This window comes from Oenanthe melanoleuca, chromosome 7 (genome assembly GCF_029582105.1).
Source record: "Oenanthe melanoleuca isolate GR-GAL-2019-014 chromosome 7, OMel1.0, whole genome shotgun sequence".
Lineage (NCBI taxonomy): Eukaryota > Metazoa > Chordata > Aves > Passeriformes > Muscicapidae > Oenanthe > Oenanthe melanoleuca.
Window position 1 is genome coordinate 11,730,988 of NC_079341.1, and position 257,391 is coordinate 11,988,378.

Genomic DNA, 257,391 nt, shown 5'->3' on the forward strand with positions numbered 1-257,391 from the left:
AAGACATTTGAGGGAGACTTCACATGCTGTATTCACTCTTTTTGTCTGTGTTTTGGAATTGATGAATTCCCATTTATTTGAAAGTTGTCAGGAGATTTTAGCAATGAAATTACTATTTTGGAATGAACTGTAGGTTCCTGCCTACTGTTAAAATGGTTTCAAGCAGGGAAACCAGGTTTGTATTTAATTTTGAGTGGCCAGAATTTCCTAAAAGAAGAGATGCTGGAACTACTTCTGCACTCAGAGAAACACTACTTTTTGGACATGATGTTGCAAAGATCCACAAGGTTTCCAGTGATGTTTGACTGGCATGCTAGCCAAGGATAGCATGGTGTGAGGCAGTGATGCTGCCTGCTCTGAGATGCCTGGAATACTTTGTATTCATTATTCAGTGTCTTGCTGCTGACATACCAGTGAGATGATAAAAAGAGGAGAGTCCATGATAAATGTTTCATCTAAACCCAGAAACAGAGGCAACAGCTGGCATGTTTAAAATTTTTACACAGGTAAGTGTCTTGAGATATTTGAGGGGTGAAAATTTGTTGTGGGTGTTTTTTTTTTTTTTTGTTTTGGGTTTTTTTTGTTTGTTTGGGTTTTTTTGTTTTGTTTTATTTGTTTTTTGTTCTTTTTTTTTTTTTTCCTCTCTCTCTAGCATTGTCTGGAAACAAAAGATAATATGTTAAGCTTATTTGGAGAATTTCCTAGCATCCAAGATCAGGTAGTGCTAATAATATTGCAGATTGGTAATAGTGGTATTTGAGGTACTTCTTTCAGATTTCCAGTTGCTGTCACTTAATTTCTCCAGGGAATTTTTGTCAGTACATTCCAGTGGCACACTGTCTCCACTACATTGAAATAATATTATTTACTAACTTAGAAAAAATTTTCTTTCCCATTACTGAGGTGATTTCAGGAAGGTTAGTAGAGTTGGCTGTCTAGGTAAAACATAGTTTTCTGGAGATGGCAAAACTGGCATAATATGGTGAGTACTGAGATTTTGAGGAACCGGGAACGATTTTTTGATGTTACCATTGCTGAAGCGTAGCATTCACCAAGGCTAAAACATGAAGCAGAAATTCTTTTGCAAAGGTCAGCCATCCTTGATCACAGAGTAAGAGCTAAACTAGGTTATTGACTACTTGACCAGCACTTACTCCAGTTCCTTCTTGTTGTTTTAGAATGAACGGTTACCTTTTGGCTACCTGAGAAGTGCAGTTTCACAACCAAGTATTTTAGCTCTCTTCTAGGTGACAATGAGCTATGTCAGAAATTTCTGAAAGGCAGTGGAAAATACTGAAGAAAGATCTAGGAAAGTCTATACCACAAGGAAAATATGCACCAAAACTAACCCTTGCTTTTGAGAAGCCTGTATGACATGTTCTGAAATCCTGGAGCATGAGCCAAGCTGGCATTGTGGACCTGAGCACAAACTATCACAAACCTCCAAAATCCTCTCTGCAGCACACACACAAATTTGTTCCTGTTCACTCCAAAACAGAAAAGAGGTCTCTACTTAGGCCACATACCAAGTTAAAAATAATACCATATCCCAGTTTAAATGGGTTGCTTGAGAAAGCAGTCTAAAAATGATGCAATCAAAAATTGAAGCTCCATTTTTTTAAAAGTAGAGCTGAAAAAATGAATCTGTATTCCAATCTGTAATTCCTGTTTTCCATCAGAAGAGAGACAGAGGGAAAATAATATTTACCTGACTATTGCTACATAGTGTAATAGATAAGTCTGATAAATTTGTGCCAGAAAGGAATGTTCATATTGCCTTGAAGCACTGGGACAAAAAATACTCTTCTTTTGGAATTTTTAATTAGTTTAATTTTTAATTTTTCTATGTATATTTGCATAAGCTGGTGTTTTAATATATGGTATGAGGAAAGCAGGCAATTTTTTGATTTTGTAGTGGTTGGTTCTCATTGCTAATGCACATCTTGACATTCTAATCCACATTTATAACATCACTTACTCAGGGACATGCAGTGTCAGACAGTAGAGAATGAGCACAGAATGGGGCATCCAAAATGATTTCTGCTGACTTTTATCAGATTTTTGTTTGTTTTGAATGGCAGTAGATAAGTGACAATAATAATTTAGAGCCCACTCTTTCCTTGGAGAGTTTGTTCCCTGCTGTGAATTTTCTGTGATCTACAGGAAGAAGAAGCAAGCAGAAGAGAGGCTGAGGGTTCTGATGTTTGGAGAACAGTGGCTGCAGAGTATGGACAGGGGACACAGTCACCATCTCTGTATCCTGCAAATGAGAGTACAAGGAATGAAATATAGAAGATGGATGTGAGCCCTGTTATTCTTCTGGTGTTACCATGTTAGATCAAAAGATTTCTAGGGGAATTAAATGATCAGCACTGCAAGAGAGAGCAGAGGTGGGAGCTTGGTGATAGCATAGTTTGAACTCCACTAAGTCATCCAGCTACTTCTGTAGCATTGGAAGTGAGAGGATGCTTTCCCAGTCCTTCAGACTGTTTGGAAGGAGTGTGTTCTATCCCAGGCTATCCATGCCCTAGTTCTTGACCTTGGCAGGGATGATGCCAGTTAGGCTAACGGGTGAGAAGAGATGGATGTTGGCTAAGTGCACCCTGCTCAGACAACAAACATTAGTAGCAGTTCTTGTAAATGCTGCCAGTTCTTTCTGCAGCAGGTTGCTCTGTACATATCAAGAGATGGCAAATTTACGAAATAGCTCTACTTCTGGAGGCAGAAAAACCCCTGAGATTTGTGTGTGTGCCTGCAGCCTCATGCAGTACATACAACTATGTAATAATTTGTTAATAGTAACTGCTACACACAATCAGGAAGAACACCACTTTCAGTCGTCCTATGAAAAGCAAAGAGCTTGTTTCCATGTGACAGCTCAATAAGGTAAGAACCTTAGAAACTGTTTATAGAACGTACAGCAGTTTGACAAAGACGGTGATTAAAAAGATCTTATTTTCTGTAGTGTTAGGTGGTTTGCTTACACATTAAAAGAATTGTAAACATTTAGCATGGCTGTTACCATGTATTGCTGCTTCTGTGCTAAGCAGTCACTGAAGTCTATGTTACAATTACATACTCAGAAATTTGATTTTTTTTTTTTTTTTTTTTTTTTACCTTTGATTAGAGAATACAGTCTCCAAGCTGTTTTCAAGCTGGCATTATAGAAGAGTTAGAGGGTTTATTCTAATTAGATATTGAAATTTAAGAAATGTAATAAAATCACTAGCAGCTATAATCAATGACAGTCTTCAGGGAATTGTAAAGTCAAACTCTTGGGAAGGTTCTGGATGGTTTGTGATTCATTAATGACTGCTTTCTTCAGCTAACATCAAAAATCCATTTTCAGCTTCTCTCAGCCAGTATCCAGGCATTGCTTTGTTCTGCAAACAGGTGTAGAGAGAGGGATGGCAGTGGGGTGGCCCATACAATTGTAGATAGGAGGTCTATGAGGTGGTGTGTGTAAGACATCAGAAAAAGTAGCACTGAATGATGGGAGAGGCAGTGCCAAAGTTCTAAATGTTATGATGAGCACTAAGCAATTACCAACATTATTAGGCACCACTTCTGGAGCATCAGCACTGATAGATATGTGGTTATCTCAGCCTGGCCTGACCTGGTTTTCTACATCAGCTGATTTCCCTGCACTTCACCCTTTATGTCTTTTTGCCCTGCCCTGGCAGTAGGGAGGTGTGGTAGAGGGTGCAGTCCCTGCTCAGCACAATGCTGTTCTTTTCCTAAGAGCCATGACAGGTCTGTTTTGTGTGTGGGACTCTTTGGCCACAACATGACTGCATGAAGTAAAAGCATCTCAGACTGTATGAAGGGTGAAGGAGAGGTTCCTGGACTTTCAGTGCTACTTATTCTGCAACTTGCAATGTGGAATGAAATCTGTGATCCTCCCAGCAACACTGGACCAGTTTGGATTTAACACAGAAACAAATTCTTCTTACATTAACAGCCTCTTCAAAACTGAAGCCTTGTAAGGAGTTTAATTAGGTGCTTGATCTTGGAATATTGGTAGCACTGATGGACACGTGATGTGTATAAAAGACAAGGTCTGAGGTACTCTGAAGGATTATTTCACCTGCTTATTATTCGAGTTCATTCTCTTTTCTCTTTTTATTTCCTTTCTGGTAACAATGATCATTTAAGCAGTGAGCACATCTTCAAAGCCAGAATAATCATCTTGACAATTTATTCTGCTCTCCTGTATAAATTCAGAGTGGACTTGTACAATCTGTACCTGTATTTCATGGATTAGGATGTAAACTAAGATCTTTCCTTTTCCTGTCCTGTAAGTGAGTTTGCCTCATCATTCTTATGGTAGCAGTGTTTAGCTAGGTGCACATAACTAATTTACAGGGGTTTTGTTTTGTTGGTTTTTTTATTTGTTGTTGGGGTTTTGGGGGGGTTTTGTTGTTGTTTTTGTTTTGGTTTGGTTTTTTGGTCAAAAAACAATAAAAGGGTCAGACTTCCTTAATCTTACTGATACTTCCTTATACTTTATTCCTTTAGGATGACCAACTGCATTAATCCTTTTTGATGCTAGAGGGAGCTCATGGCTTGAGCAGTCAGAATGAATCATGATACCTTGTACAATTCTTGAGGAAACACAGATGGAAAGTAAAGTGCTATTGATGACTGTAATGCACCTTTTTCCATCACTGGCAAAATTAGAAGGGCTGAATGTATCTGCTTAGGAAATTACACATGGCTTTCAGAGACACTCAGATAATGAAATGCTGTAGCTGCAGTTTCTTCTGTGTCTGAGCACCTCCCTGTTGTGACTGGATTTATCTTCCCAGCTTCTTCTGAGGAAATAAGTTGTCTCTGGTATCCCTATGAATACACAGGAACTGTAACACCAGGAGCACTCGTGTATCCAATACACCCAGGAGGAGACTTTAAAACACAAGGTAACATCCCTTAAAATATTGACTGACACTTTGGCCATCTCATCCTTGTCACTAGGGATCTGTCACTGTAACAATGCAGTAGACAGCACATTAGCAACCAGAATTTAGGGTCTTTGGAGGCTGAAATGCAGCCACACTTGAACTGGTCTAGCTTAAACATATTAGCTAAGGTAACTCCATTATCAGAAGAAATTTTAATTTACGTTACAGCCATTTCATCATTCAGAGTTCTTGACATGTGAACCTCTAATCCTAGTGAGCACCACCTCTAATCTGTTTAGTGATATTTCAACAAATACTCCTTCAGAAGAAGCTCAGCTGTCACTGTAATGCTCGGCGAGGTTAATTCCAGTGTCAGGGCAACAGAAAATGGACAATCATTCTGCTCCAGTGCCTGAGGCAAAGCAAGCTTGCTTGTCGTGCAGGGCTCTGGCAAGCCGGGCATGACATTGGTGTCAGGGCAGCTCTGCCCAGGAGAGGGTAGTGATGACTGTCCACGTGCTCCAGCCAAGGTGGGGAAAGTGTAGTATATAGGATAGGAAGGTCCATACAGACAGGTGGATAGGAGATATGACACAAATAATCGCTCAAATGCAAGTCACAGTGTTTCAGTGGCATATTACTGCCAGAAACATGCTCTCCTGCTGGATATGGATCCTACTAAGGAAGCCAGACAAGGGCTGAAGATGGGAAGGCATTACAGTGGCATTGACTTCATAGATAGCTATGCATAGGTTTTGATTTGCAAAACTAGTTTTGATTTTGCAGCTCAGTCTTCAAATTTGTGGGCTGGAAGATACTTCAGCCTTCTTCAGGGTATATTTAGATACAGAGTGCCTAAGCTTTTCTCCCTGGTGTCTTGTGACACAGTTATCTAAAGCTTGATTGCTTGGGCTTTACTCTTACACTAAGTACTAAAAACTGATACTCTTTCATAGGTGACACTGTAGAGACTCCTCTGCCCAAGGCAAACTTATGTTCCTTTGTCACATAAAAGGTTCATCTGTATAAGCACCAACACATAATTTTTATTTCTTGGATTTACTTTTCCCCTTCTTCTTATTTATGCCCTAGCTTTAAAAGTTAAAATGGAAAAGGCTGAGACTATTATAACACATACATTGAAGCTGACCGTATTCTTGGATGTACATTGAGTATGAGTACCATGATGGATAGATGTAGTAAAGAGGATTTTATGGCTCAGGATAGTATTTGTATAGCAGTTGTAGCCATGGGGAAACTATATCTGTGGGCCACATTTATGGTCTCGAGAGCTCTGGTCCTTATACTTGAGAGAAAAAGAGCCCTGAGGCTGCTCTAACTTCCATGGAATTGCAGCTGTACCTGATAGGCTAAAACATCAACCAGAGTTCCATGCTCTGCTACTTGCTAGTTAAATTAGCATTAAGATGAAGAGACACTGATGGAGAGAAGTACAGAGGCACACACTGAGCATCTGGCTTGTAACTTCGTAGGAGAAAATAAAAACAACTTGCTAGCAGCAACAATTATAAGCAGTCAGTTGTTGTAGACATTTTTTTTTTAAGGTAGAGTCAACAGATTATGTTTGTGAAAGCTTTGGCATCTCAGACTTCTTTTAGATGGGATCTGGGTCAGGGCTCCCTATCCAAACCTTTCCAGGGGAATTGGGGTGGAAATTATTGCTGTGTAACATCTGTTCACTCATCTCACTCCAGCTTCAGTATTTCCTTCCCACAGCATTTGCATCCCAGCAAGGAGCTCTCATAGGCTGTATCCACACTGAATGCAAGCTGTGTCTTGTGAGACATCCTTGAATTGGCTGTGCTGCCATGGTTGTGCTGCCATGCAGAGAGACTGGCCCTGGCTCTGGCTGCAGGATGGCTGCTCACTGGGCCCCACAGATAGGTGAGTGAAGTGGTGCACAGCACTGAGGTGTCAGTGTTCCTCCAGTCCCAAAGCTGGCGGGATTGGTGCTGGATAGGGGACCCTCTGCACTGGGCTGCCTCCCATGGTATAGATACTCCTCTCTTCTGCTGTATTGAAGACCTCACAGGGAAAGTGAGCAATGTTCTGACACCAGAATAAAGTCAGTGCCTATGACTGGGAAGCTAGAGAAACCATGGACTGCGCCAAAACAGGCTACAAAATACCAAGACAGTGGGTGAGGCCAGGACAAGGAGAGAGATGGGCTTGGAGCAAAGGTAGGCAGGGAGAGTTCATAGGCAGGTAGAGCAGAGCAGAAATGTCAGGAAATGAGAGTACTGAACATTGAGCTGCTGCATCCCTTAAGGCTACCTATACCCCCATAAGATGGGGAGGCTAAACACAGGGTGCAGGGATACAGAAGCCACTCCTGGTCAGGACAGGAGTTCATGAAAACTTGTTTTCTCAGTCTCTATGAGAGTTTAAATGCTCTCAAATGTACCCTTACAGCAGTGTTCCCTTTTCTGGACAGGGGAATGGAGATGTGGAGACTAAAGCAGCTTGCTTAAGCTCACACAGGAAGCCCATGGCATACCAGAGGAGTAAAAGAAGAAAGTCACCACCCTAATCTGGCATTCCTGCCTGTAAACCTTTCCAAATGGGGCTGCATGGACAGGCAAAAATGTCACATGGTTGCTACTGTCCCCCCTATTCTGGTAGACCGTTGATCTTCCAGACTGCTGAGTGAGTGAGTGCTTCTCTGTGCCTCTCCTGTTATCCAAGAGAATGGCCTGCAGGAATGAAAAGGAGGTGCAAGAAACACCAGTTGAGGGCATTAGAGGGACAGGTTTTTGCTCAGCTGGCAGAACAAGACCTGTTTAGTAGAGAAAGAAGATTTCTAAGGATACAAAGACAAAGCAGGGAAGTTGCATTGAATTAAACCAGGATGGTACTTGCAGAGATTAATAGCTGCTTCCTGTCTCATATAATATGTCTTCTCCTTGCAAACATACACAAAGGATTTTCTGGAAATGCATACTTTACTCCTCCTTACTCCAGTCCAGTTTCCACTGGGTTTCAACACAGAGGTGCAATTGAATAAATGGCTCAAGCCTACTTTAAATGAGATCAAACAGAATTTGAGGCACAATCTAAAACTGCACAGCAATGAAAGCATTTTCATTGTTTTAGTAGGATTCAGATCAGATCCCAGTTAGATAGTTTATTTAAAGTCTAACAGGTAACAGCAGTAGAGTGAAGTAGAACAACCTGGAGGAATCCACTTAAACTCATTGTCTGTTAGCTTCAAATGCTTGCAGAATTAATAGTATTAGAAAAATAAATAAATAAATAAATAAAGGAGGAGGGTGGTGAGAGGCTATCTCTGTACTAAACAATAGGTGCTAATGAGCAAATCTAAACAGAACTGCCTTGATGAAATCTGATGGAGTCATTCCCTGCTCACTGCAGGAACTAGACCTGGAGGAGAATAAATTGGACAAAGATTTGCAGACAAGATGGTGGCTCTTAGACTGAAGCTTTGCTTCCAAGACCTTACTTGCTGAGTTTCCATCTCTTTTATACATGATGCCTCACCTTCAGATGTCCTACTCTGGCTGAAGTTCCAAAAAATAGATCCCCCAGTTGGTCATTGCTCATTCTGTCCCTGGGAGATAGGATACTGTGATCTCTTCTCCTTTGTAAAGGACCATCTCATTTCAGCCTGCTATGCACAAGCTGCTCACTGAGCTTTCCTTCATGCAGGATCTCAACACTCCCCCTTCTCATGACAAATCTCTGCCTTGTCCTTTCCTCCTTTATATGCTACAATTACTTGTTTTGTGGTAACCATATCTTCTAAGCCATAAGCCAACTTTTTTTTCACCTTTCTGTTAATTTCCCCTTACTTTGGATATCAATGAGATTTCTGTTCTTCCTTCTGAGTCACTGCTTTGTTTTTGTTAAAATAATGCCTTCATTTGCAGCAAAGATGGCAGTATTATCTGCTAGTGGCAAAGAAGGAAGTTTTAAAGACACTTATAAAGCAAAACCCTTGCCAGAGGCCAGGTCCTGTGCTACTAGTAATCATTGCTTTAAGTATGTTTAATGACTATTCTTTTAAGAAGAAAAAAAGGAATGTAAACAGAAACTGATTAACATGAAGAATGAAATGCTGGAAACAGGATGAATTTTCTGTATCAGGAATATGATCCTGAAGTGCAATTCAAGAGAGAGTGAAGGAATACCAGTGATCTTGATACACTGCAGTAAGACTCTGGAGAAAGAACTGTATTGACTTCCTAGCTCCACCATGGCAAGAATGACCTCAGGTATTATTTAATTTCACTGAGGCTTAGCTCTCTGTGTGTAAAGGGTGATTGTTCTGTCTTTGACTTGCAAGATAGTTCTGAGATGTTTTGATCCTACAGAGATGGTATTCAGAGGAGCACCTGAGAGAGGATTCTTTTGTTAGAACAGTTGCAGTTACTGGTGAAATGTTGAAAAGGCCAAAATCATGAAAATTTTCAAAACTGCCAAGCCCTGCTGAAACAAGGGTAAACTTCTTTGTGGAGGCTGTTTCTTCAAACCAGAGTCATGTGGTTTAAGTGAGGAGTCTGTCTCCATATATCTTTCTTCCTGTTAGTGATAAACCTTTAGCATCAGGATACTTGCCTAAGTCAAGAGGACTGGATGGGTGCCTGTGCAGAGAATTTTGTCATTCAAAAATGAAATAAGCTGAATGAAATAATTTATCATAAGAGGCCCAGCAGTGAGGTTCCCAAGACTGCTGCCTTGCACACCTACAGACACAAAGGCACTGCTTTGTCTCTGTAGTCCATGGACTGGTTGTACAGTGCAGCCACCTACTTGAGGGTGAGATAGAGTAGCACAGTGTCCATAGCTTGGCTTCAGTAAAAGACCTTCCCAAGTACTGAGGGAATAATTCCCTTTTAATTTTCCTTCTTGGATAAAAAGGAGTCTAGAAGTTTTCAACCTTGTATCCAAGGTTGTATCCTTGTATCCACACCTTGGAACAGGCTGTGTTGTTCTGTATTTGTACTTGTGTATACCATTACAGTTCTCTCTTTCAATGCTGTCTTTTGCAGAGACCTCCTGAGTCCTCTTAGCCCCATTTCACTGCTTTAAGTGACCAGAATGTGTCTGACCCTGTAGTATTGCAAATTGCTCCAAAAGCTGGCTGGCCCCTCACAGCTGGTGGTTGAAGATGGGGGAAGTTTTGGAGCCCTCAGAAGAATTTTAGCTGCATGCTCCTGAAAGTGGCTCTGAAGAATGTCGGGATAGAGGTTCACACTTGCTTTTGCCTCAATCCATCTCTTCATCACCAGAGACTGCTCACAGCCAGAAGATAGGAGACATTGGCCCATGCTAAATCCCAGCCTGCCTTCTCCTGCAGTGCGGGAAGGGGAGGCTGCTCCAGTCGTGCCTTCCCAGCAGCATCTCCTAGTCACAGCTGCTGGATAATGGACAACAGCCCCAGGTTTTGCTGCGAGAACTTAATCTGCACTGTCGTCCCTCATTACTGCCACTCAGTGCCGTCGTGTCCAGCCATGAAGGGTCACAAGATGACATGAGAGAGGTCGGGCAGGGGGTGTACAAAAGGGTCTGGCAAGCATCGGGAAATATGGAAAGGCTAAAAAGGGAACAGCTACCCAAACGATGCTCCAGGCGGCTCGGTGGGGATGGGGCTGAATGCGGCTGGGTTCACACTAAGTTTTCCCGAAGGTCACTCTGCAATATGGTAACTCCCAGCCCGGCTGTCAGTGCCCATAAAGGCAGCTCTCCTCACAGTGCGGGGGGAGGAAGGGAAGGAGGTTTGTTTAGAAGCATTAGTGCGCCCCTCCCCCGGCCCCATTAGTGGCCCTTATTAAACCAACACAGACAAAGAGCAAAGATGCCCTCGTTAATGGAGAGTCTTCGATAATTACTCTGCTCTGCCGCTTCTTTTGGGGCCTGAATAGCCTTTGAATAATGTTTCTCTTGCTGTGGTTGCAGACAATACCCTTGCAGACTGCTTTAAGCGGTGCCAATCCCATTAGCAGAAGAATAGCAGAGCTTTCTGGTTGTGTGGGTGTGTGTGCTCACGGGAGGACAGCGGGCTCGCAGTGGGAACAGACTACGCTGCCCACTGCTGAGCTCTCCTCTCCTGCCTTCCAGGGCCCAAGGAAGCAAAGCAGGCAAGTGCGGGGCCAAACTCCATATCGGAAACCATGTCCCTGTTGAAGCAGCCTCCGTGCCAGGGCGCTGGTGAGAGCAGCGCTGCTACTCCCTGCAGGAGCGCAGAGACGGGCATGGCTACTCCGAGAAGGGAAGGGAAGAGCTGGGGGGCAGAAACCCCGCAGGACTGAGGTGCCTCCAGCCTTCCCTCGTGTTCCCCAGGCACAGCTCTCCTCTTGCTCGCACGAAGCTCCTAAGGGGACAGAAGCCAAATAGCCCCCAAAATCAGAATCGGGCAGAGCTGCTGCTTTACTCTACACAGGAGATGAGGCATTCATCCTTCTGCATGCAGTTGATTACAGAGCATGAAAATAGCTATACCACCCAACTTTGGGAGGGTTAATTTTGTGCTGCACACCCCAAGCAGGCAGCTAATTAGTGTGTTCAATGAGTAGATATCAGCCAAACTTGGAAGAGTTGGGATAATTCTACCTGAGCCTTTTTCTTTGATCTCCCCTTCTGCATGATAAGTGAAAATAGTGTATAGCCGAGCTGGCTGTGGTGTTTAATTTAATCATCTGATGATATTTATTTTCACAAACCTGAACTCAAGCAACAATTATCAGAAAGGCTTCATCTTGTGCTGAACGCTCCAGTTAATGGCCTTTCTGTGAGGAAATAGCTTCTATGTAGGGAGTCAGTAATTAAAACGTGTGAAAAAAGGCCACTTTTTCAGAGGCAGTGGAAGACTGGTGTGTCTAATGCTCAGCTGGTTTGAGCTATGGAGTCAGTCAATGGCCACAATAAATGGGCATTGCTCCTTCCACATTATGCCAGCAAAAGATGTGCCCAGAAGATTGTTGAGAGTTTCCCAGTTTGAGAAGGAGGTTTGGATTCTTGTCAACAGGAGTTAACTTAGAAATACATGGTGCAATGATCTGGTCTTTGAAAGATGATTCTGGAGTACTCACGGAAGATGCTCAGATTGAAGGAACACTTGGTCCTGCAAACTGTCCCACAAGGAAAGCAGCTAAGTTTCTAGCATTACTAAAGAGAGACCTTTTTTCTCTCTTTCAACACAGTGAGGAAAAAATTACCTTTGACACATTCCAAGTAACAGGAAGATTAGTTCCTTCATGTCTTTGTCATATGGACAGTTTTTTTACTCATACAGGTAACCACCATATGGCTCCATGCACAGTTCAGTGTTGGGCCATGTGCTGATGGTGAGCAACGAGGACAAAGCTGGAAGTCAAGCTGTGTGGAAGGTTCTGATAAATAGCAACCACTGTGTCTTTAACCAGTATATCTTACTGGAAACAGCTTGTGATTTCATGTTGGGCGACAGTGATATGCTTAAACAATGAAAATTGCGAAGTCTGAAGCTTGCATTCTGAAAGATATATATAGCAATAACAGCAAAAAAAATTTCAAAGGTTCCTATTTCTTCAGAACAGAGTGTTTTTCTGCAGCTTTGAAAGATAATGTTAATAATTGGGTTTTTCTTCTCTCTCTCCATTGGCACACAGACAGCTAGAGGAGTCAGAAGCAAGGAAGAAATAGATTTTTTAACAGTGCACACTGCCTGCTTTTCTGTCCCCTGACAGCTGTCTGTATTCCCACAGGTAATGGACCAGCTCACCTGTGCATGATTTGGTTGGGCCTAAAAGGAAACTTTTAGTTTGTAACTGGAAGAGAGGAAAAGTTCTGAAACATTGTCAGACACAGGAGTCCCAGAGAGTCTCTTTCCTTCTGAGAAGCCCAAGAGATAAATGTCTAAGTACCATTTGAGAAAAGGCTGGATGGTGATAAATAGCATGGCAGGTAATGCTATTGCCTTGTCCTTTGTGGGATCTAGGTGGATACAACTGAATTGGAATAAAATAGATCAATCCTTGACTGTAACCCAGTGAAGAAACAATTTATCTTTGGAAGCGGGACTTGGAATGTATGGTGGCTAGTAATAGCCCACCTGTTATGTTTGAAGGTTAAGATTAATTAATTTTCAGCCAGATTAATTGGTATTTTGTTCCAAAGGCTGTCATTTATCCTTGCTGTCACTGAAGCGAGATAACCCATACAAATACTACATTGTTAATTGTGCCAGTTGTATTTTGCAGTATACACTAAATGATGTGTAGGATGTGTAAGGAGATGAAAAACTACTGGTGAAAGCTGACCTAACACCTGCCTTTTGCTGTGGCTTGTGAATCCGCTTTATGGATTCAATTCAGCGCCACATCTTGTGGTTCCACTTCAGCATGAACCTGATCTCTGCTGCTCAGCACAGCACCATGGACTGCCCTGTGGCACAGGCGGTGAGACACCACCGTGCCCGGGAGCTTAGACCCTTGCAGGGTGCTGGTGAGAGGTGATCTGTGTACGTGGGACGTTGAAATTCAGGTGCATCCCTAATCTACACGTGGCTATTTCTTGCCGTGAGGTTGTTTTTACGGGAGCAGTATTGCCGGGTGGGTTGCCATGCTACCTGAAACAAGCAATTTGTAATTGTCTTGTAACTCTTTGTTTTCCTTGGGTGACAGGTTCTGCTGGAGATCCTTTTGCTGCCCTGTGGCGATATGGATTCATGCACCGCGCTGCTCCCTGCAGCCTTCGCGCCTAGGTAAGCGAGCCCGCACCTGGGACTGTTAAAAACCCTTGAGGATTTTGCCTTTCCCATCTCTCCCGAAGTCAAGTGCCGGCTCCCTGAGAATCTCGGCTGCCTCAAACTTGGGAACGCGTAGCATTGCCCTCGATGTTTATACAGGAAAAGCTGCGGTTTTCCTATTGCTGCATTGCTAAGGGAAGTGAGAGTGCGGGTTGCGGGCCGGGCGGGCAGGAGCAGGAACCTTGGTGCGGCGGAGCCGTTTCCCGCGGCGGCCGGGACGGCTTTGCGGCAGGACGCGGCGGCGGGAGGGGCGCCGGGCAGGGCCGGCGCCGGGCAGGGCCCCTCCCGGAGCACGGGCACGGCTGGCGGCCCGGCCGCAGGTAAATGAATCCTCCCTTCGGTGCGGGGCGGGGCCGCAGGGGGCTGCCGGGCGGCCGGGCCGGGCTGGGCTCCCCGCAGCCTGCGCCGCGCTGCCTGCCCGCCCGGCTGGGGCTGTGTGCGAGGGCCGGCCGCGGCCGCGTTTGCACTGATGGCACAAACACGCCTGCAGTCATGTGCTCGTCTGCAAGGACATGTTCCCGTCCGCATAAAGAGGCCCCGTGCTTTCGTTTTTCCCACCCGGCTTACGGTCTCAGCAGGAATTTGGGTGCTTCTCGAGTCAGACTCCAGTATGTGTAGGCACAGGGTGCTGACATCCCTCTATTTTAATAGCCCGGAGTGTGACGTAATGCCGTGGGCTTCTTACCTTGCTTCTTTTAAGGAGCAGGCACCCAGACACAGCCAGTGGAGTTATGCCTTCTGGAATTAAATAGGCCTGACAAGAGAGTCTGTGTTATGTGGGAATGAATGTGTACTAGCTGGAGTATCAGCAGAAGCGCTGGGGTCACTGGCAGTGTGAGGTGAGGGAAGAACTCGAGTTGACGTTTATGTAGGGCATCATGATTGCTCCTGATGGGTTCTGCTCGTACGCACAAATGGTCCTCATCCTGCAAAGCTTTACAGACAGATCTCACGTTGAGCACTGCATACCCTACTAACTGACTGCAAAAAGTTGCAGTAAGAATAAGAAAACATCTGAATCTTAGTTGGTTCAATGCTCATACACTTTAAGCAACAGTAACTTTCATCTTTCCACTTTTATGTCTTACTTATTCAAAATTATTGAATTTAATTTGGGACTTAATCAGAAATCTAAAATGTGAAACAGGGCACTGTACAGTGGAATGAAAGTTCTTACCAGTCTGTAGCAGCTAGATACATTGTTCTTGCAGGACCTTATCAGACTGTAGTCAGGTTATTGTTAGCATTTCAGTATCATCAGATGCCTTGAGATTTCTACAGGGTTTCTATCATCTTCTGCTAAGATGAAGATGTAGTTTGGTTTGGCAAAGAGCAAGCACTTGTGCTGGGTAGTCACACAACTCTGTAGTGGTGCCTGTGGTTACAACCATCCCACAGGGCCAGCTGTTGTGGCAGGGCTGCCAGGACCTGAGCATTAGGGTTGCTGTGGTAGGTTGCTGAACTTCAGCATTATTTGGATCATTGCTTCTTTTCCTGCCAATTTATGTGATAAAGCACTGTGGTCCTAGCTGCTTGAAAAGCAAGAGAAGAGCTTAGTTTGGGGTCTGCAATGAGGTTGTGATTAAGTGCTGTATTTCCCTCAATGTCAACCACTGACAGTTATGGGAAATCCAGGTCTCACTGTGGAATGGCTTGTATTGTCCCAGCTGATTCTTTGGGTACCACAGCTGGAGAGAGGAGTTGGCTCCAGCTGCAGATCAGGGCTACTCAGAAAACTGTACAGTGCAGATTTGGATATCAAGTGTGTTTTCTTACAGCTGTGCCAGGATCTCAGGGAAGAAATGATCTCCTGTGTTCTTGTGGGAGATGGTGTGTTTCTTGTGTTCTTTTAAGCCTCTGGGGCAATGCAAGCTGTTATTCCCAGCTGTGCTTTTTACTTTTGTTCACAGCTTAACAAGGGCAGATTGAAAATGTCTTAATTTCTGAACTTAAAAAAAAAAAGTCAGGCATTTAAGGACTGAGTGTATTTCCTCTTCAGCCTAGTCCTAGAAAATGTGGAGTGAGTAGGTACTTCTGAAATTTCAGTTTGCATTAAGTAGAAGTGTTTATTTCTTTTTTTTAAGAGAAGTTTTATTTCACCTGAGGTTGTTCCACATCCTAGCAGGAGCCAAGCTTCTCCATAGAAGCAGATACAATTAGAACTATTAGACTGAGTCATGTTGTTTGTTGTTTCCTGCTTGTCTAGTTCAATCATATTTCCTCTTGTGCTGGAGGAGTTTGTATCACCCCTCTTGGATACCCGGTTCCCTGTCAATTTCTGTACTCTGTGCTGAATTCAGGAGACGACAGGCTGTTTTGTGGTGTCTGGGTGCCTGGCAGAACAGGCAGTGTTCTTGTAGGCAAGGACAGCATGTAAAATCCAAGTTATACAACTTCAGACAAAACTGGAATACAAGTACAGAAATAATTCACTCCCCTGGGCTGTTATTTGAGGCTACAGGTGTGTTTAAGACACAGATCCACATCTTGGGCCAAATCACTGCACTGCTTTGTTGTTTTTGTCCCTGTGGATTTTGTGAGGTCAGGCAGCATGCAGAGGGGGTGTGGTCTGGGTTTCAGTCTGATGTGACCTGAGAAAGTGCCCACGTGCTGATGAGTTTGTCTGGCTGCAGCCTGGGCTGTGTGTCACCAGCAGCTGCTCCCCTGTGGTCAGTCTGCTAGGCTTCTTGTTCCTTTCCTTGTTTAAGTCCTTCATCCTTCATCCCAGTCCAGTTGCTGAGATTTTAAATGGTTATTCATCCCCAGGAAGTGACACAGCCCTTCATTAGTTGGTGGTGCTCCCCAGCCAGGAGGGATGTGTGTCAGATGGCTGCAGTCCAGTCAGCGATAAAGATCTCGGGAGAGCTGTCCAGCAGTCAGTTTCTGGAAAAGAAATCCTTCCCGTCTTCCTCCACTCCTGGATGCTCCTCACCTCTCACCCTGCTTTGTTCTAGTACAGGCTGTTGTGCTTTTTGCAGCTTAGTGTTTCTTGTGTTTTAATCACTGTTTCCAAATGACAGTTCAAAGATAATGTGTACTGTAAGCACTGTTTATTGTGCACTGCTGTGTGCTCATCACTGGATGAGCTGTTCTGGAGCTGTGATGTGTTAGTTCTCCACAGGGGGAGGATGCCTGGGGAGCTTCCTTGTTAGAGGCACTGGGTGAGAACAGCAGCTGGGGAAAGTCTGTGCTTCACAGAGCCAGGCTTATGTGTCCTTGCTACGGGTCTGCTTCCCTCACAGGTCATGGCTTTCTTCTTCCTACCTGGGTTCACTTCTTTCTTCATTTCATCTTTTTGCAGGTGTTTATTTTTGTTTTGTTTTCTGTAGAGTAGAAGAGATCACCACTGCCCTTTAGCTTGACCATAATTAGGCCCCAGGTTAATTGCAGCTGTTCCTGCTGTTTATCTCTCCCTGGGTCCAGCAGACAGGATGTGGGAGCTCTTCTTCATTGGTCAATGTTGGCAGTTAATTTCATCCTTGAGGGCAATGAGACTTGCAAACAGGTGGGTTTGCAGCATGGAAATGGTTATGCTTACATTCAGCTGCCCTCTCTGGACCCTATAGCCAAGCATTCCTGACCAGGGAGCCTCTTTCTCCAGTTTTTGTGAGTTTTTCCTGAGTATTGAGAGTGGGTTTGTGCAGGAATATCGGTCAGAAGATTTTTTTGTGAGACATTTTAATGTTGGGATAGTGTGAAAAAATTTAAGCAATGAATTTCTCAGTTTGTCAGTTGGGGAGAGAGGCCTTTGGAGAGGGGCTTTAAAAATGTGGTCTAAAGACAATTGCCCAGGTAATATTGAACCAATCCTTGACTGCCATATGGCAACATTTTGAAACTGTGGTTCCCTGTATATGAAAAGTTTCTTGTAGTTTTCTCTTCTTTCTTTGTAAATTTCCTGCACCCATTGAAATGGTGTATCTAACAAGTTTGTGTGCTCTGTCTCACTTGATGTACGCAGCAGTAGGTCCTGGGGTTTTGGAATCACTTGGGAGAAGGCTTGCCTTGTGCCACAGTAACAAAACACAGCCAGAATCCAAGAGAATGTGATAGTTTGCACAGGGACAGTGTCCCAACTTTTTCTTGCTGTCTGCAGTTGTCCCTTGTGAAATTCCTCCTTATCAGTTGCCTCTCCAAGAGGAGTGTGACAGGCAAGCAGGAGTGCAGCCTTCAATTGCTGCTCAGAGAACTGGCCACTGCAGTGCCTGGGGTACATAACCACTCAGAGGGAAAGTGTAATGAGCCAGGTTTCTTGCAGGACTCTTCTTCAGCCCCTTGTGCAAGCACTTTGTGCCAGTGACGTGCAGAACTGCATAGGCGGTGGTAAAGGCTGTGTGTGTGACAGCTATCTCTGCATCCTTGTTCTCTCTTCTGTGCACTCAGGTGTGCCCACCTGACAAATACAGCTCAACTTCTTAACTATTAGGTAGCACCCTAAGTCATCAGCTTCATAGCTATTTTCAGGGATCCTGCACAGCAGAGCCTGGTTTTCAAGGACTATCATTGACCTAAGTGTGTCCTGCTTAGATTCAGGGCTATATTTGTCTGATGTGACCTACAGAGCAGGTCAGAAATCCTTGTAGCAGCGAAACAAAAGGATGAGCCTGCAGGTTGTGGTTGTTTGAGGTACCACTGGAAGACATCCAGATCACAGTCTGAAGTTGCTCAGACTGGCAGGTAGAAAAGCTCAGTAGGTACACAGCTGTGCCAGCCCCAGTGGGTTGTATTCAAAGAGGCAATGCATTCACCTCTTCTTCAGATGACCTGTTGTTCAGACGAGGTTTGTCTGAACAACACATGGCCCATAAACTGGACTGCAGTGGTCCAGACCTACAGCATAACAGAAATAAAAGTCCCTAGGCTGCTTGAAATTTGCTCTGCTACCCAGTTGTTACCCAGCTGAAAGAATCTGTTTTCCTTCTTGGCCTTGGAGTTCCAGCCCACAGTTGTAATGCAGTGTGAGATAAGCAGAGCTGGTTCCCACAGAAGGTTCCAGTGTGTTGAGAAGGGGATAGGGCAATCTTCCCAGTGCCTGAGGCACCCTTGCTCTCTATTTGCCTACAGGTAGCTTGTAAAACTCCTCTTGTGCTCTTGAGATAAAATTCTCAGAAACCCTAATCTTTGGCAGGAATTTGAGCCCAAGGGTCATTAAGAATCAATGAAACTTGAGGGACTTCTAATAATACCTGTCTTTTGCTACCTTTTGCTGACTGAGAGCTCCTGTAATTTATGCATTTCCTCGTGAAAATCATTGATAGTTCCTTTCTAATTCTCTGTCCAAATACCAGAGGAAGTCTCTATTTATCTGTTGTGTATCACTTATTCTGTTAAGCATCTCTGTTATCTGGAGATAGGAAGTCCTCTGAGCACCAAAACCAATGAGATTGCTTATCAAGTTGTGTGAGGTCTCCTTCCTTTCTGCTTTTCCCCTCTGCTTCACAGCCTTTTCTGTACTTTTTAAATTTTGCCATGCAATGCTTGGATATTTTCCATGACCCACAAGGATCTTGAAAACATATCAGGAAATTAAATGATCTCTTCCTTGGTGTTTGTCATTCATGATTTTTCTTTCCTGTCAGACTGTGCTGTCACCCAGGTTAAATCCATGTGTCTTCTCCAAGGGAGGTAATCTTTACTAAGCTGAACTTCAGTGTCTCATGTGCTATGACCAGTAATCCTTGCTGTTTATCTCAGCCATGTGAATGATGGGACCATTATAAACTTGTGGTAGTAAAGACTGCTCATGTTGTAAGTACACATTAATTATTTGTCTGCTTCATGTTCATGCTGGGCAGATATACAGAAAACTGTTATTCAGCCTCTGCAATCTCTGTCTGTGTCCAGCAGTTTTTGCTGAGTACAATGCAGTATGCTCCTTTTTTCACTAAGACTAGTTCCCAGGGACCTGGATGAGCACAAATCCAAGCTTATAGTTGCCCTTAGCTTCATCACTCTATAATAGTTTGGGCTGATGCTTCTTCCTTCCTCTCATATTCACTGCCTTAGACTGAATGTTTTTGGAAAATTTAAGGTGTTTCAAGAAACAAGACATAAAGCAATACACTTTATAGTAACTTAAAAGGAGTTTAACTTATCCCATTGTTTGCCTTTTTTTACTCTTCCCATGAAGGAAGTGATTTTCACTGCTTTCCATCTTGGAGGAGATTCTGATGAAACTGTTTACTGCCATGTCAGAGTTTGCTTTCATTTGGCACCAAATCCATGCAGACATCTGAATTAAATTTTTATTGAGTGCCACTGTCAGAAATTGCTTAAATGCTTTTATGGATGATATGTAATTGCAGGAGCCCAGTGCTAGTGGGAATTACTGGCACAACTCTTCTTTGGTGTAGGAAAGGGTGAGCCTGCCACCACTGATGTCACCTTTCACATCTTTATTGAGCAGGGCAAACAGACTAGCTGGGAAGGTATGAATGCTGCAGTTTGTGAGCCATGTGATACAGGGGCCTGTCATCTTCTCATGACCATGTGATTCAGCATCCCACTGGATATGAGGTCAGTTTGTAGTTTGGCATCACCACACTTGGCTGGGTGGTACTGGATAGCTGCAGTCTCACAGGATCCAGAGAAACATTCAGCTGCTTGAAGTCTCCAGCATTTAAAAATGAACTTGTTAAATGTAAGTGTCAATTTTTGTCCTTTGCTTTCCACCTTTTCTACTGACTTAAAATAAAAACCAGACCAACATTGTATCAGCTGACTCTAGAATGCTGCAGTGGTGTGTCACACACCCTTCTGGAGTGATTGCTGCTCCAGTTGTGTGAGGAAGTGCAAGGCTGCATTCTCTGCCAATTCCCATGAGGCAGCATGTTTGAATGGACCAGGCTGTAGCCTATGGTTATGTTGGTGCTAGTTTTGATCAAGTGAATGCCTCTTGCACTTTGCAACTTCAAAATACCATTCTTGCTGTAGAAATATGCTACAGACAGACGTAGAATAAGTGGACGGGTTGCACCACATTATGTCCCTTTGGGTGTTCCTTGAGCTCCCAAGCTCCATGGTACCAGGAGGTATAACACTGTTCTGAGGCTGCTGGCAGGAGTGAGCTTCAAGAGTAAACTCCATGCTGCCTTAAGCTGACAATGCAGATGTGCCCAGGATGACTTAATTTCCCACTGCTGTCAGCTGGCACAGTTGCACAGCTTTGCAAAGCGTCTGCTCCCATAGTGTTCTGATTTGAAATAACTCCAGGTCTGTTTTGTTCAGCCCTCTGGTTGTGGTTTTGTCTCTATCTTCAGTGTCTTACTCTATGTTCACATAACTGAAGCTGATCCTACCCTGGTTCACTGTGAGACTAGCAAAGGGAATCCTTGAATGGAGTTAAGGGGAGAAAGATCTCAGTGTAAAGGCTTGATGTTCCAGAGTTGTGTATATGATTAGTTATTGCTTTTAAAAGTTACTTAGTTGGAGTCTCTTTGTGGACATCATAGTCTGAACTGCAGATCTACTAGGAGAGAGGGTGGGCTGCTGCTTTTGAGCACAGCTGTGTCATGGCTGGCTACAACTGAAGCAGGGGTGGGAGGGAGCTACTGGGGGATTGTGGAGGAGATTGGTTTGTGCTAACAGAATTCTGTGCCCCCTTCCTCTCTCCCTCTGGCTTGCTATAATAAAGGGTGCCTATTTAAGTAGTTTTCCAAATAGAAGTTAGGCTGATAGACTGTTATGGTTTAAAAAAACCCCACCTTATATAGAAGTATTTTCTGTTTTTGATGCTGCTTAATAGATGTTTCCCTGCTAAGTGTAAATTTTCATGGGTCCTAGTAGCACTTCAGCAGCATATACAAGCTAATGAGCTGCTAATTATCGGCCCAGCCCAGCTAATTAGTTTTGTTACGAGTGTATTAATCTAGGCAGAGCTCTGAGCTAATGCAGCTTTGCTGGTTCTAGGACTTGAGCTATGTTCAAAACTCTGACTTTAAGCTGTTCTGCATGTACAGGCTCTGGGTACTGTAATTTGTCTTAGGAGACCTGAGGGCTGTTCTCCTTCCAGTGTAAATGCCCGGTCTCCAGGTCTCAATAACTCGCAGACATTTGACAGGCTACCCCAGTTTAAACATATCTGCTGCGTTTCCCTTCAGCATGGCAGCACTGTGGCTGGAGCCTCAAGAGTGAGACTTGGACAGCAGCAGACTTGGTGTGGCAGCAGTCAGCAATGGGACACCTCCTTACTGCACCATAGGGAATAGAAAACCCCTTCCTTCCTTTCTTCCTTCCTTCCTGCTCACAGGTGTAAGCTTAGGTGATCAATACAGCTCTCAGTAGTTGTAGCCTTAAAGCTCCTTGCTGGTCTTATGTTTTTCCCAGTTAGTCAACAGTTTGGAAGTAAAGATCTGCAGATTTGCAACAGTGCAGGATACGTATATTTAGTTTTGCTGGTAGGTTGCATTGTCCCTGGGGCTTAGGTTGCTACATGGTTTCACTTGAGTTCACAGCAATATTTTAGAGAGAAACTGTGTGCAGTGCTCTGCAGCAGCCTCCTAGCATTGACTTATTTGGCCAATGTCACAGTTCTGTTCATGCAGATGGGTAGGCAGGGTAGCTGCTATAAAGCTCATGTTGGTCTTCATAAAATTGTGAGTTCAAGCAATCTTGGAGAAAAAGGCAATGTAGTTTATCAACTTTTTCTTAGAGCCCTAAGGGAAACTCTATGAAGCATTCCTTAGGTGACTACCTCTCAATGCAGTTTTCTAAACCTTGGTTAACAAATGGTATCACTTTGGTTCCCCATCATCCGGTGACCCATCTTGCTCTCTGCAGCTTTCAGTTCAAAAAGTGATGATACACAGAGTTCATGCAGAGTGAACAACAGAAACCACAAAGGGTTTCTTCATACACAATAATATTGGTGCCAATTGAAGGATAAAGTTAAATGAAGAGGATTATGGCTGTGATAGGAGTGATGTGATTAAACATATTTACCTGAGAATAGACTCTTGCTGATGTGATGTTTTGCTTTTCTTTGCAGGTACTCTTCATCACTATGAGCTTGTTTCATACAGGGACCTTAGCCCACTTGGTCAGTGGATGTTAGATCTTCCCTGTGAAGCCAAACTGAGTTGGTTACTTCCTACCACAATGGGTTGGGGTTGGTGACTGTGTTTGCCCAGCAGGTCTAAGTTCATGGTGTGCCAAGGACAGATGTGAAGCAGGTCTTCAGCTCCATATTGATGTGGTATCTTCTTAACGCATCGCGACGTCCTGAGCCCACAGCAGCACAGGATATGGAGGCTCTTGAAGTGGATGACATCAGCCCTGCCTTGGAAGTGACTGAGGACTTCTTCAATAGTTTTGATACTAAGCTTGAAAAGATTGTGCAGCCCTCTGAGGTGTATGGTGTACAGGAGGTCCCTGAGCTGGTTGGGCGTGAGGTGTTTGATCAGCTAACTGAGAGCAGGAACCTGAGGAACGCCGCCTCCTTAGCCAAAGGCAGCCTCATCTGGGATCACTGCAAAAATGGCCTCTTGGAAACCAAAGCTCAGACAGCATTCCCTGCCAAAGACCAACACGTGGTGCAGAGGGGAACAGCTGCTGACAGCCTGGCTTGGGCAGGGGAAGGGGAGAACACAGCTTTTAATATCTTCAGGATCTGCCAGCGGCGCAGAGACAGGCCTCGCTCAGTGAATGACATCCTGGTGCAGAGTGAGGAAACCTCCATGTTCAAACCAGGCCACAACAGGTCACGCTCTGATATCAGCCATGTCAACTGGAGAGTGGTCTTCACAGGCACCTCCCTGCAGCAGCCACCTGCACCTGGGCAGGACAATAATTGTGCTCTGCTTTCCTACCTGGCGTTAACCAAGGGAGAGGACATCCAAGGAAACACAGGTTTGTGGTGGTGCTTTGTTTATGTTTGTAGGAGGAGTTTCCTATTTGGTTTTAATACTTGTCTTGAAAGAGAAGCTGGATGTTAAAAAAACACAAAAAACTCACTCAAAACCCAACTGTGAGGTAACTTTTAAAAGAAGAGAAATCAGTATGGCTCTTTTGTCTTTGATGTGTCTCTGTGTGTTTGCCTGCTTAAGAACAGTTTTTTAAACTTACCTTGATTTCTGTTCTTTTTATGGTTTAAAAAACTAAGCTTGTTTAACTTTCTACTTCTATCTTATTCAGTGTGACTCAAAAAAATAATTTATTTGCTCTGTATTTCTGATCATTTCCTTGAGTGATTTTCCCAAACTTAAAAAAAGCTTTGAATGCTAAGCTATTGGGAGAATGGCAAATCCAGACAAAAGCAGTTTTCATAAAGTGAAAGAATGGCCATTAAAAGAGGATGTACAGAGCTTTACTATAAGGCCTGAGATCTCTGTTCTCTTTCTTTAAATAATGCTGACTCTTCAGTCCATAAACAATTAACAGAAAGCAAAGCACTCAATTTGTCAATATTAAGACATCCCTGCCAGCTTTGTGTGAGGCACAGGAAGTGTTATCAGATTGAGGCAGGCGTCTCCAGTGAGCCGTATAAAGCTGTGGTTCAGCCAGTGATATTTCTTCCTTTTCCTTTCCCAAGCAGTGCACTGGAGGAGGTTCTGCTCAGGGCTTTGGAAACACTGACCCAGTGTCTCCTCCATCTCCATGATTTATTTTGTAGATGCCAGAAATTGTCCAGGAACTTAGGAAGAAGAAAAGCAGCTAGTGCCACAAAGATTTTTATAATCTAAATAAAGACAGAGCTTAGCTAAAAATCAAGAGATTGTGAAAGGGTGCATGTACCATATGATGACTTGACTCCAGTTATGAATAGGTGGCCTGTTTGGAGTTAAAACAAACTTTTTGTGTTGGGTTTTCCAGGTAAGGCAGCTGTATTGGAACATGGAAAGCAGATGCCTAAATGTTTGTGGCTGGGGAGATGTGTGTGTGTGTATAAGTATATATAACATGTAAGTATAGGTACAAACATGTAATGGTATAACATGTAATAGGTACAAACATGTAGGTTATTGTGTTATATTTGACACAGTTGCTGTGTCCCAAAGAAGGGTGTTCTTGGCTGACAAAGGCAAGTGTACCTGCTGTTATTTTTGTCTAGGGGGATATACTGCTTCTTGTAGAGTGGGGTCTCTTGTTCTGTGTCCTTTCTGAGGAAAGGACGCAGAACAGAAATGCACCCCCAAGTCTGAAGACAGAGCTCTTCGTTTTTGTCTGGGCATCTCCTGGGTTTAATGTGTAAAAATGTTATATGCCCACAGAAACTTCATTAAAATGTAGCCATTGAAGGTCTATACATGTCCCTGATAGTGTTTTAGGCTTAGTCTGTGATTCTATGATATGAAATTCCCATGGACCCACTTCTCAAGGTTGTCAGTGCTTGCTGTGTGCCCTCCAAGAGCCTTTGTGTATGGGATGCTGGCAGGCAGGGGTACTTTCTTTGAAGAAGGAGAGCTTTTGTGCTCTGAAAATACACTTTTTTAACCTGTTTCCTTTACCTGTTCTGTTCAGCTGCTATGCAGGTTTTACAAGGTAGCCATGCTATTTCTTCCCTCTGTGTTTACAAGACAGCCTCACAAAGAGTTTGCTGCTGCTGTTAGCTGAGCTGAAAAGAGAAGCTCAGAAGCAAGAAAGTAGGTTTTGCAGATGTGTATTTGTGGCTACTAATTATTCTCCAGAAAAGGTTGAAGGATGTATTTGGAGGTTGGATAAAACCCACTGCAGTTGTTGAAGGGGCCATAGTGGTTGCATCCTTAGAAGACTTCCCTTTTCAGGGTTTAATCCAAATTAAATGAATGATGTGAGATACTGAGAGGACCTTCAGCAGCTCGTGTCAGTCCTCACTGCTGTAAAGGACTTCCCTCTGGAGCCTGCAGAGGTCTCCCAGTCCTCCAAAGCTGCCCCAGTTACTGCACAGATGAACTCTTCACTTTTTTTTTATCATCGTGATATATGCATTACTGTGGGCTTATCTATTCTTGCTGCTTGCTTTTTTAGAGAATCACAGAATCATTTAGGTTGGAAAAAACCCTTGAGATTATCTGCTTGAGCTGTTAACCCAGCACTGCTGATTCTACCACTAAACTGTAATACAAATAAAAAGACACTGAATCCTATCCATGTGCTGAGAAAGAAAGGGACCTAAAAAGAAGCTGTGCCTTTTGGGGCTGTATCTTAGGCCCGCTGGTGAAAGAGCTCATGTGCTAGAAATAAACCCTGTTTGTGCTATGGGGCACAAGTGGGAAGCAGAGCTAGCAAAGACAGAAGTTGTAAGCAAATTCAAGGCAGGCACATGGCCTGGAAAACAAAGAGAGAATACTGCTTCTGTAATGTACAGTGAAGCTTAGCTTGGATTTTTAAAACATAGTGTGTTAAAAACAGCATGGCTTCATGGTCATGTGGAAGTTATCATTCAAACACTGCCACCCCTGACAGTGTGGGTGCTATAGTAGTTTTTCCAGGTCACTGTTTTGTTTGCCTGCTGTGACTGTGAGCTTGGGAAGCTCTAGAGTTGTCTCTGTCTTGAGCACCTGCACACAGACAAACTGAAGGATGCATATCTGCAGACCTAGGTGGGAAGAAAAGACTGTATTTTTAAACAGGAAGATAGTGGACATTGTGGATCTGAGGCACAGTTTGTCCCTGATCTAGCAAATCCCACTGAGAAGGTGACTAGCCCAACCCAATCTGAGAGCATTTTAGGTCCCAAACATGTTTTGTAAAAGTGCTCAGTTTTGTAAAAATCCTAGAGGAAAACTACTGACAAAAACTCTGTAACTTACACTAAGCACTAGTCACTTCCTAAGCATTAGAGAGTTCAGAGAGGAGTGCCCCCTCAAGATGCAAACTTGTCACAAAGTAGGCATCTCTGCTTCTGCACTTTCCCAAGTTACTTGGAATGACTGTTGTCAGAAATGCTTCAGTGGTGGGAAACAGAGTAGGCTTTCCTGCCATGCCAACTGAGATGCAAGTACAGTCAGTTGTTCTGGAGTGTGCATCTTCTGGACATGCTGATACAACATTTAGTCTCTCTCTCCACAGGTACTGGTTGCACCAGCTGCCCCTAGTGTGGTGAGTGGTAGGTGTGTGCTAGGCTGTCCTGGTTTTAGTGCTGTGTGCAGGGTTCCTAGCTGGGACCAGTGGGCACTTCCCAGGGAGAGGAGAGATGCTGAGGAAGATATTACTCTGTCCCCAGCTGCTGAGTCTCTGTTTTCCTCTGCTGTCTTCCACCTCTTTCCTTGAAATTGTAGCTCCAAATGGATCAGATGTGGGCCATTTACTGTGATTATTTCCTTTTTTTTTTTTACTTTTCTTCAATTTACTCTGCCTGTCTCCACAAACAGGAAAAGAAATGCATTTTCTGTTTGGAAGGTAGATAGAGAGCTGGTACCATTTGCTCTCTGAGTGAAAGGTATTATCTGGCACAGTGCATGTGGAGGAGAGAAAGGAGCAGAGCTGTAAGATGTGTGTGTATGTGCAGCATATGGATTCAGCCTGTCTCTGCCAGCATCTATTGCCCTGACCTAAACAATACGAGGCATTTGAATGTTAATCAAGGTGGCTGCTGGTTCTGTCCCAGTTTGAGTGAGAGCCATTGGAGCCAATTTCACAGAGCTTGAAGGGTAGGAGTGGGGTGAAGGAGGGAGAGGGGGCTGCCTCTGTGAAAGACAGGGAGAGATAGCCTTTCTCTAACTCAACAAAAGACAAGCAAACCTGTGTGCAGATGAAGGAGGGGTGGCTGGGGGAAGGTTATGAGTTGTCTTATTATGGAGGAGCTTGAACGGTCATCTGTACTTGATGGAAGCGAGAGAGATTGCAGTTGGAGCTGCAGCAGTGCTGCCTCCCTGATTGGATTAATAGAAAGGGAAGATGACTCTAGAATGGCTGTCCATTATCTGCACTACAAAGGGATTAGTGTGGGTTTCAGAGAAATTAATGGCTTTTGAGTTAGTGCAGAAATACTAATGAATGTCAGGGCCAGAGATGTACAGTGAACAAAATTGGTTCTCTTTTAGTGTGTCCATGTGTGTGCACATCTATCTATTTGGGCTATCAAAGTGTGCTTTTTCTCTGCCATTTTGGGTTATAGATTAGGCTTTCAGTTTTCATATTTAGCTGAAATACTCTTGAGTAGTTTATTGATATGCAAGGTATAGTTATACTGACCTTTTTAGACCTAGTGCCAAAATAGCAATTTTTAAAATTATTGTTATGGTTTTAGCCATATCTGCAGGAAATCTCTGTAGATGGAGTGCTTTGAGCATGGTGTTAAAAGCAGGCTCCATTCTGAGTATGTGGGTGAATGGGGAAGCTGAGGCTGAACTGTCAAGGTGAAACCTAAGTGCCTCCTTTTTGTTAGGGTGACTGCAAGGTAGCATTTAACCCCCATGAGACTTCCATACCAACACTGAGTATATCAAACAATTCATTTTCATATATGTTCATTAAGTTTAACTGGAGCTTGTCTACTTAATCCTTATAAATCCTTAAAAGCTGGACTTTGCTGAAGAGCTAGCAAAGGCTTTTACTGCTGCTGTTTTGATTTTTTCTCCTTCCCATAGAAGAAACTGGGACTTAGGTACAGGAATACTTCCAGCCAAAGGGAGAAGCACCTTCTTAGAATGAAGCTTACAGCCCAAGGTTGCCCCAGCTGATATCAGAAGCCCCTGGACAGTAACTGAGTTTCTCAAATACTCAAGAGTCCCTGACTCTCCTTGTGCTCTGGGAGGACAGACAGACTGATCCCTTAGCCAGCAGTGGTGAGAGCAGTGTGGCCAGCAATCTTGGCCATATTAGCTGGGAAGCCCAGTGCAGATGGAGATGTAGTTTCTATACAGGCCTGGTTTTGTTTCCGAGCTTCATCCAGTCTAGATGTTTCTCTTCTCTTAGCTCTGTGTTGCAGACATCCTCAATACACTCAGAGATGATGTCCAAAGCTTGTTAGAGTGTGGCCTGTTAACATGAGTGTAACTGGTTAAGCTGAGATGCTGAAAATGTTGTATGCCTCCAGCTATCCCTGTTTCAAAGGCTGTCAGCCCCAGGGTGGAAATCTCGCATAGCCAGCTCTTGTGGTCTGTAATGCTGTGTGTTAAGGTCAATAGGTGCTGATTTTGTTGTGACCTAGTTATGCTGGGCAGTGGATGAGGAGCTGTTTCCAGGTGGCTACCTTGCTCTTGTGCCAGGAATAGCAGACTCCAAGAGAGATAGACAGTTGGAGGCAGAAACCTTTACTTATGTCTGCTGATTGTCACTGTTTGTAAGTCAAGACCCAGCACAGGTACCCTTACTGGAAGGGTGGAGTAGAACTCAAATGAGAGTGACAGTTTGTTCCTCAGGCCTGGGCTGTTTTGGGATGCCAACTGTTACAGTTGATATTACAGTATAATAGTGAATGCCTCTGAATTTATACAGGGACCAAAAAAAATTGCCTAGAGCCACATGCCTAGCCCAAGGTGAAAATATGAATCTTGCCTGTGGTGGCTGAAGTCTGCAAATCAGATTGGAACAAATTTTGTATGGAAATCTCTTTTTAAAACTCAGAAATGCTTTAGATAATTCCTTTTAAATTGCATCAGTTTAGTGCTTGGAGTGACTTGTGTATGGCTGGCTTTCTGTGGATGAAGAAAATTCCCCTGGTCTTTGCCTTGGACTGGGGTTTGTGAAACTGTCTGCTCCAAAGCAGCTGAAGTGCTGAGATGCTCAGGTGAATGTGTTTGAATCCCTCTGGGTAGCCTCTTTCTTTTCATTTTTGATTGTGTCTGCTACTCCTGAGCCTGATTCTCATAAATCAGCAAAACTCTGGAGTAAACAGAGCCACACAAAATGTTCTGATCCCAGGTCTTGCTGCAAAGTGGTAAGAAGCTGCTGTGTTGGTCACAGTTCTGCATTCAGTGGGTCAGTCTGGGACCAGGTGCTGTACCCAGTGCTGGCAGCAGGGCTGTTCCAGCTGGTTCCAACAGCCCCTCCACAGGACACTGCTATGCCCATCAGCCACAGGTGGGGCCTCTGTGGCAGAACATGTCTCAGGAAGGGCACAGCATTGGCAGCTGAGGGTCAGAGGATGAGAATGTGCTCCAGCCCCTGGGGATAGCATGGTGCAGCAGAACCTCCCTGCAGGCCCATGTGGGACCCCATACTGGAAATGTGGAGGTTGCCTAGAGGAACTGTGGCCACAGAGAGCTCATGCTGGGGTACGTTTAACCTGAAGGACTGCAGCCCCTGGAGGGGACCATGCTGGAGCAGGGGAAAGGAGTGAGAAGGAAGGAGCAGCAGAGGGAGCTGAGCAGATATCACTGTTCTCTTTCCTTCTGAGCTGCTTAAGATGGGGGAAGCAGAGGTGGTGTGTGTGAAAACATGAACTTGAGCCTGGGAAGCAGCAGGAAGGAGAGGGTAAGGTGTTTTAATTTGTATGTGTTTCTCACTGTCAAAATTTATTCTAGCTGGCATTAGATTACTTGATAGTATTGTCCTCTTCTGGACTAGGTTCTGGGAGACCTGCAGTGTTTTGTTGCTCTGCCATTGTCATCCTGGATATCTCAGGAAAATTGCTTTGTTTCTCTGTCCCTCTGTTTCTTTCTTCCCTTTTTGTAAGGTGTTTTTGGTACGTCTGGGTAAAAGCTGCTGTATTCTCAGTGTCTCAAATGCAGTTAGTGCTTGTGTTTGATAATTATAACCTATTAGATGAAGATTCTCTCTGTGATCCTATCCTCAGATATGCCATGTATGGCTTAGGAGAGATATAGAAGCCAGAATGATGTAGTAATTTGAGACAATTTAAAAAAATAATCATAATATTCTATTTTTTTTCCTCCAGAACATAAGACAGTGTTCCCAAATCTTCTGAAGAAGGGATACTTGGAAGTTAGAAGAGACAATGACAGCTACTGGCAAACCTGTTACGCTGAGCTCTCCCAGTACAAACTGTACCTGTATTGCTTGGACAGCAGTGGCAACCAGACTCTTCCCACCGTGTATCCACTCATGCGTTTTCAAAGGGTCACTGTTACCGGTGGTGTTGAAACCAAGGTGGTGGACACTGTCCTGTCAGACAGCTCACAGCTACAGCTGAAGGCAGAGTCCTCGTGGGAGACTTTGGACTGGGGGCAGAAACTTTGGGAGGCAGTGCGTGCTTCTGTGCCTGCTTTTACAAGACAGCAGGAGAAACTGGAGAATGTGCCAAAGCCTGAAAATAACAGTGACCTTTCTCAAACTAATGGATTGTTAGAGAAGCCTATGGAGCTCTTCCTATCCATGAATTTGACTGAAAACACTAAAGAGTACCAAAATATTCTGAAATCAGGGACTCTCTACAGGTTAACCGTCCAGAATAACTGGAAGGCATTTACTTTTGTCTTGAACAGGTCTTACCTCATGGCATTCCAGCCGGGTAGGCTTGACGAAGATCCCCTGCTGAGCTACAATGTGGATGTGTGCCTGTCAGTGCAGACAGATACTCAGGATGGCTGTGACTCTTGCTTTCAGGTCATTTTCCCCCAGGATGTGCTGCGCCTGCGCGCAGAGACCCGTCAGAGGGCCCAGGAGTGGATGGAGGCGCTGAAAGCAGCAGCCAACGCTACTCGAAGTTTAACTCAAAACCCACAGGTCACGCTTAGGAGCAAACCTGGAGATCGGCCCTTTGGAAGTGAGCTTAGAAAGAGCAAGCGCCAGTCTGTGACCACCAGCTTCCTGAGCATCCTGACCACTCTGTCTCTAGAGAGAGGGCTCACAGTTCAGAGCTTCAAGTGTGCAGGTGAGCAGCCAGGTTGCAGCATCTGCATTTACACCCCCTCTGCAGGGAAAGAAAATCACTGGAAAGAGTGTGTGTATTTTAGCAGCACAGCTGTTCCCTGCCTCTCACTGTGGCTGTAGTTAACCTTTCTCTCTGTCAAATGTGGGGAAAAACCTGTGGGTATTCAGAGGTTCATCTGCTTTTGATGAGCAGTGCTGAAACATTTACACCCTGCACATATACCACTACATGGGCCAGTGCTGCCCTGAGCTGTTTACTTGATTCAGGACACTGTAAAGGTCATCCAGAATCAAAGGGGCTTAAATTCATTTGTTGTCTGACTCTAGTCCTATAGGCAAGATCATGTTTTTATCCAGTTTTGGAATGGAGTGAAAATAGAGAGGACCTGTGTGAATGCAGTTCATTGTGATTTTACTTTAGCAAGGGCACCTGTGTGGGGCAAACTTAGGCACCTTATGCCCAAACTGTAGTCTCTGACTTGCTTTAGTTACACTCACTTAGAAATTATCAGCTCAAGCAGAAACAGCTGTTTTGGAGACTTTTGTGTTATAGGAGCTGTGATGGTCCTGCCTCCTCCCTGTGCTGCTTTGGGGTGTGGTTCTCATGTGACACACATGAATCTGGGGAGTATCTGTGTGGGCTCAGGACCTGCTGGCTGGCCTGAATCTCTTCCAGGGGAGACCTGACCCTAGAAATACTAGACTGCCCTCAAAATTGGCTGTGGGTGCAGTTGGGTTTGTCCTTCTCTGGTAGTCACCTGCAGGTCCTGTTCCTGCTCATCTCTCCTCATCTCTTCACACTTCATGGCACTCACCTGGCAGCTGGAGCATCATATGAAGGTTGGCATCATTGCAGTTAGTGATTTGGTCACAGTATTTGGGCTTCTGCCTGAATTCAGCTCTGTTCTTCGCCACATCTGTATGATTTGATGTAATCTGTTTTATACTTTGCTTCATCCTCTGACTGAGGTTCAGGAGAGTTTCAAGTGAATGTTTTCAATGACCTCTACAATGGGATCAGGCCCTGGGATGGCAACAAAATACGTATCTCCAATGTGGAACAGGTATTAGTCTTGCTTTATGTAGTATAGGAGCAGACTTTTTTCTGGGAAAGGGTGGATTCCCTCTCCCAAACATGAGATGGTTAATATCCATTCACTCGTATATTCCCCACAAAAATTAGGTGCTCTGACCAGGGTTTGCATGATGTCTTTTCCTGACACCTGAGGCATTCCCAACACTCCTGTGGTCTCCTTTCAGTCTGCCAAACTGAACAAAGGTTCTTGTGCAGAGAAACTCTTCTTGAGTTGTGGAGGGTCTGTGGGAAGATGGTCACTGGGCTTCTCAGTGCCCGGGGATGGGGATTCACAGCACTTTCTCTAGGAGAAGGTCCTTTGCCATTCCTGTGACCCTTAGAGCCATTACCACGGTGCAGAGAAATAAATTATTTTAGTTATAACTGGGGAAACTTGTTTGGCTCAGAAAAGTTTGTGCTGAGGATGCACATGGGCAAGCTGAGCCTCTCTCCTTGTTCCTTGCTCCCTGGGCAGTTGTGCCGTTCTGGGTATGGGCTGCTGTTTAACCTAAGGGGCCTGCTGTTGGTAATTACAGCTTGCAGGCATTGAGAGCATTTTCCCCAGGGCTGCTGGGAGGGGTAAGCTTGGAGAAAGATGAGGAGGGGGGAGGAAGAAAAGTTTTGCTGTGAATTCTTCAGCCATTTAGTGCAAATTCCTGTAATTACCGTCTTTGTGTCCTGTCCCAATGGCACATAATACAGCAGAAGCCTTTCCTAATTGAGACCTTACAGGAGGTACAAATCCCTCCTTTGTTCAGCCTGACAAATTAGTGCCAGAAAGTGGCAAGGTCCGAGTGGGAATCAAAGGCAAGCAACACAAAGATGGAACTTACGGCTACAGTAATAACCCTCTCTAGTCCTGCAGGGGTGGGAGGGAAGGAAAAGTAATGACCAATGAAAAATGAAGGGGTTTTTTGTTATAAATTCCCTTGACATGACAGCACCTCAGGGCTGCTTTATTTATTTAGGAAAAGCGATTAAATAGTAATACAACAGGGCAGACCATTGTCTCTCCAGCTACCCCCCTTCCTACAGACCCCTGCTGCCTTGGCTAATTGATTGACAATGAACCTCTGATAAAGAAGGTTGCTGGGAGGACCTGATGGGGACAGGCTTTTTAAAATTTATTTTCTCTTTGCAGTCTTTGTGGGGTTCCCCTCCCTGTTTTTCTTTTTTTTTTTTTTCCCCTGTTTGAAATGCTCTCTGCATCTCCCTTTCTTTTTCTCCCTCAGTAAGAGCTTTTCAAGGAATTGGTCCCAGACAAACAGCTGATATTCACAAGCAGGTAGTGAAGAATGTGAATGTCTGTGCCTCACTATTGACAGGTTTATCTTGGAGTCTGACTAGCACTTTTCAACTTGTGATATAAGCCAGGGCCGTGGTGTCAGATGTAGTCATGGGGCAATTGGGGAGGACAAACTGTTGATACCCTGGAGTCAGAAGGGTATGGAGTCAGTTTGAAAAAAGTTGTCTTTTGCTTGATCAGCAGATACAAAAGCTTTTCTCCACATTTCTAACTCTGCTTTACTGCAGAGGGCAGGGCGTTATTTGTTGTAATTTGAAAAAAAAGGAAGGAACAGGCCACTGATTAGTAGTGGAGAGGCAGGGAGTTTATAAACCCTTTTAATTTTGTGGCATTTATTTATACTTTTGGTTTAGGGAAAGGCTTCTAGGGAAAGGTAGGCATTTCTCCTGGAGGAGTTCTCCTGGAGATCTGTAAGGGGCAAATATCCCTAGGTGCCCTTCACTATAGTTATTTCTTTGTTGTGTGGCATCACTTTTTCATAGCTGGGGAAAACAAATGGCGTTTGCCCTTGCCTCCTGTTTTTGCATAGCTCCTGTTCTTTTGATGACTCTCTTCTCTTTCACTTTTAGTTTTCTTTCCACCTGTCTTCTATTAAAATAGACATTTTATCCAGAGAAGTCAGTTGTGTCTGCCAGGAACTCCTGTTACTTAAACAGCAAGTCCTAATGGATGTGGGAATTTCTGCCTTCTGGAAAATGTGCTCTGCACCCTTTCTTGTGGCTTTCCTTGCTCCTCTTCTGGGGTGCCTTCTGTCTTTTCCTCCCTGCTTTCTCCACGTCTCCTCACTTGCCAAAACGATAAATACTGCCATTAGGGCTTGAATGACTTGGCTGGCTGAGCTGAACACTAGGTGCAGAGAAGCCAGGGTCAGTAAATGTGCTGTTTCCTGAGCTTCCAGCCCTGTCAAATGAAGCAGCAGGTGGAGAGCTGTTGTTTTTCAAGGAATCATTTTCCACCTAGTGCTGTCGTCATGTGTGTAGCTGGGGGACAGCCCAGTGTAACATGCACAGGTCATGCAACCTCTGCTCTATCTCAGCCTCCTGGTCTGGAATCAGTCCCTACTGCAGTGAAAATAAAATTCCCTTTTTTCCCCCTTGATGAAAAGAAAGTATTTCCTAATAGCTTGCAAGTAAGCAAGTGTGATTTAAAAACAAAGCAAAATAGTCATATGCGATGTCAACTTTGTTCAACTTCTCAAAAGGCATTACAGTTGAAACTTCTCAAATACAGATAGTTGAGCAGCATCCTTGAATTTAGCAAATACTTAGTGAACTGTCATTACATCCAATGCTTATTTGTAGCATGTCACTGAAATAAAAATGCTAGAGGATAAACCCTAGAAAATGCAGCACAATAATAAAATACCATAAGGTCCTTTGGAAGGTTTTCAGCACTCTTGTCACTTTTTAGTTCTGAATAACCATTGTTCTCACCTGTCCAGGGCTTTTAGGATTGTGCTTTTTCCAAGTGCTTTATTTGTTTTGTGCTTGGTTTCATTTCAATTGATCTCTTTCTTCCAAGGCTTCAGCAGCTTTTTACCTGCCCTGTATTTGAGACTCTGTAAAATCCCCTAGGAATGTTTTGCACTGTAAAGGTTTTATTGTTTAGGTACCTTCGCTTTAGGCTTTGGTCTTCTAGTCTTGCATGTGACTTTCATGCCCTATATCTATTCATTTAAAAGTAAAGCTTCCACTGCTGGAAGTGGAATTTCTAAACCAGCTGAGCAGAGAAAAACATGGTCTAAGTTAGTATTTGGAAAATACACCATGTTTAAACAAGGTCACTGACTTGTTGGGAGGAGTCGGGGGAGTGTTTCCAAACAAGGGTGACTGGAATTTGTGTAGCAGGGGGCACTTTATTTGCAGTGGACCTACATGTTTCAAGACATGAGGTTGCTGGGCCACAGTGCTTTGCCATATGACTGCTTATTTTAGAAAAAGATCAGAAGATACCACGTGCTTGGGTGGATTAAAGCTGTTTAATCAGTTATTATGAGAGGCCATTTAATCTTCATAGATGAGTTCTTCAGTGCAGGATGGCATGACTAGAGGAAGTGACAGTGAAAACTATCAGCTCTGGTAGAAGTTGGATCGTTCACTCTCCTGGGATTTGGCTGGCACCTTCACAGAATGAGAACTTTGCCTTCATGAGATTTGGTTTGGGGCTGGCTTGCTGCTGCCTGGAAGTGCGGTTTAGAGAAGTACTTGATCCGTTCAGTGCCTGTTCTGTGCTCTGATGTCTGATGTGCACTTTTCAATCGACCAGTGTTTAAATAACAACTTAGTCTCAGCACTGCAGAGAGGAGCTGCTGACAACTGTCTTGGCTGATGAATCTACATTTTCTTCTTGGCAGTCTTGAGGGGAGCCTTTTCTACCTGTAAGGGGATAGGTGTCCCCATTGCTCTAATCTGCCCGTGTCAACAACTCTGCAGGTTTTCAGTACTTCTTGTGCTAATTTATTGTGCTATTGTCAGCTGGGTTCTACTGGATGTGAATGTGTCTCTACTGTAAGCATAGGCTATTTGTTCTTGGCTGTGGCTTGTTTCTTCCTGGCTTGTGGGTGCTAGGTATGAAACTCCAAAGAACTCTTGGTTGTCTGGGGACCTTTTTGGTCCATTTTTTGTGTGAAACTAGTCTTGAGGTATCTTTTGGCCTAGAGTTCAAAGAAAAGAATGCCCAAACCAGGGAGTCTAAATATCCAAGTCTCACCTTTGTTGAGATGGAAAAAAGCTACATCTGGACAAAAGGAAGTATTTTTCGGACCTGAAAACTCCAACACTTATACACCACCCCCACACTCCCACATTTCTTCTCTGGAGAACCCAGAGTTTCTTCATAAATTGTGTTCAAGAGAGAGCTTTATTTGTTGGGCTAGCATCTTTTAAATCAGTTAAGCCAGTTTTTGCTACTAAAGGCATTACCTTCCCAGACAAAATTTGACAGAGGAGAAGAGGTAGCAAAGACGTGTGAATCTCAGTGGTGTCACAGAAGCCAGCATCACAGGGAGCCCCTCCTAATACTGCTCTGGGAAAAAATCCTGTGAAGTGTACTGTGCATTTGTTGGCATCCCAGTGTCCTTGCAGATGTGCAGCCTTGAGGGACAAACACTGAAGGAAGATGGCTGCTTTAGGGTCCACTGCAGCAAAATTAGGGCATTTATGTGTGTGTTGGCAAGACTCTCCCTCTTCTGTTGCATGCCAAAGCAGTGTATTATTGCAAAACTGTTACATGTGGATCAAATCAGGGGCAATGTAAAATAAATTACAGAACAAACCAAAAGCCAGTTGGTAGAAAGGGTTTAGGTTCTCATTCTGGCCTTCTGCAACATCTCTAGTCTCTGTCATGTACCTGTGCTGTGAGAATCTGGATAGTTCATAGGCCCAGGGCAGGGCTGTGGTAGTGATGTGCTACCAAGAAGAAATTTAGCCAAATAGCATTGGCAAAAATATGTAACCATGCTTACTGCACAGTTGTTCCTTCTGTTAAAAGGAGATCCAAAACCAATTGTGTATTCAGAGGCAGAGCTGGTTATTTCTGGGTATGCTAATGCTGTATCAAATAAATGAAACTTGGCAAACCAGGTAGCCTTCAGAGTAAGTCAGGGAGTGAGCAGTGCAGGGGTAAGTGGTCTTCAAACTAACTGCAAAAAGAGCAAAAAGGAAAACTGGGTTAAGTAGAGTCATTTTGCTAAATAACCTGGCTGAGGGTGCTGGCATCAGTATTTGTTCTGATCACACAAATGGCTGGCCTGCCCTTTGCTCTGTTCTCTGTTCTACCTTCTCAGTATGTAGAACCAAGCATGAATGTAATTGACTGTAAGAATAGGAATGCCATTATTAATTATGCTTACATTATCTCCTTACTTCTGGCAGGCAGGCTTCAAGAGCTGGCCCAGAGAGTGTGCTCAGTTCACATTCCTGACCAAAGAGCTGGTGAATTACTGAATCCTGCCACCAAGTCATTCCATGGTAGATCCCATTTCCTTCTGTCAGGGAGCACTTCAGAGTCTCAGCAAAGCACCAGATACTGCAGAGAATAATCCTATAGGGGCAAGGAGAAAAGAATACCAGATTAGTTTGAGGTGTATGGTGTTATTCCTCAGCACTATTGTCCTGTGAACGCAGGGAAATGATTTGAAAATGTACAATAGAATAATGCAAACTGGCCATGTGTTAAAACGATCACAAACAACAGCTTGTGTGTAAAGCATGTATTCAAAGCTGTTTATCATTTCCTCAGAGCATATTCTCTGGGAAGAAGATAACTTTTCCACCTCTTAGAATATGACACTAAAGGTAAAAGAACCCATCATCTGATGGAACTCAAGTAGGGAAATTCAAGCCCATAAAAAACTAGTTTCCAAATGTATAGGTTTGTTGCCTGTCATTTGGCACAGCTAGGATTTTTAGTTCTCATTTAGTGATGAAATGTTACTCTTGACTTATGTATGTGAAAAGCAAGCTTACACTGACTTTTAAGTCTGTATTTTCAGGCTTAACTACTATTATTTTTACTGGGAAGGCAGAATTTAGCACCCTCCCAGAATGTGTCAGACTTTGCTTGGAGGTTTATAAGTTTTTAATTATTTCTTTGAAATAAAATTGCTCTGGAAAGTAATGGTGGGAAAAGAACAAAGTATAATGCAAACCTGGGTAGTCATAAGAGGGAACTGAGTTGGACTGTTAGTGTGTCTTCCTTGTGAATTTGAGTTTTCCCATGGTGGAGTAAATTGAAATAGATGCACAGGAATAAAGGTAAGCGACTGAAGTAACTCCCGCCTTATTTCTGTTTGTGCTGAGCTGGTAGAACAATGTTGCATGTCTGATCTAACACTGCAAATTTGTTGCTGTGCTCCTTCTGCTTAGTCTGCTTCATGCCTTTATCAAGCTGAAAGCCTTTTGAAGTCTGTGGATCATTTTCTTTTCTTTGTATTGTATGTTGTTTCTAAATGAATTAGCTTCTAAGCTAATCTGTCACAGATTTAATTATGGCACACAATCACAAGGGACTTGCTTTTTCCTGTTACCGAGCAAAGAACTTTATTGAATAAGGAAAACAGTTGTGTACTTGATTCTAATTTGGTCTTTTGCTTTCTCTGTTTCACTGTGGAGCTACTCCAATATTTTCTTGCTAAAAGATTAAAGAGAAAGGTGTCTGGATAAAAAGGATAGTTGTGTGTGTTCCTTGACCACAGAAGTATGCAGCACCCTGAAAGTGGTGTTTTCTGTGCTTCAGAGAGGAGGAATTATGTTCAGATGTCTTGGATTCCTCCTCCATATTAGACCACCACTTAAGTTAAGGAGAGAGTTTTGTTACAACTTTTTAACCTCACCTTCTGTACTACTTTCTTCCTGAAGTCTTTGCACTTGGACATGAGCCTCTTGATGTTGATACTCCTGCTCTGCTCACAGACATGTTATTGAGAGAGATTCATCTGTGCCCAACAGCACTTTCTTGCTGCTATTTTTTCTAACCCCTATTTTCTTTCCTTGATTCCAAGGCTGTTTTGTTGTATTTTCCATGATGAAAGGTTTGGGGTGATTCCTTCCCTCTCTTTGCTAACAGTATACCTTACAGCTACGCTTCTTCCCTCTGTAGCTTGCTCTCTTAGATTCTTTAGGGAGGGATGATTTTAGGTGCTAGCAAATATTGTGGTGTTCTCTTTGCATTAGGCTCTGGGTTTGCCAGATCTTTGTGCAGATGTTATATAGATAATATTCTGTGTGAGCATTAGGAATAGGTGAGAGAGGTTTGGTGAAAGTTGTGCTGCTTTTTTCTCCCATCCTGTGCAAGGTGCTTTCTCTGGTTATGTAAGCAATTAAGTGTTTTCTCTGCAAACATGGTCCCTTCCCAAACCCTAAACTATTGTTGAATTGTGTTATCAATCTCAGAGTTGGTCAGCTACATCTGATTGTCCTGCTGGGAGAGGTGCTCAAGAGGTTCAAGCCAGGAATCAGTACTGGCTTTGCTTCTGGTAAACATCATGGCAAGTTGTTGTACCTGAATGCCCAGGTGCAGGATTTCCAAGGTCATTAAGCCAATGGCTATTCCTTCTTCCTCTTCTGTCTCTCACATCCTTGATCTGTTTTTTTCCATCTTAAAAAAACAAAGTAGCAAAGTGGTCTATGCCACAGAAATATGTTTGTCACACTACACCACTTTGAACTGCATAACATCAAAGAAAATCAGTGCTTTGATAACTTGATTTGAAAGGGTTGTAGAAATAGCCATCATTATGAATCACAACAGAGAGGAATGGAAAAGATGGTGATTTTCAAACAGCAAAGCTTGTAAAGTAGGGGAAAATGTAAAGTGGATGCCAGCACCACATTATCATCTAACAAACCCCAACTACACAACTCTTAATGTAGCTTTGCAAAATATGTTTTCCTGAGGATGTGAAGAGGAATGAAACATGCTAGGTGTAAAGGGGAACAAGGAAACAAATGTGGGCTCAGGAAAGGGTTGTAACAAGGGAGAAAGCAATGCATGCTGCCTGGGTACGGATTTCTTCCACTTCCTCCTCTTCATAAAACCACCCTTCCTGAAGATGAAGGACATCCCATATTGCTTGCTGAGACTCTTCTCACCCCAGAGAACTTCAGTTCTTAGAGGCTGGATCTAGGGAAGAGGAGAAAAGCCCCCACCATTTCTGTCCCTGGTTACTCCTCTCCTGAGAAAACTCTCCATGGACTGGAATTAGTTTCTGGCTCTAGGAAACTGCAAGAAATTTGGCCTTACAGTGATGAATTCTCAACTGTAAATGTTTTAATTTAGAATTTTGTCAGTCAAATTGGACTTTAGCTTATACTTTCCTTCAGTCTAACAGACAGGAGTTAGGGCATTAAGGCAAGGTAGCAGCCAGTGGAATGGCAGGGAATGCATGGTGCTAGTTAGGTGAAATCAATATGTCCTGTCCCATCCTCATCCCTAGACAAATAAGTGTTGGCTGGTGGGGAATTTTTATAAGGTTTCAATAACATTGAGTTGGGAGTCTGTTTGCATTCAGACACAGCTTTACCACTAGAACTTCATTAATACTTATGCTCTGGTCTTATGAAGGGTAAAGGAGAAGACATGAATATAATTATTGTTTATATATTTACTTTTTCCAAGAAACTCATGTCCGTTCTTCAATTTAAAAAAAAAAAAAAAAAAAAAAAAAAAGGCAGGGGAAGAGGGAGATGGCAACAGGACATGTCCCATACTGATTCACTTAGTAGTGTGTATTGCAGAGAATCAGTGGCCAAATGGGTCTGGACTGTGAAAGAGGAGGAAATGAGCCAATTGTATTGGTGAGGTTATTCTAATGATTTTTGTTATAGCTGAGAGGGGGATATGGTGACATCATTTGATGTAGGAAGGAGAGGAGCTCAGTTTATGCCTAGAGTAGCTGACTTGCAATCTTTCCTCAAATCAGTGTAACTTCTGCTGGGGAGAAAAGATGATTTCAGCTGGAGCAGTCACATAATTGCACTAAATGAAGTTAATGTATTGACAAAAGCAGTCCGTCAGTTGACTTCTACCTGAAAAACTCTTGTTTAACTAATGCTTTTGCAGTAAAAGTGAGGTACAAGGATTCTGCTACTCAGTATTTCTAAACAGCTGCAGCAGAGACCATCTGAGCATACAGCACATGCCAGAGTGGAGCTTTGTCTGAAACTATATGGGGACACTGGCATTTGAAGGATAAGCAGAAATACTGTCATGTATGATGTGTCTAGAGGTGGTGTTAACAACCACAGACATCTTGATGTATCTTAACCAAACATTTTTAGTCTCACTTCCTGAGCAGGTTGTTTAATGTGACTGTGCTGTCTGTCTTCAGCCATACACTCTAACATTATATTAAACTTTTGACTCATTTTAGTCACTATTGAAAGACAGAATTGTCAAGTACGTTGAGTTTTTATGGGTTTTGTGAAAACAGGTGGTCAGGTGAAGGAGATCTCTGCATTAGTTCTTTCCAACTAAAGCAGCAGCTTTTGAATACATTGTTTTACCCCAGAGACTCCATACCAGAGGGCATAGGAAGAGGCAAGGGATCTAGCTGTGAAAAAAGTGTCAGGCAGACCTCAGACCTTGTAAGATACAGAGTAATGCTATCATAAGGGGGAAAAAAAAGCCCTGCTGGAAATTGAGCTGTGTCACTACTGCTAGTCAAGAACTACTCATTCTCAGTGTGACTGCTGCTCAGTTATTATTCATGATCTGACTGTGGTTTGCCTTGGCTAATGTGCTTGCCTTGTGCTAATTCTGTGGCTGAGTCTTACCTGCCAAGTCAGCAGCATCCCTTCTGGCTGTCAGTGGGAGCTGGCTTGCACTGCTGCAGGCAGACAATGCTCTCCCATTCTCTTGTGGGGAAAGTGGGAGCTCTCTGGAGCAAGTGTACAGCAGAATGTGGCCCAAGCTTCAGGCCGTGGTTTTCAGATGTCCATGGCTTTTAAATGCCCAGTGTCTCACAAGCAAGTCTTCTGCCTTTGTTTCTTGAGAAGTGCTGAGTGTCTTTTGACTGCTGTCTGAACTCTTTGTCACAGATGCCCAAGTTACCTGTGCTTTTTCAGCACTAGTCCAAGAATAATGATGTTTATTTCACATTTTTTTTGTGGATCAAGAAATGTCTCTTGGGTAAAATAAATAAAATATTAGAAGGATCTCAAATGGAGGAATACTTTTCTGACTCAGTCCTGAATGTGTGTCTCTGGCTTGGTGTACAAACCCAGACTTCTGCCCTTCTCTTTTCTCTAGGCTGCCAGCGCTCCATAGGTTTATCCAATGGGAAAGCCAAGGTGTGCAGCTACAGTGGATGGTATTACTGCAGCACCTGCCATGTGGATGACAACTTCCTTATCCCTGCACGGCTGGTTCATAACTGGGACACTTCCAAATACAAGGTAATCTCCCTGCAGGTTGGAGTGAATTGAATTGCTGATAGAAACACAACAACCCCCAAAGGTTGTAGGCATTGACTACTAATACTGTCTTCTTTGTCCTTCTTGACAAAATGAGCCATGCTCTCTCAACAAGACAGGTTTTCATCACAGTTTCCTTGGCCAATCCCAAGGTGTTCCTCCATAGGAGCAGCCGTGCTCCTTCTTGGTGGCATCTTTTTCATCATTACCTGGATGTTCGAGGGACAGGGAGAGGTAGCACACAACAAACTCTCTTATAGCTCTCATCCTTGCAGTTATTGGGCCCTTGAGGAGTACCTGTTTCACCAGGGACTAAGTGTTGGCACTGCTTAGTGATGGATGCTAGATTGTGGAAATACCCATAGGAAACTGGCTTACCAAATGCAATGTTTGAGAGGCCCAGTACGTCCTGTCTCTTGGCATGAGCATTTTGAGGACACTAGAAGGACATTGCTGTAGCACTTGATTGAACCAGACAGATGAAAGTAACGTAACAGGAAAATTCTATAGTTGTTCACTTGCCACACAAGAGTTTTTCTAAAACTTTTATAATCTGCTATTTGCTGCTGCCTTGGTGGCTGGTTGCTAGATAGGGGCACTGATTGCATGCCTCAAAGCATTATACCAGCAAACACAGTAACAGTGTTGTTTTGCAGTATGTGCTGAAAGAATAACAAACTCATAAGGAATCCAGACCATGTTAGAGCTTTAGACATAGCAGCCACTGTTAGGAGAGGCTGTTTGATGTTTTGTGTCTGCGAATATTATTATTATGTGCTATTTGAAAAGGAAAAAAATAACCAGTAAATGCCCTATTAGAGGAAAAGCAGGTCTCTTGAAGAAAATTTGTCAGATGGGGAGATTATTAAGAGGTAGCCAGAGCCTGCCATCAGGAAAATGATAGTCTTGCTCTGTGAAATGCAAGCTTCTTCAAAGTTGCAAAGCTCTAAGACATGGAGACAAAAAGCCCTTCCATGCCTAGAAGTTAGGAATATTTAAAAGTTCCTTTTTTGGATGCTTTTATCAAGGACTAAACTTGCTAGCACATGGTAGTATAAGTAGACCCGATATGGGTCTAGTGGATATATGGTGAAGACCTCATATCAATCTGTCAGTAATACTGCCAAGAAAATTAACTGGATCTTTTCTAAACCTGCAGTGTAAAAACTATGCTCTAGTCTGTTTCCTGTGGTATAGGCAGCTGAGGCAGAAAAAGAAACAGGACTTTAAGACTTAAGCATTAATTGAAAACTTAATCAATTGTCATCTCACTGTAATAGTGAGAAATTTTGTTTTGCACTTTTTGTAGACAGAACAGGTATGAGGTGCTTTAGAAACACAAGCAAATTCTGTGCAGCTGCTTTACCTGTCTCTGTGTGAAAGTGCTCAGAGAAGTGAGTTTAAGAAAGTTTTTTCCTACCTGAAAGTTGTATTCCCATCATCCCAAACTATTAGAGCAGGATGTAAGAAAGAGAGGGAAGGTGAAGATAAGCACACTGCCCTGCCCCTTGGAGGTGGCACAGCACTGCCTAAAAGTGGAGCTTCTGCAGAGGAACTCGTGCTCCTGGCTGTACTTATGGCTGCACACCCCAAAAAGGTTCTGCAGGAAACAGGCACATACCACATTTGATGGTCAGGACTGAAAGAGGGCTCCAGGATTCAAAAGATTCTTTGTTTTACACGGTCTGAAATGTGTCTGTCAGTCCACCAAATTGGAATCAAAATTGAATGAAGAGTTTGCAAACCTGCATTCCTTCCCACTGCCACCTATTCCCCACCTCCTCAGGGGTTTCTGGGGTCTGTCCTGTTTCTGGTAAAGCAAGAACCAAAAGGTACTATAGAACATGAGTTTTTACAGTGTAACTGGGCATGTTTCTCTTTTTATGTTTCATGAGATCAACATCTGAGCAGCAGCTGTAAAATAAGCTGTGGCATCAATTACATTTGAAATTGAGAGGTTCTTGTCTGCTTTTGGCAAGACACGTCATGAAAATCAGAAAAAAGAAACCTCTCTAGAGCTGTCTCTTCCCATATCCAGGATCCTGAAAAACAACAATGCACTTAACATCTGGTAGCACATGGGTAGGAAAAGAGAAATTCTCTTGGCTGCAGTAGAAGCTCTTTGAAAGGGCTTGGCAGTTGGACATGTTTCTTCTGTCAGAACCAAAGCTGCAGCTCAGTTCCCAGGTTTGCTTTTTCCCCTATGTCTCCTACTGTTTTCATATTTGTATTTCTCATGTGTTTGTGTGGAGGCAAAAGAAAAGAGGCAGTTTTGTGAACACTCTTCCTTCCTTTTGCTTATACCAAGTGTTTTCCCCATTTGCATGCAAAGCCCACTAAATATTAAAGTTTGTTTCAGGTGGCTTTCAGCCTTCACATAATGCCAGACAAACACAGTAGGAAATGACCTCCCAGTGCCAGAAGGTTTCAAGAGAAGCTGACTTATGGTAAATTGAATTTTGAACTGTAAGTTTGCTGGCTCTAGAAAGGAAAGGTCTGGAAATGTTAGCATCCATCCTTGTATGATGTCTAAAGCTGAAACCTTGTTGAACTTTACATCTTCTCACTCCTTCTGGCTGATTTAATAGGATTGTTTTACTGGCCAGTAAAGCTGGGGGTCTGTGAGTGTGCTAGGATGTCTGCTAAAATATTGAATTACTGGAACTGCCCCACCCTTCCCATTTTAAGACTGCTTCAGCCTCTTGTAACATTGCTGTGTTTGGCAATGTGAGTTAATGTTTTACCAGATGTGTGTGCCTATGTCAGTCATACAGAGTGGACTGACACCTATCTGGGCAAAGCTACTTTTCCTCCAATCAGCACTCCATGGATGCATTGTATTGGCAAGGAGAAGGAAGGTTTGCTTTGCTCATCTCTCCTCAAAGGCAGCATTCAGACCATGCAGCACCAGTGCTGCACAGTAATACTTGGTCACCATAGTGCATGCATATAGCAGGGTCACTCAGGGGACCTCAGTTGTGGCATCTCTTTGTTTCTATGCTCTTAATGCCCCAGGGTAGATGCCCAACATGGGGTACAGGTGTGCACAGATGTGAATGTAGCACTCAAAAAGGAACCACTCTCCAGTTCCCAAGACAGCAGGGCAGGTGGATGAGGAGCCCATCACTTCAACAGAGCTTAAAGCAAGGCGATAGACAGCACTGAGCACCTGGTCCTGCTGGTGGGGGGAGCTAGTCACTGTGCCAAGCATTCACACACCTCCTAGGGAATCATGGAATAGGTGCTTTAATTTGCTAATTGATGGAAGAGGACTAATAATTACTATAGATACTGAAGTTGCCAGGGGATTGCTGAGATATCGTGGTCAGATGGTTAATGATTGTAAAAGCAGGTTGTTTAACTGCAGGTTTTTAATGCAATAAGCATAATAAAATATCAACATTGCTAGTGTTAAAATACTTGATAAATTTGAAGTTTATAGAATTTTGTTCTACAAAATCTGAGATGCTCGTTTTGCCACATTAGCTCTGATTCCACTCAGATGGCACAGTTCCTTACATGTGCAGGTGTTTAATGTAAATAGGTGGAATATTCAGTACAGCTTCAGGGCCTGGGAAACCTGGGGATTTGCAGTTTACTGTATTTAAAATTGCACATCTTTCTATCTGTGTAGTTATTGGTGGGAAGGCTGGCCTTGACATATTTCTTAGATTTTATTTAATGTTGTGAAGAGGTTACATCTGGGGCTAGCTTCCCCTGTCAGTAGCTAGTTACTCGTACTGGTTTTGGAAGTGGTGCTATTTATAAGGATGTGTTTTGTTCTTACCCACAGCACCAGAAGGGAAAAACTTCCTAAACCTCAAGAGGCTGTGGCGTGTGTTCCCTTTCTACTTTTGTTAGCCTAACTCATCCCTCCCTTGTCTCAGTGTAAACATTGACTTTGGGGTCCAGGAGGACTAACTGAATTGTGGAACCAGTGACATTTCTGTAGCAGAATTTCAGGTGATTTGCAGCTCATCTCATGTAATTCCATCTTCTCTTTTCCATCTGTGATAAAATGCAGAAATCAGGAATGGGAAAGAATTTGACCTTTTCACTTAAGGAACATGAGTATATTTTTTAATGGAACAAGAGTCCCATTCATTTATCGAGATTACAGTAGCTTTTTCCTGGTGGAAATAAAACAGGGCACTGTCATGAAAAATGCATGAAAAACTTCTTGCAGATTGAGCTTTGGGAGTAATACCAATAAGATTCAGTTTTATATATCTGTATTTTAAAAAGCACAACTTGCTTTTAGCCAAAAAGAAAGCAGTGATCAGACAGAAAAATATTGACAGGGAATAAACTTTTTAGGTAAAAGTAGCTATCTCATACATTCAATTTTGAAGGGCTTGATGAAGTTTGGCTTGGCTATAAGCAGAGAGAGTTGGATCTCTCTCAATTGTCTCCATTTGTAATTGGTTACAGAGTAAGTTTTCAGATGCATAGAATAGCTGACAGATCGCAGAGGGGGAGATCTGCTTAAAAAGAGTTGGGAAAAAAGCCTAACTAAACTGCTTTACTTTTCAGGTATCAAAACAAGCCAAAGAGTTCCTGGAATATGTTTATGAGGAGCCATTAATTGATATCCAGCAGGAAAATCCCATGTTGTACAGTCATGTTGAACCTCTGGCAACTGTTGTCCGCCTGAGGCAGCAGCTAAAATCTCTGCGAGCCTACTTGTTCAGCTGCAGAGCAGCAGTGGCTGAAGATCTGCGTAGAAGGTAAGAGCCACAGCCAACCTACAGCACAAGGATGGAGCTGTCTCTTGTTTTGTCTCACACTCTGGTTCTGAAGGCATTACCCATTTAGAAAGATGCTGTGTGTGTATCTGACTTCTCTGGGAAGCTGGGTTATCCTCTGCCAAAGAAAATTATTTTATAGGGTCTGAATATCTGAAGTTGGTGACAGCTATTAGCCCTGGGGCATCACACATTGTGGTGAGCATCTTTTACTCCTCCTCAGGCTTTCTGGCTGTGTGTGAGTATTTTCATGTTGTGAGATCTGCTAATTCATGCCCCCTGCCATGGCATCACTGCTGGGACCTTTTAGACACCTCACAGTGTGGCAAAGCATCAGGGGGGCCAGAGTCAACCACCTTTCCAGCACTTCTACTCTCCTCTGTGGTATGATGTAGTCCCCTGGCACTTGACCCAGCGCATGATTTATGTTGATCTCTTCCTCAGTCAATATCCATGACATGACTGTGCTGAATGTTTTGTTTATTGGCAAATACCTGGTCTCAGCACAGCAAAAAGTGTTTCATACTGAGTTTGCTGTGGTGAAAACAGGAGTTTTATAAAAAGTGAACTTCATTTTGGAAGTGCTGTATCTTCGTTCAATTAGCTGCTGCTGCATTTTTCTAATAAGCTAAAAATGAACAATTTTCTTAAAACTGTCAAGCCACAGTTGTGATCTTAAAAAGGCCAACTAGTTTTGGTTGGATCTCCAAAAGAGATGGGGAAATGTCTCTGTCCATGCCATCCTGTGAGGTGAGTGGCTCTGGGCACATGCAGCTGACCTGATGCATCTGTAAGCATTTGTATACCTCAGTTTTTAAGACAAGACTACAAGTGGGAAAGCCATTGCTTTGAAATTGTGAGCTGCCAAAGGGCAAGGAAGCAGGTGACATCAGTGACTGTATTTTGAACACAGTGTTCTAGGGACCTGAATTATTTGGAAGGGAGAGGAGGCTGCATCGGTGTCTTTATCCCAGGTGAGGAGAGCTAGTCTGCGGTTGGTACATTACCTATGCCATTGCTTTGATGAACTACCTAGAACAAGTAGGAGAAGGATACAGCAACAGGTTTATGGAGAGCATTGCTGACTTCTTGTGTCTGATGCACTGTGGGTTAATATGTGCTTGTGTGTTACTAATCAATTCCTATTACTTGCTAGGGCAGCTTACAGCATTTTAAAAATTAGGATGGTTTTGTTTTATTCCAGATGATGATATTTTCCTGCAGAGCTGGTTTTCTATGCCATCCTCTTCAATAAAACTAAAAGGAAAATAAGATTTTTGAAGGTTGTTCAGAAAATGTAGCAGAAAGTAAATTATGCTTTCTGATTAGTATTGAAAAAAGTAATTCTCTTATTAAAATAGACTGGAGGAGGCAAGAACTCAATGGACTTGGGTAAGACAGTAAAAGAAGAGAGTTCAGAAGAGGCCTAGCATAGCAATTAATTGACTAGAGGTAAAAAAAGGGATGAAGGAAAGCCAGGAGAAGGAGTTTCAAATAAGGAAGAAATCTCAGGAAATTGAGTTAATGAAGAAATCAGGACAAAAGAGGAACAACCCAAAATCTGCCTCCAAAATGGAGAGATGACAATAGCTAAGGAAACAGAAGGGAGAATGGACAAAATTTAACACAGAAATATGAGCATGCTCTTTTCTTGGAGCAGAGAGGAGAAAGAAAACATCCGTGTGTCAAAATGAAACACTCAGAAGGGTAGAAGGAGAAACTGGGGAATAATGCTCCTAATGCTCCTTTTTCTTATCTAAGAGTTTGTTCACACCATTTTCAATTGAACCTGTGTGGTGGAGAGAAGGACACCTGCCCAAGAAGGGTTTGGTTTTGTTCTGGGGAAGCATCTCCAGTTCAACAGGACTTACTACAAGTGTAAAAGCCACTGAAGGAATCTATAATACACACCTTAGAGTCCAGCTCCTTCTTGGTTTGAAGTGAGGTGACTTTGGTGCTCAATTGTTTCCTCGGATGTCCCCTAAGAGGTTTGCAGAGATGAGAAGAAGGAAGTTCTTTTCCCATAAGGATTTATTCCTCGCTCAAAATGCTCCCAGTGGCTTTGCTGCCTTCATGTAGTATCCCAGTGTGCAGATGTTCACTACCAATGTGATGACTTTATAGAGCACAGCTGAAAAGTAAACAAAGAAAATACGTGATTTAAATTTTCCTTCGGCTCATCACAGGGGCAAGTTGCAAGAAAAGGAGGAGTTTAAACAATATGGTAAGACAGCATTCCTAAATTTAGTACTGTTTCCTAATTAAAAGTGAAAGATGGAGAGAGAGAATCCAGTAATCTGTCCTGCTCTAAAAACATTCTTTTTCTGCTTGATCTTCACCTTAGTATGTGAATAACTATTAATCACAGGAGAGTGAACACAGGATCTTGAAGACCTGTCAGGGCCATATAAACAGACAGAAACAAACTGTTAATATTGCTGTCTACAGAGAACTAAAAACAGACTGATTAATTGTATTGGCACCTTGCTGCCTCTGGGACACTGATAGAGCCTGCCTTATTAGGGAAAAGCAGATCACTCTGAGGTTTCTTTTATTAATACTATTTGCATTATCATCTACTTTAAATCTATACCTTGCTCTTCAACCCAGATCACAAAATGAAGATGGCAATGAAGTTGGAAACTCTTGGTGTCCTCTGTGAAGACAAAACTGTTTACAATGCTTACAGTCACTTTTTCTGAAGAATTCCAGATGGCTATAAACCAGGTTAGCTCAGGATCCAGTTAGCTTAAATGTGGAAATGTTATTTATAATGTTTGGTGTGCCTAGATAGGTACTTTGGGAACTTTGAAGCTTGGCATCTAGCAGGGAACTCAGGACTGAAACTGCTTTGTGAATCTTGAAGATGCAAATGACAAAGTAGAAAGAAAGAAGAAAAAAAGGAAGGAAAAGACAGAAGAAATCCTTAAAGTAGTTAGAAGGCTCACTGTAAAAATGGTCTTTGTCAGTTACAGTGATTTATTCTTACCTATTGCTCCAGTGGATTATACTCTTTTATATTTGCAGGGGGGAAAAATAAGGAGCATGGGCTTGGCTGGGAGGTGAAATAAGGCCCTCCACCAGCACGTATCAGCAGTGTTCCTTTGATACTAGCCAGATGAGATTCCCAGGCTGCTGCTGAGCTCCCTGTTTTACAAGGGATGTTGTTATGCCTAGTTAGCTGTAACTGTCACCTCAGTATTGCAACACATCATTGGCCTCAAATGTCTTTGCTGAACAAGTTCTCACTTGTTTTTGTTGCCTTGCTCGTGTGGATGCTGTTCAGGCAGAGGCATACAGGACTGAAACCTAGAGCCAATACAGAATTAGTGCAAGTGGAGCTGTACAGATCCCACCACCACCTGCAGATGCTGAATGAGTGGCCGAGATAAACAAAGATGGAGTCAATAAAATTGATGTCTTGGAAGGAAACAGAATCTCTGAGTCCATTAAATAATGAGGGTATTCTATGAAACTGTGCTGAATGATGCAAGTTCTGTTCTGGGTTTGCTTTGTTCTTGTCATTATTGAAGATTCTTCAGGTCAAGGATCTGTCAGAATGATTTTTGGAGCAGTGTTCAGATGCCTGCATATCTACTGCAGAGTAGAGTAACCTAGGCCAACGTCGGAGCTCCATCTGGGGAGCCCTCTCGGCTCTCTGCTCTCGCAACTGTACATCTTAACTTACAGTTCAGGTGCTGCTAGCACAGATACTTTAGACATGGCAGTGATACAAGATAAATGTTCTGCATCACATTCCCCAGTGCATTAGTGCTTGTTGTAGTGCTCTTGTTCTGTAAGTAAATCTGAATGGTGGTGAGAAACTGTATGGAAAAACTTCCCTCTTGTTCCTCATCCCTGTCTGATACCATTTGTCTGTCAGCTCCAGAACAGCAATACATCAGTTTTACCCCAGCAAAACTCCAGTGCTAGGTACATCACTTAGCAGACTCTAGTTTGGTCTCCCTGTGTAGCAGCTGAAGGTTAAAGGTACACCTCCAGTGCTGCAGACTGTAGTCCTGGCTGAGCCTGCTGGTCTGTCAGCACGAGGTGAAACAAGCCCACATTCAGTTATGCTGAACAATAGAGTCTGTCATTTCCTACAGTGAGGCCTTAGACATATCACTTCTGACACGGGAGTAGATTACTTTCAAAATATTTGTGTGACAATTGGGGAACCTGTCTAAACATATCCTAGGAATCCTGATTGATCTAATGCAATCGCTATGCCTCCAAATACCTCATGTATGTGAAGCTGGGACTATGTCATCTTTCAGACCAAGGACAACAGAAGGTCATTAAGTCATCTCCAGACTGTCAAAGGAGACTCTCCATTTTCTTTGCAATGTTTAGGCCATTTGGGAATGGAAAATTCCAAAGCAGGAGAACAAAGATACAGGTTCTGACAGCAGTAAACTGCAAAAAGAAAGTTTGAGCAGGGAAGAAACAGAAGGATGTGGTTTCAGGGCTCTGAGATAATGGCAAGACCACCAGAAGAAGAAAATTTGTTGCATGGGTGGTTGGAAAGGGGGTGAGAGAGAAACTCATTCAAAGAGGATATCAAACAACAACTCAAAGTGAGGAAAGGTGAGAAAATAAATGCAGAGAAGTATGCACAAGCCATTTGTTGTTTTATTTAGATCCTGCATGCCTGTAGTCATTGCAGCAGCTGAAAGAAAGTTGCCTGTTGATGGAGCTCATACCAACAGACTACCATCACCTCTTCACTTCAACTCTTCTCTCTTTTGGAAAAAAAGTGACCATTTGTGCAGGATCTCTGCAAATTAGCATCTTAAAAAGTGTTTGGCTAAAACGGAGGGGATGGTATTAAGGTGGAATTTGAGCTTCATTTTAACTAGAGGTAACAAACAGCTGAAGCATTGAGATGTGTGCCAGAGCAGCCAGAGTGGAAGCAGTGCTGATGTCTGTTCATGTCAAGGAAAGGTCAGAAGCACAAGCTAATGCTCTACCATGGTAAGCATCCAGCTGAGGAACCTGCCAGAGCTTTCCATGGTAAGTCCTCTAGAAGACAGGTGGGTCTTTCAGTTCACATTAGCATTTTATGGTCTAGGGGGTACACCTGTATCTCCTTGTCAAAGAGATGAATAATATTACATCTCTTTCACAATGGTAATTTCCATTCACCTTTTGAGACCAGGTTGCTTTCAAAAAAACAGTGATTTAAAAATAAGGTCCTGCTAGATGTGGACACCATGTTAAATATTACTTGTGCCATTTTTATTCCTCTATTTTTATATCAGAACCTCCAGCAGCAAGGTGTGAAGGTTCAGGAGTGCCTATCGAAAGCAAAGACCATTTTCTTATTCTTAATTTCAAGTTAACTGGGAGATCTAAACTATTTTGATTTCAAAATGAATCTGTCTCTGATTCTCTGTTCTGCTTTTAGTAACAAAGATTCATGAGTTGGAGCTGTAGTAATTCTTTTCTTTCACAATGTTACCGTAACCTTGCTCAAGGAACCACAAAGGAGAGAGAGTTGGTGTACTGCATTTTAGTAGGAAGTTTATAAACTGGTTCAGGATTGCTGATGGATGATAAGAGTAACTGTTTTAAAACATAGGAGTGCTCATGGGGAATTTCATAACAACGTGAAATAATACCTTACCAGGACAGGCTTGCTAATAAATCTAGCACTTAGTGTGGGCTGAAGATATGTGGGAGTGACTGTTCCCAGAACATGACCAGAAGTGTTCATACCTCATTAATGTGAAATGATTCACAAACACTTTTTTGCATAAACTCATATAATTAGGAAAAAAAAAAAAAAAATTTGGTATAATGCCTCAAGAACTAAAGGAATAAGTAGTGTTTTGGTTTGGTTTAAATGACTTCATTTATTTTTGCCTTTTGACTTTAAAATCACTGTTTCCCAAACCCCTACTTTTCTGAGTAACTTTTGTTGGCTGGAAAGTTCGGGTTCTTTTCTCCCAGCAAACTTCCAGGAGCTAAGATTTCCAAGGAAGTACAAAATCAAAAGCCTGAAGAAAACTAAAATAATTAGCAACACTGAAAAAAATCCTGCCTTTCCCCCTCACCTCTGATGCTGTTCTCTACCTTAAATTGACAATGTCCATATCAAATAAATTGCAAGAGAAAACCTAGCAAGAAATGTTATTTAGCTTGCCAGGTATATTTGGGATAACTAGCTATTCACTGAAAGCCCTCTGTAGTTTTAGAACCAAACAGTAACTCTGAAAACTTGGAGCTGCTGTCAGTGAGATCGGAGTGCTCACACGTCCTGCCCATCGGCTCCATACGTGGCTGCAAGGGACAGGACCAGAGAAGGCTCTTGCCCCTTGTTCAGGGCCAAAAAACCGCAGGATCAGTGATAATCAGCATGTGCTGGCCTTCAGCTGCCGTAGCTCCAAAGGTGTAAGTTGCAGTGCCAGGGTATGAGGTGCGCTGGATGAGGAAGCGGACTTGGTACCCTGGCGCTGTGCCGGCTGTGGGTGTAGCAGCTTCCTGCAGAGGGGTGGGGAGGAGGCTGAATGCAGCGCTGTGCGGGACCGGGTCATCTGCGTCCCCTGTGAGTCACAGCTCTGTCATACACTTCTCAACCCGGTCAAACGAGACACTCCAGGCTGGCACATGAAACCCTCCTGCCAGCTTCCTCTCCCTGCCCCCCTCACATCATAGGTTTTAAGAGCCTTTTTGATATAAAGGAGACTTGGTTGTGCCCACCTGCCAGCTAACTTGATTTCTTTTGATTGCGCTGTAAAAAGAAGAGTTCCCCCTGCTTATCACGTTTGTACTTTGGTTATAAGTGTCAGGCATAGGCAGATTAATTGGTTGTAGCTGTAGCAGAGCTGTCAGGGTATTTAACACATTGAAGAAAAATTACCTATGCTGGTGATAAACAGGCTTTAAATGCCGAGCAATTACTTAGTGCTAACAAAGCACCATGACTACACACTTTATCCAAATGCAAAAAGCAAACTCTTATCAGTGGTTCTGTTTGCAGGAGGACACTAAAAGATAACCTTTGTTTGTACAAATACTTACCTGATAAGATCATCTGAGAAGGAACAGATGAAATTTCTGTCTTGCCTGAAGGTTATACTTCAGATTACATAGTATCAAGCAAAAAAGAAGAATAATCAGAAACTGAGAATGCTCACTTCTTTCTTTTAGTTGGATCAAAAGTCTTGGATGGTATGTTTTTTTTCCTGCTTGCATTGATTGTGTTTATATCTAGGACATAACAATAAAGCAATTTAGAGACCTTTAACCAATAGGACTTTGGATTTCATTGTTCACAATAACTGGCAAGGCTAGAGGCTGGTTAGCATTGAACTTGGTTTGTTCATTGCAGGCTAAACCCTGCCTGGTAGCCAGCGTTTTCAGCACAGGAGTCCTGTGACTCACAAATGGTGAAACTGGTCCGGGAGTTTCCAAACTCCAAAAGCTTAGGAGGTGCTTTTAGTGGGACATGCACTTGATACCATTTGCCTCTCAAGGGTCACAGGTCACATTCTGAAGCTGCAGAGGTTTGAGTTTTTATTGTGATGAGTCTTAACATCTTGTGTTTGACCTCTGTCTAGTTCACTCCAGTTTCTTTTCTGTGTTAAGACTTGACTGAAAGGCCACTGTTTATTGAATGCTTTTAATTGACCAACTTTAAAAAAAAAAATCTAGTTAGTTGTAGCACATCAATCAAAAGATTTACAAAACTGACATCTTTTATTTTGCTTACAAATGACTAATCAGAGATTTCCCATTTGGTGTTTATAAAGAACCTTTATATTAAGGGAAAAGTAAAATTCAAGCACATTTTGGTCCTTTTGTATCAAGGCCTTGTATTAATCCAGGCATGCTCAAAGCTCCTGATGCAATGTTGTGCAGAAACTAAATACATATTTTCTAGTGTTCCTAAGGGTCATTATCTTAGCCTGCTCTGGGTCTCTGTGAGATTTTTGGGCATAAGTGTGATTTTAGGTGGATCTGGATGCCTTGTAGTACTGTGTCTGGATGCTGTGGCATGGTGTTTGTGTGAGCCCCATCTTGCCTGCTTGTTCTCTACTGACTTTGGTTTCCTTTGAACAATTTCAGTTTTAGATGACAGAAATAGCATAGACACTACTGTCCTACTAGTTACATGAGAGGGAAGCAAGAGACTCTGAATTAGTCCTGTGTGCCTGCTACTGAAAATGACTTTATATAAGCCATGACCTCATTAGGCTCAGAGAACCTGTGCAGGCAAGCAAGCTGTTGGAAACTGGCCATCAGTCATTTTCTTACTCACTGGAATACTTGGTCTGTGTGGATTTCCTGCCCCAACTGATTTGCTTGCATTTTATGATGAGTTTTTTGGAAATTGCATTTGGGTTTGGTATTTTGGGGCCTGTTATGGTCTTGTTCCCCACATACTAGGGCCGACGAAAACTGGCAATGAACAGATGCATTTTTGGGAGGTGGCTTCACCAGTTACATTCAGGTAGCTGTTGAGCTTTGAATTTTTCTTTCCAAGTGGGAATAATAGAAATTCTCTGGAGGATAACTTAATTGCATACATGCAGCACAGCAGGACCTGTTTTTGAAGCAGTTGCTCAGTTCGCCACAGGTGTGGTGAAAGAACTTCATTTTATATGAGTGTGGGCTGAGCTGCCTCCTTTGGGGGAATTTCAGGGTTTCACAGCCATGGGGCTGTATGGTTTCCACCTTTGTGGTGTGAGCAAAGGAGTGTTTTGCATCTCTGCATTTATTGGGAATCATGCAGGGGCTGGCCTGGTTGCTTCATGGCCTCTGTAAATGCCGTTGCATTTGCAAGCTTTGACTGCCTGGCTGTTTCTCTGTGACCTACCACACAGAACCAGTTTTAATTTTTCAGATCAGTAGAAGGACTGCAAATCTGAAGCTGGACCAGCCTTACTTACTGAGTGGTTTTTTGATGCCTCAGTTTCTGTAGCAGTTGAATTAATCACTCTCCTCACTTAAGTGCTGGGTATATATATAGATATAGATATATATACGTGTTTTGTGTAAAACTGGGAGGACAGTGCCTACTTTTTTTTCCTGGAAATAGATTTGGATGGGAGGTGTGTTGGATACCAACTCTGCAGAGCTATTGCTGCAAATCTACATGTTTTAGAGAAGGGGACAGGTACAGGGTTAAGATTTGTCACCAGGGCCTGTGCTGGCTGAGACTTGCCTGACAGAGGAATTCAGTTGATCATGAGTTTGCTTTTCACCTGCACACTTTTTACTAGGAGTTAGAACTTGCAGGAAATAAGGAAATAAAATGCCATCCTTGAAGGCAGTGGAATGTGATGTTAGTCATCAATACTAGTCATTTATAGTTTTTGCATTATGGGCTATTCAGGCTATTTCCTGGAAAAGGGAATATTTCATTAGCTAATTGTTTTCCTTAGCAGTGCTGTAAGGGCATCAGCAAATAATACAATTTCTGGCAAAGCTGTTTAGTGCCTGCCTGATCAGGGGAGAATGATTGGTGAATTTTAATGAAAAAAAATTCTATCTGAGCTGAAAAAATACTAATGCTGCAAAATGCTGTTCAGAGTTGACTCCTTACCTTTTATTAAGTCGGCTATGTGCAAATGAGCAAATCCAGTGTCATATGTTGTCTGATGTCTGGATTTTGACTGTTTTCCAGTGGTCTTTGACATTGTGCCAAATGTATTATGAAGGTGTTATGCAGCAGTGCCACTGCAACACAGTCCCCTGAAAAAGGAGCAATAATATAGCCTAACAATGCCCTAGTGAGAATGCATCTAAGAATTGGGTGGGTAGAGTGGATCTGCTTGGTGAGTGAGAAGGAGCAACGGCACAGTCCAGCTTCAGAAGAATGCCAAAAGATGAGTGGTGTGCAGTTGTCAGTGCCTTGCTTGCAAAACTCTTCTCCTCCTACCCCAATAAATCTTACTTTTTTTTTCAAAAGTACAAAAGTAATTATGAATTATTTGTACTGTCCACCTTAGCAGCAGAGAAGTCCTAGTCCCTTCAATACATACAGCTTTGAAAATTTTCAGTATAAGGCTGTTTTTTAAGACAACTAATGGAATACCAGAAACAGGGGTATTTTCATTATTTCTTAGAATATATGTTCTGTGGAAAGATTGCATTTGGTAGTCTTGTTCTCTTGATCTGTGGTTTAGCTGGTTATGTTGTTGCAGCTTCTAAAATCTCTTCTTTGAGCTACTGTGGGCTTTCTCCATTGTCTCATATCAAGATAGCATCTAAGTTCATATTGGCTTTTCACTATCTTTGGGGTGTTTTTGAGCATGTGCAGGGGTCTCTCTGCCATTCAGCTCTACCATTACAAACCAGTCTTTGCCAGAGCTTTGTTCGTGCATTTAATAATATGAAAAGTGATTAAGATTTAGGATCCAGATTTACAATTTCTGCTCTGAAAGAGAACATGTAGTGGGGAATAGTTTCACTTCTTAAGATACTTGGTTTCTTTGTTTGCAGGAGTAATGTGCAGGAGTAATCTCCCCTCACCAGGAGACCCAAGAGTGGTGGTGTATTTGTTCTGTGTGGATGGAAAGTAGAGCTTGTCAGATTGTTGTTTCTCTACATGTGCACACAGAGATAGATGTACTTTTTCTGTTCTTGACATCTTTGTAGCAGATACATAGATTTTCATAAACTTTTTTTGTTAATATCCAATTAACATTCCAATGTCCTTTTTTTTTTTCCTCTATGATGTTATATTAACCCAGTTTTTAATTTTGCTGCCAATCAGTCCAATTAGGGCATCTCTCCTCTGTTCAGTTTCCTGTAATTTAGCTTTACTTATCAGGTCTGTCAGTACATAAGCAATGGTCTTGCCTGAAACCTTGGCTTATGTAAAGTAAATACTGCTTTTTTAAGTAGGTTATTATAGAGTCTATACCAATACATATATTTCTGTATGGAAAGGAGATTTTATATCAGTCAACTTTATGTTGGAAGAACAGTATCTGCATGGCCTTTTCCCAGTATAGTTATTTCAGTTACAAAACCATAAATCACATCTGAAACTAAGTGTTACAGCTTTGTAGCAGACCAGGAATCTTGTCTCAGACCATAAGAAATACTTCTAATGTGTAGTTTGTGTTACTTGTTTTTATTGCTGCATTAATTGTGTAAAGAAACATTATCTGTGGGCAGAAAGAGCTTTCAGTGGCTGTTAATATCACAATATATGACCTGACAATTAGAGAATGACACAGGCCCAGAAATTATTTTTATTGGGGGACTGTTGTGCCCTTGCAGAAGACTGCAAAAATAGCTGGCTCTTAGAGGATGATATAATTCTGGTTTCTTTCTCTCTAACATCACTGTCCTGCTGTTATTTGGTGGGGAGAGGAAACTTCCGAGTTTCCCAGTCAAAAAGGTGTGACACATATCCATTTTTGTCTTTTCAGGATCTTTCCTAGAGAGTATCTTCTACAGCAAATCCATCTTTATTCTCTAGCAGACCTTCAGCAGGTGAGTGTCTTGGGTTAATTCTACCTGTTACACACAGAGCCTGTTCTTGCCTTCAGAGCTAATTGTGCATTTCCCTTCTAGCTATTCATAGCAGAAATACCTGTACTTCCTAGTTGTGTCTGTGGCTTGTAGTTCAGTATAAAAACGAGTTAACAGTGTCATTGGTTAGGGATGAAAGCCTAGACCATCAGTGTTCAAATAAGGATGGAAAGAGACTGTGAAAGAAAACCGTAGTCTGCAAAGAGAACTTAGCTATTTTTCATCTGCTCAATAAATTCTTATTAAAGTCTCAGCCTACAGGTGACAAGTAGTATTTATTTCTTTGCTTGAAAGAGTTGTTTAGGAATTTTGAAGTTTGTAAAGTCCCTAGTGCATTATTTACAAAGTCTGCTGAGCATTGCCATGAGGAAGGGGTGAGGGGGCTCACAAAACTGAGTCATGCAGTGTTACCATGACAGATGTGACCATGGAAGAGGGAATGTTCCAGCAGAATTTGTCTTTGCATTGATATTGACTCAAGAAAGCAAGAACCTTGAAGTACATTTACCTGAACAGCAGAATTTCATTATGTAACAGATTAAGGAAGAAGAATTTGGAAATAAAGAGCTGAAAAGGGAAGATAGGGAATCTAAGGTGAATGTGCTGCGATGCTCAGATGCACAGTGGAGGAAGCAATGAGCTGAGGTGTGCTGGCTGACACGGGCACCTCTGTGTTCACATTAATGCTGTTGCCAGTGATGTGTAAAACAGTATTTTAGGCTATTTTCACCTATGTTTCCCTTCTCTAGTGGTGCCTTTTTCGCAGGATAAGGGTAGCATAGTCAGTTCTGGATGTTCAGTTGGCACATTAAGTTGAGGCAGTTCAGATGCCCCTCACAGCTGCAGACTACAGAACAACAGGAATCGTGGGTTTTGTTGGCTGGTGAAATCACAGGGTAGAAATGATTCCATATATAAAACTAAAAAAAACAGTTGCCTGAGATCTGAAACTGTTTCCACATCTTTTCAGCATGTTCTGCTATCTCATCTTTAGTAATCAAGCCATGAAAAAGCAAGCTACTTAACTCCAGAGCTGTAGTCTCCCTGGTGGGCCGGTCTATTAGCCTCCAGTGCTTTGTAAGCTGTTTAATCAGTTCCTAACATTGGTAGTAGATATTTTAGAAGCAATCAGCAGCTTATCAAGCACCCTGGGGGAGAGAAGGAGTGTAGAAGTCATAATTCATGCATTGATTTAGCACTTTCCTTTAACATACTTCTTTGTGTTTGTGTTTGCAAGACACCTTCTCTTCCCCTGAGGGCTCCAGACCCAAACTTATCATATTTAGAGGCAATATAATTTGGTTACCATTTCTGCTGGGGTGGGTTAAATTACATTTACCTTTCAATATAGCTATATCCTTGTTGTCAGCATGGGAGAGGGTTTTTCCACATTTCAGAGGCTCCAAGTTTGAAATCGAATTGCCTGGTTTTGTCGAAGTGGATCCAAAGTGGAAAAGAGAGAAGAGCCCCACTGAGAGAATGAATCCAATGGTCAAATAAATACTAATACCCTTAGCAGCCCCTCCATCCTGTCTGCTTTGCCCCTTACTGCTGCTTTCTCTCAGTTGCTCATCATTTTCCACTGACCTGCGGTTTGGGTAGTTTTAATCCTGAAAGTTTTTCCTCCTTTTGATTCCTCTGCTGCCTATTTCCTCGTATCCATGGACTGCTTTTGCACTATATCCTGCTGTCATGTAGATTGCATGTGTTTGGGGAATTAACTAAAAGGTTTATTAAAGATTAATGGAAAGATAAGGCATAGTGAGTGAATTAGAAAAGCAGAGAGGGGTAATCTGCAGATATAAGCAACCTTTACTCTGGTTAGTCCCAGCTCAATTCTGATTTGTTTCCTGGCCAAGTTCCTTTAAAGATCCTAGAAAACATGGTTGTTTCCTACCAAGCAGCTGAGTTTCAAAAATGGAGTTTGAGGGTCTTAGTTGCAAAAAGGTTGAAATGCCTGTTTGCCAGTAGATGAAGCAGTTTATAATACTATTCTAAAATAAAATCCAATATAAATATCTTTGCAAGCTTAACAGGGCCTAGATATTATGAATCTTGCAGAGTATATACTTGGGCTATCTGATGGTCTGGGGATGGTTGTTGCTTGGATCTTTCGGTTAGGGCTCTAGTGGGGAAGACTTTACTGTGAGGTTAGAAGCAGAGTAAAAAAAAAAAAGATAATAAAATGGCCTTAAATTTTGGAAATTTCCCAAATCCTGGTGAGGCAGTGTGTTTTTGCTTTACTTGGGTCGTTAACAAATGCTTGTAGTGCAGGTGTGAGTAACCAAAGAGGCAGCAAGTGACAGTCTTTATTTGTATGTGCACACAAATGCGTATATGGACTGCAGAATGTTTTGCTGCAAACCAAGGCCCCAGGGTTTACAGAAGTCCATCTGTGGTCATTCCTATGAGGTGTATGTTCTTAGACTCCTGGTGTCATTGGAGATGTCTGCAGAGGAGATAACTGGTTAGGTGTGTTCAGATTGAGTAGGTGGGAGCACCAAGTGTGATTTAACAGGCACAACCACCACAGCTTGCCTCTTCTGCCTCACTGGCTACATTTGCTTGTCTTTGCAACCTCCTGTCATCTGCCCTGCATCACCCATAACCCTCTGCATCTCTGTTAGGCAGTTTATCCAGGGTTATTCCAGTCAATTAAAGCTTTCAAGAGGGACATCTCCACTTCTTAGGAATCAAGTATTCACTCTTGAATTTGCTGGTTTTAGCAGACATAATACACCAGAAGAACGGATTAGTTTTACAGATCATGATGTGCTGTTACAGTCCAGGGTAGTTTCATCCTAAACCTGCTGGAGATGTGAACTCTGTTCTCTGGTGACATTACTGATGGACATATCAGTACTTTTGTGCATGTATGGACAGAGTTCATGCAACAGGAGTTAAAAACTATCCATTCCGATTTTACAGATGTGATTATGGGGCTGCTTTTATTGAAACTGACAATTTTTATACTGTTAAATGTTGGTTTGGACCAAAGTTGACTCAGACAAGAGTCTTGTATTTCTTGTGGAAAGTAATTCTTGCTACTTACACTACATGACATGTTAATGGGAGCTTTTGAAGTAAAAGGCTAGAAGGGGCTATTGTGGAGATTTCCAAATTCAGACTGTTCATCCATGGAGAGTTAACTAATATCTTACCTGTTTTTTGTTTTAAATAGCAAGATACAAAATATACAAAGATTATTACAGTGATGCACAGGAAGTTCCACCTGAACATGAGGAAGAATTTCACTGTGCAGTGACCATGCATGAGAACCAGTTTCCCAGAGGTTGTGGAGTTTTCCCTCTCTGGAGATATTCAAGAACTGCCTGGACACAGTTCTGTGCCACATGCTGTGGGATAACCCTGCTTGAGCAGGGAGGTTGGGCCAGATGATCTTCTATGGACCCTTTTTGCCTTACCCATTCTGTGATTCTGTGATGGTCTTTACTGTAGAAACTTTCTTAATCATGGCAATTGTTTCATCTTGGCTATACCAACTGTGAAAGATACAGTAAAATGAAAAGGATCCTCATAAGGGCAAAAATTACTGGATGTCAGGGGTGGAAAGTGTGAGCAAGATTGGAAATTTAAAAAGATGATAATTTGAAGACTTATTTATACAGGAACACTCAGGGAAAAATAATGAAGTGACAAAATATGGGAATTTAAAAAGATGAGTTGAATTACTTTGAATCACTGTGTAAATACTGTTATTCAAAATGTAAGTGTCTTTCATTTGGTTTATCTCCGTGTACTTTGGAAGCACAGTGACATAAATTGTATTAAGTCCATTTTATTTCTGAATGTGTATGTCCATACAGGGATTTAATGTAGTATAATGTATCCATTTTAACATTGTGGATAAACTAATCTGTTGAAATTTAGTTAAAATATTATTGACTTCAGATCAACTTTCCTGATTACCTGTAGATGAACTTAGAAATAATGTGAAGAGCAATGCAGAGAAAGGATGAACAGGAGAGCCCTGTTCTCACAATAATATGGCACAGACCATACAGTGAGTATGAGGGACACATAAAAATCCTTAATGGAAATGCTTCTTTGCAGAACACAGTAAGTATGAGGAGTTTAATGCCACAATAGTGTCACTGAGGCCAGAAATGTATCATCTTTGGGAGGATTAAGTATCCATAATGAGAATATCCACAGTTATAGTACATAAAATAAAGGGATTATAAGATTTCAGACTAGACATACTATACTGAAGGGATTAGGAAGATGTCTCCCCTACTGACAGACAGATCAATGATTTCATCTTCCTGTGACGTTTGTAACACTGATTACATACAGCACTGATTACAGCTCCTGGGAGTGTTTTCTGGCTTGTTGGACTGTTGGTCTCACAGAAGCATTCCTCACTGGGAAATCCTAAATGTTTCTGGTCAAGCTTTTCTGCATAAGGCTCCCTAACAAAAGTGTGGGGAATAAAAATGTACTTCAATGAAACAGGCTACTTTTAGCCTAGTAAATTGTTAAATTAGGATTAGAAAGTCTTAGAAGAGCAAAGAAATCATTAGGTCTCCTTCACTCCTCCAGGCTTTTAACTCATCCTGTACTTTCATTGCACCTTCTAGACAGGAGTGAAGGAGGAGATCAGAGATGCTCTTTCTACTATTTTTATATATGCAAAGCTTTAGGTTGATTTAGACAAGCTGTTTCATCAGTCCCAACAATAGCAAAGAATGCAAGATGTGGACTTCTTTTGCCTTTTACTTGCTGTTTTTTCAGAAGTAAAACTTTTTTTCTGATAACTCCAGTCTTCATACAATTGCTGATACATGCTTAGTATAGATTGGTAACATACAGCCTGATGAATTCCAAGCCCATCAGTGGTGGTGTCCTGCCCAGCAGTTCCTTTCTATTCATGCAGTGAAAGGATGGGATGTAGCATCTAACCCACAGAGAGCCTGTGCATGTGGCTGTATGGATTGAAAGAAATGAGGTTTGCCTAACATACTTTGGGCTTGCTCAAGTTTTAGAAGTATTACTGAATTAGGTATGTGACAAACCCCCTCCTGCTCTTAGTATATGTAGCTGAGCCTGTGAAATCATGACTGCAAACTCGGTTATATCAAGGAGAAAGTCTGTTGCTGTCATTTGTGTCATTCAGTGATTCAATATAAGCTGTATCATCTTAAACTTCTATTTACCAAATAGGTTTACCCATTTAGCTGTACCAGCAGATTCTTTTAATTTTAGGCAAGCCCTTTTTCTGCTTGAGGGGCAGGAGATGAAAAATGAGGAGAATTGGGTTTTGGGCAGGCCTGGCTATGCTGAGATGACTGAAGATCTGTCTGTCACAGTTCTCTGTGGGAGTTGAACTGTGCTCAACAAGGGCAGAAAAATGCCAGGCACATCATCTGTGCCATAGCTGCCACAGTTCAGAGTTCAGCACTGTTGGGAAAACATTGATTCACATCCCCAGCCTCCCAAGCAAGAGTTGACACAGCATGTGTGACAGAGGTGCAAGTCCTTCAGGGTGTTACTACCAGTATAATAATACCAGATAGTTCTCTACATGAGCTATGTAAAGATGCATCTTGGACCACAATGGCATCATGTTAATAGCTGTCTGTATGACATCCTTTATGACCTGTGACTGACTGACAGTGTTCTAAAGTAACTATAGTTCTAAAGTAAGTATATTAGTAGTGGAATATGAAAATAGTCCTAGGATGGGATAAACACACAATACACATCTTCATAAATATTAAAAGATCTGATAGCAAAGCAGCAGTTAAACATCTTGTCTACTTTCCTGTGGCTGTGGCTCCTTTATCACTGAATCACAGAATGGGTGAGGTTGGAAGCACCACAGTGTGTCATCTGGTCCAACCTCTCTGCTCAAGCAGGGTCATCCTAAAGCACCTGGCACATCATTTATTTCTGTCACTCCCTGGAGTTGGCCAGCACTGAGCTGCCTTTCAGCAGAACAGGAAGCTTCAGGTTGGTTGATACTCCTGGAGTGTCTGTGTGTGTGTAATTCCCCAAAGTGCTGACAGCTCTGGTTACAATTAGTGGTAATGACAATGATCTTACTGGTGATTTCTTTTTACCTCAGCTTTGCTGGGGAAGGGAGTTGCTGTCATTCAGAGTCAGGCTCGTGAGAGTCAGGCAGAGAGCATGGCCGAGGTAGCCAGGCTTGGGGATGAAGAGCTGGTTAGGAGCATTTTGGCAGGTGACTGTTAGGAAGACAAGTTCATCTGAATTAGGTATTGCAGGCAGTCTAGAGATCTAGCAAGATTGTTAGTAGATATTTTTAATAGTAGGACTAGTTCTAGCACTGTATGAAACCAGAAATTTTAACAGGGTATATTAAATACTTGTAGTCCTTTACCACGTGAATATGTAATCTGGGCCACTTGGGTTAAGTGTGGCTATTTGGAATGCAACTCTGTTTAAAATGACCCAGTAGTGGTACCAGTGATTCATGGGAGCTTTTGAGTTGAGATCTCCAGAGAGATTTTAATTTTTTTCAGCCCATAGAAGCAGCAGCAGTAATATAAGTTACCCCCTTTCTGCTGCCTTGTGCTAAACAGGTTTCTTCTGTTATTTTCTGCTGTGCAGAATGAAAAGCCCAGTACTGGAGATGCAGGTTAGCAGTGTGAAAGATTGGGCTCTGAACTCACTGCTCAACTTCACATAAAATGATGGTTTGGGACAGCCAGCTGGGTGTTCCTTCAGAACTAACATCTTGAAAAGCCAGATTTCCCAAGAAATAAAATACTGTCTCAGGGCTACCTGTTTGGATAAGAGAAGAACATTTTTTTTTAATTTTTTAAAAATATGCTTTGTACTCACAGAGGTTTTTTTCCCCAAGTAGCCCTAGCCATTTTCTTGGTATGTTGCTTTCTTGTTCTGAAATCCTTCGGAGGACTCCTCCTAAAAATGCCTAGACCCAGTTCTATGCAAGGCAGGAAAGTTTCTAATTTTGTGCTGTCACTCATGAAATAACATCTTGCTCAGTGGGCATGTAGAGTCAGTTAATATCTCTGCGTGCAATTGCCTGCTTAATCTTAAAAAAGCAGGTATATGTGCTCTCTGCCTGAATGCGTATTTGCTTCTGTATTTAGAATCCCATATGTTTTTAAGCTAAGTAAAGTGCTTTCTGTTTTTTACCTGCCAAATTCCTGGTACTCTTTCAACCTTGTTTGATTAAAACAGCCTTTAACCTTTGCTTGAATACCTTTTTCTTAAAACAACCTATAATTCATCCCTGCAACAAGATCAGGAGAACTTGGGGTGTGACAAAATTGACATGTAGCTGCCTGGAAACCTTGAGGGAAGGAGAAAGGAGGAAAGGCAATTGAAACAGTGAGCGTGAGTCTTGTTGCAGAGCTGGTGGGGGAGCTGGCACAGGTGATTTCCAGGCATGTTGTTTATACTGAGATGATTCCATCTCCTCTTCACTTGTATCAGCTTGCATCCAGAGACCTGCTGAAATTTCTGGCATTTCTTCCTTTCAGTGAGAAGATTGGGGGAGGGCTTGGTGGAACCTTGTCCTCCTCTCTGTCTCCTGCTATAAATTGACTTGAACTGTCACCGGTTTGTTTTTCCTCTCCCCCAGCCAATGTAAAACTCTATCTTCACCTTGCCTGTGTGTGCTTATCAGAGATTAGCAGTGTTTGCTCTTGACCTTGTGTTTCTTCCTCTTCCCAGTGCCTGTTTTAGTTAGGGGCTAATTTGTGGAGTATCTGTTTAATACCAAATTAAAGTGAAATATATTCAGGGGTTTATTCCGGAAGGACCGTGAGCAGCAAATGGCTCTGCCATCAGTGCAGACTGCCTAATGCAAACAAGCCAAAGGGGGCTTGTGATTTCTGTTTATTCAAATCTCACTCATTTAGTTGACTCTGCTTTAGTTTGATTTATTTAGCAGTTGGTTTGTGGGGCTCTTTTTGTTCTTTGCAGTGTTTATTGCAAGGTTTCCTTTCGGGTTGCTCTCTGCCCTGTGTGGGTGGTGAGTTAGCGCGGCACAATGTGCGCTGGTGTCAGCAGTGGGTCAACAGAGTGCCTGGCCTTGCCTGCTCCTGCCCACCCTGCTGGCACCTGTACCACAGGCTGGACAGGCTTTTGGGACCTGTGGAGGGTGTAAAGGGAAGAGGAGGGAGAGGGTGGGGTGGTATCACTCTTGCTGTTGGGAGCTGGGAGCCCATAGCGTGCCTGGTGCAACCAAAGATGGAGCTCTTCTAAAGTTACTGCTGTATTCTTTTTTAATCTGTTTTATAGCAGTGCATAGTGACTGATTCTAGTGTGCATGCACACAAATAATAAGAGATTATTCTTCCCTTAAATCACCTGTAATTTAAATAAACAAGACAGGCAGTCTGAAAGACGTGATTTGGAGTCAAAATGGAGTAAGGAAAGCCAGCTGACTAGTATATTGCACAAAAGATGGGGCCTAAGATCTGATATCTGCCTCTCTGTGACTTTTACCTCATGATCATCCTTCCTCCTTCCTTTTCCTTTTCCTCTGAACTAAAGATTAATTGTGCATTGAAATCATAACAAGAATGTGTGGTGCTAAGAATCTGGCCAACGGAAGAGAAAAAATCCTCAAGGAAATTAGCAGTCCACAAGCATTGTCTGTTCCCTAGATATAAATGACTGGAAACTTCCCAGCCAGGGAATGTTTTCCCTTTATTTTCTCTGCAACTTGCATTATCCTTAGCTAAGCATATTGTAGCATGCTTGTTTCCAAGTCTGTGTTTTCATCACGTAAGTCCTGACCCCACTGAAATCTTTGTGGGGCAGAGATTGCATTTACCATTTCAGCTTTAATGCCCAACTTCCATGTTTAATGAATGTTTCATGAAAATACCTGCTTACCTATCCAGTAAACAAATAGGTAAAGGCAAACATTGTATTGTTCCTGCATTGCCAGTCACTTTTGCTTGTCCTGGCTTGTGACAAAGATTACCTGTGACGACAAGAGAATTTGTCAGATAATGGTTTCTGAAATAGATGTGTAAGGCTAGGAGGTAGGGTATAAATATAGCTGACTGCAGCAAAAGAGATCTGAGACAGGCATTAGGAACAACTTTCCAGTTGTTCTGAGCACTGGACTGTTTTGGTAAGAAGTTTTTAAGTAAGTCAAACAGTCATTTTGGTTGTGCTGGAGGGTGAGGAACAAACTGTGTCTTTCTAAAGGTGTATTTTCTAGATCTGTTTTCTTGTATCATTGGTAGTTCCTTATATTTCTCATCTCTTCTGGAGGTGAAGTGAGATTACTGGATGTTTAGTCCTCTTCCACAAAGATGCTAGTGGTGGAATTGGGAGGGTAGTAAGCATCCAAGTGGTGAATTGAAGACAGTCAGTTCAGGATATTTTTTCTGCCTTTTCATTCAGTCCAGGAATCATATTCTCTATGGTGCTTTAAAATCTAGGCAAAGCTGGAGCTTACCTCCGAATTTTTAGGAAAAGGCATGATTCCATGTTTCTGGAGAGGTAGAAAGAAAACAACCAATGGGGACAGAAACCTTTTCTGTAGAGGATGGTGGAAAGTTGATGGTGCACAATTGTTGACTGCTCCTTCTGCCAGACACGCCTGTGACATTATTCCTGTGCATTGAAGTACTTTCTATCTCTTCAATTTACATAATTGGGGATCATGAATGAGTTCCATGTCCACCACCCCTCCTGTTTTCTCAGTGCCTCTTGGCCTTTCATGTCTCTTCTGCATTGCGTCAGTGCCTCCTGGCAAATTCTGTCTATGTCTGTCTCTCAGATAGAGCCAAGTGTATGTCTGGCCTTGAGAAATAATCATAAATTTTGTTCTGTCAGGAAGAGAGGCCAGGACAATCCAGTTTACATTTGAACCTGTAGTTCAAGGTGTTTTAGGGATTTCATATCACTTAACCCATACCCTCCAGGCATCACTTGTGTCTGACATGTAGATCAGACTGGAGGAATAAGAGGATCAGATTGTTCAGTGCTCCAAATGAAGGTTATGAAGCAAACCTGTGTCTTTAAAGAGAGTGCCTTCTAATAAATGTTATCTGCAGAGAAATACAGCAGCCCCTGCATAAGTGGTTAATGTTACTGCTTCAGTGTTGGCTCATAAAACAACTCTATCGCTTCTATGACGATAATGATTAACAAGCTGATTTACAAGGGTGGGGTCACAAAGCCATTTGGCAAATTTAGCTTGTTCTAAGTGGCAAGAATACAGAACCTGAGTTTTACAGTATTTTTACCACTTTACCTGGAATACTTAACCATGGTGGCCAGGCTCTTAGGCAGAGCAATAGCAGCAGGTTCTCCTTCATGGGGGTAATAACCAGAGTTTCCTCCAGTGCTACTGATACTTGAAGAAATTGCAGATCTCTGTTTGAGGATTTAAGAGTGCTGGGGACATTTCACAAGTTCCCATCTCAGTGTTTATTCCCTGATCACCTAGCCACAGTAAAGTGCCAGTGTGTACAGACACAATGTTACAGGATGCTTCTGGTTGATTGCCCCTTGTGCCAGAACTGGCAGAATATCTCCCCAAAGATATGTGCAGATTTATCTTCCTACTCTTAGATTCTGGATAGCTGCTGTTAAAATATCCTTCATCTGTTGATTCTCCATTATCTTGTATCTTAATAAAGGATGTTTTTGTTTAGACTGTGTCAAATTTTACTTTTATTATCATATGGTAGAAATTACTCAGATTAGCAGATTTAATTTAAAAATTATTTTAGTCCAGAAACACTTTATGTGATTGCAATATATCATGACACTGTTGAGAATCTAGACTTCTTAACCTTGGCAATTTCTCACATTGAGCAGAGCAGTGTATCTGAAAGCTCAGCAAGCTGTATTCCCTTTACTGTCTATTATGACAGTCCTAATGTAGGAGATCAAAGGTATTTATGATCTCCATTCTGTGTAAACATCTACTGCACTTTTAGAAGTTGGTAAAAATGCACAGACAGGGTAGGAGTTTTGATGACTCTCACTCAAATTCACAACATAGACTCCTGCAGGGATAGAGATCTTACTCAGTACCTTTTGTTTCTTATCTAGCATTGCTGACAGGAGCCCTGCCCTCAAAACAAATGCTTACTGCCCTCAGAAATGTCTGAAAACTGTGCTGTTTTTCCTTTCCTGTCCATAAAGTTCATCATACCTGATAGACTTCGATACTGATTTATGTGGCCATTATGCAAAATTTGGGTATTTCTGTGGCCCTGGTCTGTTAGGTGGGTGGAAGGCTATTGCAGGTGTTACTTGAAGCTCTAGTGGATTACAGCTAACTCATTTGTTTCTAAAACACATCTCTCCTCTAGTTCTTACTAAAGTTGTTGGGATATTGCATCTATGGAAATGACACAGTCTGAGTTAGGAGGGGACTTCCCATGCCTGCCTTGTCTAATCAATATTTGATTGTTTTTCAGTTAGTCCCAGCCAGAGGCTTCTAATAATGTCTCTTGTAATTTGAACAACTCTCAGGAACTGAAGCAAACTGTAATTCTATGATAGGGTTTTTTCATGCCTAGTTTTCAGTCTTGCTCTGTTTCCCAAACAGAGAATTATTACAAGTCGTGAATTTTAGGTTACCATCTGTCTGGGTTAAAACTCTCAACAGACTTGAGAAGTCCTGCCACTCTTCCCTTGGCCACTTTTCTAGTTTGGTTTTTAATACGAAACATATATTGCAACACCATGTTCACTACATTTCTCTCCCATGGGGCTGGTTTGTGCAACCCTCCTTCGTGCTGGTAAGTAGGTTCTCACACAAGGAGATTTTGTTGAACTGAACCAGGAAGATAAGTGACTTGACTTCTGTGCTGTGTGTGCTGGGGGCTGGGGGTTTGTGCAGCATGGAGGCACAGCTGGGTCTGGGCAGTGGGGCCTTCAGAGGTGGACTTGTGCCAGCACTGTGCTTGGCCCAGGGAGCTGGGATGAGGGATGGAGTCAGGACAGAGCTGGAACCCAGTGAGTATCAGACATGAGGGGACCTCCTCTCCTCCAGGGCAGGGCAGTGTTGTGGGCTCAGAAATGCATTGTGAAGGTCAGACACAGGGACACTGGTCACAGGCCCCTGGGCAGCACCTGCTGCTTCTGAAAGTTGTCTGTGAACAAGACCCTGTTGTGCACGTAGTGGGCCACTGAGGAGGGTTTCTCTGGTCTATGGCCTTTGCAGTTCTTGTTCTCTGAGGACAGCTGGCTGCCCATTTGTTTGTGAAAACATCATCTTGATAGAGCAAGGGAACTATGAGTAACTTCCAGTCTTTGAACAGAAGGATCAGTGAAGCTCTGGGGTCAAGCAGCCCTCCTGACAAATAGTTAAACTTTGACTGATCACACATTGCCCTTATAATCATATTAATGTGATGTATCCAAAGGGATTCCAGCTTGTACCATAGCCACTGCTGCCTTTTATCTTCTATCTTCTGGTGAATCAGGAAACACATAACCCAGTGCAGGTGTCCTGTCTTCCCACTGCACAAGACTCCTGCAGCCTTTGCCAGTATTGGCTTGTCTGCTGGTGTTTGGCAGTCCCTTTATTTTCCCCTCACCTCACTTATTGTGAGCAATTGTTTCTTCAGAATTGTACTGCTCCCCAACTGAAGACAAACATATATCAAGAACAAAGTTTGATTTACCTTTATTCATAATATTGACTTGTATGGGAAGCCTCTGTTTCAGAAGTCATCTAAAATAATTGTGCCACCATCCTTTCAGCATGTGTTCAGATACTTGTACCCTGTTTGTTTCTCCCATTGCTGCAAACAAGTCTCTGCCTTTCCCTGTTGCTCTTCAGTACAGCTTGGGCTTTCCCAAGCTGGGTGCAGGAGGCTGGGCAATGGGGCAGGTAGCTGCTCCTGCTGGATTTCCTGATTTCTTCTCTCTTCCTGGCAGCCCTGGCACCTGCAGCCGAACTCTGGCCAGAGGGGTGCTTTGCAGTATGGGCAGGGAACCTGTATGGGAGGCTCCTCCAAAACACAGCTTGTCCCATTTCAGGTGGGAGATATTTCAGGTGGCAGTTACTGTAAAAAGCAGTGTTTGCTTTGCTGGTTTGAATTGTAAGTGCTTTGAGGGCAGGGCCTGGCTTTTGTGTATGTACATGTGGGTGTGGTTTTTTATACAGTTCTTAATGTGACACACACAGGAGCTACTGTGTGCAAAGCCATGGCTTTCTGTCTTGTGGAAGCTTAGAGAAATGTTTTTCCTGATCCAGAGGGATGAACAATGATTCTGATCTGAACACTGGGGCTGTTCAGAGACACAGCTTGCTTTGGACCTCTGGACACAACTGTTTTCCTTCTGTTGTCACCAAGTAGCACACCCGGGTAGAGCAGAGATAAGCGTGGCCCTGTGTCCAAAATGATGTTGGGATGGATTCTTTGACCAGTTAAGGAAGAAAAAGCTGCATTGTACCCTCTGTCAATTGCAGACTGGGATGCCATTAATCACCTCTCACCCACAGTTTTGACCAATTATACAATTGTTTGCTCTACAAAGAGTTTGGATTAGAAACAGACCTTGTGCTTTATGTGTGCTGTAAGTAGGAGAGAATCTGAACTCAGCAAAATTTTAATTTTAGCTTGATGCTTTTTTCTTTTTAAGAGATAGGCATATATTTTTAAGCCTTTGCCAGGTATATGCTGAGACATCCCCTATTTGAAGAGATAAGCCAAGGGTGAAAATTTTGGTTTCTGTTCCTTTAGCATACTCTTAACTTAGTTTTGTGCTAAACTGCCACACTTCTGAAATGTGATGTACTTTTCTACAGTGTGTGATTTCACAGTTTCTCTGTTTAGTAAAGTTATTTTGTAAACTGAAATGTTCTTAGGAAAGGTTCAGGTCAAAGCTTAGGAGTGACTCCAGCAGTGAGAACGGACGTGTGCTGGATTAGACTGCATGGGGGGTGTGAAGTCTTCGTCACTGAAAGGCTTTAGGAACAGGTACAGCTGTAAAGAGTGATAAAAATATTAGTGGCTCTGCCAAGACAGCCTCTTGAGGTCTTTCTTTACCTCCCATAATTTCTATGGTATCTGGATAATGCATTACATTTGACTGTCACACTTCTATGCTGTAATCACTTGTGTTTCCTTGAAACCAAAATGAGATTTTAGCAACAACTGTGAGAAGATTCTGAGATTCTTCCATCATGGTTCTAGGGTGTCTAAACTGACTGACTCTGGACCTCTGGCAGTCACAGGAGAAGTTTTGATACCTTTGATTACATGTTCTGTGCTCCTTTTCCCAAGCCATAAAACACTGTGAAACTGTTACCACAAAACAGTGAGTAGATAGCAAGTAGACTTGGGACAGCAAGTAGAAATCTTCCTTTCTGCTTGCCTAGCATAAGTGGAGATGACGATTTTATTAGCTACAAACAAGAATGAGAGAAGGCTGCAAGGAAAAATCATCCTGTGCGCAGCCTTGAGGTCTCTGATGAAACAAAATAACACAAAATTTACAGATGCTAAAACCAGTGATAACATCGATTTGATGCTGCATTTTGTCTTCCTTCTATAATACAGTAAAATGGCCTGTAATTCACATTGCAAAATTGGCATGCATGGCTCTTTGAAGATATCATCTTCCTTGTATGTCTGCAGTGGCCAGAGTAACAAGCCCACCCACTAGAGTGCTACAAGCCACACAAATAAATAAATAAAGAGGGACAAATAACACCATGTCCTCAGGGCAGCTGGCCACTCAATGTGTCTTGCTTAGGCTGTGAACTCTTCAGCACAGGAAAGCTTTTGTTCCTTGCAGTTTTAAATTCACCCCCAGTGCTTAGGAAGGTAATAGATTATGATAATTGTGCTTATTACGTTATGTAAAATGTTACTTCAATACAGAGATTTAACTTTTAAATCTTTGCTGACAGTGACATTAGTTCAGATTCAGAGAGTTTGTTTCAGTGTATTTAGCCTGGCATTTTAAGCTGAGCATTTGTGGCCTGAGGTGACTGCTATAGCATGAAAATTCTCTGGAAAGTTTGTATGCATTGTGGTTTTATTTATTATCTTTGTAAGTGAGTTTTTGGAGGGTGACTGTAGCCTTGTCACTAGCTGGGTGGCTTCACTGTTTCTTTCTTTTTGTTTATTGAATATCATCAATTTCTGTGTCTTTCCCCTACTCCCAGCTTGTTTGGCTTTCAGACCCCCTCTGTAACTGTAGAGTCTGCAAGCGAAATATTTCTTCCTTCAAAATGAAAAACAAACCCCTAGGTTTTTAGCCTAGGGGAGCTAAATTAGCTTCTGACCATCTGTTAGAAGGTTAGCAGTATCTCTACCTTGAACTATGGCTTCATTTTCATATTTCATGCAGCAGCTTCTCTGCATTGTTTATGCTGTAGTTGAAGGGGATCTTCCTACACCAGGATGCAATAGGAATGTCATTTTTCCTCTGACATGAGCAGATGTCCTATCTGCAGTAGTAGCAATAACATTGCTGCTTCCTGTTGTTGCAGGTGTTGTTAGCAGGCTGGAGCTGAAGGCAAGGAAGGGGCACATTTCAGCCCGTGCCATTCCCTGCCATCAACACCAGCACTCCCCATGCACCTCCTTTTCCAGTTGTGCTTGTTAGTTGAGGCTTTCTTGGCTAGTGGGCAGGAGATTGTCCTGGAGCACAAATTTATTTCCTTACTACCTGGTATTTGCTTCCAAACTCTGTCATTCTTCTCTTCCTTGATATCTCTGCTTTCTCTAGATTTGTTTACGTTGAGCCCGAATTACAAGTGGTGTGTTACCACGTTTAGGGAAGGGGTGCCTGAGCTGACTGTGACACACATTTAAGTGAAAAACTCCCTACTTTTGGGTTTCAGGGCACAGCCCCATGCAAGTCTTCAGTCAGCAATTACTGCATTCTTTTTCCTTTTTATGGGAGGTTGCTGTCAAATCCCATGACACATTTCTATCACTAATCTGGCAAGCTGCCATTCAGACCACAGGAAGCCCAGGAGAGAAGAATATACACTTAGGGCCTTATTTTATCTTCATTATTCCCTACAGCAGCAGAATTCCTTAAAGTCTCTAGAATTTTGATCTGAATGGAAGGTATTTTGCCTGAATAGCACCCCTTATTGAGGCATTGTCTCCAAGTCACAAATTTAGATGAGTGTTGTGGTTAGCAGTTTTAGCAGTTTAAGGTATATAGCTTGGTTGTTTTTTCCATACCAACATAAGGAATGCTAATCACTTCTAATGGTGTAGCAGGATTCTCTGGGGCTTCTTGATTTGAGAGCTGGACACTAATGGGAAAAAAAACAACAAAACAAGTTCCTTTTCAAGATTTTACCTGAGAAGCTGTTCATTTTGGCAAGGAACAGAGCATTATATTTGAATGTTTTTCGGTGGGAAAGACACTTCTACTAAAGGGCTAAAGCCAGGACTCTGTTCACAAACTACATGCAAAAAACTTGTACTTTGAAGGAAAAGAAACAAAACCAAAACTGTGATATGTGCATAAAAAGTAAGAAGTAGTGAAAATTGTAAGGCAGTATTCATAGCTGTTAGAGATAATGTGGAAGCCTTAAACTTGTTTCCTATTTACTTCTTTGTGCCTTATTGTATGAATGCATTGTTGTACTTAAAATGACTACTAATATTTTGTTATTACCATGTAGAGACTTAAAAAGAGATAGTAAGTTTGTTTTCATGTTCAGATTATTGCTGCTTCACTGACTACTATTATCACTTGTGTTTTCATGGAGCTATAATTGTTGGGAAGTAACTATTGTTTTAATCAACAGCATGTAACTGCATTTCTGTAGTAATAAATATTGTCTCAGTCCTTCAGGACATTCTAGTTATTTCTGGGGGGGTTCATTCAGTATTGTCTTCTCATTCCAGGTTATTGAAGGAAAGCTGGCTCCTTTCTTGGGGAAGGTGATCAAGTTTGCCTCCTCTCATGTGTACAGCTGCAGCCTTTGTAGCCAAAAGGGTTTCATCTGTGAGATATGCAACAATGGAGAAATCCTTTACCCTTTTGAGGACATTTCTACAAGCAGGTACTCCAATGTGGTAATGTCATTCATACATTTGATTTAAGTGTTAAAACCTTGAGGATTCTCAGCCTCATTACCTTTTATTTAAATAATTAGGGACTAGATTGCACTAGTGGACATTTCTGGGCAGCTACAGTAGATCACTGCTCCAGGGAGGCCACCATGAGCAAACGTGGAAACAAATGAGAAATGCTACTTCCCACTGCCCTGTAAGTCTCAAAATAGCTGTTCAGAAAGGAAAGAGCCCCCAGTATCATCACACAGTGTGATTTATCCAAAGTTCTTCTGAGTTTGCTAAGTGTCCTGAAAAGTCAAGTGACTTTTCTGAAGTGATCACAGACATCTTTCTTTTCTCTGGTATCACTGGGCCCATAATATACAGGGATCATTCATTGTAAAACAATAACCACCCATTCTGAAGTGTCTTCCCAATGAAGTGTTATTCCTCTGTGCCTGTGTATGCAAGATTTTTATTTTTTAAAAATTCTATTGCTGTTCTCAGGTGGCAACAAAGTAAGTGTAACTGTATGTGAGTCCTAAACTAAACAAAAAAAACTTTATTTCAGATCATGTAGACTGCTGGATGCCAGGTCAGGGACAGGAGTCACATGGAAAATCTAGAAGCAAATTGCAGGAAACCAAAGCAGATTTGGCAACACAGCAGTGTTACTACTTTTTTTCAGTAGTGTCCTGGATTTTGAATAAAGGAGATGTATTTTTTCCCACCCTTAACAGAAAGACAGTATATCTGATAGCACAGCACAGCATTCCTACACAGATAAGTACTTTTTTTTGGCTGTTTCAAATACAGTTGTTGTAATTTGTTCTCCAGAGTGTTCATTTAAAAGGGGAAAAAAATCAAGGGCCCACCTTTGGGAGCAGTCAGGACCAGCCTGCTAAAAGGGTTTGTTAAGCATCTGGTTCCCTTGCGTGCACAAAGATGTTAAATGATAAGTAACCAAGGATTGCTCTTAAGGGATTTTCAGTCTGATCTGAGTTTCAAAGGCTCTTTGCACATTGTTTTTCCACAGTCTTATTCTAAAAAATGTATTGACAAAGCAGTGGATAAAAACTAAACAAGGTGTATGGCTGAGTTCTATAAACAGTTTTTAAGAAAGAATGCATCTAGGGTGCATGGTGAGATAGACTGAGTTAAAACTAAAAAGAAAGACTAAGATGGCATAAAACACAATATGTCTGTTGAGACTGCATAAAAGGCAATTAAAGATATTCTCAAAAGATTAATGAGAATATTAATATGAAGGAACATTTGGGAATACAAGTTTACGTTAAAATGTGGTTTGTCTGGGGATTTTTGGTCATATTATTTGACATTATTTGGTGTATATTGTTTCCCTGCCCTTCAGCTGAGATCAGACATACCTTGCAATTACAAAGTTCAAAACCCTCTGGAATCAAATAGAATTTGTCAGCAGTTCAAGCCAAGAGAAGCTGCTCTAGCTCCTGTGTTTATGCGAGTTAGAAGCCAGTAAGGAGTTGTGTTCATGTTTCACAAATGTGAAGTTATGGTTGATGTCATGCCAAAGACAGTGCTCCTTGTTAATGGTTTTAATTAAAACACAATCAGCATGAAAGGTTCTCCAATATTTCCCTTTCTTATATCATCATTCTGCTTACTCCTTTTGTATTCCTTATAACTGGGTTTTATTCCTAGCATTTTCTATTTCCCTTCCTAGTTAGTTTTCTCATCTCATTACTACACATGCACCTATGTGGAACTAACCAGATTATTTCAGTTCCATATTTTTGCTCTGGGAGCAAGTTATGCCAACAGAGGAGCTTGTACACTTTACTGTGCAGCTCCATCAGCTCCAAAGAAGCAGTGAGGGAGAAGGCCAAGTGGAGGGATTTTGTGTTTGTTTCCATCTCTTGAAGATCAGAGAGGTTTCTGAAGTAGGTGTACTGACCACTACAAAGACAAGAGTAAGGTGAGGAGGCTAGTTAGAAATAGGGAGATGTACAGAGTAACATGTGACAAATGCAAGTCCTGAAAGGTCCATGTCAACACTTGCAATTGTACCTGAAAATTCTGATGATGTGTTCAGCTTTCCTTCTCAGTTGTCATACAGAGCTCTGAGTAAACAGCTCAGATTTGTGATTTAGGTGCACTATTCTGAGTCCACAGTGTACAGAGATAATGTACTACAACTCCCTTTTCTCCATCCTGGTTTTCTGGAATTGCTATCTACAGCATAGTATTCATATTTTGTACACAATACTGGACTGCCAGGTACCCCATCTGAAGCTGGTGAGTTGAGGAGGAAAGAGCTGCTGAACTCTGAAGACCATGTTTTTCTTTTTACATTTGAATGTTTGTTCACTTTTGAACTATTAACGCTACCAGCAAACTGGGCTGTTAGGTTAGAAATATTCAGAAGTGCATGACATCTTTTGCAGACCTCAGCTCTTTGCTCTATGTTTGAAAAGTGAAGCCTGCTCTCGTGTGTGTATATATGTATGTATGCCTGTATGAGCTGGCATTTGGTTTTTTGGCTACCTCCCTGACCTTTCTCACAGTGGCCATTACAATTCCAACGTGGTTCTCAGTTGACTGTTAGCTTTCCATCCTCATGGTCTCTTAGGTCAGCTTTAAGGTGAAGGGATTGTTTCTCTCCAAAATATTCTCAGCAGTTTCTGGCACAGTGTTCAGCAGGAATTTATGAAGGATGAGGATTCTTTAGAGAGATACAGCTGAGAGAAAAAGAGGGCCCCTCTTGAGGGCTGGAGTTTCTCTTTGGTCTGGTTATTTGCTTGAGAGTCATTTTTGTCAGTCCTTGGGCAAACAGAGTGAATACCTGGGTTATGCACTCCTCAGAGTTTGAATACACATATATTACATACCCTTCTCTCACTAATCAGTGTGACACATTCCTTTGTTGGCAAACGGTTCCAAAACAAACACAATCAGTTCACTTAATTAGCGGGTCTGTGGGCTGTGCTTGGCAGGCTCTTTACATCCTGCTCAACAATACAGCGCAACAGTTTGCTGCCTTGAATGTAAGGGTGGGCTCACAAAGTCATAAGCTTTCTAATGATACATCCTTTCTTTGGCTTTTCTTGGGAGGTGGCCATTCTGCACAGATCTTAATGAAAGCTGTGATTCAGTAGTTAAACAATTTCTTTAAAATGGTCCCATCCTTTTGATGCCTCTTCCAGTCAGTTTGATTCTTCTGTCCCTTATTTCCCCCTTTTCTGTCTTACCCATATTTATATAATAAATATCAATAGTCAAAGTTCTTTCAAAATTTCACAATTTCACCTTGTTTTTGAAGGCCTTTAAATCATGAGAATATTTCAAGCCTCTTGAATTAATTGCGCATTTCATGGGCAAAATTTTCAGCTAATGTAAACTCTCAGAGCCCTGCTTTTGCTGGAGTTCTGGCAACTTAAGTGAACTGTACATCTACTTCCCATTTTATTTCTTGGACTAAATTTGCCCGGGCTTAAAGTTAGTGAGTAAACATAAAATTATCATAATATATCACTTATTTTATATTTACAGCTGTTGTGCAATAACTTTAAATATCCTTGGCTGTAAATTGGCTTGTTAGAGCTAACCTTGCCTATTAGCAAGCAGGCACTTCCCCTCAAGTTGTTCTGATTTTGCTTGTTTTTTGCTAATGTGCAGAAAAGATTTTGTTTCTTTCTCCTAAAATTAAAAAAAGACCCAACAACCAAACAACAGAAGTGAAGTTTGTGTAGTGGCACTGTTGTCTATAGTAGTGGTTATATTTGTTTTATAACTTAGAACAATTTTTAACAATTTTTAAATCTTTAGGAATACTGAGAAAATTACCGTTGGAATGAGAATAGAAGTCATTAAGATGTGTTTTCTGTCTCAGCAGATAATTAAGCAATCATGATTATGATTAAGATAATGTTACCCAGTTAATAAAGTTTTGGTTTTGCCTGTCATCATCCTAGTTATTATTTTCACGGGCAGTTAAATTTGTTGTGTTTTGCTGGTAAAGTTACTTGCTTGTTAAGAACAATTTAGTCCATTCCTTTCCTTTTATGTGCTGACTGTAGATGTATGTGAACCATGGAGAGTTGCTCTTTTGTGTTCATATCCATTTATCAAGGCTAAACTGTTTTCACTTTGCTAAGTTAATTTGTTCTGCTGATCAGTTAAGACATGTAGACCTTTTAAGATACAAACCAGAAGGCCCAAGTTTAAAATAGACGTGCCACAGAGCAGGCTTGACTATATCAACCAACTTGGATGCCTCCATAATCTTTGGCCACCATCCTGATAAGACCTGTGAATGTACTTTGCACATAGTGACAAGTCTTTAGACTAAAGGCTCCGGGGGTGGGGGGGGGGCGTTTCATGCTGAAGACTTTGCAGAGTTAAGGCTTACTGTGTTATGGGTGCTGTGTCACTGGACAAATGCAGCTTTGAGCATTTGGGGGAATGTTAAAGATAGATGTTAGGTGGAGAGACTGAAATATGTAGTATACAGCATTTGCCCGAAATACCTTGGCACAGGTCAAAGGCATCACTCAAAGTACATCATTTTCCCTCTTGCTTTGGTTTGTCTTATGCTAGAAAGCCTTTCCCCAGGTCCAGCTCACCTGACTTGTGCCAGGAGTTTAGTACCTAATTTTTGAAAGAGCTTAGCTTATCAGATGCTGATAGCCAGTTCAAAGCACTCTGAAGTGATCTGCTCAGCACTTCTTTGAGGAAGTATAGGCGCCTAAGTAGATGTTAAGTTCTCTTGGTAATTTAATTTCACCTGAATCTATCAAAACTGATCAAAATCTTCTGGCCCAGATTACCTTATTTTTGTTTGTGCTGGGTAGCACAGTAATACTATCTGGAATATATAAACAGAAAACAATAAAGTATACCAGCTTTTTCATCAAGTGCTGTCTTTTGCAACTGAATTACTTTAGAGGTTGGTTTTACTTGCCTCGTGTCAAAGTGTTTTTTAACTAGAATGTTCAATAAATGTCATGTTAGTGCCAACTTCCTTCCCTTCTTTTACTATGTGGGCATCCCTCACTAGGCAGGCTACTTCCATTGGTTCCTAGGCAACTGAAATAATATTGCTGCACGTGTGTGTCAGGCATTGATTGCCTTTGGGGCTTTTTTTGTGTTGTAAGTGAACACAGGCTAGTTCTTTTTCCTTTTCTTTGTGTTCTCCTAAAGGCTCAGAGTTTGAAGGGCCTGTCTGTGATATTCACAGCTGAGCAATTCAGAAATGCTTGCAGACAGGCACATGTGCATGGTGTGCGATGGTGATCGTGCTGGAATCCCCAGGCAAGGGTTTGCTCTTTGTGTTTTTTTAATAGCCAGGTTACAGGTGGTTTAATGTTTTGGATGCTTTGTGAATGTTTAGCATCATTTAAGGAAAACATAATGAATAACCCCATTTAATCCTGCCTTTACTCTGCATAGCAGGAAAGAATAAACTGAAGAGTTTAGTGAGTGAAAGGTTCAGCCCAAAATCAAATCCTTGCTGAAATCTGTTTCAAGGGATTACTCACTTGACCAAATGTATGCAAGGTCTGGCACAAAGGAAGTGAGTTTTTTAAATGAAAAAATGAAAGCTAATGTATAAAATTACAAAAGAAGGGGTGATGGGTGAATATGGCATTGCAGTGAGACAGAGGAGCTCTTTGCCCTTCTCAGCTCCTGGAGCCTCTGGCTGACCTTGAGCAAGGCAGTTCACCTCCTGCTTCCTGTTGTGACGTGGGAATGGTGGGATCCTGCTGAATGGTTATATATTTGGTACAGCCAGCCCATGTGCATGGGACTGAAAGTATCCTAATAGACATTGCTGGTTCCAGCAGCTTCATCCCACCTTTATATCAGGCACAGTCTGTCAAGCAGTAAGGTTCCTGTGAGACACAAAACTCTGTCTTTCAGGTTTCCACCTGGACCACCTGTTGATCACCCCTGCTTCATTTTAAGGTGAAAGGTCTTTGAGGCCTCTTTGTGTTGCATCCCCCACTTCAGGCACCTGATTCTGCTCAGGGGCACTTAATGGTCGTGCAGTACAGAGGAGAAATATGAGCATAATCAGTTGGTTGTGCAGCATCTAGAATTACTTGAGCTATAATCCTGGAAAAAATAGATGGGAAGCATAAAAAGAGCATGCCAGAATTTACAATTTACTAAATACTGATATGCTTCAAATGCCCAGACTTAATGGGAGATACTAACATTGGCATTTTCTCAGCATACAAGGAATGATTATATGTAGAAATATTTTAATGTAGAAAGGCTTTTCTTTTGTAACTAGTAATGATAATAATAAGAGCATTATAATGTCTGGCTGGCTGTGGAGAGCTTTGCCCTTTCTTTTACAATTTCCAGTGCAATAGAAATTATTTAGAGGATTGAATAATTCGCTGCATTTTTTTTTACTCCATGCAAGTAAAACATCCTTAAAACATAAAACACCCCCTGAAGTCTCCACAGAAATTGAGTTAGGTCAGGAAAGAGGGGGAAAAAAAAGAGAGAAAACACCAAAATAGAGAGGAAGCTATTTCAGCTGCCTTCTTAGAAGACAGTGTGAAAACAACACGCAATGTTCGCTAAGTCTTCAAATACTGTTTGAAAAATAGCAAGGTGCTATTAATGTGCAGTGTCACAATATCATTCATTAAAGAAGGAAACATGAAAGGCCTGAATGGCTATGGGCTCATCAGCTTATTATCAGTGGTGAATAGCATTCTCACAAAGGATGTAGGGACTTTTTGGCCTCTAGACAAAGAATAAGTCATGATTCAGAAATAGCACCTGAGCTGTGTATTACCTATGACAACAACAAGGGTTAAGGGAAAGATAAGTAAGTGTGGTGAACTATTAAGTGAGCCTTTTGTAAGCTACAAAATACATTTTATTTCTCCAGAGAAATAAAATAATTTTGATATACTGAGGCTTGAAAACAACTAAAAACCCTATGAAATTCACATGTGGCGATAAAACTAGATCTCAGGATTAACTAGGAAGCAATTTGTTTGTAATATTCTAAAAAGGAATATAATGTTGGTGGAGTTTTTGGTATCACTGGAGAATCTCTTGCAGTGAGGTTAGAAATGGTCACCCAGTTGTCATTCCAGGGCCAATTGAGACAGACTGTATTTGATATGAGGAAAAGCAAAGCTGTGTAGGTAGCTTGGAGTAAAGCTCCACCACTTTAAAAGGAATAACTTACCAGTTGCACAAAGGCAGAGCATGATCAGCATTCCCTGCCCTGGTGACTTTCTTTGTCTGTGAGGGGGACACAAGCATGCAGTGAAGGCTGGTATGGGTGTCCCCTCTGGTGGGTGTTCTGGTGGGTGTTCCTGTGCAGAGCTAGGGGCAGCTTTGTTCTCCAGCTCAGAACACCCTTCTTTCAGGCTGCCACTTTGTTGTCATCTGCACTGCTTGGCTGGGCTCAACCTTCACCAGAGAAGGCAGAAAATAGATCTTCAGAGTGGGGGCACCAGAATGGACCAACAGTGGCAGCACTGGGTGCCAGTGCAGTGTCTGTGAGATCAGGGCTGGCTGTTTGCTCTGCCTCTGCTTAGTGTGGGGTCCTGGGCAGAGCTTCAGCTACTGCACCAGCTCTAATGAGTAACAATTCAGACAGTTTTTTCTCTCTGTTTTAATTCTAAACGATGGGAAAAAAGTTGGTTAATCTTTTCCACTGACCTTATTTCTGAATAATGAATAGTATTAATTTGAACACCATCAGTCTTTGTTTGCTCTGCTGATGGCCTTTGACTTGAGAGAGCAGGTGTGCTGGCTCCTCTCTCATCCTGCTCAATCCATTTCAGCAGCAATTTCTGATAGGTTTTGTCATTTCCATGCATGCTGTAGAGAAATATTGGGCTAGCGTAGGGAGTGGCAAGTGAGAGCACTAAATTACACTCCTCATCAATCATTACCCTCTAGCAACTTACAGGGCACTGTAAACTGCTGACTAACAAGGAAGAATTAGCTTGATAAAATCACCATTAGTGTCAGTTCAGAGTGGTGTAAAGTTTTAAAGACACTGCTGTCTTCTGTCTCTTTTTTGCCCATTAGTGTGTCTGTTTGTGGAGATCCTAACCCAGCAAAGCACGTAAACACATTTAATGGAAGGCAGATCAGTAATCTCTAAGAAATCAGTGGGATATGAGTCCTAAGCATGTGTGCATGTGCTTCAGTGGATAAGGGCAGTAACACTCTCTGAGAAGAGATATTGTAAATATCTCTGCATTGAGCTGGTGTCTTGATTCAAAACCAGATTTAGACTGTAGCTGGACTGAGAAATCCAACAGTCAAGTTTTACTGCAAGAGAGCATGGAAGCCAGTAGATATACTGCTTTATACTTAGCCTTGTTCACCTGCCTTTTCTTACTCATATTTGAGTTTTATCAGTTTATGCTAGTTAGAAATATGCCTCTTTAAATCTCTGCACAGCCTTCTCAAAGCTCTGCACTTATTAAAATTTTGGCCCTATTTGGAGCCATGCATAAAACTTCAAGTGCAGCTAGACCAAAAGTTACAGGTGAGATGCAGCCAGTATAGCTAAGAGATTGTGTTAGATTGTGGACTTCTCTCAGTATTGTCAGACCACAGGCTTCTCACTTTTTAAAGGCTTCTGTCTTCACGTTTTCAATTTTTCTTCTAGTCTTGAAGACAAGAACCTTATTTCTATGAAAAAATAGGTTCAAAGCAAACCAGCAAAAAACCCCACTAAAGTTATAACAATGGGCACTTGGATTCTTATACAGTCATTTGACTACAATAGCTTCAAGAAAGGAAAAAAAAATTGTGAAACATTTCAGGATGTCCTACAGAATCACCAAGGGTGACCAACACCCATTGTTTGTATTTCAGGGTTGCTCTAAAGTTTCAGGTTTTGTTGCTTTTATTATTTGATTATCCAGCTGGAATCTAGGACTTTACCTCTGACAGTCCTCCTTTTTCTTTGGTTACAAAGCTGTAGTGACAACTCATCACTACAGATAGTTACTTGCATTGAAAGGCTGAGAATGTCCAGCTGTTCAGTTGTAGCCCACTCATGATCACCAGATGTTTTATTGCTCGACATCCATCTGCAGCTGGGGCATGATCTGCTGTGACATTAAGTTCACTGCCTCACAATGCCTCAAAAGTAAACCAGTCATCTTGTTTGAACAGTTGATTTGTTTCAAGTCTTAATGTCACATTTGAGAACAGAATAATACAGCTTTGAATGCCAGAAGCATAGCTCAGTGTACTGATCAGTTGATCAACATAGATCAGTTGTGTTCCTCTAGTCTTCCACAGGACACAAGGCAGAAAATATCACTTACCTCTGTTTCATTTTTTAATTTTGAAATGACAACTTCTCCTGCTGTTGAAGTTGACTGTTCTGTACTCTTTCCAGAACAGCTGACCACAGGAGCTTCAAGGAGAAATATGTTGTAGCATAGCTGTTGCAAGTCACAGAATCTGTTTCTGCAAATGCTGAAATATACCTTATTGAAATAATATGGTCATTCCTCATTTACAAAGCAAGACTTGTCTTTCATGAAACAAAGTTGATGTCTTTTCAGAGATATACCTGAATACTAGTTCCTAAGAAGATAAGTACTGATCCTTCTAAAAACTTGTCTGAAGCAGAAGTGCTGGGACAGATTCTCAGCAACTGCAAAATGAATGCAAGCCAATTTATTTTAGTGCTCTTGAGTAGCTTGACACCAGCAGAGGTGTGGCCATACCAGTGTCTTTTACAACACCACTCTAATGAAGCATAATGCTCTTTGAGCTCCCAGAGTGGTGTCAAGGAGTACCTACTGCCACAGCCCACGTGAAGCCCTTTGCATGCTCTGGTCCTATTTTGTGATTAAATTTTGACACTAATTTGTGTTTGCAGGTGTGAAAGCTGTGGTGCTGTCTTCCACTCTGAGTGCAAAGTGAAGGCTGTACCATGCCCCAGGTGTGTGCGTAAGGAATTGCAGAAGAAGCAGAAATCCTTCTGGAGGCAACTGAATATGGACGAGAACTTCGAGGAGTCTTGGAACATGTTTGAATTGTCATATCAGAACACATGAGTTCCTTAAGGCAGTGGCCAGCCTGAAGAGAATCCCTCTCCCAGCTGTCAGCTGAAGCAAATTCTCAGCTTAGGCAGAAATTGTTTTGAAAAATATTACCTGATCTTCTTCATCTGTGAATAAGAGCTGTCAAAGTGGCCATAAAGCCTTGTTGGCTTTGAAATAACAGTGGCTAAACTGCATTGAAGTCCAGCCGTTAGCTCTCACACAAAATGTGGTTTATGAGAAATGCTTTAGGTCTAGCTAATTAAGTACCCAACTTTCTTTTCCACCTCTGGAGAAGACTTTATCTCAAGGCAGAAAATATTTGCTGCCATGGCTGCATTATTTTTTTTGCTGTTCATTTAGAATTGATGAATCATCTACTTATTTATGTGTATTATTTATTTATTAGTAGCCTTGGCAGGGGTTCTGGTGATGTGTTTCACAGAGCACAATAGAGCCAGAATTATTTTAAATCCACTATCTTCTCCTGATAGTGACATGTGGATCCATTTCCTCATGTTTTCAGAGAACTATCTTAAAGGATCAGTGCATTTACATTTTAAAGAATCTCCTTGCCAAGGAAAGAAAAAGTTCTCCCATTAAACCTTATTCAGGGTGCTTACAAACTTAAGATACAGAATAATTCCTTCAGTTATGTTTATATATTTATAACCACCACAGTGAACTACTCCATATTCAGATAAGCATGAAAATTGCTACTCCTTTTTGTTCAGGCTGGGAATATCAGTTAAGCTCTGTCACTGAAGTCCTTTGAGATTTATGCTGGGTACTCTCAATTTATGGGAGGCTATGTCCTTGTGTGTAGTAACATGATGTTGGTTCTCCTCTTTCCACTCTGAAACTTTAGGGCATTTTAAGTGTTCACATTGGTTTTCTTTTTATTTCATGAAGTTTACTTCAAATGTTTTTCTAATCTGAACCTTTTAAACTGATAGTCAGGAAAGTAGTCTTGCCCATTTTAGTTAGCAAATACCTCCAAAATTGTGAAACACTAATTTGCTGTTTTCATATGCAACTTGTGTCTTGCATTCTCTTTGAGCTCCAAGACAGTTATAGTTCTGTAATGACTTCCGTGGTGGACAGTGAAGTTCCTTGAGGTATGATTCTTCTTCACACACCTGGACCACAGGGAAGTACTAAACACAGTGAATTATTTTGTTAAGGGAAGTACAAAATGGATTTAACTGGGGAGGCATTTAAATGGGGAGGCATCTTTACTGGCAGTATGTTTAATTCATGGTGAGCTCACCTCCAATGAGCAGTTAGATTGTCTTCCCCCAATTCACATTCCTGACTCTTTTCCACACCCTGCAATGATATGTTTATTACATACCAGTGAAAGCATTCATATATATATATATATATACACACATCTATATACAGAAAGCAAATACAGTTTCAGGAGAATAATGCCAGTTGCATGTGTATTTTTCCTCTTCTCTCACACAGGTTTGTGAAAATACGGAATACTGATTTTTGCTTCCTATATAATCTACAGACTGTTGTATTCAAGGCAGAAAGCAGTTTTGATTGTTGAAGCATCTCACTAATTGCTGAAGTATTTTAAATAAAAGAACAGGGTACATCATGCTTACATTAAAAGGTAAAATGCTAGAATGAGTTGCCTTGTACTGGAATATAAGTGGTTACTTTTCCTAGCCTCCAGTCAAAGAAAAAGCTTTCTCAAATTTGAGTGCAACTACTATATATATAGAAGCATGTTTATATCTGTATACATTAGACAACCAGTGCCTTTTTTTTCCAGAAATTCTTCTTTCATTGGGATTCTTTAGAAGGAAGTGAGGGTTTTTCCATATTCTTGGCAAAGTGCTGTAGGGATTCCCATACTTAATAAACCTGGTGAATCATGCACCTTTGTCACTAAAATGAATACTTCTCATACACAATGGTGTCTCTGTCTCAGCTCACTGTTCCTCGTGTGAAATGAGTTGCTTTTGGCTATCACCCTTAAAGGTATAATGTTCCTTGCAAATCCATTCTCATGCAAAGAATTCCCTGTGTGTTCAGAAATGCAAACACTGGGGAAGTATTGTGGAATTAGTCAGGCAAACAGGAACTGCACTGGTACTGGCTGAATAAACAGAACGCTCCCATGTTTTTCAGCTTGTGTCACTACAATTACTCCTGTAGCAAAGCCAGTAGCTCTGAAACTGTCAGCATCTGGCAGGTACTATTTTGAATTATCTGTAGACATAATGTTAAGTCATTAAAGAAAAAATTGTGGTGTTTTTGATATCATCATGCTCTGGTATTTATGGTACCTCACAGTGCTGGTTCATGTCCAGCTCAATTTAGAGAAGGCTGCTTGAGTGCACTGTCAAAAACCATATGGAGTCAAGGAATCAAGGTTCAGACATTGCAAAATATTAGTTACTTTGACAGATGTCCTATCTCCAAAGTACCAGTCATGTGGGTGGTTAGATATTGGAGTTGAATTCTAGAATAACAACATAGACAGCATTGGAGTTGCTCTGTGTTTGTACAGGTATTACAGTACAGTTTCTTTGCTAACAGAGATTTAAAGGATAAAAAGAGTATGATGTTGGCAAAACTGCTGAAATTAGTCATGGGTCTGAAACCACTGCCATTACCAATGATGTAGAGCAAGAGCATGTTATGATATTCTGTCAGTGCCCAGAGTTTTATATAAAAGGATACTGTACAATACTGATCATGTTACCTGCTTTAAAATCCAGTGTTCTTGTAAACCAGCTAGTTCCTAAAATGAATAGACATTAATTTCTACTTTGGAAAAGTGATACAGCTTCACACAAGCTCTAGGAGCAGGCTGTAAGGTGGAAGATGATGTCCTCTCAGGGATGCCTAGCTTCTATCCAAAAGTAGTTATTCCTTATGAATGGGTAAGATAAAGTATTCTGTTACCAGTTTTTGTAAGCATAATGAAAAGCATAATCTTGCCTTCAGTCGATTTTCTTGCAGGAGCCATCTGCAAGCAGGAGCCTCAGCCTGGGGTTCTGCAGGTGGTTTGGGTTTCAGACAGTGCTGTGCCCTTGCATGGTTGTCTCTGCTGTACTAACAGTGCCCTGTGCTGGTCCCCACCGCTACTCTCTGCCCATTCTGCAGCCCCCAGCCTGCACATGGCTCTGCTCTGCAGACTTCTGGATGAGCATCAGCTGGTAAAGTTCCCGGGAGCTTTGCAGATTGCACGACTCTGCCTGCCCCCTCCCCCCACCCCAGGTGAAATTATCTATTAGCACTTCAGTCCTTCCTACCCACATATGAAATGAATTTGAATGATGCCATTTCATTGTGAATCAAGAATAAAATCTGCTATTTGTCGTCTTCAAAGAGAAGATGTTTTCATAGCTGATGGAGAAAGAATTGATCTGTAATCCAGTTACTGCTTTTGCTTTGTGCAGAACTTGTTATCAGTGTAAAAATAGGATGCTTAACTGCAGTGGACCATAGCTTCACTCTCTACAGGCACTTATAGTTGTTACTCTGATATTATTTTAATCTAGGACACTATTGAGATCCTTATTTCTCTTTTCCTCTTTACCCTAACCATCTGCCTTTCCTTTAATGGGAAGATGGGCCTACTTAGGGAATGCAAACTGCAGCTCTTTTTGTATTATCAATCTATAAAAAGAGAAATTTATATTTATTGTGTAGGAATCCTCCTATTGCTTTTCTTATTTTTTGTCTGTCTTGTGTGGTGGAAAATGATGGGTTCATGATGTGACAAAATATCCTGGCTGGCTCATACCAATATGAGCTCACTGCTGGGATCGATAGGAATTGGCAGGTGTGAGGGAAGATAGTTTTTTGTGAGGAATTTAAGTTTTTCACAGTACTCCACAGGCTCTGGTGGCCCTGTTAGGAGTGAAGTGTCAGGGTATCTCTAGAGCTCTTCTTGTCAAGGCTTCTCTTATTATTAGGATAGTGTGTGTATTATAATGGATTGATGATAATGTCTTGAAAGATTTTTAAAAAGAACAGAGGATGTCTGTTTACAATGAAATGGGGAATCTGCCCAGTTGAATTTTGCTTGTTCCCTGTAGCAACAGAAGCCACTGAGTTTCCTAGGCTTCCCAAGGTCACTGCCTGGATTGCAGCTGACTGTTGATCTGTATAAAATAAATTAATTGAATAATCATCTTCTAATTTTTTTTTGCTGCCGCTCAGTTGCCAGCCAGTCTCCCCTCTCTCTCCGCTGTCTCTGTCCCTGTCCTTACTCAGTACTGAGCCTATAGCCAGACTTGGAGCTTCATAGCTCATTGTGTTGCTTTTGAACCAGTTGAGTCCAATCATTCTCTCCTTCGTAATTTGCCTTCCAATTTTCCCTTCCCAGTAGGAGTGCCTTACATTACTGTATATTAGCATCTCTCTTCCTGTTTTGGATTTCCTGATTGCATCTGCTGTTTTATTAACTTTGTAGACTTAAACTGAAACTCTCCTGTGGCTGTGCCTGCTTTTTTGCAGGAGCAGCTGAGTAAATCAGTTTGCTTGTTCTGCCCTCATGAAGTGAGCTCTGCAGGCTTCATATACCAGCTCTGAAGACACCAAACTATGTGGGAACTCCTCACTTTTGCTCATTTTGGTGCCTTAAATTTTGAGAAGTGAATAATTTTTTTAAAAATGCTCTGCCACGATGCAATGTGTTTGGCATTGGAGCATAAAACCCTTGCTCGTGACAGTTTCCATCTTGCTAGGAATGGTAACCATAAAATTTGTTTACTGTCCATACTTTGTGAGGGCATTATGAGAGGGGGTAGTGTGGAGATGGTATTGGTTCTTATTATGTGTATTTTTGAGACTAGCTGGGCTGCTTAGCCTGAGATGCAGTTTTGCAAGACTTTCAGAAGCCGTGCATATGTAATAATGTCAAATACAGAGAATTAAAACAGGTCAGGGTACATGCAGTTTTGCTCCTCCTGGAACCCCTGGCCAGTCCCCACAGCGTGGCCAGGGACTCCCATGCAGAGCTCCCTGCTCACTTGCACAGCTGGGCCCAGTGCTGTGGGACTGAAGGTGTTTCCTCAAAGCTCAGTTTTAATGCAGCCTGGCTGCCTGAAGGCTAACCCGGCGGGGTTTGGTCAGCCTTACCTTAGAGAGAGGGTTAACCCATTGCAATTTTAGCATTATTTGCTGAAGTTTGTGGCATGTGTCAGCCTGGGGCACATGTCCGTACTAACTGTGATTTCATAAGTCCACATTTGACCCCAGTAGCAGGAAACACATTTGACAGCGGCACTGCTGTTGCTGTATTTTAGCAGTACAGTGAGGAGACAGCCTGGATAATAATGTGCAAAGTCCTTCTTTACTTGAAAACCCTGGCATGGCCATGATGGCTTGTGTCATATCTTAAAATGCCAGTTTCACCCAAATTCCTTAGGGTGGCCATTAATCCAAATTGCAGAGATGCCACTTGTGGTCATCATCAGAGATGTCTAGGTCTGGAGAGCTATCAGCTGTCTAGGACCAAAGTGTATTAGACTTTGCACAAGTGTCAGTGGCTCAATTATTTATTTATTCCTGTCTAATCCACATGTTAAACCAATATAAATCCTTGAATATGCAGCATTGTTTTGGTGGAAAAAGATTTGTTTCAGTTTTGCTTATGCACTTGTTTACCAAGTTGATTTTGCTTAAACTAAACTCTGCTTTCAGGCTGATTTTTAATTCATCCCTGTGATACCAAGTTACCTTATACGAGCCCCTGCTATACTTGAGGTAAGCAAAAGTAAATTCATGAGCAGAGTGTGTGTTTCATGGGTATTAAGTGATAAAGGCAGCTTCCAAATCAACTTTAGTTCAGTCAAGGCAATTAAAAGCCAGGGAAGGCCAGGTGTGAGCAGCAGAGAACAGTGCCTGGCAGCCTGGGCTTTCCTTCCTGCCAGAGCACCAGCTCAGCTGCACCACTTGCAGTGAATTTTAGCATTGCTGGCAGTGCACCCCGAGTGTTTGGAATACCATTTTGTGTGTGTGCTACTCTGTTAACTTATTTACAGCATTGCTCTGTGTGTTTCATTGTTCTTGTGTTTGCGTTGTTGGTTTGTTTTTTTTTACTTTTGACAAGGATTTTTTTAAAATTATCTGCAACTACTGGGCAATAGTCTTAATTTATTATTGATGTGTAATGATGCTATAATTTAAATCCATTGAGTTTAATTGCTTGTTGACACTTGAGCAGGGTTTATTTGGGTTCACTTATGACTGCATCAGAGCACCAGTCCCTCCTGTATAAAGGCAACTTTCAATAAACACTAAAAAATGTTACTCGGCCTTTTTAATTTGCCTTCTGGTGGGTACTGTACCATGGGTAGGGCAAGCTTTGAAAGAGTGATAGTTTTCTTTAAAATGCTTCTCTGCTGCTTGAAGTCTTCTGAAACTAAGAAAATACAATACTTACTGTTCCCAGATCTCAGCCAGGAGGGCTTCTGGAAGTATTGTTAATGTCTGCATCAAGCTCTGGGGGTTTGGACTCCCTGTTAAATCTTGTGGTTTTGGAAAGTCACAAATTCCTAGATTTTTAATGGTGCCAACCCCTACTGCAAGCTCCTGGGGGAGCTTTCTGTGGCTTTGAGGCACCCTTGGCTACAGAGCTGCTGGGAGGCTCACAGGAGGCAGCTGCTTACTGTGTGGCTGCCATGTGCACCTCTGCCAGAAAGGGCCAAGGTCAGGGCTTTGAATTCTAAGTAAGGGAGGCGTCTCCCAGGTGGACTGAGGGGACCACTGAGGGGCTGGAAGGGCAGAATTTTCGCCATGTTATAAGGGTTCTCACACCTGTGGATGGAGGAGCAGGCAAGATTCTTGTTCTTCTTCGTTGTTTCTTCCAGTGCACCAGCTAAGGAGCTTCTGCAGCTCCTTGAATCTGGATTTGATGGCTAAAGATTGCAGCACAGAGCTGTGGTGGAGCTCCTGGGCCTAAAATTCCTGCCTGGGACTCCCCAGAGCATTCCACACCCAGCCCTATGCTCTGGCAGCTTTCAAAGAGAAGGATATATCCCCTCCTTCACTATCTTCCTGCCCCTCCTCAGAAGGAGCAGAAGTCCATCAGGAATGTCACTCCTCTCTCCTGCAGGAACCTTTGGACTTCATCCCTGTGATGAAATCAGCTACAAGCAATGAGTTAATGTTTGACTGGGACCACACAAGCTGCACCAGGAAACCATGTGCAAGACCTTCTCTTCCTCCTTATTTGCTTTACAAGGTGAGCAAATTCTGTTATGACATCTCCTTCTCCTTTCACTGCCACCTCCCCTCCTCACTTCACCCTGTAAGAGATGGTGTGAAAAAGCATCCACACAGAGCAGGGACCATGGGGTCTAGAAGAGCATGCCAATCCAAGCTCTAGCTCTTCTTTTAAAGTCAGGATAATTAATTTTTAAAAAGCTACCCTTCTAGCTCTCAGACCAAAATTAATAATATTTGGATTAATATGTCAAGTCAACTAGTTTTCTGAAAGAATAGAGCTAGCAACCTCCTTCTTTCCTTAGGGACTGAGAGGGACCTTCCAGGTATGAGGCTTACCATACTTTTTCAGTGAAAGCATGCTGAGGGCAAATGATAATATTCTGGGAGTTTGTGTACATAGCTCTGGACTGTCTTGTTGAAAGAGTTCTTGTTTAACTAAATACTCTCCAAAACAGTCATCCCATCTAGAGGCCTGAGTATTACCACTATGAGAAGGTGGTGAAAAGCATCTCAGATAATCAAGTGTTAAAATTAAAACCAGACAAAAGTTTCCAAGACAAGCAGGAGTAAATTCCATCCATTTTAAGCATAGACAAATATAAAACTTGGTATTGAAGCTGTAAACATGCTTTGAAAAAGTCAGTCCATTGCTTATAGTAAGTGAACTTCCAATTTTTTATAATTTAGTTCAAGGCATTAGCATTCATTTAGATATTAAAAATGAAGTTGTAAGGCTCATGTGGAAAACAAGACAAGTCAGATAAGAGCTTGTGTTAAGGGAATGAACTTTCATTAATTTGAAAATTCTCAGGTGTTTATCACGTATGTATAATGTGATAAATTTAGAGGTAAGTAAGAAGGAATTATTAAAGTTAGGTACTGTTTCAAAATAAGAAAGTGCATATTAATGAATCAGTGCAAGAAAGTAATAGATGTAATCAACATGCATGGAGCAGTTCACTCCAAAGTGCTTTCCTAGCGTTTAAGATTATAAATTAATCTCATTTCTGACTGACACTGCAGGCAAATACCTGAAGTGTAGCAACAAAGTAATGAAACACAAGGAGTGTGCGGTTTTGGGACCACAATATAAGTAAGACATTAGGCTATTAGCATCCAAGAGGGGGGCAACAAAGATGGTGAAGGGTCTTGAGGGCAAGCCAAGGAGCAGCTGAGGTCACTTTGTCTGTTCAGACCTCACTGCAGTCACAACTTCCATGTGAGGGGAAGAGGAGGGGCAGGCACTGATCTCTGCTCTGTGGTGACCAGTGACAGGACCAGAAAGAATGGCCTGAAATCGGGTCAGGGTTGGATATTAGGGAAAGGTTCTTCACTCAGAGGGTTGTTACTGCTCCCCAGGGAAGTGGTCACAGCACCAAGCCTGACAGAGTTCAGGAAGCTTTTGGACAATGCTCTCAGGCACAGAGTGTGACTCTTGGGGATGGTGCTGTGCAGGGCCAGGAGGAGTTCAACCCTCTAGTTTGTGTGGATCACTTCTAACTCAGCTTATTCCATGATTCTGTGTCTCTCCCCCACTTTGTACCTTCCCCTGCAGTGATTTCTGAGAGCAGGGGTACAAATGCCCATGAAAGCAAAGCTAAGGTGGAAAACAAATGCCAACACCATCTTGTCATCAAACATTGTCATGCAATGGCTTGTGACACTGGTGGATACTTTGTTGTGTACATATTGCAAAATGTCCTATTCTGGCTTGGACTCTGCCCTTCTGAAGGACACTTATTTCAGATTTAACAGACAGCATGTTCGATCCTATAAGCAGATCCAAGATCTGCTGGCTCCAATGAAAGCTGCAGTTTGTCAAAGAACCAGAGCTGGGCTCTCAGTATTTAAGGACAGGAGCTGTAGCAGCATATAAAACTGCCAGATTCCTTGTGAAATACAAGTGCATCCAGCACAGAGTTAACCCTGGGTGATAACAGGTAAAAGAGGACAAAAGCATAATAAAATACAGCTCTCTACTGTAGGTATTTACACAGTATCGACATTGTTAGCTGTGCTTAGAGATTTATGTCAAGTGTTAACTGCACTGTCATAAAACAATAAAGTACTTCTGTGAAGAGCTTAGGGCAAAGGGAGGCAGAGAAGTCTCACTATGTAAGGCCCTCCTCCTGCATCTGTGGTAATCCATGGGAATGTTCCCATAGTTGTCAGCAGGAGTTGTGTGGAGGCCTGCTCGGTGGGGGCAAGCAGAAACACATTTACTGTGTTTAGAGCAGAGATTTTGTCTTGGGAAGGATATTGCCACTACCAAATTCTAGGAGCTAACACAGCTGATAAGTCCACCTTGCAATAAGTGGAGAGATTAGGGTTCCTTCTGGCAGCAGGGATGTTCTTTGGTGTTTCATAGAAAGGCTGACAAGGACCCATAAAATCTGAGAGATTACAATAAGAGAACTACTGTGCTCCAGGTGGCCATGGGGCGAAAAGGGCAAGAGTCCAGTGTCCTAGGGTTTCTACACAGTGTACCCTGGACTCTGCACACTTGCAGCTCTAGGCTGTTGCAGCTCTGCTACTCACACTGGGCTCACAGTAGGCTTCTCCTCAGCATTTTGGCTGCAGGACCAGATTTCTCAGCTGAGTTTAGTGTTTATATGTAGTGGACCAAACTGAAACGCCAGTCCCAATCAGTCAGAGCACCAGGGAGTTTAGATCCAGGCGTGGTGCCTGCCTGTCCATGGGTCTGCAGCTCCAGCTTGTCCCCCCTGCTTGTCTGCCTTTCTTGAGGTTATGGCAAGATTGCTTCTCCAAGCCATGCTGATACAAAGGGCTTACTAGAAAAGTATTGCTCTTCCACTAGAGATGGTTCATATGCAGTTGTTCCCTGTTTAGATGCCACTGTATGGGAAGGTGTTTTCTTGCTTCTTTCCAGATGCAGGAGGTAATTCTTCTTTATCAAAACATCTAGTAGAAGTCTGCCTCACCACAGCAGTCCCATAGCTGTGCTGAGAGAGGTAGGAGAATTACCTGCTTCCTGACCCTGCTCTGGACAATACTTCTCACAGGTCAGTCAGCTTCAAGTAAGAGAAACATCTTTGTCCCAAAGACGTTTCAGAGCCCTTCATAAACTTGAGTATTGCTGCCAGCCTGGCTTGCCTTGCTTTCTCTGTCAGGAGCCAGAGTGCTCCACACCTGCTGGTCTTTGCTGTTCTCTGAGGGAACTGATAGGAGCTGTTTGGAAAACAGATGGGTAGGTGTTGAGCACTTCAGCATCTGACCCCATGTCTGCCAACTGTATGAATTAATTTTGAGTCAAAGCAACTGGATGAGCCTTCCGTACTTCTTTCTGAAAAGCATTGTCCATGCCATTTCCTGCTCCATATTTTATCTTAAAAGCTAATGAATAGAGCTGAAATCTGTTCCTCACTTGTCAGCTACATCAGCTTTCAAACTCCAGGGCTAACTTCATCTGGGACAGCTTTCAATGTCCGTGGGCTCATTCCTGCCATATTTCAGTGTGAGACTGAGTTGGTTCCTCCTGAGTCCTGGGTGGTGTCACAGTGGCAATAAACAGCTTCAGTCCCATGGCACATGTTGTCCCTTTCATCCCTCCAGTCCTCAGCTTCACTGGTGCAGGAGATGTGGCCCAGATTGATTCCTCTACTCTCAACAGCACCACAGGACCTGCACCTACCCCAGCAGAGTGCTGTAGGACACCCTGTCCTTGCATCCCACTGTCCTGGTGCAAAACACAGGTACGTTAAGCTCAGTTTAGAAAGAGTTGAGCCCTTGTGTACCCAGAGCAGAGTTCCCAGCATCAGCATCTCCTTGGCTGTCATATTCCCATGAATATATCAGTGGTGTCCTCATCACATGAGTTCAGTCTCTGGCATGGTGAGACAGCCTGGGAGATTGAGGTGACCCGTTTAGATTGCACATCTCTCGCTCTGCATAGCCAGACGTTAAAGTTTTTCGCTGTACACTCCGTGCAGGAATACGGGGGCTCTCGGAGCAAGCTGCCGGGCCCGCGGAGAGGCGCGGAGCAGAGCCGTTCCTCGCCGCTCGCACTCTCCTTCCGCGGCTGAGCCGCCCCGGTGATCGGGAGGGACCCTGTCCCGTGTTCCACCGCCGCCCCCGCGCTCCCCGCTCCTTCCCGGCCGCACAATTGTCACCGCCAATTAGTGCATTGTTAGGGCACACAATGGCGCTGTGGCCGCTGGAATGGGCCGCTTTTGTGCGTCTCCAGTCGGCTGTAGGGGCAGTCAAGATTCATTTAGGGCCTTACACAACATGGACAGAAAATACTATCAGAAAAGCAAAAGGGGGAAAGAAAAAGGGAGAGGTAGCGAGGAGGGGGGGAGCCGGCTATTCAGGGGTTAGCCCAGCCGCATGAAAGGCCCAAGAAGCAATGCCACATTGAAGACGCCCCTTGGAACACAAAAAGGAACCGGGGCTTAATAGTAATTAGTGGGCAAACTGCAAAGCGCACCGTGGCTCTCCAGTGAATTGTTCTGCACTTTGTGCCATCGCTGCCCCTTCCCCCTTCCCGCCGCTCTGCCGGGAGGGGAGCGGCTCGGGTGGGAACTGGCAGCGCTGCTGTACCCACCGCCTCTGGGAGGCCTCACCCAGCTCTTCTTTGTGGCAGGTAAATTGGATTTCCTTCTCTGCAGCTCCTAGTTACAGGAGGTGCTTTGCAGCCAGGGCAGGGGGATGGTTTCGGAGTCAGCACCGTGCCCGTATGGAGGACCTTTAAACAGCCCTGTCCCTTCCTGCAGCCTGGCACCTTGAGGCCAGGCTGTTTGTCTGTGGCCTGTCCCTCTTTCCCCAGCAGAGACTTGGAGGCCACTGCTGTTGTTCTGCTTCCGTTGTTCCCCCCTTGTTCATAAAATAATCACCTGCACGGGTTTTTATGATCTATTTAGGGAAAGAACTGATAGCACCTCAGTCAGCTTAGTAAAGGTGAGGAATCTGCTCAGGCTGAAGACCAAACCTTGCCCATCCTTTCAGAAGTCTGCACAATGCCAACAGCATTTGCCTCCGCTTCTCTCCCCTCCTATCTCTCATATCTGTGCCAGCTCTCAGTCACACTAAGGCCTTCATCAGTACATACAGAAGTTCTTAAAGAACATTTCGGCCCAGCACATCTTCAGATTGTTTTAGGCAGCTGCATTATCCCTGCATAATCCCTAATTCTGTGGAGATCAGGTTGCTGATGTTATCAGTCTCAGCTCGTCTCCTGAACTTCTTGTACTAGGTTTAGTCAGGAGCCTATGTGTCCAACAAAGTTAGCTGTGTCTTGGTAATATGCCAAATTAAAAGAGCCACAAGGCAGGTTTGACCTTACATAAGTGTGGTTAAGTATTGAGGAGAAATTCAGGACATCATAGCTCTGATGGAAAGTACACAGAGACACAAAATTAAGAATCATTCCTTTTGTGTTGTCAGGGAATCTAAATAAGATCCATGAAAGAAAGCTGTGGGGTCTGATGGTTAGTTTGTAGTTTGTGCTAATGGATGTATGTTTCATCCTTGAATACAGGGCTGATGGAACAGGTGGTCATCTCAAGCACAACCACACACAGTCCCACAAATCTAAACTGGCCTCTTGCAGATTGAGCTCAGTGGGGTTAGACACTGTGGTTAGACCAGACAAACAAATTTAGTAGTCTCAGCTGGAAATGTTTCCAAACTGCAGCATATGAAACACATACACACAATTCTGGACCATCATCTCACTGCTGGTAGAGATTGAAAATGTCTCCCTGTTTCCTCTAGTACTCTCCTATCTCCTAGATATCCAAGCAAGCCTAGGAAATACAGGTGCTGCTCCAATACCAGTCTTTGGAAGACTTCTGTGGAAGCCACAGCCACTCTGTATGTGAAAATAGTTTGGTTGTATTAGAACAGTGAAAATAAGATTTACAACCAAGACTTTTTGTCCATCTGGAATCCCATCAAGGGTTTCATGTGAGGCTGTGGGCAGCACAGCAGGCATCAAGGGCTCAGCTGGTGTTGCTGGGATGGTTCCTGCAATACAAACACAATCAGGGAGCTCACAGTGTCTCACAGATAGAGCTAGTTGAAGGCACTGTCTCACAACACAGAACGTGTCTGTCTCTCACCACCCCCAGTACATCCTCTCTCAGCTAATTAGCAACATCCTTGGCAAAGTCTCAGCTGAAAGGATTACACTGTCTTCTCACCTTGCTCTATCCCTTCCTCCCCCAAAGAGGGATGTTTAGTCCTGTCAGGATGCAGCCTGGCTGGCCCAGGGAAGGAATCTGCCTTGTTTCCCTCCAGACTGCTTGTCTACCAGAGGGATGGATTTTGTCTTCAGGGACAGCAAGTCTGGCCCTGACTGAAGGAAGGTGCAGCCTTGCCCCCCTGAAGCAGAGAGCCAGAGGCTGTCAGTCTCATGTGCTCTAGTGGCACAGAGACAGGGAACAGCATCTGCAGCAGGAGCCAGAATGGTCTTTTTCTAGCTTAGGACTGTGGGGTTGATTTCACAGCTCTCTCTGGCCATAGTGACAAACCACAGGTCTTTTGTGTCTGCAAGAACAAGGATAATTACCTTTCCTTTCCCCTGTTTTTTGTGTCTGCTGAGCCCAAGAGGAGTCTGAACTGCAGGTATATTCAGCACCTGGCACAGGTGGAAGCTTGCACAGGAATTTCTATGAGTGTGCCCAGTAGAATCCTGTCTGCCTTGTGATGGTATGATGGTTGGGGTCTGGCAGTGCCAGTCTGTGGGAGACATGGAGAAGGGCTCAGGTTCTCCTTTGTCCTAAATAGTGGGACAGTTAATTCACCAGCATAAGGGAAATACATATCCAGCATGAATTCCCCTGTTCAGACTTTTCTGAACAAAAAGCTGAACCAAGCTACTTCAGTGTTTCCGTGCCATAAGGAAGATGCTGATCTGTGTGAGCCCCATCTTTGCAGCAATTGTGCTACCTTTTGTGCCAGCTTATTGCTTATACAAAATCAGTTTGATTGTGTCTGTTTGGTAGAAAAAAGCCTGTAAGAGGACTACACAACCTTGTCATCAGTATTTTTGGCGACTCTGTGCTAGCACTTGTGGAATATTTTGGAGCAGTTTCTTGCATTACCAGGTCATATCCCAAGCAGGATAACATAATTGCATGCTCAATGTTGCTGTACATGGCAGTGAAGTACAGGATTTAGAGAATTAATTCCTTCTTTTGCCTAGCAAATTTCCTGCTTTGCTCCAAATCTGCTAACATTAGCCCCTGCCCTTATGGCCACAGAGAGCTGGGAAATCAACCACTTAGCCTTGAGCTGGAAAAAGACCATTCTGGCTGCTGCAGACTCTGCTCCCTGTTTCCATTCCAGTACAGCACGTAAGGGTCACTTGCATTTGTTAATCCTTCACATCTGACTAATACCTGAATGGGAAGGTTGCTAGCAACATCCTTTCCAAAATCACTTTGACCTGTGTATTATATTATGACGTGAATGACTTGCAGAAGGAAGTAATCAAAATGTGTATAGTTCTAGTTAGTGCTAATTGCCTTTTCATCTGTTTCTAGCTCTTTTTATTGTGTCCAATAAATGTTGATTATGCAGGGATTTAAATCTGTATTTCAACATAGTTTCATTCATGTGATGTGAATGACACGACTCACTAAATCTTAGTCCCAAATATTCCTCTAGCTCTGTGTCAAGCACTTCAAGGATGTCAAAAGCAGATAGGGGAAAATCTGAAGTGCCTGATCTTAGCAAGAATGCCTAAAAGGTCAGGTAGAGGACATTGTTTCAGGAGGTCTCTGGCTTTGATACTTTCTGGTTCATAGAAACACGAAAACACAGCATGTGTGTATTGTATGTGAATGTTCTCCTTCTAGGGTAACGTACATAAGTACACATAAGGATAAAGCTTTCAAATGCATAATTTTTTATTGCTTCTGATCTTAAGTGAGCAGTATGGCATGTTGTAAAGGAGTCCAGTTTCTGGAAATAAGGATCCCTTAAGGTTGCCTCAATAGAGTACAGAATCACTGCATCTGGAAGTTCTTGATCACAGCATCTTAAGAGGTTAGTGAAGAAATGCAGTCAAACTGGCTTAGATGTTTGAAACCTATTTTAAATAAACTCCGTATTTTCAGGAAAAGACAGACTGAACTCGAACTGTTGTGAGCACAGGCTGAAGTTGCTTTTAACAGCAACAGTTGTTATCATATGTCTTGCACCAATTCGTAGAATTTTAAGGCCAGGAGAGACCACCCATAACTGCAGATGTTCACACTGAGAGCAGTTTCTTTGTAAAGTGCCAGTTCAGCAGAGACAGAAAATTTCTTGGAAACATTTCTGTTTTGACTGACCAACTTTCTCTGAAAATCAGGCAGGACCTAAGAGACAAATATTCATCAGGCAGATTCCTGCCTGAAGTCTGCCCAGTTTGCCAGCAATATCCCTCATTCCAGGATTTCCATGTCCCCCACTCCAGGTCCTCCCCCATCCTCTGCTCCGAGGGCCTTCCTGGGCAGGGGGCTTCTAGGAATTCTCCAAGTTTTTAGAGGAAACATTTTAGCTTTTCCTGATGGTGCAGGATTGCTCAGAAGTATGGGCAACTTGCCCTGTTTGGAACAAACTGGTGTGTTTTACATTGTTTTTTAATGTCAGAATTTTCCACAAAACAGAAATTGTAAGTTACAGCCAGCTTCAGTCTAGGCTGCCTGACTATTCTCCAGAGGACTGGCCATTACAAACTTGTATCTTAACTCTGAAATATTTGCTGCAAATTTTTCAGGCAGAGGATTCTCTAACCTGTCCCTCTTTTTGCTGGAAAAACTGCTTAGTACTTCTGTCTCTGCAGCTGTAAGAGATAACATGTTAATTTTGGTGTAAACAAGCAGATAGAAACAAGTCTCCAAAGGCTGTGATCTGAAGCAGGGCAGGGAAAGCATTTTGCAAAAGAAGAACTGCTTTGAGCAGTTTCATCCTGAAGGTCTCACACAGCAAAGAAGAGGGCAGGAAAAAGGCAGAAAAGGAAAGAACTATTTTCAATGCTGATCAGAACAGCATTGGTCTGAAGATAAGTCAAACAGTAATTAGTCTATATTGTTACTGTTTCATAGAGGCACTTAATGGCTTCCATGTATGAGCTGGGGGTTTGTTTTACTCTGTGGTCAGTCAGAGCTGGTGTAAGCCAGCACTGATCTGTGCTGGGCTGCAGAGCTGTGCTCCTTCAGGCCTGCTGAGGAGCCTGCCCAGGGGTTTGGCTTCTCACACCTGCACTGGACTTCGCAAGCCAACACTTGTGCTCTTGCATGCTGGCCCCCAGGCCCCAGGAGGTCACAGGGAAGTGGTGATGGCCCCACCTCACCTGCAGGTAGAGGGTTAGATGTGCTGTGATGCAAACCACAGCTGTGTGGCTCTTAAGGTCACTTTTGCTGGACTTTCAGATCAGACAGGGCAAAACTTGTGTGGTTCATGGGAAATGCCCTGCTCTCTAAGTTAGGAAAAGTACTGAGCTGCTCAGACCACTGGAGTGGCAAGCACTGGCCCCTTGGCTGAGAAAAAAATTCTCAAATTCTGTGCTTCAAGGCTGCTTTCATGAGAGCTCGGTTCACTTACAATGTGAACATACTATTGTATGCTATAGACATACAAATATATGTGCCATACAATAATCCATCTTGGAAATCCCACTGGAGCAAAGCATTTAACTCTGAAAAATATTTGGAGTAACTTCTTTGCAATGTATAGAGCAGCAAGAGTTTAAGAAACAATCTCACTGTATTTAAACAGTCATTACTGGTTTCTGGGTTTTTAAAATGGTCTCTATACACAATAGACGCTAACACAATAAATCCTAATTGCTCTGAAGGACCCATTAGGCTGTATCAGGTCAATACGTGGTGGAGCTTTTTTGAAAGTCACTCACCCTGTTGTTACATAAGCCACAAATTGAAACTCCATAAATAAGTATTTGCTAAATGAAGAGTGAGGGCTTTGCCAGGACCATACTAATTTATCATGTCAACTTCACTATGGGGACTGTTTTCTTTTCAAGGGCCCGTGAGAGAAAAAGAAAAGAAAAGAAGCATAGTAACGTGATGTCTTTCAAAATCTACATATCTGAAAAGTTTCAGATGTTTCAGGCTGCACTATACCCCCCAAGAAATTTGATGTAAGGAACTTAACTGCTGCTTCTTTATCTCAGCATTGTGTGAGTAACAGCAAGGAGATTTGAAGACCAGCCATGGCTGTGGCAAGGCAGAGGCCCATCCTCATCACCACCAACCATCCTGCTCCTCTGCATGCTGTGGTAGTGGCACCTCAGGATAGGAACATCCCTTCAGTATTCCAAATGTGGCTCATGGCAAGGTTCCCAGTGCCTGGGGAGACCAAAGAAAACTTACTACATACATTTTATGTGCATCTATATGTACAAGTATAATTAGTTAATAAGTGATGAGTTTGGCAAGATTAGTTCATGTGCAGCCACTCTTCCTGATTTTACTTTGGTCTTACTTACCTGAACTTCTGGTGGCATTTTACAAACTGTAGCACTTGTGTTAGGTGTTGATAAAGTTGTGTCACTGTTAGAAATCAAGTGTGGGATTAATTCACTCAGAAGTTTTCAAGTTCCATATAACTTTTTGGATATGGCTGCAGTTTGGCATGGTTTTGTTTTCCTGCAATATGTTAATGTATCTAATTGCACAAGTGTATATAAAAACAAATTGTATTGATGTAAGCTAGGATTTTTAAGGGAATTTCAGCAAGGCATGGTGAAAAGCAGTGAAGTGATTTAAATCTGAATTCCTGTCCCCAGGCCTTTAATACATTTGGGCACACAAGAAATGTTCACCACTGCTGCTGTTACACTTCAGTAGGATTTGGGTGCCAGGGTCCTCTGCAAATGCTGGCAGTGATTGTCACTCTGCTCTGCCTGCTTGCAAAGTGGTGCAGCAAGAACCTTGGTCTTTTTAGGAGCCCCCGCTCCAGGTGCTGTTCCACAGGCTCAGTGTAGGTGGTGGGGTTTGCAGCACAGGCAGCCTGAAGCTGCAGCTCTCAGGTGGGAAGGCAAACACTTGGCACAGGTAGAAGCAGAAGCACACCTGCCTTGGTGCAGCATGCAGCTGTGGCTCAGCATGGGGCAAACACTGATATCCTTTTGTACCAGCACACAGGGTCTGCTGTGCCGGCGCTGCCTGCGGGCTGCACCACGGCGCCAAAAGTGATGTCTGTTCTGCACTCCTGACAGGCAGTAAGGCACAGTCTGGTGCTGCTACAAACCACTTTATGGTCTCCAGCACCCCCTCACTCAAGCAGTTAGGTATCAGGGTCACTGCTAATTTGAGCAATGCCTGAGCCAGCACAGCCTCCAGCTGGGGTGACTGGCAGGCTGCCACCAGCACTGAGAGACTGGAGTCACCTGTGCTGGGCCCCCCCTGCTCCCTTCCTGGGAGCTAGAGATTTGTCAGCAGTGCACACAAAACCAGGATTTGCTGCTTCAAGCAAGAAGGGTTGAGGGCCAAGGGGTGGTGTGCTGATCCTATGACAAGAGGGGCAGGAGGTTCCTGCCCTGCTTTGGTACTGGCAAAGCCAAGGGCGAGATCAGTGATCTCTGGCTTTGTCCCTGCCCAAAGCCTGGACTGAAAAGCTCTTTGCAAAATTCTGCTGAGTCCTCTAACAAGGGCAAGGGCAATAGCCAGTCTTTACAAAGGAAACTCAGTCCTTTTCTAAAGTATTTTAAAAGTCGTGATATCCTTCACAAAAGCAATTTGTCCAGGTAAACAGTGTACACTGACAATTAGCAGTGAAAGACCAAATACAGAAATTCTTATCACCTTTTCTTTCTGCTTCTACCAGGACCCACTGCATCCCAGCTGAAAATGCCTCAGTGGGTGGAAGGTCTGTCTGTGAGGACATGCATTGTCAGTCTGTGCCTGTACCCTCTGGGCTGGAGCCAGGAGCAGGGATTAGATGAACTCCTGAGCAGACCTGTCTAGCATGGTGGAGGCTCGTGGACTCTTCTGCACATGGATAAAAGTAAGGCAATTTTTAATAATTTAAGAGTTTTTAAACTACAAAAGCATATTCTTAGGGCCAGGAAACACTTCCTTTTTGGTATTCAGGGTTTGACACAGTAAATTTTGTGCAGACATATCTTCTGTTTCTAATAGTGATGGATGCACATAAAGCACTGTACTCTCATACTGTACTGAAGAGATGAGTAACAAACCTATCAACTGCACTTGCACTTACACCATATTTAATCCTGCTCTGGTTGTTCTGCTACATATTCATAAAAAACAAAAAGGAAACAGAAGCACAGAGCAAGCCAACAGATGTCTACCTGGGTCTTAATTGGATTTTATGTGTCCCCAGTGTAGCAAATACAGCATTATTTACAGCCAGGCTCTAAGAATTAGATACATCTGGAGGAGTGGCAAAACCTGAACCAGGCTGCAAGAGTTGATAGATTTAACTGAAATGAGGAGCTGCCCCATTTCTCCCTTCTTATCTTCACCCTTCCCACTTATGTACCCGTTCCCCATTGTGTGTCAAATCAAACTAAGATATTGCCCAAGAGAATGCTTATAAAAATGAAAGATGCCAACAAAAAAGAGAATTTCTGCTCTTATGAAGCTTCATCAGCATTTTCTAATTGTACAGCAATGATGATAATAAAAAGGCTGCCCTCTGCTCTCAGCTATAATTTGGATAATCAACTGACAGCCATAATGAAACTGTCTGTGATTGCTTTCTGCTGTGCTGCTAGTTCACAGAAACTCATTGTTGGGGAGAATTAAAAGTTATGACTCCTGCTACAAGGATATGCCACTGTCTTCCAAAGGAATATGTGACTTGTAATTTTCTTCTGTATAGCTCTATTACAGGGAAAACTTCCAGCATAAAGCAAAGAGGTATAGATAGGGATGTGAGATTTCTTCCCTTCCCCCCCCCCACCCCTTTTTGTTTTTTTAAATGTTGTTAAGCATCAAAGTTGACAGTGCCAAGTAATATGCATGCCTTGGCTGGGTGTATGTGGATTTCAGGGGTGATCGTGAGGTCTCTCACCTTAAAGTCGCTGATGACTTTGTTCATCAGCAGTCAGTGCTCTGCCTGTGGGCTCAGCCACTGGCCTCAGAGCAATAAGCAAGCCAGGTTTTACTTCTGGAAGGCAGGAGCTAATTCATGCTTTGAGTCGTTGCTTTGTGGGCTCTGGGTGCAGTTAGGGGTGTTTTGGGTGCTGGTGTTCCCCTGTGCCAGGCCTTGAATGCAAGCTGTCTGTATCTGTGATGTGCTGTGGGTATGTCTTGACTAGTAGATCCAGGGCTGGATGCAAATACTCTGATCCAAATTGCCCTTCCACCCACTGAGGTGGAGTGAGCAGCTGCTGTGCAAGGGCTTGGGAGCCCTTCTGCCTTGGCCAGAATCAGGCTCTGCCATAGCATCTGCAGTCTGCGACCCCCGAATGTGGCTTCTGAAGGTGGTCTGTTCCTGTGTGCCCCGAACATGCCGTGGGCTTCAGGGCTTTCAGGGAAGCGCTCGAAAATCAGGCTGGCAATTTCGGTGTTCATGAATGCATGGACTGGAGGATTGGAATTCCTGGCAGCTGAACGTGACCCCCTCGGTGGCCCTGGCAGGGTCTCGTTGGTTCGCGCTGCGCTCCAGCGCCGGCCACCCGCCTGGGAGGGAAGAAAGGGGCTGGCGGAGCGGATGGCGGCCGGAGTCCGGGGCAGGCATGTGGTAACGCAGCCCGGCACCCGGGCAGGGGCGGTTTCCCTTCCCTCCGAGCCTCAGCGTTCCGGGAGTCGGGAGCGCTGCCCGGCCGGACAGCTTGGGCTCGGGCAGCGCCGGGAGGCAGCGGCGGTGGATGCCACAGTGCCCCTTGTGCCCGGGCTGATGTGCCATGGCCGGGGCAAGGCAAATCCGGCAGGACCCCTACCCAGGGTTTCCCCCGTTCGTCTCAATCCCGTCACAGAGGGCGAGGCGCCGGCCCCTTCCCGCGGAGAGGGGCGGAAGGGCCCGCGGAGGAAGGGGCGCAGCGGCGGCAGCGCCGCGGGCACGGCCGGCCCTCTGCTGCTGCAGCCGCTCGCTCTGCGCGCCGCGCCGGGGCAGCGCCGCGTTCCGCCGCCGCGGGACTCGGTGCCGGCGTGGGGGCGGCCGCGGGGAGCCCCGGCGGGCGGGGCGAGCGGCGGGGGCGGCCCCGGGGCGGGCCCGGGGCGGGGCGCGGGCGCGGCGCGGAGCGGGGCCGCCCGCCCGCCCCAGAGCGCAGGTGGCGGCGGCAGCGGCGGTCGGGATCGCGCTCTCGCTGCCGGCGGGCCCCGCTCCCGGCGCGGAGGCGGCAGGTGCCCGGGACATGCGGCGGCGATAGGACGCGCGGCGGCGATGGGCGGCCGGGCGCTGCCCGTGCCGCTGCTGCTGGGGCTGCCGCTGCTGCTGGGGCTGCCGGCGGCGGGGCGCGCCGCCTCCAAGGCGCTGGTGTGCCAGGAGATCACGGTGCCGATGTGCAAGGGCATCGGCTACAACCTCACCTACATGCCCAACCAGTTCAACCACGACACGCAGGACGAGGCCGGGCTGGAGGTGCACCAGTTCTGGCCGCTGGTGGAGATCCAGTGCTCCCCGGACCTGCGCTTCTTCCTCTGCAGCATGTACACCCCCATCTGCCTGTCCGACTACACGAAGCCGCTGCCCCCCTGCCGCTCCGTCTGCGAGCGGGCCAAGGCCGGCTGCTCGCCTATCATGCAGCAGTACGGCTTTGCCTGGCCCGAGAGGATGAGCTGCGACCGCCTGCCGGTGCTGGGGGACTCCGAGGTGCTTTGCATGGGATACAACCACACGGAAGCCACCACCCTGCCGCCTTTCTTTGGGAAGCCCACGCGCCCTGCCAAGGACATGGCCAAAAACCTGACGCCACTCGATGGGCAGCGCCTCTCGGGGCTGGACTGTGGTCAGACTTGCAAGTGCAAAGCGCCCCTGGTCCCCATCTCCAAGGAGTCCCATCCGCTGTACAACCGCATCAGGACAGGGAAGGTACTCAACTGCGCCATCCCCTGCTACCAGCCCTACTTCACCCAGGATGAGAAGACATTCGCTACCTTCTGGATCGGCCTCTGGTCCATCCTCTGCTTCCTCTCCACCTCAACCACCGTGGCCACCTTCCTCATTGACATGGAGCGCTTCAAGTACCCCGAGCGCCCCATCATCTTCCTCTCTGCCTGCTACCTCTTCGTCTCCATGGGCTACATTGTGCGCCTGGTGGCAGGGCACGCCAATGTGGCTTGCAACCCGGAGCACCACCACATCCATTACGAGACCACGGGCCCTGCTCTCTGCACTGTGGTTTTCCTTCTCCTCTACTTCTTCGGAATGGCCAGCTCCATCTGGTGGGTCATCCTGTCCCTCACCTGGTTCCTGGCAGCTGGCATGAAGTGGGGCAACGAGGCCATTGCTAGCTACTCGCAGTACTTCCACCTGGCTGCCTGGCTCATCCCCAGTGCCAAATCCATTGCTGTACTAGCACTGAGCTCTGTGGATGGTGACCCGGTGGCCGGGGTTTGCTATGTGGGCAACCAGAGCCTGGAGAATCTGCGGGGCTTTGTGCTGGCACCACTAGTGGTTTATCTCTTCACCGGCAGCCTCTTCCTGCTGGCCGGCTTCGTCTCGCTCTTTCGCATCCGCAGCGTGATCAAGCAGGGCGGCACCAAAACTGACAAGCTGGAGAAGCTGATGATCCGCATCGGCATCTTCACCGTGCTCTACACTGTGCCTGCCACCATCGTCATTGCCTGCTACATCTACGAGCAGCACAACCGGGAGGCCTGGGAGCAGGCACACAACTGCTCCTGCCCGGGGGACCCTCAGCGCCCCAAGCCTGACTATGCTGTCTTCATGCTCAAGTACTTCATGTGCCTCGTGGTGGGGATCACCTCCGGCGTTTGGATCTGGTCTGGCAAGACCCTGGAGTCCTGGAGGCGCTTCGGCACCCGCTGCTGCCGGGCCAGGAAGCCTGCGGGCGCCTCTGTGTACGGTGAGGCCAGCCCAGCGCTGGTGGGCAGGACGGTGCTACCCAGTATGGCCTCCTACCACAAGCAGGTCCCACTGTCCCATGTGTGACCGGAGGGAGCCTCGGTGACCCCAGCCGCAGGGAGGACAGGGTTGCGAAGACCCTGGGCCACAGAGGAGGGGGTGACAGCTGGGCCACCTCTGGCATCTTCAGCCTCACCGTGGTGGTGCTGCCTGGGACCACGGGCACGGAGCAGCTGCAGCCCCAGGCAGGGCAGGGGGAGGTGCTGCCAGCTGTGTGGGGGCAGATGGACAGGGAGACACTGCCATGTATGCCCCATTGGGGGTCCCACATCCTGTTTGGGGTCCTGGGATGCTGCTGCCTGTGGGCCAATCAGGAGGCCTCAAGCACTGATTCGTGTCCCACAAGAAGCCTCTGGGCAGGTCTTGCTGGTGCTGGGGTGAAAGGCAGAGCTTTAGCAGGCAGGGCAGATGGTGGCCCCCAACCCCAGGTGGGGGCTGGCCCTGCCACTGAGCCCCTCACTAAAGCCCAGAGAGTGGGTCAGGGAGAGCTGGCAGGGGGTGCTGCCTCCCTGGGTGCCCTGGGCAGAGCAGGAGACTGCCGTCAGTGCCCCCGGAGCCCCCAGGCACAGCTGCATACTGAGGAGGAGGAGGCTGGAGGCCCTGGTGTGAGGCAGCCCCTCGCCCTGCTCAGGCAGCAGCACACTGAGCTGCACGGGCCGGGGGATTCATGGGTGGTGGCAGTGCAGGAGGAAGGGGCCGTGGAGAGGATCTGCCCCAGGGACAGGGTCCCAGCTGTCTGCAGCGCAGGCAGGGACCAGGGGATCCCCTGCGCTCCCCTCTGCCCTGGGCAGACACAGCCGGCTCCCTCCAGTCGGGGCTCAGGGCCGGGCGGGAGCGGCTCCGGTGGGCTCGGCTGGGTGGCCCCGACCCCCTGCTCTGCCGTGGGGAGCCGAGGGGTTGCTCAAGGGGCCCTGGCTCCGGGAGCAGGGCTCTCCTGAGCTGCCCTGTGCCCTGGGAAGGGTCGGTGCTGCTCCTTGTCCGGAGTGGGTTACCCGGGGCGAGGGAGGCAGGTCCTGTGTCCTGCCTGCCAGCCGTGGCATGTGGCACAGCCAGCCCCAAAAGGGTGGTCGCAGCCTTCAGGGAGCAGTGGCAGCACGGGGCTGCCCCAGCCAGGTGGCAGGCTGTCTCTCCGGAGCAGCAGCCGGGTTTTCCAGTCAATCGGCAATTGTTGCTGCTTTTTTCAAAGCTATGCCTCTGCCAGAGAGAGTACCAGGTTTGAGAAGGAGCAGTTAATTTGGGAAAACTTAGCACAGCGCTCGTACCTCTTTATCTCCAACTTCCCAAGCCTTTTTCACTTCCGTGGGTCAGACAGCAGTTGAGCACTGACAGAACCATTGCCTGGCATTAAGCAGTGGTGACAGCTGGGTTTCAGTGAGTAGAATAATGGTGAGGGGGCCTTGTTGTCAAAGCCAGTAAATGCAGCCAGGGCAAGGGGCTCCAGCTGTGGCACGGGATGAGGCTGGCTGCCTCTGGCTTCAGGCCATTTGTGAAAGCACCTGCGTTTTAATTTTTTTTTTTTTCCCTTGCCCTAAGCAGTGGTGATGTATGTAACTACTCAGCCATTACTGGAGTTCTTTTTGCCCTCCTTCAAGCGTGGCACTGTGACCCAGCTGCTCAAGCACTGGAGAACAGCTGCTGGCTTTGCTCCTGCAGGACTGCAAGGATCCGAGGTTGTTCTTTGAACCACTTCAGTCAAAGAGGTTTTCACCTCACTTTAAAACCAAAACTTGGGAAGTGAGAGAACGCTCAAGTGGCACATTTCCAGATAAAGGTACTGCATGAGTGTCTTTGGGGTGTGCTGGATAGAGGAGACAGCGGTGAAGGATGGAGGGCTCACCAGGGGCTGTTTAGCTGTTTAGCTGCACCCATCTGCACTCTTGCAATAGGGCTCACCCCCTCCAGTGTGCTGGAGTACTTTATTGTGGACAGAATTGCACCATATTGTGTTACAAGCTGTAAATAGTTGTATTATAGCCTAATTTGTACATACAGAAGCCGTAGTGACCTTTGATACAGGTTAGGGACAGGTGTGTTCTCAGCAGTGAGGCAGGTCAGGTGCAGAGACACTGTGGTAGTCTCTGCTGTTATCCAGGGCATTAAATGATTCCAACCTCCTCCATTCCGCACCTTGCTGGACTCCTCTCTTTCTCTAGTGCCTTTTGTAGATACAGCTAAACACACATCATGCAATACAATGAACAAAACCATGTCAAAGGTGGTATTTTGCTGTTTTTGTTTTTTCCAAAGTGCAACTGACTGTGTAAAGAAATCCAAGATTAGCTACAAACCGTTGCCTATTGAAAAACGCAAGAGCATTTTCAGCTTTGATCTAATGGTAGGGTAATAGAATCAACTCGTGTTTGAGCCTGGCTCTCAGCAACAAGTGGCAGGAGGGGGGATGGAGCTGTTGCCGTGTGCCCTGTCTGCTGTAGCCAATTTACATGTTGGGTTTTGCCTCTTCCGTTGCCCATGCTGTTCAATGTTGCTTAAATAACTGTACTATATTATGTGAAAAGCTGAAGAAATTTTATTCAAAGAGAAGTATCAAGATTAGTTATTTATGATGATAAAAAATTTATTGTGTGTTGTTTCCTTTACTTCTGCTTCTGTTAGAGTATTTATTACCTTAAAAGCTTACCTGTCAGGGGGAGGGGGAGGCGTGTGCTGCAGGGCCATGCAGGGCTCTTATCACTGGGGATCGTGGGGAACTGGTGAGGCAACTGCAGTTGCGTGGCACAGGAATAGCATGTTCCATGTGCCCGCAGCCAGGCAGGCTGCCCTTGGCACGGAGCACGGCGCACATCCGTGGGCTGGGCTGGCGCTGCAGCCAGGCTCTGCCCACGCCGGCTCTGCGCTGGCTGCGCCCGTGACCGTGCGCTCCCTGGCGGGCCAAGGTCACACCTCGCTGCTAAGAGAGGGTTAACTATCAACTTTTATTGGCGTTCTGCAGTTTGCACAGTGCGTGTCCCTTGCCCCGCGCTGAGATCCGGCCCCGAGGAGGTGCCCTTTACTCCTGAGGCCAGCAGATGACAGCTCCGAGGCAGCAGGATGCTGCACGCCGGCCCGTTCGGGTGGCCGGGTTGCCATCTGCTGTGCGACCTCTCCTGTCGCGGGGAGCGCTCGGGGAGGGACAGCAAGGGGTTAAGGCTGGCTCCGTGGTGACTAATGGGGCAGGACTCTGCTATCTAGGTGTGTAGGCACACACCAGGTCCCACCAGATAGGATCTCTTACCTGGAAGCAGCATTCCAGCACCCAGTGATAAACCTGACAGTCCCACAGCCTGACTCACCTGATTCTGCAGGGATCTGCTCCCCATGCTCAAGTACAGACAAAACACACCATGGGGCTGATCCTGTCGTTTGAAAGGCAGTAGTTTTGGGGTGTGGAGGGGGCATGAACCATTTCAGCATCAGGTTCTTCTCAAGGAGCTGTGGACACTCACTGCCTGCTCCCGGAAGTAACTCCAGCACCAGGCTGGCAGCCTTGCTGTCATTCTTGCCTGCCAGGAAGCTGTTGTGTCCTCAGCTCCTCAGTAAACAGCAGTTTGGCAGCACTGCCATCCACCGCCTACCTCAAGCCAGTTTCCCAGCAAGGGAAGGGCCTTTCCTGCAGGCAGCATGTGAATCAGCTGCAGGACTCTGTTCCCGTGAGCACACACACCTGTGATCCTGCACAGCTGGCCCAGTGCTTGTGCTCCTGTGCTCTCCAGGTTACACTTGGTCAACTTAAGCCACCCTTGAGGCAGTCACTGGCTTCCCTGAGGCTGAGCAGTGCAAATGCAGCACAGGTTCAGGCTGGGGGCACAGGGCGTGGCAATGTCCATGGCATGGGGACCGTGTGGCTCTTCAAATAGGTTTTAATATCATAGATCAGAAACCAAAGTGGTTGTTTCACCTAGAAAATGCCTTGTCTGTGAAGGCAGACTGAGACTTTTCTAATCCTAAAATGAACAGGCCTGTGCTCTGCCATTTAAGTGCTCTTTTGCCAGTCCATTGAGGGGTGAGTGTTAGTAAGGGCACTACAGTCACTTTGGCAGCACCCTGTAATTCACTGTTATTTGGTGCAAGGACAGTTTTCCCAGGTAACTATATGGAATACCAGTTCTATGTCATTGTCCTGCAGTGCAGTGCTGTGGGAAATCCCAGGACAGGATGGGGGTTGCAGCCTGCCCAGTGCTGAGCTCTGAACGGAGCAGCTCACCCTGCCCTGAGCACTCCTGCCAACCTCCTGTGCAAGCTCTTGCCTCAATGGCTCTTCTCTCCAATTCTGCTTGCTCAGGGTATGCTTGACACCTATACTCTTATCCAGGAGCAGTGGTCTTGACATTTATTCCATCCCTCAAGTGCCTGTCCTCTTAACTGCCAAACCCAAACTGAAGTAGTTCTCATAAAATTTCCTTGGAAACAAAATACACATTCCCTGTACACAAAGGGAAGGGGCTGTTGGAGCCCAGGGCATCTTGTAGCCCAAGAACACCTCCACAGCCTCCTGCCCCTGCTGACTGCTAACACACACTGCTCCTGCTAGGGCTGGTGCTCACATCACTCTTGCTGGGCCATAACACAGCTATTGTCTCTGCAAACAGCATTTACTTCCAGATGGGGAGTGCTACCCTGAACTGAAAGAAGGCAGAGGTCACCTCAACATAGATTAAATATTACTCTGCTGTTGGATTGAGAAAAACAAGGTACACTGATCCTATAGCTCCCTGGGAGAAGAGGTAGGTAGCAATCTCTGTAATTCCAGTATTCTGACCATGACTGTAATTTTTTTTTTTCTCTCTTTGAGGAAAGTGTTGCCGGCATATAGAGTAGTGCAAATTGGAGGGTATTTCCCCTTCACAGTTCATTGTCCAACAGAACCACCTAAAAGCAATTCCTTCTGAAAAACTATTACTGCCCAGCACTTCAAAAGAGAGTTGTATGTTTCACATTTTCCTGTTTAGCTAAGAAATACACTAGCTGTGTTTCCCAGAATCTAACTCCTTTAGGGCTACCAGAATGGTGAATGGAATTGCTATTTTTTCCTCTTAAGAAGCTGGGTTGGAGTTCAGGCCTGCTTAGTATCTGCTGAACAGGTCAAAATAAAAATTGGTAATATCTCTGGGCTACAGTAAAACTAAAGCCAGGTAATGTTCAAAGCAAAATCAGGTTCATGGCAGGTGTCTCCTGCAGGATGTATTGCAGAAGCAGCCATCAGCTTGAGATGTCATTCACCTGCCATCCAGATGAGCAGGAAGAGTCTTCATCTCATCTGGCAAGAAAGGGAAATGAGTGCCTGCAGTCTCTGCTGAGCAGCTCACAGAGTGGCTGCTTTTGGAGCAGCCCCACAGCAGAGTGCACCAGACCCATCCCACACCACTGAAGGCACCTGGTGGTGCTGAGGGCAGCAAAGCTCCTTAGCAATTAGGTCACAAGTCAATCCAGGAGCTGGTCACTTGTAGCTTCTAATTTAGTGCTCCTCAAGGCAGGACTTAAAAACCATCAAACCACCTCCAGAAAAACTGGCCCTACTTAAAGACCATTGCAGTGCAAATAAACTGTCAGTGAGTGGTTTATTTGAGCAGCCTGAGTCAAGTTCTAAATCCAAAGACCATGTGGGAAGATCTGGGCAGCCATCACTTTTTGAGGTGTTTGTTTTCTTCCTTTTTTGAGGGGCAGTGGAATCCAACAGCTGTACAGAACACACCCTTCACCTTTAACTTTAATTAAAATATAGTTTATTAGCTTTTCTTTTAATACAAACATGAGAAAGGAAAACCACCTGAAGATGTAGTGTTATTTTCAATATTGAATTGAGATCAATACCTGAAGTGCCAAGTTCCATGGGTTTGGGAGCCAGGGGCTGGCACATTTGCATACTGCAAAAGGCTGTATGCATCGTTTGAACAGCTGAGTGCAGCAACACTGATGATGGCACTCACACAGCCCCACTCCCAAAGGCAGATGGACTGGTTCAGTGGAAGTTTCTGGGCCTTGGCTGTAAGAGGAAGTGCACAAAACCCGTGTCAATCGGAGGGAGATCTGCTCCTAGGACACTGCCTAGAACCTATCTGGATCCAAGAAGGGAAGATACTACAAAGACTTGTAACAGGAAGAGTCTATAGTAATACTTATCCTGTTTAGAGTTCAGTTTCAGAGCTTGAAAGTAAGCTCTGTTCCAAAGTCTCAGAAAGAGCAAACCCCAAGCCTCTAGAGCAGTTGCACAAAGGTAATATTCACTTTGGGAAAAAAAAAATTAAAAAAAAGGTTTATAGAAAGCTTTTTGATAATTCTCAGTTGAACACATTTTTTTCCCATCTACCTCGATAGGTAGTCCAGGATTCTCAAACTCATTATTGTCTCATTATGAATGTAACTTCCTCCCAGGAAACTGAAACCCAAGGAGAGCCAGATGGATGCACAATATCAGCTTTAGGAACTCACTGTATATAGCACAAGAGATCTGCAGTAGAACTCAGAGAAGCAGTGCTGCACACACGCCATTCACCACTGGATTGCTACACTGTTTGGGATGGTGATGATGTTTCCAGACCAACTTTTTCATTCAATGCCTCAGAGAAATACACAGATTACATCTCTTCCAGAGCAATATAAGTATTAGAAAATGAGAGAAGCACCATAATTCACAAGAAATGCAGCATGGACCCTATACATTTTAACAATACATAAAACCGTATCTCTGCCCCCAGTCAAAACATTCAAAGTCTTTTGACAATCTTTACTGGAGTGAAGTTGTGGGTGCAGAGATGGAATTCCTTCCTGCTGGGCAGCTTCTTGGTATGAACACATCACCAATAATAGCAGCTTTTAGTAGCCAAACCAGGGAAAAGCCATCAACACGAGTCTATGCTACTGTTTTCAGCTCCAGAGTGGCTTTATACTTTAAGAGTCCCATGTTTTTGTTAACACTGCATTGACCTGAAATACAAATGCAGTGAGACTCTGGATGACAGGGGAGAGGAGGGAAGAACATTGTAACTATAGTCGTGTGGTTAGTGTTTAAATTCTAAAATTTAAAACTACTTATTATTAAAAACCTCAAGAGTTCACAGCTATAGGCCTACATAGTAAGCAAACATCTGTGGGGGAGAGAAGGAGATAAGTTTGTTTTTGCACCTCTGGATACATGAGAAGGAGGAGAGAGTTGATTTGACAAAGGTCTTGTCTTTTGCACCAAGCGTGTTCCTCAAGCTCTGGGCTCCCTTGGCTGACTCCCCTCGTTGCTCCTGCTGGAAGACACCATCCCGGTGGCCTGTGTGCATGGAGAGGTGGATCCTGCGCTTCGTGTGACGCTGGCTCCTGGTGCTGCCCCGCGGCCTCTCCTCAGGAGAGGATGGCATTAGAACGGCGGATACCAACTAAGTTATCAGCGCTGAACGACCGTCTCATAGCAGCTTTGGACAGGTCTTTGTATTTGTCTTCACACAGCCGCGAGATTGCCTGCGCACCACACACACAAATGAAATGTCCGCATTAGGGAAGTCTGAACCTTCCAGGGGAGGTTTTACAAGGGCAACACCAACAGGTGCTCTGCAGCAGTGACTTTTACCCAGAATGACAATAAATAAGGACTACTCTGGAGGGAAAATAGTAATGGGGTCTGTCCCCACATCAACTTGAACCCCAGGCATCAGAAAGGTAAACCTAAAGAAGGTGAGTGGTTTCCATATGCAAGTATCCTCTTTATTTTACTAGTCTCACTATCTAATGAAAAACTTGGATCCATTTCAGACTTAAGGTTGTGCAAGTTATGTTGAAAATCACTGTGAGTAGCTGGGTCTGGTGTGCAGCAGCACAAAAATTTTATTTTAACAGTGCAGAAATGCACACAGGTGTTTCTCTGAGAGAAAAGGTTCAAACTGAAAAGGTTTCTGTGCTCCCTTGGCATCTTACCCTTGGCTATTCATGGCAAGCAAGCCAAGGAAATTAATTTCTACTAGGGTGTCTGTTTTGCCTTTACATTCTCTACTCCCTCTCTCCTAACATATTCTGGATCACTCCATGATCTGAGAAGGGAGGGCAGCCATGGTACTTTATTATAGCAATTAAATATTAGCATGTGTAGACAATCTAGTGTTGAATTGCTTTTTTCATCCATTTATTGGCTTGCCTCTGCCCTGCTTATCTAGCTATACTAGTAAAAAGCCTAATTCTTTAAATCCTAATAACACAATTGCCAAAAAAATACTGTGTCTCCTCCCCTGCAAAGCCTGTTTCTGTTTGGAGCCTTCAGGCATTATCAATGGAAATTAATAAGGATACCTGTAATAAAAAAATTGACCTGAATTTCAGCCCTGAACATTTACTTCCATTAATAATTTACCACCTATCACCAGATGAACTTTCAGAACCCTGTGATCAGCTACAAGCCTACACCTTCCCTTTAAGGCAGCACCCATTCAGCACAGCCCAGTGTTCTGCAAGTTCAAAAGGTGAAAAGCACTCTGAGCATGAATAAAGTTCTAAGTGTATTTTAAAATAATTATTTACATTTATTTCTGCCGACCTTCTGGAGGCATGCATTTGGCTCAAGAGTGGCATTCTTTGAGACACTGGCGGCATGAGCTCCTGGTGCAAGACCAGACAGACTCTCCATCCTGCTTTAATGCTAGCACATCAATCACACAGCAACCTGTGTTGACATATTTAGCCCCAGTTGCCCATATGGTGTAAATCAGTTTTCAGTTTCTGGAATTCACTAATTCACTGCTTTATACAGGCTCCTATCAGCTGCTTATGAGCTTCTAACTGAAAGGTAGAACTAAAAATTTCAGCAAATAGTCTAAATATTTATCACATTTTAGAATTAAACCCCAAAATGTCCAATATACACACATTAGTAAGTGTATGATAGCAAATTACATGCATGATAGCAAATTACATGCTGTACGGAAAATCACTCCGGTTTTAAATACCAAGTCCCCTAATACTAAGAAAGAAGAAACAAAACAGGCTCACAATCTGTAAATCATCCACTTATGCCCTGGCACTGAGCAGTTCAGTAAACAATTTCCTGTGGACTATGAACTGCCCTACAACCACATTTACAATTAGTGACAGTGTTAGCTTAAAGTGCAAGTAACAAGGGTGAGACAAAGCAGAAGAGCTGCATTGCTTAACTTTAAATAGAGGAATTCATAGGCATATCATACTTATCATTCCAAAGGACCAGCAGGGATCACACTTACTCCTGGAGTTCAGGCACTTATGGCATAAAATAAAATCCCTAGCCCTTGGCAGAATTACTGGGGGTGGACAAGGGGACAATATAAGCCAAGACTCCGCAGCACACCCCTCTCTGAAAGGGACCATGGCATCAGTGTACACAGGGCCTGTGGTAATGCTTTTGTTGAAAGGTCAACAAAACAACATGCAGAGTCATCAATTAAACCTGGACACATGAAAGGTTGCATTGATCCAACAAGAAATTTCCCTGGGAACCCAGGTAATTTGTATATTTTCAAAATGTCTTACATATCTCCAGCAACTAGGAAGACTGACTCTGCAAAAGTTAAAGCTTTTTAAAATGAGCCTTCATGCCAAGAAGGCTGCGGGGCCTCTCCACAAGGGCAGCCTTTCCCATGGAGCAGAAAGGGACAGTAATCTGCATTTACACTCCTCTGGGCATTCTGAAGGATTCCCAAGAAGGAGCTATTCCAAAAGTTTATCTTAAAGCGACGTTTCTCTGGAAAGGTGGGAAGCCACAACTTATTTCTGCAGCTGCCCCCAGACAAATTGTTTATTAAACCATGAGAGCAGTAAGAGTGCTCCCTCTAAATCTAAAAGCAGCTGTGCAGTGGGATGCAGTGGGAAACCTTCAGCTGGTAGTATTTAGAAGGGTCTGAGTGTGACTGTCTCTAGGTGCTTGGAATACAGACTGTGACCAGCTAAGGACAGACAATCCATTACATATGACACTAATCCTTTCAATCTTTAATAGCCTAGCTGAACTACAGTTCCCAAAATAACATCCATTTTATTTTGCTATCTGCTAGACTTTTGTAAACTCTTCCAACCTTCCTTTCCTCAGAATTCTAGCTTAGCCTAGGCATGGGTTTAGAAGTGCTACCTGTATTTATAAAGGGGTTAAATTACCCTGTAATACACTAATCTAAAAGCTTTTTAGTTTTTCTAACTGCCACTTAACATGATTAGCAACAGATGCTTTTACTACTCATACAAGACAGAGGAGTCCCCTGCTCAGCCACTCTCAGACCATTTACCTCCAGCTTCTGTGCTCTCTCTTTACTGAGAGGCTCCAGCAGAAAGCTCAGGTTATTGTCATCTGCTAGGGAGCGAAGATCAAAGTAGTATTTGGCGTAAACACTGGCAGGAACATTGATATTAAACTGCAGTAGCTCCAAGAAGTGTCTTTCCATCTCGTTCCTAGGAGGCGTAAGGGACAGGAGACAAAGGAAAATAAAGATTGTTTTAGCTGGCTGAAAACACTGAAGAGACCTCAAGCTTGTTTTAAACCCAGCAACTTTGAAACAGGTCACTGAGAGCTCTGCATTATTAGTTTTGAGAGACAGGTCATTCCCTGGTGCTCCAAACAAGGTGCAGCTTTTGAGTCCTGGCACCTCCGGCTCGGCTCGGAAGGCAGTGCCCTGTCGTGCACTCGCCGGCGGAGCGGGGAGCTTCATTCTCCGGAGTTCCATTAGTGCAGCTGGACAATTCATGCGCCATTCTCACTCTCATACGGCCCCACACTATAGTGAGCAGATGAAAGGAATGATGTATGCTGTTTATTAGCTCTGAAGAACTCGCAGACATTTTCACCAGGCTGATAACAGGAAGGGGGTTTATTGAAGTAGAGGCGGACTAACAAAAGGAGTAGGCAGATCACCACGGCAACAAATGGATCTATGAAGAGCTGCTGCTATTATCTCACAGAAAAAAGCCTCTTGAAGCAACATGGATTCATCTCCAATAAATAAATAAATAAGCAGCATTAGGTGGGAGAAGGAATTTTCTCCTCAATAGCATTAGGCAGGATAACAAAGTACTATGTCAAAGGGCACTGTCCAGTTTTTACTCTCTTGTCTGTTTTCACTGGGCAAAATACTTGGGGGAAAGTGTGGAGAGTGCCATGACAGGAAAAAAACTGCTTCAGCTACTGTAATGTGGTCAGCTAAAGCAGAGATACTCTACAGAGGAAAAACAATGTTTTACAAATTAACCTAAAAAGAAAGTGATGGTACCCAAACCGAGCAATTCAGTTCAACAACAACTCAACAACACTACAGGTAGCAGATCTGTTCCAAGAGAATTTAGCAGCTGTGCAGGCCAACTGTGAATACACCAGAAGATGAGCTGCACCAAGTCAGTGCCAAGGTTGTTAATGCTTTTTTTTTTTTTTTTGGGAGCTTTTAAAATGGATGCTTTACCTATCAGTGTGGGCACAAATAAATCAAGGAATCATCCGTGTTGTCCTGTATTGGGTCTCAATATGAATAGTAGCTTTGTGCTTCTTTCTAGCACAGCAGACTTGAGTATCATTGAACCTAGTGCCAAAATTAATTTCCTGTTCATATGGTCATAAGCCTATAGAAATGTAAATCAGATAATGTTTTGATGATCACCTGATCAGAGCTTGATTTATCCTGTGAGTAAATGCTCTTCACTGCCCCTTTTGTACTCACTAGGCTAATACATTTTAATTCTGTAAAAAGACAATTCTTCATTGGATTAACAAGTCTATTAACAGTGGTTTAAAACCTGGGAAAGGATAATGCCCATGTTTTTTCTGTGCCTTATTTACAAATACATGTAGCCTAAAGAATGAACAGCATGTGTCCCCTTACAAACAATCATGGCAAGATTAGCAGCTGTACTGTTAATTTTTCAGCAATTATGGATTCATCTCATCAAAGCTAGTAAGTTCTGACAAAGGATGACTTCCAAATGTCAACTGAATTTCCTTTGATTTTTTTTTCCATTAGAAATATGTAAACAAAAAATCTATCTCCCAAAACCCAAATGAAAAATGTCTTTCATTGAAAAAAATACACCTTTGCCTTGAGAGGTGAGATAGAAAAGGGCTTATGATAGAAAAATTATGATGAACACTTCAGCTATGTTGAGTAGGATAAAGCAAAGGTAAATGACCACACGTGGCAGTAGCCAGGCCTGGATCTTGTATCCCTTCAGAACCTGCAAGCCCTCAGCTCCTGCCCTAACAAAGCTGTTGGGGGTGCTGCCAGCACAACTCCGAGCAGTGGGAAGAGAGTTTGGTGGGCAGGAGGGGCACCGTGCTGCCTTCACAAGGGGTGCCTGGCTTGTAAGCACACACACACACACACACACACACACACACACACACACACACACACACACACACACACACCGAGATGTGCAAACTGGGTGAACAAAATCAGATATAAAACCTTTTGCCACTTCCAGAGTGGTGCAGCCCCTGTGCTTGGCTTGCAGTGGTTCAACAAGAGCATTGTCTGGTTAGTGAGATCATTCTAGATACAGAGAGCCAAGAGGAGAATTCACAGGAGTTCACAGGCAAAACTTGCCACCAGCTCTTGTAGATAGGCTGTTCCTGCACAGGAATGGCCCAGCCAGGGAGCCATACCTGGGAGAGTCCTGCCAAGCAGCCTTTAGCTGGGCAGCTGCTGGGATTCTGGGTGCATTCTTTGGCAGCATCACCAGCCGTTAGAATGCAACTGTGACTGAAATCCTTTGCCAATTATTTTCTCTCACTAACTCTTGTCTTTGGAATACTCACTATCAAATGACTGGTTTACAAAGTACTGCAACTACTAAAACTGACAATAACTACAGTACCAACCATGAATTGAAAGTAGACTTGTAAACTTAAAACAATTCTTCCAAGTATTTGAAGCAGTCTTCCAAGGTCCCTATAATGGTGATGTCATCTGGTGAAGTCTGCCCAGTTGCAGAGCCCAGGATGAACACCCTGTGCTACTGTCAGGAAGGGGATAGTACACTGTCTGCCCATACCTAAATTCAAAGGTCTAAGTAATCTCAAATGAGATGGGATTACAAAAATCCCATCCTCAAATTGGAGGAAAAAATATGCCTAAATTCCATCTATTTTCCTTACCACCGTCACTGCTTTGAAAATGCAAGTAATGACAATTTCAGGAGACCCAGCAATAGAGAATAAATATCCTGCTTGTTACAGTTATTTTCAGTGCTACCAATTTGATTTGTCCCAACTAGGGCTAGAAGAAGAGACATCAAAAAGAGCAAGATGTACCCTCCAGCACTCCTGGCTTTGCTGACCCCACTTCAGCCATCTCAAAGTTATTTGCAGCTACGCTTCAAGTATGTTCCTCGGATAGATGAGCACTCGGGGCTAGGCTAAGTGAAGATGTACATTGTATGAATCACTAATTATGCCTTCCTGAAAGCAGGGCTGGCACAGTCCTGCATTTTGAGACAAAGAACTCCCAGGCAAGGGGTATGTATAAAACAAGTAACAGTGGTTGCTGTTTGAGATGTGAAATAATTTGAATAATAAAATTGTTTTGGTGCAGAAAACTCCATCATTTTTAGAAATACAGCCCCCCATCTAAAAGGAAGAAAACTAGATATTCCTCCTTCTAAAGAGTCCCAAATGAACAAGTACTTACTGTATTTTAAACATTAGTTTGGGCTGAATCCAGAGAAGAGAGCTTGGGGCAAGAACACAGGCAGCCTCCCTGTGCTGTGTGCAGAGCTCAGTCTGCTCCTGTGCTAGAGATGGCTGTCACTGCACAGGCCTGGACACATGCTCAGGGCACAGCACTGTGATTAAACTCAAACACAAAGCACGTCATGAAAGCAAGGCCAGAAAGCCTGGTGTTGTAAGCTGGACTTGTATCATTTCTACCTGTGATTATAAGAGAAATAGGAGAACAAGCTAGCAAATAGAATTAAAACAAAAATGTTGACGTTTCAAAGCTCTGAGTTAGAACTTTGTGAGAAGGAATTTAACAGAAAACCTAATGGGCCAACTACAGTCCACATAAACACACCTCCAGCCCATAATATGGGCCTGGAGCCATGAGGAGGAATATCTTCCCATACTGCAGAGTCTGGCTTGAAGCTGAGTGCAGCAAGAAAAGACAGCAGATTCAAAATTTCCGAAAAACTGAAACTGACACTCAAGACAAAAATACATTTGAGGAACAAGCAGTAATAAGACTGAGGATTTTGTTTTCAGCACTGTAGACACATCTAAGAACCTACCCAGAGAGGATAAGCTCAGCAATAGCTGTGTATAACACAGGCAACCACAGTACCCACACAAACACCACCTGCCTGCCAGCAGCAGCACTGGGGCTTCAGACCTTGAGATGTTTAGCCCTTAAATAGATACACAAGCACACATCAACGTCAGAAGTTATGGTTTACCTTGCAATTCTTCAAGTTCTAAAACAGAAAAGGTAAGGGGCAAATTTAGTTCCCTTTTTTTTTCCCTTCTAAAAAACCCTTTTGGCAAGACTATAAATTGGGCAGTTGAGTTCCATGGCTCATCACTGAGATAAAGAAGGTAAAGAAAAGTAACTTTGAAGCCGCATACGCAAATAATTAAAATTATTAATACAGACTTGTCTCAAAGTAGGGTAACTATCCAAAGTTTCTTGAGGTTAAAAAAGAGAATGAGGTCAGACAGGAAATATACATCTTATATATATATATCATTGGAACAGAGAGATTTTTTCAGCATGATCACAAAAACTGCTATTTAAAAAAACACAAACAAACAAAAAATCACACAAAAAACCCCTCAAAACCCCCACCACTATAGATTATCCAAACCTTGCAACTTACATGTCCTCAACAGTAATGTCCTTCAGTATTTGGCAATAATCCACATTCCACACAGCTTGATCATCCCAGACTTTAGAAGCCAGCAGAATAGCTCCTAGAACTATCCTCTTCCAGTTACTAGGGCATATGTCAATCTCTGCATAGGTTAAAAGCCTTTCCAAATAAACCTATAGAAAGAAGAAGGGAAAAAACCAAACAACAAAACCCCACAATTGTATGTGTGTAATCAAGATCTGGAGCAGAGCTGAGGAGCAAACATGCCAGTATGACTTTTTATTACTGTTAAGTGTTTCAATGTAAGTATCAGTGATTACTACTTACACAAAACAATCCAAATTTTCAGGAGTTACGGGTTCCATTTTTTATTTTCCCACAAGAGCTGGAGCTACAGGGTACACAATAGCTAGTGAGGTGTGAGTTCTGAGCAGCGAGCACTGCTCCTTCAGGGAGACACTGCTACAGCTCTGTCACACATCACTGGCAGGTTCTCATCAGGGCCTACCTGGACAGCAAATCACTCAACATCACATTAGCCTTTCATCATGGTTAAGGTCCAGCACTTGTAGCTTAACAGGAATGCTAAAACCTGCACTTCATCTCTAGTGATGGGACAAAGATGTGTTAGTTGCTGTCTATCCACAATGAAAGGCCTTCAGTGCTATTTCTGTTTTACCCTGTATGGAATAGACTTCAATCCCTTCATCTGCATCACCAACTGCTTAGGCAGTGAGACATACCCAAATCCAAAGATATGCCTTGGTCTTTTCCACCCATGAGATCTCAAACCAACTCAAGGATGTGGAATCACTCCCCTCCTTGAGAGTTCTATACTATTCACACTCCTATAATGATCCACGTACTAAGTAATATCACTTTCAAATTTGAACATAAATTGTTTTTAATTTTCTATCCCTGCATCTAAATCCAAATTTCTAATGTAGCTTCAGATAAATTAGTGGGTAAGGGAAGCTCCACCTATTAAGGTCTAAAGGAAGACTGAGGTCTCCCCATGCTTTATTCTCATCCTTGGCTTGTAGCCTTCAAATAGCCTAAAGGTGTTCCTATAATAACAGGGCCATCTAGTGGTAAAATTCACTTTAAAAACAAACTCCATTTTTTTGTAAACACTTCATGTAGTTTTCCCAGGGTTAGCTGTCGTCTTGTTCTGTCAAAGTTGTTTGCTTGTCTTTGAAAAAGCAAAAAACTCCAACTACTTTCAGAGTTTCAACAGCTCTTAAATAATCAGTCTTTTAAATTACTCATTTCCTTATTAAAGTGAGTCCTTCAAGGAAAGTTTGCTTAATTGCTATATTGTCTTTTGGTGGCAGTTCTGTTCTCTTTTCACACTGTTTTTCAGAAAGAAGCCACAAGGAAGACTGAAATTTAGAGTGCAACAAAGTGCAGTTTGAGAGACAGTCTAAAGTAGCAATTACACATGTTGTGGTTTAAAAATTTCCTTTCATATACATACACACATATATATATATATATATATATATATATATATAGCTATATAAATTGTCATTGATAAATTTTTAAATCCATCATGCTTTCTAAAATCACACAATGAACTGTAATGAGATTATTGTCTTAATATTGTTCTTAAATTCTAAGTACCTCCATGCCACCTGGGGAAAAAAGTTATAGCTTCTTAAGCTTAATTTAAAAAAAAAAAAAGTTTGGTAGAAATGTGGCAATGATTGAAGGGTATAATGAGAAAGATGCTCTCCCAGAGTTCCTATAGGATTGAGTCTTGATCCCTTGAGGCAGTATTACTTGTTCTGTTAATATGACCTTAAAACTCACACCTTCCTCTCCACACAGCTGAAATAAAAAATGTCTTCGTGTATGATCTCATCACACCCCACTGTTTACAGCATTCCACTGTTCTGCTCTTCTCAAGTTTCTACAGCAAGTTATGTATTATGAAACAAACAGGGTTTTATTAGACAAGTAATTAAGCATTACATATTTATATACAGAAAAGGGAATTGCCCTTTTATTTAATCACGTCTGTGCCTGTCTCTAATGAACTCACTTGTACTGTGCCTTCATCAATAGGATTTCATGAGCTACTCTAAACTATTTAAATGTCAGTTCAGGCCAGTTCTCTTAATGAGGAGAGGGGAAAGTGCTCCAGAAGCTCGAGCTGGTGTTCTTACCAGAGTCACTATTGCACATTCTGCTGTCAGCTGTGCTGCGCTGAAGAGCGTCCGAACAAACCGGTAGATGTGCTTGTGGTCAGGGTCGTGCTTGTAGTAGTCATCTGGGACCTCTTCCCGCTGAAAGAAAGTTCTGGAATTACTGAAAAGCTGTCTTACTTAACACTGCCTCTAAAGAACAGGTTGTTTCTTCTCACCCATTTCCTGTCACAAGGCAGAACAGAATTATACACTGAAAGAAGCAGCCTTGCAACACTGCAAACATTCCAAACAGAACACAGTAGCTTTAGCTGCTGTCTCTCTTCTGAATACTTGTTTGGGCCAACAGGAAAGAGCATGAACTACCACCATCACTGCAGGTGCTAACTATTGTCATGGAACATTTTCAGACTGAAAGAGATGTAAAAAAAAAAAAAAGGCTTCTCCCTGCAAGAAAATCACAGGTATATGCACATCAGGGAAGCAATGGCTCTTCAAAAGGCAAATTAACAGATTTCATGAGATTCCTCTTACAGCTGAAGAAGGACTGAAGAATATGTGGCAATAATTCTGTCACAGGTAGAATTAGAAGGTAATTTTCATTGTCTTCATAGGACTCATTCTTGAGACTCCAGAAAGACAGCAAAGCTAATGAACAACTAGATTTAACTTTGAAACAGTGCTAAATTGTTTCTAAACAGAGGGCAGAAGAAAAGCTCAGAAACAGTCTGTAAAAGCAATCCTAAAGTAAGTGTTTGAGATACATTCTGATATTCAGTACTTTTTCTGGAGGGATGAAACTTCAAGAGCTGCAGCTCTGCACACTGGTTCTGTTAGGCTGATACTGAATAGATCTCTGTCTACAGTCCAAGTTAGACTAACAGTATGATCAGGACAGCAGCTGAGAACAGTGTACCTGCTGACACTAAATTAGTAGTTGTAAGGTAAGCAAAACAGCATTTTCCTGTGGTTTTGTAGTTTAAAATAGCCAGGGAGCATTGTCTAATAAAATGCAGAGGTAAGTTAACTTTGTACTGCCCAACACAGCCTTCTAAAACACCACTAACCAACAGATGCTATCTCTGCAAGGGGGACATGCAACATTAGGAACAGCATGAGCAGGAACACTGCTCATCCCTGTGCTACATGTGGTACAAAAGCACATCTGGAAGTACATTTTTGCTGACTGGATGTGCTGAGGTAACCCAGAATGGTACTGTATTCCCATCTATCTGTGCCCAAAAACTGTCACAGTGTCTTTAGGACCCTGCTGTGGGAATCTGGGGATGGGTGGGTGCTATCCCAGGTGCTTTTAAACTCTGCTCTGGAAGGCAGCTGGGCCCTGCTGCTGTGTCATCTTGGCTTTGCCAGCTGCTTGGTCTTGCCTTAAGCACAGAACCCTTTTTGGGTTCTCTTTTTGTTTTTTAGGTTTCTTCTTCCTTGTCTCAGAGAGACTGCAGTTAGTGGCTTTCACATCTTGGGAAGGGTATTTCTGGCATTTTGAGTCTCTCGTTTCCACGGTGTGTGAGATTCAGCAGTTTGGTATTTAACAGTTATTTACTGTTAATTTTTACCTGTTGCTGTTTTGTTTGTTGGTAAACTGTTATTTTTTTCACTTCCATTTGTATTCACTCCTTATTGGTGGAAAGGGATTGGTTAAACCTATACAGGGAGACAACTTACTCCAGTGCTCTCCTTTTAAACTGTCTTAAACCAAGACACTGGTACTGAGAAAGGAAGCACCAAGACTAGTATTTGTGACTAAATCTGTGATAACTATTCCCATTAACTGGGTCCCATTAGGGTCAACAGAGCCTGGTGTGGACTCCTTGTGACTGCATCTTTAGAAGACAAGGTGTTCAGAGATTTCTTCCTGCTAATTAACCTTTGTGAAGGAACAGTGGGTACCCAGGCAAAACACCATTGCTATAGAAACTAACAAGCTGTGTGTGCCTTTCCCTCAGAAGTGTGACAATCAGCCATAACTCTGTTTCTGTCTGTGTGCTGCACTCAGAAGAGACCTTTAAGTGTCCTCCAGAGGACACAATGATTTTCTTCTCATTAAACAGGAGGTAGGCTATATGAAAGGATCAAAGGATGTCAGGTTATTAAATAAAGAAACTGTCTGATGGAGTCCATCTCACATAAATAATTTTGAATGCAAAACAACAGCTTCAGGCATTTAAAATAGTTTTGGTCCACACTTTTTGCTCTGAAGTGCTACAGTCCATACAAGAAATCTTGAATATAGCTCTTGTCCTGAAGTTAATTTTTTTTAATTGAATAAAGAGTTGTATTTATTTATATTGTACTGTAGTGTGCAATTCCTAGCACAATGGGTCATATTTAGGGATGAAACTTTAACAAAGTTAAAATATTAACTATAATAAGAATATTGCTTACATTTTTCACATAGAACAAGACAGATTGTATGTGTAGTTCTATAAGTAACCTGGTGTGCTAAGAAACTACAATTCTAATGGGTTGAGGAGTGGTGGTCCAAGTTTGAATCTTAGCTTGTTGGAAAAATCCTACATAAGAGTATGTATTGGGGAGAGTTGCTGATTTTTAGTCATTGTGGCTTCTAGCCATTCACTTATTGCTATTGCTTTGCCATTATTTTTTGCTATTGCCTTTTGAGTAATGATGTACTTTGTAATAAGATGTGCTTTGTAATAAATAACCTTTTTAACTATTAGCTGCTTTGCTTATTTAGAAGATTACCCAACGAAATAGGAGCCAAGAGCTCCAGAATTTGGTGCCATGAGCACTGGAGGTCCGAGAACCTCACACTGCATCGCTCAGGTAAATCCCAGAGCAAATTCAGTTTTCTGCTAAATTAATTTCACATGAAGAACAAAGTAAGTGGTTCTGTAGAACAGGCATTTGGATAGGAGTGCCCAAACTGGATGTGAAAAGGACATGCTCCACTCTTGAGCTTCCCTGTACTGTGAGGTTTTGCATCTTTAAGAGTGTCTAAAAAGGTGTACATTAAAATCACATCCTGAATGCTCCTTGTGTTACTGCAAGCAATCTTAAGTGTATTTGCTTTAAAATGTCGCCTTTCCAGTTTTTTAAAGGCCAAACTCATTGATGCCTACTTTGTGTGATGCTTCATGTATGTACTTCATGTACTCCTGTATGCAGGACAGGTTAGGCACATACCTACTAACCCTGTCTTCCTAAAGAAACAGAAAACACTTCTAATAAAGCAGTATTAAAGAGAGGAAGAAAAGAGATAGACAAGAAACTTCAGACATGGAATACAAAAGAATTGGGCACATGCTTGTTTTTATTTATAGTCAAGGCATAAAAATAAAACATTGTTTGTAACATTTAGAATGGGCTTTGTTCATGAGCTAGGTGATCTCAAAAGTCACTGTTTGCACTTTCTATTATATAAAAAGACACAATTTAAGACCAGTTTGATTGTGGCCTGGTGCTAATACATTTTTATGACTTATACCATATAAAGCAAGATGTTACTGATACACATTCAGAGGACAAAAAATTACACTTACTGTCAGTGGATGAGATTTTTCATCAAAAATATCCAATGATCTGTCAGAATCTCTACAAAACAAAAGTCTCTGGTTTAGCAATAAGAGTTAATTGTTAATGCTATGCTATACTAAAAATCATTGTTCATTAAAGAGGATCAAGAGACATATTTCATAGTTCAGCCCTTCCTAGAATATGGTATAGAGCTACCTTGTATTTTTGCAATGCATTTAATGATGAGCCCTTACAATTAAATACTTAGGATGCTAAACAATGAATAGCTTTTCATGTTCTTGTATTATGCTTACTGAAGTTCTCCCTTAAAATGTGAAACCAGGTGAAACTCTTTAATAGCATTTACTTCAAAAAGTCAGCTGAAATTCAGAAGCATATGCTGGAACTAACTGTAATGGCAAGAGTGATTTGTACATGGACAGAGTGTTCCTTCACCCATCAAAACTAATTCATACCTCTGTATTCAGGAAAAGCTACACAAAGTCCAAAGGCTGATTTGTGGTGAGTTAAGTGTGTCTTCCTCCCTCCCTATTTTGGAGTTTTATGTGCAATTGGATGGGTGCATTACATTCCACAGCTGCTCAAGAGGGGGTACAAAGAGAAAACAGATACAGCATAAAGTGCCAGAGTTTTCACCTCCTTTAAGTTTCACCAGCTGTCACTTAAGTGACCAAGACCATATTTGGCTCTATGACCTCTAGAGTTTTTTCACCTTAATGATTCTATGATTTGATATCCCCGGTTCAAAAAAAAAAGTCATATTTCAGCAAAGAAAGAGTTCACTCACCTGTTCTTTATATGGTAGAATATTGCTAATGTTACACTAAAAAAAAAAAGAAAAGAAAAGAAAGATTTAACAAAGCACATTCCATGCACACTATTCCACTGCAAAAAAAACCCCGCCATTCAGCATAATGTTACAAATCCATTTTGCAAGCATGATAAAACACTTTTCTCAGTTCTTAGCTGGTATTGTTTAGTGCAAATAACTGACTTTCTGGTACCCAGAAAAATAGCAGCCATTAACATTGGAGAACATAATAATCACCTATCTAAAATAACAAGGATGTGAAGAAAAGGCAGAAAGGCCAGAACTAAACTGCAAGTCAGCAACATGCATGGTTTTCCACAACTAGAGGGCAGACTAATATCACTGCAAAGTATCAAACACTTCTCCTGCAACTCCACACCAAATCCATTTCAATTTTTCCCAGGCCAAGAATTTCTTGATTTGGCTTTCAGTGTGAACTGAACTCCCCCCCTTAACACATACTTTCAAACCCACAAGGGCTGACACACTTCTGCACTGCCTCAAGTGCACCATGAGAATGACCTGGAAATAGGACAGAGCATGAGCTGTGTGACAGAAACAAGAGCTCCCTCCAGCAGCCCATGACCCAGACCTCCACACCCCTTCCATGACCAACCTGCAGAAGCACTGCTGTGCCTCTCTCATTCAAGGGTGCAGTTGGCTTTGGAACGGACAAGACCCCGAGAAAATCCCAAATAACCCTTGCAATGCCACTCAAGCCCTTGCTGATGACAAGGCTCCTTACCACTTTATTGTGCTTCTAAGGTTAGGCTGACTGACAGTGCTGTCATCTATAAATATTGTTGAGCATGAACTGTATTTTTTCGTAAGCTGCCCAGGAGAAACCTTGGGGAAAAAAAAAAGAAGAAAAGAACTGAAATACATTCAAGAAGAGCGATTCTGTAAGCTTTTGTTTAGCACACTGAATACTGGCTTTACACCTCTGGTTACTGCACAGGAGGTCCCTGTGGATGGCTGCTGCAATGTCAGCTACCCTGTAGTAGTTCCTTTAGTAGTACTACCTTTGTAGTAGCTCCTTCCATCTAGTTCTTTTGTGTAAGACACATTTATAAACCATCCCTCATAATACACAACATGATTTTAGATCATTTACAGCAGAAACAACTGAGCTAAAGCAGCAAGTCCTGATTTTCTCACTTCTTTCCCATTCCATTCTTGTCAGTTTCTGTCCCAGTCTTCCTTCTCTGTGATGTACTCCACTAGATTTCCCTGTGACTCCAAAATCACCATTTCCCTTCTTTTACATCCTGAACCTTTACAATTTCTGGTTATCCAGTTTAACATTTAAGGTTTTGTCATAGTTTCAAAAAAAAAAAAAAAAAAAAAAAGAAACCTTTTCCTGACATGGCTCCTTTCATACATGTTCTGTTTAGAATCTGGAAACAGAGTACTGCTAATAGCAGTACTTCCTTTTACTATTATTATTTAGAGCTAACAATATGCTCCATCATCCATCCTAATCCTGTCCATCCTGTACTGTAAGAAATCTTCCAATATAATCCTACCCAGGCTTCCCTGAGCATTTTTAGAGAATGCCTTGCACAAGAGATAAGATCATAATTGAGGGAGGAATTTTAGTCAAACAACTCAAGATACATTAATTTTGACCAGAATTTTTCAAAATGCCTTGTCTAAAACTTGAAAGTCTTCCATATTAAAATGTTGACACCCTTCAAAACTCAACAGCTGCCTGGGAATATCTCCCATTCCAGCTGAAGTTTGCCAGCAAAAACACTGCAATTACACTTCACCTTGGTACTGGCAGACCAAAGCTAGAATTTTAACAAAAAAAGAGAGAAAAAAGGAAAAATCATCACCTCCACTCCTTGCATAATAATGCAAAATAAGAGACTTGAAATACCATTATCTAACCAGTACTTTATGAGTAGACACTTTTGATATTTTTAAACTTTATGTTACTGACTTCCATTCTTACCTTTACTAGTCAATGACTTTTTATCCACTTATTAATGACATTGCATCTTTTTTGTTTTGGCTATTTTTTTGCTAAGTGAAGTGTCCAAACCAAGTAATATTTGTGGAAGAAGCTCAGAGCATATTTTCAGATTTTAAAACGAATGGAGTATCCTTTGTTTATCATACTGATGATATTTGTTCATTATTCTCTTTTCATACTGGATAGACTTCTTAAAGTAAGTCCTGTAGGAATACTCAATCAGCAAGTCATTCAAGACTTGCCATCTCAGCTGAGAAATTAATGCAGTTTTATTCTGTTTAAAAAAATACAGACTGGTTGGCTTATATTTTCTTCTTTATTGTTCTGAAATGCTTAAGACTGACAATAAAAAAATATTTTTTATTCTTTTGACATCAGCCATTGTATGCTTTGTGATATTGTGCCTGTTTATTGCTTAGAGACAGGCAAAGATAATTCAGTTTCACCTTTCTAAGGAGGATTTGGAACACACGTAAGACTATATACCTAGAACTACTACAGCTGTTTCTTTGAATTTGTCTTTGGCCCATATCCTAATGTTATTTACATAGAATCCAGTTTACTTACATGATTTATATGGTTACTCTTCCTCTTCTCTCGCACTAGAAAGAAGGAAAAAGAATGTGAGCTGAAAGGTTTCCCAATTTACATTCAATAAAGTCATTCTATTAACCTAGTTTTCTAAAGTATGGGAGTATTAAAAGTTTCAAATTTTACTTTAGGTGTCTGGAAAAGTAGTTTGAGGAAAAATATCAAGTTTTATCAAGCTAGTAAGCTACATACTTCTGTCTACCCACATGTACCTATAGGAACAACTACTTCCCATCACACTAAAGGGAAAAATGTCTCAGCTTTGAAAAGATGCTGTGTATCATGAAAAACAGGATGATTTCAGATAGTTCAAACAGACAATGTCCAACATCCAACAGCAAGCAGGAGCAAAACCAGCACACCCTGGGCCTGCCCAAGGCACACAAGGAGGAAGTGGGGTGCCCAGCATTATTTACGTGTTCTCTCTCTTCCTATTAGACAGTAGGAGGTAAAAGGGTATTTCACTACACAAAAGATGCTAGCACAAGCTGTGCACCTATTTATCATATAACTGCAACCATGTCATTTGATCATTTTGAACTGTGTTAGTCTTTCAAAAGAGACTGCAAGGTTAAACTTCCAGCTGTGACAGCAGCAATACAGCAGTGTGCTAGGGAGAGCTGAGAGCTGCATACATGCACAAGGTATACAAATGTGACAGCATGGACAGGCACCTCTCCTAAGTTCTAACCTCAGATCACTCAGATCACTCTTTAGCAGGACATTCTCTTACATATTTAGAAAAACTGACAATTGGAAAAGAGTATCCACATTTTAAATATCTTTTTGCAAAAATCAAAACTCATAATCCTGATAACATTTCACTAAGAGAGAACTTACGGATATTAATTCTACTAATTCTATGGAACTAAAGAAGAACAAGGGAAATTAGAAAATAAATTATTCTACAACTTCTCCATAAAAATCAATTAATTTAATACAAACTTCAGAGAATAGTTTACTAGTTACTACCTCACCTAAGGAGCCTTCTACATGAACACAAGTCTACACCATTCAATACATTTCATCTGAAGGAAACCAAATGACATTTAAAAGCAATACTACCCCCAACAAGCCTGTTGACGTAGTTTGAACATTTTCTGCAGCAAGGCTGGAAGGCTGCACAGTGAGAGTGTTCATGAACTCAGTGTGTGAGCTGCACCTTCAGCATTGCTCATCTCAGAGGTGTCTGAAATGAGCAGGTCAGACCCTCTGGCTGTCTGAAGACTGACCTTAGAGGCCCCAAAAAAAGAAGCCTTTACATTTCCTTGGTATCATCTCTTCTGCAGAACCAGGCTAGTGCTTGTTCCCACTGCTCAGGGATTATCTGAGCACTGCAAAGTTGATACAACTGACAATTCTACCACTTGCCACAAGACTGAATAGCAGGACAGCAGCTGACAGACCTGTCAAAATAATTATTTTCTGTGCAAAGCTGTGCCAAGTTAAAAGACACACTGCAGCTTTCCATCAACATATCCAACCTCAAGGGTACCACTTTCTTAACAAAACAGTGCTTCAAACAAGAACCAGCTATAAAAGAAACAGAAGCATTTTAAAAAGATTATCTTAAACTTTTTTTTTAATTGTAACTTTAAAATATCCTGTTGTCAGAATTTGCTTTTATTTGTGCAATATAGAAATGCCTCCATTTTTTAACAGCCTTTTGGAATGCACAAGCTATAGCAATTGTTTCAAAACTGAGTTACTATGTAAACACAGGATCTGCAAAGAAATTGAAAATTGAGTTATTACCTAAATACAGGATCTACAAAGAAACTGAAAATCCCAATATAATTAAAATCAGGATTGGAGAATATTTTCCTCTGAAACTCTTCAAACAGTTTAAAACAACACATTCAAAAGCAACTAATACAGACTAATGGCTTAGGCTTATTATTTATTAGAGAAAATGTAATTTTTTTAAACTACAGGTTTTTTTACTTTAAAACAATTTTTGAAACAGTCCTTGGTCATTAAAAAACCCACCATTGCTTGAAACTTGAATTACACTAATGAAGAGAGCCTTGCTCCTTCAGACTACTAGGATCTGCACTCTGGTACTTTAGCATTTTAAAGATCAAGTGATTTTAAGTGTTAAGTAAAATGGCCTGCAAACACATTTCTGTGTAAATACATAAATTACTAATCCCTGTGCTTTGAAAGAATTGAAGCACTGTTCTTGAGCTGTTACTTTTGGTTATTTTTCCAGTTTTTTCCTGTTTTTTTGTTAAACTGGAAAAAACCTTAGCTTACCATCTGTTTGTGACTTGCTCAGGAAAATTGTGCTTGCTCTGGGATGATCAGATGGATTAGATTCCAAGGCTAAATCTGAAATAGGAAGGACAAAAAAAATGAGATACTTACAACAGAAGATAACTGCAACAATTCCCACCCAGTCTCAAAGTACTCAAGCACAGTGATGGAAACAAGATCAAACCCACATAGAATGGGCTGTCTCTCTGAAACAAAACCATACTTCTGCCAAGATGAATAAAAATTTTACATTTTTCCCTGTGAGAAAAAAAACTGGGCAGGGAGATCTCAAAAAAATCCATTTATCTTCAGAAGTCAATCTGTGTCCCTGCATGTTAGGGTACCTGGGTATGGGGCATGTGCTCAGTAGTGAGCAGAAAGATAGAGATTTATCAAGAGAATAATTTTAAAAAAACATACCAAAACAACAAAAAATTATCACTGCTGATCTTTTTCTCTATGCTTTATGTACCATATACAGCAGGAAACAATCTTTGTGGTCTTACAAAAGTACCTAATAAGTAACATTTACATTGCTGATAAATATCAAAACATGGTGCTTACACTATTCAGTTCTTTTGGAATTTCAAATAAAACCATGAAAAGCTAAAATAGTTATTGAAGAACAAAATAACTGCTTTAATCCTTGCCACAACAGAGTAGTGATGGCATTAGAAGAGGATATATTACTCCCTTAGACTAAGATGGAAGTGATCACAAAAGTTGTTGAAGCTGTGACCATCATGATGAAATTCTGAGCTGCCTTAGCTTTGACAGAAGAAACAGCTGTTCTGAGGAAGTCATGCTACAGACACAGTGACTTGATGTGAACACAAGAACAGAATATCTAGGACTGTGATCCTCTGAGTCCTGGAAAGAGCAATTTTGCATCCATTTACAGTTGTTCTTATGCCATGCCTGCCACACAAGCACACATACTCGTGCATGAGCACTTGCACTTTTAAGTGTTCAAGGTGGGACACCAACAGCTGCCACACCCCTAAAAAGCAAAGCCATCTAAGAATCACCAATAGCTTTTAATTAAAAAAAATCATAATCTTTTATGCACCCAACTAACAGAACTCTGCCAAACCACAAACTGCCTGGGTGCTGAAATTGTGTGAATGTTTGTGCTACTGCACCTCCCCATAACACAGCCACAGCCCCCATGCATCAGCAAGGGAACATAACTGCAGAAGTACACGAGTCCCTAAAACTTCTCACTCCAGATTCCCACTGGTGCACAACACTGCTCTCCAGACCTCCATGTGTTCCAAGTACTGGGCTGTACCACACTGCTGATCTTAGTCCAACCATGTGGCTCTGGCACTGGCTGGATGTATATCACTGTAATTCTGAACCTCTACTGTTTAAGTAATGTAGCCAACATCCCTTTAGGAACACCAAGACTGTGCAAGGGGAATTCCCCCCTCCTCTCAAAAAGACCAGAGTCAGCCATGAAAGCAGACCATCTTGGAAAGATTTAAAAAGCTAAAAACCAGTATTGCTATTGTCACCTTACTGTGCTCATCCACAGCACACAGTGAAGAGGTACCTGAGTTTATTCATGTAGTTAAAATGTAAGAAGTCCTGGCTTAGATGCCCTAGAGTGGAATTTGCCTCACAGCTCATACCTCCAGTACTTCTGATACACAGCTGATTCTCTGAAAAAAAAACAAACCAGCAAGCAATAGCATGCCGTCCTGCCACATTTTAAGTACCATTTGTAACATCTTAACAAAATAGTATAACTTGTATAAAACTTGTCCACAAGTCTGAGAAGTTTTAAACACTAATTTAACAAAAGCACATTTAAGAGACAGTATACAGCCTCTAATGCTAGCACTGCATTAACAAACCCAACACAGTAATGCAGAAGTGGAAGTATTTTGCCAGCCTACAAGTAACTGAAATATCAGCAACAGGCTGAACAAGACTGCAATAGGCAGACTTAAAATACAGATTATTATCAGCAAGTTATGATGCAAACAGAGCAAACAACTTAGAATTTATTTATTTACAGTTCAGCAGCAACTTTTAGAATAACTGGGTAAGTCAGGTTAGAACAGATCTCAGAGGTCTCCAGTTCAACCTCTTGCTGAAAACAGAATCAGCTTTTGGTAGAACATGAGGCTGCTTTATTTAGGAGCTGAGCCTTGAAAACTTCCAATGAGGGTCCACAGAGCATAAATCACCTTTCCCATTAGGGGGACTAATGCCTACAGGGCTATGAGACTCACTGTGAAATGGTAGGGAAGAGCTTGTAGGATTGTCCAAGTCTTGGCCATATTTAGGGAAAAGAGCAAGGAAAAATGGGGAGGAAAAAGCACAGGAAAACTGAAGGAAAAGGGCTACTGAAGTCAGTAGCTGCTAACACAGGACTCCATGTTTCTCCTTGCTGTATTTCATAGGGTTGGTGTTGCCCCAGTTCTGTCCAGGTCCCTCTGAATAAGCAGCCTCCAGCACGCACACTGACTGTTGGCTGTCATCTGCAATTTAGGCATCCTCCACCTCCTCCTCCAGATCACTGAAAATTGTTAAACGAGACAGATGCTTTTTTTCCCAGGCAAAAGACAGCACAGGATAACGCCCATCCTCCCTCACCTCATTAAAAAAATGCACTACTGTCTTGACATCTCGATGGTTTTGATTTACTTTGAAACCATGTGACTTGTTAATGCTCACTTCTTACATTGTTTCTGCCTCCTCTTGTGCTCTGCCAGTCCCTATATCCATGCCTCTTACAGGTTAGGACTAAAAGCACAAGAGTGAATATAACCAACTTTCATCCCAGACAAAAAGTGCTGGGAACGTCTTCTTATCATTCCAGGCAAGAAGATCCACAGCACTGCAGCATGCTCTGAGTGACACAAAATTGACAAGGCCACACAAGTCAACTCCCTGAACAAAGCAGACCCACACATTTAAGGAGAGGAACAGAACTGAACAGATCACAGACTTCACTGGCTCCAGTTCCATGATGGCTCTGCAGACAGTAGAAGCTTTCTGCTGGATGAAGCCAGGTGCATCAGCAGCCACGGCACATTAAACCCACAACACAGAATTATACAACCAGAGGTAAGGTACTAAGGAAGTCCCAGACACATCACATGGCTCTCAGTATGAAATCCCACCAGAAATGATCAAGACCAAGCTGGGTGAAAAGTAGCTGGGTTTGTCATTCCAGGATAACATGGCATGAGCAGACACAGTGTAGCTGCCTCAGTCTAGCAAGAGACTGCAAAGAAAGATGCATTTAACAGACCACCTCCCTGCAGCTTTCCCCTTATAAGCTGCCTCCCTTATAACCATCCTGCCTGTGCCATTTTCCTTGGACAATGCTTTTTTCTAAGCAAATGGAAAAAAGTACTCACATGATTTTCTCGACCTAAACTGCCAGTGTTGCTCATGAAACACCAAAAAGCAACAGCAATACAGCTGATGAAGGAAACACAAGGCAAGACACAGATAAGGGCATGAGCAGAGGTAAAATGTAATGGGAAACAGCAAAAGAAAAGGCAGAGGAAGATATAAATCTGTCTGCAAACAATTCAGCTCACAACCAAGCATAACTCCTAACATTTCATCCTGGGAGCATTCATGAGTCCAAAGCCAAGATACTAGACCTGAAGATAAGGGTAAGTCTTGAGTAGGAGCAGCATCAGAAGTTGTATGACAGAAAGCTAACAGAAAAAGAAAGCATGGATAAATAGGAATAATAGAATTGAAACATGCAGAAACAAGAATGAGAGAAATGAGAGGAACAACAGGATGATATAAAAAGCAAGAAAACAGCTCCAGAACATTTTTGTTCTAGAGGCTATCAACTCAAGAGAAATCAAAACCCTCACACTTAGTGAAAAAGAGGTGAGAAGGAAGATTCCCACCAGAAACTAGGTCTAAGAGAACAGGACAATAATGATGCTAGAAGGCCCCTTCACCTGTCTGAGAACAGTGTGTTAAGAACAACCTTCCCCCTTATTTCTCTGCACCTCTCAGAGCCATTTACTCATGTGTTCCCCCTTTGAGGAATCTCTTGCTTGCACTTCAGACCATCTCAGCCACCTCTGCTGCTGCTGTGTGCACACAGTCCCCCACAGGGAGGATCACAACAATTTTAAAAGCAATCCTCTGCCCTAGCTCAAGATCTTACATCCTTACAACACAAAATCCACATGAAGACTTTACTTTTATCCATGCCATGTAAGAATGTGTGTAGGTTCTAGGAATTTATAATGCTAGCTACTTATCTATGGTTTACACACCTCCACGGGTGACTTCCAATTATTACAAACACATTTCACACATTGCATCGTGCTACATGTATTATCCTGTGAATAAAGCTGACAGACAAAGATGTCACTAAGTAGCAGCTTTTTGATAATTTCACTTCAGAACAATAAACTAATGCATTTCTTTAACAGTTTTAGCCCCATCCTTTGCTTTATTAGACAGCAGTAACATTTCAATACAGCACATATTTAAAACATTATGATACATTCATCTCTTTGCTGTAAATTGCATTTTGTCACTTGCTCAATGACTTACTACCTGTGACTAATGCTTGAGTTTCCCTTATATTTCATTACCTTATGCTGTAAAGATGCAAGCCACTTAACACTCCCAGTAAAGATGTAAAAATTATAACAAATTAGATGAACAAATCTGCCAATCCATTTCAGAAAGTCTGTCATTCCTAACAATAATTTAATATAAAATTATTTCTCCTTCAAATTATGTTATTCTAATTCTTTTCCCAAAACTTTTTAGGAAAGTTACAACTCCGGTTTCCAAATTTAACCTGCTCTGTTGATTCATCCCAGCCATTCCAAATGCACCAGAGAGCCCAGCACATAGAGGTTGCTTTCCATTTGCAACTCTCATTGTTGAAAGATTGTTAAAAGATTATTTCTAAATACTGTGAATTTACACAATAGATACAGAAGGATGTTTTAAAGCTATTTAAAAGCTGTCAGTTAATCTCTATGGCACTACTACAGAAACAGTTATATCATTACCCATACCCAGCACTAAGAGCACACTGATGTTTCGAAGGATTCAGAAATTACTTCAATATACAACAAGCTGTCTTAATTAGAAAGGAATTATTTGCTTTTTTACACCACACACCAGAGTTGGGCTGGAGAAACTGGTACAGTAGACATTATAAATTTACTATTAAAATCAGAAGAATTTAGAAAGCAGAAGTGCAGAAGATATATTAAATACTGGAGACTACCTAGGGTTTAAGTAATTTATTAACTTCTGTGGCTTAAAAAAAAAATTCAATACCGTATTAATACGTGTTCCTTCATGTCTCAAAGTGCAGGAGGATCCATACCACTCTCTACAGCCTGCACAGGACATCCCAACATGACCCTATTGCATCCCATTCACAGTTCCTGCTGGGGAAACACGGCCAAGAGATCTGTTCCACACAACACAACACCCACCCCTTCTGGGACCAAACAGAGCCCAGGAGGCTTCCACACATTTCCTGATGTACCTGCCAGGGTTATGAGCACTTCCACAGATTTAAGCCAAGGCAGGGTATCAAGAATGCCCTAAATTCCACAGCAAAAGCAAGACAAGTTAAAACACTGGTAAACAAGATGCCTCTAAGATTTTCTTTGAAGGCAAACAGTAGCTCATGAGCCAGACTGTAGAAGTGACTAACATTTTGTTAGGGATATGTACCTGTACTGTATTTAATTCAGGACCATTTAAAGGACAAGGAGAAAGAATTAGTTCTATGCTGTCACTTTTTATTCCCCACACCAACCTTCACATATGACACAATTCACTATCATCAGAGGCTAAAGCTGAAGTCCACACCTCTAGTTTTCTAACTGATAAGCCAAACCAAACCAAACACAAAAAAGAAAATTTTGGTACACATTAAAGAGCAACCAAATTTTAGAATCTTAGGTCCATGCTGACACAGCAAGCATAAGGAAAGCCTTCCATAACAGCTCCTCACAAGTTCTCTGCCTTACTTCCAAGCCATGGTTCAGAAAGCATAACAGGCGAATGCCAGAAATTTGTCTGCAGGTGACCAAAGCAAGACACACTGCAGTGTCTGCTGGTGCCACATGCCACCTGATGGACTGGCACAGGGTACATTTTTCACCTCTTCCAATTGCTCACATTTGCAAACTTCAAATGAAGCCTGAACCTTACCTGTAGTTTGTTCTGTAAAAGAAAAATAACCATCCAGTAACAAAACATGTCCAAGGACTTTACAGAAAAACTTTTTTAAGTCTTTGAAAGATACTGGCATTCAGCAGCTTATTATCTGGGCCTGACTGGCACATTTCATAACAAGCCAGTATTAGTTTTCACACTGGAAAAACATCAACAACGTTTGATTACTGCAATGATTCGAGACCCTTTCAGAACTCCACACAGAAGCAAAACTGTGCTATACACACATCTTATCAAACACTAGAATGCTACCTGGCTGATGGGAATTTTTTTGTAAACTGTTAAGGCAATCCTGATATTCACATCACCTGCAAGGAGGATCTTCAATGTTATTCATTTGGCTTTACTACATATTTAAATAAATAGCACCAAGGTTTTTTTTTAAGTCAGTATCATCTTCACTTATCTCCTGAAATCAAAACATTTAGAGTTTTCTTCTGAAAACATTATTTTTCTAGTGAGTGAAAGAAAAGTGCACATTCAAACTGTACATGTAACAAAGAAAAAAACAGCCTTAAAAATCTCAACATAAACTTGCTGGCAAGGATCTACAGATGTATGGTCTGGATTCTTAATGTTTGGTAGAATTTTCCTCCTGCCTCCCACAGTAACTTCTTCCTTCTCCCTGTATGTGGAAGAAACATGGTTAGAAATGTTAAATTAACGTGCAATATGAATCTGGGAGGAGTAGGGTTTTGTGTTTTGTTGGCAGTGGCAGAGTTCATTCCCCTGTTAGTCAGCTTTTTGGTATGACCTCACCACAATGATCACACTTGAGAGAACACATAACTGTAGCCACAGAACTTCTGCTGTTCTACAACATCTACCCTGCAAGGTAGGAGGGAAACCAGCAAATCTCCTAAAGAAAGCCAGCAGAGGATAGGGATGCTAGAGGTAAGTCACACAAATCCAGTTTAAAAAAAAAAAAAAAAAAGTAAAGATTAAAATTAATTCCACTTCCTTAGTTCGGTAAGTTTCATCAAACCCCTCTGATTATGTATTTCCTTTAAACACCTGTTATGCTGAAAGCCTGAAGAAACACACCAGATACACCAATCAGTCTCCCTCCACATAAGCTTCATGCACATATCATACCAACTAATCTTAAAAACCTAAGGCTTACTTGTTTGCTGCCAAAGTCTCCAAGACTTATTGAAGAGAGAAAAGGAGAGAGGCTTCTTTAGTTGCCAGCAGTATCCAAGAATAAGAACAGAAATACAAATACTACACTGCAGTGATGAATTATTTCTTTCCAGTTCCTAAATCTGTAGACCAATTTCATTGCTGCTTCTGGATGACTTTGTGATTCAGTCATTTCCACTACAGGTACTTCACAGATTGTTTCTAGAGGCCATGGCATCAAGCTTCCTAAGACAACAACATGGAAGGTGTTTCAGGCTTACAGAAAGTCCAATACTTTATATTTGTCAAGATCACAGACTATATGCAAATGCCTTTGTAATGAATGTCTAGTCAGTTTTTGGAAAGGGATATTGACAGTTAGGGGGAACCAAGAGTAAGTCTAAGCTAGGTGAAAAACTCAGTGACTACAAGGAAAAAGGAGAGGGAACACTAAGAAAAGGCACCAGAGCATCATTTGGTTTTTAGCTCTGGCTTCATGTTTGTCAAAATAGACAATGGCATTTGTCAACCTATGCAGCTACAGATCTACAAATAGAGAGGCACAAAACCCAACACAAGATGGTTAAACTTTCCCTGTGATGAAAACTCCTGGCATCAAAAAGCTGATTCTTTGCACCAAAGTGCTTTAACTTAACTAACATTTTAACTAGGATTTAAAAAAACCTGAACAACAAAAAACCCTGAACTAAAAAAGAAACCAGGAAAAAACCTCCACCCACATGCCTGAAATAAGCTGAAATTATATAAGAGGAACAAATGAACAGTATTTAGACCTTCTGCAACAAGGTTTACAGACAAGCTGTTAGAGACAACCAGATCACAGACTATCAATATATCCAAATATCTGTTCATCTTCAACACTGTTTAACAACTGCAGCATGCAGGCAACCTGAAGCTTTCAAGAGTTACTCTAGGCACTAGCCAGGTAAACCTCACTCACTACCTCCCTATTAACTCTCCAAAGTCCCCTCCCATTTGCTTTGCTATCTAACCTGTGTGTGATGCTCACATCCCACCCAGCTCCTCTCCTGATCCCATTTGCTGTTCCCTCTTATCCCTGGTGTTCTTTTCCCTTGTCATTCTCCATACCCCAGTTATTCAGGTGAGAGTACCAGGTCACTTTGTCCCACCACTTCAGTAGGGGAACACTCTTCCCCCTGGCTCAAGGGAATCAGGCAAACTCTGCTCAAACTCAGCAAACAGCAGCAGTGCAGGGAGATGCTTTCAAGTACAAGTGAGAAACATCTGCCAAGCAAGGTCTTGTTCTAGTTTTATCCAAGGATCAAAGAATTTTTGAAGAAGGAGATCTAAGTTTAAACATAGGTATCTAGCAAGAAAGTGTCAGCCATAAAAGTTCTTCCCCCAAATAAATAGGAAAAAAAAATCTCAGGAAAAAAAGAAGAAAGCCCAAAATAAAGACTAGGAGACACTCATTTGAGGGGAAAAGCCCAAACAACCAAACAAATTCAAAGAACCAAACAAACACCAAACCAATCACTATAGCCCAAAAGGCATACTAAGATCAAAGAGCTACCATTACTGAAACTAGATAGGAAAGCCTTGTCGGTCAATTCAAACTTGTTGAACTGTTGGTTTAAGGAACACTTAATGCTCAGCTGAAAAGTCAACTAGCTGCTTTAGATAAATGGCAGACTTTGATATTTAATATTAGCTGTAGGCATGAACCTATTTGGAAGAAACTTCTGTTTCAAAGTTATGTTTATTCCTGTTTACTTAATGCAACTTGGCTTAGCCTATCAAACCACAAATACAGGCTTATTTCTCATCTGGAGAAAGTGTGCACCAAACAGGTTATGGCTCAGGATCTTGAGAGCCATAAAATACAAGGTCATGCTTTAAATTCTATTAGTAAAGGATCTGACAAACCTTTCCTGTTTGAATTAACCTTTGTTGAAACATCACAGTTTCAGTTTTGCTGTGTGTTTTACCTCCATTCCACCTACCACTGTGTTTTTGTCATACATAAATATCTCATCATAATCTGCCCATTTTAAGAAAGTGAGAATTTTCTTGTTTCATCCTGATCTGATACAGACAATCTAAGCAGTGCTGACTGGAAAGTTGTGCCTGTTAAGGGGAATGCTGGAGAAGCTACAGAATAATCCTCACCTAAGAGCACAGACCTGGGAGGAGCACATTCCACTTGCAATGAATGAGAAACACACAGCTATGAAACAACACAAAACAAAAAGTCCAAAGCTCAGTTGGTAACTTCCCGATACAACCAAAACATTCAATTTCAACAAAACAAGTGCAAAAGTACTTAAGACAGACATCAGAACAACAAACAACGTAGAGGTAGAAATTCAAGGAATGAAGCATCTCCATCCCATTTAGATGCAGCTTTCTGATATATTTAGCTGTTTTCTTAGAAACTCCTAGAACTGAGCAGCATGGAACAAAAATAGCCAAAATGATCTTGACTTTTTTCCTTGCAGCTTTCTCCTTTCTCCCTGCCAAAGAATCCAAGAAAAGGGCAGTCAGTAGGTTCTCAGCCTCCCAATATAGACTAAGTTTGCATCTTAGCTAGCCTACAATATTATACAATAATCAATTCCAGAAATACGTTTTATCCTCCAAATGAAACCAATACTTTTTAGTTGTCAACAGACAGAAACATGCAGGCTGTTCGCATGGTTTGGGCAGTCTCACTTCTAACTTCTTCATAAAGCCTGTATCATAACACTTGATTTCAGACTTTACAAATAGTACTTTACATGTTGAAGTTAACTGCTTCAATTCTATCCAGTGAGTGCTTTGTAGCATTCAAAAATCAACACAAGTTTTACTTTTAAGACTGACTATCCAGAATTTTATTTTAATAAAGGCATAAAACTTTGATACCTTCTGCACTCCTAAAGAGTTGTATCAATCAGAAAACTTCAAATATCATCTATCACTTGCAGCAGATCAACTTCGAAGGGCAATAGTGAACCACATACCACTGTGAAAGCGATCTTCAAAATCATCTTAAACACATACTACTTATGCAGTTCTAATTTTAGGATTATCTCCTGCCTCAAGACTAAAGTTTCCACAACCACAAAAGTAAAATTTATGATAGACAGCTACTATCTCACTCTTGGACTATACACCCTTATTCAGGCTTGCAAATTCAAAAAAATTAAATACTTCTCTACTTCAAGGTCAGTCCTGAAACGTGGATGAATTCACAATTAAATCTGTTACTTAGCACAGCTGACATGATCACATATTAAAGATTCAAACAAATACAACCCTTATTCTTGAGGAGATTTGTTCAGCTTAGGCATTTTTGCTTGGCTTATTAGAATCTTTAGAGTTTAGCTCCTCCTCCCTTAATGAGTTGAGAGAGTTCTGTAATAATCTTTCTGTAAAAATAAAGGTTTATTTCTCCTAGCCAGCAAACATAATTTCTACTACTGCACAGCTGTCTCAGAGGAGATCCAAGGGGCTGACTGTTCCATCTCATTTCTGGAACAGCTGCACCATATGGTGCTGTGCAGAACCCTGCAAGTTTAATAATTCCATTTCTGAAGGTCTCCTCACACTCTTCTGCAGCGAGTCTGATAGTAAAAAAAAATTATTTCTTAAATTCAAGAGGAGTATGGATTACAGTGATTATTGTTATTGTATGGACCGCACATTAAAGATGTCAGGCAGGCTATCTTTTTCCAAGTGAATACATTTCGCATAGGTGTGGTTATAATTGCGCAGAGGAATAGCAAGATGTTTGTTAATTAAACCAAGTTTTGAATAGCACGAGGTGCCAGGCTGCGCCGTGAGGCTGCAGCAGCGGCGGGAGCGCCCGGGCAGACAGGAGCACCCCGAACCTGTTACACGTCCCGCAGCTCTCCCGGCCCACGGGAGATGCCTTGCACAGCCAGGCTGAGGGAGCGGCACTCCGGGGGTAGCTGCAAGGAACCCGAGCAGCACACTCGTACTTTCCCATGAGCCCAAGGAAAGCGAATCGGGAACAGCGAGAGCGACGCGATAGGGAACGCCAGTGCCATGAGTCCCGGTTACAACCCTGCACAGCCAGAGTATAAATCACCCACGTCCAGCCACGGTGATGTCATATGCACACAATCTTTGTAATTCTTAATTCCCTTACTCCCCACACACCCTCTTCCTTCCTCCTGTTCAACAGAGACTGGAAATGCAGCAGATTTTGCGAGCCCGAACACTGCGAGCGAGGCACGACTCCATAGCTGAGGAGAAACGAGCAGCCAGACTTTTCTCCACCTCAGCCAGGAGCACCCGGGGTCTCTGCCACGTTCTCCCCTTGTTCCCAGACCCCTCTCGGGACCCGGGCCGGGCCGGGCGCTGCCGGGCAGGGGAGGCGCTCCGGGCCGGGCGGGGACTGGCGGAGCGGCCGCAGCTCGTCCCGCGGGCGGAGGTCCCGGCCCGAGCCCGGAGCGCCGGGGCCGCGCCGTGACAGCACAGCCCGGGGAACTTTGCCTGGGGCGCGGCGCGGGCCGAGCCCCGCGGGGCCGGCGGCACCGCGCTGCCCCCGGACAAAGGGGCCGCGCCTCGGGCCGCCAGTGCCCCCGGGTGCCCGCCCGGCCGAGCGGGGGCACCGAGGGGACGGGGATGCGGCGCCCGGCGCTGCCCGCCCGCCCGCCGCTCACCATCCGGGAACTCCCGGTCGCTGATGTGCTGGAGGTGGGGGCCGCCGCCGCCGCCGGGATCCGAGTCCCCCGACTCGGCCTCCGCCGACCCCGAGCCGCCGCCGCCGCCCGCTGTCGCCGCCGCCGCCTGGTACGCGTCCGCCCAGCGATCGGGCCCCGGCGCTGCCCCGCCGCCGCCGCCGCGGGCCCGGCTGAGCTTGGGGCTGGCGTCCGGGGATACGCAGCAGGTGACGGTGTTGCCCATGGAGCTCGGAGCTCCCCCGCCGGGCCCCGGCTGCGCGGCTCCGGGCTGGGCCGGGGGAGGGGAGGCGGGCGCAGGGCGGGTCGGAGCGCGGGGCGGGCTCAGCGCCGCCGCCCCCGCCCCGGCCGCGCGCGGCCCCGCCCGCCCCCTCAGCCGCGCGACCGCCCCGCCGCCTCCTGCGCGCGGCGAGCGCAGGCCTGCCGCGAGCGGCCGCCGGGGGGAGCGCGGGCCCCGCCCGGCCAGCGCCCAATCGCCTCCCGCCGCGGCGCCGCGTGACGGCCGCTCCGCCAATGGGCGCGGGGCTCGTCACGCGGCCGCCGCCGCGCCCTCCCCCGGCCCGCGGCTCCCCCCGCCCCTCCCTCACGCGCATGCGCGCACGCCCCGCCGGCCGCGAGGCTTCAGACACCACCCCACGGCCACGCCCGCTCGGCGCCGCGCGCTCGGCCCCGCCCCCGGCCGCTCGCGCTGCCCGGGCGCGCACGTGCTGCGGGAGCGGCGGTGCGGGAATGCGGGACAGCGAGGGGACAGCCCGGGCACAGCCAGGAGACAGCGGCGGCCACTGCTCCGCGCAGGAACGCGAGCCGCCGCGCAGCGCTGCCGGCGCTCCCGCGGGTCGGAGCAGCTCGTGGCCGCCTCTCCTCGCCCCCCCTCGCAGCGCTGAGCGCTCCCGCCCCGGGCCGGCGGAGCCCCGGCGGGCGCGTCCCGCTCTCGCTGCCGCTGCGGTCGCTGCTGGGCGCGGTGCCTGCCCGCGCGCCGGGAAAGGGACCCTGCACGGGGCCGCCCGCACCCCCAGGCACCACTGAAACCCCCAGCTGCCGCCTGTTTGCTGAGTTTCGGCTACCTGAGAGCTCCTCAGAGGACTGGAATGTTCAAATACACTCCCGGGAAGATGGATTAGAGGGCGAGATACCCACGGCAATCAGAGGTCCTGATAAACACAAACATGCGTTGTTCTGCAATGAAACAACCCACTATCGCTACAAAAATTTAACTCTGGCCCCTGATAAGAAGAATGGCTCTGCTCTGACTTAGGAACACACAAAAGTATTACAAAACTTTGCTATCATGCTGGCAGTTATTCCAAAAATAAGCAGACTCAGGGTTTTACTCCATTTTGTAAGAAAAATCCAAATGTTGGCTCTCCCATGTGATGATAAACATGGAGTTTTTGGCCAAACCATGTGTAGTTTCTTTGAAGAGAGGAAGTAATAGATGGTGTGTTTCCAGAATTTGTACAACTTAATCCCAGGCACAATTAAGGGACAAACCAAATGATTTATAGTCTTATATGAGGATTATTCCCTCAGACTGATGAATGATACCTTTTCACTTACCAGCAATTTCTTTAAATTGTATTAGCTAAGCCTGTCTACACGCTACTGACAGTTTGCAAAGCCTTGTTACTCAGAGGAATCTGACCTTGCTGTGGATTACACAAGGGCCTTGGGGGAGATTTCAGCACTTCTTAAACCCCTTCAGGCCAACTGAAGTCCCTCTGCAACCTCTGCACCCTGCTTGGAAAGCTGTAGGCCAGCAGTCCTGCTCCCAGTTCTAGGAAGGGCCAGGGGTTAACCATTGGGTGGAACGGGAGACTGATCTGAGCCAAGGAGGGGAAAAGGGGCTTCATGCAAAATAGCCATTCAGAAATTGGTGTTTTCTTCCCTCTGGCACTGCATCCACTGATTTTTTGTGAGGATGGTGGGGGAAGAGAAGAAGCTCAACGGTTGGTGTGGCTTACTGAAGTAATTAATTCTCAAGCAAGAGTAAGAGTTGGCTTGCATCTGCACTATCTAATATGAAAACTGGCACAATTTACTCTTGCACGAGAAGAGCAATACCTTCCCTCACTCTTTGCACCTGGCTGACTATTTTCAGAAGCTGGAGCAGCTGAGCAAGCTGCCCCTTGCAGTGGCTGCACGCTGATGGAGGTGAGCTGCTCCATCCAGAGCAGTGGTAGGAGCCACAGGCAAATCTGCACTCCTCAGCCAGACAGCAGCCATGCCCAGTGTCCGTGGCTAAAGCCAAGTCTGTTCCTGCAGCCTGCCAGCATGTGCTGTGGGGCTGCCAGGCTTCAGCAAAGGGACGTGCAGCTGCAGCAAGTGCCTCGGGGGATCCCAGCAGCAAGCTGGGACCTCTGCTAACTCTCAGCTTTGGAGCAGCTTCAAGGGAATCTTCTGCCAAAGCTGCGGTTTTGGGCAGTGGAAAGTCCTTGTTCAAGGGTGAGGAAGTGAGCAAGAGTGGCTCACCAGGAAGCTGAGCACCAGGACCCAACAGCCAAAACCCCACATACTTGTGCCGATAGTGAAAAATGCTGGGAACTTGGAGTGGCTGGAGTATGTGACATGCCTCACTGCTATTTGGGTGTGAAGGTTTTGGTTCCTCTGCCTCCCAGCGGCTGAAGTTTCCCGTGGGTTTCATACTTGTTCTCAGTATGTAACTCTGCAAAGGGGGAGTGAGGAAGGCTGCTCTTCCCCTGCACTAGTGCTGTTGTAGAGTATCAGGATTTATACAAAGATGCAGAGGGAGGAAAGAAATCAGTAGTCTGTTTCCCTGTGAGGACTTATTCATGTAGGTCTTAAGCAAGAGGGAGCTGACTTTAATCCCTGGAAGTCACAAAAACAGCAAACTGTCCCACCTCCTTGTCATTCCAGGAGAAGTTAAGCTTCCGCTTCCACATACCTCAGTACACCAGTAAAGGGTAATTTTCCACATCTCTGCATGTTTTCCTTTAGCTGCAGTGATGAGGAATATTCATTTCCTGCTCCATTTTGGCAAAGTAACTCTTAAAATCTTAATTCAGATCTGATTTATCAGGATAATATGACAAAACCTGTTGCTGTGTGTATTTTCTGCAGAACCAGGTGATCCTGTTAATAGGTGTAGTCTGAGCAACACCCTGCAGAAATGAAACACATTATCTTTTATTTATGCAGCTTAACATTCTATTGACTTACTGCTATAGCAATACACTGAATACCCTCTATTATGATTTATTACTGGTCCTGGTTCTCTTCCTATTTTGTGTCTCATCTTTCTACTGTTCTGCTTGATTTACCCCAGTGATTAATCAGACAGTTTCCATTATTTAAAAAATCAATTACTTTGATGTACAATGGGCAGCACATGCCTAGTTCCACATTTTGCATAAGCAGGCATTTTGGATGGTGGATCGTGGCAATAATGAATGCCTGAGCTGAAAATAGCTTACTATGGACTGTTTGGATCCAACCTCTTTTCCTCCTGCTCCAGAAAAAGAGGTGTGTGTCATGGGACTCTCAATTACCACCCCTTGTCTCTGAGCAGGGCAAACAGTGGGCAGCAACCCTCCTGTACTTTAATTTTCACAAAAGTGAAAGCAAAGTAACTTTCAAAAATGTGGAAAAGTAATCCTATTTAATCCCTCTCAGGAAGTTGATGCAAACTTCAGAAGAACTTCACACAGCCTTTAAGGAAGGCCAGACAGCGTCTTGAAACAAACCCTAAATCAGATTGTGATGATAGCCAAAGGAGTAGCGACCTCTGCTCCTAATATGCAGAGATTAGAAAGACCTGTGGTTTATTCTGAATATATAAAGGACCAGACTTGCTCCTCATGTTAGTCTAATGAGGTCAGAGGAGCAATACTCTGCCAACTGCTCCAAGTGAGGAGCACACCCTGCCAACCACTAAATGCAGCTTCTGAGCTATAAACTTAACTATATGTATAATTATTTGCAGGATGCATAATAAATGAAGACTACCAGGCTTGACAGGACTAATATTAGTGCTACCAGCTGTGTTTTGGCTTGTGGGCTTACAGGGGGAGGTAATTCTGTCTCTTACTTGGCCCATTTGCTGAGTATATGTGAGCTGCTGTCTGCTTGTGTTCAAAGGAACCCCACTTCTCAGACAAGTCTTTACGTTTCCTGCGATGGTTCCTTGTAGGCAGAGTTGTGCAGGTTTTTATTTAACTCCATTTCTGAAATCTCAGCACTTGAATTCACAACCACACACCCTTGTTGTCCTTTGCCTCATGATGCAAAACCAGGCTTCCCTTCATCTGCAAGCAGCAGTATCCCTAAGAGATGTCTGAAACCAAAGTTACCAACTTCTTTATGTGTAATAACTCTTGAAAATTTCCCAGCTCCAAGCATATTTTCTTGTCCACACCAATTACAACAAGAAGATGAGAGTCTTCTAGAAGGCTTGAAATTAAATTGCAGGATTTCCCATAAGCCATCCAGCTTCACAGCCACCATCAGTCTCAGAAATGGAGAATGGCTCGTTGCACACACTTGGTTGTGCTTCACAGGGCCAAGAACCTTAAATCCAGTAAACTCTGCTGTTATCTGCACCCAGACATGGTACTGCACATACCTGTCCAAGGTCATGCACCTCCTTACCTGTCTGCAGGGTGATGACACCAACTCTGGGATGTGTTTTGTTCAATTTCTCCCTTCTTAGAAAGTGTCACAGCTGGGGGAGGAGTGCTTTCTGATCTTACTTGGATAACTTGGAGAAGAGCCAGGGCTTTGTCTTTTCCTGGAAATGTAGCTGCGGGAAGAATGAATCACCAGGTTGAACCTGTATAACCAACTGAAAACAAAAGCTCAGACTCCTGTGTCTCACTTGGAAATAATCAGGGGAAAAATAGGCATCCTGTTTTGAAAACCACTACCAGCTGACAGGACAAAAATGTTGCACGTGTGATGCCTTTTGAAGCTGACAAGTAACCTAAGACTACAGCCATTTAAGGGAAAAATCCCTGAGCAAAACAGTAGTTAGGTAAATAGAACATTCCAATGTTTGGGGGAGAAAAGTAACCACGGAGGTTATTCAGAACACCCAAGGTGGATTTTTAGTAGCCCTAAAGTTTCACACACTATTAAATCTCCCGTATCACCTTGGCTAGCAGTGAATACAAGCAAACCAGGGCTGGGGAGCCTGTGTTTGATAGCGTAAGGACAGACTGCAGTGCTGCTGTCATTGATTAAATCCCTCCTTTTGCCTTTGCTGCAGTCTAAGATGTCATTACAGGCAATGCAGAAGCTGCTTGGCTGGCATGCCAGCATCTGGATCGCTGCAGGGATACCACAGCACAGGCATGTGGGAGTAAGCCTTTCTTTATCTTAGCTTCTGTCTTCTGCTCCTACCTTCATTTTCTCTTCAGGTAAAGTAAAACCAGCTTGACAGTTACCAAAGGCTAAGTTAGAGTTAATCGAGGCTTAGTACCTGAGAAGAAAATTTGAGATGTGCTGGAGCCAAGACAGAGGCCTGCAAAGCTGTACTTTGGGCTGGCCGAACCACCACTTCCATTTATCAAGTATTAGAAACAGCTGTTACTGCAGGCCAGGGATACAGATTTCTTACATGGAAAAGGAAAATGCTTTTCAGTATTTTAACACAAATATTACATGAATGGTGAGTTTATGCAGAAAAGTCTAACTGTGCATGTGTAAGTCCTACAGCAAGTTTATTCAGGGTAACCTTCTGCAGTTCTAATTCCAACTCTGGGCCACCAAAGCCTGGACAGTGGTGCTAAGGGGCCCTCCCTGTTAGTTTTAAGGTACCTGAAATTGCTTAGACTCAACTCTTCCATCTTCTCTATTGTCTGATGGATTTTATTTCTAAGGACTCAAGAAGAGAAACACTGACAACACCGTGAGAAATAACACTAAATGCCCCACATTCTTCATATGCTTGGATTCTTCCTTCTTTTAAAAGGGTAGCAACATCCTTAACTAAAACTTCAGAACAATGTCAGCTTTTAGACCTGCAAGGTCTTTGAGAGCTCACTCACATAATTCTACTAAAAGCTAAGTGATCTTTCTGTAACAAGACACTTCAATAAACATGGTGATTATATGCGGCAGTTTATCAAGATGCAAGGTTGAAGGCATGAATGTAGTATTATTGATGGCAACAATTCCCTCTTCAGATGTTCCAGAAACTTCCTGTGTTTCAGCTCAAGCACTTATAAAATTATGTATCTTCATATTTTTGATTATTACTTCCACTGTTTAATGTAACTCTGTGTTTAAAGGAAATGAAACGCTAGCTCGGATGATACACTTACTTCAATATTTCACATTTTTTGCAAGGATCTTGCAGAAGCAGCAAGTTCTAAGGTCTACTGATAACCCACCAGTTTCTGCAGAAACTTTTTATTTTTAATTCACCCCATCAGTTTCAAATATGATCCAAATCACTTTAAGCTGAGGCTGTCTTGATTCTGCAACTGCAAGCTGTCATCAACCAAATTAATCTTTGCTTTATTCCCTTTGTATTTAACAGCAAGTGATTCACCACCCCATCTATTTTATTGGTGTGGAGAATCTGGAAGATTCTTCTGCTGGTGAAGATGAAAATGTAAAACTTGTTAAATAATTTCAGTGCCAGTCATTTGAATGGCTACTTACAGTGATACATAGGGAGAAAGACTGCTTTCTTTTCTGGGTTTTCCTCCAAGTTTTGTGTTAGCTCTTGTTCATTTGGTTGATGAAAGCTCTTAGCAAAACAGGTATTTGTCCAAACTTTATTTCCAAGACAATTTTCATATTTCAGTGGAATGACAACCAGAAGTAGCTGCTGTTTATTTCGGGAGGAAAGGATTAAACCAGAAGTTTCCACACAAATGTAGAACAGAACCATTTGGAATAAGGCGTTGCTGTCAGAGGGTTATCAATAACACAGGTTTCTAGATGGAGTTTAAAAAAAATCAGATTGTTTCTATTTATACCTGCCTTTGCCTTGGTAACCAGAGACTGTGTGAGGGATGCAGTATTTTCCCATCACGGATGTCTCCAAAATCCATGCGCAGACATGCAGTGCATCCAGTGTCTGCAGAGCTATCGCAAGAACTGTCACATTCATTCCTAAGAGGGGATTTTACATACTAAGTAGCAAGAGAAGATTGCAGAAAGAGGGTTATATTAGTATAGATTCAAAATAATTTGTACTCATTTCTATCTTATCTACTTTGTTCTTTGATATTTTAAGTATTTCAAGGACCATTGTGCTTAAACACTTTCTCTTAATTACCCCAAGCAGCTTACCCAAATCCAGGGTGGTGGGATTTACTCACAATTGGCTACATTGTGCCTGCTTTATCAAGCATTTGAATGAGGTAAGAATGGACTTGAATCGGTGTTTCTTCATACTTTAAGTCATTCTTGCTTACCTTAAAATCAGCTGTTTCCCACTTCACAAGATTACCTGCAGCTCAGGTGTCCTTACAGCCCTCTGCAGTGCTTAAAAGCCAAACCAGGCTATGTTCTCACCACTTCACTGCTGTGCTGAGCTCTCCCTGCTGGGAGAAAAGCATTTCAGCTCTGAGCATCTCTTTTAGCCATAATTCTGTGTTGTTTTTTCCTTATCCTTTTACTGTCAGGAAAGGTAGAAGAAACCAAGTATGTGTCTCTGCCACTATAATACCCAAGTACTCCATTTTCTTAAAAAATGGATGTGGAAAGGTAAAGAGAACATAAATATAGGCTCAGAATGAATAAGGGGAATCAGGGCCCTTACTAAACTTCTAGTGGACTTGCTTCTCTCTTATAGCTTCACTATCCAGTTATGATCTGGAAAGTAATTTCTGATCTTCTGTCTAAGGCTCATGGAAGTCAGTGCCAGAGCAACTTTTTCAGTGAAGAAGGAGAAATATTTCTGGGAAGAAGGGCAGGATTAGTAGAGAACCTGCTGCGCTCCAGAGAGATTCAGGGATATTTGACTAACAAAATCACATTATTGGGATAAAAGCACTCACTCAAGCATTATCATCTTTGGGAACAAAACATTTTCACATGCAGCCTTTTTTTACTCTAGTTGCTGTTCAGCCAGACACTTGGTCTTATGAAATATTGCAGGGGAAGAAAACTCATCTGGGGACAGAAAGGAGGCAGTTGGGAGCACTGGAGCCCTGCCACACTGCTCCATATTCTGGTTGGAGATCCCAGGGCTGGCATGTGGTACAGGAGGTAGAGGTGAAAGCTTTGTGCCATTGGGAGTTTCCCTCTATTTGCCTGCTGGTGTAGTTTAGGCAGAGTGTAGGTGACTCAAAAAGTCATTCAAACAGAATTCTCATTTCAAATGTAATGACTCTCATTGCTTTTCCCACACTGCCTATATAAATAATTAAAAAAATAATCGAGATAATAGCACAAGCAATTTCGAACTCTCCAAAGCAGGAAGAGTGGCAAGGGACCAGCACTTTAGGACATAAAACCACAGAAAAGTGAATCATCACACCTGTTCTGGCATGTTTACAGGGAGAAGTCTGTGTTGCCATAAGACAAGTAAGGACTGGTTTGGGGCAAGTGAAATTTTGGGTCCAATTCTCCTACAGTAGCAGAACTCTAAAAACAAGCTTTACTTTCTGCTACCCCTGTGCAATCTGTAATTATCCTCCACAGAGGTTTTCAGGAATCCTGAGCCACTCTGTTGGAATTGACAGCTTTTAGATGTAACCACATTTGCCTTTGTCTGCCAGACAGATTTGCTGGTGCCTGTGGGAAAGGGAGGGGATGTTTTCTGGAGCTGGTCTCCTGCTTCGAGGGGCCGGCCTTGTCCCATCGGTGTCACCGGGAGCTGTCAGGGCACAGTCTCTAGTGATGGGCAGAGATGTCCCTCGCCCCTGCAGAGGAGCGTGGCTGCAGGCAGTGCGCCTTTCTGTGGGCACCTGCAGCAGGACCATGCTTCCCCGGCTCTCCATGGCCTTTAGCAGGCTTTGGAGCGAGTTCAAGTAACGCAGGAGAGGAGCACTGTGTTGGCTTACCAAACCAGAGATTAAACGGAGCCAAAGGTGAAGGGAAGCCCCTGCAGAGAGAGCACCGGGAGCGTTCGTGCCCCAGCGCCGGCCGTGGCTGTGCTGCCGCGCTCAGGGCTCGCCGGGCTGCAGACCCGCTGTTCCTGCGCGGCCACCCGCGCTGAGGGAGCGCTTCCAGCTGTGATGAGCGCTCCACACAGCGCTCTCCGTGCCACAGGAGGACGAGGCTTGCCAGGCTGCACAAATGCCTTTCCGGGCCCTGCCTTCAAACCCCCGAAGGAAAAGCCGGCGGCCAGCACCACAGGGAGCACTCCTGTGACAATGTCCCACAGGGGAGGGACCTTTTCCCCGTACCTTCCCGCTGGCTGTGAGCAGGCGAGGAGCCGCTCCGGGCCCCGGCCCCCCGCAGGAGGCAGCGCGGCGCTTCTCCGTCCCTCGGGCCGCCCCGGGCCCTGGGGCACAGCGCTGCGGGCCCTTCCAGCCCGGCCCAGCGGGACGGGACCGCCCCGGCTCGGCCGCCGAGCGCCGCCGGTGCCGCTCGAGCGCTGGAGCGGCCGCTCCCGCCCCTGGCGCGGCGCGGGCGGAGCGGGCGGGCCGGGCCGGGCGAGGGGCCGGGCCTGTCCCTGCCCGCGGTACGGCCTAGCCGGGCCTGGGGCCGCGGTACCGGCGGGATGGCCTTGGTGCCCTACGAGGAGGGAGGCGGCTGGGCCGCGCGGCAGCTGCACAGCCCTTGGGCCACGTTCCACTTCGCCAGCCGCACCATCCGCCTCCAGCAGGACTGGCGGCGGCTGGGCGTGGCGGCCGTGGTCTGGGACGCGGTAGGTGCTCACGGCAGGCGCAGCTTCCCTGCGCTCGCTGCCTTCCTGTGGCTCCTGCCGAGCTTTCAGATTCACTATGGAAAATTATTTACCGTAGGATTGTAAAGGGAAGGCTTTTATTTTAATATATTTTTTTTAATGTTAGGAAAGAAAACGTTAAACTGTGCTTTACTTTTCCCTCTTCCCCCATAAGAGCTCCTGCGGGAATTCAAGGGAGATGCACCATCTAAGCCCTGCACAGCCTGTGCCCTATGTAATGAAACGCTCCGGATAACCCACCTCTTTCTTTACAGTGGCTGGTAATGTTATTTTGCCACCCTTCAGAGCACAGCGTGGATCCCACTGCTTGTAGCCTCAAGCAGGACTGCTGATAGGCTTTATCCTGGCGATAGGAACTGTCCAAAACACAGGGTTTGTGGTGGGTCCAAGGCCATAGGGCAGTCGCTCACAGCATCAGCGTAGGAATCCAAGGGCTTCCCATCAGGTTGGATCTCAGCCCACACACAAATTGCACTTCTACCTCTAGTTTAAAATAAGTGTAGCATTTTTAGCAAACTTCTCAACTCCTCAGCTTTTCCTTTCCAAATACAGTTCTTTCTACCTCCTGTTATGTTTGGGGATTCATGGAGCAGTTACAGCATCCAGGTTGTAACCTCTGTGGTGGTTTTTTCATTTTGCCAGTAGGAGTCTTTCATAAAACTCTATACAAAACTTCCATAAAGCATTAAAAGACTACGTGTGCACACAGGAGGTGGAGAAGTGCTGGACAGTCTTGCTGCAGACCTGAAGCACCTGACCCTTCCCATAACCTTCTCTCTCAGGTTAAACCCCAAACCCTGTGTTCAGTATGACTGAAACCCTGTGCTTAATCGCCCTTGTCCCTTGGCTTAGGCGGTTGTCCTGTGTGCTTATCTGGAGATGGGAGGCGTTGATCTCAGGGATCGGTCTGTGATCGAGCTGGGAGCTGGAACTGGATTGCTGGGAATAGTGGTCACGTTACTAGGTAAGGGCTTTTTGTTGTCTCGTTTAAAGCAAATCACAGCTAGTAAAACTAGTTACATGTACGTGCCTGGTGTAGAAGTGAGCACCAAAGCTGCATGCATGAACTGTGATGGTTCTTCTCTGAGTCATCTTCCTTCCTTGTTAGACATGAGAGCCTGCTGGGATATTTGTTGTAGTGATGGTGCCACTGCAGTTTACTTTATGGCGGGACCCTGTTGAGGCTGAGCCTGTTGCCATGGCAGGCAGCTCAGCAGCATTCAGCTTTGCAGCTATTCTCCCCCAGGGAACAAGAGCTGTGCTTCCCATCTTCCACTTGTCCTCCAATGCAGATAAAGCTACAGACAGAAACCACTCTCAGAGCTTGCATAAGCCTTTCATTAGCCTGTCTTGCAGACAGGGCATGGAGAAATGAAGTTATTTGCTGCTGATCTGTCTGTGGCTGAAAAGCAGGAACTGGGTACTATGTTAAATCTGTGCTGTCTTTCCCAGATTAACTTTGTAATTCAAAAAGCTCTAGTGGCTGTGAAAGGTGCCTATTGAAATCATAGAAACAAAACACTTTGACAAAATAGTCATGCAGAATCACACAGGCATAACTTTTGTCTGACCTGTGAAAGAGGCTCTCTAGCTGCCTCTCTCCTACAGAAAAATATGGCATTGGAGCAGGTTAATTGTAACACCTCCTGTAAATTATTCTTTTGGCACATATGGAAAGGCCAAAAGTAACTCCTTGACTTTCATGCATTAAGAAAAAGCACCAGAAAATATGTTTTTTTCCCTACCCAACTTAATCTTCACATAGAGTACACTTTATATTCTTAAGTTACTGGTGAAGGGTAGGATGTCTGTACACAGGGGAGTTTTGCTTGTTTTGTTCTTTTGTTTGTTTGTTTTTAATCAGGCAGCTCAGGGGAGCTGTTAATGTTTAACAGGAGCTAAAGAGCCTGCTGGAGTTAGAGCACTGTATCCCCCAGGCTGTACTGAGGGACATGGACTGTGGGTGTGAGCCATGTCCTCCTGTCCCCTCAGGTGCCCGTGTTACCATCACAGACAGGGCAGCAGCACTGGAATTCCTGGAGTCAAACGTGCAGGCGAACTTACCCCCCGAACTACGTCCCAGAGCAGTGGTGAAGGAGCTGACGTGGGGAAAAGACCTGGATAACTTCCCTCCAGGAGCATTTGACTTTGTCCTGGGTGCAGACATCGTTTATCTGGAAGAAACATTTGCAGAACTGCTTCAGACGCTGGAGCACCTGTGCTCCGAGCGAACGGTGATTCTCCTTTCCTGTCGGATCCGCTATGAGCGGGATCTCCAGTTCCTGAAGATGCTGAGGGAGCGTTTCTCTGTCTCCGAGGTCCATTACGATTCCAGTAAGGATGTCCATATCTACAAAGCACAGAGGGGTAGTCACAAGGATGACTTTTGACTCTCTGCTTTGTTAATGAGCCACAGATGCTGTTCAGTTCTCCCTTTTGTTTCTACTCAATACACTCGTTCCTAAGCATGAAGTTGCAGTTGTGTTATTTCCCTGGCTTCTTGTTCTGCTGGTCTTGTCTGATCACTGGGTCTGATACAGCAAGGTTTGTGCTTCCATTCTGCAAATGGAACCTTTGTTCGTTTAGGGTGTTCCACTGTCTTTTTATCAAATGTAATTTTTGAAACGGATTCAAGTTGCAGAAATCTCCAGCATCAAAACTGTTATCTCAAAAGGTCTGTTGTGTGAAGTCAAACCACATTTAACTTCCGGGGGAAACAAAGAGATTACAGTGGGGTTTTTTCCCTTTATCACTTCCTTAACTCTAGAAGAGTAAGAGTGGATGAAATAAAAGTTAATGATGCAGCTCTAAATGCTTTAACTCTTTGGGACTTCTGCATCTTAGAAGTTGTGGTAAAAGAAACCACTTAAAAGGCAAAAAAACCCCAAAGGCAGATGCTATAAAATTGTTCTATTGCTGTCACTGCTGCATTGAAGAGGCACAGTGAAACAAAGAACAAGATCTGCAGGGGCACTGGGAACAGGAATTGCCAAGTAAGCCAGCTTAGAAATCAGTATTTTTCCTGACTTGCAAACGAGTGGGCTATGCCTGCAGTACCAAAACAGTTGTGATTTCTGAGTTGTCCCCAACAAGTCTGCCTTACACAGATCAAGGCTCCTTGGAGGAGATACACATGCACCCATGCCACTGGGAGAGTGCAACAAGGAGACTCAAGCTGTTCTTAAAATATCAAATCAGCCCTTGACTCTCAAAGTACTGCTAGATAATGTTCTACTTTGTGCCTTTGTTTGTGTTCCTTCTGTCTCCGAGAGCTGTTATTTAGGAAAAGAGGGCACTCTGTTAAGTCTTTGTAGCAGGGGAAGTACTTACTCTTGCCTTACTTGAGACCTTGGGGTAGTGTCTATGTTCCAGTGTGCTTTCAGTGCACAGTGGTAGTTAAGACACTGTTCTAAGTAACAGATTTCATACCCTGAGCTTGTAAAACACGTCTGTATTTATCTCACAAGGTGTGGGAGTCCAGTTCACACCAGCAGCAGACTTCTTCTCTTTCTAGTGGTGGAATAATGAAACTGATGAAAACAATGGCTGACAGCTACACCTCTAAATGCAGGAATTGCTTTACTACCTTTTTTTTTTTTTTTTTTCCTGTGGATGTGGAAATTTTTTGTTTTAAACTTAAACTCAAAAAGCCTCAGGTCAGGTTCAGACTTTGAGCATGTGCACGTATTTGGCACTGGCAACAGCAAACAGCTTGTCAGGACAAAGCAACAGCTGCTTGGGCCATGGACTTTTTGGACATTTTGGAACTTTTTGTCACTTTTGCTCCCATCATACTTCCCAGTTGGTGGTCCAGAAGTACTGGGCTGACTGTAATGTGGAAATGACACATTCATCATTAAGGTTTGTGCTTCATCCCTAGCACATCTCTTGCCTGCTTTCAGCGAAGTTACTTGCTTGGCTCCTGCCTGGGAGTTGCTGTAACAGTATCCTCAGAAGCCACACGGTGTCACTAAAACAGTACTTAGGCAGCTGGCTGGGAATTCACAGCCTGGAGCTGGAGTCAGTTTGGGAGAAGGAAGACAGCACCTTTAATTGAAAACAGATCATGAGATGAGCTCTCACGTGTCAGATGTAGCTTCTTCTGTCAGCTGGATGAGCAGGCTGAAAAGAATTACAAGCTCTCCCCCCTCTCTCTGGCTCTAGTTATTGAAGTGTGGCTGTAAGTTCTCACCTCTTCTTTTTCTTTTCTTCCCCACTGGTGTTTCCTTGTCTCCAAGCTCATCTGGGATTAGGCATTAGGCTCATGTGTAGCTCAGGCTCTCCTTGGGCTGGAGCTGGCAGAAAGCAGTGTGCTGGTGCCTGGGCTCATGAGTGTCCAAGAGAACTTTTCTGTGGGAAAAGCCGGGCAGCTCTTGGCCCTCACAAGAGGCTGGAGCTTGCAGCACTGACAGCCATAGCAGCTTGCACTGTTGCCATAGCAGGAACGTACTAAAAAGCCTGCTTAAATAGCACAGAATAAAGCACAGAATAAAGGGTGGTGCAGCAACCTGCACACTGCTAAAAAGGGGGCTTTGCCCCAGGCCTTGCTTCAACGATAGAGTTTTTTACTTTTAAAACAAATCAGTTTAATTCCATCTCTTTCTAATGGTTAAGTTTTCAGTGTAGATTTCCCACTGCTGCTGTTACAGCCCACAGCCATCCTGCCAATGCAGGCATGTGCCAGTAGAGACCAGGCTTGGCTTCTTTTGCCATGCTACTGGTACACAGCAGCTGTTTGCACACCCAAGGGAGTGTGTTTGAAGGCTGAAGTGATGCTACTGCCCATAAGTAATTGTGGAGAAAAGCATGAGATGGCACTGGCAGCTCAGGTGAGTGCCCCTGACCTGCAGAGCTCTTGGTGGCACCTCCTCAAGGGGACACCTTCTCTGACTGCTACTGGGGTGCAGGTCCTGTTAGATTTAGATCAGATCCAAGAATACTGCAGTTAGGCTACAACCATATGCATGTCAGTTGTGGTTGCCTTTAAAGCTACAGTGTTGAGGGGCAGGCATCAACCCTGAGAATGTAACTCAGCTGTCACCTGCAGTCCATCCCCACTGCTGGGCAGTGCTGACACCCACCAGGCAGTGAGTGCTGCCTTCTGTTGTCTCAGGTTGGGCTTCACAGGTCTTTGGTATTGCTGTCACACTTACCTTCAGGGAGAGGTCAGGAGTGAGTCAGGCCATGAGTGAGTCAGGCCAGGCGTGCAGGACAAGGAGCAGAGGTGAAAGTGCTGGTGAGTGAGCCCCGGGAGCAGCCCTCTGCAGCAACACCTGAACACTCAGCTGTCCCAGCCCACACAGCCCATGGGAGCTCCTGCTCTAGAGGGAGATGATGAATGACAGCAGCTGTTGCCAGCAGCTGTTTGGTAATTATACCAACACCCTGCCCAAGCACTTTCTGTCACCCTGTTCATCCCAGCACTAGAGAATCCCACTCTCCTTTGGGAGGTTCCACTGCACTGATCCTGTTTTGTAACAGGTGATCCAAGCTCATCTGTAGAAGGATGTTTGGCAGGTGTCCCTGGGTAGTGGGGCAATGCACAAATAGTCTCTTGAGAAATTCACTCACTTTAGGGAGTGGGTCCAAGCCACAAGAAAGTGACCAGGTAGGACACAACCATGCTGTGATACTGGGAAACCATTCCTGAAACGTGCAAGAGAACAAGCTTTTGTGAAATGTCATTGCAACCAAGCTAATGTTTGATTTTCATAGCTGAGTACACAGGGATCTGTATTACCCAGTTCTTTTCAGGGCAAAATTCAAGCCAAACTGCATTTTTTATCTCAGGGATTAACCCTGTTTGGGATTCTTTGATGACTGCAGATTTTTCTGAGCAAGAATGTGAACAGCATTATAAAAACTAGAAAATCCCAGCTGTAATGAGCTGACCTTACTGCTTCTCCTTGATTTCACTGGAGGTGTGTTTACCTCGGTGCTGAATTTGTTATCCTGGCTTCCATCCCAGTGTTTGGATCCAGCCTTGCAGATTACATAATAGGGTTGTGATCCTTGCAGTTTTTGTTGCCTTCTGTTTCTGTTCTGTTATAAAGACCAGCAGTACATGCTTTACAGGAATGCTTAAAAATGAGACATGCAGCATATTTAAACTGTGAAAGGCATAAACCTTTCCAACATTATTAAACAACAGAACTACCACCAGAATGGATACTGGAAAGCAGGTTTAAAAATATCAAGAGGAGAGAAACTTTGTTTTTCAGGACTTAACCTCTGACTCATCTAAATTACGATTTAAAAAGCTTTCTCTTTGGGGAGAATACTTTATGAATACTTAGGCAGGGCACAAATTGAAAGGACACCATAGACTGCTCAAAATATGCCTTTTTCCCATATTGCTGTTGCTACCATTTGCTATTAAATTAAATTAGTGTAAATGGAACACCCTGCTCAAAAAAGAGACTTTGTAGAGTTTTTTAAAGCATGTTTATGTGACTGCACATAAATGTTTGTGTAAAAAGGGAGTTATGACAGTTTATACCACAAAGGTTACAGTAAGAAAAAGCACTTCTTTATGACAATAATTCACAAATTCACAAGAATCACTTTAATATACAAAGCAATTACTACCATTCTGAAACACAAAGCAGCTAATATGTACATAGTGTTAATAAAATGCATTATAACCCAGTACAATTGTTTTAAACACAGATAAAGCACAAAAAAAAAAAAAAAAAGAAAAAAAAGAAAAAAAAAACACAACAGGGAGGTTTCTAGATTTCTGGGGAGATGTAAAAAAGCATCTATTTTCCCCCAATGATTTTCATTTAGTCTTTTAACTTCCACAATAATGTGGGAGTCAAGCTCAAATACCCTGTTCTGTGCTGACATGGTTTGGGTAAAGAATCAGAAATGCAGATGAGGTGAACATACTCTTTCCAGCTTACACTACAAAGGGAGATTAATAACCCTCATTCTGGAAGCTTCCCTGAAAAACATTGCTTCAAAACAATTTCAAATTATAAATCCAGAGTAGAAACAACGAATTTCCGAAGTGAACAATCAATCTGTGGACAAAAGTTTATGGAGGGTTTGGCTGCCAACTAGCACCTCTTCTTGCCCTGTTCCCATCCAAAGAAGTCCATTATAAGCAGCACAGTTTCAAATCTCATATAAACTTGAAGTCGTAGAACTTTTTAAAATTAATGTTTTAATATAAATAAATGTAATTAAACACAAAAAATGGAGTGGCACCTGGATAAAACACAATTTGTGGAAAGCACCCAAACATCCTCAGTTCTTAAGAGTGGCCATTTCCAGGTAAGTGACTGGCTCAAGGCCAGCCATCCCCATGCTCTCTCAGCTATCCCCTAATTTAGAGAAATACGCAGCTGAGGCTGAGTGAACTGCTTGAGTCCTGAGTGCAGGGAATGTTCAGCTTATGGAGTGTGTCAGCCATGGGTCACTCCAGCCTGGCCCTGGCCCTTTCCCTGCCAGCACACAGCCCCGAGGACAGCTGACTGCTCCTGCCTCTCCTGCTGAAAGCCCTGAACTCACCACAGAGCAAGTCACAAACCTGCACTGGCAGTGCCAGAAAGCAAACAGGTCACTCTCTTCAATTTGTGCTGTGCCAACCAGCCCAAGCACATCTCTTTGCAGGCCACAGCTTGAATACATTTTAAAAACACATTCCAAGGCAAAACACTTGAAATGCAAACCCTCTTTATACCACCTAGATCTGGTCCCTTTTCCCCAAAGATTCACACACTTAAAGCTATCTATCCACAGACCTGAACCTGTCATGAGCACACAGTAGGTGGATTTCAGCACCCTCTCTTCACCAGTCTGGCTCCTGCCAGACCACCTGAGCTTCAGGATACATTCAGGCTTTTGTAAAATAAGTGTCTTTTACAGCTAGCAAATTACACAGCTCAGAAAAACGAGTTCCCAGGCAGACGACAGAGAACCATCAATGTACTGTATGCTTTTAAAAACCTCCTCACAGTGACAGACTTCAGGGTTATAGGTAAATTATCATCATTCCTGCAAAAGAAAGGTGGTTGTGCTTTTCTTTTCTTTTCAAGCAGGGTGACACAATGTCAAATGTACCTTTACTTCCTGGTCTCAAATTATTGGAAAGCCTTTCGATTTATTTTTTTGGAATGCAGCTTGTAAAATCCACAGACAAATCTCGAATTAAGAAAAGGGGGAATAAAGTGGCTGAAACATAGTTTAGCTTTCCTTCCAAATTAACCTACCTTTCCCACATGGGATCACTGAACTAGTTCTACTCTAAAAATATTTTCACATCCATCCTCTACGTACTGCTCTGAGATAGCACACGCTTGACTCTTGCCCCTTCAGCTCTCCTGCCCTTCTGAAGCAATGCCTGCTGGGCACCAGGTGCTGATCCACCAGTTCAATTAGCCAAGGAGTCAACTGCTGTGGAGGAGTGAATTGTGTGCAGGCAGCAAGATCACAACAATTGTGCCAGAAATCTTCTCAAGCAAACCAAATTTATTTTAATTTTTTTGTTCTCTGTGTTTTGTTTGGGTTTTTCTTTTTTCTAAAGTGCATGTTTTAATTAAACATTTACAAAGAACATAGTGTAACAAAAATAAATATGTGACCTTTTGGTTGGATCACTGGCAAATGTTACATCACTAACCAGGCTTCAGGGTGAAAAAATTACAGTAAAAACAAGGTCTTAGAAAATCAATTAAATCCTCTATGAACTATCATAGATTTGTAACCACTGATATCGAACTTGCTTTGATTGGTGAACTTATCTTTAAACCACAAAATGCATTGTCTGCCATAAATGAAAAAACAAAATAAAAAAGCAGGTGCCATTTTTCACTAACAGATGAATACTACTTGCTGCTGCAGTTTACTGGAAGCCCAGATTTTAAAACAGCAACCTGTGGTACAAATTTAGGTCAGAAACTATCAGGGCTGTTTTTCCTTATTAAAACTCTTTTTTTCTCCTGAGCCTCTTAATGGTTCCAAACACTCTATTGATTTTCTGACCCATGTACAAGTACCAGAGAAGACAGTGATCTACAATGCAAATGCCAGCTCCAGGCTAGGCAGAACTGCAGGTGTCTGAGCAGTCCTGACGAGCACGACAGGCTAAGATTGTGCTTTCGGATACAAGCAACAGTGCCAGTGCTGGTGGAATTGCTAAGGAAGAATACATCGCCACTACCCCAGGAGGAAAACAGAAGTCTTACCAGTGGTTCCTTTAGAAAATAACACCTTAACAACCCTTCCAAATGTTTTGCCTTTGATATATAGCTGCCAAAGAGAAAAAGCACAAAAGTGAATTACTCTGGGTGGTGGTGGTTGTAAAACAACTGTTTACATAATTTCAAAAATCTTCATCAATAAAAAACAAACTTCACAAAAGCCACAAAAGATGAAATAAAATTCTTGAAAATGGATAACTGAGAGACAGCACAAAACAAATCAATAATAAGCTCTAGAATAACGCAGCCCAGAGCTACTGGGGTGAGGGGAAGCTTTCACACACACACACACACACACATCCACACATACCCAGACGCACAGAAAAGTAAAAATTCTTTTTCTGACCTCCATATACTATAATACTCAGCATTCCTGACTTAAAAGCTCTCAGAGCTGTAGATTATATACTGTGTGTATATATATATATGTACATATATTATACATATGTATTTTCCAAGAATATCTAAATTAAAAGAGCACCTTTGACAATATCTTAACTGCCTGACTGGTGCTGTTGTTTTGCAAAATAATGACATTACAAAAATTATATTTCAAACCAATTCTTGTTTATTATGAACATAACGGATCTAGCCCTTTCTAACCCTCTCTTCAGGTAAAAGAATCTATCAGTTCTTGAAAACTCACAACCGTGAGATATAAAACTAATCCTCCCTCTCCCTTGCCAGCATAATTTCCATCCTACTTCCAAATGGCCTTAGTTTATAGAAGCTTATTACCCCAACCTCACTACTTGGTAAATAACATAGGAATGGATTCCTGTGTCATATTCTTTCCCTTTTTGGGTCAATATGAATAGTAAAGCATGTATGGGTAGCCTAGCCAGCCCTGTACTTGGTCTAATACATTTTTATTATTGTAATCTATAATTTTCATTAAATAAATTTGTGTCCCTAAATCCTCAGTGCAGCATAAATAAAAATAAAGATTCTCGCAGACCCCTATGTACTTTGAATTACATTCCTTTTCTTAGTGAAAGTTTATTTGCTAATGAAGTCTAGGCTAAAACCACTACAGGCCACTTGCAGACCACACACAGACAAACGGGTAACACAGTTCTCCTCTCACTGCCACACAAATTTGCACAAACTGTGTGTTAGGAGAACCCCACCTGGGCACTGTTTTAGGCTCCCATGCCCATTCAGCCCCCAGGCTTTGTGCCCAGTGATTTTCACCAAACTCTGGACAGTGCTCATTACCCACTAGACACAGCTCTCAGAGCCCAGCTCACCTTGCTCAGGTTCACAGCAAAACCTCACATTTTTGCAAACAGATGCCCTACAAAAGAAACAGCCTTAATGTGAGCATTTACAGCCTTTTCTGTTTTTCAAAGCTGGAGGAACCATTCCATGTAATTGCAAATGAGGCCACCGTGAGCTTCATGTTTTACAACAATGATTCCTGCATTATCAACATTTCTACTTCAGTACTCATTCTGGAAAATGTAACCGTTTTATTTATTTGTATTCGCTGATTTTACGAATCAGATAATTTTTATAAAAGCACTGCTGAGAACTTAGGGTCTTCTTTAAATTTGCATTGCTAAACTAATAGATTCATCTCCCATTAAATAAAACCACAAAAATCAACTCTCTATGGCAGATAAAAATAGACCATTTATAAACACCCACAAAACTTGTGAAAGTGATTTTTTTCATATTTCTCATACTTCTGTTCTCTTCTTGAAATACAAGTGTAATTTGCAATTCCTGATAACTCTAGATTTAACAATAATGCTGTAAATTTAACCATGCTCCTTTTAAATAAAGTCTTGGAAACGGAATGCCCTCTCAAATGAGAAATCTATAACTTTTAATACTGCTTAGGTGTTTGAGACTCAACTGCCCAGAGTCTTCCAAATATTTTTCTTACAATGTCACACTGATTGTATGACCTTTTAGAAGCCTGTGCGTGAAATTTATCTTAAAAAGAGACAGAGTGAATGGGAAAAAAATACTAGCTAATATTCTGCTAGGCAAGGCATTAGTATAGACCAGAGCCTTAGAGCCTTATCCATGTGTCTGGATACATAAAAGTTTGACCAGAAGCCCAAAGTAAACTTACTCCATCAAATGACCCAAGTTAGCAACAGTGAAAGACTGGCTTCAGAGGGCCAGTACACAGACTGTACATGATTCTTTTGGACACATTCTTTTTAACAACTTCTTGATGTTCTTTTTTGGTTCCTTTTGAGCATGATTCTTTTAAAGTCCTAATGCTTAGTGCAGAGGGTTTTTTTTAAAAAATATGAACTATCTTTTTTAACACCATAAATCTGGGAAAGATCACAGTTCCTCAGTGCAGAGAAAAAAAATCATCATCTTGCAAACATCTGAGGCACGTGAGTAATTTTAGTTGCAGGAATAGATTACTGAGTAAATCTGACCCTTTCCATAACAAGTACCCCAAATAAATTAAGAGTTTAGCTAACCTGGCCAGGTTCAAATAATCAGTACTATCCCTTGCAAAGCAGGAGTTAGAATATCTGTGTCTGAAGTCCTCTTTGAGGTTGTCCTAGCAGCTGTCACACTGCAACTTAATTTACGTATAGAAGGCAGCCTCAAAGTTCGAAAAAGAATTTAGCAAACCAGGCTGGTATTTCTATTGAGTACAATAATTTCCATTGCATAAGACAGTGGTAGGGAAATAAAAACAACCTCATTGCTTGAGAGGACTTGGGACACAGACCCTACTGTCATCAGGGAGTACCTAAGTGGAGTTGGCCATGCTTCAACTGCTTAGTTGTTCTGCATACAAACAGGCAGTGGTTTAATGTGCTACCCCTGTTTACTATGTGAACATCAAGATTGCATCTTTTTTTTAAAACTTTCCCATCCAAATACCATTTCCCAACCTATTTCCTATGAAGCTGGTGTCTGTTTTCTGTGCATTCAGAATGCTGAACGCACTTGCACACATAAGCTATGAGAAGCAACAATTGACCAGTGAAGCTCATTTCAATGCATTGTTTCTGAGGTATGGAGAAGGTTTTATTAGTCCAGGAGGGCTTAATACAGGCTGCAAATCAGACCCCCTCCTGGGCTAGTTTGACAAAGGTCTGTTATCTCCACACCAAGAACGTGACAGTGAAGTGCCCTTCGTCTGGCATGCTGCTCAGCAATGTATTTGTACAGTTTAGCATGAACGTGTGAAACCAATTTGGCAACCACTGCTTCTTCACTGTACCATGCATGCTCCACCTATGCAGCCCACAGTTCTCTGGACCAAGAGGCTGGGGTGGTTCTGTCTCTAAGGCAATGGAAAGAGCTCAGCACAAATTCTTGACATCTTTACAAGAGGACCCTCCCCACAGTAACTTCCCAAGTGACCACTGTTACTCCTTGAAGAGGATCGGGAGACGAGAAAGAAGCCTGTTCTTCTTCACGCTGAGATTGATGATGAAATTCATCTTGTAAGGGGAGAAGTGGAGGCAAGTACTTGAACATTCACAGTTTGATGCAAAGCACAGATGAAGTATATTCTGTAGTTGCTTCAGGCAGTTTTGCGCATAGAAAAAAAGAAATGTTTAGAAAATAAAAAGTTTACTTTGTCTTTCTGGGTATAGCCAGAACCAGTCTCTATCCCACCTGGACAAGTGAAAATGAGAATCCAAAATTAATCTGATTTGTGGCAGTAAAGGTCCTTAAGTGCTTTCAACTCCTCGATCAGTGTCTTGTTTTGGTTTTCAAGTACAGCCACTCGATTTTCTAGACATTTCACATACTCCTTTTTCTTCCTGCGACACTCACGTGCTGCCTCTCTGCAAAGCAAAAAAGGCCATTCAAATCCAGAACAATCACTTGTAGACATGGGCTACCTAACTGCTTTCAGGCAAACCTTTACTAGTACTGCCATTTGCAGAACATGGAGATATTGTTAAGAAATGCAAGTGAGGAAAAACACTGAGTCCTTAACAATTGCTCTTCACAAAACACACACAAGATCCACATATCATTTCAACATACAGATCCCAGTAAGACAGCACCAATAAAATTATTATTATTATTAATGTGATATAATATGTGATATATCTGATGCTACTCAGGTAAGATTTTACTTGCAGGATTTACACTGGAGCCTTCAGGCTGAGTCAAATGCTGCTGTGATAATTTGACTTTATTAATATCTATTATTCTTTTTTCAGTCTTTAACTTTTCCCTTTGCTGCAGTCCAACAAGATAATCAACTGGTGTAAAAAAGTACTGAATTTAGAGCATTCATATATTTGCTCTTGAGCAAAGCTTTCATTTTAATAACATCTGCATCTCTGCAATGATAGTATTATTGACGGAAATAAAAAATTTAAAAATCACAAAATAAACAGTAGGAATATGTAATTCTTTAGTCCCTGTCAGCTATGCAAAAAATAGACCTCAAGATAGTCAAACTTCTAAGTCTTATTGGTAAGAATGAGCTGCCTGTAAGTAACTTGGTAACATACCAAGAACACCAGTGAAAAATACCAGAAGGTATTAATGTGCTGCTGAGCATCCTTAAGGCAGGAACACCAAGGCAGGAACTACCCTGCACAGCAATATAATGGCACCAACGTGCAAAGTAAGCACAAGGCTAAATGCCACGGGCAGATGGGAGCCCAGGCAGAGGGCTCTCCTCCTGCAGTGCAGCTTGTCCCAGCAGCACTCTGCAGACAAATGGAAATAAACACTAATTTGCCCTGAACCTTGAGGTGCAAAGCAGAACAGCTTCAAAAATAAGAGTCTGTGTGATCCTTCACTGCAAACACTACTCAGACTGGTGAGACAGTCTGTGTTCTGGGAAATGAGAGGACAAATCAGAACTCAGTTCCTCCCTGTATTAGATAAAGAGTAGCTGTAAAAACAGAATGCATTCCAGGACCTAACTGATATGAAACCTCTACAGTAATTTTTGAAATTCAACTCCCAAATGAGACAGGATGAAGAAAACATAGCCTGTAAGCCCTGAAAGGACTCAGGTATCCATTTGTCACTCCCACAAATACAATTTCACATGCCTGCAGTACTTCAGTAAACCATGTGTAACATTTAGAATTTAAGTCATTTTTGGCTGTTACCAAAAGATTAAGTACTAGTGGATCAGGAAGTGCCTCCCAACGCAAACTACTAACCTTGGGTGACAACATTTTCTTTCTGTGATTTTTTCCCCCTTAGGCTGCATATATTAAGCTGCCTCAAGTCTGTGTGTGCTAGTTGTTCATTATGAACAGCCAGAGTTTTACTGAATTACAACAGAGCTTTAAAAATGTATACAGAAAATTTGCACAATAATATCTATGAATATTTACACTATAATCCTCCAGTAAGTACCATCTCACCATCTGCCTCTCTATCCTTTTTCCCCACTTTGCTATGGAGCTTAGATTTGCAAATATCTATTAAGCAGACAGGCTAAAAGCACCACATGCAACATGGTACTGTTGCAAAAGCTGTCGATTTAACTCAAGTGGGGTAATTCCCCATTGTTTTTCTTGGCTTTCACAAACACAAAAGCTTTCTTTTACTGGAATAAGACTGATGACTAAATGAGGGTATTCTGTGATTCCAACTTTTTTTTTTTCAAATGCAGAGCCTGAAAGGGTGATATCCATTATTCACTTGTATGAGAAAACTACATAAAAAGGGAGATGGATGACATTCTGTACAAAAACCTTTTAAAAAAGTGAACTCTGCTGTTCAGCATTATCTACTTCATTAAAGCCCCTTGTATAAGCACTGGATCTGCTCAAGTTAGTTTCTATTATGTTCACAGCACAGCAACCTACAGAAGATAAATGAACCTGTACAACATCAATATTTTCAGACTGAGAGATGAAGTTAACAAGGCTTTCAGGGGGCTTTCCCTGCTCAGAAGGGCAGGAAGCACTGGGTTCTCAGTGTCACTGTGTAATACACAGGCTCCAATCTGTGGCCTGTGGGTAAGAGTTTGAGCTTGGTGTGATGGGCCACTTCAGGCCTGCCCCCTCCCATCCCCACAGCAACAGACTTCAGGAGCATTCTGCTCAACTTCTCCCTGCTGCTCCCTGCCTTTGCTACCTCCACCCACTCCCACCTCTAAGCTTAGCTGTTCCTCCTAAATCCTACAGGATCAAGTCTTTACCTTTCTTTAGCCCCTCTGCTGCCACTACTGGCTCCACAGAACTTCAATCAAAAGAAACAGGCTCATTTAGCCTTTGCTTGAGCCTTTCTGCCCCTGGAGGAGCAAAGCCAAAGTGGCTAAAAGAACAAATGAGGCAATCAAGAAAGTACTCATAAAGAGCACATGTGGGCCAGCAGCAAGGAGAATGCATACAGAAGGCTAAGGGAAAGAATCCAGGAAAGTAAAACCACATGAATGTACTAGCTCAAAAAAAGCAACTCATCTTGGTGCAGTCATATAAGTGTGTCACCAGTTGTTTTTCTCCTTACTGCAACAACCAAATTCACACAGCTCACAGAACAAGTCTGACACTTTACTCAAGGTTTCACAGTCACAACACACAGCATTAGTAGATGTGCATTTTTGCTTTACATCTTTAAATAAAGGCAAATTCTTCATTAAGCATTTCATAACACGACTAGGAAAGATCAGGACTCCTAGTGCTTGACATCTAGGCCTATGCAGAGCTGAGTGGGAAAGCAGAGTGGTGTGAATGTACGTGCCTGTTCTTCATTAGGCGCACTTCTCTCTTGCGCGCAGCCTCCTCTGCCGGCTGGGTGGGAAGTGCTGGCGAGGAGGCCATCACTACTCCTGGTGCAATGGTGCTGGTCGGGGCGGTGCGGATCTGGTAGGTCTGCACGTCTCCTGAGGCAGCTGCAGGGACACGGGACATGACATCAGTCTGGTGACAGCGCTGTCACATGTGCTGTGGAGAGCACCTACTCATCTCTCTGACACAGTCACCTCTCTGCCCCGGGCATCTCTCTAACTGTGCACCCTGAGCCACAGCTCAGGCCTCACCTGGGCCATCACTGCTACCTCAGGCTTAGCTTATTAATGTATGCAAGGTTTTGGGCATTCCTACTGAAGAAGTCTTCACTTGTGCTTGGTAACTACACTGGTCTTGCTGTATAGCTGTGCTTCTTTCTCCCTTGTTGTACTTCTTTGTACTTCTCTGGTTTTCGGGCAGTTCAAGCATTTCTAGAGAAGGATGGGGCCACTATTTCTAGCTATGCTCCAAATGCCTTTCTGGAAAAGAAGGAACTGCACGTGCACATATCTAGCACAGAAAAAAAAAGTGTAAAAATATAGCATTTACTCCCACAAGAAATGGACAGTGCACTCTATTGCTTCTCTAGTATAAGCAAGGTCTTGGCTTTCTCTTATTTTATTTATTTTAATCTTACGAGTCTGTTAATTTTCCCTGAGCTCATAAGAAACCACAATACCACCTACAGAAATCATATGTCCTTAAGAACACAAAAACCCAAAGATCAATGCAACAATAGTACTCTGCTATGCATTTTTACTGATGCCTGGTAAACTCTTCACTAGATACCTTTCATGTCAATTACTTTACAGTCACAGAAGCAGGGGGACACTTCTGTTCAATAAAAATTTTGTAATACTCCTCAATTTTTAATAAACCAAAATATGTATTCTGATACAATAGCTCCCCACAACTTATTCTAAGTGAAAGTAGCTCTGCCAAGTTGAGGGCTAGACCAAATGATCACATAAGGCACTCTCCTAAATTGTTCTACAATTCCAAGACTCACTGATTGAGTGAGTCACTCAGTGACTAGTTACAAAAGTTACAGTAGGAAGAAATTATGACTTGAAATTGAAAAAGGGGAAAAATTGCTAATAAATTAAAGTATCCCTTTAGAAAGGATCAAACATCCTCCTCTCCTATCTTTAATGCTTGCTTTAAATTTTCTATTGTTGCACATATGGGAGAAATCAGAACTCTAAAGTGGTATTAGTTTTTGCAGAACATATAAAAAATTTGTGTGGACAAAATGCAGAAAATAACTAATTTTGTAAAGCAAAAATAAATATATTAAACATAAAATATCCGCAACTTTACCAATCTAAAGAGAAAGGCTTCAAGAAAATATGACAAAGCTTTGTCCAGAATTTCAATAATTTTATGGACTTACCTGTGCCAAAGCTGTTAATTCTGTTTCCTGACACATTTGGAGTCAGGCTGGCAACTTCTATCTGCATAGAGAAAATATTACACAGAATGACTGGCTGTGAAATTTCTCACCTTGTACAACAACTTGGTTGCTGGGTACAAGTATCTGCTGTCCGTCTGTGGTCTGTGCATATTGTAAAATGGTGGTGCCAGGCTGGGTTGCAGCTGCATTGGTCATTGTCAATGTCTGCAGACCTTGTACTCCATCTGTGCCATTGTTAGACAACTGTATTGCTCCTCCCTGGGTGATGGCAACTGCAGACAAAAAAAATCAACCCAGCATTTAAGACACTAATTCACTCATTAACTTACAGTACTAAACCTAGGTATGGAAGTATACTGATCTAAGCTAAATCCTTTGAACCCTTACACACCCCCAAATCAAACACATGGCTTCAACGTACACCAAAGAAAGCATCCTTCAAAAGGTAAGTTTTCAAATGTTTGTAAAGGCCAAAACCCACAGCCTAAACCACAAATTAGTTTCTCTAATAAAACAGAATCACATGGAAGAGTTACAATCCACCCCTGGGGAATACTTTTTGTTAAGATTTTCTTCTTGGTTGGTTTAGGTATTTTTCTCAGTCCTTACTTTTTCTACTCATCTGAAATTCCTCTCATCTTCTGTGCTTTGTGGACTTCAGTCTCCTCTGCTGCTAGTACTATCCATCTTGAGTTTCACTTTCTTCTTGATTTGGCTTTTTTTTTTTTCCTTCTGATTGTTTCCCCCCTTCTCCACCACTTCCTCAGATGCTTCCTAGCTGTTTATTCATTCATAAAGGTACAGTTTGGTTCAGGCAGTCTTAATTTTGCTGGCTTTTTTCCTTTCTTTCCCTCAATCCTGTCATGCAGGTATACTGAGACATTGCCCCTTTTGTGACTCACAGAATTTCACTGTGTTCCTATGTACAGACACACCAAAATCTCAAGTGTCTGCAGTTAATAGGAAGTTATAACAGGTATCAGAATTAACCACATCCGTTTCAATAAAATTAAGCAGAGTACAAGGCTAAGGGGTTAAGGAGTAAACAGAGATACAAAATTTTTTAAGATATTTTAAGAGAGATGCAAACAAGTAGTTCTTTCTCCCTTTTGTACGTGTTGTATATGTCTACTACTGTATGTGTTAGTGTGAGATAGCATGTGTCTGATCTTTACTGCCATATCCTCAATCATTCTTCAAGTCAAAACACTGTATCTATAAAATCTAACAAATAGAGAAAACACAGAAACATATACTTATGACATATGTTAAGGTTGTTGACATCCTTATTTTTTCAGGACTTTCTAAAAATGTAATTGCAGACTGTAATGTTTTTTTCTAATGATGAGGTTACAGTTTTGTGAACAAGTGTTAATGATCTGCCAAGAAAGAAAAGAAACTTCTGAATTCCCCCATCTGGTTCCTGAAGTGAAGAAGTTTATAATAGCATTATGGTTAGTTCCTGTTTTGCCTCACGATGCATTAGCTGCACCAAGTGGTAAGCAGTCCCAGAATGTTAATTGAGCCTTTCAAACACTTACAATAGAAATGTGTTTAAAAGGCCTGGTTAACAGTTAAAATAATCTTTTTTTCACCTCCTGCTTTGTCTTAGTCCAAACAACAGTTAGAGAAATAACAGTTCTTCATCTTCTCATCCCCACTTACTAGCACCACTGAGAAATTCAGACTACATACTGTACTGCCCACTGCTGGTTTGGTAAATGGGAGTTGGCACCGTAACAGTGGCGATGGCAGGTGCTGCTGTTTCCTCTTCAGACTTTTCTTCTTCGATCCTTGGCACTCCTGGGGCGTCTGAGGACAAGTCATTCAAAATTTTTCTGGCAAAGACAGTGTGTTGTAGAGATTTTAATAAAAATTGGGGGGGAAAAATAGACTATCTGATATACAATGCTGGGCAAAACTGTGAAGTGCAGCAAGCCAGCAAGGAAAATATGAGTGGAGAATGAAAACCACACACTATCTTCAAACTCTTATTGGAGAGGATTGTTCAAAATTTCAAGCACTGATGGGCAAGGGAGCCAGCACAGAATAGCTTGCTTGTCAAAACCCGTGATACAGCTATTACAACCCTCTCTTTTTCTTCAGAGCATGTTTCTCTCATCCATTTTTGATTTTTCCTGCTTTTAGCTATGTAAACATTTAAAAAAAAAGGTAGATCCTGTCTCCTCACTTAAATTGGGGGAACTGCTCCATTTCAAAGACTATAAACACCTCAGCCAGAGAGCCAAGTACCAAGGGAGTTAGGAGGAATGCTTGCAGAGAGCCAGCAGCTCATAATTTAACACCTGCCTGGGAGACAATACCCAGTGTTTGAGAACAGTCTCACAGTTATGTTCACAGGTGCCTTGCCTGAGAAAGTTCATGGGTAAAGGAAAGAAAGGAAAGATTGTTTCATTATCTCCATGAGCTAACTATCCAGAGTCAAAACTTCAAAAAATCACTGCTGCAGGTTCCACTGAATATGACTACAGACTGACCACAGCAGTCACTGCAATTTGCATCGCTGAGACCAAACACTGTCCCTCCTCAGAGGACTGTCAAGCCCTTTTCACTGCTGGCATATTCTATTATGTCACTGCAAAATGTAGTAAATACCCTTAGATAAATGTAATGCTCTTAGGTAAAGGGCACTGTTTTTTGTAATTCTCCTCATATGTTTTCCCATTGGCACTAGAGCTCAGTGGGATGAAGCAAACATAGCCGTAGACCCCAAGTTCCAAGACAACACTACTTTCTTATACAAGCCTCCTAAGGCTGTAGGAGCCAGAACACCTGTATGAAGTTATCTAGGGAGAGCAGTCATTCTGCTTGGCAGCTTGACCAACAGAGCTTTGCTCTTGCTGTTTGGACTTTGTGTGCGTGCAAGAAACCCCAGCATTGCACAGAACTGTGCAAAGAACCACTTGGACAAATACAAAAATCCCATCCAAAGAGTTTGTAATCTCAGTGTTAGACCAGAAACTAGTGAATGAAACAGATGAAAAAATATGGAGAGATCAGGGATGATGAAGAACAAAATCCAAGGAGATAAAAAAAATCACTTTTTAACCTTATGCCATTATGACATCGTGGTTAAAACCTACCTTTGCCATCATAAAGATGGATTTAAGGTAAAAGGTAAGGTGGCAGCTTTACAAATATAGGAGCTATGAACTGACATGGAATACATGATGTACTTTAGTAGCAGAATCACAAAGGAGTTTTTTGTGGAAGATGTATAGCTTTCAATTCTGTGAGCATATCTGCACCTATCTTGTTTCTGGGACCAGTTACAGCAGGTTGAGTAATGCCAGCTGGGACGTCACTAAAGACAGCAGTGGTCTGGCTCAGCCTTTCTCATCTAACCAACACCAGCCCAGAGTCTGAGCTGCACATACAAACTTTACAGCTACCAAGTGTTGCTCTGTCACCACGATCTGGTTAGAAGACAGAGGCTGTGTTGTGGCACTAGTGAATGCAAAGGAGTCCATCTCAATGAGAAGTCAGCGTGCACAAGCACCCTCTTCTCAGTTTTGCTGCTTGTTTACTTAGCTCTGCTTTCTCACCATATACAGCCACTCTTCCATATATAGTAAAATGAAGTGTCTTGCTGCAGAAGCAGACTGAAGGGAAGCTCTGGCAGCCTTGAAGTTAACACTGCTGCTCACAAATAAAAATATTTCCTGGATCTATTATGGCTAGGGATCTTCAGCAATGGCTTTCACTACCTTCAGCCGAACAGCCTTGAAGGCTGCTGGAGAAGGCAGACAATAATCTCCCAAGTGCTAAAAAAGTATCATGTTTGAGATATGCTCAGGCCTATAGCCCAACTTCTATTTCCAAGGCATGCTCATAAAGAAAAAAGGAACATCTGAATTTTCTAAAGCAGCGAGAACTCACAGGTCACTTAAAACCTATTGAACCTCAGAGTTGTTCCTTAATGCTATTTAGCATATTTTAAGAATGAAAGTGGAATTTAGTACAGACACAACAAGCTGTACAAGGCTTAGTTAATAAAGTAACATGACACCATGTGAAGGAGAACCTCAGCTGGTTTTGCCAGAGTTATCGGCCATAAGAAATAGAGCACTAGATGCCTTGCACTATATTCAACTCACACACTGACTTAACTTTAAAACTATTTTGCTCAAGCAGAAATTCTCTCTGAGCTATGGAAAAGCACAACTTCCTTAAGTCTCATGGGAGACAGGAATTAAGTTTGATTGCTGCTAGCATTTGAACAATAATGAAAACCAGTAGAGTTGATTTTTTGCAGACTACAGATTACACAGAAGTCGCTTTTTGCAAAGCTTCAGTGTATTTTGTGTATAAAATATTCATTAAAGCTATTTCTAAGGCATCTACCACAAGGATACCTCAATTTTCTGAAATGTGGCAATTAGCATATTCTCAGCTCACTTCTGTCTTAAATGAATGTAACTGCTGAGATTTCTTCCTCCTACTACTATTTGCTTATCTCTTTACATTGTATTCCACGGACATATTCCATATTCCAATTCCAAGACATTACAGAAAGGATATTTCAGTTAAGAGATAAATCTAAAAATAATAAAAATACAATCCCACTATTTGTATCTCCATGTGAATGCACCCATCCATTAAACAAGATGCTTCTGCTTTAACCTCCATACCTGTAGGAGGGTCGTCTGGACAGAATTTCTCTTCGTTTCTGTGAGTCTGTGACACTGTCTACTGATTCCTGTGAATCTTCACTTTCTGCTATAGTGGAGATCTGTAAATAAGAACAGCAATCAAATTTAACATGACACTTCCAATGCCTTTTTTTAAGGAAATGTTGACATCCTGTGAAAAACATCCCAATGCAAGTATTCTATCTAGACAATGAACAGAAAGTTACTGCTTAGTAATAGATCCAGGAAAGAATGACCACAGCCAGTGATCTACCCATCAGAATGTTCTTTATCATTTAAATACTCCAAAGAAAACAAACATTGGTAACACATGGTTTTTGCCTTCCATGATATTCTATTTTCATCCATTGCAAGGAAACAAAGATTTTTTTAGTAAAATTTAGGGAGAGGATAAGTAAACAAAATTAAGGTAGCAGAAACGTTTGGAAACAAAGAATAAAATACCGAAAAAACATCGATTTATAAATAATGAGGTAGATATGTTAAAGAGAGCTGCCTTTTATGGGGGAAATTGCCAGGAAAATATCATACACAAAGATATTAAAAAAATAATGTAGCATTGCAATTCTGAATATCTGTGCTAAAAAAAGCAAAATGTTTATGTAGGAAAGCTAAAATAAAAATCATATTAAAATAAATAAGATGATTTAAAATTCTAAATGTGCATGACAAAATACATAAAAGCTAATGATGCTTATGTGAGAAACAGAACTCACATCCTGACAATTTATGCACTGCAGAGAAGATCCCTTAAGGCTCAAAAATCATGCTGGCACCCACATCTCACAATCATCAGATAGAGGGCCTGAATATGTCCAAACCTGACTGTGAACTACTGAGCTCTGAATATCAAAACATGATGGATCTGCATTGAACCAGGTGAATTCCAAGCATGGCTTCATTGTCAGTCTCTTATCTTCTGCCTCAAGGGTAGCAACTTGTGCACTTATCTCAAAACCTCTGATACATTAAAACACTAAACTTTTGACTGCAATGGCTGAGGATGGTAGAGTCTGCCACAAACTCAGCACTGAAGCTGAGAAGGAAAAAAAAATAAAGATTACTATCAGAATGGCCTAGCTTTAAATTATGCATACCTTATTTTAAAAAATAATATCCAGTTGAATATCTGTATCAAAAAGTCGCAATACCTACTTTTTGAAATTAAAAAATTTTTGAGCTCATTTTTCTAACAGCAAATGAATAATGTACAGTCCTTGCTCTGTGTAGCTGCTGTACACCAAACAATTTCTGCATTCAGTAACACTGAACTTCAAGTCGATAAAAAGCAAGTTAGAGGTTTTAAAGATTACAGATTACTTGCCTCCTCTATCTTCAGGCTACCTCACCATATTGCATTACCTGTCTTGCTTTACTGAAGAAAAAATGCCATGGCTTTATACAAAGCACACAACACTCAACCATTACATTTTAAAACCATTTCTATGTGAGGATTGACAGGTTTATTTTAAGAACCAGTAACATACAGAAACCATTTTTGTAAAACAATGAAAATATTTCTTATGCAGCAAAGACTTTCATTCTAGAATATTGGCATCATGAATTATTAAAAATTACATTGTTTAAAAAAGTTCATGCTTTTGTTTGCTTCAAAATAGTATGAACTCTTACTCAATAAAAATCTATGGAAATACAGAAGAGAGAAAAAGCAGAGTAATACTGTAAGAAAAACCATAAAGCTGTTAAACTCACCAAACAAATTCTAGAAGGAAATGAAACTCAGCAATGTTTGAAAATGAAAAGTGGTTAAGCCAGAACAGAAAAAAAAGTCAGAGCAGCAGATACTGTACAGATTTGCAAAAACAGAATCCAGGACATAAATAGATTAAAACCAGTGCAATGACAGGCCTACTTCAAAGGCCCAATTCACATATTAGGAATTTCTTCAGTCAGTACCTGAACTGTCTGGACCTGTGGAGACTGAATAACTGATGGCTGGGCAGCCTGAATTACTCCATGCACTTGAACTGTTTGCCCATTGGGCAGCTGAACTAAGGTCACCGTGGGTGCAGATGATGTTGCGTGAGCTGCTGGCATAGATACCTGTAACAAGACAGTGAGCATAAATTAGGTTCTTGCAAAATCCCCTTAGTTCAGTAATTGTTTTGGTGAAAGAACTACATCTCTTCTAGACCCCAGTCAGATGACTCAAATGTTTCAGTGTAATATAAAACCCCCTGAACTGCCTGAGCCAAACACCTGACCTACTTCACAAAATAATCTAATGCAGAATTTCTGCAGGCTCAAACATAATTCGCAAAATCACTGACAAGAATAAGAAAAACACAACTGCCTCTATTTTGAGGTAACCTGATACAAACACATCATTACCTTTCACTTACTTCACTTGGATACTGCTCAGACTTGGGTGTACTCCTACAGACACTGCTGAGTCAGAGGCAGAAACATATGGGAGTGGAGCTATTTTTGTTCTCAATCAGGAAAATTCAAAGAGTTTGCCAGATGTAAGAACTTAACATTATTAGGGAATCATACCTTTAATTTTCTACCAATTAAACCATATGAATAGCGGGCAAAGTGCATGTAAATGAAGAAAACTGACCATGTGCTCAGACAGAAAAACCCCATGAGTTTGCAGTGGAAATAAGTATTTTGTAGGCAGTCACTGTGATTACTGTGTAACAGGTCAACACAAACTCCAGTTTCAAGAGTTACTTCTATGAGGAAAAACTGCCCACGTTTTAAACACAACTGTGTTTCTCCAGCACAGACCTGCAGGCACGGCAGCTATGCCAACAGGGATACACTGACGAGCTCAGCATGGCACATTAGGGCTCGGGCTTTGGGGACAGTGGTAGCCACACAAAGCTGTTCACAGGGCAGGCTCACCCTGGCAGGCCACAGAACTACTCTGGGCAGCTGAAGTGCCACATACCAAGGCTGCTCCACGGCTGGGCCAATGCCCAGTGCACATCCAGAACCCCCAGCTGTCTGCTGACACGATGCCTGTGGAGGCTGGGGGCTCCTGAAAGGCTGCAGGGTGCCAGAGCCACCATGCCCTCCATGTGTGTCCCTCCCACACGTCGTGCCCCCAGGGAAGGACTGCAGGCGTGAGCTGCTCTGGCAGACCTCAGCCAAGTCATGGATCACTGACTTGCCAGCTTTCTTCTAGTCACTCAAGTATGGAAAAACCTAACAATCCTCCAGGGTTCAACAGCATTTAAAAAATTTCGATCCACATAGCTGCAGCGCAAGAAAGGGCTGCAATGCTCTCCTACCTAATCTCAAGGGGCTGCTATGTACTGGATGCAGAAGGAAATCCTCTGCTGTCCCCATGAACAAATGGTTCTCAAAAAGCTGCAATAGCTGATCTCTGAATTTCCATAAACATCCACCACTTACAATGAAATCTTGCTTAACAACAAAATTAAAGGGAATTACACATAGACCTCTCTCCTCCACAGCTGTCTCTCCCTAATCCAGCAATTTGCATTTGCTTTTACCTTCCTTTTTCAGGAAAGCAGCTGCAGCATTACATGGTGCTACTTAGCTTGCATCTGAGAGAAACTGGGGCTGAGATTAACATGAGTGCACTTTCCTCCGGCAAATTATATTCCTTTACCAAGAGACCTTTCTTAATAATGTGCGTCTGACTAAACAGTCCTTGGCAATGACAGCAAAGCTGATCAACTGGAGGCCACTGTGGTTGGATTAAGCCCACAGCAGAGTGTAACTTCCGCACATGTCTCTGACTCATACCTTGTGGAACTGGGACGAGTTTCCTTTTGACTCTTAAAACTACCCTGAACTCACTAAAAATGCAGCAATTAAGCTTGCAAGAAGTGACCTTACAAGAGATAATACAAGAGCTAATGGAAGAATTAAATTGATATAATTAGTTATTTAGATTTGGCTGGGCCTCTGAGGACACTCCCTAATGCCAAACACTGCCACTTCATTTATTAAAAATATAATAGTAACATAACACTGATGTGAACAACACAAGGAATTATGTTTAGATTCTTTTATCACCTCCACAAACTCTGTACAGGCTGAGGAAAAACCAAGGTGCAAATAAACAGTGAATGGCAACATGATGGTTCATGTGGACTTTAACCACGCCTGTATAGTGTTTTCTTAAATGGAAAAAAGTCTCATTCAAGTGCTGGGGTAATTATGTCCAAGTAAAGTGCATTCTACCCACTACATACTTTTAAGTTCAGCTCCCTGGAGCTTAGCATGTTAGCACATAAATGTAAAACATTCTTGATTCTCTGGACTAAACCATAAAGCACATCAAGTGAGCAGCAGTTAACTGGTTTTGCAAAAGAAATAAACTACTTCCACTCAGTTCATATTGAAGTATTATTCACACCACCTACATCCTGTGCCTAAGTTAGACAGTGAGAAAACTGCCCAAAGAGGCAAGCTGGTGCAGGGCAGCTGGTGGCTTGTAAATTCACACTATAGTTTCACCCAACAAAATCACCCTGTGCATTTAAACAGCTTCAATTCTTACACTATCACTTTAATGGAAATGTATGGAGGGTAGCACTTATTTGGCAGTCTCTAGACTACCAAAAGGTGCAATGACTTTAAAAAGACACTAATATTTTATAAAATGTTAAGTGATTTAACACTTGTGCCACTTAAAAGGCACTCAATTCCATAAACTAGGAGATCAACAACGTGTTTGTTCTTTGCAGACTACAATTAGTTTTCAAATTAAATGGTTGCAGAAGAAAGCCGAACAGATTCTGTAGTCATTTATACAATGGGGTTGCTTCTGCAAACCATCAGTGTATCCAAAACTGAAACCCAGTTCCAAAGTCAGAGATGTATCTGGGATGGTGTTTCTTATCTCTCCAAAATACTTTGGGGACAACAAATGATCTACTTCTGTCTCTCTAATGTGCCAACAGTTCTGTGAAACTCCAGAGACAACAGGGTAACACAAGCTGTCAAGTGCCAGATTGTTTCACTTGATTATAATGCTCATAATATTAATCCCAAAATGTTGTATTTGCTGCATTATTTATCTACATATTCAGTTTGTTTTCTTCAGAATCAAACTGACTACTACAGATAAGTTTTTAACAGAACACACAATAGCAAGACAATGCAGTCAATATAAAAAAAAAGAGTAGATTACACGTATTGAAATTAATACCTTCCAGTGGTATGGTTGTGGTAAAGAATGCTAGAAATATTTTTATTCTTTAATGTGTTAACATTACACAATTTACACATATACAGTTCTTCAGAACTAACAGCCTAATGCGATGGGAAGTCAAAAAATCTCTACAGCTTTAAAAATGTGAAGACAAATATTAAAAGAACTATACATCCCACGTGTTGCAGAATGGTATCAACAGAATCTTCTCTCAGGCCCGTGAGCAGACATTATCCCTCTTAAAAATATTAATCATAAGTAAAACTATTACACCATATGATTTTTATACCTGGGCTAACGTTGCAATCTGTGGTTGTGCCTGTACTGTCATCTGTTGGGTTTCTGCCTCTGTACCGGCTGCATCTCCACTCTGCTGGTTCTCTGCTCCAGATTCCATGGTCATTTAGTTACCTACAATCACAATATTTGTTGTAAGTCTGGGTTGGTATGCAAGTCCATTACTCTTGGTGGATCTGGCAGTAATCACTGCAGCTGAATTCCCATTACTACATACTGTTTTAATTTTCTTATTAAATGTTGCCAAATTATTAGTATTCAGGCAAATTCTCTTCATGCCAGGTGTTTGCCTCAGGTAGATTTTTCTACGTGTAATGTTTCTGAAAAACAAGTCCAGTCTCCTCCAACAATGAGAACAGGAAAAAATGCATTTTGCTCATCCTAAAAAAACCTGAGCAATTGCATTCTGATGACCTAGCACCTCTGCAATTTGGAATAATGACTTGTCAGTGTGTCAGGAAGGGCACTCCCTCAGTGCCAAGGTGACAACATGCCCTGTTACAGCCCTCCCTCTCCCGCCAGCTGCAGTCTGCAGATATCCAATAGCAATTGTTTCTGTGCTGGGCACTCAGATCTCAGTCATCTTTGACAGAACTAAAAATGCAACATCTCCATGCAAGTTCTTGCATCACCACACTGTGTATGGCTCTACGTCAAAGCTACTTAGCCTCTTCCACCCAGTAATTTTAAAGCCAGTACACAAAATGATGGAAGCCATTTCTACTTGAACCTTACCACAGATGCTTTTATATTTAGAGGTACAAATTAATTTGCCATCACCTAAGTTTTTTAACATACACAGCTCCTAATACACTGATGTTTCTAAATACTAAGTGAGCAAATCTAGATCACCAGAACACACAACTCTATAAAAAGAGGTTGCATAACTTCCAAACCCATGCATGTAGGCAGAGTGTAATGCCTGTTAAATTCTGCACTGATCTGAGAAAATCACTTTTCAGTTCTTCTTTAAGTACTGATATGAAAATATTTGATATAAAAAAGAACTTCAAAATACAGGGAAATCATACAGCAATGCTACTGTATTATACAGATCTCCAAACACCAAATATAGCCACAACACTTATTCAGTGTACGACCCTGTGCTGCCCAATGTATTCAGGCCTCTGGCTACCCTAGGGCAGCACACCTCTCTTCAGAGCTGGTCCAAAACAACCACTACAGTATTTCTGCTTTGGGAAGGGGCCTGCAGGCAGAGGATGCTCAGAGCAGAACAAAGGTGGAAAGAAGCAGAAATGCCCCTCTCCTTCCCAGCCCCCCGAGGAAAAGACTTAGAAGCATCAATACAGGTAGTGGTACCATGTCCATACTCCAGACATTTCATTTCAAACACAAAGTCAGGGAAACTTCAATTTCAATGCAAACTACACCTCATTGTTACAGGAAAGAGAATACCTTTTATAGCGCCTAAAACAACAGAGTCACACTTCAACCCTGAATATGAAATGTCTTACAGCAAGCCACTGATAATCAAGAAAGATAAAACAGCTTTTCAGAGTAGTAACTGCATCCTACATCAAAAGAAAGCAAGTCAGTGTACATAAATCAAAATCTTTATATTTACTACTGAAAGTGGCCATTCAAATGAGCTTGTGTGTGTCTCAACACTGAAATGTAAAGGATCAAATATTCAGTTCTAATATCGGTAAAGGAAAATAATTAAACCTGATTTTCCTTGAAAATTAACAAGAAAAGAAAATGTACCATTAAAAATAAAAAAGCAAATTAAATTATTCTAAGCAGTGGAATTTTGTTACCAAGTCTTTCCCATGTTGTGTTTCATATTTCAAAAAGCACACAAGAAAATCCATGCACTATTAGTATTTGCAATATACATTACAAAACAGATTTTAAAGACTTAATTACAATAGTGGATTTCCTACCACAACTTTAACAAACAAGTCATATTTTAACAATCCTTCATGCTATATGCTCATTTTTCTTTTGAGTATTCTGCATTTTGAAAACTACAAACCAGACTACCATAGGTTTCTTTTTGATTTTTGCTATTTCCATTACCATTTTACTGTTTGTCCAAGGTAAGCAAATCAACAAGTTTTTCCCAATCCTATGCATGTATCATGGTGACTCCAGCCAGAAGACTACCTCATTGGAACCATTTCAGAAGCAGATCTTTTACATCAGCAACATCTCCCAGCCAAGACTCTTCAAAGAACTTTAAAACACAAATTTCCAGCTACAAATCCAAGTATATTGCAAAACTAATAATGTTTTTGTTTGCTGATAGAAATTGTGACTCCAGTATGGAGTCAACTGGGATAAGAAATGGATGAAATGTGCAAGTATCAGGTATTTAGCAATGTTCACAAAGGTAAATGTGTTGCTGATAAATGCAATGTTTTCCTAAGAAGAATTTCCAATCCTCTCATACACTACTCAGCAAAGGTCCTCTGCCTTTACAAGCTAGGCTTTCACACTTGCATCATCTTTTGCCTATGTAATCAACAAAAGGATTAACTGTTTGAGATACTCTCTCTTCTACAATACCAACATTCCAGAAATCAATTTCTCAACATGAACTGCAAACACCTAAAAGGAACTTCCTCATTTCATAATGTAAGAACCTGGCAATGCAGGAAGCTACCCACAAGATTTACATTTTGACACATGCAGTTTAAGTGAGTTTCCAATGACCTGTAGATTTTTTTACAAGCTCTCAAATCTCATATTATTTACAGGTTCTAAGGATTCTGGTTCAATTCAACTTGCACTTATACATCACAGTATTTGAATTCTAACAGCTTTGCTACTACCTTTTACCGTCATTTTAAAAAGAGGAATCAAGATTTTTGAGCATCAGGGCATCATATTCCAGAGACACTGATTACTACATTGTTTAATGTTTGGGTATGATCAAGACTGCCAAGAAATAACAGAAACTATCCTTGTCAATTCCCATTATTGCAATTTACAGTGTAACAGATGAAAATATGTTTGGTTTGAAACCTTAGCCTCCCAACACACATAAAAGGATTCCAATCCGTACATCTCCTTTCTAAGCCTTTGTACTACACAAGCTTTGCTGATGTGCACCTCAGCATCATTTCTGCTTTTGTGGGTGCCACCCCCTCCTTTTATTCCTCCTGCCCTGTTCACAGTGGCCCACCTTGCTCCCTGGCACTGATTTCCTTGACAGGCATCACACCAGCACTTCTCAACTGAAGACAGGGATCTGAAAAGTGCCAGGGCATGGACAGCATATGGGAGCCAAAGAAGCACACTTCTTATTTTTCCTTGCTTCCAGGCTACTTTCCAGCTTGTCAGGAGAGGACACCCACACACATGTACTTTGAGAAAAGATTGGTAACTGCAGTATTGACCCAAGTATTCTAAATGAAACTAAAACAACAGCTATTAACAACCAGAGTTGAAAACCAGAGATTGCTTGCCTAAAACAGCCTTGGTATGAACTCTGAACACCAGAAAGCCGATGAGACTACCTGGTTAAAGATGGTTTAACTTGTGACTTTTGTAGTACACAGCTTTCTTCATTAGTTCAGAAGTGGCAGCAGTATTATATTTACTGAGGCTTCTTATTAATAACTTACTTACTAATTATCTCAAACTCTGGAAGTGAAGGGCCAAACAGTGAAACATTCAGCTGACAGATGGGCATTTATTTCAGCTACATTAAGACTGGGAAAAAGGAGTTCAGCAGAGGATAACTAATTGTCCCAGCTGAATTTACACCATGACCACAGAAGACAGATGCTACTAAAAACAAACAGTCGCCGAATGCAAGCGAACTACACACACTCCAGAAAAATAAAAATAAACCTGTCTCCTTAGCTGCATAAGCCTGGAAAGGGCACTTAGTTATGGAACTACTGCAGAAAGATCACTTCAGATTTCTCCTTGACACAGATTTATGATAAGAAAATCCAGTTAGACTGCAACAATAAGAAACTGGGTAATCTTTAACTACTATGTGTAGCTAGACTCTATACATCAGAGCGTTTACATTACAGTGCAGAGGCTGGGAGCCTGTATCAAAAATGAGTTCTGTGGAATTTGGGTATTCAGGGAAAGCAAGTTATTTAAGGCAATGAAAACCTGTTATGAAGAGACTAGACAGATTTTTATTATTTATCCCAGAAGGGAGAAAAATGCTTCAAAACTTAGAAAATATATTTAAATTATTAACAGGGTAAGTAAACTAGAAACACGCACTGATTATAAAACCAGTAAAGCTCAAAGATGTCAAATTTTACAGTATAAAAATGAAAAATCGAAAAATCTATTAAAAATTATGAAAATGGATATTTAATGTACTGCATAAATGGAGCAATGATGCTACTCATGACAGGAAATTCATTAGGACTTGAACATGGGTAATACAGGGACTAGGGGAAAATGAATATCCAAGAATATGTTGAATTAATAGTTTTTTCATGCCAAAAAAAGTGCTGAACCAAAAGGAAGATAAAAACCAAATGAGTAGGGATTTAAACTGTTGTATAATCTTCAAAAATTCAAATAAATGCTTTTATGAGGGGGGAAGATTATATCCCATGTAATTTTTCAGGTTCCAGTAGTGTTTTGAGGTACCTACTGATCTTCACTATCTTGAAGACAGGATGCTGAACAAGGTGCTACAGGTAATGCTAACTCCTGTAATTCCCATTAATTGAAATGAGTGCTGTGTATTCAGAGCATGAGCTGTTAGTTACCACTACTCCCATCTGCCCAGTCAGGATAAAATGTAATTGTCTTGCAATACCTCCCATCTCATCTTCACTCTTTAGTATCCTCCCCTTGGTATGTCTGTGGTCTGCCTGCTCATGGCAGTGAAGGACCAGAGCAGCTGAGGGAAGAGAAATTGAGGCAATATCTGTCTCAATCCTATATTCACAGCAGGTGTGCCAGGACAATTGTTCAGGAAGCAAGCACAGCTCTAGTATCCAAAGTTCAGGAATTTGACTCATTCTGTATTTAATGCATGTGGCTTTATAAAGCCACAGATCCATGATGAAAGCACTGAGAAGACCATCAAACACCACTCTGGAACACAACTGTTTTCACATTTCCAGCGTAAGCACTGAGAACATTGACCTGCAATCTGTAAACATTTCCACCGTCACCTTGCAGACTGGCAGCCCCTTCCAGCCACAGCTCAACAGCCACTTTAGGAATTCCATTCAGTGGCTGCCAGACTGAGAACATTCAGAGAAAAATAGTTTTATTTACAGCTAATACATGGGACTTCAAATAACCAGTAATAAATGCTTAACAGGACAAGACAGGCCCGAAATGATTTCTTTTGTCACTAATGACTATAGTGGGTTGGCACAAGAATTGCAATTTATACCACAGCTTCTTTGTCATCCCAAGCTGGCACTGCCACTGCTCCTGGGTATTTGCTCCATGTGTCCTCTCCCTTGGGTGACCAGTCTGCATGTCATACCATGAACAAAACCTGTTTTGCTGCTCCATCTGAAATCTACCTTTTACCACTCCATAGAACGGGTTCTCCACAAAGCCATTCAATGATCACAGCAGCTTCTGGGTCAGGGAAGCCCAAAGGCCAGGCAAACCAAGTGGAAGGGAAATTAAAAGATGGCCACAACAACCAATGCCACTAAAAATGCCTAAAATGAAGAAGAGTCTTCTGATTGTGTTCTACAAATAATCTGCAATAAAGCAATCTGCTAGGCAAACTGAAAAATAAAGAGCTGCGAAAATCCTTCTTGTCACTGAAGTTACAGTATTTAATCTTTAACATACAAGAAAAATTTAATCTCACTGTAAAAATACCTCACACAAAGCAGAATCATTCTATCAAAAGAATGTAATATCTGTAGTCCCATCCACTGTCTCCATCAATGTGCCACTCAGAATAGTGTCCAAAAACTCTCTGCTGAATGCAGCGTGCAACAGCCACTGCAGGAGATGTGAACAAGGTAGTATTTTCATAAAGGACACAGAAAAAATGCAACTAGGACTCTTAATTAAATTTAGCAAACTTTTCTGGCTCATGGCTTTTTAACAAAACTTTTGTTACACTTCTGAAGTCAGTGAAAATTTCTCACACTTACCAGATTTAGATATATGAGTGATGAAAGTATTGGTAATTATTTGCATTGCATGCTCAACCTCCGTTTTACTAAAGAAAATGCAGTGGCTGATTTTAAAACAATGGCAGAAGAGCAAAAATGCAATCTCACAGCTACACTGGGTGAGCACCCAAACCAGTAATCTCCTTTGATTTTGTTCTTTGTCAGCATAACTCAAGCAAGCTGACATTTACTAGGTGTATGGTGAATCAGTAGGCACAGGTAAGGTGTATGAGTGAAAGTTGCATAAACTCTTCACTGCTGTAGCCTCCTGATTTGACTCCATACTCCTGTACTGTACCTAGTGCTTCTGCCTTCAAGCTTTTTAAAAGAAAAAAAGGCTCTGACAGCTACTAACTGCAATTAGTTTCTTGTATCACAAATTACGCTAATAAATACAAAAGCATCCAGCAAGTATTCAGTATATACGCATAGTTTAATTCAAGTTTAACCGATACTGCCTTTTTTTCAATATAAATTATAAATAAATAAATAACCTCCCATCCCTTTTTACTAACCTGATCTAATAGTTGAGATAGGTCTTATGTGACTTATGAGCAGAGCCCAGTAGAAGCACCCAAGGGGAGACACCAAGCAAGCATTTCCTAAGGCATTAACAGAGAAAAGCAAACAAATGACTCTCCACTGTCTTATCCCCTCCCAGTTCAGAAATGCCCCCAAAATATTGCTAGACTTCACTTAGACAAAAGAAAATATCAAAACAAATCCCAGGAAGGTTACAAAGTCATTAGGTAACTATTACTATTATTGAAAACATAATCCATTAATATGTTCTATTCATAAATGATCTGTGCTCCTACTGAAGGCACTCAGGGTATTAAAAAACTAATTCACATGCTTTAAGTCTGTGATCCTCAACATGCAGAACAGAATTGTGGTCACTATTTCTGAACACCTTTATTAGTGCAGTAAAAATGTCCAAAACCCATCAGAAGATATCTGCAAACTAAATTTTAGATAAGCAAGACATTTTTAAGAATGTCCTGCCCAACATATTCAATCTATTCACAGAGACTTCTAAGAACTCTGCCCATTTTGTTGTTCTTAACGCATTCATTGCCAATATCATATTTATGCATTTCAGTTACTTACAAACTGACTACACTTTACTACAGCTTACCACCTGTTCTCTGACATCATTTTTAGGACATAAAACTCACCTAATTTTCAATCTGCGCAGATTTCTTGCAATTCCTACCAACAGTAAAAGCTTTCCTTTTTAAAAATAATACCACATGAAATTGCCAAAATACATGCCTGTTTTCTCCCTGAGACTGCTGAAAGTACTGTGGCTCACCTCATCACATATAGCTGCTGGTTACTTAATAAAATCTATCACAACACTGTATCTGAATGGTGTCATTGTAGGCTGACATCTTTAATACAATATAAAATATAGGCACTAAATGATTTTTTATCATGCTGTTGGGGAGCTAATGCTCCTGCTGAATACACCACAACTCCAGGAACAGGCTCTTTGCAATTGGTAAAAGCCCAGCAAGTCAATAATCAGCACAGCCACTTGTGATGAGCTTTAATTTCAGGCCCTAATCAAATTCTCATTTTACCTTTGACTGAAACAGCTGTGGTGGAGAAGTGAGGGTGATTCCACAGGATTTGAAGCTGACCTCAGCCCAAATGAGGGCAGCTACCTGAAGCCAGCCACTTCTCACTCCGGTGCTGAACTGTGACTGCACACCAGTCTGATGGCAGTTTTTATTTTAAAAGGATGACATGATTACCTGTACTATGACAAGTGAGGGAGTCCTGCTCAGCCCAAGGTGAAAGTTTGCTGGATGGAAACAGCACCCATCCAAGAGCCTATTAATGCAGCCTGACCCCAGACAACAGAGTACAGGAGTACAATAAATTAACCCCTTTTCTGCTCAGGAGGCCCTGTGCCTGAGCTGGTACACCCTGCTCTTAGCATGGGCTCAGTGCCACACTGAAGCAGCTCTACCACCCCTCCTGAAGAAGCAAGCTGTACCTGGCACAGTGAGCAATTCAGAAACATTCTCTCCTATCACCCAGGCATCTAGATATGCCAAATAAATCATCTACCCTGCTGGTCAACCAGCAGAACATTTTGAGCCACTTCCTTTCTCAGCAAACACTGGCATGTGAAGGTGTTCCAGCAGAAGAGCTAAGGCAGCCCAGTGACAGAAAGGGGAGCCAATCCAGCAAACAATCAGAGACTACCTCCTTTCCCACTGACAGTGAGAAAAGGACTGTCACCACAATCATTAAAGGAGTATTCAGAGCAGAAAATGATGCCAAATTAGCAAGGCTAAGATCCATCTAAAGAAGGTGCATGTGTTCCTTTTTTCCACTGGGTAGAGCTGTCAGAATTTGAGATTTCCACCTGACCTGCCAGAGTCATTCAGATGAATATTGTATTTGTTCTCCTCTATATCCATTTCTATGTTTTATGGTTTTTTACTGCCTCACCATTTATTCTGGCAGAATAAGAATCACCTAAATGCTGCATGACATATTTTGACAACCTTTTGACATGTTGTAAAGATCTCTGTCCACTTGCCAAGCAACCTTTAAACATTCCAGGTCAGAGGCATCAGCGGGAAGAACTGTTGCAATTCCAAGCCTGGGGCAGCCTGCAACTCTGTAGGGAGAGCCTCTATGCATTTTTATTAAATAAAGGGTTATCTCTGAGGTGAGGAAGTACTGAAACTTGTTCTCAGCAAATAACTGCAGGAGCGATGATGGACTGCTCAGCACAGTCACTCTCCTAAAGTGAGGAAGAACTAAGATGTTGTTAGGACAAGGGTATTTAATATATGACTGCCTCCTGCACAGGCTGCATTCTATAGATGTGCTAGGGAAATCCACAGGTTCAGTCACTGGGTCTGTGACAAATGCTTATGTGAGCAAAGCTGAAGCTACTTTGAAACTATACAGATCACCCAGCTCTCTTTTGGTGCTTGGAGCAGATCAGGAACAACTTATAAAAAGATACAAATAAAAACCAGAGCATCACACAGGCCTACAGCTGTGGTTAACCTGAGTGGTCTAAGCCCAAGGGCCAAAAATACAACATGTAGTAAATCTCAGACGTTTAACGAAAAAGGGAATCAAATCTATACTGGTGTTTCCTTAATTGGTTTAATTAAAATTACGTACCTGGTATGATTTAATGGAATAATGTGACAAAGCCAGAGAACCACATAAACATATTTATTATCACCTGAAATATTTCTATTCCAAATAAATGCTTTCAGAGTCTCTGTTCATGTTACAAATGTGAAAATATTAATAGACACATGTAATTTATCAGAATAGAGTACTGTAAGACTGGACTGAAGGCTTTTAGAGATTACACTGATTAAATATGACATTCTAAAGTAATATGAATGCAAATTTATATTCTGAAACTCAAATCTTCTGGGAAATCCCAGATATTCAGGGGACTTTCCCATGAATAATAAATGTTTCCTTTTCCACCCTGTAATGAAGGAGAGCAACTGTCAGTATTTAAAGTTCTTTGCATGATCTCAAATGTTAAATTAGAGACCTGAATTTTATAATCCATTCATAATAATAATAACAATAAGCCTGAGGTTTAAATAATGTAGGTCACCTCAGCAAAATACTGTGCACTGAAAAGGAATCTCACTGACATATCACACTTGTTTTCACATCATTCTTCTGTTGCAGAGAATAATCAAGTCAGTTGGGGAACTTAGGGCAAGCGTGGAGTCTCAGGTATTTATAAGCTGCACAGTTGAATTTGATATGAGAATTTTAGGTAGAATTTGTGTCTGCTGAGATTTTGTCTATTGGTGAGAAGGGACAGCTCCACGGCTAATGCTTCTAACCCACTTCTGAATGTCCGTGGCTAAAGCATCAATTAATAAAAAATGTCACTTGAGATATTTATGCTGCAAGCTTGACAGACATGAACTATTTAAACAAACAGTAATCATTCTGATTGATGCTTGAAGCACATGTGGTGTTTCTAGAGCTCAAACCACAGTATAAAAGCAGGAAGTTATATAACTTGGTAAATATTGGAAGTCTTGTTCAAAAAAACCAGAACACTTTTAATGAGTTCAGAAAGAAAACACGACAAAATAGATGCTTCAGACCAATGCTTTCACTGTTTTATTGATAAGTATCTTTAGAAATGGTCACCTGAAAGCAAGACTGTTATTCATACAGAGCTGACAATTACCAAATATCAAGTCAAATCTCTGGAAGAAAAAAATAAACCTGTATCTTTAAAAGCAACATAGTATTGGGTTTTTTTAATGATTTAATAGCTTTGTTTCATTTTTAACAGGCAGTATACAGTATTGTTTTGCTTCAATGTCCTCCAGGAAGTGAAAACCTTTGAATTCTTTCAGAGGCTGGAGTGCAAGAGTACAGTATGCCCAACTATGCACAAGAAAAACAGCACTTCCTTACAAACCTTGCCCTTGTCAAATTTCTGAATGCATCCTATTCACAAAATTAATCACAACATTAAAACCAAAAGATTTAGTTCTTAAACCACAGTTTAGACTTGAAAATACTTTTAAATCCTAAAATTGCTCTGGCTTTAGTAGTTTTATTGAAAACATCATTCCTTGGTCAATTAGCACTAGTCTTGAAGCACCATCAGATTGCTTAATGCACCAAAATTAAATCTATGACCCAGTCTCTCTCTAAAAACCAACTGAAATGCAACAGTGATCAAACTTTGCAGTAAAATAATTCTGACTAACATTACCAAGCAAGTGGATTCTAGTTTATTTTTTCATGTATTTTAAAAATTTGCCTGGGCAGTGCAGGAGAGCCTTTTAAAGGAGAAAGATCACTCATATGCCTGCCAGGCAGATCTACTCTGCAAAAGCATCATCTCCAAAGAAAGAATAATCAAAACACTCACAATATTTAACTGGAGTTTAAGACTTCTATTACCTGTGAGCAACATGACTCCATGGAACCCCATGGAACAGGGGTGTGATCTGCTGGTCATGCTGAAGGTCTACAATGACCTGGAGTAAGCAATGGGAGCCACACCAGGAAGGGCAAGAGAAAGAAACAGAATCCATTTTTTACATCAATGTGCTGCACAAAAAAGAGCATCTCCATTTTGCTTTCTGCAACTACAGCTACAGTCTTGCAAGCATTTCTGCTGGCAGCACTGCCAGCTCAGGCTCTGGTTTCCTCTAAATTCTTTCTTATTTACACCTTTACACTTGTCTGGGAAGCTGTCTAGTAAATGGGTCTGGGAAACCAATTTGCACTACAGACAAGGAAACACAACTGATTTCTAGCCTGGACCAGTTCTCTAATCCAGTTCACAGGCAGTCATACTGGTGCTACTTGCACAGGAACAAGAGCAGGAACAGGGAAGGAGAATCTACCCTGCTACAGCCAGATCTGGCAATGAAAGCAAAGTAGATCAAATAATGGGTAGAGGTGTCACAAGACTGTGTAAAGCCAACAAAGATGCTGAAAAAACCACCTCTATTCTGTAATTTGATTACTGCTGTGATGACTATGGTTAAGAGTGGGAGGCTGGAAACAGGATGAGTATTTTCTGTATGATCAGCATTAGCTTTCTGAGGATTGGGCAGAGATGCATTTTTCAAACAGCCACGTTGCAAACAAAGCAGCTATTTGCAGCAGGTAACACACCTCTCCCCAGTCCAAGGTGACATGCACTGGTTACACATGCCACATTAACACTGCACTACAACTGCCAGGCCAGTAGTTTCAGCCACCATTAATTATTTTACAATCCAAAAGATAGGCCAAGGCATTTATCAGTTTGTAGCTACAGCAAGCTCACTGCCCAGGTGCCTTGGGCCAACAGACAGGATGTGCACCCAAGTGCTGGACCTGCACCCCTTCTGGAGCTTCCTATTTCAGCCTGGGCTTCATTAAAGACACATCATACATAAATCTCCCCTGTTGACTGGGCTCCTTATAAAGAAAAGTACCTAAGAGGCACACTCATCTAACCTCCTGAGAAGACTGAAATCTGCCTCTGATAAGCAGCAGTTAGTTCAATCACACAGGTATCAATCACACTAAGAAAACTTTCCTCATCAGGGGTTTTTTTTGGGCGGTTGTTGATTCCTTTTTGACTTACAGTGTTCTGAGCTTTCCCAGCTGCAAAGACAAACTCATGTGGCTCTGATCACTATGGACAGAGTCCAACTCTTCCTTCTTTCACTCCAAGTCATGGATATGCTGCCATTCCCCAAGATGGGTCTTCTGACACAGCTCTCTGCTGCTGAAGGGAGAAAGCTGTCCCTCCCTTGTTCCTTCCCCTACTGCCACTGCAAACCTGCACTAGTGTTTGTTCTAACAGGATCTCAATCATCACCCAATTCAGCTCACTCACACAGGTGAAAATTATATACTAAAAAAGAAGTTCTCTCCTGGGTTAGTGATTCGAACTGGATTATGTTTTACATACAATCAACAGTATAGACAATGTAAAGGGACAGTCCAACACTACATAACCAGGAGCAGGAGGGAGAGAACAAGACTGTATCCTGAGAGCCACACACTGCTGTATCAGCTCAGACAAAACCACAGCAACAGATTATTTTTGTTGGTTATACTGTGGCATTAGTACACAGTACCCTTTTTCACACCTCACCTCTTTCTTTATATCCCAGAATTTTCCTATTGGCACAAAAGGAAAACTTGCATGAGTTTCACAAAGAGGGCAGGGGTCCTGCACCTACCTAAGTGCACCTACCTAAGTGATGCCTTAGGCTTTTTTTTTTTTCCAAGAGAAAGCAAGCTTTACACCAGAAAGGTGTAAATTTACAAATGCTGCTCATATTGTACGCTACTTTTAGCAATGGACAAACACTAGTGGATTTTGAGACCAAGCCAGCTACACACAGCCAGATGATGTGTCATCAGAAAAAAGGCAAGAAAATGCTTTCCATACATTATTTAATGGGATATAAAGGATGATGAGAGAGATTTTAGAGATGAGATTCTGACATTCAAACCCCAGGAAAGGTGCAAGGGAAACTAAAATCCAGTTGATACCGGACAGAATAGAGAATAAGAGATTTAGGGTAGCACCTTTAAGAAAAATGCACGTAATATAGGACCCAAAATGTCACAGGAGATTGCAGAGTTTCTGAAGAGATGATCAAAATACTGCAGCAAAGAGCTGCAGTGAAGAGCAACAGGCGAACTTAAAATGTAAAGAATAATAAAAAAAAAAGTAAAGGAAGTGCACAAAGACTTTGCTAAAAAAGCACACACAAAAGGTGTTTAATACAAGTAAATAAGCAGCACAACAATACATGATATTGAAGTTTGGGAACAGCTGCTGCTTATGTGCATTTGTTCACAGTTAGCACATGGAGGGACTTAGACTTAGCTGAATGATCTAGCTCTGCGGCAAGAACCCCAGCAGCATTTATGTCATTCAGCTTAGCTAATAAACACAGCAATAATTTCAAAATTTTTACATAGGCTGCATTTTCCCATTTGTCAGCATAGCTGCTTGAGCAGCTCATTCCAACCCCATCCCTTCCCCTGATTATACTGGTACAGATACTGTGCAGCCATGCAGCAATCAGGGGAGGGAATGATCCAGGTGAAAATGAAGCAGGCTCCACGCCTTTTAAACAGCTGGATCATTTCCCCATGCAGTAGCCCAAGCATTTGTGTGACTGCAATGGAAAAGACATGGAAGATGCTTTGGCCAGTAATACTACCAAAAAAATGCTATGAAGAACCATGGCTTCAGTTCGTCAGCCAGTAGATAAGCATCAAGAATTCCTGGATTTCTTAGGCTACTTACTCTTTTGTAAGTTTAGAAATCCATCTGAAAAAGTTTCTGCCCAAAGAAGAAAATACAACTCAGTTTTAGTTCTGCCATGTGCAGAGAAAAGCAGTTTTCTTGATAACCTCATTGACTAAACAGGCTATCACTGAACACTCCGAAGATCAGAGATTTTTACAAATGACTTTAACCCTCTCCTCCAAAAAGTGTGAAAGCATCAAGGATAGAGATTTTTATTTCAGTTTACTGAACTAAGGTAGCTTCAAAATAGTTCACTGTAAGGCTTTCTGCAACTGTGTCTCAAGTAGGCAGTGTTGTCTCCTGTCAGAAAACAACTGAAAAGTAACAAAATCCAGAACAGCAATTGGCAGCACTCTCCTATCTTCAGGACTATTTTTCCATCTTTCATCTAATGGTCTTTTTTTTTTTTTACAAATATCAACTCTCACTATATTCTCAGGACAAAAATATGAATATTTATTATCTTAGGATAATGTCCTGTACCTCTACACTCTAGTAAAAAAATCACTGCAAGTAACAAGCATCAGTGCTGCTTTACACTTGTGTGTATGAGTATGTTAGGTAAACCACATACATGCATTCAAACAGGAACATGCTTCCTCCAAATTCTTTATTCTCTCACCTTAAAGTGGCTCTTCCAACACTGAGTTTTCTATTCTTTCCACTTGACACATAATACTATAAATCCAGCAATGCCAGACAAAAACAGCAGCAGAGAAATCTTGGCTGTTTTAAAGTGCTTTTTTTACCTGAAAGGCCAACTACAGCCTGGCACATTTCCACCTCCTGTGCAGCTGACAAGGCTGTTTTAGAAATATGGAAAGCTGGAAGGTGTTGTATTCGTTCTCACTCACCTTTTTTAACTGCAGTATAATCAAGTGATCTAAAAGCTTTGAAGAACAAAATAGGCATCAATGCCTCCATGCTGGGAGATGTACACAGATCACCAATTAATGGCAGGCTGCTCAGGTTTTCATAATCACTATGAAATACAACCTCACAGACTGCAGATGAGGGAACACAATTTTGAGTTTAAAAAAAAATAAAAAAAAATAAAAAATCCCTGTCTTGTCATGAACTTCAGCTGTATGCAGGCAGGGTACCAGGGACCAGGGAGCTCAAACCAAACTGAGTAGGGCTGTTTCCGTAGATGAGGACTGCTGTCACGTCCCATGAAACTAACTTTAGTTAGATTAGTGGCAGAAAGCTAACACAGCCTTCTCACTGCACAAAAGCCTTGAGAAGTGTGGCATGAGTAACTGATCTCCACTTGCTTCCAGAGATCCAAAAATAGAGGTGAAGTGTGAATATCCCATTTGTTTCAAAGCGGTGCCAACAGAAATTCCGAGTTGGGGCCTTGTCTCCTATCAAAATATGCACCTACAGAGCTGTAACTGCACTGAGGCAGGAAGAGGCTGCTTCTTACTGCAGCAGAACAGCTACTCTGCAGTGTAAGATCTACAGAAGATTTTGTAGAGCAATAGCTGTGCTGGTGCAGGTTTCCAAGAAACAGCCAGATTGATGACTTGGCTCCTAAATGAGATGTTTCTAAATTTTCTGTATCAGCAAACCCTTCCCCCCCTTTTAGACCTTCGGTGTGTCTTATGTGTCAGATTTGTTTGACTGGTTCTTTACTTTTTTTACCCAGAGTAGTAGACACACCTATCACCAAACCTATGAGAAAAAAAAATAAATTTGATGCAGACCATTCAGTGCAGATCCAAACACCATACTGAGAGTACCAATCTGAATACTGGTGTTCTCTCAATCAAATGAAAGCATTAAAAATGATTACACTCTTCTTTACTACATGCAACAATTTCATTCTAGGTCACCTGTAAGAGATGCTTAGCAAATACACAACCACCTCTCTGTTCACTTTTCTATCTGAACTGTGAGGGGACAAAGCTGGTGAGGAAATGCAGAGATCTGTGTTTGAAAATATGCACCTGATAGTCTTCCATGCTATTATGAAATAGAATAAAATGTTTTTCTAAAACTACAAAAAACAACAAGCAAGGATTTTCTGTCCCATTTTTGTATTTAAAATATAGTGCGTATTCCATCAAATCAAGAATGAATGAAATACACCAACAATTGCACTCTCTTTAATCACTATCAACAGCTACATTGCTTACTGAAGTCCTCGGATGTCTAGTAATCAATTAGAAGTTTAGAAACTTCTTCTCATGTTGGTATTACACAGTGATGTAGAGCATCTTTGACCTTCATTTCAAAGGAAGTGGTGGAAGTGACAGAAAACAGAAATTCATATACAAGGAAGTATACATGTGAATCACAAATATCCATTTTGAACAAAACCTATTTCAGTAACTTCGTATTTTACTGTACAAATCCACATTTGTTGATACAAGGAAGAAAGGATGCAAGCACAGTCTCAAATTTTCTATATTCTAAAATAGTGTTTAGTGGTGGTCAGAATGAGACTAAACAGAGATACATGATATTCCTAAGAAGTCTCTGGTCTTTTATTTAGGAAATAGGAAACATGTTTCTAACCCTAGGAAAAAAAAAAAAAAAAAGGAAAATAAAAAAGGAAAAAAAAAAAAAAAAGACAGGTGTTATTCCAGAAGCAGATTGTGAGCAGGCGTTCCAATATTTAGGAGGAAGAAACAAAAATTTAAAGTGTTTCATGAAGCAAAATCATATGACCATTTAAAACTTTTTATCTTTGTATACACTTAAGAGGTGTAACAATCTCTGCTAAAAAGTTAAGACTGCCACGTTGTTTTTGCTTACTACTGTAACATAAAACTGCAGATATCCAGGATTTAAAAGCAGAACGAAGTCAAAACAGTCTTCTATTCTAGGCAAGAAAAGAGGAAAAAAAGCCTCCCAGCTGCAGCAAGGCAAGGCTGGGGTAAGGTGGAAAAAGGCATCTGAGCTGACATTTGCTTATAAAGCTGGGATAGAGGTCAAATCCTGTTCGCTGTGCAACACCCAGGTCTGTGGAAAACTGGCAAAAGCAAATCCCACACCGAGATTTACCAGCCGCAGCCTGGCTCAAGTTCACTTTGGGTTAAAAATACTACCCGGGGAGAAGCAGCTCGGCGAAGGGAACCGTATCCCTGTTACGTGACCTGCGCGCCGGGCTCGGGCTGCGCCCGCGGTCCCGCCCGGAGCGCGGTGTTGGGTGACCGGCACCGCTGCCCGGCGCGGCCTCCCGGAGACGGAGTCACAGCGAGCCACCGCGCCAGGCGCTGCCCCGGCTTCCGAGCACTGATTTTATTAAAAGCTTCTCGTTACAGAGCCGGGGAGCGCCCCACGCACTCGTGTCCATCACGGCGGGAGTCTGTTTGTTTATCCGGACAGCGCGCTCGGGGCGCCGGGGAAGCGGAACTCCGGCGGGCGCGGGGGGCCGCGGCGGCCCCGCGGGAGGGTGCCCGGAGCCCGGCGGGGCCGGGGGGCGGCAGCGGGGGAGCGAGAGCCGGAGCGCACCCGGCGGGGCGGGGAGGGGGCGCAGGCGGGAGCGCGGCCGCCCCCCGCCGCCGCCGCCGCTCCCCCTCGTCGTCGTCCTCCGCCGCCTCCTCCGGGGGCCGGGGGGCGCGGCGCCCCTTCCCCGCCGCGCTGAGCGCCGCCGCTGGCTGCCGGCAGAGCCGCCGCCGCCCGGCCGTGGCGGCCGCCGCCGGGCCGGCTCCCATCCGCCATTATCCTTTGTTCGCGGCGCGGCGGCGGCGGGGATGTTGCAGGGCTCGGCTCCATCTTTAAGGCGGGCGCCCCTCCCGCGGGCGGTGCGCGGCCGGGCCCCCGCGTCCTGCCGCCCGGCGGCTCCCCTGGTCCCCGCCGGGCTCCATTTCCTTCCCTCCCCCCCGCCCCTGTTTGCTGGGCGCCGTCCTCCTCTTACCGGTTACCAGGCTGCTCCGTCACTGCTTTCGTTCGCGCCTGGGATCTCGCCGCAGTTTTATTCTCTCCCCCACGTAACACACCGCGTCAAACTACACCTCCGCCGCGTCACTCACACACACAGGCGCTCCCAGCCCGGCGACAGGCAGGCAGCGGCCGACTGAGGAGCGCCAGCCAGGGAGCAAGCGCCGAGCGCGCCCGGCCCCGCACGGAAACCGCCGAGCGCTCACGGAAAGCGCCGAGCGCCCGCCAGGCGGCGGGAACGGCCGAGCGCGCCGCCGGCCTCCGCGGAAAGAGCCGAGTGGCCGCGGAAACGAACGAAGCGCCCCGGAGGGGGAGGCGGAAAGAGCCGAGCGGGCGGCGGGAAGGCGCGAGCGGCGCTTCCGCCCCGGGGCGGCCCGCGCGGGAAGCACCGAGCGGGGCTGCGGAGTGTGGGGGGGGCGCGCGCTCACCCCCCCGCCCCCGCCGTGCGCGCGGCCGAGGCGGCCGGAAACTCGCGAGCGCTCACGGAAGCGGCCGAGAGGAGCCGGCGGCGCCTGCTCCACCACAGAGTCACGGAATCGATTAGATTGGGAAAGAGCTGTAGGATCATCGGGTCTCTCCTGTGACTGAACACCACCATGTCAACTAGATCATAGCACTACACGTTTAAGTTCCTTAAACACCTCCAGGGACGGCGACTCCACCACCTCCCTGGGCAGTCCATTCCCATACCTGCTCACTCTCTGTGAAGAACAGCTCCCTCATGTCCAACATAAACCTCCCCAGGCTCACCTTAACACTGTGTCCTCTTGTCCTGTTGCTGGTTGCGTGGAAAGAAGCCCTCATGTGGCTACGCCCAGCTTTCAGGCTGTTGTTGAGAGCGAGAAGGTCCCTCCCGAGCCTCCTTTTATCCGGGCTGGACCCCAGCTCCCTCCGCCACTCCTCACAGGAATTGTGCTCCAGCCTCTTCTCCAGCTCCATTGCCCTTCTCTGGAGACACTCCAGCGCCTCAAAGCCTTTCCCGAACAGAAGGGCCCAGAACCGGACACAGCATTCAAGGAGTGGCCTTACCAGTGCCAGGTGCTCTGGTCCAGCTGGCCACACTATTCCAGATCTGGGTCAGGATGCCACTGCCTCCCTGGCCAGCTGGGCACACTCTGGCTCATGTTCAGCAGCTGTCAACCAGCACCCCGGGTGCTTTCCTGCTGAGCTGCTCTCCAGCCGCTCTGCCACAGCGAGTAGAGCTGCAGGGGGCTGTGACCCAAGTGCAGGACCTGGCCCTTGGACTTGTTGAACCTCATGCCACTTGTCTCACCATTGATCCAGCCTGCCCAGATTACTCTGCACAGCCTTCCTGCCCTCCAGCAGATCACCACTCCCACCCAACTTGGTGTCTGCTAATTTGTTAATAGACTCAACTCCTCACCCGGATGATCAGTGAGGATATTGAATCGAACTGGGCCCTGGGTGTCCTTGGGGGACACCACAAGTGACTGGATCCCAACTGGATGCAGCATTGTTCACCACTACTCTCTGGGTCCAGCCAGCTCTTAGCCCAGTGAAAAGTGCACCTGTCCACATTGTGGGCTGCCAGCTCTTCCAGGAGTATGCCATGGGACATGGCATCAAAGGACCAGGCATGTCCCTGCAAACACTGCTGCCATGGGGGACCTGCTAGCCCCAGCTCTGCAGGGCTGTATCCCTCCTGTGTGCCTCACACCTGGGGCTGCTGCCCAGACCCCATTCCTCAGCCCCCAGTGTCACCCCAAGGCCCAAACACCTCTTCCTTTTGCAGTATGGCAGGTGAGGTGCCATGACCAAGCCTCAATGCCTCAATCCCCTCGTGGCCAGCCCTTGCAGCCCAAAACGAGGCACAGATGCTGCTCCATCATGACCCCCATGGAAAACCTCAGCCCTGAGCCAGTGCCCCCACTGGTGCTAGAGGTGGTAGAAGTGTGGCCACCAGGCACCTAAGCTATCAAACCACCATGTTTAGAGTAGCTGGGAGCAAGGTGGGGGTTTGCACACATGGCACCAGCTCCCTGCTTTGCCCGCTCTCAGGAGGGACAAAAGTTGGCACCACAGGGCAGAGGACCAGCCCATGTGTATGTGCCTTATCAAAGAGGAGCAGCCATGTGCTGTGGTCCTCAGTCTCATCTGCAGTGCCAGCATGATGCTGGATAGATGAATTGTTTCTGGGAAAGGTGTTCAAAGAGCTGGAGCCACCAGGGAGCAGGGAAAGAGCCAGTGGTGCTCCAGCCAGGTGAGTCCATCCCCATCTTCTGTTCCCAAACCCAGCTGAATGCACTCGATCACACACCCTGAAGAACGGACTGCTCCAGCTGCCACCAGATAAAAACTATCTGTACTCAGGCTGCTTTTCATTTCCCAAGACCTCAAGATGGCACTGCATATCAAGATTTGAAGCTCCAAAGCCGGTTCATTTTGCAGCTGGCCTGGCAAACGCCCTGCCAGGTGCACCGCATGACATGGCACCAGTGTGCCATTTAGTTCAGTTCATCTCCAGTCTTGTTTTCTCAAAAAGGTTGAACTGACTTTACTTATGCTGAGTTTCATCTAATTCCCCCCAAAATTGCAAGAGATGGTGCAAGGAGTGATTACAGCTGTACTTTGCCTTAGATTTTGTTGATTACATTTATTCTAAAATAAACCTTTGATATTTAAAAGGAAAAAAGGTAGCCCAGGTTAAACAGCTAAAACGTTGTTTCATTGCCAGTGTGTCCTATGGCTTGGGCCACAGCTCATTTTCTGTTTCTGATGCCCTTTTTCCCTCTGCCCTGCCTGCAGACAGGAGCTCCAAGGTTGCAGGACAGTGTAGCTTTGGTGCCACCCATTTTTCCCCAGCTCTTGTGGACTTCTGCTGTGCCTTTGGCTCATACTGTTCCTCTCTGCAGTGTATGGCTGACATAACTTTTGGAAATTATTTTTTCCTTTTTAGAGTCTGCTAGGATATGAAAATCTCCATGCATTAAATAGGTCTTTTACAATTCCTTTTGGGAGCAGAATGTTTCTTCCGCTCAAAGCTTTTGAGACAAGCAAGAAATCTAAACTCAATGTTCTTGATTTTGTCCATTCATTGGCAGTGAAAGGAAATGCTTCTCACTCCAAATCACCAGCAGAGGTGCAAAAGGCTTGTCTTACCATATCCTTCTCATTTCTCAGGATCCTGAGGTAGAAAGTGTTTTGATGTTTGAACCCTATATTTTAATGTGTGTTTAATAAAGTATATTTTCTGCATTTTGTTATATACAGATGGAAATCAAATTAGGTAATTAAAAATATGTTCTAATTCATCTAAAACATGAACATTTTTACATTTTGCTAGAACTTCTGCATTTCCAGAAGTGATTCCAAGATCAAAGTATAAGGGTTCAGCCTTTGTGCTCCTTTTAGTAGTAAGTAAGTAATAAGTTCTTCTTTTGTGTGAGAAAATATTTATGATGAGCAGAACAAATGTAGTCATCCGAGTGTCTCTTGTTTGACTCATTGACTAATGGATTTCTTTGTTTTCTCATCCTTCTCTTTGCCCTTCATGTTAATGTTTGTGTTTCACCAGCTTTTTTTGCTCACATGAGTGACAAAAATCACACATATTTACCACTCATACATGCTCCCCAGAGCTGAATTGCTTGCCCCTGTGCAGCAAGCCTAAAGAATCACAGCAATCAGAATTTAAGGGAACAATTTCTGGTCCTTGAAAGGCGAATAAAGTGCAATAATCAGATCTCAGCTTATGGCTCCCATCAGAAACCTGGGCAGCAGTCCCAGCCTGAGTGATGAGGGTGCCACTGGTGTTCCTCCAGACTAGGCAGGGCTGCCTTTATGCAGCTCACACTCCTTGTGTGGCTCTGGTCCTGCTGCCCTTTGGGGCTGATGCCCTGGCACCCTGCTGACTCTGCCAGCCCTTGGCAGCTCCCTGGCAGCTCCTCAGCACTTCTCTGAGAGTCTGCCAGCTCACCCGAGAGTTTACACAGGGCATCTCGAGCACTGGCTGCTTCTCTGCCAGCCCGTGTAGGCTCCCCATATGCATAACAGGCAGCTCAAGAGAGCCAATGATCTCTAACTAAAACAAATGCCTCCGATAGGCCAGATGCCTGAAAGGCTTTGAGATCACACCCAATGGTGTGTATCTCCATCTCTTGCACCATCACAGAGGCTTAAACCACGGATGGATGTGAGCTGGAGTCATGCTTGCCTCATACTTGCTCAGTGGCAGGGATATGTGGACTTCTCATACACAGCTGCTGTGGAACCTTCTGACAGCTGTTTTGCACTTTCCTCCTTCCCTTCTGAGCAAAATTGGAGCACTGAGCAAACTGGAACTTCTTAGGGAGAGGGAACAGAAGTCTGAGTTGCCAAACCCTCTTCTCTCACTGACATACACCTTCCTTTGGCGGATGCCTCTTGGGGAATCTGTAGAAAATAGGATAGCAACGATGAGCCAATTACCCAGGAAGTCCAGCAGGGAGAGGCTGACTTGGAGAGTGCATTGGAATGCTCAGCAGTTTTCTTCTTCATCGGCAAAAGTTTGCTTGACGATGAGTGAAACCCAGCAAGATTAATTACTTTTCTTACAATTAAGCCTCAGAGGCAAATTCATTAGTTTTCAGATTCCAGGTCGGTTACCCTGGGCAGTGGGCTCCTTGCACACAGCATTTCAATAGACTGCTCATGGCCCAGGGTCCACAGAGGCTGGTGAGTGAGGTGAGTGAGTGTAGATCAAGAAAGGTTTGTGCTTGGCTGTGTGGTGTGGCAGAGTCACAGTGCACACCATGTCGCTGGAGCACTCAATGCTGCTGCACTAGTAGCATGAAAGACAATATTTATTGTGGAAACACAGAAGCACATGCATTTTTAGTCTACATACAGCTGTAAATACAGCAACACAAAAGTATTTTTTGCAGGCCACAGCGATCTTTGGGAGTGATTTATAGCAAAATAATCTTTCAGCATCAAACACTCGCTGACAATTTCTAGAGGACCACTGTGCTCTGCCAGTGCAGAAGCAGAGAGAGTGTGTTTTGTACAAGTCTGACATTAAGCACAAGTATTGCTGGGGAAGAAAGAGGGCAAAGAAGGCAGGGTGTGCTCTGTGGCTTTGCAGCTGCATACACTAATGGATATTCTCCCAAGGAATTGAGAGAATTTGCAAAAAATGGATGTGGAGGGTGACAGATATTACATTAGACAGTGAAGCATCCAGCACTTTTCACTGTACAGAGTATCACATTTATTTCCAGCCTATACAAATGAGCAACTGATTTTGAAGCAGATGTAAGAAAAGGCAGGGGTGCATCCATACCCCCGTGATGGACATGGCCATTCAGGAGCACAGACAAAGCTCTGGACTGGTGCTGACTTTCTGAGGACGATGAAGATAGTGAAGAGGTGTTATTCTGAAATCCAATGACAAAGGCATGCCAGTTCTCCATTTCAGCCTCTGCTTCTGAGATGGATGGAGGCTTAACTTCAAACTCTCATACAGTCTTCTATCATTTCATAGTCTCTCAGGATGAGCTAGAACTGCTTACTCATCAGGATATGAACAAAACCCTACAGGTTTAGTATCTGCCACAGAGAACAAGATTCACTGGACTCCCAGAGCACTTTATTACAGAACTAGGTCTAAATTCACAGTTAACTCAGAACAAAGTAACCGATAATAGAAATGGTTTTTCAACATCATCCCACTTAAAGTTAATGATCTGCACCTCAGGTCTGCCCTTACTGCTCTTGGACATTCATCGTTGCTAATAGTAATAAATCTTCCTGGCCAAATACAGGCTTTACAAGCAGGCAGATTGCATGCTCAATTAGCCCAAGGAAATTGGTCACTTTGCTTAACCCCTGCTGTTTGAAATATGGAGTCCCACTGCTGCACCATCCTGCTGGAGCAGCATCACGTCTCTTCCACTGATGGAGCAGCCAGAGAGGGGAAATCCTCTGCCCTGAGTGTTCCCCACCACGCATCTCCTTGTGTGGAGCAGAGGACATTCCCAGCTCACAGGCTCTGCAGCAGGGTTTGCCTGCTCTGGCCAGCATAGCCATTACTCAGGGAGCTCTGAGTGCTTTGGTTACATTCTGTACTAAATATCAGTCCATTTCTGAATTATCCAATATCACCTCTCCCAGAAGCAGAGGGGATGTTTCAAGGGCAGGAGTGTGGGAACAGATAAGCACAAGCAGCTTTTTGACACTTTGACAGTGTGCTGTGTTTTCTAAGGGTAGCCAGAAAAATAAATCTTCTGGCTTTTTGAGCACACTGCAGAAAGCTTAGCCCAGCCCACTGTCTGAACTCCATGCAGACTAGGAAAATGTCTAGGCTTTCCCTTCAATCCATGAAAAACACCTCCTGAATATTTTCTTCCCATTATAGCTTCACTTTTCTCCATCTTCCTCATTAAGCTGAATTTCTTCTTACTTTGCTTGAGGCCTGTTTAACGATTTCTCATTTTGGTCACTTTGTTCTGAGAATTTAGACCAGATTCTTCACACAGTGTCTTCTCATTACAGAGACATCCCAGCTTATATATCCCAGGCTTCCGAGGACTCATGTTCCTTGATAAATGATGAATGATGACTTGTGTTCTCACTAAACCCCTTCTCACCAGGCTTTGCCCCTATCTCTGTCCCCTCTGACTTAGGCTCAGCACTGCAGGGCCAGCTCAGGTACACCCTGTCAGCCTCCCTCTCTGGGCTGCTTTCCCTGCCTTAGGACCGACAGATGCTGGCCCTGCAGAAGCGCAGTTGTTGTTGTTATCCCATCTTATGGCAAGTCCCTCATGTGCCAGATGTCAGCAAAACTGCTTTGGGCTGAACCTCTAAAGGTCACATAAGCTTTAAAGAGCATCTTGTGTTTTCATGTGACAGATTGTCACACAGAAGGGAGAATTGAAATGAATTGGTGACCAAGGAGGGGCTTAGACATGCTGTAAATACCTGGTACCTCTCCAAACAATGGTGACTGTTTTCTTGTCTGTTAAGCCCTTTTATCACATACTTCATGGCTTCTGGGCCTAGGGATGCTCAGAAACTTTCTGTTGCTTCAAGAACTAGAAAAAGCTATGATTGATGTAATTGCATTCAATAAAGTACCAGGCATAGCAAGTATAATATGAATGGGATACTGACCTGGCACCGGGTGTACCTGGGACCCTGCATGCCATGAAGCAATTGCTGTCATGAGGCCACATTGGCCCTACACACGAGGGAGAAGGAGTTGGGGCTTCTCAGTAACACACCTGTTGGAGAGCTTTTCCTTTAAAAGAGGAATGGGATTTAATCTCCTGCATGTGGAGGAAAAAGCTGTTGGATGAGACACAGTGGAAGTGAAAGCCAAAATGAGAAACCAAACCAAACACAGTAAATTCCGTCAAGGTGAAAAGGGAAGAGAAGGGGAAATTAAGGAATAATTCCTGGAAATACCCTCAGTTTTGGCCCTGACAGCCTATATTTTAGCTCAGAGATGGATGTTGAGGGTGGTATATTCTGTATCACTCTGATGTTAAATACCCCATTTCTATCTGGAGAGCCTGCTGGTTTTGAGCCTGTTCCTGTCATATAGAAAGTATTATTTAGACTGGCTGCACAATTTGAAAAAATAAATCTTACCCCTCAAGAAGCTAGCAAACACTAATTTGGTGAATAATTGTAGTTCTGGAAGAAAGAGAAGAGCCTGTGTGTGGTGTTTGGTTTCAATATCACTGCCTCACAGTCTTGGTTAAACAGAAGTCTGTGTACATTCAGCAGCTTCATTTCTTAGCATGCCCACTTAGTATAAACTCAGGTTGCAGGAATTAGGTAAAGGAGGGAGAGGTTTAGGAAAGAAAAATATAATGAAAACATTTTAAAAGTAGTGCAGGTTGATCTGAAACAAAATGCAGGCAAAAAGGAGGGTGGGTGGAAGAACGTAATGATTACCATTAGCCCTCTTTGGTTTCCATAACAGGCATGTGCTATCTATTACTAATTTAGCTGATGAGAGAGCCACAATTTCTTTAAAACATGCCAGGACTCCAGTCTGTCTCTCAGCCTGTAATATCCAAACAACAAATTGGGTCCCAGCTGGGATGTGTTTATCAGCTTAAAAAGAACTGATTTTCTCCTCCACAGTCAGAAGGAAAGCGTTGTCTGACAACAGGAACCAAGATCAATGCTCTCCCCAAATTCCCTGCAAATGGGCAGTTTTGGCTATTGGATTGTCCAGATACTGATTCTGGCTCTGCAGCTTTAACTCTGCCCTGTTTCTGGCAGCCCATCTCCACTGTCCATCCCCATCATCCATCCCACCAGCAGGGTCCATCATCACCTTTTATCCACCTCCCACATCTTCTGCAGAACTAATTACGTTTCGACCTTTCTGCCCAGAGGCACTGGCTTAAGTGAAAATGAATCTAAGCTGCTTTGAATCAGAAACAGGCAAGCAGGAAGTCTTGGTCCAGATAACTGGGTTTAGCCTTTTTGTTTGTGTGTGCTCGTTCATGCCTATTGTCTTTGAGGTTGATTTTTATGGACTGCTAACTATTAAAGCACAGTGATTTGTACAATACTTCCATTAGCCTTGCTATTATGTGTGGGTAAGAATGAGATACTGTATCTAATCACAAGTATTTATTTATCCAATGATATAACATATTTACTTGGGTGGCTATATAACATACAATTTAATTTGTTCTATGAAAATAGTGAGCCTTCCTTACTAGATTTGTGCCAAAGCATCTGAACATAAATTGGAATTTAAATAAAAAATCACATTACTTTAAAGTATTCTTATTTAACTATTGATAAAATAGCTCAGATGGGCACAGTGTAAATGACAGTAAAATTGGCATTTACAACAGCCCTATTAGACAAAAGGGAATTGGACTGAGAGAAGCAAATCGATTTTTTTCTACACTGTGCTTGAAGCGAAAACTGTGTGCAGAGAGGAATCTACTAATTTAGAAAATCTTAGTCAGTTAATTGGGGTACAAATGTTTGCTTTCTGCCTCTGTCTCTCCCTCTGGGGCTGATCTCCCTGGGGTAGAGGTGAAGGCTGTGATGGGAAGTGGCCTCTAGCCCTCCCCAGGGACCCTGTCTGACCTGGCGTCCCCTCTTAGGGATGATGACCCTCAGTCTCACTGAAGTGACCCTCACATGCCACTGCTGGGAACACGCTCAGCAGCGTTTTCAGCACTGCCCGGGGGCTCCTGATGCTGCACCTGCCTCGTCTGCTGCTCCCAGGCAGCCCCAGGGAGCCGGGGCAGCAGCGAGTGGGAGCTGCCTCTGCGTGCAGGAAAGGTGGAGGCTACTGACTGCAGATCCCCTTGGCAAGATAACTATTGATTGCCCCCCTTTCCCCTCCCTTCACTGGTAAGGTTTGATATAAATGAGTTGCCATGCAGAGCTACATACAAAAGGATATTATACGATGGGGAAAAGGCAAAGCCAAGCATTTGGCTGAGTTTAGGCTGTTCTGTGCCTTCCCAAGCACGATAAAATTAACAGAATTATCTCTGTGTGTGCTACTGCTTGTGGAAGGCTAATGGTGTCAAAACGGCAAAAGAAAATGAAAACAGGTTTGGGAAGGCAGCAGAGTGTTATCCCTAGATGAGAAGATTTGTGGTTTAATTTGAATAGCTTCACCTTGGAAAGACCCTTCTCTGAATGGAGAGTAAGTTATTCTGGGAGAGGAACTCTCCTGCCCTTTTCTATCAGTAGGAAGAGAGTAAGAAGAACAGTGGGAAGGATGCTGCTGTATCTGGATGCAGCACATGGAGAGCTGATGGTCCTTAGCAGAGAATATTTCCTCACTTTTATTTAGCTCTAGGGCGTGGGTGATCTCTAGCCCTATGCCCATCACACCTGTCTCAATCTGCCAAATACATTTAGCTCTTTTGGGAGCATAAGTACACAAGTGAAACCAATTTAAAGATCCAGTTAGGTTTCATTCATGGATGCTTTTAGCATAGAAGGAACAAACCTATCCAGGTTTCTTGCCTCAATTTGGAATTTCTGCTGAACCTCATATGGATGAATATTGATTTCTACAAAATGGAAATGCAGTATGAACTTTGTAGTTTGCAAAGCCATTGTCAGGTCTCATCTTGCTCCTGATGTCTCCCACCACTGATTCCCATGGTGGACATGAGACCTGCCCTGAATTACAGCAGTTTTTGTGTTTCTAAGCTCTGAATTTCATCCTCCACCCATTCTCTGGGCTTGCCATCACTGTCATTTCCATCATGGCTACATCAGCTGCATGTCCAAAGAGAAAAGGTGGGATAAACATCCCAAAGCTGTTTTTGTCTTCGAGGCTTGGCAGCCCTTACTGTAACTGTGATTTGAGAGGAACAGGAGGGATCATGAACTGTAGGGTGAGAAAACAATGCTCCACAGTACCATTTCAGTGCCAAATTTCCATGAGTTGGCTGACACAAACATCTCAGCAAGGCAGAAGCGTGGGAGCCACAGGAACCTGAAAATGCAAGAGAAAGCACCATATTAGAGCACTAACTCCTAGTGAACAGAAACAAGCTGTTTCTCTAAGCACAATGCCAAAGCTCTATTAGAGTGTGCCAACCACATTCCACGAGGAGTAACCTCAGGTTAAGCAGCTGCACAGGGCAGATAACCTGGGGTTGGCTTCATCTGCAGAGAGCAGTGGGCTGGGTGCCAGTTACTTAACCAAGTTAAATGTGGGTGATGGTGTCTGCTCTGTTAGGCAAGCTCACATGAACTACCCCAGGTCAGACACCTTTGGGAAGGAAGCCTGGTTTTTCCCAGCACTGATTTCTTTGTGCAAGGATCCCTGCTTGTTAAGGACATCTCACTTAGCATGGGCTGCTATGCTGCCATGGGCCTATCAGTGCTCCAGAGCAGTGTCTGCCATGCCTACATTTGGAATGATAGCACAGCTGCCAAAAGATCCTGATGACAGTGCTCCTTTTCCCACCATTCCTCTCATGTTATCTCTGTGGGGAGGTATCTCAGGTGATGAAAGGTTTGTAGGGAGAGGTGGTTTTCCTGATCTGGACAAAGAATACAGATGGAAAAGCCAGGCAGATTCCTCCATGCTGCTGTGCAGTGGGAGACAGGGGTCTGAGGGGTATCAGCAGTTCCAAAACTCCTCCATCAGCTTTTGCCACAGCAGAGGGTCTAACAGAAGATATCACCTTTCCCTGCAGATCTGGTCTTGCTTTTGGGATGGAAGACTGGGTTTGCATGGCAAAGTCTGGTAGTGGGGGACTCCAAGGGTGACCTCTCTGAGAAGCTGCCAGAAGCTTCCTTTGTGTCTGATGGAGACAATGCCAGCCAGCTCCAAGATTGACGTGCCTCTGGCCAAAGCTGAGCAAAGGCTAGCAGTGCCTCTGGGATTGCACATTTAATAGCTACAGAGACACAGGTGTTACTGCTGCAAGGAAGAAAAAGGTTTGGTTAATCATTAGATTTTCCTGTGACTACCTGCAAGTAAAATCAAACTCTTGGAGTCCTGTTTAAGATGGGCTTAATGCAAGAAATATTGGAGTGCCATGCCCAGAGGTATGTAGGATGACATAGGTATCTGGGGTTTGGAACACTACATGGGAAGCTATATGTGTTTCTTGAGTTACTCTGATAATTCTCTTTGAATGTGCTACCCTGCTGGGACACCAGCATGATTTCTCTCCCCAGCCTGAGACAGCTTCTGCGAGATCAAGATTGTTATTTTTTTTCTCCTTTTAAATCTTCTGAACAAGAACTTATGTGCAGCCTAAGCAAAAAGTCCTGAGGCTGCAAATAGCAGAGAAAGGAGCTATAATGACCATATATGTTTAATGGCAGGTTGTAAATGACTGGTGATGTTTCAGATGGAGGTCTTCAGCAGTGGAAGACTTGATCTCAGAGTGGTAGCTGCCACCCATTATCTGCAATAAAACAAATGGAAATACTTCTGTGCCTTTGCTTGATGCCTTTTTTATGTTCCAGGTTTGGAGATTTCCCTTGTTCCCGTGAAGCAGACTGTGCTGACAAAAAGGAGAATGGCTGGCAGCTGGCTTCACTGTGGGAGTCATGCTGCTAATGCAGCCTGCATGTTCCCAGACTGCTCTCTGGGGCCTGGACTCTGCTGCCCTGCTCCCATGGCAGTCAGGAAAGACAGAGCCAAGCTCCTTCACCCCTTGCTCCTTCCTAATTCCTTGTGTGGACAGTCCTGTCCCAAGGGGATAACATGCCCAACTGCTTCAACTGAACGTGGGTGCTGGTGGTAGCATCTGCTGTAACCTTGGTCAGACCAGGTCCTATGTGTTCCCTTTATCAGCCTGCCTACCTTTGACTTTCTCCACCTGGATTTGTGCTCATAAAGAAAACAGTAATTTCTTACTGTGTGTTTTTTCCATGCAATCTGTGGAGTCGCACAATTTCTCACCAAGTCAGGAAAAAGACGTAGCTCAGATCAGTCTAGATTGTTTAGCTGGTACAGACCCTCATGGAGTTACTTCATCCTTTCTAAGAAATTCCATTTATATACAATGCAACAGCAAAAAAATCTGTTTGAAGAAAAAGCAAAGTATTTTTATGCTTTGCTCTGTCACTGTGAATGCTTTATGAGAGACAAACCTCTCAGGATTTCAAACCATTTATCTCTTAGTGTTGATTTTGGGGTGGTGTCCATCCAGTGCAGCTCCCTGGCTCAGTGCCAGCACCCACTCCTGGCAGCACCAGGTGCTCCTCCCATGGCAGCCAGCACAGGGGTCTGCCTGTGGGGGTTTTGGGGCTGTGGGTTACCCAGCCTGCTGCCCCTGCACAGCCCTGCTGCAGTGCATTATCAGGGCAGAGCTGAAGATGGCAGCAGGAATTTGATTTCTCTTCCTGTATTTTGTCTCCTTGGGAAGTGCAGCGCAGGGCTGCTGCAAATGGGGCTGTGATATGGGCTTAATGACATTGTTCCTGGGGCCACTGCAGAGAAAGAAACTTCTCTTCCCTTGCATTTAACCCAATTTATGCACAAAGGGCACTGAGGAAACCCAGAAATCTCCACGTGGGTCTTGAGCTAAGGTGACTGCCTGCTATAAGGATCCTACATTTGATTTGGGATACAGGCTGTAACCCCAGAGCCATGAGCTGCCTGCACACCTGTGCTCCCAGAAAGACTGACTATCCATGCTGACTCTGATGGACTTCAGGAGATGAGCACCACGGTGGGCACCACATGGGTTTGCAGTGAACAGCTAGGAAAAGAAAAAGATTCGAGACAAATCTGCATTTGCTTGCTGGATGCCTTGCATACCCACAGGGCTGATGGCTGGGGAGGGGGCACTGCCATGGCTACTGGGGCTTTGCCTTCTCCACCAAGGGGGAATCGCAGCATAAGATCTGCTTGTGTTATAGCAGTAGGCAGAGGAGGGATGCCTGGTGCTCTGCCAAGTTTGCAGTCATGAGCACTTGACTCTCAAGCCAACAAGAGAGAGACCAAGGAAAACAGCAGGAACTTTATTCTACATCTTAATTTATTGATGTTTCCTTAATCCTCTCACAGACCTCATCTGTTTGAGAAATCAGGTTCATATGTCACCTGTAATGTCTCCTTCCAGACAAATAGCACCACAGCATCTGCAATTTTCATAAGTGTGTTGCACTTTGAAGACGAAGATACATGGGACACTTCAGCATAGATTGCTTTTAAGTGCTGCAGGATTTGCCTCATCAACATGAAGGCCTATTCACTGCACAGTGCATGCTGGCATTAGTTTCAAGTTGCTCAGATGCATCAAAAGCAGAAGAGCCCGTTGCTCCAGGCAGGCACTGTCAGCTGATGCATTGCCCAGATCCTCATTTAGAAGGCAGAAATTGAGAGGAGGTCTCAAAAATGGAAGGGGAAAAAATAGCAACCTGTAAACTTTACATAATTTCCTGGGTTTCATTCATTTTATTGTAATTTTACACATGTCTTTGCATTAAGAGCTTATATTGTCAGAAGAGCACTCAGGATAAGTAATGTCACTCAACGAGTCACAAATGGAAGCCATGTCGGCTGGCATTGCAAAATGGATCTATAGCTGGCTTTTTGTCCCTCAATTTGACATGATTTAATTCGATTTCTGTGATTTATGGCTGGTAGGAGGATGCTTGCTGTTCCCCCATTCCCTCCACGCATCCAGGCTTGATGTCTTCTCCTCTTCTGAATATCCTGGCTTTTGGAGGAAATGAGTGTCTGAAAGGGCAGTGCATGTATTTCCTGCCTGAACTGATTTTTAAAGCAGTAACTGGGAGAGGGAATTTTTTTACCTGTCCTTGCTGACATCCCAGGATAACACATATCACTCATGCCAGCCCTGAATTTGGAGATTATGGCAAAACTGCATTTGTAAGAAAAATGAGCGAGGTGTTTGGGGTGAGTTATGGAGATCTGCAAGAATTTACTGCCACAACATGGAGCTGCCAGTACCAGTGCCACTCCAGGCTGCTGCTGCTGCTTGGAAGCCTCCTCTGCATGTTTATTTACTCACTTAGCTCTGGCATAAAACCTGCCCTGTCCGTGAGTTTCAGTGGGATCAAAGCTGTGACATATAACAATAAACCTCTGTACAATCTCACAAGCTGCTACTTGGCTGAAGAGAGGACCATGGCTGATTTAGCTAGAGGTGCTCCATCCCCAGGATCAAATACAATTAAATTAAAGATAATCATGCACATATAGAGGAGGGCCAACACATTCACCTTTGTGGACACAGTGTGTTAAAGTCCCTGCAGCCAGCTGAGGCACTCCTGCTCTTGCTGCCAGTGCAGAGGCAACAGCTTCAATACACCACGTGCACCTGAAAGCTGGGGCTCTTTGCAGCTCACCCCGACTAGAGGCCAGAGCATCAATGTATGAAATTCACTTTAACATCACCTCTTCCTGTGTGCCTGTGCCAGCCACTGCAATTTCCCACTCCCTGGAGAGCAGCAGTGAGCCCCTGGTTCCCAGCTGCCAGGTGAGCACCAGCTGTGCCACAGCTGCTTGCAGCTGTGTGTTGGTGTGGTGTGCAGGGCAGGGTGTGCATGGGCACACAGGGGCTCTGCACTCCCCTGGGCACTGCTGTGTGCCACATACACGTGTGCACAGGGGCTGACCCCAGCTGGCAGCACGGGCGCGGTAAATCCGCGCTGCCAGTCTAAAACCTCTGCTCCTGCTCAACACATGCAGTGCCCTCCCTCTCCTGTGCTGTGACAGGGTGTGGGTATGAGCTGCTGTCCAGCTGGGGGTCCCAGTATTGGTGGTTTTGGTGTGCAAGGAGCTCCTGGTGCTGCTGGAGTGAAAGGCACTCCATGAAGAGATGATCATCCCTCATCTTGCTCATCCCACAGACACTCATGTCACTAGCTCTGTGAACAGCCCCCAGGTAAGCTCCATCCTGACCTTGCCAGCCAGGATTTTAGGATGAAAACATTCAAGGCTACCATTGTGCCCAGGCCACCCACCAGGCCCCCACACTACACACCCATGAAATCTGGGCAAAATTTACTGCTGGCTATGCAGTAGGACAGACAGACTCCTGCCGTGACCCTGGTGGGTCATTCACGGCTTCCTGGTGCCCTCCTTCCTTGCTGCATTATGCTTGAGTCATGAATATATGTATTAACCACAGAATAGTCTTAAGCAAACATTTATCTTGCGCAGCAATGGCTGTTGTTAAAGACACCGGGGATGGATGTCTAGGAAAACAAGCCCATTCGAGCACAGCACTGGAAATGAGGACGTCCTCACAATAATTTTTTCCTTGGGTTAACAGTTTCCAAATAAGCAGGTGAAATGGTCTGAGGCGATTAAAGCAATAGAGAAGATTAGTTTTGTTTTATGTAATCACCTTTGCTTCTCTTTTATGTGTGGAGTGATTTTCTCAGCAGGATGTGTTATCTATTTTAGGGAATGCTAGTCTTTTTGTTATTCCTTTTTTTTTAAATGTAAATCAGCTTTTTAATCTTTTTGTGTCAATTTGATAGACTGTAATAGCAAGTCTGTTTGGTAGTAGATTCTCTCCTTTCCCAAGCACTTCTTTGCCTTTAATTGCCTTAATTGTTCTAATTTGAATAAATCTGGGATCACACCTTGGCTTGTGGAAATTTCCTGCAGATCTGCCATATTCGGCATGAACCCACTCCTTCATGTTTCCCTGTCAGTTCTCTTGGGTGGGATGGCAGGGGATGGGGGAAAGGTGGAAAACCCAGGTGGTACCTAATCTTGGCAGTGAGAGGGTACAAATGCTCCTCTAGGTTGGGCCACATCTTCCTCTCAACTCTATTTCATTCCTGCTCTTACAGCAAGCGGAGACCTTGTCCTGCTCCCTGGCTGCCCCTATCTCCTCAAAGAGATTAAGTTTTGGGTTAAGTTAGGCAAACCTCAAAACATGTGCTTTTCTTTACTGTTGCAACTTCTTCTAGAAGTATATGCAGTGTTGGGGCACTCGTTTCTGCAGGATTTCCTCTCCCTGTGCCTCAGAGGAAGGCATGGATTTAAATTGCTTATTTTAAGTGACGCAAAGCAGTAGCAGCCTTTTTCAACAGTGCTTAGCTCTGTTGCCCTCAGCACTCTCCTCATTTTGGAGGGAGGATGCTCGTAGGGGACGTTGCTGTCCGACCCCCTGTGCTGCTCATTGCCTTGAGAAGCTGCAGACCTTGAGCTGTCACTCCACTTTCGATGACAGACAGAAAGAAGGGAAAGGTGTAATTTGGCATCCTTGTGCATTTCGTTGGTGAGCTGAGATAATTTTACCCTGACAAAAATACATATCTCCATCAATCCCCAGACCTTGGTGGGGCATCCTCAGTGAAAGATGCAAGGAGGAGATAATGCCTCCGTCAGAACGGGATCTGTTCATGGTGGCATGTGAGCTGATACAGCCTGTCAGCTACATGACAGGGTGGAGAACAGCCTGAGAAATTATTTCTTATAGATCACTTGGAAAACAGTCCCTGGAGCAGCCCAGATGAGAAGGGCTCCCTTGGGAGCACTGGGAAATGAGCATTCATCTGTCAGGGATGTTTCCAGGAGGTGGAGACGGCTGTGAGCTCCTGCTGTGCTCCCTGGCCCAGACAGGGGGTCCTGCAGAAGGAGATGGGTCCCTCATCTGCAGTGTCACCTGCACTGGGGAGCTCCAAAACCACTGAGGAGGTAGAGAAGGGCTTTATTTCCAAGGAAATTGTGCCCAGAGGAGTCAGGCCTCCTTGCCCAGTCTGTCCCCATGACATCCACCCCAAAAGCTGCCAGGACTGGGGGAAGTGCTCTTTTGATTGAGCTGCCATGGGGGCACTCACCAGCTGTGGGGTCACTGCCTGCTTGCACAGAGTGGTTAAATGTTATTGGGAAGTGAAGAAGGAAAGCACTAGATGATTACTGTGGAGAAAAAAAGGTTTCAGTAAAGAAAGGAATTAAGGGGAAAATAACAGGTTGACTATTATTAGGGAGGGAGATGCAAAGAGATAACAGGGGGAACAAACATCTAGTACAGTATATTAGACTTGGGTGCGGATGTAAGTATAAAATGCTCCACAAGTCCTGTAATTGAGGAAATCCATCAAATGTCCTGACAGCTGTTCCAGCATTTCCAGAAGCGATAAAACTTGAATTTATTTCACTTCTGGAAAGGGGGCAGTATCACCTTCTGGCGGCTCTAATGAAATGCCATAAAATTTGAGGAAAAACTGTGCTGTAAAGTAATAAAAAAGGGCAGTCAGCAGGGAGCTGTTTGCTGAAACACTCGTAGGGGATGTGGCAGGGCGGATCTGCTCCCACTGGTCACAGCAGCCACGCTGGGGGATGCTCTGGTTCCTTGTCCTGTTCCCTGCAGCCACAGTGCCTGCAGGTGGCCACAGCAGAGCTGAGCACGGCTGGGTCTTGGCCCTGTCAGGAGGCACAGAGGCTCCAGAATAACCATTAGCTTGTGCCAAGGCTCAGGCAGGGCTGCAGAGGAGCTGGGAGAGGCTGGTGTGGCATCCACACACTGCTGGCCAGTCCAGCACCTGGGCCCATGCAGAGCACAGGAGGGCTGCAGAGTGCAAGCACTGAGGAAATTGTCTTAATTTGGGTTTTTTATTAACTGAGTCATTTGGTGACAGGAGAGAAGGTCATTGCTGTTTACCTCCCATGGTAGCTGCTAGGCAATAAGCTTGTTTTCCTATTTAATTCGTTAATTGAAACTAAATTTGTAATACAACATTCAAGTTATTTGAAGGCTCTTGGACTCTGTAATTTAACCCTAATTTCTTGGCAGGAGAGCACACCTTTTGCATACGTTTTTTCTTTTTGGCTCACCATCATCTCTCACGTAATTGCTGAGACGGTTTTCTTCCATTGCCTAATTTCATGTAAATGCCGCAGGCGCCTTGGGAGCCAGTGTTATTACCCCCAGCTGGCAAATATTAGGGATCTAGGTAATACATTTAAACAAGAGTGGGAGGAAACATATAAAAATAGAAGGGAAGGAAGAGCAGTGCTGACTGTGCAGAGGGACCCCTCTTCTCCTCCTTACCACTGTCAGAGGTTGGGCACAGGGTGACTGGTCACACCTTGTCTTCCCTGGGTCACACAAGGGAAAAGTGGCCAGGAAAGCAGAGCAAGAGCCACCAATTTGCTCCCACTGAAAGGTTAGTAATGTAAAATCCTCCATGCCAGATGAAAAGCCTTGGATGTGGCCATAAGGATGGCTAACACATCCCAGTCATTATGATCAGTAAAGCACTGTGCACGGCTGGTTTGTGTTCTGTGAAACCCTGTGCCCAGGCACTGTGGCCATGGACTCCCACTCTTGGACACTTCCTGTGGCACACTGTCCTTTTGGGGAGTGACTAGGACAACTGTATGGGATGAGAAGTCTGTCCTTTGGTCAGGCTGTGGTTCCCAGTAGCTGGAGGATGAATTGTGGGAGCCATGTGGGACTGGGAGTCTGCTGGAGGGGCCCCAAGCAGAGGGAAGCATCTCACTGCCATTGTGCAGGAGGTGCAGCTGCTCGTGCTGTGCAGCATGCTGGGCACCTTGCACCACAAACCAGAAAACAGAGACAAAAAGGTGATCTGTGAAAGGATTATGAAATTCCTAAGTGGGCTTGTCCTTTCACACACACTGGTGTGTGTTGGCCAAATTGGAGAGGCTGAGCTCTGCTGATAACCTGTGTGCTTTATTTTGTGTTCTCAGCCCAAGACCTGCTGCTTACAGAGGTGTTGAAATGAGCAAGGGAATGATTGTCTTCAGCCCATCATGAGAATTCAGAGCCTTTTTCTCCCAGCAGGCTGCTCATGGTCTCTGTTCTCTTGCTTGGCACTGTGTGCAGTGGGAACCAGAGGCGTCCCGTGGTGTCTGACCAGGTGGCACAAACACTTCCTAGACTGCTTGTAGAAAAAGCTTCTCCACAATGAGTACTCTGGGGCACACCAGGACTTCCAGTAGGAGTTGAGTGTTGGGAAGAGGATTTCCCAAAGCTTGAGTGGCAGTGTGTTGGAGGCTGATACTGAAATGCCCTCTATCTGGGCAGAGCAATCCCCTTTGCAGGGAACGGTGCTGGCACTGCACGGGAGGGAGCCCAGCTCCTGCCCAGCCATGGGGAGGATTCTTCTGATCAACCCAAAGTCCAGATTTCTACATGAGGGTTCCCATGGCAACCAGGCTGCACAGATTAAATATTTAAAAATATGGAAGTGATGCTGGTGTGCGAGGCGGATGCGATAACTTTAGGGCAAGTGGTGTCTCTCTGTTCCATCCCCATGGAGGGGCTGTGGCCCACACCACTGTCCTGCAGCCCAGCCACTCACCTGCCAAAGCTTCTCCAGGCTGGGAGCAGCCACTCTGCCCACCATTCTGCCCATCAGCATCGCTGCTCACAGCCCTGTGGGACGACCCCCTCTCCAGATGATTTTCCACACCAAAAACTTCAGGATGTGAGGCTGGTCCCTTTTGGCAGTTGCTTCCTTTGCTACCAGCGCTCTTTAGAAAAGAAAGATGGAAGTGCAATTTAAGTGCTGAACAAAGCTTCCCCAGGCTTCTGCTCAGTGAAACATCATTTGTGGATCGCTTAAAAGTGTTTTCAAATAATTTGGGGGGGCAGGGGAGCAAAGCAAAGAGCATTGCTGGTTTGCCTTCATTGTACAGCTGTTGGAAAGCACTGGCCAGTGAAAAGCAAATGCTCTGTGAGAAGTGATCAGTTTAGTGATACTTTGATGGAAAATTCCTAATCCACTAGAAAGGAGTAATCTGCTTTGACCTTGTTTTGTTTCTGAGATACTGTTTTACACAAAGTGCGTGGCTCAGGTGGCACTGACCCTGCTCACTGCGCTGAGATTATTCTGCCAGCTCCAGCTATGGTAAACCAAAAAATACCACTTACAGCAACACAGAACCTTCACTGGGAGTTGCTCAGTTCAAGCTCAGTGTTGTCTCTTTTCCCACCAGTGAACGTTAATTTATTGATCCAGCAATTGAGTGATAGTGGCCGTGCTGAAGGAAGGCAGTGCCAGCATCAGGGAGGTACAGATGGCCTCTCCAGACTCAGCAGAGGTTCAGTGGCACTGCAATTTCAGCTCCCATCTTTGGAAAAGAGATAGCTCATCTCTGAAATGACTGGAAAGTTAGGGAAGTTGAGTTTTTAATGGCACCCACCATACTTATATCCACTTTTAACATATCAGCCTTGTCTCTAAGGTAAAGAAGAGTGAGGCTCATTAGAGCCCTTTTCCTAATTAGCTGCTGCAAACAGATTTTACTTTATAAATGCCTGAATGTAAAGTTATTTGTGTACCTAATTTCTTTTTTATGTTACATTTATTTTTAAGTGTAATTCACAAAGGCTTCACATTTATAATTCTTTCAGGGGCATTACAACCAGCGATGCACATTTATTACAACCCCTTAATTTGCTGCATTTTATTTCCATATGCTTTTGAATTGCTATTGAGCTTGTTTCATGCTCTTCCCATCGTTAAATTGTATTTTTTTATTGTACATAAATGGTAAATAATTGATACCTGCCATCTGGTGCTAATCATCCTGCCAGCCCTATGTCTCCACCCTGTCCTTTCATTCCTTACTAGCTCTCCCCATCAGTTCTTCCCCTTTCTTTCCCAATTTTCTCTGCATCTTCACCCCTTTGCTCCCTGGAGGTGCTTGCAGTGATGTGGTGCCAAGAAATGCACTGCCCTTCATCTCTGCTCGGTCCAAATACTCCTGACACCTTTCAGGGGAGGCAGTTTCCCTAGGGATACTCAATCTGCCATGCCTGCCCAAGCTTCCCTCATCCTCATGGTCTGTCCAGTCCCATCACCCACGGACCATGGCAGACCCCTCAGCTGGAGCCACTCTGCCCCAAAAATGCTGGGCTTTGCAGCATATCTCCTGTGGTGCCCATGTGCCTCATTGCTTCCTTGCCAGCATTAGACTCTTGAGAGATGAACAGTGAACTGCTGGGCTGGGTTTCTCTCAGTACAGACTGGGCTGGAAAAAAAGCAGCCAGACATTAGAGATTAATGCAGCAAATCTCCAGTGCTGGTGGCTTCAGAGAGAAGCAGTAAGCCAGAAGCCACGATGCTGTGACTGCCTCCTGCCCTGTCACAAAGATCCTCTGACTCCTGAGATTGCTCAGCAGTGAGTTACATGGGCTATGAACTCTAAAAATCACATTTGCAAAGCATCCAGTTGCCAAAGTAGGGAAAGCCCAGAGCTGCCTAAAACTAGAGTGCTTTCCATGAGCAAAGCCATTTCTTTGTCTTAGCCGGAATGAAATCTTTCTAGCCATAAATAAAACCTCTTTGTAGGCAGATCCCCGGGATGGAGAATGTCTGTCTAAATGGTTAAGAGTTCAGCAACCTTGTGAGTAACCAAAAGCAAGGCTTCAGGATGGGGAATGCTTGGGAAAATTAGGAGCCAGCATTATTACCAGCCCAGCCAATAATAACAGCTGGCACTGTGCAGATATGTGACCATCCGTGCTGAGCTAATTGTTGATAAAATCCTAGGAGTTATAATTAGCCCCTGTGGGACTCCTCGTGCTGCTAAAATGAAGCACTTGCCTCCCTGTTTGCAGGGAAGAGCTGCAGGGCAGGGGGTGCCCAGCACCCCCAGGGTACGGGTGGGACCTGGCAGTGCAGATTCTGCTGGGCAGCGCTGCCCCCAGAGCAGGGGAGGCTGGGGCTGTTTGAGGGGATTGGGAATAAATAAACCAGAGCCTTCCACCTTTCCACATGATGGCCAAAATGGGCTGGTGTAGTGCTTGTCAGAGCACAAGCCCTGGGCACTGCTGGGCATGGGGCTCTGTGGTGGCAGAAAGGGCCAGCAAAGGGCCATGGGAGGCACAGAGGGCCAGCAAAGGGCCATGGGTGGCACAGAGGGCCAGCAAAAGGGCCATGGGTGGCACAGAGGGCCAGCAAAGGGCCATGGGTGGCAGGGACAAGAACGAGGAGAGCAGTGGGAGGCAGCAGGAGGAAGGGGCAGACTGGGGATGTCTGTGTCCCAGCACTGGGGCTCAGTGTGAGCTCCCCAAAGGGGAGGGCACTGCCAGCCTTGGGTCAGAGGCAGCAGCCTCTGTCATGACCTACAAGATGGAAAATTGGCTGAAGGCTACAGGCATTGCTCCTGAGGGACTGATGCCTGCAGAGTATTTGGTAAAGAACCAGGCTCTTTCCCATACTGCCTGCATTTTAGTGCACAGGGAACATTCAGCCCTACTGAATGTGCCTCGAGCAACTAACACCCAGAGAGACACAGATGGGCTTTACTCTGTCCTGAAACCTCCTTTTTGGCAATCGCGCTTCACTGGGGGACCGATCAATCAATAATTAAAACACAGGGTAATTAAAATCTCATAAAAACCTTCTCTGGGTCCTCAAAGTGAAATATATCAATGTTTCCACTACCTACACTGCTTGTCCTGATTTTGTGGCATCCCCCACACGTGGTGATGTGACCACAGTTTCTTGCTGCTGTGGATTGCAGGAGCTGGCAGCCTCCAGGAGCACCAGTGGCCAGCGGCTCCCTCCGGGGCTCTGATGCATTTCCAGCAGGGGTTGCATCATTTGCAGCGTGGCTGAGTGTGGGGATGTGCTCATGTGTGTGCATATCAGCTTTTGTTTGGGAAACGGGGCAGGTTTAGCTGCTTACGTCTACCAGAAATTGGAAATTCTGGGTCCCCTTGCAGCTGAGTAAAGCCCCCTCCGGACCTGAACAGAGTCACTGTGAGAGTAAAAAGTGAAATCCCAACATGACAGAGACTAAAAGCATTTTACTGCCAGGTAAAGTGACCATTCCAAGAGCTGTACTTGTAACATGAGTCCTTTTTTATGTGTTCATCAATCTAGTGATGACAGTAAAATGGCAGTTTTCCTACAGAAAACACAGACCTTTTCCAGGCATCTAAGGGTTAAAACACATCAAGCAGACTTTGAACCCTGAAAGAAAGCCCCTCTGCCCTTTTCTGGGCACATTCAGGCCTCTGACACACTCTAGCTAAATGGCATTCATGAGTTCAGAGGAATTTCTTTAGAGGAAAAAGCCCTGTACTTGAGCCAGGTGTGATTAATAGCAAGTGGTGGGGTCTGTGTCTGTCAGCTCAGTGGGGGGATAGAAAGCCCTTCCCCAATGTCTTTGGGGAGGACAAGCCTCACAAGCCTCAAGCAGCTCTTTCTAAGCTTTTCCTGAAATCCAGCTCACTCGTGGGATTAAAAAATGCTGCTGCATCAACAGCTGTGCTTATGGGAGCAGGTGAGACGCAGCACTGGCATTCCAGGTTATCCAGGCAAGCCAGTTCCTGACCGTAGCTTTGCCTGGATGCTAACCTTGGCTGCCAGGCAGCATCCCCTGGCTCCCCCAGCACACAGGGGAAGGAGCTGCAGGGTGGGGAGCTGTCACCCTCCTCCTCCAGCTGGCCACGAGGTCACTCCTGCGGGTGGCCCCGGGAGCGGGTCCGTGTGCCCTGCAGCCCCCACATCCCTGATAAATCCCTGATAAATTCTGTCAGAGCTGCTGGTCCCAGGGCTGGCAGGGAGGCTGCTGCAGCATCCAAACCCTCCCACGCCCCCGGCGAGGCTGGCACGGAGCTGGCACGGCACCCGGCGCTCGCAGGGATGGGGACGTGCCGGCTCACGGGCCTGAATTTTCTCACTGGTGTCTGATGGGCTAATTATTATTGATTGACATTCTCAGAGTTTTTGGGGCACTTTGGGGAAGCGTAGAGTGTGGGAAGAGGGAATATGTTGACAACTTTTTCACATAATCCTTTCCAGCCCCCTCATTTTTCAGTCAGCCATGGAACGTGTCCAAATATCTGGGATTTTAATGAAATTAAAAGCAAGCGGACCCAAAATCCCTTGAAAAATGCAACAAACCATATACAAATTTCTGTTTCTTTCCTCTCCAGCCCCCGTACCATAAGGCTGGGATGGATATCCAAGGAGGTTTGGTGGTGATCCAGGGAGGCTGCCCTGGCCTTTGCTCCCAGCCCCACACCAGGGCAGCTGTCCTGGAGCCATAGCACTGTGTGGCCACACTGCATGGGTGATCATGTGGTGTTTGGTGAGAGCATCTTTCCCTCCCTCCACAGTCTGCCACCAGATAAGGACTATTTATGTGACAGTCCTGCCCACACCAAGAACTGCATAGCATCCTCAATCATGTTCCAAGGGAAGGTCCAGCACCCCTGAGTGCTGAGCTGGCTAAAGCAGCATTTCAGGAGTTACAGCTGCTGCTGTGTATTTATCCTAAGCCCTGAGTGAAACCCCACTGGGAGCTGCACCTCAGCACACGCTGCTCAGGATCCCCAGAGGGCTTCAAGCATGTTTGTCACAGGAAAAAAAATACAGCTATTGATATTAATAAGTAACAGTCTACTTTAGCTTAACTGAACTGCAGCAAGCAATTTGTATGGCATGTGCTTTAACAAAGCAGTTAAAGGTGGTTACAAGAGACCAGCAATCACACACTGCACACAGGCAGCATCAGCACGTGCAGCCTCCACCTCAGCTGCTGTAAAAAATGCATTCACACAGGTTTAGCCACAGCTGCAGGAGGCAACTCTTGTATTGCATTGTGAACGATGAAAACTGCTGTACAGTAAACACCTAACTGGCAAGCTGGATTTTAAACCAATTTTTCTTGGAAATGGCAAGCCAAGCTGCCTGCATGGCTGGGAGCATTGCTGCTTGCTCGCTGCCTGGCTGCTGGCGCCAGGCACAGCCAGCATGGCGACGTCTCCAAAAGATGCTCCATTGCGTGCTAACACTGCGAAGGTACAATCCAGACACAGCTGGAGCTCTGGCTCCTACAAGATATTCAAACCTCAGCCTGCAAACACATACTCTTTCTATTTTCCCCGGGCAGCTTGCTTAGCCTTTAGGCTTTCTTGGTTTTGAATTGACTCTGCCTTTTGAGTGGGAGTTTCAAGAAAAAAAAACCCAGCAGGTTGAAAGCAAAAGAGCCGGCTGTGCTGACTAACCTTTTTGATTCAAGGCAAATGTGGGGAATACTGAGGGGAGAAGCAAAGCCTGTGCTTTGTGAGCAGTGCAGCACACACTTAAAATGGATCCCGATGCCTGCCGTCCTCAGCTCAACATTATTAATGTTATTTAACCTAAACAAGACCGGACAGGAGGATTTTCCCCCAGCATGGATTAGTAAGTCAGGAGAAAAACGAAATTCAGCAGAAATCCTCTTAGTAATTTTTATCAGGCGTAGATTTTCACATCTGAATCTCAGCTGCCAATTTGCATGGATAATCTTAGATTAGCTTTAGTCCATGCTTCATTTTTTTGTTTCCCCCCAAAATAAGCCCACTTTCGCAGCAACAAAGGAGGCGAACAATTCTTTAGGAGAATGGCTGTGACATCTAAATAACAATGATAAAAAAGTCCATCTAAAACCGAGCAGCTCGGCACTTTCGGCTCCCCCCTCTTCGCTATGCATTATTCATGGTAGACAACAGGACCAAATGTGTATGCTCCCTGTGCAATTACCAGGAGAACATATTCAAAGACATATGCTAGTGCCTCTTAGTGAAAGGAGATGTGCAAGTACCCATTATTTACTAGGCACTGTTATAAAATCTGCAAGTTTGACTCCAAGGTTGCAGCTTAATTGACTCCCCCTGGTAGCTCTTGTCATCCATCTAATACAAGCCATGTGAAAGCCTGGTTGTTGTTTTGTGTGTGTACAATACACTGGCTGCTTTGGCACATGCTGGTGGAAAAAATGTGGTTTGCATCAATTAACCTTTTTTATAGCAAGGAGAGTGTCTGAATGACAGGGCTTCTGAGAAGCGTGTAGAACTTCAGCGTGTCACTCGCAGCAAATCGTCGCCGAGGTCATCCACATTATCATCATGGCTGCTGCCTTTGGCCCAGCTCCCCCCCAGCACAGATCCTCAGTAAGGATCATCTGCTTGGTTTATTGCCTTCTTGATCCAATAAATATATTTCCTGCGAGAAAACCCTTCTGTGGGATTTATTTAAATCAGCCTTCCCGAATTCATCTCTGCAAACTTCCTTCCTCTTCCTCCCACACTGTTTCTCTCTGCGTGCCGTAAGCTTTAAGGATCTCTGCGCTGATTCCTTTCCATATCGCCTTCCCAGGCAAGCAGTACCTTCTGTGCACGTGGAAATAATTTTCCTCTAATCAGCCAGAGCACTCCAGCTCCTTTTCATCCTCTGAAGATGCATGCCCCTTTAGAAATGGTGCACTGAGGGCAGCAGGAATGCCCGAAAAAGGAAAGACAACAGTTAAACAAAGTTTTGGGAAGAGACAACAATACTGTTCCTTACCCAGTCAAATGAACATGAGAACCTGTATGGAAACCCTTATCCTAATTCTGAATAGGAACAAATTCAAATAAATAGCTGTATTTCTGAGAATATGTGTGGAACATGCAGGCTTTTTTAAAGCAGTCCCACTGTCTGCAGTGCTTTGGGAGGTAAAGCATCACTCCCAGCTTGCCGAGCCTGGGAGGAGGGACAGAGCAGCGGTCGGTGTTCTTTCCACACAAACCCCTAATGTAGACGTGCTGCAGCACCGCAAAAGGGAATTGACTTCGCTGCAAATGAAGCAAGGCCTTAAGTGCTTTGTTGAACAGCAGCCGAGCTCTTTGGTAATGAGCAACAGTGACAAAAGAAATAAAGAAGCAAGCCGTGATAGCCCGATGTGGTTGCAGTAGCTGTTGCGATGGCTGCTGGCGTGAGATGACATGCGAACACAATCTATCTCCGCACGCTGCTGCAGTCTTTCACCAGAGGCTAGTTCAAAAACCTTGAAGACTTGGCAATTAAGAGGACCTCTAATTGAAACAGAACAATGGTAGCATTTTAATTGCTGTGCAGCTCCCCTCCAGAGCATCGTGGTCTAGTAGAAATTCAAGGTTTCCACAAGCAGGTTTAAAAAATCATACAGAAACCATGTCATTGTGTGTTTTGCCTCAAGAGCCGTTTGACTCCTGGGGGAAGGAATTAGTTACTCCACAACACCAGGGCCTCACATTGGGGTAGAAAAGACACGTTGCTTCAGTGGGTGACGTGCCCTGGAAACCTTCTTGCTGGAGGACAGAGACACCAGCTGCAAGTACCAGACAATTTTAAATGCAGTAAACCATGTGCTGGAGTCCAGACTGGAGCTTCCTTTAAAAGAAACACTGGCTGATAGTGATTATCAGCTGGACAGAGACAGGGAAAACCCATTGGTGTCCATGTCATGCAAACTGGGATGACATTCTGATGTGCCCAGAATGAGAGTGATGCAGAAGTTCAAGTCACATTAACAAGAAAAAACAAACCAGAACCAGAAGTCTGGATATTCCTTCTCATTACCTGGATTATCCTATTGTTTGCTGGCATTGACACAGTGCTCTTCAAGGAAGGGACATTCATTCCTCCTCTAGCTGGGAAGAGAAGCACTCCAGGTAGCACTAAGGGTGATAATAAATGGGACTGCAGCAGCAATCTCACCCCAGGGCAGAGTGTGGACAGGGACTCTTCAGGGAAGGAGGGAGATGCTGGAGATGCTGGGAGCTCTGCCAGCTTCCCCTGTGGCGGGTGCCAGGGCCCGTGCTGGGCAGGAGCCGCTGGCAAGTAGATGTTGTAATATATTAATATACTTTTATAATTCCTTTCATTTCCAAGAGCCCCGAGACGCGCCACAGCAGATAATCCTGCTGATTAGCCAAATCAAAGCTTTGTGAGCAAACCCTGCACACCCTTCAGGGAGCTGTGCAACACGAAATCAATGTATTGAAAGAGCGCTCTCCACAGCAAGTGCTGCTGATTCACAGCCCTCGTCTGCTTCCCATTTCAGGGTAAGTGACATCCAAGGAACCGTCATGGAGCTGTCTTCCATTATTAATTATCTGCTGGTCCTGGTCTGGATGGCATTCTCCCTTTCTCAGGGAGATGAGAACCAATGCAGAGGGAGAATCAGGGCCAGGAGTGGAGGTTTCTGCTGTGCATCTGTGGGAGACACCTGACCTAGGCTGAAGCAGTAAATGCATGTTAGGAACAAGTCTGCAAAAAATTGGTGAGCAGGTGTCTGGCACGACAAGGAGAGGAAACACAGAACAACAGATGAAGAATAAAGGTCTTTTCCTCTAACCAGAAGCTGTATGAGCACTCTAAAACCAGTCAAAGCCAAACCCCTTGCTGGGAGCTGGGCATTCACCACTTGTTTTTCAGGAAACCCTAATGTCAGGTGCTCCCGCCTGCAGCTGGCTCCCAGTGCAGATTTCAAAACTAGGTCCTGGTCCTCCTTGAGGGAAACAACAGTGCTGGGGGGAGCAGCACCCTGCAGGACCCCCAACACAGCCCCCCCTTTTCATCACACCAGAACTCTTGTTTTCATCCCCCCAGCCCTGGCAGCACGGAGGCAACCTGACGCTGTGCAGCGGGAAGGACCTATTAGATAATTGCCTGCATCCCCTGCCAAGGCAGCAGGTAGTCTCCTGACAGAGGCTGTAACAGATATTAAACATACTGCTCTTGATCTCAGCAAAAAAAAGGCCACTGGAGTAATTTTTTCTTTAACCCACTAAGTAAAAGCTTTCTAGCTCATCTTAATAGGTTTTATCTGATGAAAACGGTACATTCATCATGGAAAGGCTTTTCTTTTTTTTCTTCCCCATTAAACTTTCGAAGAAATGTTTTAATTTTTTTAAGCTGTCATTGATTTTTTTGTAAGCAAAAATGGACATGTTGAAGCAGAAAAAAAATCCATTTCATTGTAAGCCAATTTTCATTTAGGGGAACATTTCAACATACAATTTTCAATTTGGTCTCGTCACATCCTCCTTGTCCTGCTGTTACACAGGTCAAAACATTACCAGAGACTGATAAAAGTGAAAAAATGTGAGCTTGTTTTAGCAGTAATTGGTACTTTTATATTTGTTTCCAGACAGTTTTGTCTAGCTGCTTTTCTCTTTTTCTGTCAGCCCAAGAGAATAACACCCTCAGGTAGCTGTGTGTTGATTCCAGACCCATGATGGGGAGATTTGTTTCTCGCCCATTTCTAAACAACCTCCTCAACCAGACAATGGAGTATGACCTGTATTCAGGTGAGCAGACACCAACCAGCACACCCGTACATGTGATGACCAGAAAGTAATTAATTTCTCTGTTAAAATCAATCCCCTTGCCTGTCCCACACTCCCAAAAGCCTTGGTGCCCTTGGAAGCCTTTCCCCGCTCTCACTTCTCCATCTGAGGTTGGGGGGGATGAAGAGAGGGGTGGGGGCTTTGGGGGTAGATCCCTGTCAGGGCCTTGCTCCCACTGTCTCAGAAGCACAAGGTCACGAGCATGGTGAACCACTCTGCACCTGGGTAACATCTTCTGCTGGGCTTCTGAATATTGCAGCATCCCCTTGATGCTGGCAAATACTGGTGGTGGTGCCAGTGCTGCACCTTTGAGCCCTGTGCACCTTGTGGCCTCATTAGCCCCAGTTATGTCCAGCCTCCAGCAGCCAGGGCTGCTTCCTGGAGCCAGCTCAGCACCTCAGCCTGCAGCCTCAGACATATTTTGCAGTCGTGTCCGTTTGGTACCAGCTGAAGGCAAAGAGGGAAAAGGTGAAAAGCAAGGGAACGGCTCCCGCATTGTTCATCTCCAAAGGAGGGAGGGAAGCTGCTGCTACAGCCCGCAGGGGCACCATCTGTCGTGAGTCAGCAACCAGCCAGATTTACTGCCGATTGATTAAATTAACATTTGTTATAAGCCAGGCAAGAGAGGAAGGGGGGAAGAAATCCTCTTCACTGCTTTTGAATTATTTATGCCCTGGAAGCCTCCATGCCATGCTCGGGGCAGGCAGCAGCGACATGAGCTGCAAGTCCTTGTGCAGTGAGACAGGCTGGGCTACTGCAGGTCCTCCTGACCTCTGACAAATTATAGCAGCACAGGGTGGTATGAGGTGGGCAGGAGGTGCCATTCCAGAGGGCGTTTTCCTCTCATTGTTTTGGCCATGAGCTCTGTTTTCCCATCATGGTGGGAGGGATGGTTGTCAGCACCACCACACTCCTCATGCCTGCGCTAAGTCTTGGGGCACAAGAGTGAGGGCAGGTTTGTTTGGGCAGGACAGGCTGGGTGGCTTTGCTCCACACCCTTGCTAGGTGCAGGAGAAAAAAAACAAGCTGAATTCCCACCAATTTAATGTGGTATTTTTTCCCCAGGTGCTGACAGTGAATCTGGGTGGACTCAGCAGGGTGTCTCAGGTCTCGTTGAAACCCGCCTCCATGCGCAGGTTTTTGCTGGCTGAATTCAGGATGGGCTCGTGTTGCTCCGCAGGGGCTGTCTGGGCTTGCCATGTGCCTGGCCAGGAGGGGGATAAAACGTCCTGGAGCTGCTGACAGAGGTGTTACACGGGCCATGCCTGAGCGGGCAGGACCTGCCAGGAGAAAACATCTGTGCAAACCTGGGCAAGCCAGCGAGGAACAGGGACTGCGGGTCTTTTGTTCTTGTGGCTCACGGTGGGTTTTGGAGCCGCCAGCCCCAACACAAGGCCATAGCCCTGACCATCTCTCTGCAGAGCGGGCAGCCAGCCTGTGTGAGAAATAAGGCAGCTCTTCCCTTCCTCCCACAGACTAATATCCTCCGTGCAAACATAGCAAGGACGCGTTTTCTTTCTGTGGCTGACATGCTGTACAGGGATGAAAGCCCTTGTGCCCCCATAGGGTGATGGGTGAGAAGCCTCTTCCCCACAGGGACTGGGACACAGTGAGGACAGGGGAGCTGAGGAAGGAAAGGAAGAGTCACCAAGGGGTGAAGGCAGCAATAGGGATGACCGTGGGAGCAGTGCCACCTCCTGTCCTCACCAAGCCTTTCTAAAGCCCAGTCAATAGCCAAGCCTCTGTGAGGTCTCACCCCACAGCCCATGCTGGCATGTGAGCTCTCCTTGAGCCCCCAGTAGCCTGCACAGCCTCCCCAGACTTGCCAAGCCCCAGGCTGCCACACAGCTCCCTGGCAGGAGCAGGGCAGCCAGTGTGCCTGTACCAGAGAACGAACATAGGTATTTAAACTTCTTGTTACAGCCAGCCATCAAATATTCATAGTAACAAATAAACGGGGAGAGGAGGGGCAAGCCTATTGCAAAGAGGCTGAAAAGGGAAATAACTTTTTACAGCCAGACCATTAAGTTATAAATCTGGATATGTCCAGGATTTATTTACAGTGCTCTCTGGATGTAATGTAAGCATGCCGAAGCTGCAGCTGCAGGTGAGGGCAGGATGTGTATGGTTTGTCCAGAAGATGCCCAGGTAGCCCCTCCAGCCCCACGAGCATAGTTTGGGTTTCCAAGGAGCTGCTCAGCCTGAGCTCACCTGCCAGAGCCTGAAAACAGACCATCATGACCTGTTTCAGCAGAGTTCCTGTTACCAGGGAGAGGGCAGCACAGGAGGGAGCTGCTTGCTCCCTGCTCTCTGAGCCACTGGCAGGCACAGTGCCCAGCAGGTACACAGCAGCCCCAGAAGTCACCAGCAGACTTTTCCCTAGCAGTGACAGGACGAGAGGTAGGTGGTGTGGGAAGGCTGCTCTCTGGCCACAGCCCCTTCCCCACAGCCCTCTCCCCACCCTCGTTTTCCCCCAATGACAGTGCCCACCATAGAGGCACTGGTGGATGCAGGAGCCTTGGAACAAAGTGGGGGCTTTGCAGGGCTTATTTGTGCACAAGGATTTTCCCTGGGCCAGGCCAGGATTTCCTCACCCTCCAAGCCCATCTCTGTAAAGGTCAGGGCGTATCTCAGCAGCGCAGAGCATCCGGCACGGTGAGCCTGGACCCCGCTCCCAGCAGCCACTCTGCATTCCTGGACAGCTGCTTCGGGGAGCTCCAGCTCCCAGGGAGCAGAGCCGGCAGGGAGGGTCAGAGGCATGCCAGGGGGACTTCAATCCCTGATGAAGTTTCCAGTCATATTCTATTTTAATGTTGAGATCCTCCATTTGTTCAGTTCTTAAAGGCGACCCCCAAAGGAAAGTACAATTTGGGTCCATGCCCAGTGTTTGCTTCCCTGTGCCGAATAAAAAGACCTGGAAGTAGGTATTTTTATAAAGCTACTTTTTGGCATTAGAAATGTGGATCTTTGCTTTACCTCAATACCCTGGGGAGGCAAAAAGGCTCGCTTATGGTGTGCTTACAGAAATGATAATGATGTGAGCTGAGCTGCTGTGACGTGACTGGAGCAGGCTGTTTGCTGTCCAGTGTTTCTGTTTGTTCTTATATTAACATCACTTAATTTCAATGACCAGCTGACATTTTAGATAAAAAGTCTTTGTTGAAGCCTCAGCATCCTGCCTTCTCCTATGGTACCTTTTCCATGGGCCCATCCTCCATCTGCTTCAGCAAAACTTATCAACTGTCAGTTCCATCAGCTAAACCAGCAAATGGGAAACATCTTTAATAGCTTTTCCCCTCCAGGACTTTTGTCATACAGAGAAGATACCTACAAGACAGAAACCCAAATAAGAAAAACCCAGTGTCAGGCCCTAGGGCCCCCAGGGCTGCCCTGGCTGTGCAGTGCTCTTTGCTCTTCCATGAGCTGCAGGCAAAGCAGAGTGCTGTCCTTCCAGGAGAACAGCACAGCCACCCCTTTCACCTCATTTTGAGGCAGAATTTATGGCTGCTCTGCCATCAGAGAGTGCTCATATGAAGCCTGTACAACTTCACACAGGCTTTTGTCTTGATCTGTGTGTGTGTGGCATTGGGAGCTGTATCCCTGTCATTCCTGCATGGACACCCCCACTGCTCTCCTCTCACCTTTTTCTTATTTCCAGAGCCACTGTTAAGAGCTGGGGTCACTTCTGACCCCGGGTGTGTGCCTATACAGTTTACAGCAGAAGCACTTAGGGAATGCAATCACTCACACAAAGCCAGTTCCCACGGGGGTGACACCACTCTTTGATGCATTGAGGTTTTCCTTGCCATGGCCCCTCCTTTTCCAGTCCTGGCTGCCGGGCCAAGGCTGCTGCCAGCCCCGAGTGCCTGCCCTGGGCAGAGCACGCCAGGCAGGCTGGCAGGCAGGACGAGGGCAGTGGTGCAGGGCTGGGGACACGGCTGGGGACGCTGCTGCAGCTCTGCCTGTGCTGAGTCACACCCACCGGACGCTCCTGCATATCCCTGCTGGAAAGGTACCAAGAGCATTAGCATTGCAAGCCCAATCTCTGCAAAATAAGACAGCCTGATGGTTGCAGTAGCTCCTGTTACAGCCCATGGCTCCCTGCCCTGTCCTCCAGCCATCCGTCCTGGCCGGGTCAGGCAGCCTCCCTTTGGTGTGTGCTGTGTGCCTGATGTTCAAAGCAACATGCTTGGGTCCCCTCCAGAGAAGGCCCACAGACTTGGTCAGCTCTGATTTACAGCCTGCTGTTCCCCCTCTCATGCTCCTGTCCCCCAGCACAGGGATGGCTCCTGCCTTTCTGCTCCATCCCATGGTGCTGCCCAACTGCAGCTTCTCTACATCTGTGCAAGGACCAGACAGACACCAAACAGATCTTCAGCAACACCAAGACTGGGAGGTTGGCCTGTAGTCTACCCTTGCAAGCAGAGGGGAGGCTGGGAGGGACTGCCCTGCGCCCCAGAGGGCTCACAGCCCATGAGCTCTCCTTTCCTTCAGCCACAGGCAAGTGATTTATGGCTCTGTGCCTCCATTTCCTTGCCTGGTCCCAGACAAGCATCCCTCCCTCCAAGGCTGCTGTGATGGCTGTGTTTAAAACCCGAGGTTCCCGGGCACTATAGCAACGTGGCCATACAAACACTTCGGGCTGAGCCACCCTTTGTTTGGTGTTTCTGGAGCTCTGCTGTGACTGATGAGCTCTCATCAGACCAAAACCATCTCGAGCAGGCTCTGCCGGGGCCAGGCTGCTCCTGACGTCAGTGGGTTTTGGACCCAGGCCCGTCTTTCAGAGGAGGTGAAGCCAAAGCTGCTTTTAAATTGTGCTGCTTCTGCTGACAGCAGAGAAGACAGAGTGGGGCACAGGAACACACAGTGGCCATGGCAGGATCCTCCATGGATGCAGCTTCACCAAATCCTCTCACTTTAGCTGGCTGACCCTTCCCACCGCCTTGCCCTGGGGTTTCTGGTGTGGGCAGCAGACCTGGCACAATCCCTGCCCCGAGAGCCCCAGCTGCTTCTTAGGCAGACATGGCTTCCTCTGCCCAGCTCCTCAAGCATCACCCATCAACCCTCCATGTCTTCCTTTCCAGCGAGGTTTCCTGAGGGGACAAGGTTACTGCCACCAAACTGCTGACAGCTGAGGGACTGAGAAGATACAGGACCAGCTCTGCTTGGCATTCACACTGTGAGAGACACTGGAGAGACAAACTGCAAGATGCCATGGTCCCAAAGATCTAAGGCAATACTGCAAGTACCAACCAACCAGCAGTTCAGGCTGTTCCAGAGGGTCTTCCCCTCATGTTGGATATCTGGGCCTGCCATGTGCCCGGGGTTCTGCTCCAGGCTGGGGCTGCTGGGCAGGTTGGAGCATCATTAACTGCAAATCTTCCTTCTCCCTGGATTTTCTCAGCTCTGCTAGGTCTCCCTGCTGCTGTTTCCAGGCACTTCATTTTCTCCTGGCTTCTTCCTGCTCACCTTCTTCCATCCCAGGGCTGCTCTTTGAATCCACCAAAGCTGCTACATAGGTCTTACACTAATTTTAACAAAGGCTCTTGTTTACCCTGGGGATTTTGTTAGTGTCTGTGTCAAAGCTGCCTTTGAAAGCTTTGCTTCTCGTGCTCACTAATAATTTAGTGTTTGGCTTCTGCATGGCTTCCTACTGTTCTTCTGGCTCCACCAGTCTCCCTCCTGCTTCACTCATCACTTTGCTCATGCAGGTTGGGAGCAGGAACCAGTTAATATTTGATTTCCCCTCTTGACTGCCGTGTCTGAGTGGCATCAGGGGATCAGCACAGCCGCCTGAGGAGGGAGCAGCCACCCCCCTAGAGCTATTTGCAGCCCTCCCAGATGTCTGACCTGCTGCCTTTGTGCCCCTTGATGCCTCATCGTCCCCTCATCCCTCCCCACACCCACCCTCCCAAGGTCTGTTCCCCCTGTTGATAATCCATTATCTACATTTAATGCCTCACTAAAGTCCTCCCTTTTGTCTGATGGTGAAACCCAGACCAGATGTGAAGCTTCTTCTGTTACTAATGGCAAATCCTTTTGCAATAGCTGATTAGAAAATGGGAGATCCTTTTTAATGAAATAAAATTTGCATCACTAGGCTAATTTTCCTTCTGTGGGTCTCATCAAGGAGCAGCAGTTTTTTAGCATTATTTTTATCTTTTCACAGAAAATCACTCGTTAGAACTGTGGCTCAGAAGATGGGTTTGTGTTGTCAGTACACACACCACTAGACATTTCCTTTGCTGTGCTGGTGTAGTTATTATTGTTCTCATGGTCCACTCAGCTCTGAAAAAAAACAGAAAGGGAACAAGAGGTGGAAGAACAAAAATGCCAATATTCTGTTATGTGTTCAGACTTTAGAAACCTGAGGCCACTAGTAGCATTTCTAGAAACAAGACTGCCCTCTGTGCCTGCTGAGCACACCCAGATGGATGCACAGATAGGCTCCAGGGAGGGGGTGAATTGTGGCTTAAAGGAGGGTCTCCAATTAACCCTCAAACTGTGTTTTTATCATTTGGCATAATTTCCAGAGTCCTTCTGCAAAGCTGCTGGCTGCTATAAGGTGTTAGGTTGTCTCACAGTGCCATGCAAAAGACCATTAAAATACAGCAGTGGCAGAGCTTTGCAGCAGCAGCAGCAGCAGCAGAGCTGCAGTACCAGCACAGCCCCTGAGAGCCCACAGCCCTGCCATAGTGGGCCAGCACTCCAGTGCAGACCCAGAGCTGGGGGGTTGCAGATAAAATGTCAGCATGTGGCCCTTTCTGGCCAGCCAGCATTTTGGTCTTGCATTTGGGCTGCATGTGCCTGGATCTGCATCAGATTTTTGCTGAGACAGGTGGTAAGAGGAGATCCTGGAGCACAGAAACCATGAGCATTGCCAGCAAGCTGGGAGAGAACTGTCCTCCTGACCAAATGCTTATTCCCACTACTGCACATGTGCCTATCTTTTGCCTTCAGATGCAAGCACTCATTTATGCAGCTAGTTAGAAATGCACTGACAAATGCCAGCCTGAAATGTTCCATCTCCTCCTCAATGAACTGTCACTGAACCAAGGGGAAAAAAAAAATTCACAAGGACATGCTTGCACTCCTGCTGTGTCTGCCCAAAACCAGGATTTGAGAGCTTCCCAAACTCACTTACGACATTCTTCCAGCTTGGGGAAGTCTAGCTAGTTTTTAAGTTTCTGTCTAATTCAGAAAGAATTTTTGCTTTTAATTTCTGGATACAGTGGCACATCCTGTGAATTGTAAATCTTGGGTACCAGCAAAACTGTGTGTTAGATCTGTGGAGGTTCCTGTGTCCTATCATTTGGGATAAAGAAGTTGGTGAACTCATCTGATACCCCAAACAGTTGAAACAATAAGCAAAATATGCACAGCACAGGCACACAAGCAAAACCTATGCTGCTTGAGAGACTCAGAGGGAGCTGGTGCAACAAAGGTGCTTGGCTGTGACTATGAAGATGTCCTGGGGCAAGAAAAGCAGGCAGACAAGAAAGCTGTGAGGAATGGCTGTGAGGAAGTGTGAGAACAAGCTGGCAAAGGAGTCTGAAGAGAGGAGAGGGAGAGGTGCAGGACCACACACCAGTAAAACCAGCCCTGGAGTTGTGAGCCCAGGGCATTTTTCCCCACGTGATTTTTCCCAGGCGCAGAGAAATATTTTTTTGTGAAGGTTGAGGTTGGCAGCAGAAGTGCTTCCTCTCACATTGTTTTCCCTTTCCAAGGCCCAGAGCTTGCCAGGCACTGCCTCTTCTGCTCCCCACCATCACCAAGGAAAGGCAGGCATACATAAAATGACTGACTTCAGTGAAGCCACGGTTCACTAAACCACCCAGCTAAAGGTGGTTTTGGTCCAGAAGGAAAAATGCCTTAGAAGGACAAAAAACCCTGGAAGGAAAAAACCCTTGGTAATAGTGACAGCATCTTTGCCTGGCTTTTACTCTGCAGGTGAAAGCAGCAGCATTGAATGCAGTGACAGGAACAACAGGACAGCCCTTCCTGGGCTGCCATCCTTCAGTGCCTTCAGCATGGCCAGCAGCTGGCTGTGTTTTGTCCTTAACAGCAGGGCTGGGGGATCTCACAGGGTGAGGTGGGCACTGCTGGATGCAGGGTATCAGCAAGAGATGTTCTTTGTTCCCCTTGCTTTTTGCATTTTCATGTTTGTTGTTTTTTTTCCCTGGAAACTTTAGCTGCTCTGCCCTCCCAGTCGGCAGGAGCAGAGGCATCCTGCACACAACAGTGCCACCAGCACAAGGCACACACTGGGCACTGCTCCACCACCAGAGTGAAGAAAAGTAGGTCAGGAAAGTAGGTTTGACAGAGCCAAGGACTGGACTTGTCACCTCAGTTGCCATTGGCGTGGGAACTGAGAGCTGCCAGTGCCAGCCAGGGAACAGAACAGGCGGGATGCAGGATGCTGGGCAGAGTGGGAGCCCTGCCTCCCAAAACATGGACTGCATGCACCCAGTGCTGACCTGCCCCCAGCAAGGGCTGAGCATCTGTGCTGCACCTGCCTGACTGATCACTGAAGCACACTGCCGAGCCCAGGGAGAAGGTGCTAACTGCAAACACCTACTGCTTCCCTCAGGGTGGCAGGACAGCACTCTGCAGGCTGTGTGTCACCCCTTAAGGGAAGGGTCTGCTGCTGGTCACTGACAGAAGAACAGAAATCACTGCATGGGGCTCCCAGTACTGACATTTGCCCCATTAGTGGGTCAGAAAATCACCCACCACGCTGCTGCCTGCTGCTTTAGGTGTGCTCCTTTGTTCAACACACTTTCTAATGGATGTGCTGCAGTCACCACACATGTCTCCGTGATGCCCACTCTGAACATTTGGGGACCCCAGTACGCTGGGCTCTGGTTTGGGACTGGGCTGTGCAGGTCAGGGCAGCAGAGAGGATTTCTTACCACCGAGACAGATGGGATGGTGTTAGCACACAACTCCCTGAGAACAGAATTTACCTGTGATAAACTCCACACAAAGCAGAGAAGATTCAGGCCTTGTGATCCCCAAAGCAACTCAGTGCAGACACAATGCTTGTAAGAAAGACGGGTGCAGTCAGCACCTACAGAAACCCCTGGTAGCAGCTGCCCTTCTCCCTGCAGCTGCCTGTGCAACTTCTGGGGGCTAAAGCCAGTGTGGCTCCCTGCTGGCTGCTGGCTAATGGCTTTAGTGCTGTCAGAGCCGTGGCTCATCATTTATGGAGAGGCTGGGGCCGAGCAGCTCCCGCTGGTGTTGCTGCGGGCGGGGATGCGGGGTGGCTGCCCGGTGTGCTGGCCATCCCCGACAGGGATGACATCATTTTGGGTTGGGAGCCAGCACACGGGGCCGGGGGAAAGGCTTAGCCCACTTATCTTCCCATGTACACCTACAATTTTCCCTTTCAATCTCCTTCCAATCTGGCTACTCCCACGTGAGTTACTAATATAGGACACGCAACGGGGCTTCTCCCTGCCTGGCCTATCCTCATCTATTTGACTAATTAGCTGGGTTTCGCTGGGGGGGGTGTGGGGGTAGAGAGGGGGAGAAGGGATGAAAGGGGAGGGGAAGTCTTGTCCAAAATCCACCCTTCTTCTCCATCCTCCCTTACCCCTACACTGGTCAAGCTGAGCACAGCTCTGCTAATTCTGTCCATCAGGACCCACTGCAGTGCTCAGTAGCTCTAATGCCATTTTTCCAGTGCCCTGCAGAAATGGGGGGTACATTGGTCCCTTTCCACTGATCCTGCCAAAATACCTGCTTGCAGCAGCCCTGAAGGTGCTGGGGAAATATTGCCTCTGCTCTGTGGAAATTATAACCCCCAGCTGGCCATCAAGGCTGGGCAGAAGGAGAGAGGGGTGAAGAACAGAGGGGTACCAATTTGTTTTCCTCCTACCCCTCCTGCAGCTTGTCCCTGAAGCAAGTCTGGGACAAACGAGAGGTCTTGGGGACATGTCCCCCTGGGAGGGTGTCCCTGACCTCCCACACTGGGTCTCATCAGCACCAAAACTACCTGGAGCCGGACCTGTGGCATCTGAGAAGCTTTATGAGCTGTTCGGCAGGGAACGAGTGGTTAATTACCATGTGCCACTGCTGTTAACCTCTGCAAATAAGTCTAATTATCACAGATTAATGAACAGAGCGCAGGCACATCCGAGGAGCTGTCGCTGAGGGTCTTTCTGAGGCCACATTTCATTATTTTCCTGAATGCTGCTATCCTGTCTCCCACACCATCCCCCAGCCATGCATCCTACCAGTGCTCCAGCTGGTCCCTGAGAGATGTGGCCCTACAACTCCTGCACCACCACAGCACTGGAGAGATCCCAGGGGTGTGCCAGGGAGGCACAAAATTGGGGTCTGGGACAGCTGCCAGGGCTCATCCCACAGACATCAGCCCTACCAAGGGTGCTTGCATGCCAGGGCCATCTCCTTGCACAGTGTTATGGGGTGTCCTATGATGTTTGGGTTGTGCCCACCCCAGAGGCCATAGCTTTTGCAGGTAAATAATCAGATGAGATCGTCCTCTCTCATCTGGGGGAAAAAAAAAAACAAACAAACAAAAAAAACATCTAAAGCATGTCATTAGCTCTTGTGGTTGCAGGGAAAAGCTCAAGTGAATCTCCCAGGCTGAGAAAGCAAACAAAGGGAAAACAGACCGTGGTTATTGATTTTTTGTTTCTAAAAGTCCACTCTTTCCCCACCACTGCCTTATGAGAGCCTGTGGCTGGGAAGAGGGGGATCCTGGCACTTGCTGTGGGATGAGCAGCAGCATGGGTAGATGGCAGGGCACAGCTGTGGGACCAGGCTGAGGATGCCAGAAATGGCAGAAGGCTGGGGATGGTACATGATGTAGCCTCAAAGTGAGGAGCATTAATAAATGATCAGATTTTATGATCATGACAGGAAAGCTTACACTTCCAGCATTAAAATAAATAATGAAACATTTTATTTTTTTTTTAGCTATTCTGGCTTATTTTCAGCACTTGCTGAATGGCTGATGCTTTCTTATGGTTGCTTACCCAGCACTCAAGAGCATCCTTTCAGATTTGGACCAATTAGCCCACACTCACTTTGACAAGCAGTGCTACAACACAGGCACATGACTGCTGTACTGAGGCTCCTGTGCCAGCAAATCGATGGGGCCTTTTTTTTGCTATCCTTAGGAAGTGGATAGCTCCATCTTCACGTGTCTGACACCAGGAAGGGTTTGCCAGAGGAGAAAGGAGATCCACACCTGGGCACGTGCTGCCTTTGCAACCAGCATCTTGCTGCCCCTGCAGAGGATGCTCGCTGGCCTTGGCCGTGCTGGGATCGAACGCGCTCCGTCTCATCCCTCGTGGCAGCCTCGCAGCTGAGCAGCACAAATGTGTCCCAGCTTCAACACACTGCCACGGGGAGGAAACCAGCAGATGCAGAGGAAGCTGAATGGGCAAATGAATGTTAAAATAATTGGAGCCACCATTTCAGACTTGATGAATATGTTGCTCAAATTACAGCTCCGCCTTGAAAACAAAACAAAACAAAAGCCCTGATGAATGTAACATTAATTTAATAATAGTGAAACTTGTAAATAATGTAACGCTCATTTAAATGGTTGCTCTTGCAATATCTCTTGAGAGGAGAGTAAGGGACTTTTTAATGTTGGGGCTGGGACGACACATGTTCTGTAAAATGTGATGTTTTATTCATCAGCTCCCCCAAGAGCTGGTGGGGCAGTGGGGTCAGGGCTGAGGTGCTCACAGCCCTGCCCCTGGCCACGCTGGTGCCCCCTTCCTCCTTGCCAGTCCCTTGGGTTTCCCCAGCACTGCCCTTCCTTGTGCCTGGGCACTGGCAGCTCCTCCAGAGTTCCCTCATCCTGGTGCCCGTCTCCCCCATCTGCGACACCCACACATCTCAGGCTTCTCTCCTCCCTTTGCTGAAGCATTTAGTTAAATGTTTCTCTTATCCTTCACCTTCTACTACAAGGCAGAATTAAATTCACAGGAAAGCAAAAAATGTAGTCCACGGTCAAGTCAATAAATACTATCAAATCCAGAGAAAATCAGAGCAGGTTCCACTCTTTGTCCCTTCCATTTTTTTTTAGTTGCCCTTTTTACTTCTCTTTTACTGCTATAAGAGCCTATTATCAGCATCTACAACTTCCTTTCACCAAGGACCTCTGGGTTTTTCCTTGCCTGCTTCCTCTGCTTTATTTATTGACATATTCAATAATTTAGAGAAATCTTATTTTAAATGCACAAGGCAGAACTCACCCCCAGGTTTAAAAAACAAATCCTGTCACATTTGGCAAACAGCTGCACACAGAAGGCAGACATCAAACATAAATATATCCAAATATGTAAATTCAAAGAATCAATAGATATGGCGTATTCTTTATTTTAATTTTTCATCCAGAAATAAAAGCTTATTGCTGTATTGATTTCTTTGCGGTAAGGATCATCCTACGAGACGTGATAAGCCTTCCTCCTGGATTGAAGGTCAGCCTGCTGCCATGAGGACTATACTTACATGACCAAAAATGCTGGATCAAGAGCTGATAACAAGGCTGGGCTCTAACCTAGTGTAACCAGTCTTCCTCCTCCTCCTCCTCCTCAGCACAGGAGGCACCTCAGTGCCAGATACAGGAAGCCCTTAGACCTCAGAGGGGCTCTTCAGTGTGAGTTCCACAGCACCTCAGCACTCCCCCACAAACTCCTGGGCCTGAGCTGGTCACACAGAGGCTGCAGACTGGCACCACCATTTCTCTGTCCCCCAGTCTATACAGATGCTGCACACGAAATTTATTCTGCTCCAGTAAGCTCCTATGTTCCCTCTCCTCTTTTACAGCCTGTAGTACACTTATTTCCCACCTCTCTGGTGCCTACCATGTACACAACTTCACAGCTGATCAGCACTCTCCAGCCAACACCTGCCATCGAACCGCCCAGGTTTGTTTGTACATAATTGACAAATAAATGTAAATGTGCCAGGATGATTAAGATACACACAGGTGGTGAAACCAGAAACAGGAAAAAGGAGTGAGCACTCAGTGTGTGTGAGAGCAGCCCGTGCTGCTTCATACTGACTCATCCAGGACCCTTAGCATCCAGATGATGCCAAAGGCAAAGAGGCTGCCTTGCAAAACCACTGGGCTGTGCCTCTGGGATTTCTTCATGCATTATCATTTTCATCTTGCTGCTGTTGGCTACAAAATAAATGTGTACATCAATACAGTAGTGGAAAGCAAGCGTCTGTTTTGAAGAGATGTTGGCATTGTTTTATAAATGTCAGCAGCTGAACAGCAGTGGGCTCTGTCACCTGCTTCTATCACTTCCCTTCTATTAAAAGTACATATTGACAATAAAAGCTCTGGCTAAAAAAAAAAAAAGCCCCTCCCTCCCCAGAAGAAAGACCTTGCTCTGCTCTTCTTGGAAAATCTTTAAACATGTGCCCTGTGAAATGACCTTACACATCTTCTCCCCTCCTGTGAATGCCATTGAAGTACCACTTTTAAATCAGGCACTAAAAAGTGAGGCTTCTGTAAGTGGTTTAATAGCAGTGCTTGTCACAGCCACAGCAGCACCAAATGTCTGAGCTCTCTAAAATACTGTATTTTGTCCAGCCTGCCCTGCTCCTGGCCAGGCTGTGCCTGTTGGTGCACAGACCTGCACAGCACAGCCCCTGACCCTCCCCACGGGTCTCTGTGCCATGGGCACACAGGGGGCAGGGATGGACACAGCCTGGCTCCAAGGCTTGGTGCTTCTTGCTGAAATCCTGGGGCACTGAGCACAGAGGGCTCTGCTATCCCTGGCAGACAGAGCAGGGCTAGAGCTACTCTCCCACCTCTCAGGGTGCCAGTGGTGAGGAGAGGTCAGATTCTGGACAGCCGTGGAGGTGAATTATCACATCTCACCAAGGCACTGTGGATGGCATAGTTATTGTTTTACAGTGGTATCTGTTTAAATTATTTTTTTCCTCTTTGATATAGATTAAGTTTTAATTGAAAATTACTTTTAAAAGCATTTTTTTTCCTTTCTACATAATACAGGAGAGAGAATTTAGAAAAGCATCCCATGAAAGCAAATGGGTTTAATTTCAGCACTCCTCACCTAAAACATCACTATTTGAGTTTCTGTCCCTTCTTTACTGCTTTCCTTCACCAGGAGTCTCAAGGAAAGAAGGCCAGTGATGTTTACAGCCCTCTGCCCACTGGGCAATCCAGACTGTCACACATCTCTCAGGTCTGCAGTGGACATGCTGTAAAACACAATGGTCATGTCTGCAGTTTGCATCCCTTTACAGCTCTGCATCGGGAACTGGAAAGCAGAAAGTCCCAATACCTTCCCAGAAATCCCAAAGAAAGTACTTTGTTCAGGAACTTGAGCACATGAACACTGCCACATAAATGTCAATCACCGTCAATCCTACACATTGGCCATTTGTAAACTATCCGACTGCAAGTCAAATTGTTTCATGGTTAGAGGAGCATTTAATATACTATCAACAGTTTAAAGTTAGCATTTCATACTCAGAGTGATTAATGGCACCATATTGTATTTCAATTACTACGAGATACTTCCCTGTAATAAACGATGACAATAATATTCACATTAAGTCAATGAAAAGCATCTCTGAAGTGTGATGTATACATGCCATTACCACAGCCCAATGTGAAAGCATCACACAACAAGTTAGCAACACTGATAACAGAAACCCCAGCACCCAAAGCCAGATGTCTGTGCCAGGCACAGGCACTGCCCACCTTCTCCATCGCTTCTGGGCACAACTTCAGAAACTGCAGCCTGGGAGCTGATCAGAAGGTGACTGCAAGCATGGACACACCACAGTCATTTCCTGAGCACTGCTGCTGCTACACAACAGGTCACACCAAAGCCTTTCATCCTCCCTTTCTTCTTCAACATGAAGCCTCATTAACTGAAAAGGGAAATGATTTTTTCTCATACTCTTTTTAACCTGCTTGCTTTTAATTGCTGGCTCTGATGTGAGTGCCCAAGAGCACACTGACTGACAACAGGCGATTTCCACAGCCTCACACCTAGAATATAGTTTCCTATCAGAAAGTGGAAAACTAAAAAAAATAATCCCAAACTGAAAACACAAAAAAACAAATTAACAAGAAAAACAAAAAAACCAACCAAACACTCTCCCACAAAAAACCCCAACAACAACAACAACAACAAAAGAACAAAAATCCAATCTCCCCAAAAACTAAGAGAATATTTAATTTCAACAAACACTGAATTATTTCATCTCGGCATTTAATTTTGCTTCATTTCACTAAAATAAAAAGACACTTGGCTTAGATGTCAAAACATGACAGCACATATATATATGATATTAAATAATATATAGAAAAGGATAACGATAAATTACTAACTGTTTTGAACAGTGTGTTTATAGTTAGCAGAAAACGTCGAAAAATGAGAAGGTGGGAGTAAGAATTTTTTTCATCATGGAAATCAAAACAAGACATTCCACCATTATCAAAACAAGAGAGAAACCCAAATAATTCACTTTGACTTTCCTGTGGAAAATTATGTCCATATTGGCACAGTCTCACAAAAGGCTTCAATTAAAAAAAAACCCTGCATGTTTTCAGATGAAAATTCCCTTCTGCTGAGGACCTTTGCAACCACTGCTGGTGAAGGGCTCAGGAAAACAGGTATCTCTCATCACACTTGGCATCTCTGTGCCTCAATTAAGGGTCTGCATCCCCTGCCTGAGACCCATACAATCCCTCTGCTCAGTGGAAGCTCACCTCAATAGTCCCTGTGTTTTTAAGGTAAAATAACAGCAAGCTTGTCTCCCACTCTGTAAAATACAAAGCTCACCCTTTGGTGCAACCCTGAGAAGCAATGAGCAATGCACCAATAATAGCAGTATTTCATAAAACTCTACATAGAATTTTAAAAAATAAAAGACAAAGGTGACAGACAAAGAAAAAAAAACATTTTTCTTTGTAGGTCAGCTTTAATGCACCTGGTATGAGGATGGCAGGAGTGAGAAAATCTCGGAGGGAGTCATTATCTGTAGATCACTGCCCGGGCAGACCCTAATGTCCTCTCCCAAGCTGTTAGAGGCAATTATTTCAATAAGCATTTGTCTTGCAATGAATGGCAAGACACATGGCAATGCCTGTCCAGCCTCCCTGCTGGTCTAGTGGGGAGGACACAGCCCCTGGGCAGCAGCTCCTGAGGGGACAGGAGCCCCTGGCCTCCTCAGGATGCTCTGGCCAGCAGGGACTGTGCTGGTGCCTGTTGCTCAGGCAGGGTCTTGCCTTGCAGGGCTTCCCATGCAGCTGGACTCGTGGTGGCCAGAGTCCTTCAGCTGCAGCTGCTGGCCATGGGCACGTCCCTTCTGCAGTCCTGCATGCACAGCCCTCCACCACCACGCTCTGCAAAGCACTGCTGAGCTGCCCCACACTCTGCACAGCCACAGCCCCACACTACACACTGTGCTGTTCTATAAATCCCTGATGCTATAGCCAATGGCTTTTACTAAAACAATTTAGGACTAGCTAGAGCTCCCAGCACTTCTTCTTGGTGCTGCAGCAGCCAAGGTCTGCCCAGGTCCTGCAGAGACACAGAGGTGACCATGCGGGTTGGCTGGGGATCACAGTTGCATTAAAATCTTTCCACAGTGCCAGCTTCTCTGGGGGCTTGGGGAATCTTCACCCACTTTCCTGCAGCCACCAGCAGCTGCATCTGGGGACAAGTACCATGTCAGCACTAAGGATCAACTAATCACAGCAACAGCAACGAAATTTTATTAACTGCTTTACTCTTCTCTGAAATAGAAAATAGCAGCTGCTTCAAAAAGCCTCCATTAAGGGATTTCTTTCCAAATACCTCTTCCACTTGTACTCCTAGACTTTCCTATCAGCCTGTCAAAAGCAGGAACAAAACAGGCATGGCAAATACAGAGGCCATAAGCCCTGACACACACACTGTCCAAGTCCAGTTTAAAGTGGAAATTACTGGTGGAAAACAAAGAAACCTCCATAGTTTATCAGTCCTAATCCCATTAATGCTAATAATATAGGTTACTAATAAGAGCAGGTAGCTCTCTTTGACACAAATCAAACTTGTACTGCTTAATGTACAGCTGAGAGATGGAGGCAGACCTAGCAGTAAAACACAAGTTGAGTCTCCAGGTCAAACCAGGTCGTGTCCTGATCACGCCACCCCCTGCTTTTCAAGTTTCACATTATTCATTTCTTGAAACACATGTTCCTACTTAAGCCAATGGGAAATTTGCCATTGATTTCAAATGGACCCAGAGGAAGCTCCTGCAGCAGTTGCCCTTCTTGAGGAGAAGGGCTGAGCATCCCCAGTTTTGGCAAGGCATGAGCAATCCTGCTGGCTTACAAAAATCACACTTAACACCACATGTGCTGGGTGAAAGTTCTTCCAGGAGTACTCTGCTAACCTTCATCATGGCAACATAATGAAAACCAGTCCTGAGTTTGTGCAGAATTCAGCAAACAGGTTAATAAAAATTACTAAAAAGTGTATATTCACATGCTGTAGTGACTCTGCCCAGAAAGGGGTTTGTCATAGTTTCTTAGGACACTCTCTGCAGCAGAACTACATGCTTGAAAAAAGCAAGAGGGCAGAGGTTCAGCCCCCACAGCTGCTCTCCTTGGGTGGCCCCTGGAGAACTGGAGGGTGAAGGAGCTGAAGGGTGGAAAGTCTGTGGCCAGTGCTTTTCCTTCTTATCCGAACAGGAGAGGGGTCATTCACCAACAGAGTGGTACTGACAGCAAGGGCATGGCAGCACGGCATGTCACCCACCCAGGCCACCAGTGCCCTTGAGACACCCTTGTCAAAAACTCAGTGATGTCTTTGTGTGTTACCACAAGAAAAAGTGATGTCAGAGACTGAGGGAGCCACTGAGCTGGCTCGCCTGCTTCCAAGAATCTGTAAGAGTTTCTGGAGAGACATCTCCCTCATCCTTTGCTCCTCCAAATCTCTGCATCTCTGCCTCTCAAATCCTGGTTTTGGAAATCAGCAGGGATCCATCTGGCATGAAAGGCACCTGTCTTCTGCTTGGCAAAGCTCTGGCGGGAATGATGATACCCAGCATCTCTGTGCTTGGCCACCCACAAACCAGCTCTCAAGGCAGAGTGCTGAGAACAAGACTCAGATCTTCTTGGCTACCACTTTATCATCTGTACAACCTCTAAATTTCTTTCCTCAGAACAACTTCTCAGCTCAGCTTCTGCAGGCAACTTCCACTTTGTAAAATTATTTCCCCCATTCCTTATAAAATAATCTCATAACATTTCCTGTGGCTTTACCAGTAATAACAGTTACACACTGTCAGCAGGAATTGCTATGGGTACAAAGGGCAGGGATGACAAACTGCTAGCCTCCTGCTGAGCACTGTCCTAGAAGAAAAGACAGACCAACAGAGCTTCCTCAGTTACCAAATCAAGTTGGGCAGCCAGGAATCTTCTCCAGCCAGCCAGAGCTCAGAAGGAATCAGGTATGATAGCCACTGTGCATTAATCTGCATTTTGAGAGGATATGGGCTTCTTTCTAGGTTCTGATGATTTGTCACTTTGGACTAAGCTTTGTCTCTCTCACGCTTAAACCACAAATTCTTGTGTAATCCAACCAACACCCCTTAATGGAGTACTCTTGGAGTTACTGCCATTTTTACAGCAAACAGGTATCTGTCTCACCAAAAAATTCAGCATTCCACAGGCTGAATGAGTATGAGATGATCTGCCAAGTGCTGCTCATGCTATAGACAGAGACATGTAGATCCTCAAGGGAAATCAAAGCCAGGAAACAGATTGTAGTGAGGGAGAAGCCCAAAGACTGACTCTTCCTCTTGTTTTCTTTTCACAGTTCACGGTTGCCCAGCAGACAAGGACTGAGCCCCCAGGAGAGTTCATTTGTGAGGAGTTTTGTTTACAGGTTATGTGCTACAATGCCTTATTCAAAGGTCCCTCTTCAAGCAGGATAGAAGTGCAGAAAGAGAGATGCCCTGAAGATGCAGCTGCTGTTGGGATGGGAAGAGGCTGCCCAAAGGAAAAGATGTTTCCATCTTTTTTCATAACAGGAGTCCCAAGTGAGATGCTCTTTAGAGGGGGAAATGCTGTGATACCCAGGTGATGCTCCTGTGTCATGCCAGCAGAGCCAGCAAAACCCAACTCATAAACCAGAGCAGAGTTTGACTACAGTACCTTTGTATGAATCATGACCACTGCTGTGCCAAGCCTGGTACTTTACTTTTCATGCATCTTTGTTGGGAAACATGACAAGCTGGCCAGCAGGTGAGCAGCACGGGCTTGGTTCCCTGCATGCCAGCATTTCCTTATTAATTTACACATCCGCTCTTGACTGTGAGAGCCACACCTTCAGCAGCTTCTCGTAAGGAACAGGACTAAAGGGAAACCCCAAGAGGATGTGAAAACAGAACCATGAGTCTTGCAGCTTCCAGCCAAAGACAGGCTTTGCTCTTAATGCATTGCATCTCCTTCCTCTGCAAAAAGTCTAGGGAGAAACCCCCAGTGATGCTGCTCTAAGCTTGTTTCCAGAGAACCTTCTTCTTCCCACAGGCCCCACGTGCTGTGGGTGTTTTCTGCAGTGCCACAGAAGAGCTGTGCACAGCAGGCCCCCTCTTGCTGTGTATGCTACCTCTGCTGGGATTTCAGCTCTTCTTGACAGGGCTCTTGCTGGCTAAAGCCAAGTCAAACCAATGTTTGTCCAGAGTAATGTGTGTAATAACACAAGCCAGTCCCCAGTTACCATCTACTGAACTACGCCAATGTTCTCACATTTTATAGTAAGACTTCCTATAAACTACTAAAGTGTGATGCAACTCATTCATTAAAAGGGCACCAACTCAGAGATGCAGCATGCAAGTGTGTCTGCTGACAGCTGCACAGCATCTCCCAAGGCAGCTGGGACCCCCAGCTCAGGCCACCCTCCAGCAGCACCACTGCACTGCAACAGCAGCCCAGAGGGTCTACAGCATGGACATCTCACGTGGAGACTGTAGGAGTCCAGCCTGAACTTGAGACTCAGAGGGCTTCCTTGCAGCTCATTATTATTTATTATTTGTACTGTAGAAGCACCTGAGAGCTTACTAATATGATCAGAGACTGTTTATGTCAGATGCTGAACACCAACAGAATAGCAATGATAATTGCCCTTGCCAAGAGGTTCAGAAACATACAGATCACTTTGGGTAGAAGGGAGGACTTGAAAGACAGCAGACAGAGTTGTTAGATCCAGATGAGTTCTGAGCTCTTGGTGGGACCCAAAGGAAATTGCATTTCCCACTGGTTCTCCTGGGGTTGCACCTGTCTGCCTGAGGAAGCTTTGTCCCACCATCATCCACACACAGTATCAGTGCCCTTCTTCAGCATGTGTCCTGGCTTTGAAAACTGGGAAACAGACACTGATCCTAATTCAAACAGCCACAGCCATAAGGTAAAAACTATTACAAGAAATACAAAAACCCTAGAGCACATGAACAAACCACAGCAGATGAAGACTCTTTCCCCACAGTGGAAACTCAGTCCTGTTACATGCTTAGCATGCTTGCTGCCTTTTTGACAGGGGGTCAAAAAAATCCATGACAGATCTGGATCAGACCCATTCAACTATGATTTCTAAATTTTCCTTGAAGCGTCAGGCTTTTTTTTGTTGTTTTTTTCTTTTCTTTTTTTTTTTTTTTTTTTTTTTCCCCTCAGCTCAAAGAGCTCAGCTGGATAATGCTTCTGCTTCAGGATGGCATGTTGTGTTTTCTTATCAAGCATCTTCTGTGTCTGGCCAGTGATCAACTTGCAAAGCCCACTGAGACTTCTGGGTGCCCTAAGCTATGATTTTGGGTTAGACCCATTCCATCTCTAATCCTGGAGAGTGCTCATTAGCTGCCCTGCAATTAATCCCACTGTGATGTCCACAGGGCACTGACTTGAAAGAGAAGGTGCGTGTTTTGCAGGAGGAGGGGAGGCACAGGAACCTGCTGTGCCATACCCTCGTGTCCCCTTTTGTTGCTGCAGATCTGGGGAACAGCTTGTGACCCATTGGATACCAGGAGGCACCTCCACCCACTCACAGCCAGAAGAACAGAGATGCCACCACCCTGCTTCAGTGTGTCCTGTCCAGGCAGAGTCAAGTGCCACTGATGGCTGCAAGCTACAGCATGGAGACGGGAAGGAAAACAACCTCTGTTCCCTGTGTCTTGGGCTGCACCTGCCAGAAGGAAGCAGGAAATACTGAAAGCCCTCCACATCACTGAAATGTTTCTGTGCAGGCATGGGACCACAAAGTATTGAGCTTTCTCCAGGAACATGAGGTCTGAGGGACATGAGAGGTTGGGAAGCAGTGAGGTATTCAGCTGGAGGAGGAACGGGGGATTTCTGGGGCCTGCAGAGAAGTGCTTCACTGCAGGAAAGGAAGTTGTCTTCCTTTTTGCTGCTTCGTGCTTGTTAGGATTTTTTTTCTCATCAGATGTGGACATGGATACAGATGCACAGACACATCAGAGTATCGGGGAGTGGCAACACTGAACAGCAGGGCCACCTTTGGGCTGTTCCACTGTGCCTCTGACAGCCACCTGGCCATAAACCACCACCACAAATCCTCCACTTCCCCAGTAGCAGCTTTCTGCATCCACTTCTGGAGAGGCTGAACTGCAAATCCAAGCACGCTCCAGTGCATTTATGAGCACTTTCCTCCCTCTTTGATCTTTGCAAGAGCTTTACAACCAATGGCAACCTCAACCCTACCAACCTGCAGACACAACCTCTTCCCCTCCAGGAGGGACACACCTCTGAATGACCCTGTCACAGGCTCTAAGCACAGCGAAGCAGTACTAGCTCAGTCTGAGATGGAGGAGAGGAAGAGATGCAGCTGGCAGCCTAGATGCAAATGTGATGGTAGAAGAAACTGGTAGCCTGGACATCTGGACCAATCTGTCCCTGCAGGAGAAAGTGCTTTAGCACTTTCGTTGACTATGCAGAAGGCCATAGGGTTTACAACTGCATCACGAGCTGTGTACAGTGTAATTCAGTGTAGCTCTTGAAACATCATTGGTACCAAAGGAGGTGTTTTCAGTGAAATGTTTATAGTATGATATACTATATTGATATACTCCCTGATTGTTTTATGGCATCTTGTCTCTGCCCAAGCCAAAGCAAAGAAACACAAAATCAACATCTAAAAGTCGCCTGCAAATCAGCTTTCTCTGGTGGGTCCCCACTAAACATCCCTTGCCATTGCTTCTAGGGCAGTGGGGACACAAACATCACAAGAGAAAGCAATCAGAGCAACCAAAATTGTGCTTCTGTGCACACCACTGCCTTCCAGGGACCCAGCAAAGTGCTGGGAGTGATTCTGCACTCCTTACTTGGAGAGGGTAGAAAAGATTGTTGTTGCAAGAGGACCTATGGCAGACTGTGATAAATTCAAGCTTTTAAGAGAAAACAGTGAAGACATCTTTCCTCTTTCTCTAGCAGAGTGGAAGGAGCAGGGAAATGATCCTTTCTTTCTTTCTTTCCACTAGGACTAACTGCTCTCATTGCCCCTTAATGTAAAAAATATAACTACTTCCCCTTTCCAGGTGCCAAAGCACTGGTGCTATAGCACAACCAGCCATACCACTTCCCTGCGTCTTCCTGACATTTCAGCAAGTCACAGGAATGATGAAGTCTCCTCATGCAAGCTATTTTCTTTACCTGTTATGAGACAAATCTGTGCTGTGGCTGAAATACCCGTCCTCACTCCCTGCAGGTCCAGCCTGCTCCCTTTGCCTGAATTTTTGCATAGTCCTCTATGCCCTTGAGCCCAGCTGTGTAGCAGTGGGGAGATATTGCTCCTCCTCCACATCTGATTGCGTTGCTCTCCGTGATGGGTGGCGTGGTTGGGCCAGAGCAGGGAAAGTGGCCATCTGCCAGGAGAAAGGTCAGTACAGCCTGGGAAACAAGAGCTTGGCAGAAATGGCCCTCTGTTACCTCTGGGTTAGCACAGGTAGATGCCACCTCCGGTGCTGGACTAACGGTTTTATACCCAGTGTACCACCACATTCTTTTTTTTGTCTAGGCTTTTCTACTTCTGCCAAGTGACAGCCCCATTCTGCTTTCTCGACTGACCTCCAAAGCAGAGTATCTGAGACAATAAAAATGCAATGTCTGCCTGGAAACCACCCAGGCAAGCAGCCAGATCTGAAGCCTAGCTCTTCACCTCAAGGCTCACAGCCAAAATCCTGCCCTCAGACACTATTCCTCCTGAAGCCAGCCAGAGAAGCAGAGCAGCATCTGCTCATCAGATCTGGCCACCAGTTACAGTGCAGCCTGGGCACAGTCTGGGCTCTTTGCTGGTATACAGCAGCTGAGCTCCACAACTGAGAACAACCTCCTCCATGAGGGTGGAAAGCTGGCATTTCCTACAGGACATGCTTCCAGCAGAAAGTTCAGGATAAGATAGACAACTAGAAAGATTTTAATTGATTCAAGTGAGAGCTACTCGATAGCAAGCAGAGGTGACTACCAAGTAGAGAGGACTCTGGGTTGCCTGTACATCAAGCTTTGCAGTAAACCAAGGAATGAGCAACTCATAGCTTGCACAGGCCAGGCTAGAGGGGAGCTTGGACATCAGAGCACTAACATTTCTACATATTAAAATGGTAGTTATGCTAAACAAGGTCAGAAATAAAGCGCCAAAATGTTTTTTGTCTATGGGAATTACAGAATTCAAAGACAAGAAAGATTAAGACATTTAGATATTTAAGTCGCTGAGACCATAAACCTTCAATGTTTTTGTCCTTTATTTCTCTGCCTAGGTTAGAAAAGCCTCTGCATATGCATTTGGCTTTGTTCTGACAAGCTGTTAAGGATAAATGCTTATAGACAGCTTTTTCTGAAACAGGTATTTCTTGTGTAACCCTCTCAGTACAGGAGTGTGTTATGATACCCAAGTGCTGTTTCTTTCCACAGTCAACCACCTTGGTCAAGTTCTCTCCTCTACACTCTTTAAAAGTTTTCCCTTCCCAAGGTGCCCAGGAAAGGTGTTGCTTTGCCAGATTGAGGCATGCTTGGAATGGATAATGATGGTCAGCAAGACATCTCCAGCAGTGCTTGCTGCACTAACCTTCCCTCTCATCTTCCCACTAACACATACATTTACACATTTATGGGTATATTTATGAGAAAGAGTAGTTTATTATTCATGTCCAGCCTCACATACAGCTTCTCTGCTAAGCTAAAGATGCCAGGAATGGTCTTGTTTGAGACAACCTATGGCTTCCCAGGTGAAGGCTGGGGATGGCATCGTTTTCATAAGCAGCCCCCGGGAGACATTCAGTTTCAAGGGAGCTGCCCCTGGACTGTCCAGTCCTGCAGCTTCAGGTCAGCACCTGAGCAACAGCTCCCACAAGTCATCGTGCTGTTTCACCAGAGTGTTTTTGTAGTGGTGAGACTGTTTATTTGAAAAAATTGTCTATGTCCAGTTCTTTCCTGATTACTGTAGTTCTTCACCAATAGCTTCATTCCCTCCTTTTCCTCTACATTTTATGTCCTCAGACTAGAGAGGTGCTTACTCTACCTCATTCTCCTTCATGGCACCTACAAGAATTTGGGATTGATGCAGCCATTATCTGGGCTTTCTGTAGAGGTTTATTCCAACAATCCTTCTTCATATATGGTTTTCAAAATTGTTAACATGGACCCAGCTTTGGAAAAGGCAATTTGTCTTTATTGTCAAGAAAGAAAGCATACCATGAACTAATCAGCACTGATGAATTCTGCGGCCTCAAACTTTCACATGTCTGGACTGGGACATCTGGGAAGAAATGTCTGTGGCAGTGGCACTGCACCAATTAGTACCAGCTGAGCCTGGCCCTGGCACGCTCATGCAGGTGCAAAAGGAAGAGAATAGCAGGAAGAGACATCTCAGTCATGGCAAGGAAAGTGTGATGAAACTGCTCTACAAGGAGATAGTTTAGCAATCCCTGGCAGCATCTGCTTGCCCTGGTACCCAGTCCAACTCACAGTGGTGACAACCCATCAAGGGGCTCCAGAGGGACATTCATCCCACAGCCTGGTGGCCAGATATAGCCCTGGCAATGCCACCAATGGGACACAGGCCCTCTGAATTTGAGGGCAACAAAGAGAACATATTTCTTCTATTACTGGAAGCCCCTCCCCACCCCCACCATCCTCAAACGAGCAGACTCAGTTCTGCAATCCTTCCAAAAGCAGAAACGCAACTGTGTCCGGTGCCAGAGAGGTTTTGGGGAAGCTCTGCACCACACTAACCATTTAAGGTCAAACAGCTCATTAGCCAACCCAAACTAGCACTCAGAGAGGGCTCAGCTTTCATCTCAGCCTCATTAAATGCCATGATAGATGCCTTAGCAAGCACACGTGCATTTCTGGGGACGGCCAGGCTGGATCAGCACTCAGAAGCCGGGCTCCCGTGGTCTGACCACACAGGCACCGTGCACGTGCTCCTGATGCCGGCGGCTCCTGCTCGGGGTGCATTCCCACCCCTACTCCCAACACCCTCATAAGCAGCACAACTCTCCCGGGCCATATGCGACTGGTCTGGCCATCCCGAGCCCCAGGGACTCGAGAGCTAGAGGCTAGGGGTAGCCGAGGGGCGCAAACAGTGT

The 257,391-nt window shown here is 44.0% G+C and overlaps 5 protein-coding genes and 1 long non-coding RNA gene across 19 annotated transcripts; 3 read left to right on the forward strand and 3 right to left on the reverse strand.

Moving 5' to 3' along the window:
* The first annotated feature begins 13,911 nt into the window (after nucleotides 1-13,911).
* On the forward strand, nucleotides 13,912-105,988 carry PLEKHM3 (pleckstrin homology domain containing M3). Of its 6 annotated transcripts, XR_008841002.1 has the most exons (11): nucleotides 13,913-13,988; nucleotides 22,655-23,514; nucleotides 30,428-31,363; nucleotides 42,492-42,637; nucleotides 47,189-47,382; nucleotides 58,788-58,851; nucleotides 75,714-75,871; nucleotides 85,729-87,515; nucleotides 91,565-91,627; nucleotides 92,979-93,107; nucleotides 104,888-105,988. XR_008841002.1 is itself a non-coding variant. In XM_056496856.1 (9 exons), the coding sequence occupies exons 3-9, from the start codon at nucleotides 22,857-22,859 to the stop codon at nucleotides 85,904-85,906; spliced, it is 2,334 nt and encodes a 777-aa protein (XP_056352831.1). In that variant the 5' UTR covers nucleotides 13,912-13,988; nucleotides 20,075-20,308; nucleotides 22,655-22,856; the 3' UTR covers nucleotides 85,907-92,016. The 6 variants fall into 6 exon arrangements, 2 of the variants coding, with proteins under 2 accessions (XP_056352831.1, XP_056352830.1); XR_008841000.1 differs by having other exon boundaries at nucleotides 85,729-91,627; XR_008841003.1 differs by lacking the exon at nucleotides 91,565-91,627.
* A 1,291-nt stretch (nucleotides 105,989-107,279) lies between these two features.
* Nucleotides 107,280-111,714, forward strand: FZD5 (frizzled class receptor 5). The gene has a single exon (XM_056496858.1). It carries the CDS (start codon nucleotides 107,414-107,416, stop codon nucleotides 109,142-109,144), a length of 1,731 nt encoding a protein of 576 aa, XP_056352833.1. The 5' UTR covers nucleotides 107,280-107,413; the 3' UTR covers nucleotides 109,145-111,714.
* Nucleotides 111,715-114,820: 3,106 nt separating this feature from the next.
* Nucleotides 114,821-147,532, reverse strand: CCNYL1 (cyclin Y like 1). The gene is made up of 10 exons (XM_056496859.1): nucleotides 147,182-147,532; nucleotides 135,204-135,278; nucleotides 132,924-132,958; nucleotides 131,124-131,224; nucleotides 130,355-130,390; nucleotides 129,573-129,624; nucleotides 126,073-126,192; nucleotides 123,911-124,077; nucleotides 119,344-119,506; nucleotides 114,821-116,560 (listed from the first exon to the last, which is right to left on the reverse strand). The coding sequence occupies exons 1-10, from the start codon at nucleotides 147,423-147,425 to the stop codon at nucleotides 116,444-116,446; spliced, it is 1,110 nt and encodes a 369-aa protein (XP_056352834.1). The 5' UTR covers nucleotides 147,426-147,532; the 3' UTR covers nucleotides 114,821-116,443.
* A 2,022-nt stretch (nucleotides 147,533-149,554) lies between these two features.
* Nucleotides 149,555-156,609, reverse strand: LOC130255826 (uncharacterized). Of its 5 annotated transcripts, none has more exons than XR_008841005.1 (5): nucleotides 156,520-156,609; nucleotides 154,141-154,710; nucleotides 151,805-151,955; nucleotides 151,245-151,723; nucleotides 149,555-150,318 (listed from the first exon to the last, which is right to left on the reverse strand). It is a non-coding gene; the product is annotated as an uncharacterized LOC130255826 (long non-coding RNA). The 5 variants fall into 5 exon arrangements; XR_008841007.1 differs by lacking the exon at nucleotides 149,555-150,318 and having other exon boundaries at nucleotides 150,396-151,723; nucleotides 154,141-154,296; nucleotides 154,582-154,710; XR_008841008.1 differs by lacking the exon at nucleotides 151,245-151,723.
* On the forward strand, nucleotides 156,253-159,494 carry METTL21A (methyltransferase 21A, HSPA lysine). 2 transcript variants are annotated; one of them, XM_056496861.1, is made up of 3 exons: nucleotides 156,253-156,983; nucleotides 157,875-158,028; nucleotides 158,993-159,494. In XM_056496861.1, exons 1-3 carry the CDS (start codon nucleotides 156,837-156,839, stop codon nucleotides 159,145-159,147), a joined length of 456 nt encoding a protein of 151 aa, XP_056352836.1. In that variant the 5' UTR covers nucleotides 156,253-156,836; the 3' UTR covers nucleotides 159,148-159,494. The 2 variants fall into 2 exon arrangements, with proteins under 2 accessions (XP_056352836.1, XP_056352835.1); XM_056496860.1 differs by having other exon boundaries at nucleotides 156,741-156,983; nucleotides 157,875-157,986; nucleotides 159,015-159,494.
* A 2,653-nt stretch (nucleotides 159,495-162,147) lies between these two features.
* On the reverse strand, nucleotides 162,148-202,670 carry CREB1 (cAMP responsive element binding protein 1). Of its 4 annotated transcripts, XR_008840940.1 has the most exons (9): nucleotides 202,239-202,670; nucleotides 184,464-184,585; nucleotides 180,937-181,083; nucleotides 178,999-179,099; nucleotides 176,042-176,184; nucleotides 174,436-174,618; nucleotides 172,886-173,036; nucleotides 166,214-170,007; nucleotides 162,148-165,023 (listed from the first exon to the last, which is right to left on the reverse strand). XR_008840940.1 is itself a non-coding variant. In XM_056496310.1 (8 exons), exons 2-8 carry the CDS (start codon nucleotides 184,575-184,577, stop codon nucleotides 169,863-169,865), a joined length of 984 nt encoding a protein of 327 aa, XP_056352285.1. In that variant the 5' UTR covers nucleotides 184,578-184,585; nucleotides 202,239-202,670; the 3' UTR covers nucleotides 162,148-169,862. The 4 variants fall into 4 exon arrangements, 3 of the variants coding, with proteins under 3 accessions (XP_056352285.1, XP_056352286.1, XP_056352287.1); XM_056496310.1 differs by having other exon boundaries at nucleotides 162,148-170,007; XM_056496311.1 differs by having other exon boundaries at nucleotides 162,148-170,003; nucleotides 172,882-173,036; nucleotides 202,239-202,669.
* Nucleotides 202,671-257,391: the final 54,721 nt, after the last annotated feature.

What these genes read in the sequence shown, in the direction of transcription:
- PLEKHM3 (XM_056496856.1), top strand. Translation starts at nt 22,857, where the DNA reads ATGTGGTATCTTCTTAACGCATCGCGACGTCCTGAGCCCACAGCAGCA. An exon ending in TCAGAGCTTCAAGTGTGCAG is followed by an intron (nt 31,364 to 42,491) that starts GTGAGCAGCCAG and finishes TCTTTTCTCTAG; the next exon opens with GCTGCCAGCGCTCCATAGGT. An exon ending in CTCTAGCAGACCTTCAGCAG is followed by an intron (nt 58,852 to 75,713) that starts GTGAGTGTCTTG and finishes TTCTCATTCCAG; the next exon opens with GTTATTGAAGGAAAGCTGGC.
- FZD5 (XM_056496858.1), top strand. Translation starts at nt 107,414, where the DNA reads ATGGGCGGCCGGGCGCTGCCCGTGCCGCTGCTGCTGGGGCTGCCGCTG.
- CCNYL1 (XM_056496859.1), bottom strand. Translation starts at nt 147,425, where the DNA reads ATGGGCAACACCGTCACCTGCTGCGTATCCCCGGACGCCAGCCCCAAG. An exon ending in GAGCAAGTCACAAACAGATG is followed by an intron (nt 132,959 to 135,203) that starts GTAAGCTAAGGT and finishes CCTTCTTTCTAG; the next exon opens with TGCGAGAGAAGAGGAAGAGT. An exon ending in TTCTACCATATAAAGAACAG is followed by an intron (nt 129,625 to 130,354) that starts GTGAGTGAACTC and finishes TTTGTTTTGTAG; the next exon opens with AGATTCTGACAGATCATTGG.
- METTL21A (XM_056496860.1), top strand. Translation starts at nt 156,837, where the DNA reads ATGGCCTTGGTGCCCTACGAGGAGGGAGGCGGCTGGGCCGCGCGGCAG. An exon ending in CGGCCGTGGTCTGGGACGCG is followed by an intron (nt 156,984 to 157,874) that starts GTAGGTGCTCAC and finishes CCCTTGGCTTAG; the next exon opens with GCGGTTGTCCTGTGTGCTTA. An exon ending in AATAGTGGTCACGTTACTAG is followed by an intron (nt 157,987 to 159,014) that starts GTAAGGGCTTTT and finishes CTGTCCCCTCAG; the next exon opens with GTGCCCGTGTTACCATCACA.
- CREB1 (XM_056496310.1), bottom strand. Translation starts at nt 184,577, where the DNA reads ATGACCATGGAATCTGGAGCAGAGAACCAGCAGAGTGGAGATGCAGCC. An exon ending in TCCAGACGACCCTCCTACAG is followed by an intron (nt 176,185 to 178,998) that starts GTATGGAGGTTA and finishes TGTCTTTGCCAG; the next exon opens with AAAAATTTTGAATGACTTGT. An exon ending in CAACCAAGTTGTTGTACAAG is followed by an intron (nt 173,037 to 174,435) that starts GTGAGAAATTTC and finishes GTGTCCCTGCAG; the next exon opens with CTGCCTCAGGAGACGTGCAG.